We start from the raw sequence: 234,183 nt of genomic DNA, 5'->3' as shown, positions 1-234,183 counted from the left end.
AGTGAGATGAGTTGCCCTGCCCACATTGCTGAGATGCTAGATTACACGTATGCTTTGTTGATGTAACTCCGTGCCAAAAGTAACTGTGCACCCTTTGTATTAGCCAATTATGTGTATTCACACGAAACCCCTGGTTTTCCCTATATAAGCTCCTGCCTAGAGAGGCTCGGGGCTTGACTCAATCTCCTGTGTGAGATACGTGTCAGCCCGAGATCTCGTAAATAAAACTGCCTCTTGTTGATTACATCAAGACCGGCTTCTCGTGTTTCCTGGGGGTACCTCAACCCGTGACTGGAGCGAGAGTCTCCCCAAGTCTGGGGGTCTTTCACAACGGAGCCCAGAGATGCAGTTCACGCTCATGTGCTCTTTTGCCTGCAGTCCCCTGGTTTTGTGGTCCAGTTCTTGGGGCATCAGTAAAGAGAGGCGAACTGGCCTTGGCTGGCCTCTTACAGCCTTGAACTGAACCACCTACCTGTGTCTCTCAACTGCTGGGATTACAGGAGCTCGAAGTTTTGCCTTGCTTGCTTGATTGGAGTTATCATGCTGTGTTGTTTTGTTTTGAGACTAAATCTTAGTAGATACTGTCAAGGCAAAACCCACAAACATAGTTTATTTTGGACTCACTTTAAGTGACCTGGCCAGGAACACAGATTTAGGCTACTCCAAATTCCAAGTTCCAACAGGGAAGTAGTTTCATGAAGTTTTAGAGCTTTACAGAACAAACTAAGGCACAAATCAAAAACACTGGTGGGTCCATCAGAGAGGCAGTCACAGCAAGATGTGGGGAAGATCTTCTCTAGCTTCAAATGTTGATGATGGTCTCAGCTAGATCAGACTGGCCTGTGAGCACGTCTATGGGGATTATCTGGATTAGCTTAATTGAGATTCGAAGTCCTGCCCTCTGTGGGCGGCATCATTCTTTAGGCAGAATACCCTGAACTTAACGAGAGAGGAGAGAGTTCTAGCATCTCATCATTGATTGGTTCCTCTGTTTCTTTACCAAGGACACAGAGTGACCAGCTGCCTCAAGTTACAACCACTGTGACTTCCACAAAATGATGGACTGTAACCTGGATCTGTGAACTAAAATTAACCGTTTCTCCCTTAAATGGGCTTCTCCAGGGTATTTTACCACAATAGGAAAGGGAAAAGGGCAATTCTTTGTGTCAAACTCGCCAGTAAAGCACCAGCTACTCATACAATTCTGTTCACTTTACTGTAAAAAAATTAGCTGGACGTGTCATCGTGTTGACTTCTTTCTGGAATGTTCTAGAGGGAGGGGCAGGATTCACTTTGTATCCCAGGCTGTCTTGGAACTCCAGTAAGCTCATGCCTCAGCCCCCACAAGTGTTGGAATTACAGGTATTAGCCACAATGTCCGGCTTAGTTTTATTACATTTATTAAGTATTATTCAAAATACTCAATTGAGGTAGAAAGTCTCATCTCATCTGTGGTTTGTCTTAAGAAGGAAGACTCCGTATTTAAAAATATCCAAGGCAGAAAAGAACAACGTTAGGCTGCAAAGCAAGACGTCAGTAAGGATGACTGCAAGGCAGCTTCTCCCTTCTCGGTTCTTACACTTGGCTCAAAAAAGTCAACGAGTTTGCCTCAATGTCTCAAACGTCTTTTCAATTCGGCCGCATGCATGCACTGTGGTCTTAGTAAGAGCGGGGTGGTGAGAAGAGGGAACGGAGGAAGGACTGTTTAACCATGCTACAGAAATGACTCACTTGGCTTGGACTCGAATCCACATTACTGTGGCCACAACGCGGCAAACTAACTAGCAACTGGGCGATCACCGCGAGCTACCGAAACACACACAAAGACGCGGCTTCTTTGCGGTGAGTCAAACGTTAAGTGTAACAGTCGGTGGCGGCCTTTAAAAATTCAGACAGGTAAAGGTCATCGCTCCTTCCCCTGCAGACTCCTCTGCCCTCCTCTTCCTCGCGTTCTGCGCCCCATAAAAACCCATTCCTTCACCCCCTATAGCGGCACCTTGCACGCGGCAGTCTCCGCAGCTCTGGGCTCCAGGCTCCTGCGCTGCCCTGTCCACCGCATCCCGCTACCCATCCCTCCCGTGCGGCCTCCCTGAGCTCTGGCGCCACGCTCTCAGCTTCTCCCACGCGGACCGCGCCGAGGCTCCAGCACAGGCCGGGGATGACCAGCTCCTCGCACGTCCGTGCTCGGGCTCTGCAATGGACCCGACCCTAAAGCGCACTTGGACTCCTTCGCAGAGCCCTGCTGGGCGCCCGGGCAGCCAGGGACCTCCAGGTGGCGGCGGGACGCTGGGGGTTCCTTCCGTTCCCTCCAGCTCGAGAAGTGGACTCGGGGCATGGGGACGCAGGGCCAGGGGCTCCGAAGCTTCCCGCGCTGGCTGCGGGTCCTGCGGTCATCCCAGATGTGGAACCCTGGTGACGCCTGGCTCATCAACGGGCAGCTCGGTGTCTCTGTCACTGTCTCGGTGGCAAAATCGGTTAGCGCATCACGCGTGGTGGGATTCGAAAAATTTACATTCCTTTAGAGCAGCTACCCGCGGTGCTTCCGTTTTTCCTGCAGCCGGTGGCACATTATTTGTACAAAGACGGCACTCAAAAATCCCGGGCACAGTGGCTCATGCCTTTGTTTTTAATTAAGATTTACTTATTTATTATATATACAGTGTTCTGACTGCGTGTGTGCCTACAGGCCAGAAAAGGGCATCAGATTACATTACAGAGGTTATGAGCCACCGTGTGATTGCTGGGAATTGAACTCAGGACCACTGGAAGAATATTCGGGAGTCAGGGACAAGCGAGCTTCTGTGAGGTCCAGGCCAGCGGAGGCTGCATAGATAGTGAGACCCTGTCTAACAATAACAACAACAAAGTTCCTGAGATACAGAAAAAACCTGTAGCCTCAGGCCAGAAAAATCGAGTGATTTTTCTAGCACTGTTTTCACACGGGGGGAATCATCAGTATAAACATCGAGGGTTGATTGTCAAGTTAGTCTTGATCTCAAAATCCTTCTGTTTCTGCCCATAGAGCTCTGAAGCTATAAACACTGTCTTTCTATTATGTTTGGGGAGAAAATATTTTTTTATTAAAATATGAATTATTCAGGTTCCCTTTTCCTGGTTTCTGGTTACAAGCCACACTGCTGCAGTCTTTTCCAGCACCGTCTTTAGTGACTCATACAAGTGTTTGCTTCAGTAGTAGTGAGATGGGTGTACCACTGTCACACGATGGCGATGCTGACCCAGGGCAGGGCTACTTGCCAGGCTTGGCTCAAGAGGAGGTGCCTCAGAGGACCACAGTGCACAGGCACGCAGACTCAATTTTGTATATTTAGACAGAAACTCCCAAGATGCTTCCAAGTCCTTCAATAACTGTTTGTTTGCTTTGGTGTCGCACTTACTCAGACCCTGAGAGGACTAGTCCTGGGAAGGGGTTGACAGCAGGGGTGGAGTATCAGATATATCAGATATTTACATAACCATTCATAACAGTAGCAAAATTACAGTTATGAAATAGCAACAATATGACTTTATGGTTGAGGTCATTGCAGCATGACAGACTGTAATTGAAAGGTCCCAGCAGCCCTTGAAATAGATTGAGAGGGCTGGAATGGTCAAGAGCACTGACTGCCCTTCCAGAAGTCCTGAGTTCAATTCCCACCAACCACATGGTGACTCACAACCATCTGTAATGAGAACCAGTCAGGCATAGTGGAATACACATTTAATCACAGCATTTGGGAAGAAAGGAGAGGTCTATCTCTGAGTTACAGGCCAGGCTGGTTTACAAAGCAAGTTCCAGGACAGCCAGGGCTACACAGAGGAGAAGGGGGGTGGAGAGGTGGAGGTGGAGGAGGAGGAGGAGGAGGAGGAGGAGGAGGAGGAGGAGGAGGAGGAGGAGAAGAAGAAGAAGAAGAAGAGGAGGAGGAGGAGGAGGAGGAGGAGGAGGAGGAAGAGGAGGAAGAGGAGGGGGAGGGGGAGGGGGAGGAGGAAGAGGGGGAGGAGGAGGAGGGAGAAGGGGAGGAGGAGGAGGAGGAGGGAGAAAAGGAGGAGGAGGAGGGAGAAGAGGAGGAGGAGGAAAGGGTTGAGAACCACTGTCTTAGCTAGCTTCCTGACAAACTGTGCTTGTCTGGGGGAAGATTATCCTGATGTTTTTTTTTCTTCTTTGCCTTTCCTCCTTTCTTTACAAACTTTTGGTTCCTTTTAGTGGCTGCTGTTTGCTCCCACATGGTAGAGAACAGTGTAGCAGTGGCCACACTCAGACTTATTTGCTTGTTTTATACATATAAGTGTTTCGCCTACATGTATATGTATACACAGGTACCATGTGAATGCCTGATGTCCTTGGAGGCCAAAAGAGTTATATCCTGTGGTGGTTTGAATGAGAATAGCTCCCATGGGTGCATAAATTTGAATGCTCAGCGACCAGGAAGTGGCACTATTTGAGAAGGATTATAAGGATTAGGAGAGGTGCCCTTTTTGGAGTGGTGCACAATTCCTGCAGATCAGGATGTAGCTTTCAGCTACTGCTCCGGCGCCATGTTCCCTGCCATGATGACGATGGACTAAGCCTCTGCAACTGTAAGCCAGCTCTCAACTAAATTTTTAGTTTTTAAATAAGTTTAAATAGTTTTTAAATAAGAGTTTTTAAATAAGAGTTGCCTTGGTCATGGTGTCTCTTCACAGCACTAGAACCGCAACCTAGACATTGCCTGGAACTGGAATTGCAAATGGTTGTGAGCCACCTTGTGGGTGCTGGGAACCAAACCCAGGTTCCCCTACAAGAACAAGTGCTCTACACTGCTGAGCCATCGCTCCAGCCCTTGGCTGTTGTATTAATCAGGATCCTCTAGATTCATGGAATTTACAGAATAACTCTATATGTTAAGGGAAGATATAAGAATGATTTGCACTTTGCAGTCCAACTAACTCAACAACCAGCAGCTGTCTTAGTTGGGGTTTTACTGCTGTGAACAGACACCATGACCAAGGCAAGTCTTATAAAGGACAACACATGTGGGGCTGGCTCACAGGTTCAGCGGTTCAGTCCATTATCATCAAGGCAGGAGCATGACAGCATTTAGGCAGGCATGGTGCTGGCAGAACTGAGAGTTCTACATCATCTGAAAGCTGCTAGTGGAAGATTGACTTTCATGCAGCTAGGGTGAGGGTCTTATAGCCCACACCCACAGTGACACACCCACTCCAACAGGGCCACACCTTCTAATAGTGTCATTCCCTGAGCCGAGCATATAGGAACTGTCACAGCAGCTATGAATGGGAAGTCCAAGAATCTAGTGGTTCCTTAGTCCCATGAGGCCAGGTATTTCAGCTGCTTTTCTGCATAAGCTGGAATCCTGAAGAGGTAGGTTCCAACAGATGTGCTGGCAAGAAAGTGCAAGCAGACAAAGAACGAACACTTCCTTTTTCCGCTGTCGTTTATGTATGCCTCCAGCTGAAGGCACAGTCTAGATTAAAGGTGTGCTCTGTCCTAGGCTGTCCTTGAACTCAGATCGTCTTGCCTCTCTCTCCTGGAATTAAAGGCATGCACTACTTTGCTTGGGCCTAAGCTTTTCACGGCCATTATGCCTCAAGATCTGGATCACAGGTGAGCCCTCCATTTCTGGATTGTGGTTCATTCCAGAGGTAGTCAAGCTGACAACCATGAAGAGCCAACATAGCTCTGTTATTTCACGGCAGGTTGTTTGCAGGGTTGTCCTTAGAAACCCACGAGACACTGTGGGAGCCATTGGACATCTGTAACAGATGTTCGAGTGTCAGCCTTGCCTTTAGACAGCAGTGAGGCTGCAGAACAGCTGTGGTTTTCCTCCTCTGGCATCTGTTTCACCCTCAGTGGTGGTCAGTGAGCTTCTGGTCCTGTAAGGTAGGCTTCTGAGTATGGAGGCTGACATTGATGTGTGCCCTCTTTGTTTTTAATTGCTTACTATTCTGAAGCACCTTGTGTTTTCTGTTGAGAGTGCAGGAGTAAGAAAAGCTTCCCCGGGGTTGGGGATTTAGCTCAGTGGTAGAGCGCTTGCCTAGGAAGCGCAAGGCCCTGGGTTCGGTCCCCAGCTCCGGGGGGGGGGGGGGAGCTTCCCCTCCTTCTAGCATTTGGTAAAAATGCCTTGGGCCCGGTGGCTGTTGTCTTCTGCAACTGGAACAGATCTAGAGAAAAGATGGACACACGAAGGTGTCCTCTGTTCCGAATGAATTCAGTTTTTGTAAACTTCTAGAGCTACTGTACTGGCTGGTTTTGTGTATCAACTTGACACAAGCTGGAGTTATCACAGAGAAAGGAGCCTCCCTTGAGGAAATGCCTCCATGAGACCCAACTGTAAGGCATTTTCTCAACTAGTGATCAAGAAGGGAGGGAGCCCATTGTGGGTGGTGCCATCCCTGGGCTGGTGGTCTTGGGTTCTATAAGAGAACAAGCTAAGCAAGCCAGGGGAAGCAAGCCAGTAAGTAACATCCCTCCATGGCCTCTGCATCAGCTCCTGCTTCTGGACCTTCTTGAGTTCCAGTCCTGACTTCCTTTGGTGATGAACAGCAATGTGGAAGTGTAAGCTGAATAAACCCTTTCCTCCCCAACTTGCTTCTTGGTCCTGATGTTTGTGCAGGAATAGAAACCCTGACTAAGACAGCTAAGGTGTCTTAGGGAAGGAGAACTTGCATGTAAGAGACAATTTGACCAAATTGGTACGAAGAGCCCTTCTGGATATAAATCTTCATTCCTGAAGGAAATATATAGAAGTCATTCATTTTTTAGGTTACCACATAGATTATTGGGGTTTACTATGGCATTTTTATTCACCTGTGTGCTGCTTGCTATAGGGTGGGAGCAGAAGACTTAGCCAGGGTGCATCATTGTGTCAGAAACAGACAAAACTGCTTGTATCTTTCCACAATGCCAGAATTTACTGAATAACAAAAAATTCACAAGGTTCAACAGTTTCAGTGATGGCAAATTGTAAAAAACAAAAGCAAAACCCCACCTACCTGGGTAGTTTGGTTGAGTCTAATGCAAGCTCTTTATCCCGATAATAATTACTAATATTAACTCATCACGCAGCTTGCATTAACCTCTATATATGTATTGCGCAATCTGTATTTCTATAGCTATATGGTTTACAGAATGAGTACAAGTTTAAGAGGCTTCAGAAGTAGGCTGAGAGAGACTCTGCTTTGATAAGATACCTAAGCAGACCAGTGTGAGAGGGAGCGGCCAAGTAAGGTCTGATTGTGAAACTGCAGAATCAAACTGCAAAGTCTGAACCAGAACTGAAGCGGGAAACCGGCTGGGTGCAGGAAATGGGTCAGGTTCACACAGGGAACCGGCAGACTGGCAAGCAGACAGGTAGGCTGAGTGGATAGCAGGGGACCAAGCCAAGTCAGAGTCCCGAATCCTTGAAACACCAGGAATCAGATGATGGGCTCTGCTGTGGGGCCACCCCATCGTAGCTTTAGCTGTGTCCATCACTCTGTGGGATCCAGGAGAGGGAAATATGCTCTTTGCTGATCTGGGATCAGCAATATTCTCTTCCTGTTCCGAAGGGGCTGCTCGACAGGAAATAAGGTGAGCCCATTCCAGTTGGTCTTCTCTGGGCCTGCGCAAAGCCCAAGGACTTGGTTATCACCTTTGAAAGCTTCCCAGACACCTTGGAGCTCCAGCTGCCCAGCCGAGACAACACAGCCCACCCAGGTTCTATCTGCCGTCTTTCCTTTATACCGCCTGCTTCTTCCACCAGGAAGACGTGGCTCCCTCACGGGTATTTCAGGTGGACGGATATAACAAATGCTGTGCCGGAAAGACTATGGACAGAAGAAAAGTTTGGAAAAGCACATTAGAACACTGATGGTCACTTGTCTCACTGAAGTACTTCCAGCTAGCTTGAAGCACAGAAACCTGATTTAATCTCCTGTATGAATTCTCCCTTCCCCATGCAGGACAAGAAGCAGACAAAAACCATGAGATCCAGATTTCCAGACCCTGGGAATCAGGTAAGCCCTGGGAAGAGAGAAGGAACAAGGCAGTCCTGCCATGGACTAGCTCATGGCCTCCAGGTAGCATCCACTCACCAAAGGGCATCTGAGGCCAAATCCCAGGATAAAGGGAAGGCGAGTATCTCTGCAGAATGCGTGGGGCTACCATAATAACCAGTGGAGAAAAACTTCACAATGTCTGTGTACAACTAAGGAATATCAAGTGTGCTAGGCTGATTTATGTCAACACAAGCTAAAGTTATCTGAGAGGGAGGGAACCTTAATAAAGAAAATGCCTCCAAAAAGAGGATAAAAATAGAAGAAAAGAAAAATGCCTCCAAGCCTGTAGGACTTTTTTTTTTTTTTTCATTAGTGATTGATGGCAAAGACCTGACACAGATCATTCCTGGGCTACGGTCCTGGGTTCTATAAGAAAACAGGCTAAGCAAGACTTGAGGAGCAAGCCAGTAAACAGCACCCCTCCATGGCCTCCATCAACTCCTGCCTCCAGATTCCCGCCTTGTGTGAGTTCCTGTCCTGATGTCCTTTAGTGATGAGCAGTGACATGGAAGGCTAAGCCAAGTGAACCCTTTCCTCCCCAAGTTACTTAAAAATTACTTTGGTCATTATGGGGGTTTGAATAGGTACCTACAGACTCATGTGTTTGAATGCTTGACCCATAGCAAATGGCACTATTAGGAGGTGTGGCCTTGTTAGAGGAAGTTACTGTGGGGGTGGCTTTGAGGTCTTCTACTTAAATTACTCCCAGCGTGGGCTACGCCTAGTGTGGCACAGTCTCTTTTTTTTTTTTTTTTTCCGGAGCTGGGGACCGAACCCAGGGCCTTGCGCTTGCTAGGCAAGCGCTCTACCACTGAGCTAAGTCCCCAGCCCCACAGTCTCTCTTTGATGGGTAGTACTCTTAGCTTCTCTCCAGCACTGCGTCTGCCTGGACGCTGCCATGCTCCCCGCTGTGCGGATAATGGACTAAACCTTTGAAGTTATAAGCCAGCCCCAATGTTTTGTTTTTTTGTTTTTTTTTTTAAAGATTTCTTTTATGTGAGCACACTGTAGCTGTCCTCAGACACACCAGAAGAGGGCATCAGACTCATTACGGATGGTTGTGAGCCACCATGTGGTTGCTGGGATTTGAACTCAGGAAGAGCTGCCAGTGTTCTCCAGCCCCAATTTTAAGTGTTCTCCGTTATAGGAGTTGCCACAGTCATGGTGTCTCTTCACAGCAGTAAAACTTAAAGTAAGACAGTCATGGAGCTTTAACCCTAAATAAGACATCGGGCATGGCAAGGTACGGTCGCCATGACCCATGAGTAGAAAATCCATCATTGAAACAGAAGCAGATGTGACATTATGTTAGAATTAGAATAGCCAGGCATGATGGCACATGCCTTTAATCCTAGAACTAAGAAAGCCAAGGCAGGCAGGTCTCTATTTGAGGCCAGCCTGATCTACAGAGTGAGTTCCAGGCCAGCCAGAGCAACATAGTAGACCCTGTCTCAAAAGAAGATAGAGGACTTTTTTTTTTCCTGAGATAGGGTCTTACTGTGTAGCCCTGGCTGTCCTGGCACTAACTAGTTAGACTAGGCCTAGCACTCCCGGAGCTCTGCCTGCCTGCGTCTGCTCCCAAGTGCTGGGATTAAAAGCATGTGTGCCCAGCAGGAGAGGGGACATCTGCCTGTGCTCCATAGGCCAAACTGTAAGGATGTGCAATATGGAAACCTTTTTCCAAATTGTATTGTGTTTTAAATCTGCTGACAGTGAACTGCCTGACTCTCTGAAGTCAGATGGAGGTTGATGAAGTCAATCTGAACCTGGTTTTAATTCTTACCTTTCCAAGCGGTTGTTTTCCCCACCTTCCTCATTTACCAGGCTCTGATCCTGTTAGTCCAACATTGGCTGTCTACCATTGGAGGTCCAATAATCAGTTGTTCACTCCACAAGGCTGGATGTCTCAGCTGGTCTGCAGTGGATGCCAGCATTGGAAAGAGTAGGCTTTAATGCCAGTGAAGGAATAGACTTGTTTTCAAGAGTGAGAGCAAGCGGGCAGAGAGAACAAGTTTCCTTTTTTCATGCCCCTTGAATAGCTTGCCAGCAGATGGAGTGGCTCAGATTAGGGGTGAATCATCCCACCTCAAAAGATCTGGCTTAGGGCTGGAGAGATGGCTTAGTGGTAAAGAGCACTAACTGCTCTTCCAGAGGTACTGAGTTCAATCCCCAGAAACCACATGGTGGCCATTTGGGTTTTAGGACTAGACACACACACACACACACACACACACACACACACACCAAGCAACAGCAGCAACAACAAAACCAGTAAAACAAAAGTACATAAGGACATATAAATACCTTGAGAATTCATAACCAGCCAGGAGCAGTGACCCACACGTTTATTTCTTGCATTTGGGAAGCAGATCTCTAGGAGTTCAGGGCTAGCTTGGTCTACATAGAGAGTTCCAGGACAGCCAGAGCTGTAGAGAACCCACCTCCAAACAAAATAACAAACTGTGAAGGTTGGCATATGCTTGGCCCAGGGAGTGGCACTATTAGAAGGTCTGGCCTTATTGGAGGACGTGTGTCACTGTGGGGCGGGCTTGGAGACCCTCCTCCGAGCTGCCTGAGGGTGCTCAGTCTGTTCCTGGCTTCCTTCGGGTGAAGATGTAGAACTCTCAGCTCCTCCTGCACCATGCCTGCCTGGATGCTGCCATACTCCTGCCTTGATGATAATGGACTGAACCTCTGAACCGGTAAGCCAGCCCCAATTAATTGTTGTCTTTTTTTTTTTTTTTTTTTTTTTTTTGGTTCTTTTTTTCGGAGCTGGGGACCGAACCCAGGGCCTTGCGCTTCCTAGGTAAGCGCTCTACCACTGAGCTAAATCCCCAGCCCCAATTGTTGTCTTTTATAAAACTTGCATTGATCATGGTGTCTGTTCACAGCAATAAAAACCTGACACAAACAAACAAACAAACAAAATCGTAACCAGTGGATACCACCCCACGCACCGAAGTAAGAGGGAGTCCTATAAGCACAAAAGAAGGAAGAATATCAGATATGGTGAAGATATCACTTATGTTGATATTGCCATGTCTTTTAGAAACATTTGACACTTAGACAAAAGTAATAACCTGGAGTGTGGGATCCACAACATGGGAAGAAGCAAAAATACTTAACAGTAGATTAGAAGCCAGAAACGGAAGAATAATACCCAAACACAGGCTGTGGGGACCCAAAGGCATATGTCTCACACCCTAAAATGATAAACGTTATAGACAATAAATCTCCAAAGCAGAGAAAACGAAAAGGGTTTTAATCTAACTCGGAGACACGATTATAGGCTAGCTATTCTACCTCACAGAAACATACCACTGGTTATAGAAATTCGTACAAGAAGAGTGACTGCAGCATAATTCTCAGTCAGAAAATTCCAGAGCCAATTTAATGTACAGAGTATATGGAAAAAGTAAAATAAATCACAGGAACAAAGAGTTGGCCCTGTGGTAAGGAATCCGGGGACTGGCAGTGGTGGTTTTGCTCTCTGAAGGTTTGTTTCTGTGGACTGCTGGTTTGCTCTGAGCTCTTTGAAAAGACCCTACGGGGTTTACCCACTCCGGAGATGCTCCAGCCACAGCTCAGAGAACGGTGATGGAGGTCTAGTCTATCACCCTGGAGAAACTAGCACAAGAATGGGATAGGCCCACAGACTTCTCAACAGCGGCTCTCACCATTCAACTAACTCGAGAAATCTCAGCACTAGCCACTGCGGCCGCCTTCTGTACTACAGGCCTCTGGGAAGCAAGGAGACCAGCATAGACCAGGAAACGTCCCCAGTTCCGGTAGACCCTCAGGCCGCTGGCTTGGAAGTAACCAGCGCAGGCGCTCAGCAGGAAGCAAAGGGGCAGAAGGCCGAGGTCCGGGCAGGATACTAACAGACTAGAGGTCCGGGCAGGATACTAACAGACTAGAGGTCCGGGCAGGATACTAACAGACTTCAGCTCCCAGCGGGTATATAGAACTGCTAGGGACCATGGGCCACGACCGTTTAGTGTTTAGTATTCTATATGGTGACCCTGTCGCTGGGCGTGTGGCTTGCCGTGACCGTATAGTGGTTAGTACTCTGCATTGTGGCTGCAGCAACCTCGGTTCGAATCCGAGTCTCGGCACTATCGTCCTTCTGCCCAGCGATCTTTTGTTTCTCTAGACGAACGCAAAAGGCCCTCACTTCATCCAGCATTTGCCACATCTCAACTGCTTTGGGGCACACGATTTCAGGATGACCTTTCCCACAGTTTCTAATGCTAACATACATTTATTAAAGCTTATTTCACTTAAAATAAAATACACAACTCCTTACATATTGAAAAAAGTGGTCCATACTCAGGATCTTCAGTAAATTGCTTTCTCCCCTGGATATATATCTGGATATATTTTCTCTTTTATACCTACAATTAAAAACCTTCCTCCAGGGGCTGGGAATTTAGCTCAGTGGAAGAGCGCTTGCCTAGGAAGCGCAAGGCCCTGGGTTCGGTCCCCAGCTCTGAAAAAAAGAACCAGAAAAAAAAAAAAAAAAAAAAAAAAAAAAAAAACCTTCCTCCTAACCATACCATGGAGAGGTCGTCATGCCAGTTTCTTTACTGTGACCCTGCCTCTGCAACCGGACTCTTGCCCCAACCTCTGGAGTGCTTAAAGACCCATTCCATTCTGTCCAACCTAAGTCTGTATTTAGTGGTAACATGAATGAATGTATGTATGCCTTCCTTCTGCCCCTCTCCCTCCTGCCACATCACTTTCATGCATTTTAAGTCGGTTCCTGGTGCTGTGGTTATTAGTCCTTCATTTGCTGCCCTTGTGGTGTGCTTGTGTGGGCCTGTGTGCCTGTGTGTGTATTCGTGCGCACACACACACACACACACACACACACACACACACATTTGTAAGCACACTGAGCAGCTCTCCTAATGCCCAGGACTCATGGAGCACCTGCTCTATCTTTGAGCGATGGCCTCACTCCCGATTTTGGTCTTGACCACAGTGTAAGAACGATACACTTCAGCTAACACAGCAGTGAGTGTTGTGCTGTGTGCCATGTGGGGAGAGGATGGAAGAACCACTCTCTCTCTACCCCCACTGGAACAGATCAGACAGGTCTTGGAGCCGGGAAGACTACCTCACCTACAGATGGACAGTCCTCACAACTAGCACTGCACGGGTCACTGATTTCCTTTGCCCAGGATCGTAGCCCAGGCTATCTTCGGATCGTTGTGTGACACAGCACTGAGGTTGCTGTGATCCTCCTGCCTCAGTCTCCCAACGGTCAGGATTGCACACATGAGCTGCCACATCCAGCTGACTTCAGCCTGCTTGCTGAGACCAGGGCAAGGAGAATGCTTCCAGAGAGAAAGGGCCCGAGACTCGAAGCCACAGAGGGGCTCACAGAGCAGGAAGCACGCTGTCTCCGGTGAGCGGTGAGCTACTCGGCAAGCAACAGAATTGGTCCACTCCCCCACCCAATTCTTCCTGTTTTTCCAGCTGTTGTGAGAAAGGGGATCCTTCTGTGCTCCTTGGGGGCCTCACCTCCTGTTTTTCCCAGATATCAGTGAGAGAGAGAGAGAGAGAGAGAGAGAGAGAGAGAGAGAGAGAGAGAGAGAGAGAGAAAATATATTCTGCGACCAGGCTACATACAATAAAGAACATGGGCGAGGAGAATCCATGATACAGAAAGGGAAGAAGAAGATGCTATGTAAATGACGGAGAAGGGGCCAGAGCCGGGGTCCTCTGCCTTTCCTTTCTCGGTGAACGTGTCTCAGTTCTAGTGATAGCCCGTGCCCCTAGTGCACTTTGTTTTCCCGAAACACGAACATCTAGAAACTGGGGCCGGAGCACTCGGGACTCAGACCTCCACCCGTAGCAGCTGAGCGCCCAGATAGGAGATAATTACAACACGCTGCCGAACTCTTCTCTCTTCCTTGGGAGATCTGAGGAGACCTCTCCCTCTGCCCTTCCCTTCCATGCCTTAGATGGCCAGGGATTGAGAGTGTGCCCAGACCATCCCTCTCTCTCCTCCACCTTGGCATCCTTCAGAACGCTAGACTGAAAACCGGGAGCCAGGGTACAGCTTTTCCTTGTTTGTTTGTTCTTCGAGACAGGGTCTCACTATATGCATCTGGCGGGGTCTCACTATGTAGACCAGGCAGGCCTCGGACTCACAGAGCTCCACCTGCCTCTGCCTCCCAGGTAGGGGATCTCATCTCATTTTATTTTTTTTTAATGTTTGTCTAGTAGTCAAAAGAATGAAACCCAAACACAAAGGTGGTCGATGAGAGCAACTTCTGCAGCGGACATAGCCCCAGACGGCCCGGCTGCCAACTGGTACCATCCGAGCACCAGCACTCCAGGATCACAGGGATCCCGGCCAGCACTCAGCCTTGTTCCTCAGTTCCCCTGGCTGGAGAAGCATCAAGAACACAGAGCGGTGCAGACAGAGACAAGGGGCTGATGGGTCAGAGAGGAAGTTCAGCTGCTGGCGCCTACACCAGGCAGCCCACAATCACCCATAATTCCAGCTCCAGGGGACCTCAGGCCTCTGGCCTCAGGAGGCATTTGCATTGGTGTAAACATGCTACCAACCACCGGTAATAGTACCACACACACACACACACACACACACACACACACACACACACGTGTCAAAGAAATCAGTGTTTTGTTTTTAAGGAGGGAAGAAGCAGCAGATGAGAGAAAGGATACTGTAATCAACCAAAAATTTTATTTAGTTTTAAAACCCCACTGAGTGTATTTCTTCTGGCCAGCCTGGAACTAACTATAGAGACCAGGCTGGCCTCAAACTCGTCACGCACAGCCACTTGCCTCTCTGTTAATGACTTTCTCCACCGGACTGTCCCAGTGTTATGTTGAATCTTAGTGTGAGGAGTAAGGACAAAGTCACATTACAGATGAAATCGCATAACAATAGAGTTTCATTTTGTTCCGTATTGTTTTTAGAACTTTTTGAGACAGGGTCTGTCACTTTGTAGGCCTGGCCAGCCTGGAACTCACTGTGTAGACCAGGCTGGCCTCAAAGTCCCAGAAATCCACTTGCCTCTGCTTCCCATTCTCAATGGCCCATGCTGGCCACAACTGCACCACATACATGCAGGAGCCTGAGGCGGTCCAGAGAGGGGACCAGGAACCCAGACTTGGGTGACCCCACGGACCACGTCCCAACTCAGTGTCAGTTTCGCGATGTTTCTGAAGAAGAGAACACAGAAAACCACAGGTAAGTAAACCAAGAGCCTTCTAAACTACAGCGGCGGAGACAGGAGTCAGGCAGGTTGGAGCAGCAGCGCGGGGAGACCTCTGCGGAGGGGCTGGCTGCTGTGCTGCCTGACGACCTTCTCCGACTTGGAGAAGACGGGCGACGGTCCGTCCATACCCAACACGATCGATCAGTCACAAGGATGCTGGGACCTAGAGGTGGGCAACCAGTTAGCGGTAAGAGAGGATGCAAGATGATTCGTCTCTGGTCCTTCAACGCTCCAGCACCGCGCAAACGAGAAAGTTCGACAGGCCCCCCGAGCGGGCGGCGAGAGGTAGGGACGTGATGTCACCGTTGGGCGCTTGTGGGGGCGTGGTTTATGCAGATGAGGGTCGCGCAGAGGCCGCCGCGCCCTCAGCCACAGGGGGAAACGCGAGGGATTTCGCCGCGCAGTGGGAGAGAGCACGGGTTCCCAGGTGTGAGCGGAGCGCGGGAACCGAGTGTGGGACGCGGGAGGCCGGCGATCGGACGGCGCGAAGTGACCGTGCGTTAAGAGTGGAGTGGCGGCGTCCGTGAGTCGGGGCTGTGCGGTGGGAAAGCATACTTACCTGGCAGGGGAGATACCATGATCACGAAGGTGGTTTTCCCAGGGCGAGGCTTATCCATTGCACTCCGGATGTGCTGACCCCTGCGATTTCCCCAAATGCGGGAAACTCGACTGCATAATTTGTGGTAGTGGGGGAGCTGCGTTCGCGCGCTCCCCTGGTTTTTCCTGTAACTAAGAGTAGATAATCTCCGTCGCTGCCTTAGTGGACCTCTTTCTCAGCTTTAAGGTAGCTCCCTACCTTAAAGTGTTCCATACTTAGGTTTAAGTAGACCCTTAGACCTTTTTCACTCTTCCCCTGCCAAGCCTCCAGATGATCCTTCCTTAGAAAGTATGCAGAAGGGGCTGGCTGTTTGTTGGTCGAGAAAATTAAGAACGTGACCTTAACTGCACGCAACAGGCCTGCACACCACTTTTCAATACGTGTTTTTAATTTGATAATTGAGTCACCGGTGCCTCATGGTCTTCTAGGTGAAGCAATTTTCTTCCTTTGCCCATTGCTTTTTGCCTTTTTTTTTTTTTTTTTTTTTTTTTTTTTTAAATACAACCTCCTGAGTTTGTAGCCTTCCTAACATAATTGGCTTCAAGCTGCACCAGCTCGGTTCCAAACGCTCGAATCTCTCATTAGCCAACGTTCTTTGGATATGCTTCGGAGGCGGGGGCGCCTCCTCTGGTACCCCGCGGTGGGTACCCTCACCTCCGCCCTCCGCTTCCCGCCGGTCGCCGGTGCCTCTCCACTCCCGATCGTGTCCCTCCATCTCCCGGAGCACCCGCACGGCACCCGACGCGGACCGCGCGGGGGCTCTAACACACGCCCTGGGGTGACCAGCCCCTCGCGCGTCCGTGCCACGCCAGCGTGGGATCCCCATGGGACCCCGATCCCCGGGTGGCGGCGGAATCCCAGCGTCCGGGAGGCGCCGGCTGCACGGGGCCACGGGGCCCGCGGTCCTCGCACGTGTGGCCGCCGCGGTGACGCCCGCCTGAACAAGGAACCGACGTTGAGACCTTCAACACCGTCTCTGTGGCGCAATCGGTTAGCGCGTTCGGCTGTTAACCGAAAGGTTGGTGGTTCGAGCCCACCCAGGGACGACGGCGCCTGAGCCTTAGGCTTTTAACAGCCTTCTTAGTAAAGTGACTCGGAAACCTGGAAGATTCACATTCCCTACTCCCTACTCAGTCCCGAAAACCCATGGGACTTTAAGCGAGCAAGGACTTGGCTCTACCTTGCGACACTGTCGGTCAGCTTTTTTGCGGCCTTACCCTAGCAGGCGAGGAGAAAGCCCCACTTTTTGTTGTTTGTTTTGCAAGGAGAAGAACCTTCCAAAGGAAGGAACAACAAACCCCGCCTGCTGTCTGTCCTTGGCGTATTTGGGAGTGGGTAGAGTGGCACTCCTTTCTTAATAAAAGAAAAGTATCGACAAGTCGCCAGGTTTTATTGAAACACGGGTAAACGCTCTAGTGGGACCGTTGCTCCATCCTGCAGCAACTTTACACACTGGCTTGCTCCGTGGACCGCTGGTTTGACCCCCAGCTCCTTGGCAGGACCCCGTAGCAGTTCACCCCCTCCCGAGGTGCCCCCGGCGGAGAGGAGGGCGATGGAGGCCTATCGCGGGCTTGGGGAAAACAGCTAAAGGGCTCCTACTGCGCCTGCGAGAATGGCCTCGACCCACGGACTTCACCCTCACCGTCCAACTGAGGCACTGGCACGTGCACTCGGCGCCGCTCCCAACGCAGCCGGCACCAAAGACTCGTGCGGGACGACAGGCGGGTCTGAAGCGGGCAGAGACTGGCCTGCGCTCGGCCGGGCGGGCTGGCGGGCCGGCTGGTGGGCCGGCTGGCGGGCCGGCTGGCGGGCGGGCGGGCCCGCAGCTCAGTCCCGGCGTCGGCGCCCAGCGGTGAGGGGACGCCCAGGGCAGCGCAGGACCTGGCGGGACTGGGCTGAAGCTCGGCCAAAAGCGCCAGCACTGTGAGAGAGCAGGCCGCGCACCGCCGGGCGCGTGGCTCGCCGTGATCGTATAGTGGTTAGTACTCTGCGTTGTGGCCGCAGCAACCTCGGTTCGAATCCGAGTCACGGCACGTCGTTCTTCTTGCTCCATGTACTGCTTTCTTGCCTCCTGTTTGTAGGAACCCTGCATTCCCTGCTTGCCCTACACCTAATTAACGTCCTTGCCACAGACTCCAAGCTCCCTTCTTCAAGGACCCTCTACAGCTGACTTGGAGGAACCCAAGAAAAAGCAGGGTTGGTGCTGTTCCTGTTGTTGATGCTATTCTTGTTATTACACTTTGCAGCTCCGACTCTTCCTCGTCAGCCAGCCATGCTGCCCCTTATGTACTTAAATTTTGCCAGTCTGCTTTTCTTGTTTTCTCGGTCAGGGCTTTTCGAGTACCTAAGACCTAGGGCATACTAAGCCCCCTTTCTTCTTAAGCAACACTAGTGTCGGGGTTGGGGATTTAGCTCAGTGGTAGAGCGCTTGCCTAGGAAGCGCAAGACCCTGGGTTCGGTCCCCAGCTCCGAAAAAAAAAAAAAAAGAACCAAAAGAAAAAAAAAAAAAAGCAACACTAGTGTCCCCAGTCTTGGTCTTCATCGCTGCAATTGGAGGTGAGTTTCCTCTATGTGGTTTTATATTTTTGGGTCTTTAATGAAACAAATACAAAGTCTTCTAAAAACTAACTTTTAAAATTTGTTTCTCAATTATGACTTAATCCTACCACTAGGAAACAGAGGCACTGACCCGTCTTCCAAAGGTCTTGAGTTCAATTTCCAGCAACCACATGGTGGTTCACAACCATCTTTAGTGGGATCCGATGTCCTTTTCGGGTTTGTCTGTAGAAAGAGACAGTGTATTCACATACATTAAATAAATAAATAAATAAATAAATAAATAAATAAATAAATAAATAAATAAATCTTTTAAAAAGTCATTGACTAGCAAGTCGGTTTTCTGCATGTCTGTAAAGCAGGCTCTTCAACTCCTGTCCTTTATACTGTGGGATTATTCCACCACTTTTAAATGAGTCTGTCAAATCGCCTGTCAATTATTATTTATTCTGTAACTCAACTAATAAAAATGTTTCAAGTAGAGTCATCATCTACTTCTAGATATAATTAGTCTCAGTCCTGCCATCTTGCACGCTAATGAGAAGAAGCCATTGTTAAGTGTGTCTTCCTCTCACTCCGAAGAATGGATCATGGGAGGTTGGGGCCCATGCTTTTCAGAGCTTTTTGACCAGGAAAAAAAATACATATATATTTTTAATATACATTTATATAATATATACAATGGTATATATTTGAGGGGAAATATTCTTATTTTCTTTTGTTGATTAGATTAGACAATATTATATAAAAATTGTAATCTTATTGCTTAATTAAAATGGATTTTGATTTCTAGTGACTTCAGCATGTAGACAATAAAAATTTTACTCTTAAAAAAATTAAACAAAAAGAACGAAAAACAACTCTCACTGAAAGACCACCGGAGTGGGGAGACCCCCACTCAGATCTCGAGACGACGCAACCCCCAAGAACTCAGGAGAAACCGATCTTGATGTAATAAACAAGAGGTGTATTTGAGGAACCAGAGCTCTGGGGACACGTATCTCACACAGGAGACAGAGGAGTCGACCCCGAGCCCAATTAGGGGAAGGGATTTATAGGGAAAATTACATAGGCAGTTGGCAACAGTCACACAAAGCAATTTCATTGGTTTGTAACTTGGGCTCAGTTCAACTCTAGGCCACCCTCCTTCTGGGGCAAGCTGACCCTAATTCTCGTTTTTCTCAGGACTGTTGAGTCAGGCCTTATCGAGGCCAGATGGTTTGTGGTGGCTATAGCCAGGCTATATCCCCAAAATGTGTTATGTTATTCTTTGCTGTGAGGTGCACTTGTCCTCACAGCAGGGTCAGTGGGGGATAGTTTAAAATCTTTATTCTTTCACCACCACGTGCCACGTGCAGTATTCAGAACTCGATCCGAGGTCATCAGAGCAAGTTAGTAGTAGTCCTGCCGGTTACTGACTGCAGCTCTCCAGATAGCTGCCCCGCACCTGACCTGGCAACACATGGAATTTGCCCTGATGGTGAAGACACAGTTGAGCCAGGCCCCAGCCTTTTGCCTGCTGCAGCACTTGGGAGAGTGGACACAAATGGGCTGAAGAACTGGGCAACACAATGAAGCTGACTTTGGAGGCATGGGTGGCCCAGAAAGCTGGTCCCAAGGGCTTGAGTGCAGGAGAGATGACCCTGCCTTCTCCGGGTGGTAGCACTGAGTGGCCTACTCTGAGCAGTGATGGAGAGCTAACTGTGGTGGTGCAGATGCTGGAGGGCCTGCGGATGGACCACCTCAGCTACTACCCAAATATATGATTCCACGGAGTTGGCCCACACCAAACTACATCATCACTGAACTCTTGGAGAACATGAAAGGGGAGGTTCTTTCGATATAAAACTGCAGCATTTCAATTAAACAAGATAGCTCGGAGGAGTCCCAATGAGCTGTGACAGAAGACAAAGGCCTCAAATGAGAGCTCCAGGAATTAGACCTATGACTCATTGCAAAGCACATTTGCAAGTAAAGATTTCTGAACTCAGGACACATGAGGTCCCACTGTGACATGAGTGGGATTCGGGTGTATGATTCGAAATTCACGAAAATCAATAAAAAGTTGAAAAAAGATAAAGAGAGGGGGAGGATGATGAGGAAGAGGGAGGGGAGGACAATAAGACCTTATAAACCAAGTGTATTTCTAAGAGAAAACACCACATAGAAATATTAGCATAATATTCTAAGGTGATGGGGGTTGGGATGTTCCTCAAAGGGAACAGCACCAACCCTGCTTTTTCTTGGGTTCCTCCAAGTCAGCTGTAGAGGGTCCTTGAAGAAGGGAGCTTGGAGTCTGTGGCAAGGACGTTAATTAGGTGTAGGGCAAGCAGGGAATGCAGGGTTCCTACAAACAGGAGGCAAGAAAGCAGTACATGGAGCAAGAAGAACGACGTGCCGTGACTCGGATTCGAACCGAGGTTGCTGCGGCCACAACGCAGAGTACTAACCACTATACGATCACGGCGAGCCACGCGCCCGGCGGTGCGCGGCCTGCTCTCTCACAGTGCTGGCGCTTTTGGCCGAGCTTCAGCCCAGTCCCGCCAGGTCCTGCGCTGCCCTGGGCGTCCCCTCACCGCTGGGCGCCGACGCCGGGACTGAGCTGCGGGCCCGCCCGCCCGCCAGCCGGCCCGCCAGCCGGCCCACCAGCCGGCCCGCCAGCCCGCCCGGCCGAGCGCAGGCCAGTCTCTGCCCGCTTCAGACCCGCCTGTCGTCCCGCACGAGTCTTTGGTGCCGGCTGCGTTGGGAGCGGCGCCGAGTGCACGTGCCAGTGCCTCAGTTGGACGGTGAGGGTGAAGTCCGTGGGTCGAGGCCATTCTCGCAGGCGCAGTAGGAGCCCTTTAGCTGTTTTCCCCAAGCCCGCGATAGGCCTCCATCGCCCTCCTCTCCGCCGGGGGCACCTCGGGAGGGGGTGAACTGCTACGGGGTCCTGCCAAGGAGCTGGGGGTCAAACCAGCGGTCCACGGAGCAAGCCAGTGTGTAAAGTTGCTGCAGGATGGAGCAACGGTCCCACTAGAGCGTTTACCCGTGTTTCAATAAAACCTGGCGACTTGTCGATACTTTTCTTTTATTAAGAAAGGAGTGCCACTCTACCCACTCCCAAATACGCCAAGGACAGACAGCAGGCGGGGTTTGTTGTTCCTTCCTTTGGAAGGTTCTTCTCCTTGCAAAACAAACAACAAAAAGTGGGGCTTTCTCCTCGCCTGCTAGGGTAAGGCCGCAAAAAAGCTGACCGACAGTGTCGCAAGGTAGAGCCAAGTCCTTGCTCGCTTAAAGTCCCATGGGTTTTCGGGACTGAGTAGGGAGTAGGGAATGTGAATCTTCCAGGTTTCCGAGTCACTTTACTAAGAAGGCTGTTAAAAGCCTAAGGCTCAGGCGCCGTCGTCCCTGGGTGGGCTCGAACCACCAACCTTTCGGTTAACAGCCGAACGCGCTAACCGATTGCGCCACAGAGACGGTGTTGAAGGTCTCAACGTCGGTTCCTTGTTCAGGCGGGCGTCACCGCGGCGGCCACACGTGCGAGGACCGCGGGCCCCGTGGCCCCGTGCAGCCGGCGCCTCCCGGACGCTGGGATTCCGCCGCCACCCGGGGATCGGGGTCCCATGGGGATCCCACGCTGGCGTGGCACGGACGCGCGAGGGGCTGGTCACCCCAGGGCGTGTGTTAGAGCCCCCGCGCGGTCCGCGTCGGGTGCCGTGCGGGTGCTCCGGGAGATGGAGGGACACGATCGGGAGTGGAGAGGCACCGGCGACCGGCGGGAAGCGGAGGGCGGAGGTGAGGGTACCCACCGCGGGGTACCAGAGGAGGCGCCCCCGCCTCCGAAGCATATCCAAAGAACGTTGGCTAATGAGAGATTCGAGCGTTTGGAACCGAGCTGGTGCAGCTTGAAGCCAATTATGTTAGGAAGGCTACAAACTCAGGAGGTTGTATTTAAAAAAAAAAAAAAAAAAAAAAAAAAAAAAAGGCAAAAAGCAATGGGCAAAGGAAGAAAATTGCTTCACCTAGAAGACCATGAGGCACCGGTGACTCAATTATCAAATTAAAAACACGTATTGAAAAGTGGTGTGCAGGCCTGTTGCGTGCAGTTAAGGTCACGTTCTTAATTTTCTCGACCAACAAACAGCCAGCCCCTTCTGCATACTTTCTAAGGAAGGATCATCTGGAGGCTTGGCAGGGGAAGAGTGAAAAAGGTCTAAGGGTCTACTTAAACCTAAGTATGGAACACTTTAAGGTAGGGAGCTACCTTAAAGCTGAGAAAGAGGTCCACTAAGGCAGCGACGGAGATTATCTACTCTTAGTTACAGGAAAAACCAGGGGAGCGCGCGAACGCAGCTCCCCCACTACCACAAATTATGCAGTCGAGTTTCCCGCATTTGGGGAAATCGCAGGGGTCAGCACATCCGGAGTGCAATGGATAAGCCTCGCCCTGGGAAAACCACCTTCGTGATCATGGTATCTCCCCTGCCAGGTAAGTATGCTTTCCCACCGCACAGCCCCGACTCACGGACGCCGCCACTCCACTCTTAACGCACGGTCACTTCGCGCCGTCCGATCGCCGGCCTCCCGCGTCCCACACTCGGTTCCCGCGCTCCGCTCACACCTGGGAACCCGTGCTCTCTCCCACTGCGCGGCGAAATCCCTCGCGTTTCCCCCTGTGGCTGAGGGCGCGGCGGCCTCTGCGCGACCCTCATCTGCATAAACCACGCCCCCACAAGCGCCCAACGGTGACATCACGTCCCTACCTCTCGCCGCCCGCTCGGGGGGCCTGTCGAACTTTCTCGTTTGCGCGGTGCTGGAGCGTTGAAGGACCAGAGACGAATCATCTTGCATCCTCTCTTACCGCTAACTGGTTGCCCACCTCTAGGTCCCAGCATCCTTGTGACTGATCGATCGTGTTGGGTATGGACGGACCGTCGCCCGTCTTCTCCAAGTCGGAGAAGGTCGTCAGGCAGCACAGCAGCCAGCCCCTCCGCAGAGGTCTCCCCGCGCTGCTGCTCCAACCTGCCTGACTCCTGTCTCCGCCGCTGTAGTTTAGAAGGCTCTTGGTTTACTTACCTGTGGTTTTCTGTGTTCTCTTCTTCAGAAACATCGCGAAACTGACACTGAGTTGGGACGTGGTCCGTGGGGTCACCCAAGTCTGGGTTCCTGGTCCCCTCTCTGGACCGCCTCAGGCTCCTGCATGTATGTGGTGCAGTTGTGGCCAGCATGGGCCATTGAGAATGGGAAGCAGAGGCAAGTGGATTTCTGGGACTTTGAGGCCAGCCTGGTCTACACAGTGAGTTCCAGGCTGGCCAGGCCTACAAAGTGACAGACCCTGTCTCAAAAAGTTCTAAAAACAATACGGAACAAAATGAAACTCTATTGTTATGCGATTTCATCTGTAATGTGACTTTGTCCTTACTCCTCACACTAAGATTCAACATAACACTGGGACAGTCCGGTGGAGAAAGTCATTAACAGAGAGGCAAGTGGCTGTGCGTGACGAGTTTGAGGCCAGCCTGGTCTCTATAGTTAGTTCCAGGCTGGCCAGAAGAAATACACTCAGTGGGGTTTTAAAACTAAATAAAATTTTTGGTTGATTACAGTATCCTTTCTCTCATCTGCTGCTTCTTCCCTCCTTAAAAACAAAACACTGATTTCTTTGACACGTGTGTGTGTGTGTGTGTGTGTGTGTGTGTGTGTGTGTGTGTGTGTGGTACTATTACCGGTGGTTGGTAGCATGTTTACACCAATGCAAATGCCTCCTGAGGCCAGAGGCCTGAGGTCCCCTGGAGCTGGAATTATGGGTGATTGTGGGCTGCCTGGTGTAGGCGCCAGCAGCTGAACTTCCTCTCTGACCCATCAGCCCCTTGTCTCTGTCTGCACCGCTCTGTGTTCTTGATGCTTCTCCAGCCAGGGGAACTGAGGAACAAGGCTGAGTGCTGGCCGGGATCCCTGTGATCCTGGAGTGCTGGTGCTCGGATGGTACCAGTTGGCAGCCGGGCCGTCTGGGGCTATGTCCGCTGCAGAAGTTGCTCTCATCGACCACCTTTGTGTTTGGGTTTCATTCTTTTGACTACTAGACAAACATTAAAAAAAAATAAAATGAGATGAGATCCCCTACCTGGGAGGCAGAGGCAGGTGGAGCTCTGTGAGTCCGAGGCCTGCCTGGTCTACATAGTGAGACCCCGCCAGATGCATATAGTGAGACCCTGTCTCGAAGAACAAACAAACAAGGAAAAGCTGTACCCTGGCTCCCGGTTTTCAGTCTAGCGTTCTGAAGGATGCCAAGGTGGAGGAGAGAGAGGGATGGTCTGGGCACACTCTCAATCCCTGGCCATCTAAGGCATGGAAGGGAAGGGCAGAGGGAGAGGTCTCCTCAGATCTCCCAAGGAAGAGAGAAGAGTTCGGCAGCGTGTTGTAATTATCTCCTATCTGGGCGCTCAGCTGCTACGGGTGGAGGTCTGAGTCCCGAGTGCTCCGGCCCCAGTTTCTAGATGTTCGTGTTTCGGGAAAACAAAGTGCACTAGGGGCACGGGCTATCACTAGAACTGAGACACGTTCACCGAGAAAGGAAAGGCAGAGGACCCCGGCTCTGGCCCCTTCTCCGTCATTTACATAGCATCTTCTTCTTCCCTTTCTGTATCATGGATTCTCCTCGCCCATGTTCTTTATTGTATGTAGCCTGGTCGCAGAATATATTTTCTCTCTCTCTCTCTCTCTCTCTCTCTCTCTCTCTCTCTCTCACTGATATCTGGGAAAAACAGGAGGTGAGGCCCCCAAGGAGCACAGAAGGATCCCCTTTCTCACAACAGCTGGAAAAACAGGAAGAATTGGGTGGGGGAGTGGACCAATTCTGTTGCTTGCCGAGTAGCTCACCGCTCACCGGAGACAGCGTGCTTCCTGCTCTGTGAGCCCCTCTGTGGCTTCGAGTCTCGGGCCCTTTCTCTCTGGAAGCATTCTCCTTGCCCTGGTCTCAGCAAGCAGGCTGAAGTCAGCTGGATGTGGCAGCTCATGTGTGCAATCCTGACCGTTGGGAGACTGAGGCAGGAGGATCACAGCAACCTCAGTGCTGTGTCACACAACGATCCGAAGATAGCCTGGGCTACGATCCTGGGCAAAGGAAATCAGTGACCCGTGCAGTGCTAGTTGTGAGGACTGTCCATCTGTAGGTGAGGTAGTCTTCCCGGCTCCAAGACCTGTCTGATCTGTTCCAGTGGGGGTAGAGAGAGAGTGGTTCTTCCATCCTCTCCCCACATGGCACACAGCACAACACTCACTGCTGTGTTAGCTGAAGTGTATCGTTCTTACACTGTGGTCAAGACCAAAATCGGGAGTGAGGCCATCGCTCAAAGATAGAGCAGGTGCTCCATGAGTCCTGGGCATTAGGAGAGCTGCCCAGTGTGCTTACAAGAGAGTGGGTGTACACACATACACACAGGCATGCATACCACACACACATGCACACACAACACACACACATGCATATACAACACACACACATGCACACACATGCACACCACAAAAGCACCAAATGAAGGACTGATAACCACAGCAACAGGAATTGATTTAAAATGCATGAAAGTGATGTGGCAGGAGGGAGAGGGGCAGAAAGAGGGCATACATATATTCATTCATGTTACCACTAAATAAAGACTTAGGTTGGACAGAATGGCATGGGCCTTTAAGCACTCCAGAGGTTGAAGTAAGAGGCCGGAGGCAGAGGCAGGCACATATCTGTGAGTTGTGAATGCAAAGGGGCACAGTAAAGAAACTGGCATGACGACCTCTCCATGGTATGGTTAGGAGGAAGGTTTTTATTGTAGGTAAAAAAGAGAAAATAGGGTGGTTTTCGATTTTTGGCATTCAGTAGTCGAGGTTGGTGGGCAACAACTGAGCTAAGATGCTGCGGAATCTGCTGGCCTTCGTCAGACTGCCCAGAGGACCATCAGCACCACTTCCCAAAGGCATTTTGAAAACAAAGGTCCAGAGAAACAAAAGCTGTTTCAGGAGGATAATGGGATGCCAGTTCATCTGAAAGGCAGGGCATCTGATGCCCTCCTCTACCGAGCCACAATGGCTCTGACAGTTGGTGGAACAGGGTGTGTCATCTATGTGTTAGCTATGGCTGCATTCCCCAAGAAGCAGAACTGACGTCGTCGTCCCAGTCTCCACATGGTTCAGTTTCATTCACTGCGCGATGGGCCAGGAACGATGAGTAACTGAACTCTTCTTTAGGGATCAATATTTACTGATGTGTATTAACTGCCACCAATAAAGCAGTCCTTAACCGAGAGAGAGAGAGAGAGAGAGAGAGGAGAGAGAGAGAGAGAGAGAGAGCGAGAGAGAGAGAGAGAGAGAGAGAGAGAGAGAGAGAGAGAGAGAGAATATCCAGATATATATGCAGGGGTGAAAGCAATTTACTGTAAGATCCTGAGTGTGGACCACTTTTTTTCAATATCTAAACAGTTAAACAGTTATGTATTTTACTTTCAGTGAAATAAGCTTTAATAGTTGTATGCTAGCATAGAAACTATGGGAAAGGGCTGGAGAGATGGCTCAGTCGTTAAGAGCACTGACTGCTCTTCCAGGGGTCCTGAGTTCAATTCCCAGCAACCACATGGTGGCTCACAACCATCTGTAATGGGATCCGATACCCTCTTCTGGTGTGTCTGAAGACAGCTACAGTGTACTGATATATAAAAAACAAACAAACAAACAAACAAATAAATAAATAAATACTTTAAAAAAAACTGTGGGAAAGGTCATCCTGACACCGTGTGCCCCAAAAGTGCTAAGATGAGAGTCTCAAAGGATGTATTTTGGGACACACCTGAGACTGGACAACGGGCTGCCTCACCCTATGTCATGATTTAAAAGAGCAGCCCCTGGTGGCTTCTTGATGTCCTTTTTGTAGGAGATAAGATGTTGTCAGGGGTGAGAGGGTGGGCTGTTATACATCATTAGAATGATCCAGAGGAAGGAAAGGAACGTGGCTATTGTTACGTGAATGGATTGTGAGCAGTTTACATCAGAGCTAAGAAACGGGAACTTCTCTTTATTTTCACATAATAGTTTATTAATTATTTGACAATCTCATGTTATATACTCCTATCCCCCTTACCTCCCTGTCCTCCCATGTCTGCTCTCCACCCCTGTAAAACCCCCCCCCAAATGATAGGAAAAGAAAAAAGAGTCCATTTTATATTGTCCATGTGCTCACTGGAACCTGGTCAGAGTCCTAGTGGCCAAGCCTTGCCTCCCAAGGGAAGCTGAGTTCTCTACCTGCACCCGAGTCAGAAGCCATCGACCCTGAAGTGCTATAATTTGGACCCCCACCCACCCAATCACAATTTTAAAAAAATCTCCTTGATGGCCTCCTGTCTAGGCTGTTACCTTTGAGGTGGGGTGTAGGTAGGGGCTGTCACAGAAGCCTTTCATGTCCTTTGTCTACTGTGAATCTGTGGTCATCCATACCATTGCAAATGTAGCTTCTTTGACTTTCACAGTCAGCAGAAGCATGGATCCTAGGCTTCCCCATGGCTTCTGGCAACAGCACAGACCATGAACATCCACTTGGTCTCTGGCATCAGCATGTGCCAAGGACCTCTGCCTGGTGTCCAGTAGCAGTTATAGCCCACAGGCATCAATATGGTCCTCTGCCCAAGCTTGGGGCACTGACCAGCACGGCCTCTGGGAGGAGCATGCGCTGTGGAGGTCTTTTGAGGAGGTCCAATCCAGTAGACGGACCATTCTTCATCTCCAAAATCCCGTAGTTGTTCGGAGTCAGGGCAACTGTACGGCTGGGCAGCTTCTGCAGGGGCTGAGTCTGAGAAAGTTCCAGGCTTCTGCACACGATCCTGCTGACACACTGAACAACGACCTGCCCCTCTACCAACCGCTGCCTTGTCTCTCACCCGTCACAGCCGTCATGTTCCAGTTCTGCTGTGTACGCACCACTCTGCAGGCTTAGATTTTTCAAGCCCTACTTTAGGGTTCTTTAATGCTTCACTGGCCAAAGGGAGGGGAACAAGATGGTTAATAGGCCAGAGGGACTTGGGGACCTGTTTAGAAGTAGTTCTCCGGGGGCGACCCCAATCTTTGTTATCAGGATATCAACAGTCCAGTCCAATAGCAAGCACCAAACACGAGTCGGTAGCAGCTACTTGATCTAGCAGAAACCGCAAGGTTCTGCCAAATTGGCACGAGTCACCGGAAGCAGCGAGAAGCAGTGGGAATACCGTGAGAAGTTCTTCGGCGAGTTTCTCTCTGCGAAGTCCCAACACAAAGCATTGCCGGGCAAATCAACGCAAGAGTCGTCACTGTCTGCTGGGTTCTATTTTACCCTCTTTTCAAACATCGTGCGTCCTCTCAAGTGTCTGCCTCAGCAAAACATCCTCCCATAAGACAAGTTTCCAGGAAAACCTCACAGGGCACAACTGATTCTCCAAAGAAACCAGACATTTCCACATCCCTACTTAGCTCTTCCCAGTGGGCCAACTCAAGGCCCTGAATCTGGGCTTGAGTGACAACTGAGTTTGCCAGTCCTGGCCTCCACTGGGCGCCCACACCACAGAGCCCGCCTACGGTTAGTGGTGGTGCCATGGGAGCTTATTCTCAGTTACAAATAGAAGCCTTACTTTCAAGGACTTAACACGGGGCAAACAGGAACTTCTTAATTACAAATGAAAACCTTTACTTGCCAAACAACTTAGGGCGAGCAGGACCCTTATTCTTAACTCTTCTTAACTCTCTTGGTTGCAAACAGAAGCCTTACCCTGCAAGGTATATTACTCCTGTTTTGGTCTCACAGCCGAGCTCTCTCTTCCACAGTAAAGCCTCCCTGTACTGCCGAGTGCTAATGTTATGACTTCTGCCTTTCTGCCTCCTGAGTGCTGGGATGAGAGGCACATGCACCCTGCCAGCTATGGTAAGGTGTGGTAGTTTGATGTTTTTGAACACTTGGTCCCACCATGTGGGGAAGTCATGGGACCATTGAGATATGGAATTTTGCTGGCAGAGGTCCGCCACTGGGGCGTGGACTTTAAGAGTTTATAGCTCCTCCCCCCCCCACCCCCTCTCTACCCACCACCCCTCTCTCCTCTCTCTGCTTCTTGTGTTTGCTAGAGGTGTGCTTTCAGCCTCTGTCATTGGCCACCTTTGGCCATGCCTGCCTCACTGTTGCGGACTCTCACTCTAGAACCATTAGCCAGAGTAATCCTTTCTTTCATAATTTGCTCTTGGACATGGTATTTTATCACAGCAACAGAAGAAATGTAAGTGGGGCAGTAGCCATCAAAGGTGTTGAGAAATGGGGTTGGGGATTTAGCTCAGTGGTAGAGTGCTTGCCTAGCAAGCGCAAGGCCCTGGGTTCGGTCCCCAGCTCCGAAAAAAAGAAAAGAGAAAAAAAAAAAAAAAAGGTGTTGAGAAAGAAGCAGAGCCTGTGTTGGAACCAGCAACAGGATGGAAACAGGAGCTAGCTGTTGGTGAAGATGCTGGTGAAGGGAGCCGTGGCACCTATGGGAGAGTGTAGGCAGAAGAGTTGGGAAGAGAAGGACAGGGAGAGATTCAGGCGTAGAGCAGGGCAACTCTGTCCCCCTTTTGTTCTTGATATTGTGGTACATGAAACAGGTCCCCAGTTGGAAGGAGGATGTTAGGGAGTCCAGTTGGTGACCCGGACTCTGAAGAGGGTCAGGTGAGAGCAATGGTCAGATAGAGAGGCAGTGTCTGGCTCCAGGAGTGGCTGGGGGATGGGGGTAAGGGGCGACACGACCTAAGAGGAAGGGGGAAGAGACCGGACACCGGAGGGGGAGAGAGAGCCATAAGAAGTGAATGAGACCTGGGGTGGGAATGGAAACCCAGAGGGGAGAATGATGAACCAAAAGGGAGCTGAAGATTTTGAGGTGGGGACTCTCAGGACTACCTGCCTGTAGTCTCCCCGGCCTACCCAGCACTATTTTCCAAGGCCCCTTCCCACTCACTGGCCATCTCTGCTACATCAGTTTTTCTGAGTGGGTGCTTCCTTCTGATCTTCTGCGAGCCTCTGACAAGTGCATAGCACAAGTGTCCTGCCTGTCCCTGGGCACATCTTTGCTAAGGGGAGGCTTCCCATTTCTGCTTGAGCTGAAGGCCTTGGAGTGTGAGATACACACAGAAACCTACTCCTTAGAGGAGGAATGTTCTGGTCTCACTCAGATAACAGCACTGGGGAGCCGAAGAGGGGTGGTAGCTCCATTTGGGGACTTTTTTGTGTGGGCGAAGTGGCAGGGAGGCCCACATGCATTTGTGCATGCCTGGAGACAGATATTAAGGAATGAATGAGGATTCAGAGCTGCAGCCTGGCCTGTGGGGTTTCCTGGATTTGATGCGGGGTTTCAGTTAAACCAGATGTCGCCATGGGGGGTGAGGACAGGGACTCTGTTCTGTATTGAATCTATATTTAACAAAACAAAACAAAATGCAGAGATACCTGACTGTTCAGGTCTATGATCCCAGCTGCTGTGGAGGCTGCAGCAAGTGGTTCAAGGCCTACGTGGGCAACGCAGTGAGTTCTAGGCCACCCCGGCCCCTTATCGACACCATGTGTAAAGTGAAAAGTGACAAATGTGGTAGGATAGCTCAGTGGTGGAGGGCACACAGCCCTCAGTTCCATTCCTAGTACTGAGTAACAGAACATACTTCTCTCCCAAACAAAACAAGCCAAACATAACAACCAAAGTCCCCAACCCCTTTATAAACACAGGCCTTGCAAACCCCAGGGTGCCTGGGGTGGCAAACATGGGTAAGGAGACACAGACGTGAGGGCAACCTTTGGTTCGGGGTCAGCCTATGAATGTGGATAAGAAAGATGGAGCTCAAAGCTAGCCATCCTGGCTTCTAAGAACACGCTGAGGACCACGGTGGGCATCCTGCTCATGACGGCCACACCAATGCTAAGTATCTTTTACAGAAATGTGCAGCTTTCTGACTGGATAGCACAGCACCAAGTATGCCGAACTTTCCTAAAACTCACTGAACTTTCTGAAAGAACTGGGCAAGCACCAGCTCCACGAAGTGACAGCACAGGAAAGGTAAGGACTAGTGTCCTTGTGACAGGGAACCTACACCAGCTGACTAAGCATATTTTCCAGAGGGAAATAAAAGCATATGTTCAGAAGATCATGCTCAGAGCCTGACTATAGAGCTAAGAGAACTCTGAACACTGGCTGTTAAGAGATACAAACAGTTTGAACTCGGAGATGACAAGAAGAGAAAGGGCCAAGTGACCAGTTCTAAGTTGATTTTTTTTTCCACAAAAACAATAAGGTCATAAGGTTGTATTTTAAGAACAAAAAGCTAACAGTGTCTGTCCGTAGAGAAAACAAAGGAATAGTCTCCTAGCAACTCTTTTTCCCTGCTCTTCCAATTGCCAATGGCTCGTTTCAGAACACCGAGGAGCATTGTGCTGGCAACTACACCCAGGCTTGGTGCAAGACTTAAAAAAGCAGAGGCCAAGGAAGGAAGAAATTCAAATCAAAATTTTAGTTACTCACCTATAAGTGTTCTCTATGCTCCTAAGAAACAACACCAAAACAAAAACTGCAGACTTCAAATCTTAGGGGTTTTCTCATTCATTTACAACTGATTAAGCTGTCATTTCAAAGAACTAAAGACTTGACAAATAGACCACTCGCGCGTCAGATGACAGAGAGGGGAGACAATGGGTTTACGGGTTTTGTACCTAGCATTGGAAAAGCAAAAACAACAAACGCTGCATGTTCCGGAATCCAATCCTTAATTGTGGCAAAGGAACTTCTTTGAGAACATTCCACTAACAGTTTTTCAGTGTTCTAAGTTATGCAAATAAACCAGTAAACAAAACTATAGGAAACTAAACTAAACATGCATGCATTATATCTGTTAGAAACAGCCACTAAGCTACAACGCATACACCAACGGGGAACAAAACCCGACGTTTCCAGAGGAAAATAAATACAGGTTTTGAAGTCTGTGAACAACCTCAGATATGAACGTTTGGGGAAATCGCAGGGGTCAGCACACCCCAAGTTCAGTGCGGGAGCCTTGCATAGAAAAGTCACCTTCCTGACCATGGACTCCCCGATGTCAGATGCTTTCCATACCAGCAGCAGGGACACAGCCCCACGAGAAAGGTGGGACTGGAGGTGTTGGAGAGTGGAGGTAGGTGAAGAGAGAGGGGAAGGGAAGGAGAAAGGATGGAGGAAGAGGTGGAAGCCAATATGGAGCTGCAAGTAGCAAGGGGTCTCATAGCTAGGGAATAAATTAGTGTAATGATAAATCTGCCCAATCTAGACATATAGCTTATAAATATAATAACTGGGTTTTGTGTGTTTTATAGGGCTTATTGGTAAGAAATTACTGCAACATTTGGCACACCCTACGTCGGGCTTAGAACCTAAGGAGCTTGAAATAAGAGACCCCCCCCCCCCAATATATAAACAGCTAGGGCTACGATCGAAAGCTGCGGCACTGTGTAAATCAAACGCTGAGTGGGTCTGAAGGGTTTACAGAGAGCTACTGAGACGCTCCCTCCCCAAACCCTAACCAAATCACAGCAACCAGAGACAGCGCCCCAGCCTGCGCTGGGATTTAGGCAGCGCCTAAAAATTCAAGTTGGGGTTCCCTGAGCTTAAAGAAGGACCAAGGACCCAGGGGTGCGACTGCCTGTGAAATAGCCTTCTCAAGGGCACAGAGGGCATCTCAGCCCGAGCAGCCTTCCCCGCTCGCTTCCGGGTATCCCCAGGTATAAACAGGAGACAGGACCTGCTCTACCAGAGATTGATGACGGCAGGACCACACAGAAGCGAACAGCAGTGCCCCGAGTCGAACAGCAGAGGGAGACAGAGGTACAAGAAGCTCCGGATCAGGATCTAAGAATTATAATTGCTATTTTGAATGGTTCGACACGTTGTCAATTATAATTATGGCAATAGTTACTATCTTGGTTTATCGCGTCTTCTCAAAAGACAGGGCCCTAAATTACAAAAAATTACCAGCGTTAGGAAAGGGATTAGAGAAACTGAAGGTACAGGATTTTATCGATCAAGATAGGCTACAGAGAGTAGAAAATGAAGGTTGCAGACAGGAACTGGAAGAGACGCTAGAACAAAAGATGCAGAAATTCATAGATCAGACTGAACAACAAGGAGATAGAGATAAAATTAGAGGATAATTTACTAAAGCTAGCAAATCAAAGTAAGGCAGAGGCTACAATATCAGAATTCCAACAAAAAGAAAAGCTAAGATCACGGAAGCAGGGCCTAGAACAGAAGACACAGGGATACACAGAGCACCATAAACAACAGAGAGAGAAATGTAAGGCATGGAACATGGCCTAGAGGGAACACTAGGATTAAAGTCACAGGCATTTATAGGTGAAGATAAGTGACGGAGAGAAGAAAATGAAGGTTGGGGACTGGAGCTGGAAAAGACGCTAGAACAAAAGGTGCAGCGCCTCACAGAGCAGACTCAGCGGCAGAGAGAAAATAACGAGGATTGGAAGCAAGACCTGGAAAATAACCCTTTAAAAACAATCAATCAAAATGAAATAAATAGCAGAATATCAGAGTTATAATATAAAGAAAAGACAAATGTGGAGGCAGAACCTGGGACAGAGAATACAGGAACTCAGGGACCAGGAGGGGCGACAGGAGAGAGAGATGAAGCATGGACACAGACCTTAGGGAGCAACTCAAAACATCAGTTAGTGGAATACTCAGGTAGAGACAGAAGATAAAATTGGAGAAAACCACAGGTTGTTTTTTTTTTTTAAGATTTATTTATTTATTATATATAAGTACACTGTAGCTGTCTTCAGACACACCAGAAGAGGGCATCGGATCTCTTTACAGATGGTTGTGAGCCACCATGTGGTTGCTGGGAATTGAACTCATGACCTCTGGAAGAGCAGTCGGGTGCTCTCAACCGCTGAGCCATCTCTCCAGCCCCTAAACCACAGGTTGTTAAAAGTCAAACTTCAGTGTATCCGGTTATCATACAACTCAGACCTCCAGACGATGATCATCCACAGAATGGCCAGGGATTCGGATGGCAACCCGTGAATGTGTTAGAACGGAGGAAATGTCACTAATTTTGGGATACTCACCATTTGTAAAACAAATCCTGACCTCTTGGGCTATTCAAAATAAAACAATCTCCAAGACTGGAAGTATATGGCAAAGGCAGGATTGGAACCTGCGTCAGATCTACAATGTTTCTCATGGTGGAGAGAAGAGGAGGAGATAGCACGACAAAAGAGAGCTAGGGGGGTTGGGGATTTAGCTCAGTGGCAGAGCGCTTGCCTAACAAGCGCAAGGCTCTGGGTTCGGTCCCCAGCTCTGAAAAAAAAGAAAAAAAGAAAAAAAAAAAAAAGAGAGAGCTAGGATTAGAGAGATTTCCACAGATCAGCTGCTTGGTGAAGGCAGCTTTGCTGAGATGGAGGTGCAGCTGTATATGATGAGGAAAGTCTGGCATTTTGTCGCTTAGCAGCCTTTAATGCCTGGGACAAAGTCACAGAATCAGGGAAATATTTGAACCATTTTCTCAGGTCGTGCAAGGTCCAAAGGAAACCTTCCCTGACTTTTTGCAAAGGGTGACCTCAGTTGGGGAAAGGAGTGAATCAGATCCAGCAGCAAGAAAGGCAATAATTGGGTCTTTGGCTTTTGAAAATGTGAGTGCTGGATGTAAGGAGATGAGTGGATGAGATACAGCCAATATTAGACCTCATTTGCCTGATATGACCTTAATAGGAGAAGCCTCCACTAGAGGCTTTGAACAACCCAAGCTTTCACATGATTTCATTGTGGCGAGCAGGGAAAACCAAATTAATCCCAGAAGGGAGCCAATGCCCTCTGTAATATGTAAAAAAAAAAAAAAAAATGTGGCAAAGGCTGACATTTGGATGGGCAGCAGTTACTACAGATAAACGGGGCAACACTTTACCCAAAAAACTCCCAAGAGTGGGCCCTCTTGCAGGCTCCAATGCCAGGCAGGGAGAACACTCTTCCTCAGGGAATTAAACACCACTCCTCTGAAAACACATACTGTGAAACCAGTTAACAAGGTTGAGGCAACTTCTATGAACAATTTTAAAAACCCAAAAAGGGGCTAAAACCAAATATTTTAGCAAACTTCTATAGAGAATCAAAGACCCAAACTCAGAATAGTAGTAAACAATACTGAGATTGAAGGAATGGTCAACACTGGAGCAGACGTCACCATTATCTCTCCAAAATCTTGGCCGATAGATTGGCCACTTCAAGAAATAGTGTTGGTTATTCTGTCTAAGCTCCACCCCCACAGCTACCTGGCAGCAGCCAGGTATGCTCCGCCCCACAGTTGCCTGGCAACAGCCAGCTATAAAAGGAGCTGCTTGCCCCCTCCTCTCCCTCTTGCTCTCTCTGGCTCTTCCTCTTGTGCCCTCTTTGTCCCTGTCCCTTCTCTCCTCTCCCCCCCTTCCCTCCTCGTGCCCATGGGTGGCCTTCTTTACTTATCACCTCTGCTACTCTTCTCTCATTAAACCTCTCCTCGTGGAACCATGTTCTTTGGTCTGTTATGTCTGGATGTGGGCTGAGATTTAAACCCCAGCAAGTAGACATCCAGTTTGAAGGAGCTGGGACTTATCCCAAATAAAGCAAAGAGCCAGATGGCTTAAATGTACAGGGCCTGAGGGTCAGATAAGAGAGTCAAGGCCATAGTGTCTGATATAGTCATAAACTTATGGGGAAGAGATCTGTAACAGCAGTGGAAAACACTTCCGTTTCAGAGGCTGGCCATGAAACCGATCAGGCTCCTAATAAAAAAATTAAATTAGTCAAGGAACGATATCAAAGGCAGTCACAGACTGCCCAGGTTGTCCGTAAACAAGACACAGTGGGGGCTGACAAGTCAGCGTTACATCAGGGAGCCACTGCTGACAAGACACAGCAGCCTCACCACTAAGGTGGGTGACTGACCAACCCATTTGGATTGATCAATGGTCTATGACAAAAGAAAAGTTAGGGGCGTGAGAACAGCTATTCCAGGAGCAGCTGGAGGCTCAGCTTATAGGAGTCCACCAGCCCTTGGAATTCTCCAGTAATTGTCATTTTAAAAAGCTCTGGCAAATGGAAGATGTTGACAGATCTCAAAGAGAATAATTCGATTATTTGGCCAATGTGTTCCCTGCAACCTGGAATCCCATTGCCTTGTTGTCTAAGAGATGGCCTATCATAGTGATTGATCTAAAAGATGGGGTTTTCACAGTTCCTCTACAGGAACACGATAAGGGAAGGTTTGCTTTCTCAGTGCCTACCTTCAATAGAAGTCGCCCTCTAAAAAGCTATCATTGGAAAGTCCTGCCACAAGGAATGTTAAATAGCCCCACCTTGTGTCAATATTTTGTACAACAGCCATTGGAGATGATCCACAAACAATTTCCCCAATTCATTGTTTATCATTATCTGGATAATATCCTATTGGCTGATTCAGATACAAATATCCTGGAAAGAATGTTTGATGAAGTAAAGAAAAAGAAGTGCCTTGCTGAGGATTGCAAATCAACCCTGAAAAAATACAAAGAGGGGACTCTACTAACTGTCTACTAACTGTCTACTAACTGTCTACTAACTGTCTAGGACATAGAATAACTCTGCACAAGGTGCAGACCAGAGGAGGCCAATTAAGGACTCTTAATGACTCAGAAGCTACTGGGAGATGTGAACTGGCTGTGGCCTGCGATTGGCTTGGACGCTCGAGAGCTAAGCAATTTATTTCAAATCTTACAAGGTGATAAAGATTTAAATGGCCCAAGAAGATTATCAGCGGAAGCTGACAAAGAGTTAGCTCTGGTAGAAAGGAAATTGCAGGATACACATCTAGATTGTATGGATCCAAAGATGGCCTGCATCTTAGTCATTTTAGATGCACCTTGGGTCCCTGTCCCTCCTCCCTCTCTACCCCCTCCCCTCACAGGGGGATGTGGAAAATTTACAGTAATTTGGTCCAGATGTTGACTTTTCAAAACCATTTTATTGTAAGATGCTTCAGTAATTTTATTGCTATATGTACACAAATATGAAGAAGGCGAATGCTGACTGTTGACAGCCCGCTGCAGCAGGATGGGTTCGAAGACATTAAAGGTTCATTCCCAGTTCCTGCAAAATAACCTCACTGATACTGGAAACAACCCGGCTATTGTGAGCAGGGCAGTGGCTTGGAGCCAGTAGGTGACAAATACAATCACAGAGTTTGGGAGAGAGCCAGTGTTTGCACTCCCCACGCTCCCTGGGGGCTGATGAGCGGAAGCAGGTAGATCTGTGGCTAAGAGTTCAGAGAGAGAGAGTGGAGCAAAAAAAAAAAAAAAAAAAAAAAAAAATCACCGGTCATGCCGTGACTCGGATTCGAACCGAGGTTGCTGCGGCCACAACGCAGAGTACTAACCACTATACGATCACGGCGAACCACACGTAGCACGGGAAAGCACTCCCTCTCCCGCTGTTAGCTGAGCCTCAATCCCCTTCCGCCTGTCCCTGATAATCCGTGTCTGCTTTCTGCAAGCAGCCTGTGCAGTTAACTCGGCCACGGACCGCTCGGGAATGAAAGTGAGCATGACGCGGAGCAATCTGACGTTAATTTCCGAGGTTTCTGAGAGGACTATGACTCAGTAGGCTGTGGCTGCAGTTGGCGCTGAGGTAGGGACTTGTTCCTGCTGTGATTTGATAAGCGACTTATGCTTTCTTCTATGGTTCACCTGGATAGTGAGGTTGTTTTATAATGGGAAGGTTCAAAGTTCGATTCCCTGCTTTACATTCCAGTTCTTTGCACATGTGTGTCTTGCTTTTGTTTGCTTGTTTCCCTGCCACCATCCTTTTCTCACTTTTGCTAGACAGCGTGACCCTTTGATTGCCGTCCAAGTCTTGGCTATGGCTGGTGTCCTTCGAGAGGCTGTGAATGGTGGTTCCCGCCAGCCTGTTTTACACAGTGAGTTCAGCCAGAACTATGCAGTGAGACCCTACTCAAAACAGCAATAATAATAAAATAAAATAAGGAAAATAAATGTTAAAAGTCGTTCCCTGGGATCCTTTCATAGAGTTAGGGAAGAAACAGAGACTTTCAAATAACAAAACGGTCACCATCAATCTCTGGATTCCTCACCATACAGGTAGTTTTGCCATTTCCTGCATCAGTGATTTATGTTGGTATTAACATCTTGAATTAAATTGGTTCTAGAATTTTCTGATTACATACTATACATGAAATCTGATATGAGCTTCGGTCCCCGTCCTTGTCCCTGTATCTTTGAAAATGATCTATGTTTTCCTTCGGGAAGTGTTGTGGTTTGCCCTGGAGTTATCTGTATTTTGATGCTAATTCCACTGCCCCAAGGACAGCTGCCTAGTCACTACTCAGGACTCAGGTGACTTCACCAGAACCTTCTCCCCATATTTGTAAAATACTGGTGAGGGGCAGGTACAGGATAGAAGGAGGCCTGTCATTGGATGAGAAGGAAGGATGGGCGGGAGACAAGTTTGAAGGAGGAGGAGGAGACAGGAGGGAAAGGGCGATAAGCCAGGGCAGGTGATGATTCTGCTCTGTGTATTTACAGGTTGTTATTAATGTTCTTAAGGGATGGATGGTACTGGGCTTTGTATGTTTAGGTGGGCAATTATATCTTATCAATTGGGTCTAAGATTATTGTGTTGTGTGTTGTTTCATGTGTAGATTTAAGTGTAATGGAGTGTGGGGTGGCTGGTCTGGGTCGCCATGGAATTGGAATGTGTGCTTCTGACAAGATATCCAGCAGTGCCGGATCTACTGGGGATAAAAGACAACCATACTTTTTTTATTTTTTATATTTTTACAACAACAGGGGAGTCTAATTGCCCTGTTATTTGTGTATTTCATTATTTTTTAACATTTTCCAATATTTCCCCTCTCCTTTGGTGGCTTATTTTCTAAAACTCTGTAGTGCTTGCTTTAGGGTTTCTAACCTTTGCCTTGTGCTTTCCAAGACTGAACTGGCTGGTTTTCTGTGTCAAGTTGACACAAGCTGGAGTCATCACACAAAAAGGAGCCCCAGTTGAGGAAATGCCTCCATGAGACCCAGCTGTAAGGCATTTTCTCAACCAGTGATCAAGGGGGTAGGATCCAGCCCATTGTGGGTGGTGCTGTCCCTGGACTGGTGGTCTTGGGCTCTATAAGAGAGCAAGCTGAGCAAGCCAGGGGAAGCAAGGCAGTAAGTAACATCCCTCCATGGCCTCTGCATCAGCGCCTGCTTCCTGCCCTGCTTGAGTTCCAGTCCTGACTTCCTTTGGTGATGAATAAATCCTTTCCTCCCCAACTTACTTCTTGGTTGTGATGTTTGTGCAGGAATAGAAACCCTGAGTAAGACAAAGACTCATGTTTAAAAGACTTTTTTTCCTTCTTGATGCTATTCTTGATATGTTTTCTTCTTGTTGTGTTATGGACTCATAATCTAGGTTATTGCATTTATTTGAGTGTTTAAAAATTCCATTTATTAAAAGTTTTTGTTAGTTATTACTAAGAAAATAAGTGACATTTACACCCATCTGTGAGGTTTGTCTGTGGTGTATGTTCTCTACATGGAGGACTCCTGTGTGGTGTGTCATCTATCAGTGAATTATTCCCACATTTTAGATGACTTGTTTAGATGACTTTTTAATTTAAACTAGAATCCTATGTAGCCCAGGCCAGCCTCCAGTTTCCTAAGTGGTACAACACGGCAGACCTTGAACTCCCCATCCTCCTGCCTCAGCTTTTCCAGTACTGCATTTCAAGTCTCTGCCGTCAAGGCTGACTCCATTTTTAGAGGATAAATAACATGGCATAGGCTTTTCTTGCCACCAGTGTTTTTTAAAAATTACCTTAGCTGTGTTGTCACGCGACTTCGGATAGTCTTGGAAATTGCAGAAAGAAATTTGACATGAGCTCTGTCTTCGTGCAACATCACCCTCACTGGAGTTGACTACAACCTCTCTGGGGCTTATTTTGCACCATGAGTCTTGGATTGGGTTCCTCGGCTCTTTGAATCTCTTCCTTTAATTGAAACAGGTCCCCAGACCTCACCAGGCTCTCAGACCTTAACACCACTGCCACCATTCAGTCCACACAACTCAGCATATAGACAGGTAGACAGCACCATCTGCCAATATGGAAAGGAAGACCTAACCCACCGGAATCAATAGCTCTGGGATAACTAACTTCGCTTTTTGGCTTCTGTAGTTCTGCTTCTGGCTAACTGTTCTTGCTACCTGACCTATGTAACCCTCCATATGTTTTTTGGGCCTAAGAGCTCACCTTGAGAAAGGTTCAGGGCCTCCTCGGGATCCCCAGTGTACTCTCTGCCAGTTGACTAATAACGACGTTCTTTTTTGTTTCTGTTTTGTGAAACAGGTTTTTCTGTATAACAGCTGTTTTAGAACTCACTCTGTAGACCAGGCTAGCCTGGAACTCATAGAGGTCCACCTGTCTCTGCCTCCTGAGTGCTGGGGCTAAATGTGTGGTTACCATGCCTAGAACTGACTTTCTTCTATCGGCATAAATGTGAGTGTTCTTCTCTGGTGGATACCCAACAACACGATAATCTTTGTTATGGGTGGGGAAATTTCAGCTATTGTTTCTGCAAACACTTCCTTCTCCACCCACAGTTTTCACGAAGCCCAGTTGTCACATATTAGGCAATTTAAGTGTGTCTTAATTGTACATTTTTAAACTTCTTTCAGTTTAAGTTTCAGTATTTTCGTTTTTAAATGTTTATTTGCTTGTTTATTTGTGTGTTTGTTTGTATGTGAATGAAGGTTTTGCCAGCATGTATATATTCACCACACTTGTGTTCCCGGTGCCCTGGGAGGCCAGAAGAGGGTATCAGATCCCCTGAGACTGGACTTATAGACAGGGGCTTCCGGGCGGGTGCTGAGAATTGAACGTGGGTCCTTTGGAAGAGCAGCCTGTGCTCTTAACTGCTACGCCATTTCTCCAGCTCCTGTTTGGATATTTTCAATTGCTTATGGATATGTTTCCCTGATCGTGTATCCTGCGATGTGTAACTTGCTGCTAATCCCTCAGGGAAGCTGCCCTCTCTGACATCTTACTTTGAATCTCTAATAGTTCATTTGACAGCTTTTAAATATTCTGAATCTCTTTGTAAAGATTTGGGCCTATGAGATTCAGGCATAGTAACCAAAAGTCTTCATTCCGAATTCTGACACCCAGACACATCGGATTCTGTTTCACTGGTGGATTTTTCTCCTTGCTATGGGTCATGGCCGCCTGTGCCTTGGCATGCCTGATATCCCTTGGTTGTATACAGACATTGTGAAAGACTTCTCCACTGGTTATTATGACATTGACTCTCCCCTTAATCCTGGGAGTTGGCCTTAGACCCCCTTCGTGTGTGGGCACAATCTGAAGGCAGTGAACTGGTCCATGGCAGGACCAACCACCTTGTTCCTTCTTACCTCCCAGGGTTTGCCTGATTCCTGGAGTCTGACAACTTGGGGTCTTGTGGGTTTTGTCTGCTTCTTGTCCAGAGTGGGGAAAAAAGATTTCAGACAGAAGATTACGTCAGGTTTCTGTACTTCCCCTGAAAGGACAACATATACCCCATTTGTCTCCATTTAAGGACCGGGATTGATTTAGAAAAGAAGGCCATAGGCACCAGCTCCAGAGACGGAGGATAAAATCCAGAGCAACGTTTTAAAACCCCCTCCCAAAGAACAGCCCTCGGAATTCCACAGAATGGGGAAATGCCTTATCTCAGGATGGGCCATCTGTGCTGGGAAGCCCTGTCCCATTTTATGGAGAAACATTCATGACATAGGAATGCAGACCACTGACCACATGTGACCCCTAGAACCCGCCAGTGAAACTTTAGATTGCCTAATCCTTCTAAAATTCCCTAATTCCCTTTAAGAAGGCACCTTTGTCTAGTGTTGCCATTTTAAGGAATGATTGACTCCCGGATGCTGGTTGTTTCTGCAGAATAAATGCTCTTTGTCTTTGCATTCTAAGTCTGGGGTCATCCTTCAGCTATTCCGGGCCCGGCCCGTACTCCCCTTAGCCAGAGGCAGGAGGCTTCTCTGTTCTTCATTTCACTTCAGTGGGACATGTGACCATCAGTGTTCTAATGTGCTTTTCCAAACTTTTCTTCTGTCCATAGTCTTTCCGGCACAGCATTCGTTATATCCGTCCACCTGAAATACCCGTGAGGGAGCCACGTCTTCCTGGTGGAAGAAGCAGGCGGTATAAAGGAAAGACGGCAGATAGAACCTGGGTGGGCTGTGTTGTCTCGGCTGGGCAGCTGGAGCTCCAAGGTGTCTGGGAAGCTTTCAAAGGTGATAACCTTGTGAGTCCTTGAATGCTTTTCCCTCCCCCGATTCCCCTCCCCCTCCCTCTCTCTCTCTAGTGGAAGTGTCTAGCTGTGTCCTGTGAGGTTTTGCTGATGCAGACCCCTTCGAGGACGTGTGATGTTTGGAGAGAGGATGAGTCAGAGCTGCCAGACAGTGAGGCGCGCTTGCCCTGCTTGCTGTACAACGCTTCATTAGTCTTTGCTGATCTTTGCTTCGTTGAGAGAGGCATGGCGGAGAACTTCTCCGGCGTCCCAAGCTGGTTCTGGTTGCTGCCACAGAAACCTGGCTGTTTCTGCTGGGTCATGCCACCACTGCTGATCCTTGTTCAGTGACACTTTTAAAATGGACTGCTGGTGTCCTAACAATGGAGATTGGAATCGCCCCAAAGAACTACCTCTAAACAGGTCCACGTTCCCTTGTCCTCTTTAGCATCTTTCTCCCTTACCTTTGGCCGGTGAACTAAAAGGTGGGTTGGGTCGAAGCATTTGAGAACCCTATTAAAGTAGCTGTTTGAACAATCTAAGTCCTTTCAACCCCTCCAGACTCTGGCCCTGGCTGTCCTGGAACTCATTATGTGGACCAGTCTGGCCTTGAACTCACAGAGATCTGCTGACTTCTGCATCCCAAATGCAGGAATTAAATGTGTAACCCCCTAATTAATCTGTCAGCAATCAAAATTAAACACTTCATCCTAACACAGGCTCTCCCTTTCTCCCTTTATAAATAGGGCCATTTGCAGTGGACCACATCTGTCTCCTCTCTATCCAGAGGCAATCTTTTGTCCCTCTGGGCTAAATACCCTTTTCCCCTCTCCCTTGTTCCCTTCCCACTTCTCCCCTGTCCTCTGCTTCCTGTCTTTGTCTCTTGTTTTCTGCCCTTTGCCTCTCTGGAACAAATAAATCTCCTTTGTGGGAGAACTTGGTCTTGGAGTCCCTTTCAGTATTACCAGCTGGGAAGCAATGATTCAGACCCTTTAGCCTCAGGGAGACATTTCATATTCCTAGATCTGAGGAAAAACATTTCCATGAGTGTGTGATGCACAGGGGACTGGCCAGACCACTGCCTCACCCACCCTAAGTCGGGACTTCAGAGAACGGCCCCTCACTGGTGTCTGGGGTCACTTTTATGGGGAAGGAAGGGTTGGGGTTAATAGAAAACAGCTGTTGAGATAATTGGCCATTGGCACCTGAACCAAAGGGTGGGGGACTTGAGGCTCAAGGCTTCTTATGGGGTAGATATTGTAAGAATACTCATGTGGACGGGAAGCTATCAAGGTATCTGGGAAGACATAATTTCATAAGGCAAAAGGGAAACCATACATCCCAGACTCAAGAGTTTAGCAAGACAAAGGAAGGGGCAAACGTCATGGATTTACAAGTCAGGGTAGGTTGAAAAAGATGGTTTGAGGTACATTTGGCTTAGGAAACAGAACTTACTCGTGTAAGGTCTGGAGACTTAGTAACAATGTGGGACAATGTGGCTCATTGGTGTCACAGTTACCTCTCTAGAGCCCCAAGGAACCTGGGAGAATGGAGGCTTAAAATGAGGAGAACTGAAGTCTCACGCAACAACCAACTTTATTTAGAGAATCAGACAATTTATATTCTAAGGGTGAGGCAAGGTCGTATGAACAAATTCCACATGAGTTCAGGCTGTCTACAATCACAAGGCCAAGCCACGGGTGGCAGAGCAGTGACAGCAGATGGCAGAATAATCTAAAGCCAAGCCACTCCCACCTACTGTAGCTGGGAGAGGCACGAAGGCACACTCCAAGAGCAATATTGTGCTTTGGAGGACCGATCAAAAGACCGTTGTCCTGTCTTCTTGGCCTTGTCTCATGAACTCTCAGAATTCTTCTCAAACAGCTTCATTTATGGAGCATGTTCTAACACAGGTTAGCTTGGGGTTTTTTGGTTTTTTTTTTGTTTTGTTTTGTTTTTTAATATGTAATGGGATTTATTAGATGGCTTACAGGCTGTGGCCCAGCTAATCCACCAATGGCTACCTATGAATGGAAGGTCTAAGAATCCAGTAGTTACTCCGTCCCACAAGGCTAGATGTCTCAGCTGGTTTTCAGTGTGCACCTCGGAATCCCAAAGAACTAGGCTCTAATGTCAGTTAAGAAATGGACTTGAGGTTGGGGATTTAGCTCAGTGGTAGAGCGCTTGCCTAGGAAGCGCAAGGCCCTGGGTTAGGTCCCCAGCTCCGAAAAAAAAAAAAAAAAGAACCAAAAAAAAAAAAAAAAAAAAAGAAATGGACTTGAAAGGGAGGTAGAGGGAAAACAGGCAGGCAGAGAGAGAGAGATATCTTGTCCTTTATATAGGTTGCCAACAGAGGTGTATGTAGTCCAGATTAAAGGTGGATCTTCCCATCTCAAATTCCAGATTAGAAGTGGATCTTCCCACTTCAAATGATTTAACTAAGAAAAAAAAATCCCTCACAGGTGTGCCTAGTTCTTGGGTTTTAGTTAGAATTCCAGGTGTCATCAAGTTGATACCCAAGAACAGCCATCATAGAAAGTATATATGAATGCAGATGTCTGTGGAGCCCAGGAGAGGGTATCAGATCCCCTGGAGCTGATAATTAACAGGGAGGGAGCTATGGGCCGCCCAGTGTGGGTGCTTGGAGCACAGCTCAAGTCCTCTGGAAGAACAGCAAGGGCCTTTGCCCTCTCCACCAACTCTTCAGTCCCAGGGTTTGTTTTTTCCAAAGCTTATCTACTCGAGACAGACCAGTAGATCCATAGACTTCTGCACATGGTGGTCTGTCTCAGGCAGGTCTGGATCGATTATGTTGTTAGTGTCTTTCCCACTGAGCCTCTGGAGTAACCTGACCTCATCGGCTTTGACACATTCAAACCCTATCTATCGCCAACGTATCTTCCCTGCTGTTTCTCCAGATAAAACATTTACACGTGTTCAAGAAAGAAAAAAGATCCCTCAGTAGGGAGAGAATATAGTTGCAATTTTTGTATTAGGGAAGAACTTGTATCCCTAAAATCTCTGAGAATGATCACAGCTCAACCACTAAAAGGCAAGTCAATTCAAAAGAGACAAAAACATTTTGCAGATATAAGGCAAGTAGACAACTGGTCAACCAGTCCATGTTTCCAAAGGCACTCCGGATCATTAGTCACTTGACATTGGAAATGAACTGCAAGATACCATTCATAGCTAATAGGATTACTGATCGTTTATAAAATCAAGGTATATGCTAACAAGCAGAAACTGAGTTAGAATGTAGCTTAGGTGGTAGAGGTCCCAGCTACCTACTGAGAATGTAGGGGACGCTGCTTCACGTTTCACAGAGCTGCTGTGGGGTGCTATGCGCTTGTGATACCAGCCTTGGGAGATGGTGGCAGGAAAATCGGGAATTAAAAGTTGTCCTCTGCTCCTGAATCCTGGGATTCAGGAGACCCTGTATTTAAAGAAGAAGAAGGAGAAGAAAAGAAGGGGGAGGATGAGGAGGAGGGGGAGGGGGAGGGGAGGGGGAGGGGGAGGGGGAGGGGGAGGGGGAGGGGAGGGGGAGGGGGGAGGGGGAGGGGGAGGGGGAGGGAAAAGAAGCTGCAGCAAGATAGAGATAGGAATTCCAATGCATTACTGGTGGGCAGTGCAGGGTGTTGCAGCTGCAGCTGTAGTCAGTTCACAAGAGAGTTCGACCCCACATTTGTCGTATAGCTCAGTAATTCACTCCTGAGCATATACATGCCCAAGAGAGCTTACGCTGGATCTCTAAACATGTAGAGTACCAGTCACAGTAGCCAAACACATAGCACAGGTGTAGTTATACAATGGCGCATTATTCACTCATATTTTAAAAATGAGATAGTGACTCATCCTGCCCTGCCACTTCTGCCTAGGAGTCTGGGTAACATCATTCTGCACGAAAGAAGCTCATTATACAAAATATCGCGTGTTGTACAATCTCGCTAATATGAAATGCGCAGAATAAGGGATTGGAGAGAAGGCTCAGCTGTAAAGGCGAGACTTATAACTGAAAAGAAATGTACAGGTTAGGGAAATCCACACAGAAAGCAGATTACAGATGACTGGGGGCCTTAGGGTGGAATGGCTCCTGTATAGATCACGCTCTTGAAGTAGACAGCGGTGATGGCTGTAGCCTGTGAATAAATTAAATGGCACTGTGGTGCACACTCCAAAAGGGTGAATTTTGTGGTATATAAAATGTATGTCCAAGAAATTAAAACATTTGGTAGGTAGGTTGAGGTGGAAAGAGACTTGATATTTCTGAGGGAAACAGAAATCGCTGACAAGTGCATATATTTCATGATGTGTGTCTCTGACTGGCATGGGCACAGGTCTTTCATGATGAGTGTCCCTGACTGTGGCATGGGCACAGGGCTTTCATGATGGGTGTCCCTGACTGTGGCATGCAAGGATATAAGGATCAGAATGTCACAGATTCTCACCCCATCACAGCTCAGTCCCATGAGATTCTTTACAGTTGGCCTTTCTAACCTCTGACCTAATAATTCCAATAAACCCCCCCAAATGGTCATCACATAATTAACTTAGGACAGGCACAGAAAGATTCATTAAAATATGGTAGGGAGCTGAAGAGACTCAGAAGACTCAGGTTCAAGTAAAGCCTCTGTGGATCTGATGTCCCCTGTATTGCCTCTCTGAGCACCAGATATGTAAGTGGTACACAGACACACATGCAGGTAAAGCATGCGTATACATAAGATACATTTAAAAATATGTATGATAACGATGCCCTTCTAGCTCCTGGTAATAAAACATGAACCACAAGTACAGCCTGCAGACTAGTCATTAAAGACCTGTAAGGAAAGATCCCCCTTGTATCAGCCCCTTCCCGGATGGAAAGGCTCTTACCAGGTCCTCTTGAATCTCCTTCAGTCAAACTACAAAGACATTCTTTGTGGGTTCAGATCTGAAGGATTAAGGTTGTCCTTCAGTCTCCATAGCCTCAAGCACATCCTGAAGAGAAGGCATTACCCTTGTGTAATGACATCTTAAACAACGATAGGTTCCTTTCATAAGATCACTCTGTATTAGAAAGGTTTAAAAAAAATGCTGTTACTGGCGTCTAAGTAAATCCTTTCTAGATTGGGCTCCACAGAATCACTGAGACTGTGATAAATTGTAGTGGGCTACTGAACTATATTTGGAGACTGAGTACAGCCCGGGAATGAATTCACTTTGTAGACTAGGCTAGCCTTAAACTCAGATGCTTGTGAGCTACCCTGCAGTTGCTGGGGACAGAGGTCAGTGTTAGTCACAGAACCATCTTTCCAGGATTAAAAGCATGCGCCCAACGTGGGGCTCGAACCCACGACCCTGAGATTAAGAGTCTCATGCTCTACCGACTGAGCTAGCCGGGCGCTCCTGTGAGCTGCATTTTTCTGAAACACTTTAAACCGGAAAGCGATGAGTCATGTCTTTAATCTCAGATCTCTTGAAATAGAGGCAGGTGGATCTCTGTAGGTTTAAGACCAGAACAGTCAGACTACACAATGAAACCCTGTCTCAAAAGTCAGTCAGTCAGTCAGTCCGTCAGCCAGCCAGCCAGTCAATCAAACAAACAAACAAATGAACAGACGAACAAAAGACAAATACCTTTAAGTGCCAAAATTATCTTAGGTAAACTAATCCCTGGTTATGTAGACCAGTCGTAAATTTCTACACAATGCTCTACCACTTATTTAACTTGTTATCTCTCCATTTCTGTAACCCACTTTTACTCACAGCTGCCTTTCTGTGTATGTCACACGGTTGTGGTCTTTGCCTTCAAAAATTCAGACAAATGGGAGGTCGGGGCTGCTCACTCCTCTACTCTGGGTGGAGCCGTCCGGAATAAAAGGCTCCATAAATAATTGTGTTAATTCAAGTCTCTCGGGTATCCTTCTGGTACCATATGATAAAGGGACTGCTAGATTTGTGGACCGCTGCTTCCTGCTAGTGTTTTCAGCCTGTCTTGAGGGACAGCCTCTATCCTGGGTCACAACTGGAGACAAACTCCAACAGGTCACTAAAGATCAGCGGGAGTGTTTTGTTCTTTCAGACGTTAAGGCTACTGTTCACCAGCCTGGCCTTGGGGGAGGGGAAATCCTTAGTAGAGCCAACTTCCAAGCCTGGGAGTGGCTAAACTTCACTGGGCTGGCTGTGCTACACTTACAGCCTTTCCTAGTTTTGCTACTTAGTTGGAAACAAGGAAGACTCTTTTCAGGTTTGGAATGCTACGCCCCTAAAATAGTGCAACCGAGTCATACAGGTGCGTGAGGAACAAAGAAAACATCGATTTGACTAATATAAACATCTCACTGTCCTGTTGGGATGGATTCCTGTAGCTCAGCCACAGTATTAGGGTTGCTTCACTGCCTGGAGGCTGTGAACTCCACAGGTGGTTCCTCAGGATACAGATGGGATTGTGGGTACAGTCTGTGTCCAAGGCTGCCCTGGTGGACTGTGGGCTGTACATTAGGACACTCCCGGATGTAAAGGTAATAACCGAACGGACCTGCACACCTCCCCACACTACGGCATAGATGGAAGAGGTCTGTTCCCCACCGCTGTGCTCTTTAGCTCCCAATTTTACTCCCGAGTAAGGATTAAAATGGCTTTAAAAAATGGTGTGTATACATGGATACTATACAACTCTAAAGGAAAATTAAAGGTAAAAAAAATTCAGGAAAATGAATAGACTTAGAATGTATAATATTAAGCAAGATCACACAATCTCAAAAAGAAGCAAACCATGCATGTGTTCTCCCTCAGCTATAGAGTCTTGCCAGTTATTAATATATCATATATGTAAACAAACATTAATTATTATAATTATACATGATTAATATATAAATACATTGCATATATATGTAAATACGTGTACATGTGAGTACAATATAACATGCAGGAAGAGAACGAGAAATGCTGACTATTAGGGGATAGGGAAAGGCTGAATGCAGGTAACAGACACCAGTTATGAAAGAGGGGATATATATATATATATATATATATATATATATATATCCTAGCTGCACAGTGGCGACACATGCCTTTAATGCCAGCACTGGGGAGGCAGATGTGAGCAGATCTCTGAGTTTGAAGCCAGCCGGGTCTACAGAGAGAGTTCCAAGAGAGTCAGGACTACACATAGAAACCCTGCCTAGGGAAAAAAAAAAGAAAGGGGGCATTTTTCTAATACCCACACTGGGCAGCTCACAACTGCCGGTAACCCCAACTGACCTCTGGGAGCATCCATACACACAAAGCACATAGATAGACACACGCAAGTGAAAGTAAAACAAATCAGCACTTTTTTTTTTAAAAAGATTTATTTCATGAGTACACTGCAGCTGTCCTCAGACGCACCACAAGAGGGCAGCAGATCCCATTACAGATGGTTGTGAGCCACCATTTGGTTCCTGGGAATTGAACTCAGGACTGCTGAGCCATCTGTCCAGCCAAGTCCTGTTTTTAAAGAAACATAAAAATGTACTTGATAGTCAAAGTGTATACTCCAACGTGGGCCTCCACCCTGCAGAACTGCTTTCCATACTGTCCGTTAGATGTATACATTTTGGCTCTGGTTAATCGTGTGTGTGTGTGTGTGTGTTATAATCTACAAGTTTTTTATATATATATATATATATATATATAAATTTGCAGTGTAAGGAACTACAGTTTTACAGGGGAGAGAGTAAGTTTGAGTTTCTCAATTCTACCAATGGGCGGGTGAGAAAACCGTTTGTAGGAGTTGTTTACAAACTCTACACGGGCAGCCCAGGGCGGGCTAGAACTCAGCATTCGGTAAACAGCCACACATGTTAACCAATTGTGTCATAGATGTTATGGGGGACACCATGTAGGTGAGCGACAGTCATTTTGGCAGTCACACCTGAGATAACCTCGAGGCCCTGTGTGGTCCTCAGCAGCTGGACGTGGTGCTCACTGTAATGCACCGGGGACCGGGGAGGGCAGGGAAGGGAGGTTCAGAGTCACCAGGCACCTTGGTCCTCGTGTCCCACGCATGCATTCCGAATCCATAGAAACAGAAGGAGTACCACAGTTGTCACGGGGTCCCTACTGTGGGATCGTGTCCCCAGCGCCCAGCAGGCAAAGGAGCCCACGGGAACTTCAGGGTCCAGAACTTTACCTTCGTAGACCCGGAGTTTGGAAGTAGGAGGTATCTCGGGAGGTGTGGGTGTAGCTTCTGTTCCGCTCCCTTCTTCGACTTGGCAGCAGGAGTGGGATAAACAGCAGATTCGGTGCCCAAGCTCAGCAAGGCCGGAGGGAGGGGGAATGAGTGTACAGGGGTGGGTGGGATGGGGTGGCGGGAGCATACCTGTGGAGACCTGCGGGTGGGGCGCTGCTGGCATGTGTATGTGAATAAGTTTCTGTGGATGCAAAACGAGAGGGAGAGGAGGGCAGATGAGCATGCGGGGTGGGAGGTGGAAGAACAACGGCACCATTTAAATTGTCTTGATTTTAAAGGTAGCTTCATAAAGTTTCAAACACGTGAATAACGGTAAAGTAACTTCTCTCTGCCAGAGGTAGGCCTTTAATGCCAGCGCCTGGCAGGCAGAGATAGGATCTCTGTGAATTTGAGGCAAGCCTCGTCTACACTCGCAAGTTCAATGACATCCAGGGATAGGTGTTAAAATGGGGGAGGCGCGATGTCCCACGCTTTTAATCCCAGCACTCCGGAGGCAGAGGGAATCGGATCTCTAAATTTGAGGCCAGATTGGTCTAAAAAAGAGTGAGTTCCAATGGTACACCGAGAAATACTGTCTCTGGAGGAAAGAAGAGAAGGGACAGAGGGGGGGGTGGGGGGAGAAGAGAATGTGTGTGTGCCTGTCTGTCTGTCTGTCAGCTGGAGTTGGCTTCCCTAGAGGTCTGTGATTGCGCGGTGGTTTCCGTTAGGGTCCTAGCTCTGGCCCTTTTGCTTTTGGTACAGTCTTCCATAACTACGCCATTGGCTCAGGACAGAGTGAGAAAGGAAACTGTTCTGTGCCACAACTGCAGATCTGGCAAATATGAGAACTGCGACTGGCCTTTCTGTCTGAGTTAAGGGAAGGGTGCAAAAACAAAAACAAAACAAAACAAAAGCCAAAACGACAAAACAACCAAGCAAACAGCACAAAAACAAACAAAACAAACAAAACAACAGGGCTGCAGCAGTCCGACCCCTCAGGAGTTTGGGATAATGCAACCATCTGACTAGATCAGTTCCTCCTCCTCCTCCTCCTCCTCCTCCTCCTCCTCCTCCTCCTCCTCCTCCTCCTCCTCCTCCTCCTCCTCCCTCCCTCCCTCCCTCCCTCCCTCCCTCCCTCCCTCTCCTCCTTACCTTCCCCCTCCTCCTCTTCCCCTCCTCCTCCTCTTCCCCCTCCCCCTCCTCATCACCTTCCCCTCCCCCTCCTCCTCTTTCCCCCTCCTCCTCTTCCCCCTCCTCCTCTTCTCCTCTTCCCCCACCTCCTCCCCTCCCCCCTCCTCTCCCTCCTCCCCTCCCCCTCCTCCTTTCCTCTTTGCCTGGGCATTGCTAGTCAAGTGTGACGTGACATCACAGCTCTCATTCCGCTGTTCCAGTATCTTAAGTAAATTCTACTTGATAGAATAAAATTAAACACGATGACTTTCTTCAATTATTTTCTGGGTGTGGCTGAAAAATGAGCCATCACCTAGGTCAAGGGATAGAGAGAGCGTTGATCTCCATCGACCCGCACTGTGCAGGTAACCTTAGTCATCACCCACTCCACATACACAGCCACCGTTCTGATCTCTCTTTCCCTCTCGGTCAGGTTTAAGCATCAGTAAGGTTTCTGAAGTGGGGATGGAGGGGATGAGCGTGTGGGTGGATTTAGGCCTCTTCCTTTTTGCTCTTGTCCTCCTGGGTGGTTTTAAGGATGGCATGACTTTACACACAGATGATACTCAATTAGTATACTAACTACTTTTTCCAGCGGTCGCTTATGAAGCAGATGTTGTCTGCTGGAAGGCTACCTGCCCTGCAAAGTAAACAACTCACAAACCTGGGACTCCGCCCCCGCCCCCGCCCGCCCCCTTCTTCCGGCCCAAACCTGCTGGGACAGAATGTGCAGTGCTCAAAGAAGGTTCTTATCAGTCTGTGTGTGTCACACAGGTGGGGTGTTGTCTGGGACCCATACCAAGTGTGTTTTTGACTACTGAATTGAGCATATTTTTGGTCACTGGTGAGAACCACGAGTTTCAGCTGGAACTAGCATTTCCCTTCTAATGAGCGGAAACTCCCAGGCAGAAATAGAAAGAATTCTGTTGGTCATGCCTCGAAACTCCTAGAATGACAAATTTGGCCTAGGTTTATCATAGTCTAGCATCTAGATAGGTCTGTGCTTCCCTCCTTTATACTGGAAATTAAAAAAATCTCATGACGAAACGTCAGTTTACATTGCTATTTTTCGGTAGAAGTTCATTGAGATGCATAGCTTCTCTTACCTTTTCCTGAAGCACTGTCAGCCAGCTCCCCTAACGGTGCATTGGTGGTTCAATGGTAGAATTCTCGCCTCCCACGCGGGTGACCCGGGTTCGATTCCCGGCCAATGCAGTGCGTTCTTTTCTCTCTGCTACCTACACGTTTTTCTCATTGTGAAATTAGAATCCAAGACTTGGACCAGAATCCAGGCTGGGTTTTGCTGGAAGTGTCAGCGTTGAACTTTTCTAGCTGTGGCGCAGGCAGGAGTCCAGGCGCAAATTTACAAATATTAGATATCACTACCACAGCTGTTCAACTCTTTTCCAGTTCTGTTTCTATTCAGTCACCCTTAGCCTGAGATTTTTATTCTCATGCGAGGAGGTGGTTTCACACCGATATTCTAGGCAGGAAAAGGAGCTCTAAGAATACTGCTCTGCTGTTTCTCAACATACCCGAACCGCAGTTACCGAGAAGTCAAATACAAGTCTCATGTTTAGAATGATTTTCACCAGAACAATCCTTTCTGAGGACAATATGTGAGGACAACAGCTAAAGAAAATCCTAACCGTAGAGAAACGTTGTTCCCACCAGGACTAAATTCCATAAATTCAGATTAGGAGTTCTTTGGGGGAGGGAGGAGTTATTCCGATAAACCCGGGTTCGACTTTAAGCAATTACACAAAGATTTCCGGCGATTGGAGCGTCACTTTTATTTCATGTATGAAAGCAAAATATGCATACACAAAAGCCTCAAAAAACAGCCTCTGAACAAGAACTCGGTTGGTATGGGACATCGTCGTCTTCAAGCGTTACAGATTAAAAGGAAAAACAAAACAAGTAGTGGGCGCTTAGGAGTGATGGAAAGAGCTCCATTACCTGCTGAGGCCGTGTGGATTTCGCTTCCTTTTACATACGTCTAACACACCTCACCGCTCTTGCTGCCTTTCTCAGAAACACGCGTATCTTCTGTGTACGTGGCCCCACTGTCCTTCCCACGCCATGCTAAATCTCTTGGGTTTCCCAGGTGACAGGCAGCCCCGGAAGCCCTTTGAGCGCCCCTGATCTGCATAGACACCCCTACCCCCTCCCCGACCCTCCCACACCCCTGCTTTTCTTAGACATGTCCTGCCTTCCACTGTGGACCTACCTTCATCCCATTTTCGCCACCTTATTGGCTCATTGGCAAACTTTGGAATGCTGCTTTAAGCATCCCCCTCTTGTCCCCACAGCCTGTGCTCATGCTGTGCATTCTTCCTCTTCCGGTGCGTACGCCATTCTTACCATGAACTCTGCTTCTTCCACATTTGTAGACCCTCGTGATCTATTGTTATTGTTTTGTTTTTCCAAGACAGAGTTTCTCTATGTAGCCTTGGCTGTCTGGGAACTCGCTCTGTAGACCAGGCTGTCTTCAAACTCAAGAGATCTTCCTGCTTCTGCCTCCGAGTGCTGGGATTAAAGTCATGCACCACCACTGCCCGGCATCAGTCAATTTTTTTTTTTCCCAAACACAATTTCAATAATATCCTCACTCGTTTCTGATGTTCTTCACAACTTTGGTGGAAAGACGATGGAACCACGGATATCCAAGGTCATATTAAAATTCACAGTCATTTTTCCCCATTGCATTGGCAGCACAGTACACTTTCTAAATTATTTCCTGACTGAAGTAATCAGGATGTACAAGAGGAAGGCATGGTGGTCAGCACCTAGACCTACTCTTATACTTACAAACTGCCCAGGAAGCTTTCCGAGAGACCCAGCAGATTCCTTGGGTGCTCACCCAATTGAATCTGGAAAAGACTGGCCTGAAGGAGCTTGGCTTGTTTCTGATCAACTAGCTTATCTAATAGGATAACAGACAAAGAACAAGGCTGGGTTTGCTCTGTGGGCTTTTCTCTTCAGAGGTCCCTACCTACCTCTCATCCAGTCAGGTCCCTGCTATCATTTAAAATGGCCAAACCAGCCACATCCCTCCTGCACGGTCCAACTCAAGGAGAGATGGATCTAAGCTTTGCTCCACATCCTCTTGAAAAGCATATAAACCCAGACTCCCCAGGGGGACAGACATTGTCCCTCTCTGGACACCCTGTCCCCTGTGTTATGCAAGAACTCTGGCTTTGTGCAGTGCATGCACATACTTGGTGCAAATAAATCTTGTGCAAACGTCTAGTCCTGTAGCTCTTTACTTGACAGAGAGACAGATTTGTGGAGGAGCCAGAAGACTGACACCAAACTTCTATGACCCATGAACTTTCCACTCTTGACTTCCTCTACTGCATCTGGCTCTGTCATTCTCCATTCCTCAGGGTCCCCAATGTCCCAGGTTTACCCACCATCTTACAGACTTCCACATTCTGGGGTCATTTTTGATGGCACTCACTAGCCTTGGGTAGGAGGTGCTAATGCAGAGACGCCAGCAGCACACGGCAGCCTGGCCACCACAGGCTATTTTGTAGTATAATCAATGGGGCATCCATCCACAAAATAAGTGCAGTGTTAGTCATTCCATCTCACTCAAACATGCGCGGACCTCATATTTCTGGGCTTTCCTGCCTTCCTTTCAAATCCAGTTCCTTCAAGTATGTGGAGCCCTTCTGCTTAGCACCCCATAAGGAGGTCCAGTCTAAAGAATTGTTCAGAACATCACAAATACTCCCCCAAATAGAACTTTTCCATGAATATAATTTCTGGACTGTTAGAATGTACTTGGACATATCTCAGTCTACTCTAGCCGCTCCCAACCAGTGTTAAGGTCACACATCTCTGAGATGCCACCATTACCGAGAGAGAGAGGGAGAAGGAGAAGTGAGAAGCTTGTAGTATCTGTGGGGAAGCTTCAGACCACCATGAACAGGGGAGACATTCAAAAACTCAGTGAGGTTTTCTGCACCTCCATTTCTACATTATAAAATAGGTCAGGTAGGAGCTTCCTCTTCATACATCTACTACCAGCATGTGACAGGCTGAGAGAGAAGGATTTGGGTTTGTTGTTGTTTTTTGACAGGCGGGTGAGAAGACATAAATGACAGCTATAGTGAGAAGAAGTAAATCTGTTTTCGTTTGCAGGCCTCTTAGCCATTAAGGAAACCCAGGGAAGGTAGATTGAACATGGTGGTTAACAGATGATCTCAGGATAGTTGCCAGGCCACAGATCAACAAACAAAACTCACCTGGTTCCGAGCACCAGAGCTGGGCCATTGCCTGGGTTTATCCCTGAGCCTGAAATCACTTTCCTTAGCCCAGTTTCACCTCTGGTTATGCCGTCGTAAGCCTACCACAGTCACGATGTATACACAGGTGAGACGCTGATGACTTTGTCTTACCAACAAAATTAACTTCTCCATTCGAGAGTAGATCCTGTCAGCTAAAAATAATTTGAACTAATTTCCTATGAGAACTCATTTTAATTTACGTATTTGGAAGTTTTGTCACATTTAGCCCTGGGTGGCCTAGAACTCACTACGTGGCCTAGGTTGTCCAGCCTCTGCTTCCTGGTAATGGGGCTAAAGTTGTGTAAGAGCTGATACAAACAGAAGCAGTTTGGGGCACCTCGTTATATAAACATATCATACAGTATATACTCAAAAGTAGCATACAGAAGCCATATAATTTAAGATTCTATAATGTTGTGGTAATTCTCCAACCCCAATATGCCCATTCAAAAGCACACAATTCAGTTACAGTATTTATAAGCGTCACACCTACATTGGGCAGATGCGCCTCTACTCTACTCCCCAGCTCTGAGAGCCCTTCTCCGTGTGACTTCTCTGGGCTATGCGGTCCTGTTCCATCTTCATTTCCTCTCCTCTCACTCCCCCTTCCTCCATCGTTCTTGTTTTCCTCTTTTCCCTCACTCTCCAAAACCTCCAGTCCCACCATCCCTTTCCACTGCCCAATCACAGGCGCTAGCCTTCCTTTGACCATTTAAAATAGGGAAAAGGGTCACATGGAATCACCCAAGTACATGATCCACTCCTCATTGGAGCAGCCCTTCTTGAGGAAGCAGAATTAACATCAGAATACAAACAGCACCAGGACAACCCACGACATTTCCCCAATTAAAAGGCTCTTTTTCTTCAGATGTAAATTGAGCACAACTATTACAATAATGCCATTTATAAAGTATAAGATACACTTAGCATCCAGTCTGTCATATTTGTCAACTCAGATCAAGCACTCCACCATCTATATTAACTTAAAAGGCTTACAATTCTATACCTGAATTATGTCCTGGGTTTAGCTTGTATACCGCCGGAAAACATCCTCTCAAATCTATACCATCTCTCTCAATGCTAAACAGCTTGAGTTGGCTGTGAGACTACAACCAGTCTTTAACTCCATCAGAAATCCAAGAACAACCTAAATGTTATCTGAAAATTTAGCTTCCAAAACGTAACCAATTTGTAGAGATGGCTGACTACCTGGACAGTCCCTCAATCCTCAAAAACTTAGAGCATCAGTCTTCAGCCTTCTGGCCAGGATCATCTGACAGACCTTTGTGAAGCAGAATTATGAAGGGCTGCTTACCCTGTCTGGGCAGAGCTACCAGTTGACCTCAGTGTGTGTCCTTCTCCCCACTGAAAGATCCCCGTTTGATATTAGTACAGCCATTTCTTTTTCTTTTTCTTTTTCTTTTTCTCTCTCTTTTTTTTTTCTTCAGAGCTGGGGCCTGAACCCAGGGCCTTGTGCTTGCTAGGCAAGCACTCTACCACTGAGCTAAATCCCCAACCCCAGTACAGCCATTTCTTAAGAATGAGAATCTTTTAAGCTGGCCCTTGCTTAGCCCCTAGACGTTAGACAATAGACCAGAAAGTACAGAAAGCACATTCCCACCACTCTCTAGGAAACTGCCCGACCATAAGAACAGATGGTATAGATCATATTTACTGCAGGGCAATTACAAGGCAGGAAACATCTCTGGGAACCTGACTGACCACTATAGATTGTGCCCCAGAATGAGAAAACCTATATGAAGTTAGATATCCTTGGTACTGACATAGCGTGCTGACATAGCTATAGCCTGGTCCTGGGAACTCCAGGAGAAAAATATCTGCCAAGTCAGATATCCTTGGTCCTTGTCCTGAGAACCCCAGGACCGGAAAACATATATCAAGTCAGACGTCCTTGGTACTGAAAGAGCTGCGTTGATATGGTTGCGGCCTTGTCCCAGGAATTCCAGGAGGAGAAACATCTGCCTAGTTATCCTTGGCACCGAAATAGCTGAGCTAATGAAACTTTTTTTCGGAGCTGAGGACCAAACCCCAGGGCCTTGCGCTTGCTAGGCAAGCGCTCTAGCACTGAGCTAAATCCCCAGCCCCTAAACTGCGTAATCTTAAATGACTATTTAAGCTGTACATTTTTGTTGTTCGAGGCTCTTCACATCCCTCCTGCGTGAGGACCATGTCGAGCCCCAATGCATTGGTATTACGAGTAAACCTCTTGTTTTTTACATCAAGACTTGAGTCCCGTGTGTTTGTGGGGTGGTGGGTGTCCTCAGGACTGGAGCGAGAGTCTCCTCTGTCTGAGGGTCTTTCACCATCACCCCCTGAACAGTAATTTGGTCTGTAGATGAATCAAGACAACTCTCGCCCAGTGTTTTTCTTGCCATACCTAGAGCAACTGCACCAATGCTCAATTTCTTCTTTGAACCAAGAAGGAAGCGCTGTCAGGAGCAGACACGCCATTTAATAATGAAATGGCCTTAAATGTCATATAATGTGGACTTCTGACGACTTTGAAGACTATCTGTGCAAAGTATATCTGAACTGTTAAATCTTAATTATTCTTATTCGTTTTTATTTGAGTAAATTAAAAACACTTTAAGTGAATCAGACTCTAATACAACCGTGGTTTACGATCTGGCCCTTAACTTGTGCTGCTCCACCATCCTCAACTGTCTGCAGTGGCAGTCACGGAAGGACTGGCCTGGGAGTCTTAGATGAGTTGTGTAGGCACAATGCCTATCAAAAAATAATGGTATTAATTCCAAATTTTGTATCAGTATAAGAAATTCACACCAATAATCTGCATCGATCTATAAATTTGATACCAATGCAAAGTTATAATTTCAATTTACATTAACTATAAAGATTTCTACCAATGTAAGACATGGCTATACAACGTTTTGTTTAAGAAGAAATTTGATAACCTATCCGTGTTTGTCTAGTCCTCTACTTTCTATGATATTACTATGTCTCCCCTTTACTCGTCCTCCCCTCTTTACCTAAGAAGGAAGGATAGAGAAGAGGAAAGAAAGGTAGAAATCCCTGAGCCTAAGCTCCTTACTTTCTCCTGTGTCCAAAGCGACAACATTTGTAAAGTATCCCTTAAATGACAACATATCTTTAATCATAAAATAACCAGAACTACCCAGCCCAACCTAAGGGACTGGGGAAAAGATCCTTTGTCAGCTTCCAGCTGAATTGGGGTGAAGATTCCCACTGGGGGCAAAAAGGGAAAGAGGAAAATGGCTTTGTCAAAGGAGAGCTGGCATCATTTGTCTTCCAGTCACTCTGTGCTGAGAAAGTTCATGGCTTAGCTGACATCTTGACTATGACAGTCTGAAAGGCTGGATAGGTGAGCTAGCTGTTCTGGAAAAGTTCTGGAAGCAAGCCTTTAGAGGAAAGAGCTTTCACGTAGTTGAAGTAGAATCAAACAAAGAGCTGGAAGGGAAGGTCCCAGAATCTCAGCATCACAGAGTGTGATTTTTTTTTTTTTTTTTTGGTTCTTTTTTTCGGAGCTGGGGACCGAACCCAGGGCCTTGTGCTTCCTAGATAAGGGCTCTACCACTGAGCTAAATCCCCAACCCCACAGAGTGTGATTCTTGTCAGGGCTGTCTCTTTTCTCTTTCATTCTGCAATATACAAAGAGCTCTGTAAAGACATTCATATGGAGCAAGCAGGGTCACAGACTGATTAATGAAGATCATTAAGAAAGACAACCGCCTTCCTTCAGAGGTTAGTTTGATCAAAAACTACAATATATTTATATTCCATTCATGCCATTTTTTAAAAAAGATTTATCCATTTTATGTATGTGAGTGCACTGTCACTGTCTTCAGACACACCAGAAGAGGGCATCAGATCTCATTACAGATGGTTGTGAGCCACCATGTGGTTGCTGGGAATTGAACTCAGGACCTCTGGAAGAGCAGTCAGTGCTTTTAACCCCTGAGCCATCTGTCTAGCACATCCCATTCATGTGATCTTAAAGAGTGATATATAATAACTCAAGAGAATTTTGTGCCCGATAAGTGTTATTGACTGTATATATAGACATTTAAGTCTCAGCCAGTTCCAGAGTTGTCTCCATAGACGGAGACATAAACATCAGCACATATGCACCACCTTCTTGTTGATCGTTTTTGTCTCCCTTTTCTTCTCCATCACCAAGGGCTTCAGGAGGTCTCCCTTTGTCATGTCTGATTTTTAAAAATTTGAGAGGAACCCATGGCTTTTCCTTTCCTGTGGAAATATAGGCATAACTCCTCCCAGCATAACACATTTCCTGTTTTCCCTTCTGATCTCAGGATATACTGACAATAAATAGGCAAGTTTAGTTCAGTAGTTCCCCCCCCCACAATCCAATGTATTTCAGCAGCTGTACATCTTTGTTCATTAGCATTGAAAATGTAAGGTTAGTAAAGCACTGTGTACTCTATCTCTGGGGGTTTTGTTGCCCCTTTAGCCTGTTAAGCATCTCTTTCAGAGTACAATGAGATCTCCCCAAGTCGCTTGTCCTGTAGGACTATGTGATAGGCCTGTAACATGCTTTACACTATAATATGTGAGCAGCTGCTTCTTATTAGAGACACATATGCCAGACCGCTGTCTGTTTTAATTTGTATGGGTATTCCCACAATGGCCATAACTTCTAAAAAATGTGTAATTACATAATCAGACGTTTCTGACGCTAAGGCAGTTGCCCACTGAAATCCTGACTGTGTGTCTACTGTATGGTGCACATGTTTCAGTTTGCCAAACTCTGCAAAATGGAGCACATCCATTGCCAAATATAATTTTTTAGATACCCTAGGGTTACTTCCTGTAGGTAATGGGGTTTGGTTATCTAATGAGCAAATAGGACATTGCCTCCCATTTTCCTTGTCTCATTGCCAAGCGATAGAGAATTCTTTCTTTGAAGCTTTGCTGTTAACATGGTGTTTTTTATGGAATTCAGAAGCCTCTGGTAGGGGTTGGGGATTTGGCTCAGTGGTAGAGCGCTTGCCTAGCAAGCGCAAGGCCCTGGGTTCGGCCCCCAGCTCCGAAAAACAAAAACAAAAACAAACAAACAAACAAACAAAAAAAAAAACCAAAAACAGAAGCCTCTAGTACACTTCCTATCAATAGCTGGTCAGTCTCATTGTTACCTTGTGTAGAGGGCCTGGCACATGCGTATGGGATCGTGTGTGTGTTATATGCAGGGGATGAGTCCTATTCCTGATCATTTGCTGTAGCTCAGTAAACACTGAAGTCAACTCGGAATCACCCTGAGTAAGTTCAGCAGTCTCTGTGTGGAAACAACCCTTTCTGCAAATGGAGAGTCAGTCACTATATTAAGAGACTCTTGAAACTCTGACAATATCATAAGTATGGCATGTAATTCAGAGTTTTAAACAGACTTATAGGGACTCTCAGCCACCTTCCTTACATCTTCTGACTTATATCCTGCCTTTCCTGACTTACTGGCATCAGTGTAAAATGTAAGGGCTCCAGAAATTGGGGTTCCCTTTAATATACAGGGAAGATCCAATTAGTTCTTTTCATGAACTGGGGTCGCTTGCTTTAGGGTGTCTGTTGTTAATCTCTCCCAAGAAATTACTGCACGCTCTCGGCCAGTGCTCATCTTGTGCCCATAACAAGGCAATCTCTGTGTTAGTAAAAGGTACCACAATTTCAGCTGGATCCATTCCGACTAATTGTTGAAATCTCATTTTTCCTTTTAGTATCAATTCAGAGACCTTCTCAATGTAGGTTTTAATTTCTTACTCTTTTTATGGGCTAAAAATATCCACTCTAAGATATAATCTTCCCTCTGCCTGAGAATTCCTGTAGGGGATGAGTAGAGGGCAGGATGACTAAGATGCAGGTCATCTTTGGATCCATACAATCTAGATGTATATCCTGCAGTTTCCTTTCTACCAGAGCTAACTCTTTGTCAGCTTCCGCTGATAATCTTCTTGGGCCATTTAAATCTTTATCACCTTGTAAGGTTTGAAATAAATTGCTTAGCTCTTGAGTGTCCAAGCCAATCGCAGGCCATAGCCAGTTAATTATCTCCCAGTAGCTTCTGAGAGTCATTAAGAGTCCTTAATTGGCCTCCTCTGGTTTGCACCTTTTGTGGCCTAACCTTTTGTTGACTTATTCTATATCCTAGACAATTTTTTCAGGGGTGATTTGCAACGCTCAGTAAAACAAGGTTTTTGTTTTTTGTTTTTGTTTTTATTTCATCAAACTTTTTTCCAGGATATTTATATCTGAATCAGCCAAAAGGATATCACCCAAATAATGATAAACAATGAATTGGGGAAATTGTTTGTGGATCATCTCCAATGGCTGTTGTACAAAATATTGACACAAGGTGGGGCTATTTAACATTCCTTGTGGCAGGACTTTCCAATGATAGCTTTTCAGTGGGCAACTTCTATTGAAGGTAGGCACTGAGAAAGCAAACCTTCCCTTATCGTGTTCCTGTAGAGGAACTGTGAAAACCCCATCTTTTAGATCAATCAGTACGAGAGACCATTCCTTAGGCAGCAAAGAAGGTGATGGGATTCTAGGCCGCAGGGAACCCATTGGCTGAATAATAATACTATTCTCTTTTATATCTGTTAACATCCTCCATCTGCCAGATTTACGAGAGAATTCCAAGGGCTGGTGGACTCCTCTAAATGCTGAGCTTCCAGCTCCTGGACTAGTTGCTCTAATGCCTTTAGTTTTTCTTTTGTCATAAACCACTGATCAATCCCAATGGGTTGGTCAGTCACCCACCTTAGTGGTAAGGCTGTTGGTGTTTTAACAGCAGTGGCTTCCTGATGTTAAGTTAAATTGTTGTGTCTTGTTTATAGACAGCCTAGACAGTCAGTAACTGTCTTTGATAACATTCTTTAATGATTTTTTTTGTTATGAGCCCTATTGGTTTTGTGGCTGGCCTCTGAAACTGAGCCGTATTGATTTATGTTTTCCACTGTTCTAACAGATCTCTTTTTCCCCATAAGTAAATGGCTTCAGGTCCTGTACATTTAAGCCATCAGGTACTTTGTTTTATTTGGAATAAAGTCCCGCCTCCCTTGAAATTGGATGGTTACTTCTTGAAGCAGCCAACTTGCAGGCCAAGATTTTGGAGAAAGAAGGTGACATCTGTTCCAGTGTAGATCACTCCATGGATCTCAATATTGTTTAGTAGTATTCTTGGTTTGTGCCTTTGATCCTCTATAGAAGTTTGCCAAAATATTAGTTTTTAGTTCCCTTTTAGGCTTTTTAATTTTTTTTTTTTTATAGAATTTGCCTCAACCTTATTATCTGGTCTCAACTCTATTTTTAGAGCAGTGATGTTTACTTGTCCTGAGGAAGAGAATTCTCCCTGCCTGACACTGGGGCCTGGCAGAGGCCTCCTGGGAATTTTTTTTGGGGGGGGTTCTTTTTTTTTTTCGGAGCTGGGGACCGAACCCAGGGCCTTGCGCTTCCTAGGTAAGCGCTCTACCACTGAGCTAAATCCCCAGCCCCATCCTCCTGGGAATTTTTGTTATGGCGTTGCTCCATTTGTCTGCTGTCGCTCTACATTCAGCCTTGCCACATCTTTTACTGTTCCAGAAGAAATAGGCCCACTTTTTGGAATTAATTTGGTTTAATTAATTATTAATTTTGGTTTCCCATGCAGTTTATTCTGAGATGTCCCTGCTCACCACAGTGAGAACATTTGAAGTCTTGTGTTGTCTCTTGGTCTTTTTGTGGTGGCTTCTCCTATCACAGTCATATCAGGTGTAGGAGGTCTAACCTTAGCTCTGTGTCTAACCCACTCATCCATGGATACTGCCCTTGCTGTCAGTGGTCTGATTACTTCCTTATATCCAGCATCTGCACTTTTAAAAGCCAAAGACTCGATTATTGCCCAAGAAGTCAAGAATCGATTTTCAAATGGCGAATGCATTCCAAAATTAGTGACTTTCCTCAAATTTCCTCAGTTCTAACACATCCACAGGTTGCCATTTGAGTTCCTGATAACCCTGTGGATGATCATCATCTGGAGGTCTTTGTTGTACACTAACTGGATCACTGAAGTTTGTTTTCTAACAGCCTTGGGTTGGTGTGACAGTTTGCATATACTTGGTCCAGGGAGTGGCACTATTAGAAGGTGTGGCCTTGGAGGAAGTGTGTCACTGTGGGGGTGGGCTTGGAGACCCTCCTCCTAGCTGCTCAGAGATGTTCAGTCTGTTCCTGGCTTCCTTCAGGTGAAGATGTAGAACTCAGCTCCTCCTGCACCAGGCCTGCCTGGATGCTGCCACACTCCCACCTTGATGATAATGGACTGAACCTCTGAACCTGTAAGCCAGCCCCAATTAAATGTTGTCCCTTATAAAACATTAGTCATGGTGGCTGTTCACAGCAATAAGACCCTAACTAAGACAGTTGGCTTTCTTTAATATCTTCTGTCTCTACCTGAGTGTTTTCCTTAATTGAGATTTTAAATTCCTCCCTTAATGTCTATGTCCATGCTTCACCTCTCTCCTTTTGTTGCCCCTCCTGTTCCCTGAGTTCCTGTATTCTCTGTTCCAGCTTCTGCCTCCACATTTTAATCTTTTCTTTATATTGTAACGCTGATATTCTGCTGTCCATTTTATTCTGACTGATTAATTTTAAAAGGTTCTCCAAGCCTTGCTTCCAATCCTCATTTTCTTCTCGCTGCCTCTCAGTCTGATCTGTGAGCTGCTGCACCTTTCCTTCTAGTGTCCTCCCCAGCTCGTGTCTGTAACCTTCATCTTCATCCTTTAGTCTCGTATTTGATCTATAATTTCCTGTGTCTTCAATCCTAGTGCTTCCTCTAGGCCACGTTGCCAAGTCTTAAATTTCTCTCTCTGTTGTTCATGCTGCTCTGTAAATCCCTGTATCTTCTGTGCTAGGCCCTGCTTCTCTTTATGTTGTAATTCTGATATGGTAGCCTCTTCCTGACTTTGACTTACTAGCCTTAGTAATTTGTTCTCTAGACTTTGCTTCCAAATTTTAGTTCTGCCTCCTTGCTGTTCAGTCTTATCTGTGAACCGTTGAATCCTTTTTCCTAGTGTGTCTTCCACCTCCTGTCTTTAACCTTCATTTTCCTCTTTCTGTTGCTTATCTTGACCTATACAATCCTGAACCTTTAGCTGTAGTGTTTCCTCCAGGCGGTGTTGCCAAGTCTGAAGTTTATCTCTGTTTCTCAGTCTCATCTATGAACTTCTCTAGTGTTTCCTCTAATTTCTTTTCTAAGGCACATAATTTTTTATTTAGGGCCCTGTGTTTTGAGAAGACATAGTAAATCAAGAGAATAAATACTGCAGTACCAGTAAATGACAAGGTGTCTATTTCCTTTAAATCCATCCCTGTTGAACCATTCAAAATATCATCCCATAAATCCCACAAAGTATTTGTTTTTCATCTTTAAGTATCAAAAATTATATATATTATATAGTATATATTATTTATATTTATTATATATTATTATCAATTAATGAGTCTTATTACCTGCTCCGGAGCCCTTTGTACCTTTATCTCCCCCTACTGTTCGATTCAGGACAATGCAGTCCTCTGATTCTTTTATTTGCAGGGAGAGGTTGACAGAAAACCCCAGTCTTCTGTGCTTCTAAGCTGACTCTCTTTTGTTTGGGTTGCAGCTGGCAGCATGTGCTTGTGTGCTGATCTCAGGCGCCTGCAGCGCAAGCAGTTGGGAAAGCCAGTCTGGCTGTCCTGTATTCAGTGTTGACTCGGGGGATACGGGGAGCGAGCACAGAAAGGCTTCCTCAGGCGTAGAAGCCCTGGTCAGCTAGCTCTGTGTCTGCCCGAAGAATTCCTCACAGGCAGTTGCCCTCCAGGGTCCCCTGTCCCTTCCTGGGAATCCTATAGAGCAATGCCTAAGTCCAGCTCCAGTCTGGGATGCTGCCCCTGGCTGTAACTGCCTGCCCTGGACTTGGGGGAGGAGCCTCTCTGCAGCTCTCTCTATAGGCACCTCAGACCCAGTCAGCTTTCCATCCACACATTGCTGCAGCCTTAGATTGTTGCCCCAGTGGAGTATTGAGGGTGTGGGGAGAGGCAGTGGACTTTTATGTTAGTTGGGTTCTAATCGATATGATGGGCGTTAATCGTTGTGGTAAATTGCCCCAATATGTCCCTGCAAAACCACACAACTCGGTTACAGAATTTATAAGCTGCACACCTAGATTGGGCAGATTCACCTCTATACTATTCCCCAGCTCTGAGATCCCTTGTTACTTGCGGCTTCTCCGGGCCAGATGGTTCTGCTCCAACTTCACTTCCCTCTTCTCTCCCTCCGTCTTCCCCGCCTTCCTTTCTTTCCCCACTCTCTAAAACCTCCAGCCCTGCCTTTCCCTTCCATTGCCCAATCACAGGCTCTAGCCTTTATCTGACCAGTTAAAATAGGGGAAGGTTCAGTGAGGTTGATTGCAGATAGCTTCCGGGTTAGGGGTGGGAGCCTGTGTGCCCTTCCCCGTCTCAGGACTGGGACCCCTGGCTTGAACCTGCTTAGCCCTGTGTGTGCTGCCCCATTCTCTGTGAGGTCATAGGAGCATCAGTCCTGCTGGGACCGGAAGACAGTTTCCTTGGACTCCTCCAGCACCTCCAGCTCTTACAATCTTTCTGCCTCCTCTTCAGCATAGATTTAGAAGTGACTGTCCCAAACTCTCCCACTCTCTGCACATTGTCCAGTTGTACCCCCTTGAGTTTTAAAATGTGTGACAAAGTTTTTTTGTGTAACAGCCCTGGTTGTCCTGGCTTGCTTCACACAGTGACTTTGAATGATAGCCTTGTTTTTTTTTTTTTTTTTTTTTTTTTCCGCCGATAGCCTTGTTTTGAAGGGGAAAAAAATCAGATGGTTAAACTAAAAGTGACCCCTGCCTCCATGTTATAGTTTAGCAATGTTCATTTTTTTTTAGCTTAGTTTTCTTCATTTTTAAAAATACTGTGGCTGAATTGACTTGGAAATATTCTTTAAAGATTTATTAACCTTAATGTGGATGAGTATTTTGCTTGCAAGGGTGTGTGTGCAATGTTCACAGAGGCCAGAAGAGAACGTCAGATTCCCTGTTGGAGTGACAAAGGGTTGCAAGCTGCCAAGTAATTTAGGTTCCCTGGAAGAGCAACCCGTGCTCTCTACCCAAGTCAGGCTTGGGCCTACTCAACTCCTTTGTTTAGAGACCAAGTCCTAATAAAGCCAGCTGTTAAACTTCTGTCTCCTGCCAGAGAACTGGCTCCTCAGAAATTAGGGATCCGGCCTCTGTTAATCTAGCTGATCTGCTTGGAAGCCCGTGCTGCAGCAGCCCCTCCCCATCCATTTTCCTCCTCTCCTCCAGTGACTCCAGCTATAAATCTAGACCACCCCCCTACCACCCTCCACCATCCCCACGCCCCCTGGGGAGATGGCTCAGCGATTAAGAGCACTGACTGCTCTTCCAGAGGTCCTGAGTTCAAATCCCAGAAACCACATGGTGCCTCATAATCTGGGATCCGATGCCCTCAGAGCAACAATGTATTCATATATAACATAGATAAATCTTTAAAAAGAATCTAGCCCCCCATTTTAAATAAGCGAGCTGCCCTCTGACAGTCTTCCAGGTGGCTCATACCTGAGTATCCACTGCTGCTGAAGACCTTCCTCTCCAGCTCCTCTGTATTCCGAGACTGCCGCTGCCCAGTGGGCAATTGGGGGAGAGGGGAGGCACAGTTGTTCATAAAAGTACTCCTTAAGAATGTGTACTCTGAGGCTGGAGAGATGGCTCAGCAATTGTTTGCTGCTCTTTCAGAGACCCTGAATTTGATTCCCAGTACCCACAAACTCAAACCTCAAAACTCCAGCTTAATGGAGGTGAGTCTCTACAAGGACTCCATGCATATGCATATACCAACACACAGACACATACGTAAAAATAAAGATGATTTAAAATGTATATTTGGTTGTACAAACCTTAAATCAGGAGGCAGGTGGGTCACTGAGTTTGAGAACAGTCAGGGCTTGTCTCTTAAAACAAACAAACCATATATATATCATATATCACATATCATATGTCATATATCATAGATATATCATTAAGAGCAGAAGTCTATACTATACACTGCTTCTCCAAGGTCTTGAGATCACAGAGGAAAACACACACTCCAGCACTGGACAGAAGAGGGCGACATTACTCAACCAGAAGACACAGCAACATAGGTTTTTGTCATTAACAGGTGCAGGTACCAATGGCCTGCACAATCCTTTCGTGTTGCCCAAGGAAAGGCCCTGTCCTGTCCCTGTAGAGGTCATAACTAGCAATGGAGAAGGTCAAATGCTATGTAATGTACTGACAGAGGCAGGAAAGAAAAAAAAAAGACTATACACAGAGTCTGACAAAGCTCCCTTTGAAAGGTGATTGATTGGTCATGCCTGTAATCACCACAGGGAGGAAGCTGAGGCAAAAAGATGTTGGCAAGTTCCGGTTGTTTGCTGGACTGTAGTTATTTGAGGATAGCTTAGACTTTAGTGTCTGCCTTAAACAAACTAACAAGAGTCCAGCAATACTAGATGTGAGGACTGTTTATCCGTAGGTGAGAGTTCCAGGCTCCGAGACCTATCTTATGCAGTCTGGTGGGAGATATAGAGCGATCCTTGGATGTCTCTTACTATGTCGTATAGCACAAACACCTCACCTGTTCATTCAAACAGTGTAGCAAAAATTATCAAGACCCAAATCACTGGTGGCTCTGTCTCTCAAGGTGAAGCAAGTACTTAGTATGCCCTAGGTCTTTGGATGGATACACAGTGTTCTTGCAAGTACACACTAGCAAAATTGAGAGTATCAAATGGAGTGCTACGTACACTGACACCGACTTCAAAAGCATCGAAATGACGTGGTTTTGTCTGTTTTGTTTCTCTGTGCAGCCCTGGCTGTCCTGTCCTGGAACTATATTTGTAGACTTAAACTCACAGATATCCTCCTGCCTGTCTCCTGAGTGCTCTGTGAGAGGATGCCTGGAAACAGGATGTTGTGAGCTGGTGAAGTGCAGGGGTCCCAGAGCCCTTGGGAGAGCATTACTGGGTGTTTTGAGTTTCCAACGTCCACTGGAAGGTGAGATCCGTGGCAAAAGATGGCCAGGCAGAAGTACTACACTGCCGTGACTCGGATTCGAACCGAGGTTGCTGCGGCCACAACGCAGAGTACTAACCACTATACGATCACGGCGAGCCACGTGCCCGGCGACGAGTCTTCATGCACTTGCTCGGTCCTGGTGCTGTTGGCTGAGCCTCAATCCAGTTCCGTCGGGTCTTGCGCTGCCCTCTGCGTTTTCTCCTCGCTGGGCGCAGACGCCCAGACTGAGCTGCCCGCCCTGGTGAAGCTTAGGCCAGCATCCTGTGCGAACCGCGGAGCGTCTCTGCTCGCTTCCGACCTGCCTGTCCTGCCTGTCGTCCGGCAGAAGTGATTGGTCCCCACTGCGTTGGGAGCGGCGCTGAGTGCACGGTGGATAGTGAGAGCAATTGCTGCTACCTGTGAAATCAATGTAGAGTTCAAGTTGACGCAAGACTCCAATGCGGAGCCAGGTAGAGTGGCACACACCTGTAATTTCAGCACTTGGAATGCAAGAGACAATAAAATCAGGAGTTGAAGGTTAAAAAGTGAGTGCCGGGGAGCCTAGGATACTTGCGACCCAGTCAAGAAAGAGGAGGGAAGAGGAGGAAGCAGCAGCAACCACTAAACCAAAATGTGACACAAACCAACGTCATCAGAAAGAAGGAAACCTCAATTAAGAAAACGCCTCCATAAGATCGGATGGTAGGCATGCCGGTAGGGCTTTTTCTTAATTAGCACTTGATGGTGGAGGGGCCAGCCCATTATGGGTGAGGCCACACCTTGGCTGGTGGTCCTGGGTTCTGTAAGAAAGCAAGCCGAGCATGTCAAGGGGAGCAAGCCAGTAAGCAGCAACCCTCCCTGGTCTCAACGTCAGGTTCTGCCTCCAGGTTCTTGCCCGGCTTGAGGTCCTGCCCTGACGGCCATCAGTGATAGACTTGGACAGGGATGTGTAAGCCCAGTAAACCCTTCCTTTTGGTTATGGTGTTTCATCACAGCAACAGAACTCTGTCTAAGATAGTCTGGCTGGGCAAATAGGGCCTGGGCTGTCCAGGAAAAGCCAAATAACCCCCACCATGGGTACTGGGTTCAGCGGGACAAGAGTGACCCCCACCATGGGTATTGGGTTCAGAGGGACAGGAGTGACCCCCACCATGGGTACTGGGTTCAGCGGGACAAGAGTGACCCCCACCATGGGTACTGGGTTCAGAGGGACAGGAGTGACCCCCACCATGGGTACTGGGTTCAGCGGGACAAGAGTGACCCCCACCATGGGTACTGGGTTCAGAGGGACAGGAGTGACCCCCACCATGGGTACTGGGTTCAGCGGGACAAGAGTGACCCCCACCATGGGTACTGGGTTCAGAGGGACAGGAGTGACCCCCACCATGGGTATTGGGTTCAGCGGGACAAGAGTGACCCCCACCATGGGTACTGGGTTCAGCGGGACAAGAGTGACCCCCACCATGGGTATTGGGTTCAGCAGGACAAGAGTGACCCCCACCATGGGTATTGGGTTCAGAGGGACAGGAGTGACCCCCACCATGGGTATTGGGTTCAGAGGGACAGGAGTGACCCCCACCATGGGTATTGGGTTCAGAGGGACAGGAGTGACCCCCACCATGGGTATTGGGTTCAGAGGGACAGGAGTGACCCCCACCATGGGTATTGGGTTCAGAGGGACAGGAGTGACCCCCACCATGGGTACTGGGTTCAGAGGGACAGGAGTGACCCCCACCATGGGTACTGGGTTCAGCGGGACAAGAGTGACCCCCACCATGGGTACTGGGTTCAGCGGGACAGGAGTGACCCCCACCATGGGTATTGGGTTCAGCGGGACAAGAGTGACCCCCACCATGGGTACTGGGTTCAGCGGGACAAGAGTGACCCCCACCATGGGTATTGGGTTCAGCAGGACAAGAGTGACCCCCACCATGGGTATTGGGTTCAGAGGGACAGGAGTGACCCCCACCATGGGTATTGGGTTCAGAGGGACAGGAGTGACCCCCACCATGGGTATTGGGTTCAGAGGGACAGGAGTGACCCCCACCATGGGTATTGGGTTCAGAGGGACAGGAGTGACCCCCACCATGGGTATTGGGTTCAGAGGGACAGGAGTGACCCCCACCATGGGTATTGGGTTCAGAGGGACAGGAGTGACCCCCACCATGGGTATTGGGTTCAGAGGGACAGGAGTGACCCCCACCATGGGTATTGGGTTCAGAGGGACAGGAGTGACCCCCACCATGGGTATTGGGTTCAGAGGGACTACCCCTAAGAGGGAAAAGCCTTGCCCTGGTCTTAGAGGAAGGAGCAACCACAGTCCAAGTAAGGAGTCGTGTGTGTGGATTGGTCTGCGATGATGCGGCATATTCATAAAATGGAAGGAGACTTAGCAGGAAAGTTGGGGAAACACCAAATTAGGAGCTAATGGAACGAACTGAGAATAACAACTACTAAGCCCAGAAACGGTATAGCAATTATTTTATGTTTCCTTTTTTTTCTATTTTCCTTTTGTTTTTAAAAACGAACAGACGGAACTGAAGCCTCCCTTTCTTCCCTTCCCCAAGTTCCTTTGTCCCACTACCTCAACAACTCAGTTAAAAACTCTGAAGGTGAAGGGAGCATAGGTTCCTGGAGGTGAGAGCAGCAGAAAGGAGCGCTGGCTCGGCAGAAGACACATCCCTCCTGGTGGTCCTGCCCCTCTGTATGGGTAAACAATTGAGTACTGAAAGAGGAGGGAATGTGGCATTAAAAGAGAGCACTGGAAATACATTCCCTGACCGGGAATCGAACCCGGGCCGCGGCAGTGAAAGCGCCGAATCCTAGCCACTAGACCACCAGGAACACACAGAAATCTATTCGTTGACCACTTAAAGGAAATTTCTAAGAGTAAAGCCTCTTAGTTTTCGAAGGCGGCCAGGCCAGGCATTAAGCCTTCTCCTCCTATTCAAGACCATCAACATCATCATCATCATCATCATCATCTCTTCCATTTTCTGTCTCGGTAATGTTCTGCCTCGGAAAGCAATGGACAGGGAAGAGCATCTGGACTCCATTCCACACCATGTGGCACATTTCTTCCTCCTAGCCTCGGGTGGGCGAACTGTCGGTTTGACTCTGCGTGTAGTGAACCAAGTCCTCCTAACCTGGGAAGAGGCTCCTTTTCCTTCCCTCCCACCCCCATCACTACAACAGCCGCTCAAACTAAGAGTTCCAGGAACAGATTGGGATCGTTTTTTCTCACTGTGTTGGTTTCTCTGCCTGTCCTTCCCTGGCCGTGCTCAGGGTGGAATCAAGGCGACTGGACTACAGGAAGGAAGAATCCCTTCGGACCTTGGACATCTATCTCTCTCTGCCTGGAAAGATTTAAGCAGAGATAGAAGTTGGAAGTTTCTGGATCTAACGCTGAGGGAAGTGCTCCTGCTGCTGGATCACGGTCTCCACCGCACTCACACGGGAAGCCAGGTGGATTCCTGCGAGGAGGGGTTGCTGGAGGTGGGGAAAGCCATCTACTTATTCTTAAGGGCAACTTAAGGTCGTGCTCCTTAACCTTTAAGGTCCGCTTTCCATTCCTCTCTCTTCCTGCCTCTCCTATCTTCCTTTGTCTCTCTCAGAAAATTGTTATGTTCTGTTTTTGAGATCAATCTCATTATGTAGTCCTGACTTGTCTGGAACTTGACTCGCAGACCAGGCTAGCCTCCAACTCACCGAGTTCCACCTCCCTCCACCGCACCCCTCGTGCTGTGATTAAAGGCGCGCACCACCTATTGTTTTTGAACAATTACGTAGTTCAAGGCGGAGCCAGAAAATTGATTTTGAGCAACTATAACTGGTGGGATTGCGGACAAGGTCCTGCATAGAGCGCTTGGCTTGTATGGGAAAATGCTAATGGGTCAGGAGGAGAACAAGGTGAATTCCCTGGTGAATTCCTCAGGAAAGTCTTGTGCTGTGTCCAGTGCAGTTCTGGCTGCCTGCGAACACACCAGCAGCCATTGTGTGTCCAGGTTCTTCTACAGAAGCAAAGTGCTCGGCAGTGGAAGAGTGCGCCAGAGGCCGGGCAATCTCCCTAGGCCAAGAGACTGTAGCCCCAGCGGACCCTGGGCAGGCAGTGGAGAAACTCGCCCAGAAGAGACCGGCCTTTTCCTGGCACAATAGTGTGTAGAGAGACTCAACGCTCTGGCCCGCAGCCCCAACGGCATGAACCAAGAGGCCACACCGGTGCGCAGTCCCTTCCCTGCTGATGTTCTAACTCCTACTGCAGCAGGAGTCTCCGAGCTGGGACGTCCGAACCCAGAGTAACTGAGGCCGTCTGTGATCCTGGACGCCGGGTGGGGGTCCATGTGGGTTCCGCCACCCGGGGGGGCGCGGTGGAAACTGCAGACACCGGCGTCCTGGAGCCTGTCCAAGGATGGGCACTTCCAATAGTGAGACCCTTGGCCTGGGTCCTGTCCCTCAAGTCGGCGGGCAATCCTAAATAGCTCTAGTCCTGGGCCCAAAGGGATTCCCATCACACTGGCTTGTTTTCTTTTCTCTTGTCCCCCACTAGCTTATGAATAATATCCAATCATGCCTTGATGATTGCAGTGTTAATCCCACAAAGGAGGAGAAATTCACCGACTCAAATGGCCAAATTAGAGCCAAGTGTTTTTTATTCATGAACAGAGGCTGTCTTCCTCTAAGCCAGGGGTTCTAGAGATCAACTCTGGACATGGGGAAGATAAGTTTCTTAGAGGTCGGGGGTAGGAAGTTTCCAGATCCGGAGGTTGGCAGGCAAATAAGTGGGGTTCACAGAAGCAGGACACAAGCATAGGGAGTTGGTCGTAACCAACCCCTTCAACAGTCTTCTGTGATCTGAGTGACCAAGTCACCACAGAAAACAATCAGGTATTGGAGGGCTCTGAAGTGCCTTAGGTTTCCATTCAAAATACTTAACATAGTGTCTGTCTGTGTACCTGTGCACTGTGAGAACCCCTCTTCCCCCAGTTTAAACATCGGAGACAGCTAAGAGAAAGTTCGATTCAAAGTTTGTCCCTTTCTTTGTAAACAGGGAACATGATACACCTGGAAACACTGCACCAGGACTGGGCACCACCCCTGGGGAAGATACATTTACAGAATGGGCTCAGTTAGAACATGATACGAATGCCATCATGTGACAGTGGTACACCCATCTCTCCACTATCAAATTAAACATCTGCAGGAGCCAACAAGGATATACTGGCTTCCACCGCAGTTGTGTTCACTTTAAAACTATTATCTGGGAAAATGACAGGAAGAAAGGGGGGGGTGTGTGTGGAGGAGGGGAAAGAACCTAGCTGCATTGAGATCTTAAGAAATTCAGAGTAGTGGGGCGGTGGTGGAGCATATCTTTAATCCTAGCACTAGGAAAGCTGAGGCAGGTGGACCTCTGTGAGTTTGAGGCCTGGTCTACAGAGTGAGTTCTAGGCCAGAAGCAGGAACAGGAAGAATGGGGTGGGAGTGGAGGAGGAATATATTTAGAGTAAGTGTTGGCCAGAGGGCTCAGCAGTTCTGAGCACTTCCTGCTCCTGAAGAATGTTCCTTACTAGCGACCACACCAGGCAGTTCACAACTGTCTGTAACTCCAGTTCAGGGAGATTTGACACCCTCTTCTGGCCTCTGACAGCACTGCACATATACAAAAATAAGATCTTAGCCCAGGGTGGGGTCACATGCCTTTAGTCCCAGCACTCTGGACAGGAGGCAGGAGTTCAAGATCAGGGGCTGGAGGGATGGCTCAGTGGTTAAGAGCACTGGCTGCTCTTCCAGAGGTCCTGAGTTCAATTCCCAGCAACCATATGGTGGCTCACAACCATCTGTAATGGGATCTGATGCCCTCTTCTGGTGTGTCTGAAGATAGTTACAGCGTACTCATATACATAAAATAAATCTTTTTAAAAAAAGAGTTAGAGATCAAACTAACTACGTAGTGAGTTCCAAGATAGCCAGGGCTGTATCGAACAAAGCAGAACACCTTATAAATTTTTAAACATAATCTTTTTCATATATATATGAAAAAGAAATGCAGAATTCGGCCTGTCTGGGTGTGGTGGTGCATGCCTTTAATTTTAGCAGCAGCTAGCAGATCTCTGTGAATCCCAGTCTAGCCTAGGCTACAAAGTGAGCAACTGTCTCAAAAAACAACAAACAAGGGGCTGGGGATTTGGCTCAGTGGTAGAGCGCTTACCTAGGAAGCGCAAGGCCCTGGGTTCGGTCCCCAGCTCCGAAAAAAAGAACCAAAAAAAAAAAAAAAAAAAAAAAAAAAAAAAAAAAAAAAAAACAACAAACAAATCACAAAAGAAACACAGACAAGTTCTCCACTCTTGCTATCCTACTGGGTCCAAAGATCAACCCCAGTAGTCCGATGTGTGTGCATTGGGACCAGCTCAAAGCAGCCTCAAAGCGGCGGCAGCAGGAGAGGCAGACTTCCCTTTGGGTTTAGAATCCTCAACTTTAATCTTACAAGTATCCAAGCCTGAACAACGAGCCAACAAAAAGTACCCTAAATGTGTATCTGTAGACCCAGGGGAACAACTCAGACTAGCCTCAAATTCCTGACCAGCCTGGGTTATTTCAGGCCTTGTCTAAAAAACCAAATTAAGTGAAAACAACAGTATTACGAGTGTACCCTCCCGTACACTTACATAATAGATATAATATAATAGATACCCACTCCTGAACACAGCTTTGGTAGGGGGGATTATTAACTGTTGACTCTGATCCTGAGGGAAGGGGTCTTGGCATGGTTTCTGTATCAAGAGGTGCGTGTATTCAGTAGACACAGTTAAAAGGCTCGTCCCTGGGTGGGCTTGAACCACCAACCTTTCGGTTAACAGCCGAACGCGCTAACCGATTGCGCCACAGAGACATATGAATCTCTGGTAGGTTGACCGGATGGTGAGGGAGGGCTCACCCGGTGCAGCGCTCAGTCCCGGCGGCTGGCCACAATGCTCACTGGAGTCAGCCGTTGGGGACGAAACTGGAATCACCAGACCGCACGCCCTGCACCCAGTTCTCGAGCTCGCGCGACCGCAATGAACTGCGCGCGTGCTGCTGGCACCTCCTGATGCTGAGATCCCGCTGATATCCAGAGGTCGGGGCCACCAGGGACTCCAAGCCGGCGAGGTCGCGGCCTGGGCGCCCAGAGATAAAGAAGCCTACTGTGCTATAAAGGGTATGATCTTTCGCAGACCCCAAGCAGGTACCGACGACGAGGAGCTGGTCACTCCAAGTGTGTGCTGGAGCCACGGAGCAGTCGCGGTTTGGGCAGGTGAGGTGAGTGTAGAAAAGGCCGTCGGTGGAAAGGGAAGACAACGAGGGGAAGGGAGGGGAGGACAGAGTGGGAGCCACCCTTTCAGGTGCTGAGACGACAAAGACCCGCGAGAGTGCAGGTGTTTGTTCTTTCAAAGTAGTTTACACAGCTATGTGTTCCAGAGGTGAATTGCTGAAGGCATCAATCATCGACAGATCAGGTACTGAAGAGGATGAGGGGAGTCTACGGCCAATCACTCAGCAGTTTTTCTCTAAGGGAGAAAAACTTAATTCTCTAGGACTAGCAGAATAAAAAGGGAGAACGCGCGCGCGGTTGGTTGATGAAGAAAGGCTCCAACATTTTACTTTTTTTCTTAGACTTTGTATACCACCTAAGACAAAAATTCTTTACGTAAGAGAGCCACAAGTTTTGTATTATCCAAAAACAACTACCACAAAAACATATTCTTCAAAAGATTAAAATCATTAACAAAAGAAAATTATATGACTATTTATTAAATGTTCCTTTTTTGAAACGCTCACTTAACATTTCCAATCTTTCTTTCCACAAATCCATCTTAACCCAAAGCAATAATTCTTTTGTTACTAATTAACAAAGTTTAAGCAAGCTAGTTTTTCCGTGTGCTAGCTGACGACAGTTTGTATTTACCAAGAAATAAATAATTTATTATATGTCTTATTCTTTCAAACCTTGTTTAGATAAACTGGCGAATCATCAAGTTTCTATTCTTGTATTTATTCTTATATACACAATAGAATCATTTACTTTTTCTTCATGCCTTACCTTTTCATGGTGCACACCTATGAACACATCCTTAGATCACAAGCTCCAGGAACGGAGACCCAACCTAGAGTGAATGTTTTCTTTCATCATTAACCTGTTGCAAGCCCATTTCTCCCCAAGTACATTTATGTGTTTGCAATGCATGAGAGCTCACTGCTCCTTTTCTAACCTATGTATGCAGTTCTCATTCTTCTACAAGGCAGGGGGCACACTCTACTCTTTTTTTTTTTTTTTTTTTTTTAATCTTACATCTTCCTGGCAAAAACATCTAAACTGTGGGACTTTGAAAGGCAGCCTAGTTCCCGGTTGAGCTAAGGTTAGAAACCCCGGTGACCCTGAAGGGACAGAAGGAGTTTCACCTGTTTCCAGGTACCAGCTTCCTCTCACTAGCCACAGACACCCCCCCCCCTAAATTTGTGGCCATCGGTCACGTAAGGGCAACGCCCCAAGCCCCTCCACATGTAGAGGACAGGTCGAGTAGCTTCAAGACCGACCTCCATTTTATGAGGTACCTAAAGGCTTGGCCAATAAACTTTCCTTCCCAAACACCCTTCCCTGCAAAAGGTATTTAACCTCAGGCCCTCCCTGAGAAATTGGGTATGGTTTTACACATCCACTTTCCGCCATGACAATAAATGCCTTAAAACCATGGACTGCCTCTTTTCATCGGACCCGCCGTGGAGAACCACAGAGACAGGTCTTCGCCTACAGAGCCGCCGTCTATGTTCCCAGCCACCAAGCCTAAGCTCAAAACTGCCAGCCGTCAAGCCAAGAACTTCCCGGAGGAGACCAGCTGGAGCTCCCCTTTTCCCTCTCAGCCCCGGACTAGATCCAGCCCTCGGACCCCCACTCCATTCTCTGCTCTTCCGCGCCGTCCAGCGGCTCCTGGATGTCCAAGAGCCTGAGAACCAGACAGCCCCCGCCTCGTTGCAGGCCCGGGGACCTCGCCACCCTTAGCCAGCTCCGGCTGTCCCGCGCCTCAGAGCGGTGTCCCGGGGCCTCCCTACAGCCCAACACCCGCCTGGTGACAGTGTGGGGTAAGCGTCAACAACCACGTCCCGCCTCCCCAGGCTGTGCCCTGAGTCGGACTCCGGACCCACAACTCTACACTAAACCATCTCCTTAATCTTCCTTATCAACTACCCTAACTTCCTAAAACTAAAACAACCCAAGAATTTTGTAAAATCATTAATTCGTTTAAACACTATTATTTCGTAAAAGTTGATCTTCATATCGATCTGTAGAAAAATTGCTCAATAGAATGGGCAGTCACACCATCCTATAGGCAGTGAGGGTCTCCCAGCAGCCAATCAGACTACGCTACATACAGGAGGAACATTAGCAATGACAAACGTGAGCAGGCGTAGCAGCAGTAAGAAGCTATCCAGAGACAACCCCACCCCTACCCTTCACCCCACCCCCACCCTTCAGCCCCACTTTCCCGAGCTGTGCCCCTCAGAGGTACATTCAATGCCGCCATGCAAAAAAAACAAAAAACCAGTGGGCTGTCTCCGGGAAGGTCACTTGCCCACCGCGGTTCCTCCTGTATGACATATGCCAGTGAATGTTTGCAGTGTTATTGAAAAACATTTTTTTTCAAAATACTAGCGAATACTCTACAATTTAATCTTAAATTTATTTTATTGAGATAAAAATCTAACCATGTGGTCGACACCTCTGTCTCCTGCGCGGGCTACATGTCGGCCAGGAGATCCCCGTAATAGATCTCCATAATAAACCTCGCCTTTGCTTATTACATCAAAAAAAAAAAAATCTAACCATGTAGCTCTGACAGACCTGGAACTCACAGACATCTGCATGGCTTCCTCCTGAGTGCTGAGATTAGCGGTGTAGGCATCTAAACCAGGCTTCTAATCAATTCTTAAAAGTGGTTATTGCTAAGTGACTCTTTAAAATAAGTCAGAAAATAATATGCCTTTCTAGTCTGACATATGGAGAATTTTAACACACACCAGTATGGTCTTGTGAAGACCCACCCTGCCTCGTCTTAGGCTTGAAAGCCATCTTATGGTGAAGACAAACTGGCTTCATTCCTATTTATGGTTAAATCTTTTTCTCAAGGATTGGGCTATGCCCCACCTGCAACCTTAGCTACACATGGCTCTGTACCGCTTGTTCTAGAAAACAGCAGCCTTGCCTTTGTTTCACAAAGTAATAACCATCTCGCAACCCTACCTGTGTTTCAAAACTATGTTATGATTACCTGTTGTTATGACTTCCTTGTTATGTTCCACATCTGTAACCCACTCTTTTTTTTTTCCCAGCCCAGTCTCCCGTTTGGAAACCCCCTACCCCCGAACTATAAAAACCTTGTCTTCTCGTGTCCAGTTGACCTCTTGAAGTATGCCCTAGGGGAGGAAGCCCATATACAGGAATACAAAAGCTTGCTTTAATTAATTGTTTGCTTTAATTAGTTTGGCCTTTTGCGTCGGTGGTCTTTCTCTTCACCTTTCTGGGATTAACACTGGCTTCAATATCTTATGTAAACCTTTAATTTAGCTGCTTGCATTTAATTTTGTTTTTTAAGCATACATTTGTTGTAAGAACAACAGAACTCACCGGAGTTACACAAATGTGTATACATTTAGAAAAATATGAAGGTTCCCCCCTCCCTCTCCATTGCTGACCCACTTTTATGTTACAGGAAGTGGTGGTGGGCCTTTGTTGCTGCTAGGTGGCCTAGCAAAGCAGGAACGTCCAAATTCTGCTCTTGGTATTCCTGGGTGGTCGGGGAAAAGGGCCAGACAAGACCACTAAAACCACCTATTGGAGAAATTTAACACGGGGACCGAAGGGAGTGGTGGCCGAAGCAGATGATGGAGGCGAAATGACTCTTAACTCTGAGTTGAGTGTACTTGAAGGTGAGGATGAAATGCAGTAAACCAGACTGTAAGAAAAATCTGGGTAGTAAAGCCTTTCATAAACAGCCGAGGAAATGCTGAGACAAGAAGCTATGTGGGTTCCATGGTGTAATGGTGAGCACTCTGGACTCTGAATCCAGCGATCCGAGTTCAAATCTCGGTGGGACCTTTAGTGGTGAGCTATTTTCTTTCACTTAAATGTGAAGGAAAGCTCTTAGGTCCTAAACCGGAGCAGTGCAGAGAAGAGGAAGCTGCCCTATGCACAAGGGAACTGTATGTAGCAGGAAACGTGCCCACAGCCTTTGGGTCCTCTGGGCACTACGCGTTGTTTTTTTTTTTTCCGAAGCAGGGAGCAGAGAGTTGTCCTCACACCACACTAGAGTGAGCCCATCTGCATCATAGGCCACCCACTGGACCCCAGTTTATTGAATCCCTTGGTCGCTGGCTCCTGCATAGTTGAACAGTCGCCCTTGAGTGCCTGGATACTGGGTCTCCAGCGGTGCAGGCTGGAGCAGAAGCTGCAGATGCCTTTCCACACTTGGCCTATTTCGCCCTGGATGTTGCTTTAATGATTGCTTTCAGGTAGTGCTGTGAGGAGAGCTGTACCTGAGCTCCCCCTGGGAGGCCCAGGCAAGAGTCAGTCAGCCTTCGCCTCGGAAGCTTCCCGGCTAGAGCCAGTCTTGATTCTGGTATAGGCTCAGGTTGCTGTTCAGAGGTCTCGGATGAGTAACTCCTTGCTGGCTTCCCTGGCGGGGCCTACGGAGGAAAACCACAAGCCCCAAGTTCCCCTCGAAGGTGGGTTTGAGAGCCTTTTGTGGAGAATGAGAGAATCAAGGAAAAGCAATAGTTATCAGAGATGCATTCCAACGACTGCATTCATGGATAATGGCATTTCTTAGGGGACACGTTGAAGAGTTCAGAGAACTGTGGTTTTCATACAAAACATTGGATATAAAAACGAGAGAAAAAGTATATTGTGTATACAAACTCGCATTCCTTTGTATAGACATAAGCATTTGAGGTTAACCTTCATAGTCACTTGTATCACTATTTTGAACTCTGTATGATGTGCAAGATGTCACATATGTGACTTCAAAGGGGTTGCGACCCACAGGTTGAGGACCACTGCTCTGGGGTGTGCATCTTCGGTGTGATGGGTTTGGAACACACTGGACCTAAACATGGCACCTTGGTACATTAATCATGTTACACAGAAGCCGGAAGGGCATTCACTCCTCCCCCACCTTTCTCCCTGGAAGCAGGTGCCAAAGACTCTCATGGGAGAGGTGCTGCTGCTGAGCAGTTCGTAGGAGACCAAGGCCTTCCGTATTGGAGGTTCTCTGTCTAAGAGGCAGATTTAAAGGGGAAGTAAACAACAGCTGTTCTAACAGGGAGTTCAGACACAGGATGCTTTTTAAAAGGGAAATGAAGTGAAACAGTGCATCCTGCAAGGATGTTCAAGCAATAAACAACTCAATAGCTTCAGGAAGTCCCTGAAACTGACCAGATTCTCTAGGGCCCTCCCTCCACAACCATATACATATGCTGTGAAAACTGCAGAGAGACTTTCAGACCACCTGAGCCGCCTGGCAAGCACACTGCCCTACCTGTTGAGCTGCCTGCAGGTTGTGCAGTGCACTCCAGGCTCCCAGCTTTTGTGAACTGCCGTCCATGCTGTGAAGGGCTTTGATGATGAGCTGTCCTTGAGTTGTTTCTGCTTCTGTAAGTAACCCCACCAAATTCGCTGGCTAGGGTATGGCCTTGGCGGTTTCCCCACTTTGGTTTGTTCTCTGTTCCCTGTCTGAGATGATTTGCTGTGTGGACGTGAGTTTACAGCTCTCTAAGACAGTGGTTCTCAACCATCCTAAGGCTACTACCCTTTAATACATTTCCTCAAGTTGTAGAGATTCCCAAACATAGAATTGGTTTGTGGCTACTTCATAACTGTAATTCTGCTACTGTTATGAATTGTAATGTAAATGTATGATGTGCAAGATGTCACATATGTGACTTAATAGGCATTGTGACCACAGGTTGAGGACCACTGCTCTAATAGTTCTGTCAACAGGAGGGGCCTTCACTAAGATTCAGAGAGGGAGGAGCATCCTTATCACTGGAGACAGGAACACAGGGGTGGGGTGGGGAGTTGGGGGGTCGGGGGTGGACAGGCAGCCTGGCTGGGTTGGCTGGGTTTCCCTGAGTGTTAGTAGTGCGCCCCGGACCTCTGGCCCTAGCGTTGCTTCTGTACAGCCTGCTCTTCATCAGAGCCCATGTCTGAATCCTCTGGTTTACCTGCTTCCTCCCTGAGACGGAGGCTCTCCTGTCCTGAAAATGAACTTGATGTTAGGTTGGAAGCCTGCTCATTCCCTGCCTCCCTCCCAAGCTAGGAAACCCCATCTGCCTCCTTTCCCCCTACCCCACCCACAAAGAGAAAACTCCCCCGAATGCTTGGAGAAAACTCCGGGCTAACGTGTCATCACTCCTCTGAGTTTCCAGAAACCCACCCAGGAGTGCCCACCCTGGGGCTCAGTTTGTGACCGTGTATGGACACATTCCAGCTCCTAGATACACATCAGCATCCCGCACCAATGACCCATAAAGACCCCTTGCTTTAGCCTGGATGTGCAGCTTCACTGACCTCCACCTGTGAGGTCGGTGAACCCACCGAGAGCTGCCTCCTTACCAACCTGCCTTTATCTATTGCAATCTGGTCCAATCTGGCCTCTGCACCACCTAGGGAAAGAGAAAGCTCATCACTGAAGAGCAGGCGGAAGACTGAAGGCTGTAGCAGGTTCTCTGAAGGTCCTGAGGAGCAGGGCTGCTGGGAACTCAGGTTCTGGGATCCCCCAGCCCAGGAATGGCTGCTGCACAGAGAAGACAAGTGTCCTCTGTGTCACAGGGTGTGCAGCATGAATAAGTGCTGAGATGTAACCTAAATACAATCGGTTTTATAATGTCTTGTCTCTGAGGCGTTGTGCCCCAAACAGGAAAGCTCCCATTCAGTGGGTCCAGGCAGTGTGCCGGGTGCAGCCACCACTGAAGAGTTGTGTGTTCGTCCTTAGCACAGGTCTGTGTCATGCCAGCCTGCTTCGTTGACTGTGAGAGGGACAAGGAGAGACAGGCCCAGAGACACACCTCACAGTAGAGATAGCAAAGGCTGAGAGATTGGAGGAGATGAGATGCAGGAAAGCTGAGGAAGCCAATGTGGAGGGCAGGTGTGTGGTCAGGAGGGAATCCTGAGAGTCACAGAGATGCATGGAGAGATGTGGGCAGAGAGCAGGGATCCATACAGGACAGCAGCAGTGACGTTGGAAAGGGGACAGAGCCCAAAGGAAATGATGGGAAGAAAGAGGATGAGGATGGACAGAAAGGGCAGGTGTCCGTGGGGAAACAGTAAGCCATGGCTCCCACTGTTGGGTACACAGAAGAGGAACACAGGAGTGAAGCCAAAGAGGGCAGAGAGAGACTGGGGGAGATGGAGACCCAGTAGGGACAGAGCAGGTGCATCTGGTTCTTAACAGCCTGTCCCCATTTTGTTCTCAGCCCTTGGGTCCTTGTGGTCCTAAGTGGTGGGTGAGCAGGGTTTTGCTATGAAAGACCACCAGGGTGGGGAAGACCCCCACTCAAATCTCGAGACGACGCAACCCCCAAGAACTCACGAGAAACCAGTCTTGATGTAATGAACAAGAGGTGTATTTGAGGCACCAGAGCTCTGGGGACGACACTTATCTCACACAGGAGACAGAGGAGTTGACCCCGAGCCCAATTAGGGGAAGGTATTTATAGGGAAAATTACATAGGTAGTTGGCAACAGTCACACAAAGCAAAGCAATTTCACTAGTTTGTTTACATTGGCACACATGATCTAGCTTGGGCTCAGTCCAACTCCAAGCTACCCTGCCTCTGGGGCGAGCTGACCCCAACTCTTTTTTTCTCAGGACTGGTAAATCAGGCCTTATCGAGGCCAGATGGCTTACATCAGGTCAGGTCTTAACGAGGCCAGATGGCTAATGTTCAACCAGGCCTTATCGAGGCTGGATAGTTTATGCTGAGCTAGGCCTTATGGAGGCCAGGTGGACTACTTTCCCATAACATGTGATGTTATTCTTTGCTGTGAGGTGGACTGGCCCTCACAGCAGGGTCAGTGGAATAGTTTAAAAATCTTTATTCTTTCAGTTATACCTGTGAATTGGGAGTCTAGAGAGCATCTGCTGGGATTTCTAGGTCATTGTGGACCAGAAAAAGGAGCTGTAGCAGAAACCCATGCATAGGAAGCAACAAAGAACATTCATTCAGAGCACTTCCCAGTGGGTGATGGGGCCGGGAAAGGGCTGTGAGAGTCATGGCTCCAATGTGCGATTCATATAGTTTCCCTTCCTCTGCATTTGTGCTCCGTACTTTCTCATGTCCTGTCTGTCTCTCACGTGCATCCCTCGTGGGTAGGGGCTTCCAGGCTTTCTGGCCACTGAGTTCTTTGAGATCCTCATCCCGAGTCTTCTCTCTGTCTTCCTCCTTTGCCACAGTCTGTGCTGGAACCAATGATCTTCAGCCTGGGCTCTGCAGAGGCAAGGTGGCCAGCAGACCCAGAGAGTGGGGAGCAGACACCTAGAAAATGAGAAGGGGGCCCAGAAAATGGGGGACAGGGACTTTAAGGTCTGGTGTAGGATAGATAGAAACCCAGAAGGCAGGAGCCAGGGAGCCTAAGAAGGAGCTAGAGACTTGAAAGGAGGGGAACCTACCCAAGGGAACTTGGTGCTCCCTTTTGCTAACTGAAGTCCTTATTTTCTCTGTGCACTAGGGGTCTTGGAGAATGGACCCTATACACAGAAAAACCTCCTTGTTTAAAGAAAGACTGTCCTAAGGGACACACTGCCATGTAGCATGGTTAGTGGCTCTGGGACTTCATGAGTGAAGTGTCAGGAGAGCCATCAAAGACACACACCACTTACAGAGAACAGCTAAACAATGAAGATGTAGTGGCCTGTGTTCGTAATCTACTCACTTAGAAAGTTGGCTCAAGAATGTTAGAAAGTCAGGGGCATCATTGACAGGTAAGAACAGCCTGTGCTACCTGAAGTCCTGTCTCAAAAACAAAAAACAGAAGGGGCTGGAGAGTTTAGTTTCCAGTACACACATGGTTGCTCACAACCGTCTGTAACTTGGTGTCTTACGGTTTTATTGCTCTGAACAGACACCATGAGCGATGCAAGTTTTATAAAGAACAACTTTTAATTGAGGCTGGCTTACAGGTTCAGAGGTTTGGTCCATTATCATCAAGGAAGGAGCATGGCAGCATCCAGGCAGGCATGGTGCAGGAGGAGCTGAATTCTACATCTTCACCCAAAGGAAGTCAGGAACAGCCTGAGCAACCTCAGGCAGCTAGGAGGAGGGTCTCCAAGCCCACCCCACAGTGACACACTTCCTCCAACAAAGCCATACCTTCTAATAGTGCCACTTCCTGGGCCAAGCATATGCAAAAACCATCACCTGGTTTTCAGGGCATCTACTTTTGTAGACATAGGACAACCATGCGGTACATACACATCCATGCAATGTACATATGCACACACACACATATATACACACACATGCACACAGATGTGTGTGTGTGTGTGTGTGTGTGTGTGTGTGTGTGTGTATTCAGTGCACATAAGATAAAAGTAAACTTAAAAATAAAACATAAAGGGGTTGGGGATTTAGCTCAGTGGTAGAGCGCTTGCCTAGCAAGCGCAAGGCCCTGGGTTCGGTCCCCAGCTCCGAAAAAAAAGAAAAGAAAAAAAAAACATAAATAAGGCTGGCTATGGTAGTTCACACTTGTAATCCCAGCACTCAGAAGGCAGAAGCAATCAGATCTTCGTGAGTTCAGTTCCAGCCTTGTCTATTTAGACAGTTCTAGGCCAGTCAAAGGTACCTACTAAGACTCCTTCTGAAAACGATGAGGAGTCAGATCTACAGTGTAGTCCACATATCCTGCTTTAGCCCAGATCTATAAGGGGCCAGGAGGAGGGAAACGGTGGAAGAGAACAGGAAGTTCCACATGTGTCCTTAGATGAAATGACAGTTAACTTAATTTTAAAATTTAAAACCATGATAGGAGCTTGACTTGTGGCTTTAGCCTATAATCTTCGAAGCCTAAGGCAAGAGGATCACAAGTTCAAGGCCTGTGTAGAGCAAGTTCACAGCCAGCCTGGGCAATTCAGAAGTGTCTGGCTATTGAATAAAAGATAAAAAGAGGGGGCCGGCGGCCAGACACAATACTGGCCATTCTCAGCAGCCGACATTTATAACTGGAAACAGCACAACCCCCCTTTCTCTAAGGATCCGGTGGCCCTCACCGAACTAATAGAATCTGTTTTACTTAATAAATAAAAAAAAAAAAAAAAGAGTTGGAGCTCTGAGGAACAATGCTTTCCTCACAGCATGAGGGTGGCCTTAAGGTCTATCCTCACTATAAGAGGAACACAGTTTAGGTAGAATTTAGGATTGTCGAGATCTCTCAGTAAGTACAGGTCACCGGCCAGACTACTTTGTCTTCTGAACTTCACGTGGCCATCACACATACGAAGATGAATGAATAATTAATTTAACACTTCTTTAAAGGTAGATTTTTTTTTCCCTAGTCTGTGATCATACCACTCTGAATTCACCCAATCGCCCCTGATGTAGGCAGCTAATCTGAAGCTGACCTGGGTAGCAAGCAGAAGAGTTTGAATCCTCAAACCACTCAGCTTAGCCTTAGTTACAGTAACTGAAAGGCAGGGATGTGAGAAAACTGGAGAGATCCACAGTGGCATGGGATTTGAAAGAGAACCAAAAATTGGAACCAACGGCAGCTTAGCTCCCTGAAAACATGCCCAGAATCATTGTGCCTTCATACCACACTACGAAATGTTAACTGTCTTTACTTAAAACCAGAGAAAAAGCCTATAATAGGTGACAACTTGTCACAAATGCTCTTATTATAAGCTTATTATATGCTGGCCTCATTATATGCACCTTATACAGAAAGAGACCATAACGAACCCTCCATACTCCCACCACATGAAAAGTACTGATCTGGGTCATGATACGTGTTAACGTCGTCGTCTTTTGCAAAAGTGGACTCATTTAGCGAGTGCAGTTGAAACCAATCAGGAAAAGCATAAAGGTGGCAAGGTTTTTCTCTGTAGCACCTGACGTTGAGAAACGGCTTTTAGTAACAGATGGCCCGAGGAAAATAGTATCCCAAAGAACTCGAAAGGCCGGTTCGGTCGGTTTGTGGAGAAGGAGGCTAAGGCCAGTTACCCTCCAGATAGGGCCTTAGCTTCCTTCTGGAGGGAGAATCTGGAGCCCACAGGTGCCTTGAGCCGGGAGAGCAAGTCGGAGCTGTAGGAGAGAGCTAGCCTCAAGAGAAGGAGCCGTGTGCTCTGAATCGGAGGGGCTGATAAGTTCATTCGTCTCAGGGGACAAACATACTGCGGGTTGGGGACCCTGGCCTGGTTTCTGAGAGGGGCGGAGAGGCAGCCAGATAGGGCTGTGTGTCTGCGTAGTCTAGGAGCCTAACTGCAACACGTTGTTTATCCGGGCAATCGAAGGAAGGGTCTGGGACATGTTGAGCATCGTTAGATTGGAAGGGCATTTTTCGTTCGGTCACCCCCAAGCATCCCCTCACCAACCCTTAACTCCGCTCCTAGATCCTGTCCGGGCGGGATCTCAAACCTCACAGTCGGGAGGGAGGGCAGAGGTAGGAAGACCTCAAAGAACAAAATCTTCGAGTCTTCCAAGTGTACTAGCTGCCATCTTTCAGTTTATCTAGGGAAAAGGGGAATCGACTCTTAAAAGTCAAAGATGTCGTAGGTGCTTGTCTCTTTAGAATTGGCCTCAAGTGGCTTAAGCAAGTCTCAACCTCAACTGGGGTTGGGGAGATACGCAACCTCAATATGTGCCTTCGCTCCTTTTCCCCGGCTCTCCCACAGTCATAAGACTGCAGAGCTTGTGACAAAGGTGACAACAGGGAAGACAGCTTAGGAAGTCTTACTTTCTCATACCAGAAATACCAGGGGAGAGCGCGAACGCAGTCCCCCACTACCACAAATTATGCAGTCGAGTTTCCCGCATTTGGGGAAATCGCAGGGGTCAGCACATCCGGAGTGCAATGGATAAGCCTCGCCCTGGGAAAACCACCTTCGTGATCATGGTATCTCCCCTGCCAGGTAAGTATGCTTTCCCACCGCACAGCCCCGACTCACGGACGCCGCCACTCCACTCTTAACGCACGGTCACTAAGCTACACACGATCGCCATACCACCCCCTGTCTCATTCGCCATACCTGTGCTCCTCTGACACCCGCGGACCCGCGCTCCCTTCCTCGCCGCGACGAAATCCCTCGCGTTTCCGCAGAGAGCGCGGACCCGGCAGACCCTGCGCGCCTCTCATCTGCATAGGCCACGCCCAGGTGACATCAAGGATGACGTCTGGTCATCTATCTTTCTGCGCCTTCCTGGCCGCCTTCGGATTCTTTGTTTGTAGTCTACGATTGTAATTTCCAAGCATTTTCACCTGATCCTTATTTTTCCCCCTTTGGGAGGAGGAGGGGGGGGTATCCGTGTGGCTCCGGCTGGTCTGGATCTGATGCAGCAGAAACTTCCAAGTAGAAAAAATTAGTGCTCTGAAGGTTTACTAATAACTAGGGCTCGAGACTTGGTTCCCCGAGGTGGAGGGGAGGAGGAGAAGGAGAAGGAGATGGAGATGGAGATGTCGCTCTGCCACCTCCTTTTCTGCATCTCATCTGTATAGACCACACGCTATCCCTGACCCAGGGGAGACGCCGCTGCAGCCGCCGCCGCCGCCGCGGCCACCACCACCACCACGGCCACCATCGTCACCCCACTGCCCCTTTGGCTTGTTGAACTTTACTGCTAGCCTAGAGATGGAGTGTTGAAGGCTCCTAGACACATCTTGAATTATGTTATGATGTCATTCTTAAATCTGTTTTAGATCTTGGCCTATCCAAGGATGGGCTTCTTGTCTCTGCTCTGGCTGCAGCTGGACTTCTTATGCACAAATCAAAGGTTAGCCTTTAAGTCACGACCACAGTCTTCTCTCTTTGCCACCGACAACATCTGCTAACATACAAGGGTCTGTGAACACTACCGGCTTTCAGAGTTCTCTCTCTCCAGTTAGCTTTGCTAGAAGATGCTAGAACCTTCAACATTTTATACTGACGACTCTCCATTTCTTTCTGCTGGCTTCTGCCACCTATCATATTGGGTTCCAGATTCTAGAGTCGGCCTCTCTGGTCTATCCTAGAGCCTAGAGTCCGCAGTGTATGTCTGCCTGCTGCTCTAACTAGCCCTGTCTCCTGACTTACTTGGAGCCTTTCTCCCTGGTTCATGGAGCCTGCTATACTTTCTGGTGAAAGACCCCCAGACTTGGGGAGACTCTCGCTCCAGTCACGGGTTGAAGTACCCCCAGGAAACACGAGAAGCCGGTCTTGATGTAATCAACAAGAGGCAGTTTTATTTACGAGATCTCGGGCTGACACGTATCTCACACAGGAGATTGAGTCAAGCCCCGAGCCTCTCTAGGCAGGAGCTTATATAGGGAAAACCAGGGGTTTCGTGTGAATACACATAATCGGCTAATACAAAGGGTGCACAGTTACTTTTGGCATGGAGTTACATCAACAAAGCATACGTGTAATCTAGCATCTCAGCAATGTGGGCAGGGCAACTCATCTCACTGCAGCAGGGGGATGACCCATCCTCAGGGAGTGAAGGAAGGGGAGGGGGTGGCTCCAGATGGCCAGTGTCCTTGGGAGTTGATAGTCGGGCCAGTGAGCCCTATCTCAAATTCTCTCAGGCATGTCTGGACTTTGTTCATGACTAACTTTTAGAAATTTTAACCCTTCACTGGGTCCTCAGTGTCTGGGCAATGCTCTAGTGAAGATTCGCTCCTCTCTCTCTGCTGGAGCCGGCCTATTCCTTTCCTCCTCTCCCTCGGAGCTGCCTATAAAGCCCCACAGCCTCCTTAAGCCCTTCTGGGCCTCTGTGACCTTGTCCCTCCTGTCTCTCAGCTCTGTCCTGGAAGACACATCTTCTCTGTGCCCTCCTGGGCTTCTTTGTCTTCAGCTCCCACTTGGAGTTTATAGAAACTTCCTCCTGCAGAGTTAATTTTGTGACACTTTCTCTCTTCTACCATGGACTCAAATTTTATTAAAACCTCACTCCGTTTTCACAAACAGCTTTTCGTTGGTACAGTTCAAATGGCCACAGTTGTCAGGCTTAATTTTCAGTGATGGGACTTCTATCTCTGCACAAACAAATGATAAAACCTTTTATATTCTAATTAAAGACTGAAGGCATCCCAGATGGGAGATGTGGATTATTGGTAAATGCTAGTATAGCATTCATCACACCTGCCCATCAGGCACAACCAAAATACAGGATACACATCCCACTCTCAAACTCTAGACATAGACATGGTGGAAGAAACTGTCCAAAGCTCCTCAGACTTCTCATGTCCCTAGGATCCCCCATTATTAATAATCTTGGTCCTGCTTCCTTTCATATGGTCTCTTGTTTCAGACCATAGCCTCTGCATGTCAGCTACTGAGCTGTTGGGAGCAGCCTTCATGTTAGATCAGAGGCAGCTATACTGTAGCCTTACGTTAGATCACAGCAGCTACACTGTAGCCTTACGTTAGATCACAGCAGCCTTTCCTAGGCCTGCACCTGCAGTTCTGCTTGAACTCAATATAGAACAAATCTGGTTGTCAGGTCGCTTAGCACTGGTGGTCAGGTCACTAAGCAACCCACCCTACTGTTCCTCCCACTGACCAATTTACCCAGCCAACATCCTGGTCATCGAGCTAGGCTCATTCCTTTGTGGTTACCTAACCCCTCCCCACATCCTGCTTCTACCTTCCGCCTGAGAAAAAGTCAGCTTGATCAGACTTTTGACTTGCTGTCTGTTCTTTGTATCTCTTGTCCCCCGTTCTCCCCCAGGTGGACTCCAGACCCTGGTCCATTGCCCTGCAGGACAGGGCACTGAATAATGTTCTACCTGACTGCTTTGGAGAATGTTGCTTGTGTGTTAGTCCCAGGTCAAACTCACTACTAGTTTGTGGTCTTGCCCATTGTCTTATGAAATTCTGTCACTTTGCCAATTGTTAATTGCTCTAAGCCAAATGCCTCTACCACCCCTAGCTTTTCCACATCTCTCTTTTAGTTGTCACAGATCACTTTAACTCCCCCAGGAAGGCACTTTGTGGGTGTAGTAGAGTTTGCAGACCCTAAGAATGCTTTAATCGTTACTATTACCACCCGTCCTCCATGTCCAAACATTCACAGGCAGAAACCTCCTCACCAATATCTTACTCCTACTTTCTAACCAGCCCGCTTAGTGCCCTACCTGTGTTGAGTTATACTGGAAGCAACCTTCCTTTAGCTAAATTCTAATTTTTCTCAGCATGTGTATCAGTAACTCCTTTTTAGAAAATAGATTTATTTACTGTATGTATATGTGTACACTGTAGCTCTCTTCAGACACCATTATAAATGGTTGTGAGCCACCATGTGGTGGGTGCTTGGTATTGAACTCAGGACCTCTGGAAGAGCAGTTAGTGTTCTTGACTGCTGAGCCATCTCTCAAGCCACATAACACTTTTTTATATTACTCTTCTTCTCAGGTCTTTTTTTTTTTTTTCAGGAGCTGAGGACCAAACCCAGGGCCTTGCGTTTGCTAGGCAAGGAGCTCTACCATTGAGCTAAATCCCCAACTCCCATAACTCTTTTTTAAAAAATCATTTTCTATTATTATTCTGTGTGCATGTGTTTTGTCTTCATGTGTGTCTGTGCACATGTGCACCACACGTGCTAGTGCTAAAGGAAGTGGTGACCCTCCATGTGGATGCTTGGAATGGACCTCGAGTTCTTTGCAAACGAGAGCTCTTAACCACAGAACCAAGTCTCGAGCCCTAGTTATTAGTAAACCTTCAGAGCACTAATTTTTTCTACTTGGAAGTTTCTGCTGCATCAGATCCAGACCAGCCGGAGCCACACGGATACCCCCCCCTCCTCCTCCCAAAGGGGGAAAAATAAGGATCAGGTGAAAATGCTTGGAAATTACAATCGTAGACTACAAACAAAGAATCCGAAGGCGGCCAGGAAGGCGCAGAAAGATAGATGACCAGACGTCATCCTTGATGTCACCTGGGCGTGGCCTATGCAGATGAGAGGCGCGCAGGGTCTGCCGGGTCCGCGCTCTCTGCGGAAACGCGAGGGATTTCGTCGCGGCGAGGAAGGGAGCGCGGGTCCGCGGGTGTCAGAGGAGCACAGGTATGGCGAATGAGACAGGGGGTGGTATGGCGATCGTGTGTAGCTTAGTGACCGTGCGTTAAGAGTGGAGTGGCGGCGTCCGTGAGTCGGGGCTGTGCGGTGGGAAAGCATACTTACCTGGCAGGGGAGATACCATGATCACGAAGGTGGTTTTCCCAGGGCGAGGCTTATCCATTGCACTCCGGATGTGCTGACCCCTGCGATTTCCCCAAATGCGGGAAACTCGACTGCATAATTTGTGGTAGTGGGGGACTGCGTTCGCGCTCTCCCCTGGTATTTCTGGTATGAGAAAGTAAGACTTCCTAAGCTGTCTTCCCTGTTGTCACCTTTGTCACAAGCTCTGCAGTCTTATGACTGTGGGAGAGCCGGGGAAAAGGAGCGAAGGCACATATTGAGGTTGCGTATCTCCCCAACCCCAGTTGAGGTTGAGACTTGCTTAAGCCACTTGAGGCCAATTCTAAAGAGACAAGCACCTACGACATCTTTGACTTTTAAGAGTCGATTCCCCTTTTCCCTAGATAAACTGAAAGATGGCAGCTAGTACACTTGGAAGACTCGAAGATTTTGTTCTTTGAGGTCTTCCTACCTCTGCCCTCCCTCCCGACTGTGAGGTTTGAGATCCCGCCCGGACAGGATCTAGGAGCGGAGTTAAGGGTTGGTGAGGGGATGCTTGGGGGTGACCGAACGAAAAATGCCCTTCCAATCTAACGATGCTCAACATGTCCCAGACCCTTCCTTCGATTGCCCGGATAAACAACGTGTTGCAGTTAGGCTCCTAGACTACGCAGACACACAGCCCTATCTGGCTGCCTCTCCGCCCCTCTCAGAAACCAGGCCAGGGTCCCCAACCCGCAGTATGTTTGTCCCCTGAGACGAATGAACTTATCAGCCCCTCCGATTCAGAGCACACGGCTCCTTCTCTTGAGGCTAGCTCTCTCCTACAGCTCCGACTTGCTCTCCCGGCTCAAGGCACCTGTGGGCTCCAGATTCTCCCTCCAGAAGGAAGCTAAGGCCCTATCTGGAGGGTAACTGGCCTTAGCCTCCTTCTCCACAAACCGACCGAACCGGCCTTTCGAGTTCTTTGGGATACTATTTTCCTCGGGCCATCTGTTACTAAAAGCCGTTTCTCAACGTCAGGTGCTACAGAGAAAAACCTTGCCACCTTTATGCTTTTCCTGATTGGTTTCAACTGCACTCGCTAAATGAGTCCACTTTTGCAAAAGACGACGACGTTAACACGTATCATGACCCAGATCAGTACTTTTCATGTGGTGGGAGTATGGAGGGTTCGTTATGGTCTCTTTGGTGTATGTTTCTAAAATTTTCTCAGATTTATTTTAATTGTGTCAGTGTGAAGTGTGGATGTTCTCAGAGGTAGGAGGTCAGATTCTTCCAAAGCTGGTCTTACAGTCACTTGTGATCTGTCATATGCGCCTTTGGGCCACTGAAACATATTTAGTTCTTTTTTCCAATTTTGTAATTCAAAAGGTTGACAACCGGCTACTTAACAGGCTGTGGAAGGGATAGTGAGAGGGAAAGTATGCGAAGATAAAAGACAAAACAACCCAAGAGTAGAAGGCAATGATGGTGAAGACGGATATTTGGGATACCTGCAGACACACATACTGAAGATAAACGAAAATGTAATAAACATTTTCATTTTTTGTTGTGGTTTATGAGACAGGATCTCACTAAATAGCTGGACCTGGCCTGGAACTCTAGGTAAATCGAGCTGTCCTGGAACTCATGGTGGTCCCTCCACCTCCCTCTTCTTCCCCGAGACTGGATTAAAGGCGTACATCACCACAAAAGGCATGAGAATGGTTTTGTTCTGTTTCAAGGTGGCTATCTGGAGGTGGTTGTTTGACAACCGCAGCAGGCAGCAAGTGATGGGGGCATTGTGTCAGTCTTAGGCATCTCATGAGATCTCTCCTCTGGTTTTAAACAAATACGCAGTGGGCTTTCTTTGCAGTGGTAGAGCAGCAAGGTGGTTTTGAGGACGTTTTCAGGAGCCATGCTACCCTGTTTTCAAATCTCGAGGTTGAAATTTCATGTCGGATGTGGCTGTCTGTCTCTGTTCCATTTTCTCACATCCCTCTTCTTCCGGGCATCGATGTTCTCCAAGGTCCTCTGCTAAGCACCTTATTCCACTGAGATTGCCAAATTCTGCCATTTTCCTGCTATTTCTCTCAGTCCTTGGGATAGAATCTATGTTACCAGTGTCTGTCAGGAAGCCAGTAATCCATCATCCGTACTTACAGCCAACTCCCTCCATCAACCAGGCATTTAGTTCTGTATATAAACCCATAACCCTCATTGAAGTCCCCACACTTCCCAGGCTCCAATGTCTCCATTACCACATACCTGTTCCACACTGGTTCCCCGGCTGTTTTGGCTTGCACACTTCTCTCCCCTGCAGTATCTGCTCACCTTAAAACTGACAAGGCTTTCTCCACCTTTCCTGTTATCTCTGCTCCTGAGAGATTGTCACAGAACTTTAAAACTGACCAATAAACTGTGCTTTCTCCTGTGGAGTGGCCCAGTTCTAAGGTTTCATTGTACCCTCGATTAGGTTGTGGGCACTCTTCCAATGAGCTGTCTGCAATCCTTTTTAACCTTTGATTTAACCTCTTGCCTCAGCCTGCCACAGTAGGTCTCTTATTGGCCTGGATAAACAGGCTAGGCTTTTGTTTTCAACAGTTCACACAGCTGTTAGAGGAGACAAAAGGACTAGGCCACTTTGCCCAGAGAGGCAGGGAAATGGGTTTGGTTTTAGTGCTCATGGAGTTCCCAAGTGAGGACCTTTGCCAGATTTTTTTTTTTTTTTTTTTTTTTTTTGGTTCTTTTTTTTCGGGAGTTGGGGACCGAACCCAGGGCCTTGTGCTTCCTAGGCAAGCGCTCTACCACTGAGCTAAATCCCCAACCCCTTTGCCAGATTTTAATAGCTCAGAAAGGTAGAAAACACTCCTCAAAACAAAACAAAACAAAACAAAACAAAACAAAACAAACAAAACAGGTCTGCTTCTCTCATTCTGTAGTCCTCGTAGGACTAAAAGGCCTCCCGGACATTCTTTTGAAGCCATGTGGCAGAATCTTTCTTTCGGAGCACGTGTGCGGGTGTGTCCCTAGGTGCTTGGTGTGCTCTGGAAAAGGTGAAGAAGCCACAGGACACGCTACCCGGTGCAGTGGCTCGACCCACCTGCGCGCCGGCCTGCGGGGCGGGGGAGGGGGTGGGTAGAGGCTGAGGACGCGACCTGAGTAAGCAAGAACTCCACTGGATTAATAAGCAAACTTGCTAAAGACCACTACTGTTCTCAGCGTCAGGATTCAGTTTCTGGAACGTTGGGAGCTGGTCAGGCCACAAAAACAAAACACCCCCGAACCGCCATTCCCTCCCATGTCGCGTGCGAAATCCCTTGCGTTTCAGCATCAATTGCGGACACCGCAACCCCTCCCCCCATCTGCATATATCGTGCCAACGTCAGTCCATGACATCAAGGATGATGTCGTCGCCGTTATCTACCCTTCTACCGGTCCCCAGCCAACCAGAGAGCACCGATCACCTGCTATCTGGGAGGAGGAGATGTCACCCTTTCCCCGTACCTCATCTGTGTAGAAAAAATGCCGGATCCATGATCCAGGGGAGACGCCTCGCCCCTCCCTTTCGCCAGGTGAGTTTGTTGAACCTTTTGGCTTCCGGAGAACTGGAATGTTGAAGGCCCAGAGACAAGCAAACTGTGGGTCATGAATCCTTTAGGAGAGTGGTCAACGGATTTTCAGTGTGGTCCCCTAAGACCATCAGAAAACACAGAAACATTCGCAACAGTAGCAAGATTACGGTTTTGAAGTAAAACCAGGACAATTTTGTGTTTTGGGGAGGGGGGAATCATCACAGCATGAGGAACTGTGGCAACATCAGGACGGTTGAGAGCTGCTGCTGTATTTCCCACTGTTAAGATCTTAACAGGTAGTTGGCAAAACCCACAGAACTTTAAATGGAGCCATTTTGATTTATACTCACGTGTTAAGAAATGGCTGGGGAAGGGTGTTGGTATACATCTTTCCTCTCAGCACCCAGAGGCAGACAGAGCCTCAGGTGAAATGGGGCCAGCTTGGCTTACGTAGGGAATTACAGACTGGCAGTTTGGAGTCCGTTTAAAAACAAAAAGCAAGCTATCCAAAAGTCTTTCTATTGTACTAAGAGGACAACATCGTTCCCTGAACACCACACATGAAGCACAGTTTATTCCTAACAGTGAGAAAGTGTTGCCGAAAAACGTATGAAATGGAGACCTGTCTCTACACCCATCAGCAACATGCACTTGTTTAGTTCCAACCAAAAAGACAATCTTTGGAACAGAGTACAGGCCTTTAAAACGTTTTCATAGGGTACCATGCATTGTGAGTACTTTACTCCCCCCCCCCCCCGGGGGGGGGGGCGAGTGTAGTGAGCCATATTGGATTTGGGCCTGGCCGCTTTGTAACTGTACGGCCACAGTTAAAGTCATGGGATTGTTGGATAGAGGCCTCTCCCATGTATTTACGGCACAGGAAGAAAAGATCAAGTAGTAAACACCCGGTGTCTCCACTGCATGACCTCTGCTGAGCCCCGCTGATGCTTGTGGAACTGACACACCTGGACCACACCTGGGTGGTGGTCAATTTACTTCTGCCTTTTGCTTCCTCAGCCTTTATCCTTGAGATTTAGGCTGATCTTCTCGGATTTCTCCCTAATTAATTCAGGTCTCCTAGTCGGTCTTCCCCCCCACCCCCAAGTCGTGAGCCAGGTAGTCAAGAGCCAGGGTTTCCCACTGTGCTTCCCAGTTATTTTCTACCTGGAGACTTGGGTATATAAGTGGTGAATAAAGCTACAGGAGACTCTCACTCTTCTTCCTCACTCTCACTCTTCCTCTGTCTGTCTGTCTGTCTCTCTCTCTCTCTCTCTCTCTCTTCCTCTCTTCCTCTCCTGGCTTGACACGATAACCTGTGTGTGTGTGTGTGCGTGTTTCTTTCATCCTGTAGGCTTTCGCCCGATTCTCGGTACCATGTCGGTGCTGGGGCCGACAGGCAAGGACAGACAACATGGCGCTCTTATACAGTCTTTTGACTTAGAACTTCCCAGCAATTAACTGTAACTGTGGGTGAAAGGGATACAGCACACTGGAGACTTGCTCTCACAACCATTTTGTTTCTCTTTCTAATACAAGAGAATGTATAATCAAAATGTTTAATAAAATGAGAAAGCAGTTGCCCATGATTCCCCTCCACCATCCTTATTCTGCCTTTGGTAAGTCGGAAAACCAGGGGAGAGAGCAGATGTGGTCCCCCACAACACAGTGATTCCCCTCCTTGTGTCAGGTGTAGAACTAGGGCCCTTTTCCTGTGCTTGGCGGTTTCTGTTTGGTTTCTCTGCAGCTGGGCAGCAGAACTTTGGGTAAGACAGAGCTAAATGTGGGCCTCAGGAGGAACTCTTTGGTTCTGAGACCCTGGTCAGCCTGCAGAAGAGGAGTCCTGGGTATTTCTAGAGGAGTCCCAGGAATCTTTGGAGGAGTGCTGGGTATTTGCAGAGGAGTGCTGGGTATTTGCAGAGGAGTGCTGGGTATTTGCAGAGGAGTGCTGGGTATTTGCAGAGGAGTGCTGGGTATTTGCAGAGGAGTGCTGGGTATTTGCAGAGGAGTGCTGGGTATTTGCAGAGGAGTGCTGGGTATTTGCAGAGGAATGCTGGGTATTTCTGGATGTAACTAACTGAAGGTTCTCCCACTGCTACTTCCCGATTTCCATCCCTCTCACAGCAGCGAAGCAAACTGCAGTCTTAGATTAATTTCCATCAACTGCTAAAAGGAAAGCAAGCTTTGTAAAGACAGGAGGAGAAGCAAGGAGAGAGGAAAATCACTGAACTATCAAGGTTTCCTTGCCCTTGGATGAGCAGCATAGCAGAAACCTAAGAGGTCTCTGTGGCAAGCCTTCCTTGGAGCTGAGTCAGTGGCCGCACAGGAAACAGTTCCAGTTGTTAGAAGGCTTCGAAGGGCCTGGAAGTTTCTGTTTTTAAAGCTGAGCATTAGTATCAGTGTGCCAGGTCACTGGGCTCCAACTGCAGTTTGAATGATGTGGTAATTTCCTTCTGGTTGAAATATTCTGGGATGGGGTGGGGTGGGAACTCCACTGGACACGGCAAGTTCTAAAGAGAGTGAACTCCAGGGTTCTAGCTCTGAAGAGCTGTCACCCCTCACCCACATTCCTGTAACATTTTCACACTCTGTGATCCTCCACTTTGGTGCTATTCTTACTTGGGTCTGATGAACTTCAGGGGAAGCTTTTCAGAACCAGGGGTTTGACCTGGCATTGGTGTTTTTCCCTTCTAATGTGCTGAAACTTCAAGGTCATGGCAGGCAGTAGAAGGAATTCTGTAGGCCATGTTCTGAAACTCCTTGAGAAGCAAACCTGGCCCAGATCGAAGGGTAAGAAGACTTTTCACAGACTAGCAGGTAGAAGAGCGTTTCCCCCTCAACACTGGGAAATACAAAATGTCCTGTGGAGAGATACTGACTTCTTCTGGGCGTTGCCTCACTGTGGCCTGTGACTGCACTGTGGTATCTGAACTGCATGGAAATGCAGCAGCCTGCATTCAGGTTCCAGCCTCAGCCCCCTGACCTCTGCTTGTGGTACAATCTTCCCATCACTGTGCCATTGTGGCAGGACAGAGTGAGAAGGGAAACCAGTTGGCACAGGCCTGGCAAACACAAGAACTGGATTGGCTTTCCAGTCTGAGTCAAGTACAAAACAAAACAAAACCAATAAAACCAAACCCAGGGGCTGTGTATCAGTCTGTCTCCTGTGGAGCCTAGGTTGATGGAATCGAGTGACCAGATCCGTTCTTTCTGTGTCACAATTTCCTCCTCCTCCTCCTCCTCCTCCTCCTCCTCCTCCTCCTCCTCCTCCTCCTCCTCCTCCCCCTCCCCCTCCTCCTCCCTCCCTCCCTCTCCTCCTCCTTCCCTTCCCCCTCCTCCTCTTCCCCTCCTCCTCCTCTTCCCCCTCCCCCTCCTCATCACCTTCCCCTCCCCCTCCTCCTCTTCCCCTCCTCCTCCTCTTCCCCCTCCCCCTCCTCATCACCTTCCCCTCCCCCTCCTCCTCTTCCTCCTCCTCTTCTCCTCTTCCCCCCTCCTCCCCTCCCCCCTCCTCCTCCTTTTCCCCCTCCCCCTTCTCCTCCCCTCCCCCTCCTCCCCTCCCCCTCCTCCTTTTCTCTTTGCCTGGGCATTGCTAGTCAAGTGTGACATGACATCACAGCTCTCATTCCGCTGTTCCAGTATCTTAAGTAAATTCTACTTGATAGAATAAAATTAAACACGATGACTTTCTTCAATTATTTTCTGGGTGTGGCTGAAAAATGAGCCATCACCTAGGTCAAGGGATAGAGAGAGCGTTGACCTCCATCGACCCGCACTGTGCAGGTAACCTTAGTCATCACCCACTCCACATACACAGCCACCGTTCTGATCTCTCTTTCCCTCTCGGTCAGGTTTAAGCATCAGTAAGGTTTCTGAAGTGGGGATGGAGGGGATGAGCGTGTGGGTGGATTTAGGCCTCTTCCTTTTTGCTCTTGTCCTCCTGGGTGGTTTTAAGGATGGCATGGCTTTACACACAGGTGATACTCATTTACTAGCTATTTTTTCCACATTTGCTCACCTATATAACATCCCAGAAGAACAGTGCTTGTTCATTAGGACGCTGTGTGCCCTGCAAAGTAAACAGCTCACAAACCTGGGGGACAGTGGCCGGCCTTTCTTCAAGTTTCTCCCTCCTTCCTGTCCAAACAGAGGAAACAGAATGTGTCACCCTTCAGAGAAGGGTTTGTCAGTCCGTGTCACACAGATGGGGGTGATGTTCACTTGTCCCCAGGACGTACACCAAGTGTGTTTTTGACTACTTCTGAACTGAGTGTGCCTTGCACTGGTAAACCACAAGGAAGGCTCTTAAGAACTGAAACTAGCATTTCCTGTCTAATAAGCTGAAACTCCCAGATCGTGGCAAGGAGAAGTAGAAGGAATTCTGTAGGTCATGCTCGGAAACTTCTTGAGCAGCAAATCTGGTTCAGACTGAGTCAGGTGAGAGGACTTGGCCTTTTCACAGCCTAGCGTGTGGGAGGGTACTTTCTCCTCAACGCTGAAAAATACTGAATATCACGAGAATACATTGATTTACATTGCAACTTTTCGTGGGGGAAATGCGTGGCTCTCACACCTTTTCTCAATGTGTTGTCAGAAACTATCTTCAAGGGTGCATTGGTGGTTCAATGGTAGAATTCTCGCCTCCCACGCGGGTGACCCGGGTTCGATTCCCGGCCAATGCAACATCCTTTTCTGGTTCCCTCTCTGACTTCAGCATATTTTTTGGTGCAATGATCAGGATCCAAGCCCATCTTTTCGGTCTCTTTTGCCAGGAAATCTTAACACTACTTGACTAGCAGTGGCACAAGCAGATATCATCTTATGAATCAAGGAATCCAGGCACAAACTTACAAATTCCGAATATTGCTATCACAGCTCTTCAGTTAGTTTCAAGGTCTTCTTGTTTCCATTCAGACACCTTATCTTGAGGGCTGTATTCTTAGGGCAAGAGATGGCATCCCCCCAATATTCTAGGCCAGAAAAATATGGGCAGGCAGAAGGTGTTCAGGGAAGAATTACATCCGGAAACTTCTGCCTATCTGTAACTGAGTTATGTGATAACTTCTGGCTGGAAGATACAAGGAGTGACTCGGGTTTCTTGGGGCATTCCGCAGTCAGGCAGCATCTCCGTGATTTTAGGTCAGCCTGACATAAGGAGGAGGTCAGCCTAATTTATATAGCGAGCTCCAGCCCAGCTAGAGCTAAATAGTGAGACCCTGTCTCAAAAAAACAAAAACAAAAACAAAAAACAAACCAACCAAAAAAGTTTTTATCCCTAGGGATCCTGCCTGAGCTTTCTCAGTATCACTGCACGGAGGCAGTTGAGTAAGAAGTCAGATAGAAGTCTTAGGTTTCCAACGTCTCACCAGCGTAAAATCCTTTTGTGGGAAGACCACTGTTTACTTAATTTAAGACTTTCGCCAAGATTAAATTTCATTAGGAAATTCTCTAATAAGGAGCTAAAGAGACAGCTCAGAATGAGAGCTCTTCGAAGAATCCAGGTTTGACTCCCAGCAACCACACCAGAACTGTCGGATCTTTGTTCCCTGTGGGTCCCGCTCAGCGTCCTAAACAGAGGCAGGCTCGATAAACAAAACCCTTACAAACTCTCACCAATGATTTTTTTTGTAACAAATTATAAGGACAAAGCGGGAACGCAGCTCCAAATAATACAAGTCAGGGAGCCGACTTCTCCCGTTTGCGGAAGTTACGGGAATCTGCACATCCCAGATGCAATGAATCAGTCTCTTCCTAGGACGCCCCGCCCCGCCCCGCCCAGCCCAGCCCAGAATAATAATGTTTTCCCGCCAGGTAAGATTGCTTTTTCCACCTTCACCTTCGACTCAGCCTCTTTAGCCCCGCGCTCCGAACGCACAGCCACTTTCAGTGCATGCTCGGACACACGCTACTCAGTCGCTCCTCTGCTCCGTCCCACCACCAGCCTGCCCCGGGACCCGCGCTCTCTCCCACAATGGTGAAATCTCCAGGGTTTCTAAAGCGGGCGCTGACACCGCAGCTCCACGTATCATTCATTTACATAGATCACTCTTCACTTAATGTCAGAGAGCTCCGATTATCAAGAAAACGCCCCGCTCCTAGACCTTTCCTCCAGCCGTCAAATTAGGTTTATTGATATTAACAATTTTCAAGATTGCTTTAAGGTTTGCTGTACCTACGTGTAATCCCCACAGCTGTGTTCAAATGACATTTTTCTGCCTCTTAGGTGAATCCTTTATTGTCTCTTGTTTCTTCCATGTCTCAAGGGACCCAGAAGGGCAGCGAAATGCACCTGGAAAAGAGACAGCAGGAGACTGGAGAGATCTATGGTTTGGCTGTTAAGAATGATGTTGCCAGAGATGGAGCGAATAGCTAAGCAATAACCGGCCCAACATGAGACCCATCCCCTGGGCAAGCACCAATCCCAGACACTATTAAAGATACTCTGTTGTGCTTGCAGACAGCAGCCTAGCATTAAGTGCCCTCTGAGAGGTTCCGTACAGCAGTTGACTGAAAGAGATGCAGAGACCCACAGAACCATTGGATGGAGCTCGGGGGAGTCTTGTGGAAGACTTGGAGAAAGGATTGAGGCCCCTGAAGGGGATAGGAACTGCACATGAAGACCAACAGAATCAACTAACCTGGATTCTTGGCTCTGAACCACCAACCAAAGAGCATAGACGCCTGGACTGAGCCCCACCCCAACATGTAGTAAACGTGCAGCTCAGTCTCCATGCGGGTTCCCCAATAACGAGCAGGGGGCGTATCGCTAAAGCCCGTTGGTGGAACACTCTCCTAATGGGGTTACTTTGTCTGGCCTCAGTGGGAGAGGATGAGCCTAGCACTGAAAAGACTTGATGCGCCAGGGTGGGGGGATGGGGTCCACTCTCTCAGAGGAGGAGGAGGAGTGGAGGGGGAAGAGATTGGGATATAAAGTAAATAAAATATTTTTTAAAAAGTTGAAGACTCGCGTTCGGTTCCTAGTGTCTTGTAAATCCTATTCCACAAATCTATTTCCAGATGTGATTGGTTCAGGCCTCTCTAAGACACTTGGTGACCCCATAGCTATTATTTTTTGCCCATCCCTAATCCATATCCATATCGCACTTTTCTATAAGTACGTTAAGGAAGTCTCATCTCAGCTAAAGACTTAAAAATCTTATTCAGAACATTAAAATCCTGGAAAAAAATTTCCTCCCCACAATTAACTAGTTCCAAGGCTCCAGAATCTCACTTTAGACACATAAACTCAACCCACTCCTGCCCGAATCCTCAGACTTGGTTTTCAAAGCTGTAGCCTCTGGGAAGCTGCCAATAACTGAGGAGACTGGGAAGCTTGCAAATTGTACAGGGAAGCTTCAGACTTGAGGGGAACCTCAGAGTCTCTCTGAGTAGCCATAGCTGTTCTGGAACGCCCTCTGTAGACCGGGACAGCCTCCAACTCACAGAGGTCCGCCTGAGTATTGGGACTAAAGTTATGCACCACTGCAGCACACCCAGCTGTAACAGTCTCTTCCATAGAGCAAACACAGTAAGAAACTTGGCTTTAGGGAGCTGAGGGATGGCTTAGGGGTGAAGAGCATTGGTTGCTCTTTGAGAAGACCATACCCACATAGCAGCTCTAAATCTAGTATCCATAACTCCAGTTCCAGAAGATCCAGTACCCTTTTCTGGTCATCCAGGGTACCAACCACACACTGGTGGTGCACAGACATACAAGCCATTGAGACACCTTTACACATAATTTCTTTTTAAAAATTAAAAAAAAAAAACTTGTCTGAAACACTAGTTCCATCACCAGTAACAACCCTTCAAAAATCGCATGTTCTTTGCGCTGAGGTTGGAGTGGTATATATTTAAAAATTCTTTAATTCATGCACATGAACTAGGTACTCTATATAGATTATTTATATCATAATAAGAATATATTACACATAATAAGAATTCTAAAAAAAAAATTTCTACATCAAAGTACTTATTGGTAGTTCTTGCAGAATTGTCCTGAAAGAAAAACAAGACATTTTACAAAATGACGTATAGGCCTACACAAGTGTGCATAACTGATGTGCATGTTTGTCGCCTAGGAATTGCTATTTATTTTGAGGCGTTGAGAGGACTTATTTTGAGGCAGAGGGATTCTTATGCTCTTCATGGTCAAAAGGTCTTCCCTGACCGGGAATCGAACCCGGGCCGCGGCGGTGAAAGCGCCGAATCCTAGCCACTAGACCACCAGGGAGCGACGAAAGTTAAATGAGGTGGTATGGAGTAGAGTACCTAGAAATAAATGTCGACAGGACTAGAAACCGAAGACTAGCAGGTATCCAGTGTGGTAACATCCACCCCCACTACCCTAGAGCCTCTGTTCCACCTCTCATCTTTCCGGGGACAGGAGATGCTTTGGGCTCGGAGGCCTAAACTCACTTGCGCTCCATTCCAGTCTAGCCTTGTGCACAAACACTTCTTCCGGTTCGTGGTGGTTTAAGTGGGGACTCGGCTCTTGGTGTGGGGTGAGCGTCGTCTTTCATGTTCCTTATGTGGTAATTGGCTCAAGGAAGCAATTGGCATGCTGGTTCCGTTTATCTCGGACCATCTCAGTCATTATAACAGATAGACTTCGCCCCTGGTTCTCCAGGTGAAGGCTTAGCCTCGAACCCTTTGCCTGACTAGATGCTCTACTCTGCACTTGTGCGTAGGGAAGGAAGAAAGCCAATGGGTTTTTCAGGAAGAAAAACAAAAAAACCTGAAAACAAACACGCAAAGACCTTTCTGGTTTTTAGACACTAGACACTGTCAACTTGTAGAGATTTGGGGAAGATGAAAGTTGCAGATTCCTGGATCTACTGCTGAGGGAAATTAGCGGTGGCCCCAATGCCAGTCGCAGCGGGGGATAGAGGGGGATCCTGGGTGTTTACCGGGCTGCAGGGGGTGGGGAACTCCTGGGCACCCCCTTTCCGCCTCAGTTACAGCAACCTAGATTCTGCCATTTTTGCCTCCGCTTCCTACATCCTTCCTTTCCTTCTCCTCTTCTTCCGCCCACCCCCCCCCCACCGCTCTCTCTCCCTCCCTCTCTCTCTCTGTCTCTGTCTCTCTGTCTCTGTCTCTCTCTGTCTCTCTCTGTCTCTGTCTCTCTGTCTCTGTCTCTGTCTCTGTCTCTCTCTCTCTCTCTCTCTCTCTCTCTCTCATAGTTCTCAGCCTTCCTAATGTAACCCTTTAATAAGCTTCTCATGCAGTGGTGACCCCAACCATAAAATTATTATCTTTGCTACTTCATAACTGTAATTTTGCTACTGTATGGATCATGATGTAAATATCCTGTGTTTTGGGAAAGCAAACGCTCCTCTTCCAGGGATCTTTCAAGTGTTAGCAATAACCCTTCGGGGGCCCGGAGAAGAAGCCCACACCATGCCTTGACGATTCATTCGTGAGACTGAATTGCACCTTGTGTAGCTCTGACTGGCGACAGTTGAGGTGTCACTGGTTCCAGTTCTTCAAGCAGTGCCAACGTGCTTGGTAGTGGAAGAGCATGCCAGAGATTGGCAGTTACTCCGGACCAGGAGACAGCATCTCCAGGAAGGAAGATGACAAGGCATAATCTGCAGGGAGCCCAGCCCAGCAGCCTGGTGGAGCAGACATTTACCTGGCAAGCCCTGTGTGAATCTTCACCTGTGCTGCCCCTTCTCTGACCTGCCCTCTGATGTCCCTTCAGAATGCCCAGGGACTCATGCTCCTGTATCAGTCAGTGGCAGCATCTGTGCTTGGTACTTAGCGAAGAAGGTTTGTTTTCGCAGTTTCAGCTAAGCTCTGGTTTTATCTCTGTCAAAGCAGTACAAGTAGAAGAAAGACCACTGACCCAAATTATGGCTGCAAAAACTAAAGTGTGCGTGCACGCGTGGGTGCATGCGTGCGTTCATTTGTACCGGTTAAAGGTAAGGTACCAGAGATCATGAGCATTGCACACAGAGAATATAAATATTTTAATAGCTCGGGAGTGGGGGGTTTCCAAATTGGGGGTTTGGCTAGCAAATAGGCAGTAGCAGAAGCAGGACATAAGACATAAGCATGACACGCCTGAAACCAAGGCATGGTTATAAGGTGGTCATAACAACTTTTTGAAACAAAGGTATAGTTTTTCCCGCCCTGGGACAAGCAGTACAGAGCCATATGTAGTTAAGGTTACAGGTGGGGCACAGCCCAGTGCTTGAGAGAAAACAGAGGTTTAATCAACAAGAATTAACCTAGTTTGTTTTTACTAGGTGACTTCCAAGTCTAAGATGGCGGCGGGCTGGTTTATCAGTAGCTGCTGTGAAGAGAGGAACAGCTGAGATAGGGGCTACCTGGTCCTGGTCATTTCACAGGCATTGTCTTCTGTGCCTTCTGTCCGTGGCTCTGCTGCAGTTGTCAACAGACTGTTATTGGTGTGAGCACAGGCAAGACGTGACATATACCATGTGGCAATGGGACATGCATCTCCACTCCAGAAATAAGCATGTGTAGGGGTCACTAAATAACCAGGAAAACAGTCCAATTTAAAAATAAAAAATCAGAAAAATGTAAGCAACATCTAGCACAAGCTAAGATAGGTTCTTTTCAAAATTAATAAAGTGGTGTGTGGTATGTGTGGTGTGTGTGGTGGCCCACAGTTGTACCACAGCACTCCGGAGGAGAAGTTGAAAAGAGAGAGCCAAGCCAGCAAGGGATTTATAAAACCTTTCCTCAACATAAAATGTAGCAGTTCAAGCGATGTGCAAACAGTGGCTATGCTGATGTTATGTGGTGGTAACATTGTTGCTAGAGCAGTTACTTAAAATTCAGGTTCCCGGGGTTGGGGATTTAGCTCAGTGGTAGAGCGCTTGCCTAGGAAGCGCAAGGCCCTGGGTTCGGTCCCCAGCTCCAAAAAAAAGAACAAATAAAAAAAAAAAAATTCAGGTTCCCAGTCATTAACGGGATACCCCTGTCCACCTCACTTTGCAGGTGAAAAGAGTAGGGACGCATGCCTTAGCTGTTTAAGGCTTGACAAAGGCACTCGGATCTTTGATCTCGAAGTGGGAGGGGGGAGCGCACCGGATCAGGAATTTGAGTCTCAAGCGTTTAACATTGTTATCCTATTAGCAGGGTTAGGCTGTCCAAACGGAGGAGGGTATCAGTTTGGGCGTGTTTATCCATCTGCCACTGATAATCCTGTTTAGCTGTCCGCCCTTGAGAGAGGAAGTTACAGCGGTTTAAAATGACAGCAGGACTCCCAGGGTAGGTGTGAACTTGGACCATGCAGTTAACATTCCTTTGCTGGGCTGTGCTCATGAAGGAAGTGGGCGCTACGCACCCTCTGGCGTCTCCCGGATGCTGGAATTCTGCTGCCACCCGTGGGTCGGGTCGCGGGGACCCGGGAACCCCACGCTGACCAGGTTACGGCCCCGGTGAACAACAGGACTCGGAGAAGGAGACCGCGTGCGCCTTAGGATCCGGGTGGGTTAGTCCGTTCTAATCGCCCGGCGACGGCAGCGCAAATTCCTCGCTAGAAGCCCCAAAATAAAAGGCTGTGTGTGTGTGTGTGTGTGTGTGTGTGTGTGTGTGTGTGTGTGTGTGTGTGTGTGTGTGACGGGCTTTGTTGGTTGGTGGCTGCTGTAGCCTATTGATCCAGGATAGGGTTTGAGGGAGTCGGTTTCAGGAGCTTGTGAGGACACTTGGTGGTTGTCATTCGGGTTATGTGTGCGGGAACATCCATTAGAATCCAGGTCAGAGCGGAGCGTGGTATCGCGCGCCTTTAACCTGATCTTTTGAAAGTCCGAAGCCAGCGGATTCCTGTGAATTCAAGGCTAGCCTTATCTCCGTAGTCTTGAATTCCTGGACAACCAGAGTCACACTATGAAACTGTCTCAGATACAAACGAAGCAAACGTCTTTTGACGTAGTGATTAAACCCAAGGCCGGTGGAGCTCCCGCTCCCGCTCTAGTAGTGAAGCAACAGCAGCCTTGACCTTGCATTTGAAGCCCTTGTGGGTTTTCGCTGTGGTTGTTGTTTGTTTTCTTTTGGTTTGGTTTGATTGGCATGTGTTTTTTTGTTTGCTTTATTTTGTTTTGGGGTTTTGTTTGTTTGTTTTCTTCGAAACAGATTCTCTGTATAGTCCTGGCTGTCCTGGAACTTGCTCTGTAGGCTAGACTGGCCTTGAACTCAGATCTGCCTGCTTCTGCCTTCTGAGTGCTGCTGGGATTAAGGGTGTGAGCCTGCCTGGCTCTGTTGATCTCTTTTTAAACAAATTTCCTCACATCAAAGTCTAAGTGAAATCTTTTAATATCTAACTTTGTGATTTCTAAAGGGCCCATAGACTATCTCAAAAAAGTATTGTATTTTCAACTCACTTGAGGCTCACATCCCTAATCCTCGCACTGGGGAGACAGAAACCTAAGGATTTCAGTGAGTTCCAGGCCAGCCAGAGCTACATTCTGTCACAAACAAACAAACAAACAAACAAACAGAAAACTATTATTTGTCCTATGAAAAGAGTCACTAAATAATGTTTACATTATATTTTAGTTTGCATAGGAAGTGATAAGAAATGTTGTGTGGGCTGACAAAAATAATTTCAGTGATAGATTCAGTCCCTAGCCTACATAAAGCCTTGGGTTCATCTTCAGAACAGAGAAAATATTAGCAGAGTACTGCCTTTGGGTTACACTTGTACACAGGTACATGTTATTGACGAGGCTCTGTGAAACTGTTACTAATGTCATGCACCAGCTACAGGGACCCCAAAGAGCACAGAGGAGCCAATTCTGATGCAAATACTTAAGAGCCTTTATTATGAGCTGAGAGCAAGGTCAGTGGGTCAGAGAGAGAGCCCCAACTCTAGGGGTGTAGGGTATCTTTTGTAGTACAGCAAACTTGGGGAATATCTATATGGGTCAGCAAGGTAATGCTTTAAAAACTGTAATCTGCAGGAACCAAACGCTGGGGCAAAACCACCTGACAAACAGGAAGGCTAAGGTATCCATTCTCCTCAGGATGTCTTAAGTTATCTATGTGTACCTTGACCTGCTATTGGGATGTTAGCTCAAGTGGAGTTTGGTTTTCTTCCTGGAATTGGAGTTTAGCCGCTTCTCTTTTACAAAATAGTTTCTTCAGAAATCCACTGTCTTGGTGTACCATAGTCATAATTGATTACCTCAAATAGTCTATGACAGAGATAAGCAAGTTTCCGTGTTTGATGGGTTGTCATGGTGATGGATTCTCACCAGGTCTTTAACCATGGTCCTTCTGAGTCTTGTCTTCCAGAGTTCATTGATTCATTCATTCACTTGCTTTCCTAAGTGTCTATAAACTAAACTATTTTTTCTTCTAAGAAATTCATGGAAAAGGTGGACATACATTTTTCTAAAGTTAAAATCAAACCGCTTGGGGCTGGAGAGATGACTCAGCAGTAGGGAGCACTGGGGCTCTTCCTAGGGGACAGGGGCTTGATTCCCAGCCCCCACACATTAGTTAATAACAGTCTATCACTACGGTTCCAGGAGAGACTTCATCATACCCTCCTCCAGCCAACGTGGGTACCAAGCGTGCACAGAAAGCACAGAAATGCATGCAGGCAGAACATCCACTCAAATAAAGTAAAATAATCTAAAAATGTCATACCATTTGGCAGGGAAGGAGGATCGGTAGTTCAAATGTCTGTTGACTCAACATCAAATGGAACAAAAATAATCTGAAATTGAATGAACTGATGAAGTATACTTATTGTTTTTCCCATTTCTTTATTTTTTTTGATGAAGTATAATTCATTTAAGTATTGTTTGTTTGTTTCAAACATTGTTTTGTCATGTTCTCTAAATCTAAGGAAAAATCTTGGCAATTAATATTTGTGTGTGTATGTGTGTGTGTGTGTGTACACACTTGTAGGTGTCATGCCACAGCACCCGTGTGAAGGTCAGAGGTCAGTCTTCAGGAGTCAGTTCTTGGCTTCCATCTTGGTGAAAGATCCTCCCCGTTGCTGTTGCCCCAGGCTAGCCAGCTTGAACTTCTGCCTTCATTTCATCTTTGGAGCTCTGGGATTAAAGGTGCAGGCTTTTCAACATGGGCACAGCACGTTCAAGCACACATAAATGAGTAAGTCTAACAGAACACCACTGGAAACATGGGTCTGTTTATACTGCCGAAGCCTTGACCAGTGCGTCATGTTTGAAAATGTTCACTGACAGGCTGGAGAGATGGCTCAGTGGTTAAGAGCACTGGCTGCCCTTCCAGAGGACCTGGGGTTTGACAACTCACAACTGTCTGTAACTCCAATTCCAGGGGCTCTGACACCCTCGCACAGCATAGATGCAGGCAAAACACCAATGCACATAAAGTGAAAATAAGTTGTAGACTTCTTAAAAAGTAAACGTTCATCAAATCTGATATCTCATTGAAATCAATGTCACCAAACAGTTAATAAGCTAAGCCGGGCTTTATGGAGACAATAAACTTGTCATTAAAACCTGGCCTGGAGGGTTGGGGATTTAGCTCAGTGGTAGAGCGCTTGCCTAGCAAGCGCAAGGCCCTGGGTTTGGTCCCCTGCTCCGGAAAAAAAAACAAAAACAAAAAACCTGGCCTGATGTATCCCCTTACCCTCATGGAAGGAAGGCACAAGAATATTATAAGCCATTCTGTGGAGCTACAGAGAGGAATTCATCCAAATCTTTGGTAGTATAGGTCATTTGAATAGCAATGGCTTTTAGATAGAAGAGATTTTGGAAATCCAATCTGGGGCTGTGTGTATACATGTATGTGTGCATATTCATGTGTGACAGACTCTCACTGTCAAGTTAGCCTGGAGTTCACTATATAGACCACTGGCTTCAAACTCGAGGTCAGTTCTCCTGTCTCTGAACAAACACTACCTTGCCTTGTAATTTAAAGATTCTTTGTTAAATATTCTATCAAACCTGGTTTTGGTCACATGAGTATGATCGTAGTCTTCAGGAAGCTGAGGTAGGAGGACAGTGAATTTGATGGCTACCTATTGTCATATTGTTCTATTGCTGTGACAAAACACCCTGACTAAGGCGATTTAATAAAGAAAGCATCTAATTGGGGACTTGCTTACAGTTTCAGAGGGTGAGCCCATCCATGATCATCATATTGTGAAGCCTCGTGGCAGGCAAGCATGGGGCTGAAGCAGTAGCTAAGGGTTTACATCATGATCCACAGGCAGGAGGCAGAGAAAGAGAGCAAGACTGGGTGAGGGCTTTTGAAACCTTTGAGCTCACCTTCAATGACACACCTCCCCCAACAATCCTTCCCAAGCATGTCCACCAACTGGGAAACAAACATTCAAAATATATGCACCTATAGTGGGGCAGGAAAACGTGCTTCAAGCTCACATTTAAAACTCTGCTGAGCTTAATTTTCATCCTTGTTTTTCTTTGATTTTTTTCTTTAACTTGGTTTGGTCGATGAAGACTTAGGTGAGAGACCATGCTGCAGTCTTTTGCTATTTTCCTCTTCAAAGGCATCTCAAGTATCTTCTTGATGTGCTTTATTTTCTCAAATGTTTTGAGTGCGTGGCTCCTGTGTCCCATGCCACATGGTCTCTTTGTGATTAGAGCCACACCAACCAACCCAAACAGCAGAAAAACAAAACAAAAGGTCTTCAGTGAGTCTGACACGGCTAATATGTAAGTTCCTTCCCAAGTCACAGGCCAACCAGCGTGTCGACTGACAGTGGTGCTTAGGTCAAATTTTGACTCACTTTCCCCAAAAAGGAATGGGGGTTGGAGGGGAGGCCGGAGAGCCAGTTCAGTGGTTAAGAGAATCTGTTGACTGCTCTTCCAGAGTTTGGATTCCCAGTGTTTATGTTGGCTGCTCACAACCCTTAATAATTCTGGATCCAGAGAAATCCAGTCCCTCTGGCCTTCCATGGGCATCTGCGCGCGCACACACATTTTAGAAAGTGAATGGGTTGGGATTTGAGAGTTTATCTCACTGAGGTGCTGTTGTGCTGAGAAAGCCTAGAGCTGTGAGGTTCCAGGTAAGCTCACCAACGCCCAGTGTAAACAGTGCAAGCTGGCTGTGCGGATCAGTGATCCCAGTACTTGGAGGCTAAGGGGAATTTGAAACTAGCTTGGGTTTCAAAGACAGACTGTGTGTTTGCCTAGCTCCAAACCAAACAGTCCGGGCTAAACTATAAACAAAAGCAGAGACTCCGCCCATCAGGAAGAACTAACAGCTAGTTTCCAGTTAGGTAGATTTTTCCACTCTGAAAAATCAAACAACTTAGCTTTGTTTTGTTTCTTATGATCACTTAACAGATTCCTCTCTTGTCCCTCCCTGCAAAATGCAAAATTCCCTTAATTTTCCCTCAATTATAAATGATCAAAGAAAATTTTTTTAATCTTTTTTTTTTTTTTTTTTTTTTTTTTTTGGAGCTGGGAACTGAACCCAGGGCTTTGCGCTTGCTGAGCTAAATCCCCAACCCCGATCAAAGAAATTTTAACTAAAACTGTAATGAACACAGGTTTGTCTTTAGCAATCCAAGGCTGACTGGAGAGCTGTAATATGCACACGTTACTATTTTGAGATAGAATGTTGAATTTTATCTGTGTGTGTTTTTTTTTTAAAGATTTATTTATTTCATGTATGTGAGTACACTGTCGCTGACTTCAGACACACCAGAAGGGGGCATCGGATCCCATTACAGATGGTTGTGAGCCACCATGTGGTTGCTGGGAATTGAACTCAGAACCTCTGGAAGAGCAGTCAGTGCTCTTAACCACTGAGCCATCTCTCCAGCCCTATCTGTGTGTTTTACGGGGGCCTTGGATACATATATCCTGTGGCCCTGCAGTCAGTGGTTTGGGTACCTTTGGATAGTATCTACTTTAAAAATAAAGATTTTCAGTTGTGATGAGGAAATTTAAATGGAATCAATGGCCAACTTTGAGAAAACAGTGCCTAAATGTCACATCCGGGCTTCTGGCTTGGCCAGCACAGATGGATTTCAGGTGAGTGCGATCTAGGTTAAGAGTTCATAGTCTTGGGCTGGAGAGATGGCTCAGCAGTTAAGAGCACCCGACTGCTCTTCATGAGTTCAATTCCCAGCAACCACATGGTGGCTCACAACCATCTGTAAAGAGATCCGATGCCCTCTTCTGGTGTATCTGAAGACAGCTACAGTGTACTTATATATAATAAATGAATAAATCTTAAAAAAAAAAAAAAAGAGTTCATAGTCTTAAATGTCACCCATTCTTATCTCTTTTAATAAATATGTGTGCATTTTTTAAAGGAAAAACTTAACCTAAATGAAACATGCATGTGTATATGAAAAAACAAACAAAACAAAAAACAACAACAACAAAACCCAGGAAGACCCCTCCAGTCCTTCTTATTGAAGGCTTATGTTTGTTAAAGGTGGGTGGTGTGAACCATTATGGGTGCCTGTTGTCAAAGGAAGAGCACAGGATGTCCCGGGTGACACCCTTTCATCACTGAGCCTCCTTGAAGGATTGGAAGCCCCCCCATCTCCCAAAAAAGATACCTTTGTGTGGGAAAATTCATCTCAGGACAGAGCAGTGTGGTAAATGAAAGGAGACCATGTTGCTTTTGGTGGGGGCTCTTGTCTGGTTTTAAGACCATAGAGGCATAGAGGATTTGGGAGGATTTGCCTTTAGTGTCTCTTGTCCTGTGGTGGAGATAAAACAAAAACACATAAAACTAAAAACTAGGAAAATGGAGGATAAGCTCGCTTGCTTGTTCGCTCGCTCTCTTTCTTTCTTCCTTCCTTCCTTTCTTTCTTTTCTTCCTTCCTTCCTTTCTTTCTTTCTTTCTTTCTTTCTTTCTTTCTTTCTTTCTTTCTTTCTTTCTTGTTGTGCCAATAAAAACATGGAACGCTTCATGAATTTGCGTGTCATCCTTGCACAGGGGCCATGCTAATCTTCTCTGTGTCGTTCCAATTTTAGTATATGTGCTGCCCAAGCGAGCGAGCACAGCATTTTCTTATACAACCAAGGAGTAATGGAGGATACTAGCATGCATGGGTTCCATGGTGTAATGGTTAGCACTCTGGACTCTGAATCCAGCGATCCGAGTTCAAATCTCGGTGGGACCTCTCTCTTTACTTTGAGTAAGAGCACTTTTCTTGCACTTCATTCCTTACCTTCCTTTGTCTTCAGGTGAGCTGGAGCTGAGTGGCCCCAGGTCAGTGTCTGATTTAGCAGATCTAAGCAGAACCTTCCTTCCCTTGGTGCCTGCTCTCTGGTGCAGGCTACAATTCCTGGGCAATATTGGACATTAGTTTACCGACGTTATTTGCATTCTGGTCTTGTCAGAATTTCTACCAGAGTGTACTCAGCTCTGCGCATGGGATTCAAGGGTGGTCTGGATTTTGCTTTTGCTTTTGTGGCTTTAAGACTGGGAGGGCAAGGTTCGGCAGCACATTGGCAGAAAGGGAAACTGCGTTCCACTGGTGGGTCTGCAAAAGCTTGAATGGAAACAGGAAACGAAATGATAAGGACAGTTAACGACTGCATGAGTAGGATGAGATTTGAAAGGAGAATTAGAATCGAAGGAATGCAGGCAGCTTGGCTCTAGAAAACAGACTCAGAAGCACCGGGACAGAAGTTGCAAATTGTAAACATCTATCTAAAGAAATGGGGATCGTTTAAAAAGACTCAATGAAAAACAAAAGATGAGTTTAAAACTGTCCCAAATTTAAAAAGAACTGTCCTAAATCCCCTGGTGATTCACCTGCCTCCCCAATATTATTTATTCCAACAACTTCTCCCCTCAACATTTTATTGGAAACAACATCTTTTCTAGATCTGTGTTCTTAACAAGCGTTCCGCTCACATCTTGTCTCACATCTGTTTCCCACACTGTCCCTTTACCCATGCACAACTCAAAAGACTTTTTTTTTAAACAAATACATTTGACACATACACAGAGAACAACCGTATTCCCACAGCCTAGAATTTACTATGGCTGCCTTGACGTCTTTTCTGTGCAATCTCTTTTTAAGCCGCAGTGACGATTGATTTTAGTCATGACTTTGGCTGGGATTATTAGATATCTAGGACCATATCAGGGTGTCTATTCGTGGGACCATTTCCAGAAAAGATTGTGTCTTAGTGTGGTCCCAAACAAAATGTAAGTATCCAGAAACCGCATTTATGAAGCAAATCTGACATCCCAGAAAAACAGCCATCCTTACTGTTTTATGTTTATATGATATTGTTTTATGTTTATTTTTTATAGACAGACATTTTTCTAGTATCCCAAATCCCACAAGGGTTTCTTTTGCTGTTTTTGCTTTTTAAATATGAAAGTATGTTGTCCCAGCAGAATAAACCAGACGCCCGTCATTGGTGATGATGGATTTTGTCACACTGGCCATCTCTTCAACCACCATCACAGACTTCGATGATCATCTTGTGTTACGTTTTGTATTCTGCAAAGACAGTCTTCAGATTTGACAGAAATACCGAGTTCAAAATGTCCTTGAAATGTTTACTGTGTCTCTTTTAGTGAGCAAGACATCTTCCTAGTGCTCCAGGAAGAGGTGACTCCTGCAGTGACGCTCCTGGGGTTGGGCGGGAGCAGCCCTGGAGGAAGGCGGGTGGGCCGCTGGTTCTTGGTTAGGACCTCCCACGACTATCCTCCTTGAGACAGAAGCAAGCGGGTGACTTTCTGGATTGCAAGTGTCTCAGTTGGAATTGAGCTCCTATCTCGGATACTCTAATTCCCTGGGGTTCGTGTATTCTCAAAATGGTTTTACGAAGTCGGTCACCACAGCCTCCTGGCGTTGCTACTCTGCCTCTATTACGTTCCGTTACAAATCCCCTGGCATGCGCAGACTGGGGATTTCTATTCAAACGCAACCTAGCCAGTTTTGCTTGTAGACTGTTAATGAGCGAGCGAGCGTTGGAAGCTGTGGCTGAGGGCGCTCCCTGAGACGCCTGAAGGATAGAGAGCCACGAAGCATGGCCCTCGCTGTGTGACTGCTGCTGTTAGCTGCAGGTTGTACCCTCTCCTGGAACATTCTCTATGGTTGCTAGACAACAGTTTGTCTTTATGTGCTAGAAACACATTTCTCAACTAATCTGGTAGTAAGCACATTTCCCCCAACATTTTGTGCCTCCTGAATGCTGGGATTAAAGGCAAGTGACATTACCACCCTGCTGCTTTTGCTCTTAAACTCTAACAAAGTTGTCCTCAAGTTACCCTCTGGAAATGTTAAAAAAAATTTTTTTAACCTAAAACCAAGAACCTTGTATTCCCTAGTGACAAGTGGAGTGCATTTTCTTGCAAGATCTTATACTCTAATTTTAAAAAAAAGTCCCTGGCAATATTTTTCAGATAATTATTTGGGAATTTCACATCGTGCACCATGATCACAATCACGCTTACTTCCCAATCCTCCTGTGTCCACTTCCCTTCCCTTGTGACCTCACGCCCACAAAGAAAAAGAAGAAAGGGGAAAAAAGAAAAGAAAAAGCCAAGTCCATTTTGTGTTGTCTATATACTCACTGGAGCATGGACAGACTCCCAGTGGCCCCTCAAGGGAAGACGAGTCCTTCTGCAACTGCACCCCTGCCAGAAGCCCTCGATGCGGAGAGCTACACTTCAACCCCCTTACCACAGTTTTGAAGAGTTCTCTGATGGTTCCCTTTTTAGGCTCTTTTTTTTTTTTTTTTTTTTGTGGGGGGTCGTGGTGGAGGTAGGGGTTGTCACTTCTGCGGTCTTCTTTTTGAACTGTGCGTCTGCAGACATCGATACTACTTCAAGAGTAGCTTCCTTGCTCTTTACGATCAGCCGGTGTCCAAATCCTGGGCTTCATGGTTTCTGACAACAGCGCGGACTTCGAACATCCACTTGGTATCCAGTGGCGGCATAGCCGGAGGACATCAACATGGCTGTCAAGCAAGGGGCAAGGACCAGCACGGTCTCTGGAGGAAGTATGGACCACACAGGTCTTTCTCTCAAGGAAATCCAGTCTGGTAAACGGACCACTCTTCATCTCGGACATCCTGTTGCTGTTGAGAACCAGGGCAGTGGTGCGGCTGGGCAGCTTGTTCCAAGTTCCGAGGCGGAGTGGGCGAGCACAAGCTCCAGGATATCGCCCACCATCCTGACAACCCTATGGTAACGACCTGTTCCTCCATCACCTCAGCAGCCTTCTCTCACACACATCACGGTTGTCACATCTCCAGTTCCACCCCACACACACTGCTCTGCTCTCCATCTTGCCCAGACCTCCATTACGTCTGCTCTTGTCGCAGTGGCACTGGAAGCGGCAGTGTGTCACACAGTGTGTCCGTTCGCTAAATAGCTTCACATGCAGATGTTCATTGCAACAAGTCATTGGTCTGGTTCGAGGCCTCTGGCGTCTGCCACACCATCAGTACTGGATCCTCATTGAGACTCCTCTCAGATGTCCTGCTGTTGTTCAAGTCATGGAGTTCCTGTGACTCTGGTTCTGCAGGACCAGCTCCTTCAAGAGTTCTAGCAGCTCAACAGGTGGAGTCGACGCTGGGGTGGACCAACTCAAAGCCCTGGAGTGTAGCTGAGTTGGTCAGCCGTGGCCTCCGCTGGGGCAGTGAGGAGCCGCCTATACTGTCCTACCTACCCATCTTTTTGTGTGTGTGTGTGGGTGCAGTGAACTTTATTGATGGTATTCAAGAGAGGGAGGGCTCCCTAGGCCCCTCCTGTCATTATGGGGATCTGGGATGGAATTGTGAGGGAGATGCTCAGTGTTGGGGGCTGAGTTGGGATGGGGACTCCTCAGCAACTGAGGGCCTCTCTCTTGCTCTCAGTATCCTTGCTGGGCTGGGGTGGGTGGTCCAGGGTTTCTTACTCCTTGGAGGCCATGTAGGCCATGTGGTCCACCACCCTGTTGCCATAGCCATATTCATTGTCATACCAGGAAATGAGCTTTACAAAGTTGTCATTGAGAGCAATGCCAGCCCCAAAGGTGGAAGAGTGGGAGTTGCTGTTGAAGTCGCAGGAGACAACCTGGTCCTCAGTGTAGCCCAGGATGCCCTTTAGTGGGCCCTCAGATGCCTGCTTCACCACCTTCTTGCTGTCATCATACTTGGCAGGTTTCTCCAGGCAGCATGTCAGATCCACAACGGATACATTGGAGGTAAGAACACTGAAGGTCATGCCAGTGAGCTTCCCGTTCAGCTCTGGGATGACCTTGCCCACAGCCTTGGCAGCACAGTGGATGCAGGGATGATGTTCTGGGCTGCCCCATGGCCATAATGCCACAGCTTTCCAGAGGGGCCATCCACAGTCTTCTGAGTGGCAGTGATGGCATGGACTGAACCCTTCCACGATGCCAAAGTTGTCATGGATGACCTTGACCAGGGGGGCTAAGCAGTTGGTGGTGCAGGATGCATTGTTGTCAATCTTGAGGGAGTTGTCATATTTCTTGTGGTTCACACCCATCACAAACATGGGGGCATCAGTGAAGGGGCAGAGATGATGACCCTTTTAGCCCCACCCTTCAAGTGGGCCCCAGACTTCTCCATGGTGGTGAAGACGCCAGTAGACTCCATGACATACTCAGCACCAGCACCACTCCGTTTGATGTTAGCAGGATCTCGCTCCCAGAAGATGGTGATAGGCTTCCCGTTGATGACCAGCTACCCATTCTCAGCCTTGACTGAGTCGTTGAACTCGCCATGGGTAGAGTCATACTGGAACATGTAGACCATGTAGTTGAGGTCAATGAAGGGGTCGTTGATGGCAACAATGTCCTCCACTTTGCCAGATGCAGAGCAGAAGGCAGTCCTGGTAACCAGGCACCCAATATGGCCAAATCCGTTCACACCAACCTTCACCATCTTGTCTATGAGACGAGGCTGGCACTGCACGAGAAGATGCAGCTGTCTCTGGAACAGGGAGGAGCAGAGAGCCCTACCTACCCATCTTTAAAGGAGCACTTTCTAGGGACTTTAAAGAAATCTTGTGTGTTTTTATTTTGAGGGGGGGTTGCCATCAAGTGCACTTTATTGAATCCACTGTGGACAGATAAGTGAAGGTAACATTTGCATACACATAGGGTAAAGGGTCAAGGCCTCAGTCTCAGGGGAGGGCCAGGTGTGGACAGTGGGACATAGGGCAGCTAGAATCCAGAATGTGGCATTCTTTGTGAAAACGATTGAAAGACTACCACAGAGGCGGTAGAGAAAACGATGATGCAGATAATGACCTCGAGGACGCTGAAGATCAGGGAGCTGAGACTCAGGCACTTGGCAGTGGAGGCGTAGGCCTGGGCTCCAATCACATCACCCACCATCTTCCTGTCCTGTATACTTCACAGAGTAGGCAGAAGCAATGAAGCCCAGGCAGCAGGGGTTGAAGAAGAGTGCAATGAACAGGGACCAGACCACAGGTTCAGGCACAGAGACCTCTCTGGGCATGTTGATCATGGTGGTCCTCATGACAGTTGAGTTGTTGGTTCCCCCAGCTCAGTCACCCCGTACTCCTCTTTGATTGTCTCATAGCTTGGAGGAAGCCCGGCACTGGTGAGCAAGAAGGCTTGGGAATTGTGGCTCATGGTATTGATTCTGGAACAATCGCCCATCTGGAGGATGGCTATTGCTACCCCAGTTCTGAAATCTTGTGCTCTTTTTTTTTTTTCTTTCTTTTTTTTTTTTTTTTTTTTCGGAGCTGGGGACCGAACCCAGGGCCTTGTGTTTGCTAGGCAAGGACTCTACCACTGAGCTAAATCCCCAACCCCGAATCTTGTGCTCTTAATGCTTAGATAGCAAGGCAAATCCTGAAAGACCAGAAATGGCAGTGTGAGCCCTGCTTACAGTTTTCAGGTGCAGAACTGTGACTAGGCTGGGCTAGAGGAAGGTGTTTTGAGGCAAACCCAGTCTGTCTTGGAGAAATTTCACATCATGCACCCCAGTCACAACCATGCTCACTTCCCAGTTCTCCAGTGTCCACTCCCCTTCCCTTGTGATCTCCCCTCCCCCAGTCTGCTTGGGATAGCTAGAATTCATAGGTCTGTGATATACTTCTAAGAGAACTGGGAAGAGGGAGGAGGGTAGAGGTTCCTCTTCCAGTGTTCAGTAGAACACCAATCTTGGGATGCTTGTGAAGAGACTGACAGCAGGGGCTAGAGAGAAGGCTCAGGGCATGTGATAGTTTGAATATGTTTGACCCCTTAGGAGGTATGGCCTTGTTGGAGGAAGTGTGTCACTGTGGTGGTGGGCTTTCTGACTCTCCTCATAGCTGCCTGAGAACAGTCTGCCCTTGGCTGCCTTCTGATTAAGTAGCAGATGTTGTGGGTAGTTTTGGCTGCCTGCTTTGTGCTCAGGGCTGGTCGCACATGTGCACCCACCCAGGGGCTATCTCGGATCAGCGAATAGAAAACACACACACACACACACACACACACACACACACACACACACACCAGTTATTCTTTAAAATGCCTTGGCTAACTCAATGACTGGGCACCCCTAAACCTTCACCTGCTATCCCAGGTCCAGTCAGTGAGGTGACCAGTGGCCACTTACCCAAAAACTCAGATGACTGGTTGGCTTTATCTGCTGTTGCTACTGTGAGCATCTACAGGATAGAAGGAGGCCTGTCATTGGAGGAGAAGGAAGGATGGGTGGGAGAGAAGTCTGAAGGAAGAGGGAAGAGAAGGAGACTGGAACGGAGAGGAGAAGAGACAGGAAGAAGAGAGGGAGAGAAGCCGTGGCAGGATGATGAAGGTAGACACTAAGATTCTGCTCTGTGTATTTACAGGTTGTTATCAATGTTCTTAAGGGATGGTTGGTACCGGGCTTTATATGTTTAAGTGGACAATTATATCTTATCAATTGGGTCAAAGTTATTGTGTTGTGTGTTCATTTATGTGACGATTTGGGTGTAGCAAAGTGTGCGGCAGCAGGAGACACTGGGTCGCTGAGGAGTTGGGATGTGTTTCCACCAAGATATCTAGCAGATATCTTGGGGCACTGTGGTGCTGGATCCAGCGGGATAAAAGACCAACATTACTTTTTAAAATTTTTTATATTTTTACAACAACAAGCATCCCCTTCTTTTCCCAGTCCTCCCATCCTCTCTGCATCCTACCTGGGCAACTAACTCCTTGTCCCCCCCATGCTCAACCATTGGCTACTGGCATTTTTATTGATAGATCAAAAACCAAATGGGGGCAAGGATCTTCAGCATCAGCAAACACAGACTCCCCATCGAAGCATTTGAACCACCCTCTATATGTAGAACTCTCAGCTCTTCTCCAGCACCATGTCTGCCTGGACACTGCCATGCTCCTGCCTTGATGATAATGGACTGAACCTCTGAACCAATTAAATGTTGTCCTTTATAAGAATTGCTTTGGACATGGTGTCTGTTCACAGCACTAAAACCCTAACTCCAGTTCCCAGGGAACCTTACGCCCTCTTCTGTCCTCATCAGGTACTGGGCACCCAAAGTAGTTCACATACGTACATTCAGGCAAACACTTGTACACATAAAGTAAGAACATAGTCATTTTAAAATAAAATATAAACCTTAAAAAAAAAAAAGAAACTGACACACACAGAGAAACGTTACATGGAGAGGGTCTGATGTTCACACTTGCAGGAAGCAGGGCCTCTCTTCCCAGGCAGAGTGTTTGGCATTTACAATATTTTCATATTGGGAAATAATTCCTCAAGGCACTCTTCTGAATCACCCGAGGAGTGCCATAAAAAGGGTCAGACTATCCACAAGTCGAGAAACTTTAAAAAGATACATAGGAAGATGGGGCAGTGGTGGTGCATGCCTTTAATCCCAGCACTCGAGAGGCAGGGCAGGTGGATCTCTGAATTTTAGGCTAGCCTGGTCTACAGAAAAAGTTCCAGGACAGCCAGGGCTACACAGAGAAACCCTGTCTTGAAAAACAAAACAAAACAACAACAAAAAAGATATATAAGTGAATTCTATAATATCTGGTATTTAATCAAAGAACACTAGGTGTGGTGGTTTGAATAGGTATGGCCCCCACGGGTTCATGTATTTGAATGCTTGGCTCATAGCGAGTGGCACTATTAGAAGGTGTGGCCTTGTTAGAGGATTATGTCATTGTAGGGGCTGGCTTTGAGGTCTTCTGTGCTCAAGCTATTCCCAGTGTGACTTCTGCTGCCTTTAGCCAAGATGTAGAGCACTCAGCCCCTTCTCCAGCATCATGTCTGCCTGCACACCGCAACACTACCCACCAGGATGGTAATGGCCTGAACCTCTGAAAGTAAGCATGTGCCCTTTGTAAGAGGTGCTGTGATCATGGTGTCTCTTCACAGCAATAAGACCCACACTAAGATACTAGGTGTGCACAAAAGCAAGAAACATGGCACATAATGAGGAGAATAAATAGAACCTGGACTAGAACTGATAACTTAGAAAGAGTCAAGAAAAACTTGAAGCTGTTATAGAATTGTTTTACAGGTCCTAGGACCTAGACCATATAAAAATTAGAATGGCCAGAGCCTAAAATAACATCCAAGACAATAAGTTTCCCTGATGGAATTAACAGAATGTAAGCTATTAAATGGAGAAAGATTAGGGAATGTAAAGCTACAAGAAGTCATTAAGAAGTAAAATAAAAAATGTTTGCTGGGCATGATGGCATATGCCTTTGATTCCAGCATTTGGAGGCTGGTGGATCTCTGACTTTGAGGGCAGCCTGGTCTACAAAGGGAGCTCCAACACAGCCAGGGCAATGAGAAGGGCCAAAGAAACCCTGCCACACCAAGACAAAACAACAAAGCAAAAACAAAACAAAACAAAAACAGAAGAAAAAAAAAAAGATCAGTAAAAGAGTGGTAGAGCGGCTGCCAACCAGCAATTGAGGATCCCGCGTGGACTGAAGGAGAAGAAGAAAAAAAATTTTTAAGGAACAGTGACATAAAAATTTCTAGTTGTAACGAGAATTATTAACCCACTGACCTAAGGATCTGAATAGCCTGGTGTACTAGATACTTGAGGAAAGCCACGCCTACGCACAGAGAATTAAACTGCTAAAACCTATTGGAAAAGAAAAAAAAAATCTTCAAAAGTAATTGGAGGAATAAGTGATGGCAGAGATCCACGGCGTGCCTTTAAAGGACGGGGGAGGGGCGTCACGGAGGAAGAGCCAGTCCTCCGGCACACAGGGATCTGTATGCACAGGAAGAATGAAGAGCACTGTAAATAACGATGCGAAGAAAATGGCAAGCACAGCACCACTGTTCTTGTTTCCATCCGCTTAAAAAACATCAGACTTTAAAGAAAAGTAGTAAAGATGAATTACTCGGTGTGTTTAAGGGAAAAAATGTGTAATGCAAGTAGCCATTAACGACAGCACTTGAAGATAGACTGTGGTAAGTAAAAAACGACTAAATCAGAAAGATAATGACTCAATAAAAACAGGGGAAGATTTACAGCTAATAAGCCAACAAAAGAGACAATATTTTAAAATTTAAACCCTACCACTGAACACTTGCTCTCCAGGACTCTTATACAAGTGACCACAGATGTGTGCATAGAATGGATGTTATTGTTTGTAATAATGAAATACGTGATCAAAAGTAAAAAATATATGGAAAAGGAATAGATATTAGTTGTAAAAGGAAGATAAGACCCATATTCTTACAAATTTGAGGGTCTGAAAAGAACCACGCTTTGCCTTATTCTGTTTTGAATAACAGGATTCAGTAAGATATGGCCTGTAAGTTGAGAGTGGAGTGAAACCAGTGAATGTTCCCTAGAAAGGCACTCGTCCCCGGGTGGGCTCGAACCACCAACCTTTCGGTTAACAGCCGAACGCGCTAACCGATTGCGCCACGGAGACACAAGGACAAGTGCCCTCCCCAGCTCTATAAGAAACAAGTCCCTTGCCTCCAGCTTGGCTCCTTGTTCTCCTTGCTCCTGCTTTGCTTCTCTCGCCAGGATGGCCAAGGCCAGAGAGAGGTAAAGCTTGCTCTCCGACCCGCGTGCGTGAATTAAAAGGAAACCGGAAACCAAAAAACGCACAAGTTAGTTCCAGTGGGCTCAACAGAGGACAGGACGCTACCGGAGCTCAGATCGGAACCGATGTGACCGTGGGCACATGCTAGAACATCGCCAGACGTCCCAAACACGAATTTCCTTATTTCTAGTAGCTTTTGTTTTTTAAATTTACGAACATTTATAATGAACCGGCCTCACTGGGGAGCAGTAAACAGTAAATGGCTTTGCTGTTCAGCTCAGGAGCCTCATTTTTCTCTGGCGTCTTCCTTTTTTTCTTCCCCTCCGAACACCTTTTTCTTCTTCTGACCTACTGGAGTACGAGGGAGGCCCTATGCCACAAGTGCTGGTCAGGAGAAACCTTAGATGTTCTCTGCGTGTGTCCATAAGAAAATAGCGACTTGAAACACACCAGCTTTCCCCTTTCCGGCTTTTGAAATAGAGAGCAGTGAGAAAGCCGAGCGCTTGAGGACTGCGCACGCTTTGCTCCTCGGTGTCAAAAAGGAAGGGATTGAGGGTGACAGGAAAAGAAGAAAAAAGAAGCATCATTAAATGGTATCAGCCTTGAAGTGCGGAGTCTAAGAGAACGTGAAGAGAGAGTCTAGGAGAAAGCTAACAATCGCAGCGTAGCTCCCCCGCCCCCTTTTAGGTTGGTTTCAAATTCAGACTCCGCTTTCCCTAATGCTGGAATTAAAAGAATGACCCATTACATCCAGACTAGAATGTGACTTTTCTTCTGGTCCCAGCAGCCACAGCCGCAGAGAGGAGAGACCCCCCCACCCCACCCCACCCCCCACCCCCGACACACAGTCGGTGAGTGCCTCAGTTTGGTGCACTGGGCCATCAGTCTACAGAGATCATCCTTTGAATAGTCAAGTCACTTGGGACTAAACCCATTCGCACAACGTGGTATCTATCTCCCCTGCCAGTTAAGTAGGAAGGTTGTTGTGGATACGATAAAAGTTAGGTCTATCTTCACCTTCCCTCTTACCCAAATGCCATTATAATTCTCAGTTGCTTTGTGCAGGAGACTGAGGCGACTTTCACATGACGATGCACTGCCCACGACATTCACGCGATGCTGCACTGTCCAGTCAAGCAGACCACCTTTTAGCTGATGCTCGGCACTCAAAGCCCTGCACCATTTCATCCGCTCACTCCACCTGCTGCCCGTGCACGAACAGTGGCACCTTTCTTCCAGGCCCATTCTTAGTTCTCTCGCCAGTACTAAAATCCACTAGAGACACGAGCTTTCCCTAGTGCCGAAACAGCGGGTTTTCTAGGGTACTGTTTTCACCAGCTCGGGCTATCATAACGAAGTACCAAGGTTATACCTCACACAATTGGAGCGGTTTCTTTCATACCAGCTGTGGTTCCTATTCCCAATAAAGCAGACTTCCCGAAGGAGGGAGGGATCGCTCTCTGGGATTTTCTCCATCTCAGGACACTGACCTAATCGTATTGGTGGAGGATGACCTCATTTAAGCTTCCAAAAGCTCCGGGGACCTAGCCTTTCACTGATGCATTTGGAACACCAAACATTTACTTATCTAAACTCACCCGCTCAGGTATAATAAGGTATGTTACCCCATTGTGGTAACCATAAATTGGTTAAAAGGAGACCAAGTGTTTCCGCCCGGTTTCGAACCGGGGACCTTTCGCGTGTGAGGCGAACGTGATAACCACTACACTACGGAAACTGCCTGTTGGAGGAGCGCCTCTGAGAGATTACATAAGAATCATGTGCCTACTATCCCTACCATCCCTACCAGTTTCTAACAGGGAATCTAAAGGCATCTTAAAAAAAAATTTTTTTTTTTCGGAGCTGGGGACCGAACCCAGGGAGCATCTTAAATTTTAACCGGCACACTAGTGATCCCTCAGACAAACAGTGTCTGAGTGGCCCTGTCTTAGAAGTTTGCGTCCACAGGCCCTAGGGTCGGGCTGCTGCTCCTCACCAGGGTTCAAGTTTATGAACTGTGCAAAGGTGTTATCCTCCGAGGGAACCCCGGTGCTCTCGGAAGCTACAGAATCCCGGGCATTTGAGTATGTTCCTGATTCTGGACACTCCACTTAAGCCCTGCTCCTGGGACGCAGAGGGCTGCAGGGTAGCTTCCCCCCCCCCCTTTTATGGCGCCAACAAACGTTCCTGTTCTTGACCCTTGAACAAAGATCGGTGTGTCTATTCCACTCAGAAGCTGTTGGACTCTTCCTCTGCCCCTGCGCTCTACTTTTCCTGTGTTGCTGCTCTCTCCTGTGACCTCCAGTGGCCTGCCCTCAGAAGCCCTGATTTAGCCTTTAGTGTCTCCGACTCGGAACCCAGAGGGGGACCCTCGGGTCCCAGATGGCTGTCAATTAGTCTGTGCAACTCTACATCCAGTACTTAGTCATCTTACAAGTTAAGATATTTGGGTTTTTGTTTTTAACTAAATATCAACCCAAGCCAAGCCGCGCGTCCGAAGCGTGGATTGTATTCGTTTGAGGACCCCCGCCGCCAGATCAAGTGTAAATCACTGGGAGACTCTGGCATCGCTGACTTCAGAAGTTCTTTGGTCTTGAGGTACCTTTCTGAAGCACAGCTTTAGTTTATTCTTTACAATTTTGGAAGCATCTTGCTGCTGCTGCTGCTGCTGCTGTTTCCCTGTTCAACTAGTTAGGAAGTGTGATTTTAAACCCAGCACAGTTCACCTTGCAGCAAATTGCCAGAAGGGTGGAGAGAAGCTGAGTCTGAACTGATCTCGATCGATCGATCAGTCCATTTTCTCGAATCCCGTTTTCCTTGGGAGAGACCCGGCTTGTCCTCCTCTGTAGCCAGAGACTTCCTGATAGCTTTAAATGGTGAACTTTCGAGAGATGTTTCTCTCCCATCTCTCACAGTCTATCGTCGTACTCACACACCCATCTAGAAAAGACTAATCTTCAGTCGTGTCTAGAGCTTTTGGGGGTACAACCAAGACAAGACGAAGGTGGCAGATGTCCATTCTGCTACAGAAATGGGAAGGGCAATGGGCGCCCAAAGACCACAGAGTGTCATGGGTGCCCACTTGCCTCGCCCGCCCTGCAAGATTCCACAGAGACTTGACACGGAGTCTCCGCAAGCTAGAATGGAGGCAGCATGCAATTCTGCCTCAAAAAAGAGCCACTCGAACGGTAAGGAACTCAATCCTTCCTCTGGCTGGTTCTAGACAACAGACCCATAAGATCAAAGAAAACGGGTAACAATAGGACAATTCAGCGACGTCCAGGGTAAATCTAGAGTCTGATGTTAAACAGATCTCCAGTACCTTTTCCGGTCTTTGCTCAAAATTAAGAGTTCACAAAAGGGGGCATTATGTAAATAAAAGTTGATAGACACTTGAAAGAAAAGGTTCTGAGGAAAACAGCGCTGCCTTCGATTTTCACAGGACCGCAAGAATGAGCGTCCAGGACTGGAAGAGCACAGGTGCATTGATTGGGTGCAAGGCTCACAGATTAGTTCAGACTCCTGGTGCCGAACCTTGCTGCACCTGTCCAGGTTGTCTAAGTCCCTTCATCCTTCAGACTCCTTTTAAGAGGTAAGGGTTCTAGGCTGGAGAGATGGCTCAGTGGCTAAGAGCACTGACTGCTCTTCCAGAGGTCATGAGTTCAATTCCCAGCAACCACATGGTGGCTCACAAACATCTGTAAAGAGATCTGATGCCCTCTTCTGGTGTGTCTGAAGGCAGCGACAGTGTACTCATATATAATAAATAAATAAGAGGTAAGGGTTCCTGAGGCCTCCAAGCTCTCCCCTCCTTCTCTCACTCTCTCCGACCTGCATCCTTGTTTGTTTTTCTTTTCTTTTCTTTTTTTTTTTTTCCGGAGCTGGGGACCGAACCCAGGGCCTTGCACTTGCTAGGCAAGCGCTCTACCACTGAGCTAAATCCCCAACCCCTCCCACCTGCATCCTTAGTGTCTCTCCTGTGCCATGACCTTGCAGGGGTCAGTTGTGAGATGTGTCCCTGACAAGGCTACACTACCTCTGCACTTGTGGACACTGCAGACAATAATGTTCTTTGTTGAGGCTGTGTGACGTTGAGGTAGTTTCTGAGGCTTTGGTTCACCTATCCATTATACTGGATACCATTATTTAGGTTTCTTATTTATTCTTAGTTTTCAGGTAATGAATTACACTGAACAATGACAAATGTTCTTAAGTGAGATGTTTCCATATGTTAAGTCTCTTTGAAAAAGGATTACCTTGTTTACCTCATGCCCTGGGTGTGTCTACACATGTCTGCCGTATAAAACGTTCCACATGTATTCATATGTATTTGTTGAAAAACAAAAATGAATTTAATGGGTTTTTCTCACTAAGCCCTTTCCTAGAGATAGAAGTAAATGCTGATCTTCAAGCTGGATGTGGTGGTGTTCTTCTGTATCAGGGCTCAGGGGTTCAATCCATCCTTGGGCTGCAAGGCCAGTGTGTGTGTGTGGGGGGGCGGCATCAGGAATTCCGTTTTGAACATAAATCTTGATTCTGCACCAACAAACTACACCGTAGTTGGCAATTGACTTAAGCTGTTTATGTTCTGGTATCATTAGTAAAATGCCAGCTTCAGAATCAAATTACTTGGATTTGTGATATGTAAATTTGCTTTAAGTTTGATGAAAATATAGCATTCAATAAATGAGAGTGTCCTACCCGCATTCCCAGCAGTCTGTGGGGGGTTGTCTTCCTCTTTGCCACACAGAACACTGAACTGAAAACTGAAGAAGTTGCCAAAAATACATGTGTTACCCAAATCACCCTGTTAGCTTCCAGAAAATGCAGACCTAGTTGTGGAATCAGAAGAGGCTCTGAATAAGTGAAGTCCTGAGGTAAGGCCTTCCCCTAGTGAGGTTCAGGGAGACAGAGAGGCCTTGCCTCCTCAGGGAACCTAGTGCACATGTTATAGTGTGTAAGGAGAATGTCCCTCATAGTGTTCTTTCCCCTCACCCTCCAGAGAGTCACAGCCTCCCTTCTCACTGGCTACTCCTATAAAGATCAGATAAATCCTCTGTGAGTTTGAGGCCAGGTTTGCAGGGCGAGTTTCCAGACAGCCAAGGCTACACAGAGAAACCGTACCTTGAAAAACAAAAACAAAAACCAAATCAAGTGTATGCCCACCACCTTGCCTGTTATAAAAAAAGACATGTAAGAGACTCCTTCCTTAGATTGAGGAGCAGACTCAGTCGTTCCCCTTCGCTGGTCCCTTCTCTAAGATCTGATGTAGTCTCCTCTTCAGTTAAAGTAGTTTGTTATGAAGATCTTGTTTACAGCTTGCCTGAAAGAAGGATGTGGAAGAAAAAGTGTCTAGATTCAGCTTTTCTCCAGTGCTACCTCCTTTAAATTGAAATAATACTAGTTTGAAGAAGTGAGGCTACCTGAGATTTCCAGGGGTTCACTTGATCACAAGACCAGGATCCATGGGGAAATAGAGATGGAAGCCTTCAATGTGGTCCTTTGATGTTTGGAGAAAGAGGGAGTAGGTATGGGGCTGTATTAAAATAAAGGGCAGTCGAGTATAGTGGTCCATGCCTTCGTCCCAGAACTTGGGAGACACACAGGCTCTCCATGAGTTCAAGAGCAGCCAGCCTGGTCTACATAGTGAGTCCCTGTTTCAAAATAAAATTTAAAATAAAAGGCAAGAAAACTAGGGTGATAAGTGAAGACAAATTAGGTGAAAAGGTGAATTTTAAAATTCTTACACTTAAGATGAAGGGCAGAGAGACTATCCCTTATAACTAATAAGTTTTAAGTATCATAAAGATAGAAAAAAAGTTGAAGATGCCAAAGCTCAGGTCCAAAGTCACTGAGATGTCAGCAGCAGAGTAAGAATGACACATAGGGGTTGGGGATTTAGCTCAGTGGTAGAGCGCTTGCCTAGGAAGCGCAAGGTCCTGGGTTCAGTCCCCAGTCCCCAGCTCAAAAAAAAAAAAAAAAAAAAAAAAAAAAAAGACACAGAATTAAAATAAAGCTACAGAGCTCGAGGACACCCTGCCATACTCAAAATAGGCTCTCTGTTCTCCGCAGAGGCCTCTGTTGCCTTGAGAACGTCTCTCCATCAATCTTTAGTATTTGTGTACCTTCTGCTAATATTGCATTTAAAGTTGAAAATAAAGTCAAGCATAATTTTCCTTATTCAAGCTTGCTCGGCCTTTATACATCCCAGGACTATCTGCCCAGAGATGACCCAGTCCCACACCAATCTTAAAACAAGAATACACTCCCCAGAGTTACATACAGTCTAATCTGTTTCATTTGTGGTTCTTATTGTGAAGTTCACAGAAAAATGGCCACTTGGCTTTATGTTTTGTAGGCCAAGAGTTAAATACTAGTAAAGTGCCATTTAGCAACCAATATACAGATTGTAAAAAACCTAAAAGATCCAAGGATCAAAAAGTACCACGACCCTGCCTGTTTTAGTGACCTGGTACTTGCAAGTAGCAGAGACTAAACCAGGCAATGTATTTCCTCCCTTTATACACCACCCCTTTCTACCATAAGGAGTGGAGGTTAGTAACTCATGAGGCCACTAACTTTCTAGACTAAAAACTTGGTTATCTATCTTTGTACAACAATAACCAGGGGAGCGCGCGAACGCAGCTCCCCCACTACCACAAATTATGCAGTCGAGTTTCCCGCATTTGGGGAAATCGCAGGGGTCAGCACATCCGGAGTGCAATGGATAAGCCTCGCCCTGGGAAAACCACCTTCGTGATCATGGTATCTCCCCTGCCAGGTAAGTATGCTTTCCCACCGCACAGCCCCGACTCACAGCCGCCGCCCCTCCACTCTTAACGCACGGTCACTTCGCGCCGCCCGATCGCGGCCCCCTAGAGATGTATACGCCGTTCCGGCACTTTGCTCACACCTAGAAAACCCCCGCTCTCTCCCACGCCGCGCGCGAAATCCCTCGCGTTTCCGCGGCAGGTGAGGGCGCGGCGGCCTCTGCGCGACCTCATCTGCATAAACCACGCCCCCGCCAAGCACCCAACGGTGACACTACGTCCCTACCTCTCGCCGCCCGCTCGGGGGGCCTGTCGAACTTTCTCGTTTGCGCGGTGCTGGAGCGTTGAAGGACCAGAGACGAATCATCTTGCATCCTCTCTTACCGCTAACTGGTTGCCCACCTCTAGGTCCCAGCATCCTTGTGACTGATCGATCGTGTTGGGTATGGACGGACCGTCGCTGGTCTTCTCCAAGTCGGAGAAAGTCGTCAGGCAGCATATATATATACTCTTTTGTGTGTGTGTTGTGAAGGAGGAATAAGTGTGTGTGCCATGGCTTGCGTGTGGAAGTCAGAGGACATTTTGTGTTTTGTGGCAGTGGAATTTCCCACAGCCTGGGCTCCATGGATCAAGATCTCAGTCAGGCTTACCTATTATGCCACCTCTCTGTCCCCTTGAAACTTTGTCTCTGTCTCTATATGTCTGTCTATCTGTCTCTCTGTGTTTGTGTTCTCTCTCTCTCTCTCTCTCTCTCTCTCTCTCTCTCTCTCTCTCTCTCTCTCTTGCAGGAGCTGGGGACCGAACCCAGGGCCTTTCGCTTAGCCACTGAGCTGAATCCCCAACCCCCCCCCCCATCTCTGTCTCTGTCTCTGTCTGTCTCTCTGTCTCTCTCTCTGTCTCTCTCTCTCTCTCTCTCTCTCTCTCTCTCTGTCTCTGTGCTGGAGTTCCTTATATAGACCAGGCTGGTCTTAAACTCACAGAAATTCTTCTGCCTCTGCCTCCCTAGTGGTGCAGTTAAAGGTGTGCACCCCCACACCAGGCTTTTGTTTGTTTTGTTTTTGTAGACAAGGTTTCTCTAGGTAGCCTTAGCTGTCCTGAAATTCACTCTACAGACCAGGCTGGCCTCTTAACTCAAGAGGTCTGCCTGCCTTGCCAGTCAAATGCTGGGATTAAAGGTGTGGGCGACTACAATCTGCTCCCAGTGAGCTTTTGATTAATTAGTTGATCCAATTTTTAAGTCCTTGTTTTTGTACAGTTAACCAATAAACAAATGCTGGTGAGATTGCTTGGCGGTTACAGAACATCTGCACCTTCAGAGAATCAGTGCTCAATTCCCAGCAAAGACATGGTGGCTCACAACAAAAGGATATGATGCCCTCTTCTGGCATGTATGGGTACCTGCAGACAGAGCACTCATTAAAACAAACAAACAACAAAGCCATCTAAATAGAATTTGCAATTAGTTAACCAGTAAAGGGCAACTTCACTTAGACAATTTTACTATTGCTTGATGAGGTAACCTGTGGAATGTCTAACACTTGAGCTGTCTTATTTGTTATTTAAGGGAAAAGAGCACGAGATCTATTAAGTTTTACTTTCAGAATAAGCTGGGGCTAAGGAAATGGCGCAATTGTTGAGAGTGCTTGCTGCTCTTGCAGAGGACCAGAGTTTAGTTCAGTGCCCAGCACTCACACCCACAGCTCCAGAGGATCCAACACCTTCTGTCTTCTGTGGGAACTTGCAGGCACGTGCGCATAACAGACACACACAAATAAATCGTAAAAATGTTATTCGTTTAGAGCAGAAATTCTTATACCCTAAAAACTGGTGAAATCAAGAATTATGGATTGAGCTGCATGTGGTGGCTCAGGTCTTCCCAGCACTCGAGAGGCAGAAGCATGCAGATCCCTGTGGGTTTGAGGTCAGCCTGGCCCACTGCTGCAACCAGCACAGCTTTGGGACCGAAGAAGGGACAGACACACATACAGAAGAGCTGTGACCAGACGGGCAGGGTGCTGGTGGAGTCGTGGCAGAAGACTGGCAACTCAGCCCATTTATCAGACATGGTAGAAAGAGGACCAGCCAGCCCATGTTAGGTTCTGAAAAGAAACCAAGCCTGGCGGTGCACGCTCTAATCCCAGCACTCTGGAAGCAGAGGCAGGTGGATTATGGGTTTGAGGTTGCTTGGACTCCAGATTTAAAAAAAAAAAAATTAAGGGCTGAGGGGTGGGTAGGGTATGTCTTAGTTAAGGTTTCCATTTCCATGAAGAGACATCATGAACATAGCAACATTTAATTGAGACTGGCTTACAGTTGTAGAGGTTCAGTCCATTATCATCATGGCAGGAAGCATGGCAGTGTGCAGACAGACATGGTGCTGGAGAAGGAGCCAAGAGTTTTCTATGTCTTGATCCACAGGCAGCAGAAGGAGACTGTGCCACACTGAGTAGAGCTTTACCATATATAAGATCTCGAAGCCCACCTCCACAGTGACACCCTTCCTCCAACAAGGCCACACCCACTCCAATGAGGTCACCCATCCTAATAGTGCCACTCCCTATGGACCAAGCATTCAAACACACGAGTCTATGGGGGCATAACCATTCAAACCACCACAGGGTACTTGCTGTTAAGTACAAAGCTCTGGATTTTATCCTTGGCATAGCAAGAAAGAGAAACTACTTTCTACTTTAGAAATTAGAATGCCCAGGTGGCTGTGTCCCTGGTCCAGTGGCTACTGATTCTGTGATCATCAGAAAGTCATTTGATTACTCATGGTGGTTTGAATCTTAAGTGTCTCTCAGAGGCTCTGTGTTTAAAAAAAAAAAAGTCTTAGTTTTGGGCTGGAGAGATGGTTCAGGTTAAGAGCACTGACTGCTCTTCCAGAGGTCCTGAGTTCAGTTCCCAGCAATGATGGCTCACGACCATCTGTAATGAGATCTGATGTCCTCTTCTGGTGTGTCTGAGGACAGAGACAGTGTGCTCACATACATGAAATAAATAAACCTTAAGACAAAAAAAAGTCTTAGTTTCAGGCAGGCATGGTAATATGAGTTCCAGAGGTACACAGAGAAACCCTGTTTCAAAACACAGTCTTAGTCTTAGTCTCCAGCTTTGGGTTATGAAGAAGGCAAATGGAAATGAGCCATTGGGTATCCACCCCTTAACGGGAATGCTGGGATCTCAGCCCCATTCCCTTCCTCTCTTTTTTGCTTCCATGTCGTGGACTCGTTTTGTCCTGACACCGTTCCACTTAGAAGTGCCTCTGCCCCACTGTGAAGAACCCGGAGGCAATAGGTCTACCAGATCATGAACAACTTTTTAAAGAAAGCTGTCTTCCCTCAGAGACTGATTAATATCCCCACAACAACAACAACACAAAACAAAACAGCTTAAAATTAATGGATACTTTAAGAGAACTAATTGTATATTGAGCCTTCATTCAAATTGTAATTAATTATTACACAAATGCTTGTTAATTCTTCACTCCTTCCACAGCTGCCAGAAGCTCTCACTTTATCCTCTGGATCTCTGTGGCAGACCTTATATTCACTTACTGCCATGCAATGACACAGTCTCCCTTTGTCATTTTGTCATTCTGCAGCCCACTTTACACTACTGTAAAGCTATCCGAACACTTGAGAACTTCATTGTGCTAACATGGTAGCTACTGGAAGCCAGGGACACTGTTCTTTCCAAGTTCACTTTCAGACTGAGGGCTGTACTGAAGCTAGAGGTCTTGAGGGAGAAGAGTGTGGCCGGAGAACATTCGTGTTATAGCTGTATACTGACACCTACTGGGCCTGTAGGATTTTATCACTACCAGATAAAACATGAACCACTTTTCTACGCAGCAGAATCAAATACCAGGAAGTACCCAAACCAAAACAAATACCTCAGAACAAATCAACTGCCAATCAAAACAGACTTAGATTGGCTTAGCTGCCATGCGTTACCTAACAGAGAAAGAGTCACTGCTCAGCAGAAAGATAGATGTGCATTTCATAAAATCAAACCAGAAATCCATATGTACACCACTGATGGAAGAAAAAGAATCTACAATATACAGACAGAGATAAAAAGTTATTATCCAATAACAGCACTTAGTGTTGAAAACCCAAAGAGGGCTGGAGGTGTGTGTGTGACAATGCACACCTTTGATCCCAGCACTCAGAAGGCAGATGCAGGAGGATCTCTGAGTTTAAGGCCAGCCTGGTTTATAGATTGAGTTCCAGGACAGTCATGACTACACAAGGAAATCTTGTCTCAAAAAAAGTTAATAAAAACAAACCCTAATAGCTAAAGCCAACAGATAAAGGAATGAGTTCGGCGGGGCTGTTTCTGCACAGGGTGACAAAAGGTGTGGAATTCTATTGACTATTGTCTGTCTCCAATGGAGAATTCATATAGAAACAGCACTCCCTCCCTCCAATTAAGGGATAACATAAAGACAATATCATAGCTAGTTGTATGTGCCAGCCTGTCTAGGTCATCGTATAAAGATTTTTTGGTCCAACATGATGCTAGATATTTTGGCAAAGGTATGTTTAATTAAATTACTTACTTAATTGTTTCTGAGACAGGGTCCCTTTACATAGTCTTGCCCTGAACTCACCATGTAGACCAGGCAAAAGTGTATTTTAAATGAGATTAACTTTTACATTGGTTAATGCTAAGTGAAGAAGAATGTGAATGGGCTTTATCCAATCAGTTGAAGATCTTAATAAAGACAGGTTGACCTTCCCAAAGGGGGAGTCACTTTTATATATACATACATACACATATATAATTATTATCTATTATATAACATAATTATAATACTATATTATTTGTCCTAGAAGATGCACTTAAACCAAAATTCTTCCAGGACTCATTTGCTGGAACTCACACCTCTAACTTTTGACTTGCCACAATGATATCTTAAAAAATATTGATCGATCAGCATGTAGCTAGAAGAGAAGCCTGTTTCATCCTTCTGGAAAATGCTGAAGAACAGAACATGCTATACTAATTCTATCCTGTTACTCACAGGAGACAGAGAGCAGGCACAAACATTGGGGTCAATGAGTGAGGATTTTCTCCTGTTGGGTAAGATGCGTGGCACAAAGCTCTTCAAGAAGTCACACTGGCCAGGTCCCCTCATCCCTGGTTGACAAGGTCAACAGAGAAATAATCACAATTGGGCAAACTATCTTGGAGATGCAGCTGACGACCAGACAGGGAGATGTCCTTCTTACTTGATGTCCTCATCTCCCACTGCACAGAAGAATAGCTACGCCATTCCTGGATGTATTTCTATAGTTTCTGTAGTTTACCACACTATCAGGAGTATGAAGCATTTTTGGTTTAATAAAATAAATTGGAATATAAATTGGTTCCACCTTTATGGAAAGTTATTTTATAAGGTCGGTTGCTCAGAAGTACAAACACGATAATCTCCATGCCATAGCATTTGTAAGTCTAGGGCTCAGACTCTTAGAAATATTTGTACAACTGGCAAAGAATATTTGTAGGAGAATGTCTGCGGCAGCACAGTGTGTGAGCAAAAGAAGCATGGAGAGAGCTTAATTTTAAATACAACATGTACAGAAATAAATACAACGGAGGAAGAAACTCAGAGTCCCTAGACTCTTTTTTTCGGAGCTGGGGACCGAACCCAGGGCCTTGCGCTTCCTAGGTAAGCGCTCTACCACTGAGCTAAATCCCCAGCCCCTCTAGACTCTTAAAAAAGGATTTGCAGGTTAGCATAGATGCTACAGGAGACAGCGGCTGGTAGATTTTCCTGACAACAGTGATGAGCTGGCACAGGTGCTGGCTCCTGTTCTGCATTAGCAACCCACATCTCAGCCTCTTACCTAGTCTTGCAGTAACTCTCCAGGGATCAGGAGAAGGTTTAAAAGGAAAAAAAATTTCACCGATTCAATGAGTTCTGTTGGGGCTCCCTGGGTATTAGTTTGACCTAGGTCCCACCTGTGCAGAGCTGACCTGTCGCAGGGCGGGGCGGGGCGGGGCGGGGCATCGCATCAACCTAGGGCTCAGGAATAGTAAGCAAGAACGAAAACGATGAACCTTGCCTTTCCTGGTAGCATTATGGAATGGAGCAGTTATTAAAGCCAGTGTGTCCTGTGGATAATGTAGTACGTATTATTATTCTCACTTTACAGTTGACAAAAACAAAACAACTTTCGTACAGAAAGTTGTCCTTGGTCCACCTGCTGCGAATTACTGGCTTCTCAAATTCCCTATAACATTTTGTTTGTTTGTTTGTTTGTTTTGGTTAGGATAAGAGACTATAAGCATGTCTTATTGTAGAGAAAACAGCCTTTGATACACAATAAAAGCCACGAGACGTCCCTGGGTGGGCTTGAACCACCAACCTTTCGGTTAACAGCCGAACGCGCTAACCGATTGCGCCACAGAGACACAGGGAGAGAGGTGTCTGCATTCTCAAGGAGAGTGAGTTGCTCGACTAGCCAATAGCCCTCGCAAAATTCCTGGGTTAGTTACACTGCCTTGAAAATTTGGAGTATTTAGAGCGGGAAATACAATTGTTCTTGTCCTTTGATGCCTGTGTTTTGAGTCCATCCTACTGAAACCTGAACATCCGAACTGCTCCCAGAATCAGAACCTCCGCCCCGCCGGTGACAGGTCAGCCAGTCGGCTCTTCGAAGTAGGACCTAAGCCAAGCGAACACCCAGGGAGCCCCAATAGAACTCATTGAATCAGTACTTTTTTCTTTTTCTTTTAAACATTTTTTGTCGAGATTATCATGAAGTTTCATCATTTTCCTCTCCAAACTTTCCCATATACCCCCTTCTAACTCTTTCAAATTTTTGGAAATTAAAAAAAATTGTTGTTATGGACACATATACATGTGTATTGCATATGTATGTATGCTTCTAAACACATAAGTACAACCTGCTCGTTTCTGTATAATGTTACTCGTATGTATGTTTTCAGGGCTGACATTTGTCACTCTTCTCTGGGAAAGGACCCCGGGACCCAGCATTCCTTAGTTGCCTGTAGTTCTTTGTGTAGGGTTGAAGTCTCGCGAGTTCTCCTATCCACTTTGGCATGTGTATTGTACTCGCTCAGCTCATGGTTGTACAGTCATGTTGATGAGACACTATGGGTCTACCTTCTGACATTTCTAGGCGACCCAATCTCACGGCACACTCCCTGATTCTCTGGCTCACATGATCTTTCAAACCCCCTCTTCCACAACATTCCCTGAGCCTTAGGAGTGAGGTCTCACCTCCATGTCGCACCTGCAGGCCCATTACTCTGGGTGGCAATGGTGTTAATATTATGAAACCATCATAATTCTTTTGCCTTTCCGTTTGGTGAGAGCAGAAGCCACAGGACTCCAACCTATGACACAACCACAGGAAGTAGTAATAAGGACCCCCGCTTCTGGCCTTCTTTAATGTTCCCAGGGTTTCTGGTCACTTCACTCCGAGACAACGGGAGTGTAGAAGGTGGAAAATGAGCTGGAATGAGAGGAGCATTCGTAAAGTCCCTCAAAGGCCTTCCACTGCCGAAACGGAGGGTTCTCCTTCCCTCCCTTCTTTGTTGCATTACGCATAGTAGGCAATCATTCTTTAGATAACACTTTCAAACAGTGACCTCATGCCCAATACACACAGATTTAAACCCTGTTCATTGGGGAACAAAAACCCACTACTGTCACAGGGTCCTGGAATCCAGTTACAGTCATTAGTATCAACTGAAATAGTGGGGTCCTAGCTCCTCCCCCAATTTAAGGAAGAGATGGATAGGAATATAAGTTCAGTAAGAAAAATTCTTTGCCTTACTTCAGCAGTGGTGATTGCTAAGATGGCCAAGAACAAGGTTGCAGGTATTTTATTTGGCCCCAGGTAAGTCACCATCTCTCCTCCTCCATTTGCCAAAAGCTGCCCGCCGAGTAGGAGAGGTACAAATCACTGTGTGGGACGGGGTTCTCAACCTGAGTGGTCACGACCCCACAGGGTCACATGTCAGACATTTACATTATGATTCACAAGAGTATCAAAGTTCTAGTTATGAAGTGGAAAAAATAATTTGTGGTTGGAGGCTACCACAATGAGGAACCCGTTAAAGGGTCACAGCATTTAGAAGGGCACTAAGGCAATGGTTTTGCAGTAGCTTGGCCATCTGACTCAAAGTCAGAAGAGCCATTTGTTCAATAGACAGGTCAGAGTCAACCCAGGGTTGCTGGCTTGCCTCTCAGTTTCTGCAGTCTTTCTGGAAACCAATGATCTTCTGTCTCTGAAGAAACATAGGCACACCCTTTCCCCCGGTTTATAACATTTTTTTTTTCCATTGCAAAGAGTCTTCCTCTTTATATCAGATAGGTTGTAGTATTTTTCCCTTAATACTTTCATCAATAATAGATTGCCAATGCATTTCAACTGGTGTAAAATCATTGTCTTTACAATTCAAACATTTAAAGTAAATAATGAGTCTAATATGATGTTTCTAGGCTTACGGGCTGTCTTGTCCCCTTTTTGTTTAATTAACATTTCCTTTAATGTCTTGTTAGATCTTTCAATGATGTCCTGTCCTTGAGAATCCTCAAGTAATATGTTTAATATTTTAACATTGTAAACCTCTCTCCCTCTCTCTCTTTCTCTCTCTCCCTCTGAGATAGGGTTTCTCTGCAGCTCTGGCTGTCCTGGAACTCACTCTGTAGTTCAGGCTGTCCTTGAACTCAGAGATCCTCCTGCCTTTGCCTCCTGAGTGCTGGGATTAAGGAGATATTCTATCACCACCCAGCTTTTAGTAGCAGTGTGTGTGTGTGTGTGTGTGTGTGTGTGTGTGTGTGTGTGTGTGTTGACATACAAACTGGAACAGTACTGGAATACCCATGACTTTAAAGTTTCTTTTAACTGGAATCTAACTGATGAGACCTTTTCATTACTTAGTGCAGTGGCCCAGAGTGAGGTACGTGTCGCAACTTAGCAAAAGCTTTAGTGTGCATTGTGATGTCTGTAGGCAGACCTCTCTCCGTATATTAACCTCTGCGGTTGTTACCAGAAGACAGACAAGGCCTATGAAAAGTTTGAAAAGTTCCTAATGTGAAGTTATAGGTTTTGGCACTTTTTAGCACTAAAGGAAATTTTTATTTTTAAGGCTCTCCAGTTAGCACGTGTATCTGAATGGAAATTTAATAGCCTCGGGTAAAAGTGTACAAGGATATAATCGATGTATATCCATTAAAGAATCTGTGAGTTGATTAGCATTGACCTCAGGGCCAGTGCTCCGATATGTGTAATGAAAAGTTAATTAATGTGATGAATTAATAGCGATTGTAACTGGGACAATAGAAGAAATAATTTTGTATTAAGGGAACTGGTGTAAATATGCTGAACAGTATATGATGCATATTGTGAGTCTGTAACAATGTTTAAAGGTTGGGGGACATCTGACAAGACCATAAAAATAGCTGTCAATTTGATCTTTTGAACAGAAAAGAAATGCCTTTTTTATCAAAGTATCCAGCAATTTCAAATGTATTAGTATCAGTCATAAAGTTAATGTTTGATCAAGAGGTTCTTGCTTAATAATGGGATTGATTAAAAACATCTTTTAAGTTTTAAAACTGCACACTCTTGGTTTTTGAAAACCAATTATTAATTTTTGTTATGAAATCACTTGAAGCTATCTGCCAATTTTTGTTAATAAAGATCTTGTTGGTGCCTTCTTAGTTTCAACAGGAGATACAATGACAAGCAGAGGGCTTCATAGAACTAAGAAGTTTTAGGTTGACTTGTTACAGATTTTTTTAAGTATACCCAGGAAACTTACAAATCTTGAAGTAAGTTTAAATTTTAGAAGAGGAGTTCTAGACAAGCAACAGTAATTTCTATTGGGAATTATCTACTTTTGAATTGTTTTAAAGCACATAGTGTCTTTTTCTGGGCTGTTCTGTTTTCTTCTCTCTTTCTGTCCTAGAGTCAAATGGCCCTTGACAGAGATTTAAAGACACTTTAACCAGGAATGCTTGGATTAGGAGACAGTGGATCATAACCCAACTTCAGAGCCAGCTTTTAACAAGGTGGGACAGCAAAAGTGGACGTTATCCACGCGTGAAAGACATCTGACTTCCTGCAGAACTGAGTCAAAGGACCAGAGGGAGTGGCACGAGTGGACAGAGAGCAAAGAAAGTTCAGAGATAAGAGATTTTGTGGGTCTGAAACAGCAGGCTTCATTGAGCCAACGAGAGGAACAAACACTGAATAAGCTCTGAAGGGAACTGGAAGACAGAACTGCAACCAAATATATACAGACAAACCCAAGACAAGACAAGTGCTGTTCTGAGGGAGTCCCGAGTGGGCTTCACCTCACCTGAGCAAATAACAAACAGTAATGATAATAGATAAGCAGTGGCGGGCACCATGCTCTCACACAGCACACTCCCAACTGAGGGCGCCACTGTATGGGGAGCCACCTACCTGAATGTCAACAGGGCTACCCCTGATTTGATCTGCAGTAATAGGATTTTTTTTTTCCTAGCCACAATGCTAGTTTCATCTTGCCACCATGTTCTGAATTGTAAATAAGCCTGGTTTTTACAATGACCCTTGTTAAAAGCTTTCCAATCATGTGGGATTAACCAGTGTTCAGTGGCGAGTCCTTGTAAAATTCTTTGAACATGAGTGGAATTCATTCTGTACCTACCATTTCGAGGGAGTCCTGACTGGGATTTTATTGCCTTAAAGGTAATAGGAATATGAGTAAAACTGAGAGCTTCTTGTGGGAATTCATCATTAGGTCCAATTACAGGGAATTGAAATAAATTACCTCTGGAATATTATCTATAGGCATTTTGAAAATTCTGTCTTCTTGGAGCCTCATCTTGATCCTTTTATTTTTATTATTAAAAGGCTTAGAAAACTTGAGATCATATGTAGAAGGTCCATCATCAAATGCTGGAACCACATTGACTGGATCTGCACGTTTAAAATAGCTAATTTTAAAGCTTCCTTTATTATTTTTTATACTGACTTTTGGTAATAACAATCTCTTCTGTCCTGGAACTCTCTCTGTAGACCAGAATAGCCTCAAATTCAGAGATCCACTTGCCTCTGCTTCCCAAGTGCTGGGTCAAAGGTGTGCGTAACCACAACCCAGTGAGAGTTTTTTTTTTTTCCCTTTATGCCTCTTCCTTCTCTTCTTCATATAAGATATCAGGATTTAAATTGCTCTGAGATTTAACATTCTCGCTGAGTTTAGGTAGAGGTCTGTCTCAGTGGTGGTAAATACCTGGATTTATTTTTGTCTTTTATTTTCATAGCCTTTTTCTTCTGTGGCTCACTGTCAGTCATGGCGTAACTGGATGAGCTCCCAGAACCAGTGTGTAAAGGTTTTAAAGCATCGGAAATTAAAGTGCGAGGGACCAAACAGCAATGGGAATATTTTCCCCTCTTGGACGAGCTCCTTTAAAGTCCATTATTTGCGTCCGTATCTTATAAATTAAAGTACTCCTCCCTTCTGAGTGGAAGCAGAAGCAATGCTTCTTAATTTGTCTAAACAGTTGTGAAAAGGTTTCATTACACATACCCTGTCTCCCTTGAGCAAGGCTTTGAGCAATTGTGTGTAGCTCTTTGGCTGATGGAATTCCCCATTTCTTTGGTGTTAATGTTCACAGTTTCTATTTCCCTTTCAGTTTAAGATGTCTTTTAAAGCTGTGTGACATTCCTTGAGCTCCAAATTTAGGAACCAGATGTGAAAGTCAAGGAGACCACGGTGAGTTGGGGATTTAGCTCAGTGGTAGAGTGCTTGCCTAGCAACCGCAAGGCCCTGGGTTCGGTCCCCAGCTCCGAAAAAGAAAAAAAAAAAAAAAAGGAGACCACGGTGAGGGACAGCCAAGGACTCAGCATATGCCGGAAGCACACTGTAAAGTCTTTATTCTTAGCTGTCTTTCACTGTTACAACTCTGATCACAAACACAGAGTGTGTAAAAGAACAGTCTGCTAATACTTGCTTCTCTCTTACTGGACAAAGAACAGCTTTTTTTTTTTTTCTTTCTTTCTTTCCTTCTTTTTTTTTCCGGAGCTGGGGACCGAACCAGGGCCTTGAGCTTGCTAGGCAAGTACTCTACCACTAAGCTAAATCCCCAACCCCAGAACAGCTTTTTTATAATTGAACCTTTTCCCGGAAGAGAAATGCAAACAGAGAACATGTCTCCCCGCCCAGGAAGTACTTGTTGGAATTGAACAAACATTTCCTGTTCTCAAGAGAACAGTGCACTGCCCTGGCCTGATGTTACTTCAGCAGCTAACACCCCGTTTTCACAGCACTATTTGTTGAAGATGCTTTCTTCTCCCCATCGTATGTTTTTGGCATCTTTGTCAAACATTAGATGGCTGAGGTTACTCGTCCTCAGGTTTGGGTCTTTGATTTTGTCCCACTGGTGTACCCGTCTGTCTTGGTGTCTCTGTAACACTGTTTATTACTACAGCTCTGTAAAATATCTAAGGTCTGGAACAGCCCCTCCATCCCCACCCCCTTGGTCTTTTTGCTCCAGATTGTTTTGGCCATGAAGTAGTACTTTTAAGAAACTAAATGTACAAACTGACAGTGTTCACACCACACATAAAAACGACTTGCCTGCCATAATGTCTGGGTTTTATAGACGAAGAGGCTTTTCTAGGAAGGTGACTGCAGGCTACAGATTGGAGGTTTTTGTTTTGTTGTATTTTTTTTATTTGACCAACTATCACCATGTGACTGAGGCTGATCTAGAACTCACGGTGTGGATGAGGCTTGCCTTAAAGTCACAGAGATCCACCTGCCCCAGTGCTGGAGTGAAAAGGGTGTTTTTCCTTCCCTTTCTTTTTTGAGACAGACTTTCTCTCCTTAAGGTCTTTCTCTCCTCCAGGCTGGCTTGAAGCTCTCAGTCCTCCTCCACCCCCAAGTTGCTTGAATTACAAAAATGTGATACAGCTCCCAGCAATACTTGCAAGATTTTTTTTTTTTACAAACCAGAATTTTGATGAAATTCTATTTTATTTTCCCTTTTATTGCTAAAGCCCCTGAGATCTCTAAGCCACTCCTACTACCTGAAAACACACATTAGCATTTTTGAAGCCTTTTTAGTCTTCATGCTAAAATCTGTTTTCTATTCTCTGATCTCATTAAAGCTCTAGATTCAGCTGTCAGACCGATGTTGACAAAAACTCCCGTTACGATCTTCTGTACATCTCTGTGGTTCCTGCCTTCCCCCATCCTGTCTTTCCTCTCTCACCTTTTCATTATGAAACCAAAAATGCACAAAAAAAAGAAAGCTAGGGTCTAATCTGGCCTGGCCCGACCTGACCTGCTTTCTGGCTTGTAAATCCGTCCTGCCCTGTGCAGTCTTGCACTTCAGTTGTGTGTCCCCATTCTTATAAAGTGGGGCCAATTAAAGGGTTGGCTTCCTTCTTCCGCTAACAGTGTCTGGAGGACAATAAAGCTGAGTCTGCAGGCCTGTACTCCTCAGCACATTTGATAGTTACATCTGTTTGCACCGTTTCTGAAAGCAACTGTATAGATATTCTGCCCATTAAATTGGTGTTGTTTCTTGTAGAAACCCCCTGTAGATGGCTTTCTGGAGCACGAGCTGTTTTGCCCAGTTTTCTTTGCATAGTGTCTTTAACTTTTATTCATATCACTGAGTATATTACATAGTCATTTCTTTTAAGTGTTGAGCACTGCTCCATGCTATGGAAATAGCACATTTTATCAGTATTCCAAGAGCGGACTCTTGAGGGTAGCTTGTAGTGTGGCCTATTATGGCGAAAGCTGCTATGAAAATTTTCGTCAGTATGTTTGTGGGTGTGGATATATGTGTATATGTATACAGATGTCTGCCTGCATGTACGTGTTTGGAAATGTGTGTGCATAGGTATGTGTGTACATGTGCATGTTTGTGTGTGTGTACATCTGTGTGCATGTGTGTAAATTAAGTTTTCAGTTATCATGGAAAAGATGGGTTAAGAGTTACTGAGAGGGCTGGAGACATGGCTCAGTGGTTAAGACACTGACTGCTTTTCCAGAGGTCCTGAGTTCAATTCCCAGCAACCACATGGTGGCTCACAACTGTAAGAGTCTGTTGGAAGACCCCCCCACTCAATAAGGCCACAGAGACCAGAATCACTGCAATCCACAAGAGGTATACTGTTCCAATGTACGTTGGGATCCCCCAGCATGTGGGCAAGAGGAGACCCTGAGCTCACAAAGCACACACTTTTTATAAACATTTTGGCAGGGAACTCAGCAGCTGAGTTGGATAACTACGATTGGTTACCCTGAGCAACATTTAAAATTACTGGTCAACTCCAATGGGAGGGTTGTTTCCTACTTTTGACCCTGTCCTGCCCATCTTATGGAATTTGTGGTATTTCCTGGCATTGTCTTTTTTCCGAGTCACTCCCCTCTGTCCTCACCCTAGGCAGGGTGGTTCCCTGTTTAGTCCATTTCCTTACCTGTCCTTCCCCCAGGCAGGGTGGTGGCCTGCTATTTCTGACGGGGTTCTCACACAACCATCTGTAATGGGCATCCGATGCCCTCTTCTGGTGTGTCTGAAGACAGTGACAGTGTATCCACATACCTGACATAAATTTGAAAAATCCCACGCAGAGAGACCCTTACTCAAGTCTTGGGAAATCGCGGACCCCAGACACAGAGAGACCATTTTGGATGTAATAAGCAAAGGCAAGGTTTATTACAGAGACCTATTACAGAGATCTCCGGGCCGACACATATCCCACGCAGGAGACAGAGGTGTCGACCCCGAGAGGCTGGGAAAAAGAGTATTTAAAGGCAGAGGCTGTGAGCACTAGGGGGTGGGGGGGATGTCAAAGGGGAATGCACCACAAGTTACAGGATTGTTTTATGGCTCCAGGAGATAAGGGGATGCCAGAAGGTTTTATGGCCCCCTCGTTCCTGGAACAGAGCTACTAAATCAGGAGAAGGGTAGGGTCTTCAGGTCCTCATTATTTTTAAAAGTTTGTCAAAATTGATGGAGCATCTGTATTTGAAACACCTCTGGTTAGGCTTGGGCTGTCCGGTTTCCTGGAGTGCTCTCTGTAGGACACAATGGCTGAAAAACACAAGTAGGGGCTTATCAGGGTCTGGAGGACATCTGGTTAAAGTATGACTCTGAGTAAGCTGGGGGGATGTCTTTGGATGGTTTATGGCTCAGTCCTCGATAGCCTGAGCTGGTTTTTGTATTTCTTTTCTTTATCTTTATGGCCTGCTATTCCTGGCAGCAGGGCTTAGCCCTGAGTTTGTGGCTTTTGGGGCTAACTCTTTTAATTTTATATTTCTAAACCTAGAATTCATATAATTCTCTTTTCAAATTAATTAATTAAAAAAAAGAGTTGTTGAGAATAGAAATTTTTTAAATTTGTAAGAGACTGCCAAACTTTGTCATTAACATATCATTTTTCTCTCTTCTTTTGTAAAAATGGCATTCTGGGGGCTTCATGTGCCTGCTGCACCATTTCTTGTACATTCATTGTAAACATTTCAGTTTTATCTTAAGTTCCATCAACAATACGATTAAGGCAGGCTCTGCTTAAAGGGACGACCCTGATTAGTTTGTGTGTGGGAAACTCAGCTTTTCCTTATGCGTCGTTATCTCTCTTACCTCGAATTCCTATAAAATCCACCAGAAATCATTTCTGTGTCCAAAAGAGCTCACGGTATTTTTTCAAATAAAGATAATTTTAGACAAGTTATTAATTGTGCCTCTGGAATTCATAGAATGCACTAGGAGAGATGATTGCCATTCAAGTTTAGCGGCTGCCCAACTGCGACCATGCTCCTTGGAAGTAAGGCCTAAGAGACAGGATTTCTGCTCAACAGCGATTGTGTGCTTCCGGTTTCCAAGTAGACTTCAGCTTCGCGGTGCCTGTTCTTCAACACACCGTGGCTTGCTGACCTTTTAAGCAAAACTGAAAGGAAAAGTATTGGCTTGGGACCCCCAAAACTAAGTTCTCAGCACAAAGATTTAATTGCCCCAGAGGGATAAGGGGCAGGGAATGAGGGACAAAGACAGGAGACAGAGGCTGAGGGAGATGGGGAAAGGAACAAAGGAGAGGGGGAGGGGCATTTGCCCTGCATTGAGAGAAAGGACTCCCTCCAGAGAGACAGACAGACCGGGCCCATAGGAAATGGCAGCTTATACAGGTACCGAGGGAAACCCCACGTTAGGATGGGGTGTTTAACATTGATTGGGCTTGTGAATTAGGTGAGCCAAAGGGGGCTTTTGACTGCTGGACCTTGGTAGTCAGCCTCAGGAGGAGGAAGTGGCCAAATAAAGGGGGCTAGCTTCAGGAATGTGATCTAATGATTTTTAACAAGGCAGGGAATGGGAGAGAAGGGCAAGGCCTGCCAGAGCCGTGCTTCCCACAGTCAAACTGGCCAGAGTCTCCTCAGAAACCATGACCATACGGTCCCCACCTTGGACAGCAGCCCATCATGTGGTCAAGCAACCCCAAGGAGGCAGCACTGGTCCTACTTGCATTAAATGTTCTAGTACAGAGACAGTGAACTCAAAGGCAGTGAGGGACTTTATTCACACAGTGTGATTAAGAGTCACCTAACAGCCACAGTCCCACAGATGACATCGAAGTGTAGTAGATAGCACAACAGTGGCAGTTGTGTCCTGCAGGAGCCAGCGTTCCACTGCAGCTCCGTGGTTGTATCCTAGGAACACGAGGCCAGCGGGGCGTTTCCAAGGCTCCGTAGAACTACAGGTAAGAAACAGGAGCTGCTGCTGAAAGACAAGGGCTTCCTACAGCAGGCAGCCTTGTCTGGCGAGGGTGCTGTCCAAGGTCTAGGTCAGATTGTGGCAACCGTACCTCTTTGGCTTAGCATAAAGTGTCAGAGTTCAGGGCAGAGCTCTGGAGCCTGAAAGAGGCGGGTCCAGTGTAATATCCTTGGCTTGCAATCTCTTTACATTTATGTTTGAAAATGCTGTTCCAAAATAAAGACAGAGAAACTAAAGGGGGGTGCCTTTCTTTTATGACCTTGACCAGGTGCATGGAATTCTCTGTTTTGTAACTTTTCCAGCCCAGAGGACTGGAGGCTGTTTTCTTTATCTTAAAATCTGAATTTTACTGTATTGTCTTGAGGCTGTTTTTCCTGTGTTTGCTTTCGGTTGAAGGTCGTGATTAGGAGCCGCTCCAGGAGAAAGGGGTTTATTTCACTCACATTACTTGTTTTTTATAAGAAAGTTTTTTATTTATTGTTTTTATATGCTGGTGTGTATTTGTTTGGGGACAGGTGAGGGAAGGGCAGAGGTCAGTTCTCACCTTCCTCCATAGGGGTCCTGGGATTGAACTCAGGTCATCAATAGTTGGTGGCAAGCTCCTCCTCCCTACTGAGCCGTTTTGCCCATAACCTTATTTCTGTTGTTCACTTTCCTCGAAGCCTCCCCAAATGCTAAGAAATATAAACAAAACTCAAATTCTGTTTTTGTTGTTGTTGCTTTTTTTGTTTTTGTTTGTTTTGCTTATGAAAGGTATAGTTTTTGCGTCGACTCTGTTAGCAAGTATTGCTTGGGATATAGAGTCTTCGAACTCTAAAAGGCTGGTGGAAAATGCAGAGAACACAGAGTGGCTTCATCTGTCCAGGGTACACAGGTCCTTTGGCTCCTGTGCCTCCTAGTCTGGGTTTCTAGGGCTCTGGATCTGCCCAGGACATTCCTCCTGCAGCCGCTTCCTCTTTTCCGTAGGGAATCGCAACCAGTGATCAGCTCAAGGTCCAGCTGGAAGCATGAACCTTCTAGCTTTTGGGATTTCCAAGGTTCTGTTGGAAGAAAACAATCACTTTCGGTGTCTACATTAAGTACCACACAGAGGCCTGCCATTTTAAAGTTGAACTCTTTGGTCTGGTCTGGGAACAGCAGTATTTCAAATCTAACTGTTGCAGACATCATGCCCTCTTTACTAAATAGAAATTTGAGAAAATTTGAAAACAGAGACTCTGCATTGGCCGGGAATCGAACCCGGGTCTCCCGCGTGGGAGGCGAGAATTCTACCGCTGAACCACCAATGCTCCCTGTAGAAGCATTCTTGAAGGATAGAAAGATCTAATTTCTTTAACAAGATGTGTGCTTTGCTTTGATCTTATTATTGGCTAAAAGCTCACTCATTCAAAACAAATGCTTTTATACAAGAATTAATGCTAAAGAAAACTGTGAGCGTCTGATTCCCCTGACCCCGTTCTATCCGGAAATCAATTCTTTCAGGCTGCACGCGCCTCTTATTTCTGATCCCCCATTTTCAAATTTTAACTTCAAATGGATGCTTCGGTGTTTGTCTCCGTGTTTATAAGGTGGTCAGTCTGTGGGTGACAGAAGTAAAAGTCTAATCAAAGAAGAAATAAGAGGAATTAAAATTAAAGACAATATAGGGGCAGAATCAAGACAGACATAATCGAATTTTGGTTTGAAGACTTAGTTTTCATATGTTTCCTTAGATAAAAACTCCAATCTCAATACTACAATTTGTGTCTGGTTTAGTTATTTAGATTTATTGGACTCTCTACAGACTCTCTGCCCCATCATCAACGGCACTCCTCCACACATTATTTCTTATATCAGTTCAAAAACTGGCTTCCCTGAATCCTTGCAACATTGTATCTCAAGTGACCATTTTTCACTATAAACCTGGATACTACAGTCAAAAGAAGACAAAACCTGGTCTATTGTTACAGGCATGTGTTACTCTGCTTCAAACCCTATGACAGACACTGAAGGAAAAAAATGAACAGAAAAAAAATTATTTTAACTCATAGAAGTTTTAGAAGTTGTCTTAGGATTCTCTGACTGTGACACACACCCTAACCAAAAGGCAATCCCATCTTTATCACAGACAAAATAAGAATCTCGTATTACTTTTCTCCTAAGTAGTCTCACTCTGCATATATGCTGTTATTATTTAGCATAGGTCTAATTTTTTTTTTTTTTTCCGGAGCTGGGGACCGAACCCAGGGCCTTGAGCTTCCTAGGCAAGCGCTCTACCACTGAGTTAAATCCCCAACCCCGGTCTAAATATTTTTAACCCTTCATAGTTTTTATCTTGAATATCTTCCCAAAGCCCATGTGTTAAGGACTTGATCCCCAGCCTGTGGCATTATTGGTGGGTGGACCCTTTAAAAGGTAGGAAGTTAAACATGGGTGTGCCATTGATGGGGGCACTAGGACCCTGGCCTCTCTGTTTCTTTGCTCCTCTGACACCATGAGGTAGAGAGGCTTCCTCCACCTGCCCACTCAGCATAGCGCACAGGGCCGCTGCAGGACTGAGGCAGCAAGGCCAAGTGACTAAAGAGAAAAGCCTGAGATAAACAACTTGTAAGGAAGAAAATTTGTTTTGGCTCATAGCATTTTGTCACAGTGACGAAAAGCTAACGTACGCAAGAAAATCATCCACATGATTCTATATAGTTAATATGTGCTGGACATTTTGTGTCAAGTTGACACAAGCTAAAGTCGTCTGAGAGGAGGGATCCCCAATTAAGAAAATGCCTCCATAAATTCAGGCTGTCGGCAAGCCTGTAGGATATTTTCTTAATTAGTGACTGATGGTAGAGAGCCCAGCCCATTGTGGGTGGTGCCATCCCTGGGCAGGTAGTTCTGGGGTCTATAAGAAAGTAAGCTGAGCAAGCCAGTAAACAGCGCCCCTCCATGACCTCTGCATCAGCTCCTGCCTCCATGTTCCTGCCATGTTTGAGTTCCTGTCCTGACTTCCTTCGGTGATGAACAGTGCGGTAGAGCGGTAGAGCGTAAGTCAAATAAACCCTTCCTTCCTCAACTTGCCTTGGTCATGGTGTCTCATCGCAGCAGTGGTGACTCTGAGACACAATAGCAATTTAGGTTTATCCACATGGATTCACTTCTGCCTTGCCCCACACTTCATTTTGTATCTCTCTCTTCATGAGACCATTTTTCCCTTCTGTCAGAAGCAGTATTACGTTTTTTTTTTTTCTTCATGTTGGTCTGTTGTCTGCCTATGATGAATTGTTTCTGGTCTCCTTCCTCCCTGTAAACATCATTATTTTGCTTTGATTATTTTTTTTTTCCTTTTCTTTTTTTCGGAGCTGGGGACTGAACCCAGGGCCTTGCCCTTGCTAGGCAAGCGCTCTACCTCTGAGCTAAATCCCCAACCCTGCTTTGATTATTGAAAGCTATATATATTCTCTCCTTCAGGGTTCTAGGGATTTACTATACACAGAATTCTAAGAGACAATTACTTTCCACATACTGAAGCACTTGCACTTGCTTTCTGCATCCAGAAGTCAATAGTTCTTTACCTGCTGATTTTGGGGGGTGGGGCAGAGTTCTGAATTTCGATTTACCTCGTTTGATGGGTTAGCCTTATAAAATCTGTTGATTAATATTTTCATTAATTTTAAACTTATTTTTTTAAGATTTATTTTATTTATATGAGGACACTGTAGCTGTCTTCAGACATACCAGAAGAGGGTCCTGGATCCCACCATGAGCCACCACGTGGTTGCTGGGATTTGAACTCAGGACCTCTGGAAGAGCAGTCAGTGCTCTTAATCACTGAGCCATCTCTCAACCCTTAAACTTATTATTATAACATGTGCATATGTATGTGTGTGTGTGTGTGTGTGTGTGTGTGTGTGTGTGTGTGTGTGTGTAGAGGTGAAAGGGCAGACAATTTTGTGGAGTCAGTCCTCCTTCAACCTTTACATGAGTTCTAAAGATTAAATTCAGATCCTCCTGCTTGCGGCAAGCATCTTGACTCACTGAGCTATCTTGCCAGTCCAACATGTACTTTCATATTGTTTAAGAACTGAGAAACGTCTTCAATGCACCTTCAGTCTCTTGCTTCATTCTTCCCCTATTTGGTCCTTGTTAGGTACTGTCTAGGGTTGTTTTCTGTCTTGGAGTGGTTCCTCTTTTGTTAAACTCTTCCACTTGTTGCTGTAAAATTATATAAAAAAAATGCTGTCTTTTATCCCCCTAGGTCTGGCACCGCGGTGCCCCAAGATATCTGGTAGATATCTTCATCTCAATCAGCAAAGCATCTCACCTGCTTTGCTCTATCCCACATCACACTGTTGATGGCTTCTGAGTCTGGCAGCAATCTCCCTGCCCATCTAGTTCCCAAGGCAGGTTGCCACCATGCCAGACATACACGTGTCTCCAGTCACCACACATTCTCTTGAACTTAAATCGCCACATGAAAGAACACACAACACAATAACCTCTGATCCAATTGATAAGATATAATTTGCTCTTCTAGACATACAAAGCCATGTACACATCCATCCCTTAAGAATATCCATAACAACCTGTAAATGTACTGAGAGGAATCTTGAGCCTCCATGTTTTCTCGGCTACTTTTCTCCTCACTCCTTCCAGTCTCTTCCCCTCTCTAAAACTTTTCTCCCACCCTTCCTTCCTTCTCATCCTACACCCACTGAGTTGTTGATTTTGTTACTTTTATTTCATTTAATAGTTTCTATGTACCCTATAAATGTTTTTATAGTTTCCAGTAATTTGTGTGTACAGTGTTAACAAAACCCTTTGACTTTCACAGTGTTAATCCCAAAGATTCAAGAAAGATGACATTGTCTTTCTGCCATCTTCTCTCACTGGTGAGTGAGTGTTTGTAAAGCTCTGTGTTCATCCATCCGATATATGTGCCATCCCTTTACTCTAGTCACCGTGTGAGAATGAATGTTCTGTCAGAAGCTCTCAAAGGCATCACAACACTGAGAAGACAGGCAAACTCCAGGTCCTCATCAGGCCGAGGTCTAGAGTCATCATCGTTTGGTTCTTAACTGTGATGACAAAGCATGGCTACATCGGTGAATTCGAGATCATTGACGATCACAGAGCTGGGAAGACATGGTTGCAAGGTGATTGGAACATGGTAGTCATAGCAACCTTCTGAAACAAAGGAGGGAGCGCAAGATGGTTGTAATAACCTGGTTTGACACACAGGTATAACTGCTGTTTTCTAGTACAAGGTGAGGCAAAGTCCAATCCTTGAGAAACAGACTTAATTATAAACAGTAAGAACCTAGTTTGTCTTTACTATAAGATGGCTTTCAAGCCCGCGATGGAGGCAGCTGGCTCATCTTGTTGGAACCTTACCTCTTGACGATGGATTGCACCTGGCTCAGGGAAAAAGGAGCAGCCTCTGGTGAGAAGACATGATTAGAGTTTCTGAGTCTGAGCTTCAGGTAACCTGTATACACCAGTGTGGACATGGTAAGCTACTTTGCTGTTAAGACCATCAAGAGATTAAGGCTCCCATGAGACCAGAGTGCCCTCTCAACCCCCAGCAGCTCCCAATGCTGCCCCTCCCCCCTTTACAGTAAGCCGTGGTTCTTACCCTGGGTCTTTCTAATAGACTGGTGTCATGTTTGATCCCTAAGACTCATTTAATCCTGAGTGCTTAGTGGACACGTAGGAAAATCTCCTTCATACTAGTGCGGTGGCACACATCTTTGATCCCAGCGCTTGGGAGGCAGAGGCAGGTGGATCTTTAGGAGTTTGAGGCCAATCTGGTCTACAAAGTGAGTCCAGGATAGCCAGAGCTTGTAACACACACACACAAGGAAACCAACTCAAAAAGCCAAAAAGGAAACAAACCTCTTTCTAGGCAAACTCCCCCAGATCTGTACTGTTTCATTAGCAATTTTAGGTGGTGTATTTTACGGCTTTTCTGAAATTTTCAATATTGCTGACATATTGAGAATTGATTTCTAGTACCTTCTGCTTGCTTTTATCTTTGAGTGTGCACTACAGAAAATACGTAAGTGGAGGCGCAGCTTTTCAGCAGGTACTTGTCTTCCTCAGAGAAGGTTTCAGGAGCTGGGCGAGCACAGGAAATTGCTGTGCTGTCAGATAACTGCAGCTTGTAGAAAAGTACGGGATGGGAGCTTATGGACTCACTTGACTTAGTGAGCTGACAGGTTAATTCTCTGCCATCATATCCTCCAGAGGCTGTGCGGATAGGACTGGGCCATGTCACAATCCTGGAATTATTCCCAACTGTGAGGAATACGTTACACTATGACATCAAGAGGCCTGCGCTTGGGCACCCCAGCCATCATGGCGCTTACACCACAGGTTCAGGCATAATTTACTGTTGGGTCTGGCAATGGTCATTGTGATTGTTTTCTGCCTGTTTTATTGGGTCACTATGTGGTCTGAGATGACCTTGAACTTGCTCTGTAGCCCACACACTTGACCCTTTTGTGCTTCTGTTTTAGCCTGTTGAGCACTGAGATAACACGATTGTACTGCCATGCTCAGTCATTGTTTCCTAGTTTAATGGTTTACACATTTCCTATCTCAAAATGACATTTATGTGACATAAATGTGTTTGTGGACACTGCCATTTTAAAGAATTAATTGTATTTTTAATTCTGTGTTTGTATGTGTAGGCATGTGCACGTGAGTGTAGATGCCCAGAGTGGACAGGCACTGAATCCTTCTGAAGCTACAGGTGGCTGTGAGCTGCCCAGTGTAGGTTCTGGGATCTGAGCCTTGGCCCTCTGCAAGAGCATGAAGCACTGTTAACCCTGAGCCGTCTCTCCAGCCCCCTGCATTCTCATCTTTTAAGAAGCAGGTTGTCTTCAAAGATACCAGATATTAAAGACTACTTGGACACTGTTTTTGTAGAGGCCATAATGTTTTAAGGTGAGCAGAGTCTATGAACTTGTAGGCTAAGGAAGAGTCCTGGGTGGTGAATTGCATCAACTGGAAACCAAACTGGGAAGATGTTTTCTTTGGGCTTAGAAAAATAGAAGTAAAGAGTCCCTGAAATGACTGGACCCACCCCTCACATCCGAAGTGCGAGGACAGTTTTCAATTTATTTAACCAGTAATAACAGAGAGCCCCCTAGCAATGGAGTTCATCAAAACGAAAAAATGGATTATAGTCTGTCTCAATTCCTTTCTGACCTATAGGCTCTTGAAATTAAAAGCAATTAGCCCTTTTTTTAATTCTAGTGTGGATAATATTTTTGAAATATCAAAATCTAATGGCATTTTCTAGAGAAATGGTTCTTACCTTGTGGGTTGTGACATCAGATATTTAATTATGATCCACAGTAGTAGCAACATTAAAGTTATGAAGCAGCTACAAAGATAGTTTTATGGCTGGGGGTCACCACACCTTGAGGTACTGTGTTTAAAGGGTCACGCCATTGGCAAGGTTGAGAACTACTCACCTAGAGGCTAGGCAAAAAGCCCGAGATGAAATGCCAACAGTTTTACGGAGAAGGCAGGGTGAATGTATACTAAACCCTTTTTGGCTCCACACTGGTTTGAGCCAGGGTTTTTGCTGCATCCTGCACAACTCCAGCAATTTGGCCTGACTGGACCCACAGGGGAGCAAAGAAAAGGCACACACAGAAGAGCTGGGCTCAGGAGGAAGGGACTCTCTGAACGGGAAACCACAGCAGCCCGGAAGCTCCGTGTGTTTATTACGTAGAGTTGAACATGAGGAAGGGGTTATTACAGGCAGATAAAGGAGGAGGCAGCGTTTGTGGCGTACAGTTGGATCAAGGGGACATTAAGCTAATCTCTGTAGGTGCAGTCTCTGCAGGGAGCAACCTTTAGGGCATGAACATGGGGGCAAAAGCTGTGGGGACATTTCTTCACACATTTTCTGGTCCACATTCAGACCAGAAACAGGCTTCACCAGCCCTCTCTGAGCCTCTGAGCCTCCAGGGAGGTCTTTCACGTCTTATGAGTCTGAGGCTTTGGGGTTCTTTTTATGGTCATGCTTGTATCAACAGGGCATTCAGTCAGGACTCCACACCCTCAAGGCTTCCTCTGTTCCCTGTAGGTCTTACCAAGTAGTTCAGGCTGGCCTCAAACTTATAACAGCCCTGTATCCGTTTCCTGAGTGCTGGGATTACAGGAGTGGGCCACCACACTGGCCTAACTTAAAGAGATGTGTTTTATTTTACATGTATGGGTGTTTTGCCTGCATGACTGTAAGTGTACCGTGTGTGGGCAGTGCCCATAAAGGTCAGAAGAGTCCAGGACCCTCTGAACTGAAGCTACACGGGCTGTGAGCTGTGTGGGTGCTGGGAATTGAAGGAGTGAAAGACCCCAGCTTAGCAGCAGTAACGCCATTTTGCAAGGCTATATTTAAGATGACAGGTTCAGAGAAAGGTTAGAACACTGAGTACACAGCGGCTGCCAAGCAAGATGTGTTTGGTTGAAGGCCTGGCAACAGGAGGACTGCCGTTGAGCACCTGACAATGAGAAAAGCCCCGGGAGAGGTCCCACACCCTGGTGGGGGGCCGAGTCAGCCGTTATGTTCCAAGAAGGTAGCTAAGAAACTTGCCCCCGGGCTGAACCCTTGGGGGGCCGAGTCAGTCCTTATGTTTCAGGAAGGTAGCTAGGAAACTTGCCCCCGGGCTAAACCCTTGCCATATTAGAATCCACCAATTATATCCCTGTAACCATGCATCTGCTTCTGTATGCTTGCTTCTGCTCCCCAAAATCCTATAAAAAGCCCATCCTTGGTTCCGTGGGGCGCGCCAGTCCCCCGAGTGACTGAAGCGCCCGCAGGTGCCTGTGCCTGTGTATCCTGACAATAAACCAAATCCTCTTGCTGATTGCATCCTGTGGTGTCTCGGTCTGGTCTTTGGAGTTAGAGGGTCTCCATCCCGAGGGAAAGTTCTCCCTGAGAGCTTTTCAGGAGTCCTCTGGAAGAGAAGCCAATACTCTTGACCACTAAGCCATTTCTCCAGTCCTTGCTGCCCTAACCTTTAAGGAGAGATGTTTTTCAAGATCTACACCTTGGCTGACAGAAACTTTATATGTTCCCATCTTTGTCCCATGCCTTTTGCCACATTTGAACCTAAAGTCAAAATATGAAACCATAGTTCACCAAGCAAGCCATATGCTATACTGGCACCTTTTCTGTCTGTTCACAGTCCACATGTCACCAAGAAAGGGCGGTTATAAGGGAGGGTCTTTGGACATGTCATAATCATCTTGACTCTCACCAGCCTTGGCTTGGTAGGAGCCCAGGAAGCTGGCTAGTATTCATTTTCTTCCAAATAATACATCCTTGTTATGGGGACAAGCAGCTGGAGGGAAAGGTGTAGTCAATTTGCACCAACTTGTCAGTTCCATTCTGGTGGGGGACGGAGGGAGGGAGGGAGGAAGAGAGGGAGAGAGAGAGAGAGAGAGAGAGAGAGCGCACACGTGCACATGCTTGCACTCCACTCCCTAAACATGTAAAAATATGAGCCTATGGGGGCCATTCTTATTCAGACCATCACAGTATCTTTAAACTTTATATGTTTACGTGTTTATGTATTAATTATTTTAATGTCCCATTAAAGGCAAATTTCACAAAAGTACAAAGCATAAATCTCTGCCTTGTTGGAGGAAGTGTGTCACTGTGGGGGTAGGCTTTAAGACCCTCCTCCTAGCCATATGGGAGTCAGTCTTCTGTCTTTGGATCAAGATGTAGAACTCTTAGCTCCTCCAGCCCCATGTCTGCCTGGACTCTGCCATGCTCCCACCTTGATGATAATGGACTGAACCTCTGAACCTGTAAGCCACCTCCAATTAAATGTCCTTTATAAGAGTTGCCTTGGGAGTGCTGGCTCGGGCCCGATCGTTCTACACAGGCATCGTGTGGCTGTGGGCTCCTCTGGGATGAGCACACGGTGGGAGTCGAGAAGTGGAGTCATGGCCAGTACAGTGGTAGCAGTCAGATTGACCATTGCTGCTGCAGGATTCGCAGGCCATTATGTTTTTTACAAGGCACTGAAGCATGTGGATTCTCAAGTAAAACAAGTTTTCCAGAGTCACCAAAATCTGCCTTCGGTGGTGGGTACTATAGAGGTGGGTTTGAACCCAAAATGACAAAACAGGAAGCAGCATTAATACTAGGTGTAAGCCCTACTTTCCTTTTTCTTTAAAGGAAAGAACCCGGATGCTCATCGACAGATTATGCTCTTAAACCACCCAGACAAGGGAGGATCTCCTTACATAGTAGCCAAAATCAATGAAGCTAAAGACTTACTAGAAGGACAAGCTAAAAAAATAATCTGATGAATTTTAAGTCCATTAGTCTACTTATGAGCATGTTTTTTTTTTTTAATAAAATGACTCAGAGCTATAAGTCGAAAAAAAGTGAAAAAAAAAAAAAAAAGAGTTGCCTTGGTCATGGTGTCTTTTCGCAGCAATGAAAACCCTTAGACAATCAAGGACTTCCTGTGAAATATCTCTAGCATGTTCAAGGCTGACCTTGAACTCCTACTCTTCCTGCCTCCACCTCCCAAGTGCTGGGATTACAGTCCTGAGCTTAGATGAGGTTCTGAACAATGTGCTTTGCATGCATGGGCAAGTAAAGGAATGTCAGAACAACTATGTCTGTGGGCCTCAATCCACCATGCACGAACATCACCTCAGCATTCTGGAAAGTCTTCTGTGTTTAGTTTTTATTTGAGACAAGTCTTAGGGAAAAGGAAATGTTAATCACATTTAAATGTGATATCAAACACATGTATGACACAGTCCCCCTATCTCTGCCTCATGGTCCGTTGTCTACACAAAAAGTCTTTCTTTCTCCTTGGTAAATATAAAGAATCTTTATAACAGCCATACTTACTTAATTTTTGATTATTGCTTATATGAAGTTAGTCTAGTCTTTATGCTTTATGTGGTTTTGAGTTGTTTTTATTAAAATAACAGAATCAAAAGTACACTTAGTGTAATTGAATCCAGAGGCAGTGTTTTCAATTACAAATCATAATCATGGGTTGGAGAGATGGATCAGCGGTTAAGAGCACTGCCTGCTCTTCCAGAGGTCCTGAGTTCAAATCCCAGCAACCACATGGTGGCTCACAACCAGCTGTAATGAGATCTGATGCTCTCTTCTGTTGTCTGAAGACAGCTACAGCGTACTCATATATAATAAATACATCTTTAAAAAAACAAATCATAATCATTAGTAAATATTTGTGCACAAGTTACACTAACCAGAAACTGCCAAGAACCCCATATTTCTAATTTTGTCTCCAAAATGTCCTCCTGTGCTAAGGACTGAAGGCTGCACTGCTGACCAGCTCCATGCTCACTCTTGGGGTCATCACCAAGCTTTTTGCTGATACTATCTGAGTGTCTGACCCAAATGACAATGACTCTTCCTCCTCTAATGCTTAGACTCCAGCACAGACGTGAAACATGTTGGGTGTGTATCAGATGCATGGCTCACACACTCATGACTGGGAGGGGCCCAGGCTGTGTGCAAACACAGCAAAGGGGCAAGTGATCTTCATACACTGAAAAAGATGTCTTCTGGAACCACACTGTGAAGAAACCTATGGAAATGAGCTGGCGGGGAGGGAGGTGAGGTGGCGTGGGTAGGGAATCATGGGATTGGATTGAGCAACGGAAGCAAATGCCCTTTTCTGAAGTCTTCACTGTTTGTCTAGAAAACCCCCAGACAGTATTGCTAGGTTTTTTACTCAAATCTGCAGGGGAATAAAGAGGTTCACAATGGTTGGTCTCTCAGGACTCTTCTCAGAAGCCTGGACCAAATGACAATCATTCAGCCACAGAAAGGAGAGGAGAGAAGGGCTGGGGGAAAAGGGAGAGAGAAAAATCTCCCTTAAGTCCAGGGGCTTGAAGGATAGGGATGGGGAAAGTCTTACATTAGGAAATAGCTTCTCCAGGGAGGTTTCCGAGCCGAACCATTTGCCATAACCAAGTGGGGAGTGCAAGGATCCAGGCAGCCCTGGCTCTCACAGACCTCCAGTCTGTCTAACGTGGCAGCTGCTGTTGACTCAGAAGAGACAGGACAGATGTCTGGGGTGTGTGACAGCAATGCCTCTAGGGCAGGAAGACTTGGTCTAACAGTGACTAGGGCCATGGGAAAGAGTATGATCACAACCTAGGAACCACATCAGCTCTCCCTATCCCTTCACACACGCTCCTGCTAGGGAGAAAGGGCTCCACACAAGCCTTGTGTCTCAGCAATGGGCGCGGACACAGTTACCCCCTCGCTCCCGGGCCGAGCTTTGCTTTAGTTTGCCTTGTGCTGCTGCAATCAAATGGTGACCAAAAGCAACTTGGGTATATCTCACTTTACAGTTAAAGTCCTTCACCAAGAGAAGCCAGGGCAGGGACGGGGAGGCAGGAACAGAAGCAGAAGCCCTGGAGGAATGCTACGCACTGGCTTGGTCCTCATGGCTTGCTCTGTCTGCTTTCTTATACCACCCAGGACCACATGCCTAGGGGTGGCACTGCCCCCCTCCCCAAGTGAGCTGGGCCTTCCCACATCAGTCAATTCATCAATCAACCAACCAATCAATCAATCAATCAATAAATCAATCAAATGCCTTAAAGGCTTCCTTACAGGCAATCCAATGGAGGTATTTTCTCAACTGAGGTTCCTCTTCTCAGTAACTCTGGCTTGTGTCAAACTGAGAAAACACTAATCAGAGCGTGGTATTTCCCTTCAACATAAGCTTACATTATAATGGTATTACATTGGTATTACATTATACCAATATTATACCATTTTCCTGGAAGCAAGTGAGAGAAAAGCCTGGAACCCTAAATGTATCTCCGTCTCTAATGAGTTTCACCATATTGTCTTAAATTATTACTATGAAGAGGAGAGTCCCCATCGGAGTACAAGAAGGCCTACTCAGTTCCTGAAAGAGCAGAAGACATACATCTACTGTCTTTAAAAGTGCTGAGCCAGGGGTTGGGGATTTAGCTCAGTGGTAGAGCACTTGCCTAGCAAGCGGAAGGCCCTGGGTTCGGTCCCCAGCTCCGGAAAAGAAGAAAAAGTGCTGAGCCAGCAAGAAGATAGAAGTGAGTTATTTCTTGATCCTCTTCCCATCCCTACTGCAGAGTGCCCAGCTCTGACTGAATTCAGCACCCCCCCCAGCCCCCCCAGTAATAAAGCTGCTGGTTGCCTGGCCACCTTGTTGAACCTCTATGTAGAAAGAGGCACCCTCAGGGTTAAGCAGGGATAGCAGGGGTGTCCCTAGCGTCTCCAGCGCATTGACCTTGGACCGTGAGGAAACTGCTTAACTTCTATTAGTTTTATTTATGTCATATGCAACACCAGCACAATGATAGTATGTAGTAAGATGGAAATGTTAGCGTTCCACTTCCTTTCGATGGATTTATTTACTTTCGTTTCTGTAACTCTGACTCCCCGTTGAGATTCACGTTCACTTCCTGCTAAGAACCAGTCCAGATTAGGGGAAGAGAAACTGAGCTGTGGCGGTAAGGAACAACTCAGACCGTGAGGAAGAGTGGATAAAACCCTTACAAAGTAAAGCCACCGTGGGGACCGGACCGCAAGGGCAGTGTCCCGCTGTGTGCATTCCTTTTGGTGCTCCCCGAAAACAACTATTTCGTTGCAATGTTTTGCTGAATTCATTAGCCATGCTAGTTCCGTGAGCTGAGAGCTCTCTGAAGTTCAGAGACTTTGGCCACAGGATGAAGGGTGCTTATTTCTTGGATTGTTTGCTGGAGGAACTGTGACTGGGCTATCAGCCAGCTCACTAAGGGAAGCTTTGAACTAGTAGTGCAGGGGTAAAATGCGCTTCAAACAGTTGATTTCATTTAGGGAAGTTTCCTCGATTCCTCCAGTGTGTCTCCTCCCACAGGTCGCTCTACAGAGAACATCTTCAGCTTTACCCACTCACGAAATCCTACAAACATTATGAAGGACAGAACTCTATTGCCGGCAGAAAATGTCTTAGAGGTTTTGGGTTATGGTGTCTTAAAGCAGGTTGTTTTTCTTGTAAATACCACCCAGTGTTGGACAGTTTACTCATACGCACCAATCCCCACACATACACATAATTAAAATAAAGGATCAAACACCAAGCACTGAATGAGGTGGTGCTCACCTGCGATCCCTGGACTCAGAAGTTTGACACAGGAGGACTAGAAGTTCAGGGCGAGCCTCAGCTACATATGGAGGTTGAAGCCAGATTGGACTTCATGAGACTCTGTTTCAAAAACAACAAAAACCTACACCATACATAATAACACAACCTACCACAGTCAACACTTCACAACTCTGTTTACTTAGCAGCTCAACTTACCCCAACGTCGGCATTTCGCATTTTAAAAAATTCTGGGGCTGGAGAGATGGCTCAGTGGTTAAGAGCACTACCTGTTCTTCCAGAGGTCCTGAGTTCAATTCCCAGCAACCATGTGGTAGCTCACAACCATCTGTAATCTGATCTGATGCCCTCTTCTGGTGTCTGAAGACTGCTACAGTGTGCTCATATACATAAAATAAATACATCTTTAAAAAAAAAGATGGTAGCCCTTATATCATTTACAAAAAATTCTTACGCTAAGCAAAGTGATATTTAATGGGCCTCCTAATTTCATAGAAATTGAATGTGTAATAAAGATGAACTTGCAAGTAGGAAAATAAAACAGAAAAGCCAAGGTATTAAAAAACAGGACCTATTAAGTCTAATGTTGATTCTTTGAAAAGATATCATGAACAACCTAGAGTAAATGTTTTCACTTATCTGATTTTATTTTATTTATTATTGTGCACACACAAATATGTGGGTGGGTGATGATATATCTCGTGCAGAGATTAGAGATAACTTTGTGCCGTTGGTCCCTCCTTACAGCTCAATCTTATCGTCAGGTTTTCTTTATATATATGAGAATCTTGGTACAAAACCATAATTACGTTAGAGTGACCTTTGAACTCCAGTTTTAAGAGTTTTTAATACCCGATGATGGAGAGATGGTTGTATTCCGTTTTCTGGGAAATACATTCTTAGTTTTTCCACCCTGTTGACAGGTCTCCTGTAGCCCAAGTTGTCCTCAAACTTATTGTGTAGCCAAGGATGACCTTGACACTTGATCCTCCTGCCTCTGCCTCCCAAGTGCTAGGATTATAGCCTTGTGCCACCATGACTACTTGTATTTAGTGCAGTGGGTCCCAACTTTCCTAGTGCTGGGACCCTTTAACACCCCCAATCATGAAATTACTTTCATTGGTACTTTATAACTTTTGCTACTGTTATGAATTGTAACATAAATATATGTGTTTTCCAATGGTCTTAGGTGACCCTTGTGAAAGGGTCATTTGATCCCACAAAGAGAAGAGACTCACAGGTTAAGAACCTCAGCTTTGGTGAATTTGGGAGATTAAAAAAAATATGCAGAGGCAGGGGGATCTCTGAGTTTTAGGTTAGTCTGGTCTACAGAAGAAGTTCCAGGATGGTCAGGGCTACACAGAGTAACCCTGTCTTGAACCGCTTGTCTCCAACCTTTCATAGGAAGAAAAAAAGAAAGAAAGAAAGAAGGAAAGAAAGAAAGTGAGGAAGGCAGGAAGAAGGAAAGAAAGACACTGGTCTCTGTAAACACCCCAGACACTCCCAGGGCATGCTATACCGGTTTCCCAGCTCTCAGGGTGACTGAGTAGACAGTCAAGAGAAACCACTGCAAGCCGGTTTGTTGATCCTGATTTTGTCTTCTGAGCTGCCAAAGTCTTAGCCAATATATTGGAGCACAGCCCTGTTTTCTACCAAGCATTTCAAAGTTTCAGGATTTACATTAATTTTTTTTATATCTGGTTGATTATTGTACAAAGTGAGAGACTGGAAGCCCAGTTTAAATACTGTACATGTGACTATCCAGTTTGCTCCACACAAATCACATCCGTGAGTTGGTTGAAGCTGTGCAGATTTATTTCCTGGATCCATAATTCTTTTCCATTGGTTTATACGTCTGCTTTTGTGCGATGCTGGTTTTGTTACCATGATTTTGAAGCCAAGAACTGTAATACCCCCAGAATTGCCCAGGGTTACCTTCTCAGGGTCTTTCCTTTTTCCATAGACATTTTAGGATTTATTTTTCCTTGTTCTATGAAACCTGCCATTACTTTGGATCTGTAGGTCACTCTGGGTAGCACTTCCATATAAACAAACAGTAAATTATCCATATTATAGTCCATATAAACAAACAGTAAATTATCCTGATGCAGATGATGAGACCTCATTCTACTTGCTGGTGTCCCTAATGCTTTTCTTCTTCTTCTTTAAAAAAAATATTTATGGGGTTGGGGATTTAGCTCAGTGGTAGAGCACTTGCCTAGCAAGCGCAAGGCCCTGGGTTCAGTCCTCAGCTCCGAAAAAAAAATTATTTGTTCTTATTTTACGTGTATTGGTGTTTTGTTTGCATGTGTGTCTGTGCACTGTGTATGGGCTTGATGCCCACAGAAGCTGGAAGAGGGTGTTGGAGCCTCATGAAACTGGAGTTACCCGGTAACCACCATGTGAGTGCCGGGAGCCCAACCCACAGCCTCTGGAAGAGCAGTGAGTGCACTGCCCAGCTGAGCCACCTCTCCAGCCCCTTCTTTCACAGTGGAAACCTTTCACACTTTTACAGGCATCTTTAGCTTTCTGGTGGCTATTATGACTAAGACTGCTTTCCTGATTTCTCTTTATTGGTGTATACAAAAGGTACTGGGTTTTATTCGTTGACTTTTGTTGCATTGAAATTTCCTCTGAGACAAACATTTCATCTTTGAGAGAAGCTTAGGACTCATAATGCTCTAAACTTTGAGCTATCTAGAAGACCCTCAGGTGGGCTAAGCTTTTCCAGAAGACGTTTAGATCCAGCGAGCTGTCTGGAAAGGGTGCATGCTGACCTGTCTGCTGTCTGCAAGTTGGGCAGTGGGCTCCCAGCTTCACAATAGGAAGGCCCTTGGTGAGGCCTTACCCATATTCCTGCTAGTAACCCCAATAAGTTCTCCTGTTCACCAAGGTTAACCACCATCCTTCAACCTGATGGATCTGAAATCAAAGCAAAGGCAAGCTCTGAGGAATGTCCTTGATCAGATTATTCAAAGTGGGGAGGGCCTAAATAGAGAAGATAAGAGAAACATTTTTCTTTCTGTCCTCTTGCCTTCACTCTCACTAGTAAGTTTAGCTACTCTGTTGCTACTCCTGCGTCAGTCTGCGTTTGTATTAGAACCCAGCCTAAGGCTTTCAGCAAGCACTGAAGAGCATCTGCTCTAAAGGAACCCACCCACCTTCCATGCCTGCTTCAGGGGCTGAGCAAGAGCTAATGAGTTCTTGGCCTCTCCAGTATAAGAGAGCCATTGTTGGACTACCCAGACTGCATCGTGGAAGCCAGTCCAATAAATCTTTTTTTTTTTTTTTTTTTTGGTTCTTTTTTTCGGAGCTGGGGACCGAACCCAGGGCCTTGTGCTTCCTAGGCAAGCGCTCTACCACTGAGCTAAATCCCCAACCCCATAAATCTTCTTTTAATAGATATTTTAAAATCTGCTTCTTGAGAGCACTCTTAGTAATACAAGGAGAAACAGGAAGTTTCTCCTGTAAGATCAGAGCAATGAATATGGAACTAGAAATTCAAGCTGAGCAATCAGGCAAAAGAAGAAGAAGAGGAGGAGGAGGGGAGGAGGGGAGGAGGGGAGGAGGGGAGGAGGAAGGGGAGGGGAGGAGGAAGAGGGGAGGAGGAGGAGAAGAAGGAGGAGGAGGAAAAGGAAGGAGGAGGAAGAGGAGGAGAAGGAAGAAGAGGAGGAGGAGGAGGAGTAGGAGGAGGAAGAGGAGGAGGAGGAAGAGGAGGAGGGGGAAGAGGAGGAGGAGGAAGAGGAGGAGGAGGAAGAGGAGGAGGAGGAAGAGGAGGAGGGGGAAGAGGAGGAGGAGGAAGAGGAGGAGGAGGAAGAGGAGGAGGAGGAAGAGGAGGAGGAAACAAGGGGCTCAGTGGTTAAGAGCACTGACTGCTCTTCCAGAGGTCCTGAGTTCAATTCCCAGCAACTACGTGGTGGCTTGCAACCATCTGTAATGAGATCTGCTGCTCACTTCTGGTGTGTCTGAAGATAGCGACATACAATGTACTTAGATACATAAAATAAATTTCTTTTAAAAAGGAAAGAAAGAAGTACCCACATTTTCAAACTCTACAATTCTTCACACAGAAACCTACCCAAACTCAGGCTAGTGTTGACTGCAGGTTTGTCGTGTGTAGCCTTTATTACTTTATTATGGTGAGGTGCTATTTATTCATGGATCCCCCCCCCCCCCCCCCCGAGCTGCTGAGGACCGAACCCAGGGCCTTATGCTTCCTAGGCAAGCGCTCTACCACTGAGCTAAATCCCCAACCCCTATTCATGGATTCTTATCATCAAGGGATATTCAACATGATTTTTTTTAATCAAAAGCCTTTTTCCTGTATTTATTGAGATGGTCTTACGATCCTCATCTTATACTTTAGTGGTCTTCAGTCATCCTAATACTATGACCCTTTAATACAGTTGCTCATGTTGTGCTGCCTCCCAGTTCCTATCGTTACTTTATAACTGTCATTTTGCTGCTGTTCAAATCCTAATGTAAACATCTGATGTGGAGGATATCTGTTATGTGGCCACTGTGAAACGTTGTTTGATGCACCAAAGGGGTCACGACTGACAGGTTGAGAACCACTGCTACACTTTATGCTGTATTAAATTTAAAAATCTCCTTAAAAGATTTATTTATTTTCTTTTCTGTTTTGCCTGATGTATGCATGTGTATCACATATGTGCCTGGTCCAGGAGGCCAGAAGAGGATCTCCTAGAACTGGAGTTACAGGCAGGTGTGAGTTACAGACAGTTTCTAAACAATGGTTCTCAATTTTAAAGCAGTTTTCCTAATGCCTCAACCCTTTAATACAGTTCCTCATGTTGTGGTGACCCCCAGCCACAAACTTATTTTCATTGTTTCTTCATAACTGTAATGTTGCTACTGCTATGAATTGTAATGTGACTATATGATCCGCAGGATATCTGATTATGCGATCCCTGTGAAAGGGCCCTTTGACCTCACAGGGGTCTAGGGTCACAGGTTGAGGAACATTGTTCTAAAGGAAGTAGATATTTTTCTTCCTTTAGGGTGGAACAGATGCAAAGAATGTGGGAAGACTCTGTGGCCAATATATTTTGTCCCTTCTTGGCACCTCTACTTCTGTCTATGATGCCCTCCTGTCCTGTTGCTATGATTTTGAAGGCACCTAGCAGGAATTCCAAACTGTTGCTGGCTTGGAAGGACAGGGAAGATTAGGAACATTTAGCCCTATGATCCATCAACCATCCTTGCACACAGCACTTGGTGACGGTCTTTGAGTAGTGTCTCCGTGTCTGTGCTTTCCTCACACCATCAGAAAGTTAAAAGCTGGAGGAGAGATTTGTGTGACGGTCCCATTTCCTGATGGAGACAACAGGGCACAGTGACGATGTCACTTCAGCAATAATGGAAAATATGTATATAATAGTAAACGGTAAGATGAAGTTGACCATGGAGCAGCTTAGGAAGAGATTTCAGGGCTGCATAGGAATATTGGACAAAGGGTTTGAGGAATGTGTTAGTGGTGAGCAGAGATGGAGAGTCAGAGGATACAAAGGCACATGTAACCTGCCTTTTGCTACTCTGTGGGTTCTTCCTTCCACCCTTTCAACCCCCTAACCAGATAGGAGAGAAAAAGGATAGAGAGGAAGGAAAAGAGACCCTGAATAAAGTCAGGGGTTGGAAAGGGGGCAACATTATCGTTAGACTACTTCCTGCTGATCAGGGGCATGGAGTTTCTTGGGGTAAGTTTGATCTTCACCATCAGGATATCTAATTTCTTCTTTTTCTTGTTTCTTTGCACACTACGACTTAACCTGAGACCAACAATGACCAACAACTCACCCTGACTCTCTCGGGCATTTATGGAACCTCCGATAAATCCCCAGAGTTCCAAACATCACACAATCACAGAAACTATCTGCAGCTGGCAAAATCACACCCCTGCCAGAGCATGAGGCAAATCACAGTCAGCTGCTGTGGACGATCTGAAGCAGCCTCACGCCTACACCTTGGATCAGAGTGAAAACATAGTCTTATAGTCTTTTCGTGTTTTTAAAAGAAGCCAAAATTCCAAAATTGTCACTGCAGGCATAGGTGAAGGTTTATTTCTAAAGTTGCTCTCATTTTGAAGATGCCCAAAACAGAAAAGATTTGGTGGATCCAATTTTAAGAAGAGAGAAATCAGTGGTTTCTGGCAGGGGACTTTTTATTAACACGAATGGTAGTCAAAGGAAAATTACTGCTTCATGCGAATCTTCTGGTAGAGCTTTTCTAACATTACTGAACACGAAGAAGCAGACAATTTCAATTTTCAAATAAGTTAGAAACTTATAGGACCGAGGATACAATTCAGCGGCAGATCACTGAACTTGTTCCAATTCTCAACACTGTTAAAGGAAAAAAAAATACCAGTCTTTAAATATAATTGTGATTTTGATAATTATGTGCAATTCTTTTCTTCTTTGTCCAAGTTTTAATGTGTGCCCACATGCTGTATGCATGGTTTTGCATATCTTTGGTTGGGTGTGCTGTGTGTGCACGTGCGTGTGACTGGGGCTGTGTGTGCACGTGCGTGTGATTACAGTGCAGAAGTTGACCTTCCATTTCTTTCATCACATTAGGTCGGAATTTCCCAATCAAACTCAGTGCTTGCCAATACCGTTGAGGCCCCTGGCTGTGCCTTCCGAGGCTGGATTAAAGACAGTCACACTGTCTGTATGTAGACACATGCCACATATTTCTGTGGATTCTTTCATGACTCCTGTGAGCATCGTGATTTTCATTGGTCATTAAATGCTAGACAGTGCTGCCTGGTTAGTTAGGATATGTGCTCCATGTTCCAAGTTCTTTCTTACATGGACTCACATGTGTGACAGTGGCTACTTTATATGGAAACTACAGATATTTATTAGAGAAAAGAGCATTTTATCCCTTCAGGTCATGGGGGTTTATCTCTCTCCCATACAGGTGAGTTCTTATCCCCCGTGTTATCTTGATCATTGAAACACTGTGACTTTAGAATTTTCAGGGGTAAAGGGGCCAGTGTTATATTCTGTTCATGAGGATGTGAAGGAGATCAAATGGTCTGCTTTTGAACTCTACTTCTTTAATGAATATGTATTATATATAATTCATTCTCTTTTCTATACCCCCCCACAAGTAATCGAATTGATAAATAATCTGACTTTGTGTGTGTTCTGTAGAAAAAAATCCCACGGGGTTGGGGATTTGGCTCAGTGGTAGAGCGCTTGCCTAGCAAGCACAAGGCCCTAGGTTCGGTCCCCAGCTCCAAAAAAACAAAAAAACAAAAAAGCAAAAACAAAAAAAAAAAAAAAAAAAAAGAAAGAAAGAAAGAAAGAAAAGAAAAAAAATTCCACCCAGATTTTCTCATCTGGGTTAAGTCTTGCTGTATAGCACTGGCTAGCTTCAAACTCACAAGCCTCTTGTCTCGACTCCCCATTGTGGGGTTATAAGTAAGCACCACCACTTTCAGCTCTGCTAGCTGAATGTGTCCTATGGAAATAATAATTAAAAAAAATTTTTTTTTCGGAGCTGAGGACCGAACCCAGGGCCTTGAGCTTGCTAGGCAAGGGCTCTACCACTGAGCTAAATCCCCAACCCCAATAATTCAAATCTTAAAGATATTGCAGTTCTGGTCATAATGGTTACAAATTAGAAATAACCTGTGCCTGAAGAGAAGTTGATGAAATAAATTATGTCACATCCACGCAGCAGAAAACCGTGGAAAGAAAACTGTAAGAATTATGAAAACAGTACTTGATGGACTCAGAACTACAGCTTGCCTGTCTGTCTGGGAACACCCTGAGCTCACTCCAGATCTTCTTTCTTGCTTTGATGTGTATCAACCAGCGATCACACTGTAGCCATCTTTAAATCTCAGTGAGATGCAACAACGGGCATTTATTTCTCATGCTAAGCTTGTAGATAACTGGGGCAACTCTGCTTCAGTCTACATGACTAATGCAGATGGCTCTGTGCTACGGTTAGCTAGCAGAGAACTCTCTAGCAGTGATCACAGAAGCAGCTGTGTGAGAGAGACAACTTTATGCTTTTGGATCTAAGTTCTGATTTAATGTAATGTTCCCATCCACGTTTCTTTAGTTAGTGGAAACCAAGTGGGTGAGTCACAGTTGCGAGTCAAGATGGTTTTAGATGCATAGCTCCACTGGGAAAGCTATCCAGCAGTTGGGGCCAAGGAATACCACCAAGTCACATTTTACAACAAACTTCACACAAGAGATTTAACTGAGAAGGAAAAAAACCCAGACCAGTAGCAGCCTGGGAAACTGAGGCCAACACAGGGTTTATATAGTGTTGAAGGGCCGTGGGTGGAGGAGGCTTGGGAGGAGCTTTCTGAGTGGTCTGGGATTGGAGGGATTATGTGGCCCAATCTTGGGCCAAACTCAGGGATTGGTGGTGTTTTTTTTTTTGTTTTGTTTTGTTTTTTTGGTTTTTTTTTTCCTTTAGGGCGGGGCCTGGCCGCCCTTCATCCAGGAAGTCTGGAAGGCAGGACCTGGCTGCTAGATCTCCTTCTCTGGGGAGCCTGGCCATTTGGGAGCCTTGAGTGTTTAAGAAGTTTACAAAGTATACAAAGTTTACAGAGGGAGTATCTGCCTAGGGCAGGGCCAACAGCAATCTTTGAACTCAGTCTACTTTCTTTTTCTCCGCTAACAGAATCCCTAGAATTGTGAGTTAGACCTTTAGAGCTCTCTAAGGGTGACACTGAGGGCACAAAATTTCTCATTTGAACCTTGAAACTCCTTCCCTACGGATATTCTTGTAATGATATTTATATTAAGTGTTGCATTTCTCTGGAGTTAGCCTAAATGCTATAAATCCATAGTAATTTTCTGGAAGATGGCTTATATATTATTGACCTCACTTTTTCCTAAAATGAAAGGCTGATTCTTTCTGTGTGCCCAGAGGAGCAGAGACTTGCTTATGTTTTTTTTTTTTTTTGGTTCTTTTTTTCGGGGCTGGGGACCGAACCCAGGGCCTTGCGCTTCCTAGGTAAGCGCTCTACCACTGAGCTAAATTCCCAGCCCCGAGACTTGCTTATGTTAGGGGCACTCTTTTTCCGTGACTCTCATACAGACTGACATAAGAAATCTCTGGACTTAAAGGATAAAACTATCTAAACCTTGAATCAATTTCTAAAGTGCAGTTTTGCCATAACTATTCCCTAAGAAATAGAAATAGTAGTGTAAGACTCTCAGAGAGAATCTTCCCTCAGGAGGGAGATCCTCAAGCCCAATGACCAGTCCGAGTCCACAGGCTGCAATCAGCAAGAGGATTTTTATTGATCAGGATACACAGGTATCTGTGGGCGTCCCAGTCAATTCGGAAGACTGGCGCGCCTAGCAGAGCCAGGGTGGGCTTTTTATAGTATTTTGGGGAGCAGAAGCAGGCTTACAGAAGCAGATGCATGGTTACAGGGATGTGATTGGTGGAGTAAATGAGGCATACGTGTATGTTACTTATTTTGGCTATAATCATAACAATGAGTTAGCAAAAAGTACATGGTGGTCGGGTCTCCCGGGGGGGTCAGGGACTGTTTCTTTTTCCCCGCCAGGTGGCCCATGGAGCAATGCCCATATTTTAGTCTAGTTTCTGCATTTTGTTTTCTTTTCTGGGCTATTTTGTCTAAATGTTGGGTCAGCTTGTCCCACATATCTAAAAACTTACTTTTTACTTCTATAGTTGAGGGCCTTGGGCTTGTACAATTCCCTTTCTGGGAGGGGGTCTTTCAGTAGGAGAAAATAACCAGAATAGAAGTACCAGTAAAAGTTTAGATTTGGATTTTCCATTGGGTTCTGAGCATTCACAACTCAAAACAAAAGAAGCAAACTAAACACAGCATTTGAAAGAGAGATGGGCTGAGGGCGCTGAGAACGAGAAACCATGCTTTATGAAGCAGCGGTGTAAAGCTGGGAACAGTGCTGGACCCTTTTCATCCTACCCTTTGGGAGGCAGAGTGAGAGGCCAGCCTGGTCTATATATGAGTTTCAGGGTATCAGAGCTGCAGTAAACCACACAAGGCTGTAATCCTAGCATTTGGGAGATAGAGGCAAGAGGATCTGGAGTCAAGGTCATCCTTGGCTACACAGCAAATTTGAGGATAACCTGGACTATAGGAGACCTGTCAACAGAGGGGGAAAAAAACTAAGGATGTATTTCCCAGAAAAAGGAACACGGCCATAATGCAAGTAGGCAGAAATGGCAACTTCCTTCCTCTTTTCTAAACTTGGTCCCTAGCCCCAAGTAGAACCTTTTTATGTCTTGCACGTTACATGATTCTTACCAGCTTGGAGGTGACATGTGGCTTCTAACGACTCTGCTACTTTGGGGTAAGTTTGGCTAAAGGAGGCTTGCTGGGGGATGTGACTTCTCGCCATGATGAGTCAGCACTTTCTGTCACCGTCTGGCATGTTAGCCTAGAACTCTAAAGACTGCTCATCAATGATCAGATAGCTTATTGGTGCTTAACTTCCAAAGGATGGGAAGGGAGCCTCTGGCGGCACTGAGCCTGCAGCCTCCATCAGAATAAAGAGAGCATCAGGAACAACCATTCGTTCTGCTGGTGCTTGACTTTGGAAAACAGGGACAGAAAGGGTTCAGATGGTCCTGGGAGGCGACAGGACCTCTCTTCCCAGTCTGCATTTTGTTGCCACCATTTTCTTTCACCAACTGATCTCTGTCTCTGGTCTCTTGCAGTTCCAGTTGGTGGGCAAGTAGGTGAGTGACCGCTCTCTTATCCTTCCCCCTCTGCTGCTTTCCTGTTTTCAAAAGGTGGCTTCCATCAGCCTGGAGGGAGGAGCACAGGGGAAAGACAGGCAAGAGGAGGATTTCTCAGTTGCAGTCTGCATTTAGAGTGAGTTTTCTGCAATGCCGGTGTTTAAGGTTTTTGTCCAAAGTTTTCTGAGCAAACTCTGGCTGCTCAACGAAATGCCTAGTGCAGTGGTTCTCAACTTCCTAATGCTGTGACCCTTTAATACAGTTCCTCATGCAGTGGTGGCTCCCAACCATACAGTTATTTTCTTTTTTCTTTCTTTTTTTTTTTTTTTCCGGAGCTGGCTACCGAACCCAGGGCCTTGCGCTTGCTAGGAAAGCGCTCTACCACTGAGCTAAATCCCCAACCCCATACAGTTATTTTTATTGCTGCTTTATAACTGTAATTCTGCTACTGTTATGAATCGTAATGTAAATATCTGTGTATTCAGATGGTCTTAGGTGACACTGTGGAAGGTCATTTGACGACCCCCCCCCCCCCCCCCCCCACACACACACAAGGGGTTCGAAACTCACAGGCTGAGAAACGCTGGCCTAGTGAGATCAGAAAAGCACAGAAGTTTAGAAAACCAGAAGCAGCCCTACTGGACTGGATTCTTAGTGCCCCAAATCTGTCCTTTTCATAAAACAGCAGAGACAGGTTTTTCTCCTCAGGAGATAGGAAGGCTTCAAGGGCTTGAGCCTCTGTTGCCAATGGAGAAGTGCTTTCCTGCTGCCTCCCCTCCCCCACAGTCTAGAGCTGAGTGTAGGGAAACTGGCTTGAGGCCAGTTGAGCCCAGTTTGAATTAGTGGTCTGAAACCCACTAATTAACATGAGTGCTTTCATCACCGACAACCAAATCCAGATCAAATAACCTAGACAAGCTCCCGCAGTCCGGGAATTTAAAGGCCCGCTGGCTGCCTGGGCTCTTAACTTGCTAATCTTTTTAAACTAAGGCATTTCCCCCTCTGCTCCCAGTAAGACTTCACCAGTTTAACTCACTCAGGGGTCACATTGTTGTCTGTCTCTCTGTTCTACAGTTAATGCCACAAAGGCTGTGGTCACCTTGCAGCCCCCATGGCTCAGCATTTTCCAGGAGGAAAATGTCACTTTGTTGTGTGAGGGACCTCACCTGGGAGACAGTTCCACAAAGTGGTTTATCAACAGCACAGCCATTCAGATCTCCACACCTACCTATAGCATCCTCAAGGCCAGTTTCAAGGACAGTGGTGAATACAAGTGTCAGACAGGTCTCTCAATGCCAAGTGACCCTGTGCAGTTAGAAATCTACAGAGGTAAGCATGGTGTGGGGCAGGAGGGGTGGGGAACTCAAGGTCTTTCTTGGCGTGGGTGCTAGAGTCCTGTCTGTCTGTTTGTCTGTCTCTGCCTCTTTCTTTCTCTGAGCATGTATGTGAGACTTAATCCGAGTGAACATATCAGCATTAAGAACCTACCAGGTCAATGGAGTCAGGGTAGTTAAAGCATTACATCAAGGCCCTGTTCGCCCGCAGCAACACAGCTGGATCAGTTTGAGATACAAGGTCTCAAGAAAAATCTCAGCTTCTAGTATTTTATCTCTGTTCAAAATTTCTGCCCCGGCTTCTCTAACTTCACCCACAGCAGTTCTTGTCTGTAGTTTTCCTTGTGTTATTCTGATTGTGGACACTGGGATGACGTTGTGGTTTTAAATTTATATTTCTTTGCTGATTGTGTATTGACCACTTTTAATGTGTTTATTACATGTCTTTATAAAACCTTTACAAAGTCCTCGAGGAGTCTTTCGTGCCTGGGCGGTGGTGGTGAGGCACATCTTTAATCCCAGCACTAGGGAGGCAGAGGCAGGCAGATTTTGGTGTTCAGGGTGAGGAAAAAAAAAAAAAAAAAAAAATATATATATATATATATATATATATAATTCCCCCCCCCCCCCAGGACACCCAGGGCTACACAGAAAAACCCTGTCTTAGAAAATAAAACAATAAAAAAGATTTTGTTTCTTACTTTACTTATGTGTGTGTATGTATCTATACGCCACATGTGCATACATATCCTTGGCGGCCAGAAGAGGGTGTTGGATCTGAAGTCACTGGCGATTGTGAGCTGCCAGGCCTGGGTTCTCGGAACTGAACTGAGGTCCTCGAGAATGGTGGTTCTCAACCTTCTTAATGCTTTGACTCTTTAATGCAGTTCCTCATGCTGTGGTGATTATCAACCACAAGATTATTCTCATTTCTATTTCATAACTGTAATTTTGCTGCTGATACGAATCGTAAAATAAATATCTGATATGCAGGGTATCTGGTGTGCAACCCCTGCCAAAGTCTTTTGATCCTCAAAGGGGTCCCGACCCATGGGTTGAGAACCCCATGCTCTAGAATGCGATCAAACAAAACTGCTGAGCCATCTCCCTAGCGCCTTGGACAGGATTTCTATTGCCTCCCCTCTCCCCTGTGCCCCATTAGCTCACAGGAATTCTTTATATATTCGGGGCATTCTCAAGTGTTGGGAGTTTCTCTGCTGCTGGCCTTTTCAATGTTACAGGGTCAGGTTTTCCAGCCCCTCCCCCCAGCCAGGGAACGAAAGTTCTTGATTGTCATCTAATACACCAGGTTTCCTGGTCACTCCTCCCCAATCCTATTTATAAAATGTTTGGCCATGGTTAGGCAACAGTGGGAGATTTCACTGTGGTTGCTTTGACACTCGGGAGTTTCAGTCAGTCTGGGATAAGACACTAGGAGTTAGACTGTCCCTGGTAGGCAGACAGAGGAGCCATCTAGACTTTCAAGATGGATGGTTTACTCCTTATCCTCCTGGTCTGAGACAAAAGCTTCACAGGTTTAAAAAAAAGAATCTGAAGGACTTTATTCATTTTTTTTCCCACCAGTTGGGCCCTCTGCTGAATGACCAGCCTAGAAATTCAACGGGATCTGTATATGCTTATATAACAGTTGTGGGGCAATCAGCTGCCAATCGTAAATTAGGAGAGGAAGACTGACTCACCGAAGACTTGAAAAAACAAACAAAAAGCAGCCTTTGAGAAGAGACTGAGAATTTTAGCTCCCTGTGTGTGCACAGGCTCTGGGTGTGCTTGCCATGTGTGCAGAGGCCCTCTCTCTGTGTGCTTGCCATGTGTGCATTTCCTCACCTGTAATAATGCCTCTTCCCCAGCTGATGCTTTCTGCTGCGTTCACAAATTTCCCTGCTGCCATCTATTTGTTGCATTCAGCTTTTCCCCACCCTTTAAGTCTGTAACAGACAGAACCTCTTAGAGACCCCAGGACCAAAAAAGTGAAGCTGGTTGGTGGGTCCAGGTTCTAGTCGTGTGACTCAGAATGAATGTCACTTTCCTACTCAGAGGCAGTAAGAATGAGGGCTGATCTTTGAATAGGAAATTAGCAAGCTATGTCTAGATCATATAGTACAGCTAAAAGCTGTATCTCATGTGTTTTTGATATGAAATACCCTTATTAAAGGTTAAAACCCCCCACATTTTCCCATATATGTAGAATCTAGCCAAAAACATATGGAGATGAATGTACATTTGGGTACAGTATAACATACAGATGAGAAACATTAGGGTTCTGTCGAGGAAGGACAGAACACAAGTAAAGGACACATGACATGAAAGAGGGCAGAAAGCATGTTGTTTTTCTTGTTCTATGTCTGTCATGAAATTTTCACTTTTGTTGATGGATAGGTGCATACAAATAAATTCTGGGGGCTGGGGATTTAGCTCAGTGGTAGAGCGCTTACCTAGGAAGCGCAAGGCCCTGGGTTCGGTCCCCAGCTCCGAAAAAAAGAACCAAAAAAAAAAAAATAGATAAATAAATTCTGTAGTGCCAGTATACAACTCAAGTGTCAATCCCCACAGCTGCCATTTGGAATGGCTATTCCAACTGTATAAAAGTTCATTGAGATATTGAGACTTTGAGTCCGGTTAATTTCAGTGTCTATTTTTTACTTGCGTTTTGATAATTTCATAAGGAGATAAATCAAAATCTTCTACTGTGTTTCAGACATAAAGCAAAGACATCCGTGTGTCTGTCTGAACAGTGCAGGGTGGTTTCTTGGTTGGGGACAGGAATTGCAAGAAATTGCGTTTAGGAGGAGTGTGGCAGTGACTGAGAAGATAGGGGGCGCTAGCGCGCACAGCTGCTGGCAAAAGTCAATTTTCTTTCACCAGCACTGAGCGCTTTGAGAGCGAGACAGGCCTGAGCCATAGTGGAGATTGGGGTTGGAATGTTTCAAGTAAAAGATATAAAAATCCTCAGGGTCAGGATTTGGCTTCCTCACATTTCCTCCGTCGCATGCAAACACTGTGGACCCTCACTTTTCAGATTGGCTGCTACTCCAGACCTCCCACAGAGTCCTCACAGAAGGAGAGCCTCTGGCCTTGAGGTGTCACCCGTGGCAGAATAAGAAAGTGTACAATGTGGCTTTCTATCGAAATGGAGAATCCCTTGACTTTTCTCAAGGTTCAGAGGTCACCATTCTGAAAACCAACCTGAGTCACAGCGGCATCTATCACTGCTCAGCCATGGGAAAAAAACTCTTCAAGTCTGCAGGAGTGTCTGTCACCGTGAAAGGTATCCAGTCTAGATAGCAAGAGTTACAGTTGTAAGGACCAGAAGAGCCACTACAAAAGTATCTACAGTCCTCACTTAAACTTACAAAGGAGGGAGCTGAGTCCTCCTACGAGGCAAACAACCTCCCGGAAGGCCACCCAAGATCGCTGGCTGTAGGGTTGTGGGTCCTGCGTCCGCTCCGCCACGGCCGCTCTGGGAGGTGGGACGCCGGAGTTGACTGCGCTTACCCGGTGCTGTCGCCTAGCAGCTGTTGGGTTGTATGGAAGTCCCGGGACAAAGCTTTGGGGTGGAAAAGCTCACGCTGAGGCACGGGACGCCTGGAGCTGGTTCAGGGGTTGCTGGGCCTGCGACAAGGACCGGCCGTCTGGTTCTCGGGCTCTTGGGCATCCAGGCGCTGCTGGGGGCCACTGAAGAGCTGAGAATGGAGTGGGGGTCCGCAGGCTGGATCTAGCCTGGGGCAAGGGAAAAGAGGGGAGCTCCGACTGGTCCTGCGAGGAGATCCTTGGTTTGATCAGGCGGCGGATTTGGGCTTGGTGGAGGTCGTGGCTAGGAGCATAGACCGCGACTCTGAAGGCAAAGGCTTCATGGCTTCATGCTCCATGGCTCCCCATGGCAGATCCTAATGAAAAGAGGCCGTCCATGGTTTTAAGGCATTTATTGTCGTGGTGGAAAGTGGATGAGTAAAACCGTATCCCACTTCTCAGGCTGGGCCTGAGATTAAATACCTTTTGCAAGGAGGAGTGTCTGGGAAGGAAAGCTTATTGGCTAAGACTCCAGGCCTCTAGGTACCTCATTAAAATGGAGATCTGTCTTGAGCCTACATGACCACGGGTCATGTCCTCTACATGGGGGTGGGAGGGCTGGCTTGGGGCATTGCCCTTATGTGACTGATGGCCACAAATCTGGGGGGCGGGGGGCTGCGGTTTGTGACAGGGTCCTGGTTCCTGGAACAGATGAAACTCTTCCATCCCTTCAGGGTCTTCAGGGTTTCTAGCCTTAGCTCAACTGGGAACCAGACTGCCTTTCTTGGTCCCACAACTGGCTGGGCTAGCCCAGAAGTGAAGTCTCAGCATTGCTCTTTTCAGCATCCACAGTGGCCTGATAGTGTCATAGTCAGGGGATAGTGACTGTCCCCTTTATCAACTTATTTTAGCTCTAAAGCCAGAAACTCAAAGTAATCAAGAGTTTTTTAAAAAATTCATTTGGGCTGGAGAGATGGCTTAGTGGTTAAGAGCACTGACTGTTCTTCTGAGTTCAATTCCCAGCAACCACATGGTGGCTCACAGCCATCTGTAATGGGACTAGATGCGCTCTTCTGGTGTGTCTGAAGACAGGGACTGTGTACTCATATACATAAAATAAATAAATCTTTTTAAAAGACCCAGTTAAATCTCACGAAACTTCCATAGAAATAAAAGCCAGAAAGACATTAGGAACCAGTTATGTTTTGTGTTTCTGTGTCAGAGACCCTGTAGCCCCCCTGGGTCCCCTTCTCTTTAAGCATCTTTAAAGTAGTTTTCTCTGTTCAAGCTCCACAGGGTCTTCGTTCCAGTTCTTTCCACAGCTTACCTTCTTTGTGTTCAGGCTCCCCAGCAAGGTGTTCCTGTCCTAAAAATAGTTCATTTCTAGGGGTTGGGGATTTAGCTCAGTGGTAAAGCGCTTGCCTAGCAAGCGTAAGGCCCTGGGTTCGGTCCCCAGCTCCGGAAAAAAAAAAGTTCATTTCTGGGGGGAAGAAATTGTTCCAGCTTCTCTTTTGAATAGCACAAGGATCGAATGACCTAGCTGGCGAGCGGGTCTTAGTGTTGACTCTGGGTGGATGCTGATGTGGGACTCATGGCTCCGATATCCGAGGTGTGCTTGTGTAAATGAGAAGCCCCTTAGCTGGAGGCCACAGTCAGGCTTTTAGAAATTATGCCTCTCTTCTGGCAATAGGGGAAACCCATTCTCCTGAGGATAAAGGGGAGTCTCATGAAAAGAACAGTACACAGAATGGAACACCCTGTCCCCTGTCAACTTTCTCTTTAGAGCTATTTGCCACACCAGTGCTGAGAGTGTCCTTGTCATCTCCCTTCCCGGAGGGGAGTCTGGTCATCCTGAACTGTGAGACAAGATTGTTCCTGCAGAGTCCTGGCTTACGGCTTTACTTCTCCTTCTATGTGGGCAGTAAGATCCTGGAGGACAGGAGCACATCCTCCGAGTACCACATACCAAGGGCTGAAAGGGAAGATGATGGATCATACTGGTGCGAGGTAGCCACGGAGGACGGCCGTGTCCTTAAGCGCAGCACCAAGTTGGAGCTATTTGGTGAGTGAGAGGGAAGTGGGGGCCCCCTTTCCTGCTGTGGGGCTGGGGTTCACTCGGGCTTGTAGTCCAGCCTGGAAGAGGAACACCTCATGTGCAGGGCCTCAGCTTCCCTCAGAACCACAGCCTTCCCTGAATTTCATTCCTTTCCTTTCCTCTCCTCCCCTTCCCTACCCTTTCCTTTATTCCTCTTCTTTCCTTTATCTCATTTTCCCTCCTGTTTACGTCCTTCATTTTGTCTTCCTCCCTGCAGCCCTCTCTCACTTCCCCTTTGCTGCCCCCACTCACTCGCTACAGAAGATATTAGGATTGTCTTAGCGTCCATTACTGTGATGAGACACCATGACCACAAGCAAGTTGGGGAGGGAAGGGTTTATTTGGCTTACACTCTACAGCACTATTCGTCATAGAAGGAAGTCAGGACAGGAACTCAGACGGGGAAGGAACCTGGAGCTGACGCAAAGGTCATGGAGGGCTGTTGTTTACTGGCTTGCTCATCGTGACTCATTCAGCCCGATTTCTTAAAGAACCCAGGGCCACCAGCCCACCCTACCCACATTGAGCTGGGCTCTTCCCTAAAATCACTAATTTAGAAACTAGCTGTTTTTTTTTTTTTTCCTTTTCTTTTTTTTTTCGGAGCTGGGGACCAAACCCAGGGCCTTGCGCTTGCTAGGCAAGTGCTCTACCGCTGAGCTAAATCCCCAACCCCAACTAGCTGGGTTTTATGGAGGCATTTTCTCAGTTAAGGTTCCCTCTTTTTAGATGACTCTCGCTTATGTCAAGTTGACATAAAAGTAGCCAGGTCAAGGGTGCACTTTTTGATTCGATGAACTTACATTAAAGCTTTACATTTTGTCCTCAAAGACAACATAGTCCCCTTGCCTGTATCTGACTGGAGTGGAGGGTCATGAGTTTCTAGAACTAAGACTCTGGCAGGAAAGAATCCTCAAACTTGCTTCAAGCAAGCATTAAAGACATAGAAATAGCAATGGTCCCTCAAGTTCAGGTGTGACATTCCCAAGGATCCTGCTCCACCTAGAGGGCTGATATGGAACTGCTGGAAGTTTCTGTCCCTTGAACTTACTCTCTGGGACAGACAGCTTTCATCAATCTGTCTTTTCCTTCCAAACAGAACTTGGCTGGATCGCTCCACTGTCTCAAGGATTTCTTCTCTCTTTCAGGTCCCCAGTCATCAGATCCTGTCTGGTTTCACATCCTATTTTATCTGTCAGTGGGAATAATGTTTTTGGTGAACACAGTTCTCTATGTGAAAATACACAGGCTGCAGAGAGAGAAAAAATACAATTTAGAAGTCCCTTTGGTTTCTGAGAAGGGGAAGAAAGCAACTTCCTTTCAGCAAGTTAGAAGCGATGACGTGTATGAAGAAGTAACAGCCACTGTAAGATAGGCCACCCCAAAAGAAGCTCCTGAAAGACCTCAAAACTCAGGTGACCCTGGACCTTAGCAGCCTGAACCACTTCCTCTCTGTGGCAGTACCGTGGCACAAACTTCCCAAACTTGACCCTGAAACTGTGGGACCAAGGCACACAACTCTTAAATAAAGCAAATATTCAGACTGACTCCGGCTAAGACAAGCTGGGTACTCAGACATTCGAAAGGAGACCCTACACCAAAGGGATCTTAGAACATGTGGAGTCAAGTCACAGCAGGGGATTGTCGAATGTTTGACCTTATTGAGCAGGGAAACCGGAACAGTAGGAAGTGAATCCCACAGGAACTCCCCCACTCCACCCAGCTGCTCCAGACAGGACCCAGCTTTGGAAGACTCCAGGCTGAGAAATGCGGAACTAGAGCAGGGGTGAGATTCCTGCCCAGAATGGAGAGCTGTGCCTCCCCTCACAGGGTGGATGGTTTCAGGGAAAGGCCTTCCAGGGGACAGCCTGTGTGTTAGGGGACAGATGCTGATACAGACAGCGCCTTAGCCTAGGCTAAAGCTGGACTGACCGGTGGTCACCGTGAGGCACCTGGATTAGTGTCTTCCTTCCCACTGTCTCTCTTCATGCTCCCTCCCCAGGTTTGCCGCCCACATCCCTCAAAGGACATAGTGGCAGCAGCTAAAGAGTGAGGTTTCAAGCAGTGATCCATCCGGCTAACCTCCCTCAGGTCCGGAGACCTACCCCACTCCAGGGGCCTTTCCAGGCAGCCTGCATGTGGTGCCTTAGCAGAGCTATGGTACGAAGGCTTTTAGCTCCATTACAAGCTCTATTTTAGCTCTACTATGACAACCAATCAGGACCCTCAAGTCCCTCACTGGGTTGGTCTCCAGCCTACATGTACCATCTGTGAGACGGAGACTAGAATGGGGCTAGAACACTGGCCAAAAGTTTAGAAGACACTGCTCATATATGTGTGCCACAAATGCCCTGTGATCACACTAGGAAGACCGAATCCTAGAAACAAGGAATAGATCATGTCTCCACTTACTGTCACTGGTAAAGACCTCCTGAAGGTCTTGGTGCTTCACATCCCTGGGACTCTAGGGTGAGCCATGCTAGAGATCCTAGTCCTCAGAGTGGGTGTGATAGCCTGAGTCTCACTTGATAAGAACCATTAGCAGATACCAAGGATATTTTGGCAACTTAACAAAAGAAAGCATTTAACCGGGGGCTCGCTTACAGTGTCAGAGGGTGAGGCCGTGACTGTCCTGGCAGGCAGGCTTGGCACTGTAGCAGTAACTGACAGCCTATATCTTACAGACGAATGGAGGCAGGGTTGGGGGGAGGGAGACAGACTGGGCCTAGCCTGGGCTTTTGAAACCTGAAAGCCTGTCCCGGGTGACAAGAGCACACCTCCCAGTCCTTCATAAACAATCCAAACACTCAGACATATGAGCCTTGGGGCCATTCCCATTAGTGCTGCTTCTCCAGAGGACCTGAATTCCGTTCTCACCGCCTATGTTGGCAGCTCTTTCTTTCTTTCTTTCTTTTTTTTGGTTCTTTTTTTCGGAGCTGGGGACCGAACCCAGGGCCTTGCGCTTCCTAGGTAAGCGCTCTACCACTGAGCTAAACCCCCAGCCCCATGTTGGCAGCTCTTAACAATGACCGCCTGCAGCTCTGGCTCCAGGGGTTCTGACAAGCACAGGTATGTACACATAGACACATGGATAAGAATAAATCTTAATAAAAACAGCCTTACGAAGACGCAGCTCGGGGTTGGGGATTTGGCTCAGTGGTAGAGCGCTTGCCCAGGAAGTGCAAGGTCCTGGGTTCAGTCCTCAGCCCCCCTCCCCCGGGGGGGGGGGGAGCCGCAGCTCTTGTCTCAAAGGGATAAGCGGTAGCCTATCATGGGGTCAATCTGAGTGAGCAGGGCTGTGAATACAATGTTAGGATACTCCAAATCCCCATGATTCAGTGCGGCGACAGTTGGAAGAAGAGGCAGGCAGATCACAGTGAAGTGATCTCTGCTGTAGGTATCAGATGCTGTGTGATGACAGTAGTAGCCTTTGGGTTGGTGGGAACCAAGTCTCTGTACCTTTTGTATTAGGTTCTCTAGAGTTACAGAACGTATGGAATGTCTCTATATATTAAGGGAATTTATTGTGATGACCTGACAGTCTGTAGTCCAACTTACTCAACAATCGGCAGCTGTGAAGTCCAAGAATCTAGGCATTGCTCAGTCCCATGAGGCTAGTTGTTTCAGCTGTCTGCTGTGGACGTAGGTTCCAACAGATGTGCTGGCAAGTCAGTGCAAGCAGGTGAAGAAGAGTGAGTCTTCCTTCTTCCAACGTCCTTATGTAGGCCTCCGGCAGAAGGTGTGGCTCAGATGACCGTGTGGACCACCACGCCTGGATCTGGGACCTGCTTTGTTCCAGGCTGACCTTGAACTCAGAGGTCTTGCCTCTGTCTCCTGGGATTAAAGGCATGCTCTACCTTGCCTGGGCTTATTCTTTTCATGGCCGCTATGCCTCAGATCTCCATGCCAAGATCCAGGTCAGAAACTTGAATCTCCCAGCCTCAAGATCTGGATCACAGGTGAGCCCTCCAATTCTGGATCATAGTTCATTCCAGATAATAGTCACGTTGACAGCCAGGAACAGCCACCACCTTTCTAAAGAATTTATGTATTAGTCACAGAGATGTTCTGTCTTAGAGTTTTATTGCTGTGAACAGATAACCTGACCAAGGCAACACGTATGTGACAGACAACATTTAATTGGGGCTGGCTTACAAGTTCAGAGGTTTGGTCCGTTATCATCAAGGCGGGAGCGTGGCAGCATCCAGGCAGGCATGGTGCAGGAGGAGCTGTTCTACTTCTTCATCTGAAGGCTGCTAGGAGAAGACTGGCTTCCAGGCAGTTAGGAGGAGGGAGTAGGATGGCTCGCCCACTCTAACAAGGCCACACTCTCCAATAAGGCCACATCCCGAAATAATGCCACTCCCTGGACCAGTTATATTCAAACTACCACGTGTTAGGTCACAGGCAATGAATGACTAACAGGCCAAGAGTCCAAGAAGATTTTGGCTCCCACCTAACGTTCTAGTTCTTCACAGCCAGCTAGCTTTGTAGATGGCTAGCATGGGTGGGGCTTTTTCCTAGAAACTTCAGTTAACAAAAGATCACTTCCAAAGCACAGTCTGAAGTTTGGGTTCCCTGCGGTCTTGTCTTTCTTCCTTGTGGTACACCAGTGTTCATCCCAAACACTCATAGTCAGTTTTCAGAAAGTCTGAGACAATTAAATAGCACACGGACTATTTATAAAGCCTCTGGAGTCTTACAGGACCCCTTTGCTCAAATAATACATTTAATGCAACCATGTACATGCATGTGGGTGCACAGGCGGGCTCATCTGCGTGTGTAGAAGGCCAGAGGTTGCTTTCTGGTGTCATTTCCTATCACTTTCCACCTGATCTTCCCAGACAGCCACCCCCACTAGAGCTAGCCAGCAGCGCCCCCTCCAGGATAACTCCCATCCCTGCACCACTGGGGTTACAGACAAGCCTTGTCATGCCAGTCTCTTAGGTGGAAGCATGAACTCACTACACCAAGCATTTGACCTACTGACCCTTGTCCCCAGACTGATGATTTATTTCTGTAGTGTGTCCGTACGTTGGATGTGTGCATGCGTGTGTGTGGCATGTGCACACCATCATGCCCATGTGAAGGTCAGAAGGCATGAGCTTTGCTGCACAGCAGATATTCTGGAGACTCTCTTAGTGTAGGAAGTGGGAAGTGCAGACTCTCACTACTATGTCTGGCTTTCCATTTCTATGTCTGGGGATTCGAACTCAAGCCTTCATGCTTGTGTGATGAGTGCTTTTACCCAGTCATTTATTTTAAAATAATTTATTATTTTTATGCACCTTGGTGTCTTGCCTGCACGTCGGTCTGTGTGAGGGTGTCAGATCCCCTGGGTCTGAGGTTACAGATAGTTGTAAGTTGCCATGCGGGTGCTGGGAATTTAACTGCTGAGCCATCTCTTCAGCACCAAGCCATTTATTTTAATTAATAAAAACAACAAAAAAATAAATAAAATAAGTAAAAAAAAAACCCTAAAATCAGCAATAGCAAACAAATAAAAAAACAACAGCAAAACAAAAACAAAAAACAAAACAAAACAAAACAAAAAAAAAAACACAAAACCAACCAAAACCACTCACATCTGATGCCATTTGGTACCAGAAAGCAAGCTTGATATTTCTGAATGATCTAATTTAATAGCTTGTCATATCAGGGGCTGTACATAGGTTATAAAGCAAAGTATTACCTTTGCTCTAATATGCAAGGGACCGTCTTTCTTTCTGATTGTACTTTTGTGAATTAGTTATTGTTGAGGAGTCTGGATCAAGTTGTTTTTCTGTCAGTTAAAGAATTAAGAGGTAGCTGAAGAGATGGCTCAGTGGTTAAGAGCACTGACTGCTCTTCCAGAGGTTTTGAGTTCAAATCCCAGCAACCACATGGTGGCTCAAGGAGGATCCCAGACACAGCAGCAGAAGCAATGAATGAAAACCACTTTTATTAAAGGGGTTTTCTTTTCTTTTTTTTTTAAATTTATAGAATACTTTATTAGTTTTTGTAATCAAACCCACGTATATAAGACCTTACATATTTAATACAGTGTGTTACCCCTGTACAAATGGAAAAAACTTAAGTTCAACATTTCTAGACCAATATGGCTGTTAATTTCTGTACAGTGCCAACTCAACACAGTAAACGGGGATACTTTTTTCCAAAGTTGACAGCACAGGTAAAGTTTCAAAAAATTCAAATTATATATCTGTATATATATATTTATATTTATATAAAAAGATTAAAGGGGTTTTCTTAATTAAAACTTTTATTAAAGGGAAGGGAGCTCACACACACACACACACACACACACACACACACACACACACACCCCACGAGCACACATCCTGAATGCTTGTGCACACACGTGTGGCACACCAGCAAGGCAGCCGCTCACTGGAGTCGTTTGTGGGGTAGAATTTGACGGGGATCCCCTTTCCCTGTTTAGGGCTGCTCAGTTTAGACAAAGAAATAAAACTGGATTCTGGAGGTACAGGTAGGAGGATCAGAAGTTCAGGTTGTCCTTGGCTACGTGGTGAGACCCGGCACCCTTGGCTAGATGCTGATAAGCCCGGAGTTTTAGATAAAGTCAAGGTCAGGCCTCAAGCTTACTTGAGCAGCATGGGGAGTGTGTGTGAGTAGCTAGTGGGGGAGAAGTCTGCCAGTCTTTTGTTTCAAGTTGCCAGGCCTTTGCCTCTGGTCAGAGGATGAAAAATAGGCTAGAAGTTTCCCTGTTTGTTGTTGTTGTTATCATTGTCTTTTTGTTTTCGTTTTTAACTCTGTCTGTGGCTCCTATCCATCTGTCCATCAGAGATCTGTCTTAACTCCTCCTAGTCCTTCGTAAAGACTTATATCTTAAGGTCAGGACTTAGAATTTCTCTGGTTATCATTAGAAATAAAAGCACGTTGGCAAATGACAGGTGGCTTCACAACTTCCGGGCATTTCTCAGTAGAGAGAGCTGGTAGTTACCCCATTTGCCCATTACTCCACACATTTCCCTATTGCATGCAGGTGTGCTCAGCCTTTTGGACATCGTGACACCTCCCAATCAAGTTACAAAACACAAAGGAAGGAAATGAGGGAGGATTTAGAGCGTTAGTAGGCAGGCACGTAGTGGGAGGTAACAGACAATGGCAAACCACTTGCTTTTTATTTTATTTTATTTTATTTTTTTTAAAAGATTTATTCATTTATTATATATGAGTACACTGTAGCTGTCTTCAGACACACCAGAAGAGGGGATCGGATCTCTTTACAGATGGTTGTGAGCCACCATGTGGTTGCTGGGAATTGAACTCAGGACCTCTGGAAGAGTAGTCGGGTGCTCTTAACCACTGAGCCATCTCTCCAGCCCCTTACTTTATTTTTTATTAAATGCTCCTGACCTGAGACAAAGACCTGAAGACCAGGTGGGCTTTTTCTCCTGCTAGCAGAGGCAGGCAGCTCAGCCCAATTTCAGGGCCCGACTAGTAACATGTTTATCTAGAAATGTGGGCCTATCAGTTTCTCTGTCTTTATTCAAACTGACGAACCCTAAATTAGGGGATCCCTTTAAAGATTCTAAAGCCTCCCACCGCTCCAGGAAAGGCCGACTTCCTGTGATCACCCCCAATCTGTCTGTGTGCTGTGCTCTATGTGCGCGTGCTTTTCCTTACCCTAATAAAAACCTTTCTTCACCGGTTGATTCTGACTGCTGTGTCTGAGATTTACCCCTTTTCTACCTGCTCCACATTTTTCCTGCCTTTAATTTTTTTAACTAGCAGAAAAAGCAAACTCTAATCAAGACCCCCTACCTAGACAGATAATATAGTAAAAGAAGGAAAATAGAACTTAGGGGCTAAGTGACTCTCTGGCGCCATCGCGTGGTCACCTGCGCACAATGCAAGCAGCACGCGGTCGTGTCATCCTTGCCAATGCTCGGGGACCCACGTGACACGAATCCTTCTCGGCGGATTCCTTCAGTCTCCCACAAACCTTGCGATTAATTGCTTTCCCCTAGCCGACAAGAGTGGATTGATATCGGCTGGGTCTGCGAAAGCATAAAGCGTGTAGAAAAGGGTGGTGCGTGTCCGATTTCCTCTGGTATAGGGAAGGGCCCCATTCAAAGCGCACCGTAATAGTGGTTTATTTCGCATCTGCTGGAGAGCAGCATCACGAGAGGCTCTCAGTCTTCGCGAGTGCGCAGCTGCAGAACTACCCAGCTCAGCAGGCCAGTCTGATCAGTGCGCTCGAGCGCCCACGTGCCGACCTCTGGTGGCCGCCTTTGGGGATCGCAGCTGCTGCTGCGGCTGCCGGGGAGCAGATTCAAAATCCCGCCTAACCCGAGGCTCTGGCGGCAGACGCCAAGGAGCAAGTAGGAGAAGACTTGCGATCTCTGTCTCCTCCGAGTCCAGCATGGCAAGTTCCAACATTGTCGGAGCTAGTTAGGAAGGAAGCCTGGGTCAGCCGAGCCAGAGAGCGGGCAGGAAAGCAGCCCAGTGGATCTTTAGTGCGAAGTTTCCAGAGCTGAGAACAAGGCATCCGAAGGGATCTGATGTAGCTGGTGGGGAGGAGAGTGGGTTCACATGCCTTTTTGGGGTAGGAGTGGTGTGGTCGTGGGAAGTCTTCCTTCCTAGAGCAGTGCAAGAAGTTTCTTGGACCGTCAGGGTCTTGTAGTTAATTACTAGGCCGCCCATGCCTCAGTACAAAGCAGGCTTAGGAGGCTGGATCGGTCAGGGGTTGTCATTTTCCAGGCTTGCTAATAGAGAACCGCAAATTCATTCTCAGGGGAGAATCTAGGCCCATTTTACAAGGCGCAGCGATTTCTAGCCCGCTTTGGGGATAAAACCAGAGTAGCCAAATCCATTTGGGGACCTTCCATGACTCTTTTGAATTTACAGATTGTCCCTAGGAGGGGCCTATGATGTACCCTGTGGTTCCAAGTCAGAAGAATGGAGATATTGTGGGTAGCTGGCCCTCAGAGGTATTACAGGCTTAACTGCCAACTCAGAGATTAAATCAGGGAGCTGTAGGAAACTAATTGGGGAGCCGGAGTGGGAGGAGGAGCAGCTTGTGGAGTTGGGACTTCTGAGAAATGGTCACATTTACAATATTTTGGAGGAAGGATCAACAAACTTTTCTAAATTCACTAACAGGAAATGTGAGAAGGGTAATGGTGGAGGTCAGAGTTTTGACTCAGAACATTAAACCTTCTAGTTACCGCGCTGAGGAGCAAGTTGGAAGAAGAGGGCAGGAAAGTGGAAAGAATTCTGGATTAGTATATTACTTGAGATTCTTTTTAGACAGTCTTGTGTATCCCTGGCTGGTCTGGAACGCGCTCTATCTAGAGACTATTCTGTTAGTGCTGGGCCTACGGGGGCGCACTGCCATGAGACAGTTTGTGGGGTGATTGAGCCCAGGACTTCCTGCAGGCTAGGGAGGCGCATCCCACACTGAACTGAAACCCCATCTCCCTTAAGACTCATATTAAACCTAAGTATTACCGTTAAAGCAGTAGTTTGAGTCTAGAATGCTGGACCCCAGAATAGGTGACAACCATCAGTTGAACGGACAAGTGCACATAGAAAGTTGAAGAATCTAATCTTTTTTGGTCAGTAAATTTTAGAGGTTGGGCAGAATCACAGTGAAGAATTTGATAAGCCACTATGGTGGGCACATACATACCTTTATTTCCAGTACTTGGGAATGATCTCAGTGAGTTTGAGGCCAACCTGGAGTACAGGGAAGCCAGAGCTATATAATAGAGACCCTGTTTTTAAAAAAAACGCAAAAATATGAACAAGATAGAAAATATTTGATAAGGAATTGCCAGGGAGGGAGGAGAAAAAAGTCTCAACGATGCTGGTTTTGATTATTTAATATTTAATATGGAGAAGGACTTCAGTAAACCTACAGATCTGTGTTTGGGGGAGGGGCAGTCAAGGGAGGATGGACAGACATGATGCCGACTTTCCTACCCATGCTAAGGTAGCTCTGCTTACTTACGTCATTGTTCATATTTTACAGTAGTGCTAGAACGTTCCTTCTAAAGAGACTTGTTAGGACCATTCCTACATCTCCCATTTGTGTGAAGTGGCACTGGCAGAATCTTTAGAGGTCATGTCTCATAAACTAACTCCCAGAAAATTGTATATTAAGGTTGGCAATGAGAAGTCTAGTCTCTTTCTCCTTCCCCATTGGCCCCAACACTAGTACGAATGTAGACAACTTGGGACTCCATAAGGCTTGGGGTTTGGGGAGTAGTTCCACCGGCCCAGTGCTTGCTCAGTGTTAGTCCTCAGCTCTGCTTAATCCTCTGAACGGCAGAAAACCAAGCATAGAGCCACACCAGCATTAGGGAGGCGGAGGTACGAGGATCGGCAATTCAAGGTCATCCTCAATACTTAAGGAGTCTCAGGCCAGCCTGGGTAGCAGGAGACATGAGAGTATAATAGGACTGGTTAGTACACAGTTGCTCCAAAGCTCATAGCCAATAAAATAGTTTGCCCTTCTTCGTCTTGCCCACCAGGAAGGCACAGAGTCAAAACCAAACCAACAATGAACCAGGCAAAGGGCTCATTGATTAAGAACAGTTGCTGCTCTTAGAGAGGACCCGAGTTCAGTTCCCAGCAATCACATGATGGATCGCAACCATCTGTAACTCCACTCCCAGAGTGTCTGACATCCTTTTCTAAACTCCGTGGTACCAGGTATTCATGCAGATACAGACAAGACACTCGTGCACAGAATTCAAAACAAAAGCCCAAGCCCCAAGCTCACAGCATTTACAAGTATCTTCTGCATCTAACCTCATTGGCTATGCACTTCATCTCCTTCAGTGTTGAACTCACAGGGGATTTGTCAGAGAAGTCTTTGTTTTTATTGGTTAATTCAGTCTTGGTAGACTGGGGAAGTCTGCTATCCTGCTGATTCTCAGATTTGCCCTTTCTACTTCCCTTTGTTTTTTATTGTTCTTTTTTCGTTAAAAGTTTAACCCATTCTAGGGTTGGGGATTTAGCTCAGAGGTAGAGCGCTTGCCTAGCAAGCGCAAGGCCCTGGGTTCGATCCCCAGCTCCGAAAAAAAGAAAAGAAAAAAAAAAGTTTAACCCATTCTAACTTTCTCTTAAATCCTTTTTTTTTTTGCCAGCCTGTGCCTCCTCCCCGTTCAGTGACTAAAGGTGTGCGCCACACCGGCCTTTAAGTTCATTCCAAACCTATGAACCAACCAGACTCCTCGAACACCACCCCTGCTCCCCTTATTCCTGAAGAACAAGCAGGTCTTGTTCTGAAATCAACTTTAACCTGTGTACTTTTTGGTAAATAAAAAAAATTGTAGAGTATGTGTTTGTTATTTTGTAATCAGTGAGTGGGCCCTTTAAAAAGTGGTGGTCAGTTTTGACCAATGTTTAATGTAAACTTTTCATTTTGAACACAATATAGTGTAGGTATGAGTTATTAGTCTTGTGAGGTATGCTTTCCAAAATCCTTATAACAACGTGGTCACTTCCTGAAGATTGTGTGACCATTGCTAGTATTCCCGATTTTAAGATGAGGAAGTGCATTATTAAGAAGCACAGCAAATGAAACCTCCGAGAAAGTCACAGGACGGCTGGTTTGTCGCAGTAGTGTATGCACGGTACCCTGACCCACACAGAGGCCTTAGGAGTTATCCTCTCATATGTACAGTATCTCTCTGTAGTGTCAGGGATGGTCTGTGATGTAGCTTTCTTGATAACTGCAACTCGTATGGGGGTCCTTAGCCCTGTGGACTCAGTCAACGCTTAGAATCCCAAATACAACTTCTGGGTTGTTTTGAGGTAGAGTGTCACTATATAGCCTTGTCTGACTTAGAGCTCCAAATGTAGACCAGGCTGGCCTTAAACTCATGGAGATCCACTTACCTTTGTCCCCCAAGTGCTTGGACTAAAGGCTTGTGCCACCAGACTCAGCCAAATACCATTTCTCCCTGCTAGGAAGTTTCTTTGTTTTGCTTTGTGTTTATAATCTACCCAACCTGGCTCTTCTCAGAACTGAACCAGAACCCTCAGTAATGCTCCTTTTCTTTAAATACACATCCGACCATTACAAATAAGATAGACTTGGCCAGACAGGGGGTGGGTGCTTTTTCCTGTAAGCAAATAATTAGGATTCAAATTTTACTGTGAACTCTCCTAATCCTAAAAAAAAAAAAAAAAAAAAAAAAAAAAAAAAAAAAAAAAAAAAAATCATATTTACTTATTGTGTTTGTGTTTGTCCCCAGGACCAAACTCAGGTCATTGGGCAAAGATACCTTTACATACTGGGGCATCTTGCCAGTCCTAAAATTCTATCAACATCTTTTTATTTTTCATCGGAGGTATGGGGGTAAGGAATGGTCATTTAGAACGATTTCTACCACCTAATGTCTGGAAATCAATATGAAAATATAAGTCGCTGTTTAGATTCTTAAAATGACTTGGGGGGAGGGGGAGTCCCCAACAAAGGAATTGACAGGCAAACCCTTTGGATTTGTCTCATAGAGTAGACACCTCAGGAGAAGAGGTGCCCCTGGATGATGTAACCCCAAGGCGCCTATGTATTAGCCCGTTATTCACCGCACCCTTTCCTGTTTATTATTCTCCAGGAGTCCTGAACAGGCCAAATCAGATAAAATACAGTATCACAAATAGCAGAGATAAATTATAGGTAGTTTCTTTTTGCTTGGTTCCCTTTTGTGTTAAATCATCAAAATTCAGAAATGTCAATTAGAAGCTGAGGAGAGTTTACTAGTACTTTTTGATGAGAATTGTTTGAGACAAGATTTCTTGTGTTGTCTTGGTTAGGACATAGCCCTGGTTATCCTGGAACTATCTCTGTGGATCAGGCTTATCTTGAACTCAGAAGTCCAATTGCCTGCCTCCCCAGAGTGCTGGGCTATCTTTGGCTGTAAACTATTACCAAGTGTGGCAAATATCAAGAATCTGCTTCCTAGAGTGCTGGGATTAAAAACACCAGTCATCAAGTATTAAAGCCCACTATCTCCTTAGGGGATCAGAAGATACTTAGTTTCTACATAATGACAACCCACAGATCTCAAGGTCTCTCCAGAAACATGCCTTATGCAGTAAGGAGGTAAACGCAAGACACTTAAGAGAATTAAATCTGTACGCACACTTGTTGGAAGTGTGCAGGAGGCACAGTGGTGGCTGCACTGCTTCCTACCCCACTATGCCCTGGCAACTGCTTGTTACAGCTGGTACCATTATCTCATCTAACCCTAACCAACCTAGAAACAGCTCCACTATTTTCTTACTGGAAGAGAATCAGAAAAGTTAAGAGCCCTCAGCCCTTGGTGAAAGGTGCAAGATAAGTCTTATTCCCGCTGTGTATACCATCTTTAGTACTCAGTGTTTAAAAAAAAAATGAGTCTGTGTTATGAACACTCAAAGCGGTTGAAGCTGGGCAGCGAGCGGGAGTTTCTGAAGATGACCCTATTGAGTATCACTTGGGATACTTCTGTCTGATGACAATAGTTGGCCCATATGATCTAGGTAGAGTACAATCCTGGGTGCCTAGGGCAGTGAGACACTAGCCCCTGCTTGGAATCAATCACAGGAGATGCCGGGATTAACTTGGAGTAGGCTTGAACAGTCTAATGGGAAGATAGTTCCCCGGCCATAAATTTACATCTCACCTCAATCTGATACGTGATGAGACAACCTCCACCTCACCTTACACTTTGAAACACTCGATATTGCAGTGTTGCAGGGTTAGACTCACGACCAGACCTTACCTGCTAGACCATACAGGCCCTTAGTGATTACAGCCCTTTCTTCGAGAACTAAAGTGGCTCTGAAAAGAGCCTTTTGGGTAAAGCCGATCAATCACGTCTTTGCTGCACCTCACTTGGAGCTGGTGTACTTGGTCACAGCCTTGGTGCCCTCCGACACAGCATGTTTAGCCAACTCCCCGGGAAGCAGCAGACGCACGGCCGTCTGTATCTCCCGGGAAGTGATGGTCGAGCGCTTGTTGTAATGCGCCAGACGGGAGGCCTCACCTGCGATGCGCTCGAAGATGTCGTTCACGAAGGAATTCATGATACCCATGGCCTTAGATGAGATGCCGGTGTCCGGGTGCACTTGCTTCAGCACCTTGTACACGTAGACAGAGTAGCTTTCCTTACGGCTGCGCTTGCGCTTCTTGCCATCTTTCTTCTGGACTTTCGTGACAGCTTTCTTCGAGCCCTTCTTTGGAGCAGGAGCAGACTTGGCTGGATCCGGCATTTTCCTCCGCGTTTAGAGACTCACCGTAAGATGGACGAGGCAACTACGGACTGTTACATCGCGGCTGGTTATGCGGTACTTATAGAGCTTGTATGCAAATGAAGGTTCTCACAGCACTCCATTTTTATTGGTTAATTTACAGCAGTGTCAGCGTCAAGGAGGCGGAGCCTACTCAAATTGACTCTAGTTGCGAGCCTTGGTGGTGCTTAGAGGAAAGTCTTCCTAGCCAATCGTAGCGTTCTATTTCATGTTAGCCAGTTAATGAGAGTCGCAGTTTTACCTCAGCTGTTCTTTATGTCCTTTTCACTCACGAATCCTTAAGACACCAGGTTGAAACAAATTAATTTTTCCTTTCCTTAGGTATCACACTTGGAATTTTTAAGTTGAATTATTTCCTGGTTCATGGTTCTGAGAACCTAATTCTAACCCCTTTTCCGGATTGGCTCATCCTTACATAACAATGAGCTCAAAACCAGCCTAAGCTGAACGAACATGGGAGGTTTCCTGAGACTACTGGAAATTGTTAGGCCTGACACACTGGAGGGCGTGTATTTATGTCTGACATTGAAAAAAAAAAAATCAAGTGCAACACACAGCTACTCTTATTGATAACGTAGGTGGCTCTGAAAAGAGCCTTTGTTGGGATGAACCAGAGATAGCTTAGGCGCGCTCCCCGCGGATGCGACGGGCCAACTGGATGTCCTTGGGCATGATGGTGACGCGTTTGGCATGGATGGCACACAGGTTGGTGTCCTCGAACAGACCCACCAGGTAGGCCTCGCTCGCCTCCTGCAGCGCCATGACGGCTGAGCTCTGGAAGCGCAGGTCCGTCTTGAAGTCCTGCGCGATCTCGCGCACCAGGCGCTGGAACGGCAGCTTGCGGATCAGCAGCTCGGTCGACTTCTGGTAGCGCCGGATCTCCCGCAGCGCCACGGTGCCGGGCCGGTAGCGGTGCGGCTTCTTCACGCCGCCCGTGGCCGGGGCGCTCTTGCGGGCGGCCTTGGTGGCCAGCTGCTTGCGCGGGGCCTTGCCGCCGGTGGACTTGCGGGCGGTCTGCTTTGTACGGGCCATGTTTTTTGCGACTTCGGCTTGCAGCCGCCTAGTGGCCTTACTTATAGACTTATCTTCGTCTTGATTGGGCCAGAAAACAAGAGTTTCTGGATTTGCAGTCTGATTGGATAGAATACGATCCTATTTGCTGGGTTTCAAGATGGTTACACTATCCCTTCTCTCTTGCGTTTCCTTCTTCCTGTATTTGTGAACCACGGAGGGTTTTGAAAAGATGGTGCCTTTCACTTGATGTAACTTTCCTAAAAGCGGTGTCTAAAGTGTTTCTCTCCCTGTGTGCTCTTCTACTCCGTCTCTTTGGAAACAAGTTTGCCCCTTTCATGTACTGCGATTCACTTTGTAGCAAATCACCAGATACTGCAACTCTTGGCATTCATTTAAGGTCAGGCATTGTACCCAGAGGTTTGAACGCTTTGTACCACGGCTGAGGAATGACAAAGCAATGTATAGTGAAAGAAAACAAAAGTAAATTTATGTTTTACCTGTATCGGAACCCTACCAAAGCCGGGCGACATTTACTGCACACTGACCATTGTTATGTATGGGTGCTCCCGCCTTCGGTCTAGAGTGCAGTTCCTTCCATCACCACCCACTCCCACACAATAAATAAAGGCCAATTTAGTCCTGTAGATGAAATGTTTATATATCAAAGAAGGATAAGACTAGAAGTATTAATGCCGCCTTTCCAGTGGAGAACAGTTACTAAATAGTTTTAAACCTGTCATCTAGATGACAAGTCAAAATAACTTTCAAAGCAAAAGAGTATTTCATTATTCAAGACAGGATTTCTGGATGCAGCCTTGGGTTCCTGGAACTCCATCTGAAGACCAGGCTGGCCTTGAACTCACAAAAAACCGCCTGTTTCTGCCTCCTGAGTGCTGGGACTAAAGGTGTGTGCCACTACTGCCTGGTTTAATATATAGCTTTTAATAGCATGCCTGATTTTTTTTTTAAGCGTTCTATATCAACCTTTTAACAACTCAAACCCAAAAGTAAAAATAGGCCCAAGATATTTAACACTTTCCATGATGGTGACAGAATGTATTATCTTTATGCTGAAATCCAAGTAAAATGAAATTGATTTTAAGGAGATTCCAAAATACTAAACACACTTAGAAGTTCAGTAGTTTAGTTAATTTCTTTAAGAATCCTTCAGGAGGAGCAGAAGCAACCTCCAAAATATGGCACAGAAGCATCACTGACGTGAATGGTTGCTTCTTCCTGTGGTCATTTCCTAACAACGTTTTAAGCATAGCCAGCAATGCTCCCTATAAAAGTAGTTCTAGGGTGAGATGCATCAGTCTGTAAATCCTTGAAACAGAAACATCTTTATATTGTACAATCAAACCATCCGGTGCCTCTCAAACTTTCCTGCTGAACTTTTCCATCAGAAGGGGACCTGCCCTGTGAGAGCGGGATGGTGCCCACCCAAGTGTTCTGTTTCCTGGTAAGGTTTTCTTTGTAATGTAGACATTGGAGCATGATGCATGGGGTGCTGATCTAAATCAGAAAGAGATTCTCAAACCGCAGACTCTAATCCCTGATCTGAGATTCTGATTTCTGCCCTCATCAGTGTTTAGGTAATAGTAAGTGAAAGATTCCAGAAAAGAAGAGGCAGGAGTTTTATTTTACTTTGTATGGCCTATCTTCTCATGCCTTTCACCCAGGACATAAGCCATCCCCTTGTCCAGCATATCCTTGCTACACACCAATTGTTTACTTTGTATCAGCCTCCATTATCAGAACATCTGTCAGGGCAGCCAGGGCTTATGTTCAGGTAATCTTGATCTTATGCAATGAGGGCTCCAAAGTGCAAACAAATTTCACTAAGATGATCATCATTGCTCGGTTTTACTGTCATTGTTTTGATCTTTTTTACTGAGACAAATTTATAAGTTAAATATCTACACATATACTAAAGGAAACATAGTGCTGTATATGAATATGTAATGTGCAGTATTATCTGTGTGCTTAGCCATTGGCTGGGGGTCAGCCATCCCCTGAGAGTAAGAGAAAGCTGTTGTATTCAAATATAGAGTCCAAGAGTTGTGGGGTTTATTTTCACAGACAATAAGAAAGTTGGGAGTCTTCTTGTCTAGCTTCTAAAACTATGCCTGTAAGAGATTTGTACTTTTCAGAAATGAGGGTGCCTTTGTAAACATGAATTCTAAGGCATAAAATTAGAAATCGAGAAGTAAACTTTCAAGGTTATCAGTGTCCCTTCCAAAAGAGATAATCCTTGCTGCCCAGGCAAACTTAATCTGTACTCCTTCCCTGGCACATTGATTTAAATGGCAATTCAGTCACTTAGTTCAGCTGTGCTTGGTCTCCACATCTGACAGGAGAGGGATATTTATGTGAAATTCTGGATCTAAACTTTGACCAGAACAGGGGTTATGATACAGAAGAAACTGTTTCTCTGCAGAGAACTATTTCTCAGAAAAGTCCTGAAGTTTTTCATTAAAAATTACCCCCCAAAAAGGCCAAGCAGAGTGTATTAGCACAGAGGCAAGTAGATGCAGGTAAGTTCCAGGGCAGCCTGGTCTATACAGAGAGTTCCAGGACAGCCAGGGCTACACAGTGAGACCCTCCCTGTCTCAAAGAAAACAAACCAAATTGCAAGGTCCTAAAGTTTAGAGACGGAGAATTGGGATCTTAATTGGGGGTGGATTTAAGAAGCTCAACTTTTTCTGTACAGTAAAAAGCAAACAAAAAATTTAAACAAACTATTGGGCATGCAATATTTTATATGTACTTATATAAACAAATATATGTATTTGTTTTTAATATAAAAGTATGGACTAAGTTTTGTGTTTAATACAAAAGTATGGACTAAGTTTTGAGTTTGGGCTCAAGTACCCCCCAGGGTTATATTCAAACACCAACTTGGACCAGGTAAAGTTTTGTCTGTTGGCTGCTCAGGCTGTATACCTGATTTGCTTTTATTTTGAATGGTCTGCAACCTAGGACCAAAATAATAAACCACAGGTATTTGGGATTCTTTTCTGACTTCATCTTGAGATGGATCAGTAGCTCCAGTATCCTGCCATTGGATGGAAATCAGTACAACTATCTTCCTACTGGTCAGTCACTGTTCCTGCCTATACATGACAACTTAGTATAATTAATATAAAATTTTACTGGAATATTCTTTAATATAAAAGTATATTACAATATTTCAGAGCTACATAAAATGTTTAACTCTCATGAGGTCTGCAGAAATGTTATCAGTTATATATTTTAAGGGGCTTTTAAAAATTGAAGGTTTTTTTGTTTTGTTTTGTTTTGTTTTGTTCTGTTTTTTTTTTTTTTTTGCTTTAACTTACATGTTTCTTAGTTGGAGCTGAGTCGTACAAGACAAGATAGGTCAGAACAGTTGTTTCCTTCTAATATGTGTGTTGAACACAGACATGGGAACTCTCAAAAAGTGAGTAATTCAAAGTGGGTGGTTAGAATTTGGGGTCCATATACCTAAAGTACATGGGAAAGAGAAAGGAAGAAGGGACACTTTTGGAAAAGTCAAATGACTTTTTGGGAGAATAAATAGCCCTTAGAACAGATGAGGACAGGACAGTCCTAAGACACTGTCTGCCTAGGAATGAATGGTCTCAGGTCTCATCTCTGAAAAGGGAACAATGTTACTGTTTCCCACCCCCACCTCTGAGATTTTCTGCAAACAGAATAAAATGTTGCTTTCTTTTGTAGGTTCCACTCTTAGACAAAGAAGGGATTTCAGGATCTCAACCCTTCAGCTCAAAATGATTCTCATGTCCAAAGTGGGTGCATGTTCTTGATTCCCTTCAACTGAAAAGATGGGAGACGCTGAGTCTGCCTAGGGCCCTGGTACCAAAACCCGTTCAGCAGCCTGGACATGCGGTTGTTTTATTTAGCAATGAAAGAGTCAAGCGCAGGAACTGAACGCAGAAACTGTCTACCCATAAACAATTATTAAGCTTCTATTGCACTTCACCTTACAAAGAAAGACACAGAAATCACATCCCATAAGGGACATACATAGTTGAGTGTGGAGAAGTCCAAAAGAAAAAAAAAACCAAAACAACAACAACAACAACAACAACAACAACAACAACAACAAAACAGAGATGTGAAGCAACACAACTTCCAGGAGTTGCCTCGGAAATCAGAAAACAGCAGATGGAGGGGCTCTGTGAATTCTAGGGGCTTAGTTATGCATGTAGACATGTCTATGCAGTGGTCCACAAAAGGATCTGTCCGTCAAGAGACTTGCCGAGCTGCCCAGGTCATTGGAGTTGGGGGTGGGGGGCGGGGGCAGAGGGTCTGAGCCCCTAACCTAACGTGACTTAAAACCTCATACTTCTATCTACAAGTCTGGAGCCAGAAAATCTGAGTAGAAAAAAAAAAATCAAGGATTCATAAGCACATATAGATGTTAGGACAAAGGAACAGGCCAAACAAGGCATGTAGGATCACTTTAAATACAAACCCCAACCAACCCACCACAGTTCTTTCTGATGCAGAATGTTTTCTCAAGATTCTTCCATGGATGGCCCTGGGAACGACGGCCATACTAGTAGAACTGACTCTAGTTCATTTGCCAGGGCGTCACTGTATGAAACAGACACGCATTTGAAAAAGCGAATTTTAGCCTAGTAGGGACAGTTTGGGATTGCTGAAAACAAAGGGTGGACCTCAAAGGACTCATCGAAACGAGCGTAGCAGCTCCCCCGGGCTCCTCGGCTAGTCAGTGGACCTTTGGGTAGAGGTGCGTGGAAACCGACTGACCTCGGTGAGAAAGCTCGGCGGCATCCTCGCATGAGTTTTCCTAGGATCTAATTTCTGCTTGATCTGGATACTGTGTCTCTATCAACGAAACAAGTGACTGTACTCAGAAACTTTCCCTTCCACGCACATTCCTGGGTCCGCTGCTTTCGATTATGTCACGCTGGTTACTGGAACTTCTTTTGCTGCGGTTTTTTCCTAACAGGAGCTCGGGGCCCTTCGGCGCAGCGTTCTCCCCTCTCATCTCTAAATTTCTTTCTCCACTCTTTTGTCCTTTTAGCGTCAGGGCTTTCCAAAGACTGGCACCTCTAAGTTTTACTTGGGAATCTGAATTCTCTGAGGGACTACGGCGCCATAATTTAAGAAAATTAAAAATAAAAAATAAAGGCATGAAACTAAGGAACCGGTAGAGGGCAGAGAAGAGAAAAGAAAGACAGGAAGATGACGCAACATCCAGGACAAAAAAAATTTAGAAAAGTTCCCGCCCGCGCGCTTTCGGTTTTCACTCAGGTCCGATCCTCTCCTATATCTGTGGCAGGTCACCTTCACTGCTTCATTCGGTGGTGCTTCAGGCTGAGCTAACCATGTCTGGCAGAGGAAAGGGTGGTAAGGGCTTAGGCAAGGGTGGCGCCAAGCGTCACCGCAAGGTCTTGCGGGATAACATCCAGGGGATCACCAAGCCCGCCATCCGTCGCCTAGCTCGGCGTGGCGGTGTCAAGCGCATCTCCGGCCTCATCTATGAGGAGACCCGTGGTGTACTGAAGGTGTTCCTGGAGAACGTGATCCGCGACGCAGTCACCTACACTGAGCACGCCAAGCGCAAGACCGTCACCGCCATGGATGTGGTGTACGCTCTCAAGCGCCAGGGCCGAACCCTGTACGGCTTCGGAGGCTAGGCAGCGCCGCCGCTGTGTCACCCCCCCATCCATAACGGCCCTTTTTAGGGCCAACCACAGTCTCTGCAGGAGAGCTGACACTCTTGACTGGGGTCATACAAGCTTAATCATTGGTCTAGATTCTGTAAGGTAAAGGAGCAAATTCAGAATGGGAATTGCTGTGTCTCGCGAACCACCTCTACCAGAGGTTCGCTTTAGAGCCATCCATTTAGCTGCTTTGCCCAAAGCGGATAACATCCAGGTAGGATTTGCTCGCATTTGGGAATTTTAGTTCCTACTTACAGAGCTGGTTGTCAGTATAAGAGACCGGCTAAGGTTTTTTTTTTTTTTTTTTTTTTTTTTGGAGGTTCTTCAGTTGGGATGACCTAGGTTCACACATCAAATGGCTATGTGGGTGTGGTCCGGTCTTTTCACTTATTAATTGCAGGGCTTGGCCGGGTATTTTGGTAGTGTTTCTATGGGCCACTCCCTGCTTTCTATCCATCCTCACCTGCACAAAAGATTTTCTTGAGGCCATGTTTTAGAAAGCAAGCTGCCGAGGTGTGGAGGTCACATAGTCCTCAATGCCAAAAGGCAACAGAGATAGATAGGCCGGGCGTTGTCACCCTGCTGATTGGCTCAGACTGGAATAGTTAGGTGTGTGACCTCTTGTAGAATAAAGAGCTGGCAGCTGGAGCTGGGGCAGAAGGACAGGCAGGAGACAAGCAGGGACAAGAACGGAGCAGGGAGGTAGAGACTCATGGTAGGGACACAGTGGCAAGAACTCGGTCGGCTTAAGTAGATAGGCCAGCTGAGGGACTGCCCCAGCAAACAGGCAGGCCAACAGCCATATATTTATCTAGATGTCTCCGGTGTCTGTACAATTAAACCCGGAGCAGGACCCCCCAAAAGTCCTCAAATTATTCCTCAGTTTAGGCAAGGATCTAGGAAATAGTGGACTGGAATTGAAGCTCTGCAGGAATACAGTTGCAACGACATCTTAATGTCCTGAAACAGAAACAAGCTAGGTGGTGGTAGTATAATCCCAGCAAGTTAGGGAGGAAACAAGGGGTAGGGGGCTCAAGGGCCGCTTCTGCATGAATTTGGGGAAAGCCTGAACCACAAGACCTTGTCACAAAAACAGAACACTTAAACCCAAAAACAAAACAAAACAAATCATGTGGGTTGGAATGGTGGTTGAGCGTTTAAGAACACTGCTTTTGCAGAGGTCCTGAGTTCAATTCCCAGCAACCACATAGTGGCTCACAACCATCTCTAATAGGATTCAATGCCCTCTTGTGGTGTGTCTGAAGAGAGGGACAGTGTACTCATATACATAAAATAAATAAAATCTTAAAAAAAAATGTATAGTTAAAACATGACCAAAGAAGTGAGTGGAGGGAAACATAATTTAGTGGAAGAAAATCTTGAGAAGCCACTCAGGTATGTGCTACGTTGGGACCTGTTTAGAAAGAGACTTGCCAAAACACATATGCCATCGATCGGATGGTACAGTTTAATTTTGATAAGGCAAAAGCAAAGTCTCAATGTGGCCAAGAACTCGGTAAGCCATTCTCTGTGCACCAATATTCCCTGGCACGCTGATGTGGGTTGAGCACGTTTTTGGCTGTGGGCTTGTTTTTATTTTATTTTTGCCATTACACATTAACCTTTTTACTCCGATGAAATAGCATGTATTCTCCACATTCAGTTACCTCCAGTTCAAGAAGTTGGACTTTAGCGTATATCACCTCACGTATACTGTAAGGAACATTGCAGGAATATAGCTGTGTTGATCCACCTGTAATTGTTGTGTTTAAGAAAATACATTTTAGAAGCTATGTGCAATTGTAAGAAGCATAACAGAGGCCATGTTTAATGTGCTCTCCCCCAGTGGTTTTACAAGATCATATGAGCCAATGAGACCACTGGAAATTGTCTCTGGTAAAAGTCAAGCCTCAGAAGCTGGCGTCAGCCTTTGCCTATGAAGAAAGAGGGAGAACTGACTTAATAGAGAATAGTACAGTCCCTGTCGAGCCAAGCAACAACATCCCAATTGGCTCTTGCAGCCAATGGGACCTTAATGGGGAAACTGGTGAAATGCAATGAGTTTCTCATATTGTACCAATGTTCATTTATTTCTGTTAAAGGCAATGTGTTACATTAGGAGAATCGAAGGGAATGGGAAAGAGGAACTCTTTCATTATCTTGATTACTTTTGGTAGGCAAAAATTTTTTTTGCAACCTAATTTTAATAAGGATTCAATCTCTCCTCTAGCCCACCACCCAGCAGAAAAACAGTGGAAGAAAAAAGTTATTAGGATAAGGAAGAAATGGACCTATAGGACCACATAGGATTAGAACAGCTGCAGAGCAGTCCTCCATGCAGGCAGACACCAGGCACAAACCAGGAGCTACAGTCTTTGCAGCAGGCAGATACCAGGCAGCTGTCGTTCACTCCTGAAGAAATTGCCAGGCTCCACAACCAGCCTGAGGCGAGGCTGCAGAAGCAGCAAGCTGTTGCAGGAACCTCACGAGCAGTTCTTGGGCGAGTTTCTCTCAGTGCCGGAGTCATCACACGTTGAGCGCTATGTAAGGCGAACCAAGGCACGTGTGTCTTTAGTGAAGAACAGTGAGACGGAGCAGAGCAAACCAAGGCTCAGTGCTTGTCTCTCACCGTCTGTGGGGTCACATTTATACTCCTTCATCCAGCATCCTTTCATGTGTCTGCTATATCCAAACATCCTTTCAACTGTGTCTGCCTCATGAAAACAGTCTTTCATGTGTTTGCGTTAGCAAGATGTCCTTTCACCTTTGTGCTCCAGCAAACCATTGTTTAGCATAACTAGCAAAAGAACTAGAAGTCTCCACTTCAACTGTTTTTCATTTTTTTATTCTTTGAAAATTTCAACACACACACACACACACACACACACATAATGTATCTTGACCACTTCCCCTCAGACTGCCCCCCAATCTCCTCTGTCTCCCAACTTGATATCTTTTAGTCATTATTTCTTTTTTAGGTGTGGGGTGGGCAGTAGAAACCTCGAGTTAGCTCTGGTTAACCAATGGTTTGGGGCAGATGATCAAGGGGCACTGGGTGTCTAGGCAGGTGGCTTATCTGGGCAGCTGGAACTTATGCCAGATGCCTGAGGGATGGCATAAGAAACAACCTTGTCTGGGTTTGGAGATGGAAGATTGCAGAGGAGCTTGGCGGAAAGTGAAAATGAGATCCCCGGAGAAGCCATGGGACTTTTGGGGTGATGTAAAAGTAACTTTTATTCTCCCGATTTAGTTGTAGTCTCAGAGGCTTACTGCCTCTGCTGACCTAGACCTAGTCCTGGAAGCTTCTAGCCTCCATACAATCTAATCTAGGCCTAGAATGTTTTCAGCCTCTGAGACTTGCTGCTGAATAAGCTCCCCCCTTCCTAGTTCTTTCTTTCTGGCTGGTCAATCAGCTATTCTGGCTCCAACTCCTCTCCAAGTTGACTGATTCAATCTGGCTTCTCTTGGCTTCTCCTGAACTGCTCTGCTTGGTCTCATACTAACTTTGGCAATCTGTTCCAATCCTCTGGCTCCTTCTCATTCTCTGGCTCATTCTGTCTTTACCTGTGTCTAGCTACTTCTCTTTCTGCACCCTGTCTCTCTACAATCCCAGAAAAACTGTGCCCTCTTTCTTTGCCCTACCCCTTAAGTAACTTCCCTTCCCTTTCCTCTGTCTTCTCAGCAGAACTGGGCCTATTCTATCCTGCCAAATCTTTCTCTCATTCACCACTTTGTCTGCCTCTCAATTAAACATCACTTTCAAACATGGGTGCTGCCTTCTACAAACTAACTCTACCTTTATTGTTTGAGATTAAAGTTATGTATTAAGGATGTGTCCATATTCCAGCCAGAGGGATTAAAGGGCTGTGCTAAGAGCTGAGCTGCACCATAACACAATCTCAGGGTTCACAGTGTGATCAAATATCCTGCAACAGGGTAAGACAGAGGATACATACCTTCTGAGAGGCTCAGAGACTCCAGATCACAGAGAAGCTGGAAAGTCTAAAGAGCACAGCTTGCCTGATGGGTGGGGAAGTGGAGTGGCTTTGGCATAGAAAGGAGCTTGACCTATTTGGCAACTGGAGCAAGGGAGATCCTGGAGGATCCTCTCAGGCCCAGAGGGTAGGGTAGGAAGGAGCAAGTCCTGCAAGGCAGCTTGGGAAATGAGGTCTCAGAGGAGTGGGCCTGTGGGCTGGAAAGGAGTGGACTGACCTGATTGGCTCAGGATGAGAAGCTGTGAGGAGTTAAGGGTGGGGGGGAAGTGAGGCTGCCTCTTAAACACAATTTTCAATTGAATTTGAGTGCAGGTTTTTGTTGTTGTTGTTTGTTTGTATTTTATCTTTGCATTCTGTTGAGGCCTTCCTGCCTTAGCATAGCTGTAGCCCCCCGGCTATTCATGTCGTTGCTGTAATACACCTGACAGTCACTGACACAGAGAAACAAGGACTCAGAGCAGGGCCATGCTGACCTCATACCCTGTCATGTTCTGTATGTTCTGATGTTTGTTAATCTTAAGAAATTCCACAACTATAAGCATCCTGAAAGACCCATCGAACTAAAGATCAATATGAACTTTTATGTCTAAAATGTCCTGAGTCAGGCAGGGCCAGCCACTGAGCAGCACATCCAACACCTGTGTATGAGCTCATTGTGGTTTTTAACCTTTATAAGCTGACACAGAAAAATATTCATGGTCATGGTCTCAGTCCCCAAGTTCTGAGCTATGGCCTTGATATGATAGATCAGTGTTAGGGTGTGCATTCAATAAGCCACCCCTCTTTGGTTTGACTGACATAGGTGTCTGTGTGGTTTGTGGGGCAACTCTTGGACCCCAACACATTCTAGTTTTCATTTGTAAAACTTGGTGATATATGTAGGTCAGAGGGTAAATACTATGCTTTCTCTCCCAAAAATGAACTATTATTTTATTGGTCTTTACTGTTGGTGGCTGTCATTAAGTACTAGAGGGTGAAGTAGATTTAAACATGACGCTTAACAGACATGCTGTCAAAGGAAGGGATCAAGACCTGACCTTGACTTCCGGAAGCTCGCCATAGAATGGTGATGAAAAATAGATGGTATACACACATCACACACACACACACACACACATCACACACATAAATACATACACATACACAATCACACACACAGACATACAGACACACATATACACATCACACATACACACATCATACACACACACATGTACACCCACATACACACATACACACACATATACACACAGATACATACACACATACACATATCACACACAGACATATAGACACACATATACACATCACACATACATCATACACACATATACACATCACACATACACACATCACACACACAGATACACACACAGATACATACACACATACACACATCACACACACAGATACATACACACACATACACACATCACACATACATCATACACACAGACATACACACACATCACACATACATACATCACACACACATATATACATCTCTCTCTCTCTCTCTCACACACACACACACACACACACACACACACACACACACACACACACTCTGGCTTGGCAGTCCAAGGTACCATGTACTGAATCTAGATAATTTTCTGAGTCTCAAACTATAGAATGCAGTATGTTTTGGGGACTCGGGAAAAGCTGGGCAGAAGGAATGAGCGAGCTTGTGTCAGTCTTTGGGAAATCCAGAACGCCTGCCATCCTAGCTAGTTAGATATTCATTAACTGAGGAACAGGGACTGTGGGGAATGGCAAGAATAGCACTTGTGACCACTTGAGCCGAAAAAAAAAATGCACTTTACAGCCTCGCCAATGGCTTACAATTCTAGTTCATGCAATGCCGTAGCTCTCACCTGTAAGGCCTCGCAGAGAAATACATCTGATTCTCACTTAAGTGCTCTGAAACTCTGGGTTACAAAGGTTTAGAGAGAACTCGGCAAATAAAGGAAGCAGAACCATTTCTGGGCTGAAGTCAGTGGTTCTGAAAGTCAGATTTTCCATCCATCAGCACAGGTCACCTGAGTCTCTCTGCAGAGCAGTGGATTTGGAGAATCTGGGTGTATGGCCCAGCACTTTGTGGTTTAATGCCAAGCAGTCACACTTAACCACCATGGACCTGGGTGGCAAATGCTCTTGTTGTTATGGTGATGGTACCAGGCAGCACATCCTAGGCAATCATACCACAGCAAGTTCTCCATCACTAAATCAGGACCCCTACCCTAGTTTTCCTTTAAACGAAATAAGTTTCACCCTGCTTGCAATAAGATTCTATTTTGGTTTATTTGATGGAAAAGAACGCAGGTCCACAGTCCTACAGTTAAGTAAAAAATATCAATGGGAAGAGACACAGACGCTTTTATTTGTCAAGCATTTGAGGCAGACGTAGAGGACGTAGAAATTACAAAGGCAAAGGCTCGTTTTATTAAATCTTACTTTGTGCTTTTTATAGCACAGAACTGAATTTAATAATCAATGCGTATGTTTTCCTTTCTCCCTAAGTTTTTCCAATGTCCAGCCTTTACAGCATTATTACAGCTTTTGTTTTGTTTTATTTGAGAGAGGGTCTCAGTATATATCCTGGGCTGGAACTCTGGATGCACCAGGCTGGCCTTGAACTCAGAGATCCAACTGGCACTGGCTCCGGAGTGCTGAGATGAAAGGCAGTGTACTACAGTACCCGGATGGTGACACCTTGATAGATCTTTCCAGAGAGAGTCTTTCCGATGATCTCGATGGTGGCCTTTGCCCACACCTTGTCAGTCTCACTAGTGCTGTGCTATAGCATGACCTGATCATCTAGCTATGGTGAGTCTGTGAAGATCAAACTTGAGAATACGCACTTCCCTGTGCACTAATGCATTTCTTTATCATCTCAGCCATCTGTAACAGGGAGGACCATAAAACCCCGTTGAGCCATCTGTTAACAGGGAAGAATGTAAGATGTAATCGCTTTTTTTTTTTTTTTTTTTTTGGCTTGCTAGCAAACATAGTTTTCTTTCATTTCCAACCCTGAATGTTCTTCAAGAAGGCAGACCCTAACTTCTCTCCTTTTCATCTCTAGAGTAGATTCAGAACTTCTACTGGAAATAAATACAAAGGATTGTGGGTCTATTCTATGGTTCTGCTTCTAATACAATGGCATTAGAGTGCTCCCCTCCCCCAGTCACACACATTTCCCTGAAAACCAGTTAGAAGTCTGACTTTTCCTCCCTAGGCTCTCTCCCTGGCTGGCTGCAGCAGCCTCATGAATACCCAGGCCAGGCACGTTTGCGTCATCTTTCTCCTCCCACAAAACCCTCTACTTTATTGTCGCTATTAACATATTTTTTTTTCTACTTGAGCCAAAGGATCAGAGCTGACATTTAAACAAACTGTGGCTAGTACACATTTGTGTGGATAACCAGAGAATTATTAGGAATGGTCACAAAAATTTAACAATGATTTATAGGTGCTGGTTTTGCTAGTTTTCTTGATTATTTCTGAATTGTTTGATTTCCTTACAATGTGCATGAATGAATTTTCTCCAGGGATAAGATGATTGATAGTCTGATGAGGGCAGCCATGAAAATCTAGTTTTGTCCAGTTAAACTCCTTCATCTTTAGTTGTGGAGAGCTTTTGGGGCCCCTTGGCAGGAATTTGACAATGGGCCAGAACAAGGAAGTAAGCTCAGAAAGGAATCTGATTTTAGGTTAGAACAAAGAAGTAGGCTTTGGGCTAGGACAGGAAAGGAGGCCCAGATAGCATGTTCATCCTGATAAGCCCCTAGAAAGAGTGATCACAGGACTTTGTGTATTGCCTTGTTTGTCCCCTGACTATTTGTGTTTATTGTCTTGCTTGTTACCTTAACCTAGAACTGACCTATTTACTTGCATGTAATTAAAATGGTATAAAAGCAGATTGGGAAAAAATAAGCCTGCCTTAGCTTCAGAACTGGCTGGGGTCATGCTACAAAGTTGTTTAATTGTCTTTTTTCTTTTTAATTCTCACTCCTGCTCCGGAGAACCTGTTGACTGACTAAGCTGGTTTGGTCATTTAGTGTTGTTGAAAGTGCCTTCCTTTCCAGTAGGAATACTTTAGAGAGCAAATACAATCTATGCAAAACCAAGGCTGAGGCCATGAAATTGCTGGGTGGTGGTGGCCCAGGCTTATAATCCCAGCACTTGGAGCCCGAAGTGGGTGGAATTCTGAATTTGAGACAGCCTGGTCTACACAGCAAGATCCAAGACAGCCAAGGCTACACAAAGAGAAAGCTCTTTTCTGGAGAAAGAAAGAAAGAGAGAGAAACCAAAAGTGAGGTTTATTGTCCGTTTTGGTTTTCCCTTTGGTTTTAGGGTAAATGTCTCTAATTGCCTGTCACCAGACACTTTGGTGGCACAAATGTCCCCAAGGCCTGTCCTGGAGCTTTCACTGTGTGCTTCAGCACAGCCTGAGCTCATCTGAAGCTAATCCTCCAGGCCCTGAACAATTAAAGGCCATGGCTCAGAGTTGGTTTTGATCAGGTTTACCTGTGCAGGCTAGTTTTATTTTAACTTGACACAGCTAGAGTCATCAGAGAGGAAATGCCTCTGTAAGATCAGGCTGTAGGCAAGCCTGTAAGGCATTTTCTTAATTAGTGATTGATGTGGGAGGGCCCAGCCCATTGTGGGTGATGCCATCTTTGGGCTGGTGGCCCTGGGTTCCCAACTTGCTTTTGGCCCTGGCAATTCGTCACAGCGATAGAACCTAAGTAACGCAGCCGGCTTTACTTCCTTTCCCTCAGCCCCGTCCGGGCAAGCTTCCGCATGCCTTCGAGTCAGCAGTTAGTCACTGTGACTGCTCCCTGTTCACTGCCAGACCCTCATCTGCTGTTGTCCTGAAGCCTGAGGTTGGCCTCCTGCCTCAGAAGCTCCTGGGCCTCCTTCAATCGGCAGCTTGATTGTCTCATTTGCTTAAGCAGCTAGTTTTTTCTCTTCTCTTTACACTTAGTTCCTAATCTCCCACCCACCCTTGTGCAAAGCAATTCTACATTTAAAATATCTTCTTGTCCTAAATTATATTATTAAAATATGATTTTAAAATGTTAATCTCATTCCTTTTTTTTTTTTTTTTTTTTGAGATAAGGTATTCCTGAATGGTTCAAGCTGGCCTTGGATTTGTAATCCTCTTGTCATAGTTTCCAGAGCACTGGGATTACAAGTGGGTTCTACCACACTTGGCCCAGAACTGTGTTTTTGAGGAGAGTTTCTTTTTGTTGTTAAGTGTTGTTTTCTGAACATGGTATCTTCTACCTCCTTCCCACACCACATTCCTGAGTAAATGTGCATTTTAAAACTTCTTAGCCAATATGATAGTATTGGGGTGGGGGACTTTACAAGGTATCTTAGTTGGGTTCTGTAATAAATAAAACACCAAGACTGAAAGCAACTGAAGGAGAGGGTTTATTTCATTTTACAGCTTATAATCCATCACCCAGAAAGTCAGGGCAGGGACACCAATAGGGCAGCCACCTCCATCCTCCATCCCTGGCATCCCTAGACATGCTTCAACTTTGCAGACTTCAAGTGACATCATTACTATTTTAACTTGCCTTTGTCTGATTTCTAGTTTTACCTTTTAAAAAGATTAAATATATTATTTCTGTCTGCGAGGATAGTGTGGGAGGGAGTCACAATAAGCAGAGGCCATGGAAGAGTACTGCTTACTGGGTAGTCATTCCCCTAGGGCTTTCTCAGTGGCATCCTTTGGTATACCAAGGGCAATCTGCCCAGCGATAGCATTACCTACAACTGGTTGGGCACTCCAAGGAAATCATTAACAAAACACCCCCCAGACTTGCCTACAGACTGGTCTCATGGAGACATCTTCTCAATTAAGATCCTATCTTCCCAGATGACTATTGTGTCAAGTTGGCATAAAAGCTAGCCAGCACCAGAGACAATTAAGTCATGAGAGTGGAGCCCTTATCAGTGGGATTAGTGAGTCGACTGTTCACTCCTCACACCATATTGAGGACTTTTAAAAGCACCATCCATGACAAATGCCCTCGACAGACACAAATCTGCTTGCTCTTGCTCTTCTGAGTCTCTGCAACTGCCAAGGATGCACTTCTGTTAATAAATTACCTAAGTCCAAAACATGTTACCACTGGGAATGTCCAAAACATGTTACCACTGGGAATGTCCAAAACATGTTACCACTGGGAATGTCCAAAACATGTTACCACTGGGAATGTCCAAAACATGTTACCACTGGGATGTCCAAAACATGTTACCACTGGGAATGTCCAAAACATGTTACCACTGGGAATGTCCAAAACATGTTACCACTGGGAATGTCCAAAACATGTTACCACTGGAAATGTCCAAAACATGTTACCACTGGGAATGTCCAAAACATGTTACCACTGGGAATGTCCAAAACATGTTACCACTGGGAATGTCCAAAACATGTTACCACTGGGAATGTCCAAAACATGTTACACTGGGAATGTCCAAAACATGTTACACTGGGAATGTCCAAAACATGTTACACTGGGAATGTCCAAAACACGTTACCACTGGGAATATACAAAGCATGTTACCATTGTAGCCAAAATAGAAGGTAGTGTATCTATATTTTGTTGAGGTTCAGAAATTGCCCCACAAACCACACAAGCACCAATCTCAGTCAGGCAGGGATGGTTTATTGAATATACGCCCCAGGACTGACCAACCAGGGCCACAGTCCAGATTCGAAAACTAAACCATGACCCCCGAGTTAAGGTCCTATAGTCTTTTTAAGCCTGATATTTACGACATTGTGCCAAGTTATTCCATCAGTCAGGATCTGGGGATGGGGGATTTCCTTAGGAACATGTTGTTTATACGTATCTTCCCATTGGTTGGGGTATTCAACTGTGGTAGGGACTTGCCTCGTCTAATATTTATGTCTTGTCTACCAGGATGGGACTCATAACATTCATATCTTAACTTGACATCCACCAGGATGTCAGTTACCCACACGGATGTCTCTTTCTGACAAGTAGGATGCCAGTCCCCAGGGAGGTCTTGGGAACTTAAACTTTACTCGACCACCATTCAAAATGGAAGTCTTTCTTATTCCAAATAGTTTCTTAAATTGGTGCAGGTATCTTCCTTATGTTTGGGTCTATGCCAGGGGGCAGCTTATACCATAAAGGCATATACACAAGTGCAAGAAGTGCTGTTGCATGGTTAGTTCAGGTCCAAGCTTATTGTGGGTAACTAGACAAAGCAGTTCTACTGACTTCTATCATGGTTGGTTTCCAAGGGCACAGAACATAACAGAATATGTAATCAATCTTGGGATTAGAAAGTTTCCTAGTAACACCAGAAACATATGAGCAAGATCCCTTACAATGGCAGGCTAGCCAGGTGACAGTTACCGAGTTACATTTTAACTAGGCCTTAATATATTTTATATTTTTATGTTTATTTTTATGTTTTTTTCTCCTAGTGAGGAGTACCCACATTGTTTCCAGTGTCTCAGCACCCTTATCATGCCTTCTGATAAATTTGCATGAGAATTTCTTTTGAATAAATATCCAGGAACAGAATTTCTGAATCTATGTAAACTTGTCTTAAGAAGTGGCTGCCTTGCATGATGGCTGCCTTAGTTCTACATGCTGTGACAGCATCAAGCACCTCCATTCTCCATCCCTGGCATCCCTAGACATGATTCAACTTTGCAAAGTTTAAGTGACATCCGTTACTGTTTTAACTTGCCTTTGCCTGATTTCTAGTTTTATCTTTTTTAAAGATTAAATATATTATGTCTGTGAGGGTGGTGTGGGCACTTCCTATGGAGGCTAGAAGAGGGTGTCAGGTCTCCTGGAACTAGAGTCACAGGTGCCTATGAGCCACTTGGTGTGGGTGTTGGGGACCCAACTCTGGTCCTCTTCAGGAGCACGTTTAACAGCTGAGGCATCGCTCAAGCCCCGTGACTGATTGTGTATGAGCATTTCTTCCTATGTTATAATTTGTATTTCTTTTTTGTAATCAACCTTCCATTCATTATTCTCTTATCCTATTGACAGAAGAAAACCAGTCCCAGTGAGCATTCAGAATTTGGCCTAAAAGCCCCCAGAAATGAGAGCTCATTTCTTATGGTCACCAGCTGCAATCTCTCCTTTTATCCTACTGAATGAAACAGTTTTTCTATGAGTGGCGGTTTTACAATGTTCCTGGTGATTTTCTCTGTTAATACTGAGGCCATCAGTAACTTAAAATACATTTTATTTTCTCTCTCTCTCTCTGTGTACATGCTACATCCAGTGCAGGACTGGAGGTGAGAGGACAGCTTGCCGAAGTTGTTTTATTCATTCTACCACATGGGCTGAGGGATAGAAATCAGGTCACCAGGCCTGGCCGAGGTACCTTTAACCGCTATACCATTGTCACCACCTGTGAAACTCTTTAGCATTTAATGTAAAATGTAATTATAACTCTTGCAGGATTGTAACCTGTTAGCACATGATAACTTCCTCTTAGAAAATGAAAAGCAGTATTGTTTTAAAATGTCTTTTTCATGATATAGACTAGGATTGAGCACTTTGCACAGTTTGTTTCCCTTTTAGATCTATATAAATATATATCTGTATGAATATATATGAATACGCACACTAGGCAATGAAATGAATACTCTGCTGTAGTTTTAAGTCAGTCGAAATTGGTTATGGTTGATTCCAGGTTGCACTAAGATATACTGTAGGTCATGTAATATCTCATGGGTTGTTCTCTGAAACCATGAATCAGTACAAAAGAAAAGCAAAACACGAGATCCAGGCTTCATTGGCGCGCACAGTTTCTGTACATGTTCAGTACATGTACAGGAACAGTCCTCCCCTGTCTAGAAACTGGCATATTTCAAATTATCCACCAATTATTTTGTTATCATTGTTTTTCATAATCTAGTTATAACTAAGATTTACAATAATACTTGTGGTGGTTCTGTGAAACGAAGCAGGACCCACATTATTGTTAAGAATCCACACTGTGTTTAAGTCTCCATAGCTTCTAGAATAAGTCTCTCCTTGCTAAGCCTAATGTACTGCAAACCTTGTTTTTCAACCTCCCCTCAACTTGTAAGGTCATGTTTGCCTGCCCTTTCTTTGCCTTGGTAAACTCCTGACCCCGAGATACCTCATTACCCTTTGCCTTATGAAATTGTGTCTTTCCAGATACCTCGATGGCTCCCCTTCCACATGATGCATTTTTGAACTTATTTTATTGCCTCCTTTTTCTTTCTTTCTTTCTTTTTTTTTTTTCCTCTTTTTTTCAGAGCTGGGGACCAAACCCAGGGCCTTGCGCTTGCTAGCTCTACCACTGAGCTAAATCCCCAACCCCTATTGCCTCCTTTCTAATTGGCTAATTATCCCACAGCTGTTTTCTATCCAGTTCTCTACCCCACAGGCAGCTGTGAACCCTGAATCCCCCCCCCCCTTCTGTCCAGGTGCTAACAGCCAATTATCTCAACAGTTGTTTTCTATAAACCTTAGTCCTTCCCCATAAAAGGAACCCCTCCCAAAAGCCAATGAGGGGTTGTTCTCTGAACCCCCAATTTAGGATGAGGCAGTCGTCTGGCCAGTCCCTTGTGAATAAAACTTACTTAATCAAACAGTCATGGAAATGCTTTTTTCTCAGGGTCTAAAAATGAGTCCTTGTCAATTTGACTGAACTTGGAATAACCTGGGAGACACACCTCCAAGATGTTTGTGAGTTTGTTTTTAGACAAACTTAAGCGAGAAGGGGAGGTAAGCAGTACCATCCAATGGACTGGGGTCCCAGACAGAATTTTTAAAAAAGTGAGCTGAACACCAACAACTAGCTGTTTCTTGACTGTCGCCAAAATGTGATCAGCCTCCCCCCAACCCAGTCCACTGACTTTGCCTCACAGTATCACCCCTCCCCCCCCCCCCTTTTTTGAGACAGGGTCTGTGTTGCCCTGGCACTGTTTGAATTCACTATGTAATTCATGCTGGCCTCAAATTCAGAGACACCAGCACAAACACTCCACCCCACCCCCGACGCAGTCTCCTGGGTGCTAGGATAAAGGGTGTGCATCACCATGCCTGGCTTCCCTATCCCCTTTTAAACCAAAGTAACTCCATCTTCACTTGAATTGATTCCGAAAGCTATTTCCCACAGCAATAAGAATGCTGATGTTGGGCTGGAGAGATGGCTCAGCCGTTAAAGGCTAGGCTCACAACCAAAAATATAAGAATGCTGATGTTATTGGTATTAGTGATACCCTAGTACCAAGGATGCAGTGAAACCACCATACCAGCTCACTCCTGGGGCAGAGAGGTTTATTGGGGACCAAACTGCAAGACTATCTCTTGTGGGGTGGGGTGGGGAGCAGAGAGAAGAGCAAAAAGGTGGCAAAACAAGCAGATTTTATATGACTGTCAGCAGGGTCAGTCTCTGAGCTGATACAAACTGGATGGATTGGGAACCAGATGCTATTGCCTGAGGTAGCTGACCTTGGGGTGGATTAAGGGAGGTTCTTGCCAAATTAAGAGATTCTTGGCAAATAGAAATCTGCTTTTAGGTCTGTTTACCTACTAACAACTCTGTTTAACTGGCCAAAGTTCTGATTAGGACACTGTCACCAGCACTGCCATTTTGGGGGGGGGGGTCCACTCTGGACCTAACAGTTAAAGTTTTACACAGGTCGTGTAAATTGTAACTATCTCCATCCTTACAGCAAGGTATCTGGATACAATTCTATTCAGGTCAAAGAAAGGAGATCTCAGTCATTTTTTGTGGTCCCTTGCCCAGTTAAGAGTCTGGAGGTGGGTCCTGCCTCTCCATGAGCCTTCTATCCCAATTCACAGCAATGAGGTTCTTACTCCCTTCTCTCCACCTTCCCTCCTCTTTGCCACTCTCTAGACTTCACTTGCTGATACTTTGGGGAGGTCCCATCCACATCCCAAAGAAATATCTCTTCAGGACTGAATCCTTTGAGATACAAAAAGAGGGGCCTTTCTTTTTGCTATCAGCCCTCTGGAGCTCAGGAGGTGAGGGGTGAGAGGTGAGGGGTATCCCTTGCTGAATTCTCTTCATAGTTATTAGTACCCAAAGCAAGCTAAAGTCAGAGGTGAGGTGACTGTAGCAAAGAGCCCCTTGGGCTTCTCAGACGTTGCTTCTCAGCAATTTTCTGCTCCCTTGATTTGTGACCTGCGTCAAGGACCTCAGAAATTCTTGCCAGAATTCCAGCACAGAGCCACTCTTGCTCTGTATGTTCGAAGATTCCAAGAGATCTGGCTCCTTGAACCCAACAGCACATTCTAAAGCAAAGATGGACGAGGAAATCAGGTGCATCAGTAAACATTCCCTGCCCATTGTGGTGTTTCAGGAACTGCTTGGATGTTAATGCTATGAAGAATATTGCTGGCTCCCTGCTGAGGATGGGTAGATAGTGCAGGAGAGGAGGACCCAAAGAGGGGAAAGGGAAAACTTCAAGATGAATCTTGAGGCATGAGGGATTCTGGGAATTTGCAAAAGGGTTCTGCATGGAACGTGAAGACTTCACTTCCAGGTGCTGTATGCTGCAATCTGTTCAGCAGAGAGAATATGTAAATCCAGGAAGCCATGGAAAACCCCAAAGATGAGCTGTGTGTTCAATTTCTATCGGATTAAAGAATAATTGCTGTGGCTGAAATGATGGCTCAGAAAAGAGCATCTTTGTTGAGCCTAGAGTTCAATTCCCACTACTCACATGGCATATGGCATTCCCGACTCGTCCCAGGGAATCCGACACACACACACACAAAATGTACATCACCCTAGTTAACTAAACTGAACCCACCTCATAGTAGATAAGATTCAGTGCTAAAATTTAAACCCTGTTTTATCATCGTGGACATGAGTAACTCGCAAACAAGACAATAGCAAAACCTTTGAAGGTTACTGTGAACGCCTAATTGTCCCAAGAGCAGATGAATTAATACATGTAAGCAGTGGAGCACATTAGACTGCAAAGAGCAACCTAAGTGGTCTTGCTTGCCAACAGGCTTCTGTGACACTTGGGATCCTGCAACTTTACTAGGAAGGTGTTCATGAGAAAAAGTTTCATTACACAGTAACTCACAGGGGAGCAGAGGAAACTAAAGTCAAACAGCTCTTTCCGGGAAGGTGTAGTGTGGCTCTGAAAAGAGCCTTTGTGGGGGACAGGGAGAAGATAGAGAGCTCAAGCGCGCTCCCCGCGGATGCGACGGGCCAACTGGATGTCCTTGGGCATGATGGTGACGCGCTTGGCGTGGATGGCGCACAGGTTGGTGTCCTCGAACAGACCCACCAGGTAGGCCTCGCTCGCCTCCTGCAGCGCCATGACGGCCGAGCTCTGGAAGCGCAGGTCCGTCTTGAAGTCCTGCGCGATCTCGCGCACCAGGCGCTGGAACGGCAGCTTGCGGATCAGCAGCTCGGTCGACTTCTGGTAGCGCCGGATCTCCCGCAGCGCCACGGTGCCGGGCCGGTAGCGGTGCGGCTTCTTCACGCCGCCCGTGGCCGGGGCGCTCTTGCGGGCGGCCTTGGTGGCCAGCTGCTTGCGCGGGGCCTTGCCGCCGGTGGACTTGCGGGCGGTCTGCTTCGTACGGGCCATGGCGGAGACGGAAGTCACCAAGACGAGGAGCACACGGGGACTAGACCCAGGTCGCAGCCGACCGTCTTTATAGGACCAGTCTTCCCCCCCCACCACGGCGGGGCGGAGACAGCGACTTGAAACTCCCGCGCTGTCCGGTCATTGGCCCGGGCGTCACCCATCCCGCCTCGCCCATTGGCTTGGACCCGCCACTCCCCCTCCCCGCCCGCCCCCTTGTCCAGCCCCGCGGCTGGCTGACTCGCCAAGGTTCTGCGAGGGTGGAGCCCGGTCTGGTAGCTGCCCTTAGAGGGCGGGTCCCAGCGCTGCCCGAGGGAGGCTCGCGCGACCCCGCTCGCCGTCCAAAGTCCCAGGGCAGAACTCAGCTACTCAGCTAATGTTTCCCAGGCCCAGGCCCAGCCCCAGCCCCAGCCCCAGCCCGGTACCCAGGTCCCCATGATTCCTAGAGCTGGCCGCGCCCTATCCTCGAGGGACACGTCCTAGACTTGGCCCGAAGAACGAGGGGGGTGGGGGAAGAGGGGCGGCTGACTGCGACTTATATCGGGACTGGCCTAGACCTAGTTGAGTTCCGGTCCTGGGAAGGGAGAGGCCTTCGGTCAGGAAGAGTAGGTTGGTGGCGGGGTGCTGAGTGAGCGATACAGTGGAGGGGGACGGGGATAGTAGCAGGGTTATAGACGGCGCTAAGCGCTAAATGCTTGGGACAGTCGGTGAGGTCGCTGCCTCCACTCCGCCGAGGAAGGATACCAAAGAACAGCAACAGGCACTACCAGAGGGACCCAGGGGAAGAGTAGGGCACACGACATTCTTACTGTTGGGGAAGGGCCGGGAAAGGCCAAGAGACGGGTTACCGTGACACAACTCTTTATCTGATTCTGTGGGTGGCTCTGAAAAGAGCCGTTTTTTGAGAGTTCTCTGGGGGGGGGGGGGGAAGGGTTCGTAGAGACGCGGGCCGGTGCCAGCAGCCGCCTCACTTGCCCTTCGCCTTATGGTGGCTCTCCGTCTTCTTGGGCAGCAGCACGGCCTGGATGTTGGGCAGGACGCCGCCCTGCGCGATCGTCACTTTGCCCAGCAGCTTGTTGAGTTCTTCGTCGTTGCGGATGGCCAGCTGCAGGTGGCGCGGGATGATGCGGGTCTTCTTGTTGTCGCGGGCCGCGTTGCCCGCCAGCTCCAGGATCTCGGCGGTCAGGTACTCCAGCACCGCCGCCATGTATACCGGCGCGCCGGCGCCCACGCGCTCCGCGTAGTTGCCCTTGCGCAGCAGCCGGTGCACGCGACCCACTGGGAACTGCAGCCCGGCGCGGGACGACCGCGACTTGGCCTTGGCGCGGGCCTTGCCTCCTTGCTTGCCACGGCCGGACATCACGAGAGCGCAAACAGACGGACGGTCACAACCAGGAAACTGTGCGCCAACGCCGACGCCTCACCCTTTTATAGACAGACACCCGATTGTCCGCCCGACGCTCTCATTGGCCCACACGCGTCCTGGCGCCGCGGCCAATAGGAGCGCAGAGACAGAATCCTCTCATTTACATAAGCCCGGCTCCCTGGCCCCAGCGTCGCCTTGGAACGCGCGAATCACGACGCGCGTGCTCGGCGGCCTCATTTGCGTGCGGCCGTTGTTGCGACACTCAGCGGGTCGCCCGGCCTGCTCGCGCTCTCTGCTGGTCAGGAAGCTGGCGAAATGTGCCTTGCCTCCAAGAAGGCCTGAGTTAAGAACCTCCTTGTGTATGAGAAGGTTTTCCTTTTAGGAATGCTGGAAACTGCGTTTTTGATACCTAGGAAGTAAAGAGTAATTCCGATATCCTCTTTTTCCTTCTACTTGAAACAGTGTAAAACCTACTTGTTACATTTTAAACGTTTACCCGTAGGAGCCTCACTTAAATTCGTTACATTTAAATGTTATTTCCATACAACGGCAACAAAATTTCTCAATCCATCCACACCTGGGAGTGCTTGAAAAGACCAGATACAGTTTGCGGGGAGTTTACTCAAATTGCTTTTTTTTTTTTTTAACTTAGATTTGTATACAGTAATCGAAATAAGAATTAAACTGCTGCTGCTTTTGTCGATTTGACCTATGATAGCTACTCAGAAGCTCTGTTTAGGAGCCTTCCACGGTGTTTGGGTGTAGACTGGCAGTATTTTAGTATCTCATCAGTCATAACCGGAGAAATACATCCAGCATTTTTTAATCTCTGAAATGTGTGATAGGCTTTGTGAGCGATTCTAATGTGTGGCATTAAGAATCACAGATTAGACAGAGTGGGAGTTTAGCACTAGAAACAGGTATATTGTTACACAGTAGCATGGTCACATTGTTCTTGTATTTTACATTGTAACATATTGTGGAGATAGAATTCTAAGTCTGTGCAGGAATAGGTAAGAGTGTAACCACCAGGATTTTGGGTTGAATCTGGGTAGGCAGTGTTATTAGAATGGAGCACAGAGAAGCAATTTAAGGTCAGAAGACAAAGGTAGGGCAAGCATTCTGATTAAATTTAATAGTTTGATGTTCATGTTCATGTGTGGAATCACAAATTTGAGAGATGGATCAAGGGTTCAGCAAAGACTACATGATCCTGCATTTATGGACTGACTGAAAGCAGAACACAGAAATGATATTGTATCATCCTAAAGTATGCTATTGATCCTCATGTATTTGTCTTGAAATATAATTTGGTATGTCTTATTCCTCTAAAGAATGTTATAGCATTGACTTTTCTAATTCTATTTCTGTATTAGTACTTCATGTCTCAGGAAGCACTTTCCTCTCCAAGGCGCACACACTAAGGGTTGACCTTACTGATTTTAAAATCATTCCAGTCCCTTTCAGACATCTGTATCAATCTTACCATTTCAAAATGGCATACATAGATGGGACAGTGTAGAATGTTATTTAGGGGAAAGAAGTCTTTTGGCATCAAAAAGATGAGGTTGTTCCTTTGTTGTGAACAAAGATAATTGGCAGGAGTGGTGCCAGTTTCTTTTTCTGTTTCTGTGATAAATATTCTGATAATGAAAGTTGAAAGTTTGACTCATAGGTCCAGGTGCCATGATGGCAGGGAAGTCACAGCAGCAGGAGTTTGAGATAACGAGACATACTGCGTTCACAGTAGAGAGCGGAGAGTAGTAAGTAGTGCATGCTGGTGCTCAACTTCCTCTACGTTGTACAGTCAGAGGTCCCTGCCTCGGGCATGTTATTGTTCACAGTAGCCCGGCATTCCTAAGTCAATTATTAAAATCTAAATAATCCGTTTGTCAAGTTGGCAGTTGAGATGAACGATTACACACTAAGAGAATTGATCCATTCTGAGTTCAGCTAGCTTTGGGGTCTTGCTATTAACTTTAAACTCCCAATTAAGGCAGTTTGTCTGCTATAATCATGCTTAGTTTGAACTTTGAAAGATGTCAAGAAATAATTTCCTGAAATAAAAGTGTGAACCTTTGTATTTATTATTTTATATGTGTGAGTGCTTACCTATCTGTCTGTGCATCACAATGCATTCCTGGTGCCCTTAGGGACCAGAAGAGTTGGATCCCTGCAGCTGGAGGCTAGTCAGCCAACCATGAACTAAAGAAATGCTGATACAGTGCAAGAGCAGCAAGTGCAGTTATAGCCTGAGCAATCTCTCCAGTCTTGAACTTCTATATGGACTGATGCTATACAAGTCAAAATAGGTTGATAAGGAAAAATAGAGGCTCCCAACTACACATTTGGGCCAAATCTGCAAATATTAAAAATCATTTGATCAGGTCCAAAGATTAATATTTCCACAACAGAAAAGTTTGAACTTCTTTTACAAATTTCAATAGTCTTAGTCAGGGTTTCTATTCCTACACAAACATCATGACCAAGAAGCAAGTTGGGGAGGAAAGAGTTTATTCAGCTTACACTTCCACATTGCTGCTCATCACCAAAGGAAGTCAGAACTGGAACTCACACAGGGTAGGAACCTGGAGGCAGGAGTGGATGCAGAAGCCATGAAGGAGGGGTTGGGGATTTAGCTCAGTGGTAGAGCGCTTGCCTAGCAAGCACAAGGCCCTGGGTTCGGTCCCCAGCTCCGAAAAAAAGAAGAAAAAAAAAAAAAAAAAAAAAAAGAAGCCATGAAGGAATGCTGCTTACTGGCTTGCTTCTTCTGGCTTGCTCAACTTGCTTTCTTATAGAACCCAGGACTATGAGCCCAGGGATGGCACCACCCACAAAGGCCTTCCCCCGTTGATCACTAATTGAGAAAATGCCTCACAGCTGGATCTCAAGGAAGGCTCCTTTCTCTGGTAACTCCAGCTTGTGTCAAGTTCACACACAAACCCAACCAACCATTACAATAATTAGGATTTTTAGCAGTTGTATTCATAAGACTGCCATAGTAAGGTACCATGCTGTTTTTTCATAGTCACATAGGCTAAGAGAACAGGCTATGAGGGTATATATAGGTTTGACCTCACTTCTGGCTGGTTTTGTCAATTTTACACAAACTAGAGTCATCACAGAGAAGCTTCAGTTGAAGAACTGTGTCCCTCAGATCCAACTGTAAGGTATTTTCTTCAAGTAGCAATTGATGGGGGAGGGCCCAGCCCATTGTGGGTTGTACCATCCCTGGGCTGGAGTCCTGGGTTCTATAAGAGTGCAGACTGAGCAAGCCAGTAAGCAGCAGCACTTCTCCATGGCCTCTGAATCAGCTCCTGTCTCCAAGTTCCAACTCTGCTTGAGGGCCTGTCCTGTCTTCCTCCAATGATCTGGAAATGTAAGTCAAATAAACCTTTTCCTCCCTAATTTGCTTTTTGGTCATGCTGTTTTTGCTGAAGAACTAGAAACCCTAACTAAGATAACATCAACACATCTTTTGTGTGGATACAGCTCAAGTTGGTGGCTCTGGTAGGTTATGTGTAGTATAATTTTTTTTTTAACCCATCAGTACATAAATGAGGAAAGGGACTTACTTGTCTATTCAATTCTGAGAGATTATCCTGGATTAACTTCTGAACAAACCCCAAATATAATTCCCAAAGCAGGGCTGGGGATTTAGCTCAGTGGTAGAGCGCTTACCTAGGAAGCGCTAGGCCCTGGGTTCGGTCCCCAGCTCCGAAAAAAAAGAACCAAAAAAATAATAATAATTCCCAAAGCCCTGGGCAGAGATAGTCAAAAAGGTTTTAAAAAAGTAGTAGCAGGCATGCACACAGACCCAGAATCCTGAAGGAGGCTCTAATGCCACTGAAGAAATGAACTTGCTAGTGAGATGTGAACAAGCAGGCAAGGAGCATGTCCTTCATATAGGCTGCCCTCAAGAAGTGTGGCCGGATTTAACATGGATCTACCCACTTCAAATGATTTAATTAAGAAAACGCCTCAGAGGTATTCACAGTCCCTTGAGTTTTAACTAATTCCAGATGTAGTCAAGTTGACAACGAAGAACAACCATCACAACATCTATTTCAAAACTACGTTTGCTAACTAGCACTCTTTTCAAGAGTGTTTGCCTGGAAAACAAACAAAACCAAAACCAGCCCCCACGACACACACAGACAAAATAAAATAAAAATTGTTATAATATAGGAGTTATATTCGGTAAAACACACTATGATGCAATGTCACATTTACTAAGCTATGGTTCAAAGCACACATTTATACATTCTAAATATGCTAAACATATCTAATGAAGGCATACTGACTTTCACTGACACTTGATATATTAGGTGAAAGATGTGGATTTTGGCTAAAGTGCAAGAATTAAGTGTACTTGCTAAAATAAATGCAGTTTCAAGAGCTGCAGAAATCTGAATGCAACTGGAGCTGCCACATTTCACTGTGTAAATGGCCACCTGAGCCTCCACGTTCTGCCACTGACTGCTTCTTCAGAATTTTTCTAGGGTCTCCCCTCCAAATGCATTCTCCCCATTCCAAGGTATTTTCCTATATATAGTTATCAACTTATTTCCAAGGTTTGTTCCTTCACCTAATAGGACAATGATATCAGTACTGTCAACACAGCCTTTCACTTCAGCCCTGTTCCACAAAGCCAAAACTTGTAAACCTATGCCAGTGTCCTTATAGTATGCAACCGTGAACACATAGCCAAAGGTTTGAGGGTAACAGCTTGGGCTGTAGACCCCCTAAGGTAAGACTCAACCACTCATCCCAATGAAAGAAAAAATCCGAGTAGAGATTTAGTCAAGAAGCTATATTGGAGAGAGGAAGACATACAGGTCCAGCAACCCCCAAGTCTATCTTCAGATATCGACAGAGCTTTAAGCCTTAAGTAGAGGAGAAACCTGGCTAGGCAAGATGTTAGTAAAATTAAGGAATCCTAGTAGATAGATGCTTGGTCTCCTTGGTTAGTGCTATGGTTTGATCCTGTAAGGTGGGAAGTCCATTTGCTGTCATATGGGAAGGCATCACTCTGTCTCTCAATTCTAACTCTAGGCTGTGGCATTGACTTCATGGATAATGGCCCTCATGATACAAGAGAAAGGTAAGACAATGACTTATCTCTGCCTTTAGCCAAAAGGAGAGATGCCAGACTTTCAGTCTGCTGTCAGTTACCCTGTTTATTTTTTCAGAACAGCCTGCTTCTTTAGGGACAAGGTTTGTTAGCACCGTGGGGAGTCAAACCACCTTCTATACAGCACTTCTATGCCCGTGGGTAGATACTTGTTTAGGAAATTCCCTGGGAGTTAATTATACAAGAGCCTGGCTCAAGTGAATCTTTCTATTGAATTGTTATAAGCATGTGGTTACTTGGAGCAGAAATACCCAAGGTAACCTGGGCCCCGATCTACAGGTAGGGACTCTGTGGGAGAAGTGCAATGACACCATGGAAGCAGCAATGTGACAGGGGCCAAAGCAGAAGGCAGAGCTGACTCTGAAGAGCAGCAGAGGCCGGTGGGAGACACTGCAGAGAAGCGGACCGCTGGCAAAACCGAAACTAAGGCAAACAGAGAACAAGGAACAATATTTGTGTGGGTAAGCAATTCAACAATTCTGGCTGAATTTCTTGTGTGGTGCTTAAGACTTCATCCATAACTAGGAAAGTGCTGTACCATCGACCTACATCCCAGGATATGCCAAACCACGACATAGGATACAATCAACGCCAATAAAAGACTTCAATCTTTAACAAGCGGTGAGAAACTACGTCTTAAATCTTGTGACCTGAAAGTTTAGTCAAGGTGTGTAAACCGAAAGCTGCAACTAAAAAGTAACCAAAGATTTAAATTTGGCGTGTTTTAAAAGCAATTTTAGACCCTAAAGACAAGTTACTTCACAGACGCCCCCTATGCTGATACTTTAATAAAAGGACTAATACTTTCCTCCATTCTGACAATATATTAGGATAAATTTAATGTCACTCCCCCGCAAAGTTTACAGATACCTCTCCAAACTTCTCACTCAAGGGCACACATGTAACTCCAGTAGAAATGATTTCTAACATAAATGGGAGGAAGGAGGAGAAAAAGAAAAAACCCAAACCAAAATACAGCATCTCTCTCATGGGCGGGTGGTTCCGCACAGTAAAAGGCAAAGGCCGCCTGACTCTGCTGCGACGCCTCGCCCGGTAGGCGCACAAACATGCCGCTGAGGAAAATCTCACAGCCTGGGTCGCTAACCTAAACCTGGCACACCACTCCCAGTAGCCGCGTTTACGCGTGCTGCCGGCCCTCATGGGGCCAATTCCAGACCAGCAGAGAGCGCGAGCAGGCCGGGCGACCCGCTGAGTGTCGCAACAACGGCCGCACGCAAATGAGGCCGCCGAGCACGCGCGTCGTGATTCGCGCGTTCCAAGGCGACGCTGGGGCCAGGGAGCCGGGCTTATGTAAATGAGAGGATTCTGTCTCTGCGCTCCTATTGGCCGCGGCGCCAGGACGCGTGTGGGCCAATGAGAGCGTCGGGCGGACAATCGGGTGTCTGTCTATAAAAGGGTGAGGCGTCGGCGTTGGCGCACAGTTTCCTGGTTGTGACCGTCCGTCTGTTTGCGCTCTCGTGATGTCCGGCCGTGGCAAGCAAGGAGGCAAGGCCCGCGCCAAGGCCAAGTCGCGGTCGTCCCGCGCCGGGCTGCAGTTCCCAGTGGGTCGCGTGCACCGGCTGCTGCGCAAGGGCAACTACGCGGAGCGCGTGGGCGCCGGCGCGCCGGTATACATGGCGGCGGTGCTGGAGTACCTGACCGCCGAGATCCTGGAGCTGGCGGGCAACGCGGCCCGCGACAACAAGAAGACCCGCATCATCCCGCGCCACCTGCAGCTGGCCATCCGCAACGACGAAGAACTCAACAAGCTGCTGGGCAAAGTGACGATCGCGCAGGGCGGCGTCCTGCCCAACATCCAGGCCGTGCTGCTGCCCAAGAAGACGGAGAGCCACCATAAGGCGAAGGGCAAGTGAGGCGGCTGCTGGCACCGGCCCGCGTCTCTACGAACCCTTCCCCCCCCCCCCCAGAGAACTCTCAAAAAACGGCTCTTTTCAGAGCCACCCACAGAATCAGATAAAGAGTTGTGTCACGGTAACCCGTCTCTTGGCCTTTCCCGGCCCTTCCCCAACAGTAAGAATGTCGTGTGCCCTACTCTTCCCCTGGGTCCCTCTGGTAGTGCCTGTTGCTGTTCTTTGGTATCCTTCCTCGGCGGAGTGGAGGCAGCGACCTCACCGACTGTCCCAAGCATTTAGCGCTTAGCGCCGTCTATAACCCTGCTACTATCCCCGTCCCCCTCCACTGTATCGCTCACTCAGCACCCCGCCACCAACCTACTCTTCCTGACCGAAGGCCTCTCCCTTCCCAGGACCGGAACTCAACTAGGTCTAGGCCAGTCCCGATATAAGTCGCAGTCAGCCGCCCCTCTTCCCCCACCCCCCTCGTTCTTCGGGCCAAGTCTAGGACGTGTCCCTCGAGGATAGGGCGCGGCCAGCTCTAGGAATCATGGGGACCTGGGTACCGGGCTGGGGCTGGGGCTGGGGCTGGGCCTGGGCCTGGGAAACATTAGCTGAGTAGCTGAGTTCTGCCCTGGGACTTTGGACGGCGAGCGGGGTCGCGCGAGCCTCCCTCGGGCAGCGCTGGGACCCGCCCTCTAAGGGCAGCTACCAGACCGGGCTCCACCCTCGCAGAACCTTGGCGAGTCAGCCAGCCGCGGGGCTGGACAAGGGGGCGGGCGGGGAGGGGGAGTGGCGGGTCCAAGCCAATGGGCGAGGCGGGATGGGTGACGCCCGGGCCAATGACCGGACAGCGCGGGAGTTTCAAGTCGCTGTCTCCGCCCCGCCGTGGTGGGGGGGGAAGACTGGTCCTATAAAGACGGTCGGCTGCGACCTGGGTCTAGTCCCCGTGTGCTCCTCGTCTTGGTGACTTCCGTCTCCGCCATGGCCCGTACGAAGCAGACCGCCCGCAAGTCCACCGGCGGCAAGGCCCCGCGCAAGCAGCTGGCCACCAAGGCCGCCCGCAAGAGCGCCCCGGCCACGGGCGGCGTGAAGAAGCCGCACCGCTACCGGCCCGGCACCGTGGCGCTGCGGGAGATCCGGCGCTACCAGAAGTCGACCGAGCTGCTGATCCGCAAGCTGCCGTTCCAGCGCCTGGTGCGCGAGATCGCGCAGGACTTCAAGACGGACCTGCGCTTCCAGAGCTCGGCCGTCATGGCGCTGCAGGAGGCGAGCGAGGCCTACCTGGTGGGTCTGTTCGAGGACACCAACCTGTGCGCCATCCACGCCAAGCGCGTCACCATCATGCCCAAGGACATCCAGTTGGCCCGTCGCATCCGCGGGGAGCGCGCTTGAGCTCTCTATCTTCTCCCTGTCCCCCACAAAGGCTCTTTTCAGAGCCACTACACCTTCCCGGAAAGAGCTGTTTACAACTCTTGCTCGGATTTTTTTCGCCCCTTGAGCGGGTTAGCCAGTGTAAAAACCTGTTTGCCTTATAGTGTTATAACACTGGTAGAGCTAGCTGCATAATGGATGCTTCCAAGGGAGGTTTGCGGAGCTTAGTTTAGGGTAGTTTTTTGGAAGTTTGTTGCAGTCCTATTCCTAGACCCCTGGTGCACCCAGCAGCTCAGTCTAAGCGCATGGTTTGTCACATGGTGGATACTATGTAACTCTGGCCCAGAGGGGGCCTGGAAATAACTGACCGCTCATAATTACCTCACTAAACTAGAGGGCTGTAGTGTAATTGTTGCTCCCTTTTCTGATGGGTAGTGTCCGGGAGCTGACTGCTCATAATCGGTAAGTGGACTATTCTGAGTCATACCCAGTGACACTCCTTCCTCTAACACTTGACTAGAAGACCTAACTACTATAATACATTCAGACCTGCTAGTAATAAATTCAGCATTTATTACTATCATCTGGTTCTGTGGCAGCCAGTTACTTTCTCTTCCCATTTAATTTACTTCAAAATACCAACCGAACTGTGCTTTCCCCCAAAATAGGCTGACACCTTTCTCGACAGAAACACTGGATATCAAAGAGGAATCTGTTTGCAATTCCTTGACATGAGGACAATCTTCTGCGGGTAGATGTTGGACCTGAGACTCAAAGACCACAGCAAATTCCTCATGATCACTCTCAGGGACCTTCCCTCTTGTCTTCTGACTGAAACTTCCAGAGAGCAGGCTTGAGATTGAAACTAGGGCAGATTTAAAAGCAAAATACCAACCAATTTAAATAAGAGAGATCTGGATGATGATAGCCTGAGTGTCACGTTCCAAGCAGCCGGGTCTCCCCCCCCCCCCCCCCCCATAGTAGGAACAGCTATGGCTGCCCTTTACTCTTCTTAAGGGTCACTTTATTCTCTTTTACGACTTGTGAGTGCTCACTGGTCAAACTTCAAGATGTGGGAGAGAATGGAAAATGGGAAGGAAGGGGGCGGTTTACACTGGGCAAGGCAAGACCTGTCCTCTCTGACTGGTGTTGGGGGGAGGAAATCTCAGTTAATCTCTGGTTTCTTATCAAAGGTAAGCCTTTGATGTCAGTTACTTGCCTGCCTCAGTCTCTCTTCCAGGGCTGAGTTGTGCACTCACTTTAGTGAGTTAAGTCAGGTTCTCCTCTAAGCTGCCCTAAGTCTGGTCTCTCAAAGGGGAAGAAAACCAGCTGTCAGTGCAAATCAGTGTCCAGAAAAAAACAGATTATTTGACCAAACTCCTCTCACCTAGCCTGGAACCAGGCCTCTCCAGGACACTGCTGCCTAACACAGTAGCAACCTTAGGGACAACACACACAAACCTTTAAAAGAACATTCCCAGTCTCAGGTGTTTCCGGGAAACAGCCACACAACTGGCATTCTTAACGGATTGGGGTTTTTTATACAGCTGATATGGAGTGAGGCTGAAAGAGGCTCTTAAGAAATACAGTTAAACAGATGTGGTAACTTGGCCATTTGGAGAATGCAAGACAAAGGAGCTTCAGGCCTGAGGAACACTTCCCAATCCATGTATCACAACCATTCTTTTGGGGGCCAAATGGATTTCACAGGGGTTGCCCAAGACTATCAGAAAACACAGAGATTTACATTATGATTCATAACAGTAGCAATTTTACAGTTATGAAGTAGCAACAAAAATAATTTTATGGTTAGAGGTCACCACAACATGAGGAACTGCATTAAAGGGCTGCATTAGGATGGTTGAGAACCAGTGAGCTAGAATAACAATAGATTTGAGCAAGGCAGAAAGTGATTCAGAGAAAAGCAATTGTTTCTAGAACCAAGAAGATATACCAAGTCCCTCCTGACACAGAAACTGAGATTCCTTGTGTCTAGAGAACACTATTCTGGGAGTTGGGAATTTTAACAAATTCACTGAAGTGGCTCAGCCAGACATATTTGCTCTCAGCAGATGGTTAAAGGGATAACAGAAGGCAGCAGACTGGATGAAATCTACCCAGGCATTAGAAGAGAAGCGAGAGATATGGCTCAGCAGTTAAGAGCACATACTGTCCGTGTGGAGAGTCTGACATCAGTTCCCAACATGCGTGTCAGACATTTCACACCCATAACTCTAGCTTCTGGGAACCTGACACACTCTTCTGGTCTCTGTAGCACCTTCATTCACACACACACACACACACACACACACACACACACACACACAACAAAGGTTTAAGTACTCAGTCCACATTAAAAAAACAAAACAAAACAAAACAAAAAAAACCAATGGGAGAATTCCTAAACTAAGAAGGATAGCTGGAGAGAGGTGAGGGAAGATGGCTGAAGGAGGCAAAGGTGGTATCAGTCACATCATGCACAGACCCTGGGAAACGAGAATAGCATGGTTCTTAATCTCCGTGTCTGCCAACTGTTGAATTATAATCACAACAACCTTACAAATCAGACAAGGAAGCCTCTGAGTACTTTGCCCAATATCCCATGACTAGTAAGGACAGAGTATTAGAGTGATCCCAAAGTTAACATACATAAGGAGAACACCTTTCTACAGTCCACACTGGAAGCTCAGAAGGGAAGTGACAAAACATGCCGTGCTGAGAGCTTACGTGCCTCTGCTTCAGTTGACAATCTGCTTCTCAGCTCAACTCCAGAAACATGTAGGGTAGAGACTCCTCCACTCAATGCCAGGGGTGTTTGTCACTCCCACGCTTTAAAATCTTCCCAGGTTCTCTTTACAATGGCATCTACTCCGTGTGCTAAGGTGCAGAGAATCAGAAACTCAGTGGACAGCATATGTTCTCAAGTCCCGGCTCTGCCTCCCACCACTGCATACCTTTGGCAGAAGCTGAGTCTTGCCAGATCCTCATCTCTAAAGTGGAGATAAGTGGAGTGACCAATGGTGTGTGGAGGTCATTAAGGAAGTAATTTCCATAATGACAAATAGGTGTGACATCCCAAACGAACAATATAAAACATATCACTGTTGTTAAATATTCAAAAAATGAAGTTACAAAGGTATGCTTCACTTCTGACCAAAACTGCACAATTGCCACCCCTCCATCCTCCACCCTGACTCCCTACTCTGGCCTTTGACTAGGTAAATTCATAATGTATTCACCTTTGAAAGCAAAATCCACATCTCAACTTGAATGAATGATATTTAATTCTGGAGTCATTTTGAACAACTACAGCCCGGGAACATGGAATTAGGTTATCCCAAATGCCATATAACGAATCTGATTCGTGAAGTTCTATAGTTTTACAGAACAAATAATGTCATAAATCAAGGCAAGTTGAAATACATTGAGGCGGTTATAGGAAATGGTGACGTTTTCTATAGATCCAAGACACTCTGATGGCAATCTTCCCTTTTGGGTTGATAGAAGCCAGTGGTCTGCTAAGTCAACAGATCTCTTCCAAAGGTTTTTTTATCTACTAGTCAGAAGATGCTAGTTCTGACACAGAGGTGGGCAAGGAACAGCTGTCCCGGAGGCTAATGATAGGTCAAGACATGGTAACAGTCTCTGGGTCTGTGACATTCCAACTTTTCCAAAGTACTCCAATTCTGATCAGTCAGATTCTGCAGACACAGCTCCTTTCCAGGATTTCTTGTTCACACATCTGTTGACACAGCTTCGGCCTGGCCTGGTCAAGGTCTACAATTTCCAACTAGGCCCATGACTTGGTGAAATCTTTCTGTATGCTCGAATCTCTTTATCTCCCTGATAGGCTGACTTTGTAATCATCCTATGAACTACCTCCTGGTAACATATCCCTGAGAAGCTTACGTCATATGTCCCGTTCCCTCCACCACTTACATGGATGGCACTGAAAGTCAACAGCATTCTCAGTCCACGAAAGCATGGCTTCTGTCTTATCATCTTCTCCTGTACTAAGTCACCTGTCCTGCCAGATCCTAATTCCTCCAGGGTGAGCGTTTCAGCAGATCAGCATCCTGGGCATGCTTGGGACACAGTAGGTGGTCAGGGAAACACATGGCAAAAGACCCATTCCCACTAGTTTCAACTCTAACCCAGAAGGCAACCAAATGCAAGTGCCTCTCTGCTCTCACGAATTTGGAGTCCAGGAAAGAATTTCTTCCAGGGTGGCCCTGCAAGGATTATAGCGTTGGCCTGGCCTGGCTGCCTTGACAAGAGGCTGGGCTCCTGAGGCAGAGAAACAGTCAGGCTACTGTGCTTCTCTGTATGTTCCCTTAGGAAGCATGGAACCTGGCAGGACAATTGGTCTTGGACATCAATCTCGTGGACCCTGTATAGCTTACAAACACTGTATCCTGGCAACTACAATTATATTGATCCTGACAACTGCCACTATATGCTGTTTCTGATAAGAGATAAAAAGTCTGATTGCTCTCAATAGAATTGTCTCAGCTGGACATCCACCCATCCTGGTTTAATTCCTTGTGGCCGTCCATATCAAGTATCCTTGGCCTAGTAAGTAAGTGCTGGCTTTTTCATCGCCCAAGATCAGGAGAGGCAGTAGCTGCCTTGGGGTGGTATGCTTTACCCATAAGTAGTTAAAGTACACGTTGTGGCCTTAGCTGAGGGCACAGTTCTAACTAGCACCCACCTCAGTGGGATCCTAGATTGAAGGGCAGTGCTCTAGGAAGGGGTACTCATTTGGAGTGGACTGAAAACTACCCCCATCCCCTTTTCAAAACCCAAATTCAACCATATGTCAGTATCTGGAATATATAGACACCAGCCTACACAGCTAAGAGGGTTTGTAATGTGAATAAATGAAGGGCCTTGAGGTGGGAACTTACCCTGGATCATCAGACTGGGCCCTACATGTGATTTCAAAAGTTCTTATTAGAGGAGGCACGAGGGCCAATGGCAGAGAGGACAGCCGCAGGCAGAGCCTGGAGTATTGTATCCAGGAGCCTGAAGCTGCCTGTGGTTCCCAGCTGCAGAGCCTGAACCTGCCTGTGGTTTCAGTTTCTCAAGAGATCGCTGTTCTTGTAGGTGCTGCTGAGCCTGTAGATGGTATGTCGTCTCCCCAGCCATGGACCTCCATATGTGTGCTCAGACCCACTCCAGGCAGCACGGCCAAAACTGACTTTACGATGGGCCCATGACGACCAGAGCGGCATCCGGCTTGTACATCGAGGAAAGCTCACACCGCTTGCCAAAAGGATCCTGGAGTCATTTTCTCTAGGGCTGCAACCAAGTACTATAAATAACATTAATGTACTTCTTCATAATGTACTGACTAGTTTTATGTCAACTTTGACATAAGCTATAGTTATCTGAAAGGAGGAAATCTCAGTTTTGTTTTTTTTTTTTTAAATTACTCCATAAAATCTACTGTAGGGTATTTTCTGAATTAGTGATTGATGGGGTGGACCCAGCCCCTTGTGAGTGGTGCTGAAAGATCCCCGTTCGATATTAGTGCAGCCATTTCTTAAGAATAAGAATCTTTTTTTTTTTTTTTCGGAGCTGGGGACCGAACCCAGGGCCTTGCGCTTGCTAGGCAAGCGCTCCATCACTGAGCTAAATCCCCAACCCCAAGAATGAGAATCTTTTAAGCTGGCCCTTGCTTAGCCCCTAGACGTTAGACAATAGACCAGAAAGTAAAGAAAGCATATTCCCACCCACTCTCTAGGAAGCTGCCCGACCATAAGAACAGATGGTATAGATCATATTTACTGCAGGGCAATTACAAGGCAGGAAACATTTCCGGGAAGCTGACTGACCACTATAGATTGTGCCCCAGAATGAGAAAACCTATATCAAGTTAGTTGTCCTTGGTACTGACATAGCTGTGCTGACATAGCTATAGCCTTGTCCTGGGAACTCCAGGAGAGAAACATCTGCCAAATCAGATATCCTTGGTCTTTGTCCTGGGAACCCCAGGATGAGAAAACATATATCAAGTCAGACATCCTTGGTACTGAAATGGCTGCGTTGATATGGTTACAGCCTTGTCCCAGGAACTCCAGGACGAGAAACATCTGCCTAGTCAGTTATCCTTGGCACCGAAATAGCTGAGCCAATGAAACTGTAATCTTAAATGACTATTTAAGCTGTACATTTCTGTTGTTCGAGGCTCTTCACATCCCTCCTGCGTGAGGACTGTGTTGAGCCCCAGTGCATTGGTATCCCAAAGTAAACCTCTTGCTTTTACATCAAGACTGAGTCCCGTGTGTTCGTGGAGTGGTGGGTGTCCTCAGGACTGGAGCGAGCGTCTCCTCTGTCTGAGGTCTTTCAGTGCCATCCCTGGGCTGATGGTCTTGGGTTCTACAAGCAAGCAGGCTGAGCAAGCCATGGGGAGCTGGCCAGTAAGCAACACCCTCTGCATCAGCTCCTGCCTCCAGGTTCCTGCCCTGCTTGAGTTCCTGTCCTGACTTCCTTCAGTGATGGACAGTGATGTGGAGTGTAAGCTGAATAAACGCTTTATTCCCAAGGTACTTTGTTCACGGTGCTTCATCACAGCAACAGTAGCCTTGAGACACACAGGTTTGGAGACCAGGCTGAGGCAGAATTGCCATGTGACCTCCAAGGGCTCCAGAGATCACCTCCCTTGCTTCTTAGTTCCCACTGACTCCTGGTGTCCGCTGGCTCGGAGCGACAGAACTCCGGGCTCTGCCGTAGGTTTCACACCAACGTCTTCCCCACATATCTGTAGACCCACACATTATCTTTTTTCTCCTATATAACACCAGTATTTTAATTTAAGGCCTAAATCTAGGTGACTTCATTTTAAAAATCTATGCCTAGTTACCTGTGCAATCCTATTTCCAAATTAAAAAAAAAAAATCAGTGGACACACTGCAGTGGACCTTAACTGGGCCAGTAAATCTAAGCTGCATATGAAAAAGTCTTACCTGGGGTTAGTGGTACAAAAACAAAACAAAACAAAACAAAACAAAACAAAACAAAACAAAACACCTTGTACTCAGGCAAGAGGTCAAGTGGGAAGCTTCGGGGATGGAAGTTCTTGAGATCAAGGAGACCGGACATAGCAACAGTCTGGAAACCATTCACACCACTG

General features: G+C 46.4%; 6 protein-coding genes, 11 long non-coding RNA genes, 24 other non-coding genes and 4 pseudogenes across 46 annotated transcripts; 15 read left to right on the top strand and 30 right to left on the bottom strand.

Moving 5' to 3' along the window:
- Positions 1–14,730: 14,730 nt before the first annotated feature.
- LOC147996429 (uncharacterized) lies at positions 14,731–15,611 on the bottom strand. Of its 2 annotated transcripts, none has more exons than XR_015672345.1 (2): positions 15,419–15,611; positions 14,731–15,234 (listed from the first exon to the last, which is right to left on the bottom strand). It is a non-coding gene; the product is annotated as an uncharacterized LOC147996429 (long non-coding RNA). The 2 variants fall into 2 exon arrangements; XR_015672344.1 differs by having other exon boundaries at positions 15,341–15,533.
- Positions 15,612–15,841: 230 nt separating this feature from the next.
- On the top strand, positions 15,842–16,006 carry LOC120101322 (U1 spliceosomal RNA). The gene has a single exon (XR_015678763.1). It is a non-coding gene; the product is annotated as a U1 spliceosomal RNA (small nuclear RNA).
- An 854-nt stretch (positions 16,007–16,860) lies between these two features.
- Positions 16,861–16,934, top strand: Trnan-guu (transfer RNA asparagine (anticodon GUU)). The gene has a single exon. It is a non-coding gene; the product is annotated as a tRNA-Asn (tRNA).
- Positions 16,935–17,849: 915 nt separating this feature from the next.
- Positions 17,850–17,921, top strand: Trnah-gug (transfer RNA histidine (anticodon GUG)). The gene has a single exon. It is a non-coding gene; the product is annotated as a tRNA-His (tRNA).
- A 2,918-nt stretch (positions 17,922–20,839) lies between these two features.
- On the bottom strand, positions 20,840–20,911 carry Trnah-gug4 (transfer RNA histidine (anticodon GUG) 4). The gene has a single exon. It is a non-coding gene; the product is annotated as a tRNA-His (tRNA).
- Positions 20,912–21,826: 915 nt separating this feature from the next.
- Positions 21,827–21,900, bottom strand: Trnan-guu5 (transfer RNA asparagine (anticodon GUU) 5). The gene has a single exon. It is a non-coding gene; the product is annotated as a tRNA-Asn (tRNA).
- Positions 21,901–22,755: 855 nt separating this feature from the next.
- LOC120101333 (U1 spliceosomal RNA) lies at positions 22,756–22,920 on the bottom strand. Its single transcript, XR_015678729.1, has one exon. It is a non-coding gene; the product is annotated as a U1 spliceosomal RNA (small nuclear RNA).
- A 230-nt stretch (positions 22,921–23,150) lies between these two features.
- Positions 23,151–24,031, top strand: LOC147996430 (uncharacterized). 2 transcript variants are annotated; one of them, XR_015672343.1, is made up of 2 exons: positions 23,151–23,343; positions 23,528–24,031. It is a non-coding gene; the product is annotated as an uncharacterized LOC147996430 (long non-coding RNA). The 2 variants fall into 2 exon arrangements; XR_015672342.1 differs by having other exon boundaries at positions 23,229–23,421.
- Positions 24,032–26,326: 2,295 nt separating this feature from the next.
- On the top strand, positions 26,327–26,630 carry Cox7a2-ps1 (cytochrome c oxidase subunit 7A2, pseudogene 1; annotated as a pseudogene).
- Positions 26,631–37,805: 11,175 nt separating this feature from the next.
- Trnah-gug2 (transfer RNA histidine (anticodon GUG) 2) lies at positions 37,806–37,877 on the bottom strand. The gene has a single exon. It is a non-coding gene; the product is annotated as a tRNA-His (tRNA).
- Positions 37,878–48,080: 10,203 nt separating this feature from the next.
- Positions 48,081–48,153, bottom strand: Trnak-cuu6 (transfer RNA lysine (anticodon CUU) 6). Its single transcript has one exon. It is a non-coding gene; the product is annotated as a tRNA-Lys (tRNA).
- A 1,941-nt stretch (positions 48,154–50,094) lies between these two features.
- Positions 50,095–54,278, bottom strand: LOC134485755 (uncharacterized). 2 transcript variants are annotated; one of them, XR_015678235.1, is made up of 4 exons: positions 53,240–54,278; positions 51,114–51,165; positions 50,667–51,002; positions 50,095–50,239 (listed from the first exon to the last, which is right to left on the bottom strand). It is a non-coding gene; the product is annotated as an uncharacterized LOC134485755 (long non-coding RNA). The 2 variants fall into 2 exon arrangements; XR_015678236.1 differs by having other exon boundaries at positions 50,115–50,239; positions 50,925–51,002.
- On the top strand, positions 53,278–53,348 carry Trnag-ccc3 (transfer RNA glycine (anticodon CCC) 3). The gene has a single exon. It is a non-coding gene; the product is annotated as a tRNA-Gly (tRNA).
- Positions 54,279–58,991: 4,713 nt separating the features above from the next.
- LOC134485658 (uncharacterized) lies at positions 58,992–66,923 on the bottom strand. Its single transcript, XR_015672337.1, has 2 exons — positions 65,933–66,923; positions 58,992–59,176 (listed from the first exon to the last, which is right to left on the bottom strand). It is a non-coding gene; the product is annotated as an uncharacterized LOC134485658 (long non-coding RNA).
- Positions 66,924–69,567: 2,644 nt separating this feature from the next.
- Trnah-gug1 (transfer RNA histidine (anticodon GUG) 1) lies at positions 69,568–69,639 on the bottom strand. Its single transcript has one exon. It is a non-coding gene; the product is annotated as a tRNA-His (tRNA).
- Positions 69,640–72,297: 2,658 nt separating this feature from the next.
- On the bottom strand, positions 72,298–72,369 carry Trnae-uuc3 (transfer RNA glutamic acid (anticodon UUC) 3). Its single transcript has one exon. It is a non-coding gene; the product is annotated as a tRNA-Glu (tRNA).
- Positions 72,370–76,337: 3,968 nt separating this feature from the next.
- Trnan-guu4 (transfer RNA asparagine (anticodon GUU) 4) lies at positions 76,338–76,411 on the bottom strand. The gene has a single exon. It is a non-coding gene; the product is annotated as a tRNA-Asn (tRNA).
- Positions 76,412–80,578: 4,167 nt separating this feature from the next.
- Positions 80,579–80,650, top strand: Trnaq-cug2 (transfer RNA glutamine (anticodon CUG) 2). Its single transcript has one exon. It is a non-coding gene; the product is annotated as a tRNA-Gln (tRNA).
- Positions 80,651–84,152: 3,502 nt separating this feature from the next.
- Positions 84,153–88,857, bottom strand: LOC134485657 (uncharacterized). The gene is made up of 2 exons (XR_015676580.1): positions 88,791–88,857; positions 84,153–85,086 (listed from the first exon to the last, which is right to left on the bottom strand). It is a non-coding gene; the product is annotated as an uncharacterized LOC134485657 (long non-coding RNA).
- Rnvu1-27 (RNA, variant U1 small nuclear 27) lies at positions 88,518–88,681 on the bottom strand. The gene has a single exon (XR_015679555.1). It is a non-coding gene; the product is annotated as a U1 spliceosomal RNA (small nuclear RNA).
- A 3,875-nt stretch (positions 88,858–92,732) lies between the features above and the next one.
- On the top strand, positions 92,733–103,425 carry LOC134485656 (uncharacterized). Its single transcript, XR_015676584.1, has 2 exons — positions 92,733–92,799; positions 102,728–103,425. It is a non-coding gene; the product is annotated as an uncharacterized LOC134485656 (long non-coding RNA).
- Positions 92,909–93,072, top strand: LOC120101355 (U1 spliceosomal RNA). The gene has a single exon (XR_015679489.1). It is a non-coding gene; the product is annotated as a U1 spliceosomal RNA (small nuclear RNA).
- On the top strand, positions 101,076–101,146 carry Trnag-ccc2 (transfer RNA glycine (anticodon CCC) 2). Its single transcript has one exon. It is a non-coding gene; the product is annotated as a tRNA-Gly (tRNA).
- Positions 103,426–104,625: 1,200 nt separating the features above from the next.
- On the bottom strand, positions 104,626–104,697 carry Trnae-uuc2 (transfer RNA glutamic acid (anticodon UUC) 2). The gene has a single exon. It is a non-coding gene; the product is annotated as a tRNA-Glu (tRNA).
- Positions 104,698–114,308: 9,611 nt separating this feature from the next.
- LOC120101161 (U6 spliceosomal RNA) lies at positions 114,309–114,419 on the bottom strand. Its single transcript, XR_015678626.1, has one exon. It is a non-coding gene; the product is annotated as a U6 spliceosomal RNA (small nuclear RNA).
- A 49-nt stretch (positions 114,420–114,468) lies between these two features.
- On the top strand, positions 114,469–114,540 carry Trnaq-cug1 (transfer RNA glutamine (anticodon CUG) 1). Its single transcript has one exon. It is a non-coding gene; the product is annotated as a tRNA-Gln (tRNA).
- Positions 114,541–118,280: 3,740 nt separating this feature from the next.
- LOC120100603 (glyceraldehyde-3-phosphate dehydrogenase-like) lies at positions 118,281–118,886 on the bottom strand (annotated as a pseudogene).
- A 670-nt stretch (positions 118,887–119,556) lies between these two features.
- On the bottom strand, positions 119,557–120,016 carry Ifitm2-ps1 (interferon induced transmembrane protein 2, pseudogene 1; annotated as a pseudogene).
- Positions 120,017–124,189: 4,173 nt separating this feature from the next.
- Positions 124,190–124,263, bottom strand: Trnan-guu3 (transfer RNA asparagine (anticodon GUU) 3). The gene has a single exon. It is a non-coding gene; the product is annotated as a tRNA-Asn (tRNA).
- Positions 124,264–126,045: 1,782 nt separating this feature from the next.
- Trnav-cac1 (transfer RNA valine (anticodon CAC) 1) lies at positions 126,046–126,118 on the bottom strand. The gene has a single exon. It is a non-coding gene; the product is annotated as a tRNA-Val (tRNA).
- A 2,409-nt stretch (positions 126,119–128,527) lies between these two features.
- On the bottom strand, positions 128,528–131,386 carry LOC147996428 (uncharacterized). Its single transcript, XR_015672324.1, has 3 exons — positions 131,198–131,386; positions 129,804–130,034; positions 128,528–129,703 (listed from the first exon to the last, which is right to left on the bottom strand). It is a non-coding gene; the product is annotated as an uncharacterized LOC147996428 (long non-coding RNA).
- LOC120101310 (U1 spliceosomal RNA) lies at positions 131,005–131,169 on the bottom strand. Its single transcript, XR_015678634.1, has one exon. It is a non-coding gene; the product is annotated as a U1 spliceosomal RNA (small nuclear RNA).
- A 6,113-nt stretch (positions 131,387–137,499) lies between the features above and the next one.
- Positions 137,500–137,573, bottom strand: Trnan-guu2 (transfer RNA asparagine (anticodon GUU) 2). The gene has a single exon. It is a non-coding gene; the product is annotated as a tRNA-Asn (tRNA).
- Positions 137,574–145,833: 8,260 nt separating this feature from the next.
- On the bottom strand, positions 145,834–147,804 carry LOC147996427 (uncharacterized). The gene is made up of 3 exons (XR_015676587.1): positions 147,600–147,804; positions 146,785–147,091; positions 145,834–146,235 (listed from the first exon to the last, which is right to left on the bottom strand). It is a non-coding gene; the product is annotated as an uncharacterized LOC147996427 (long non-coding RNA).
- Positions 147,805–148,357: 553 nt separating this feature from the next.
- Positions 148,358–154,160, bottom strand: LOC147996426 (uncharacterized). The gene is made up of 2 exons (XR_015676583.1): positions 153,895–154,160; positions 148,358–148,949 (listed from the first exon to the last, which is right to left on the bottom strand). It is a non-coding gene; the product is annotated as an uncharacterized LOC147996426 (long non-coding RNA).
- Positions 149,128–149,198, bottom strand: Trnag-ccc1 (transfer RNA glycine (anticodon CCC) 1). The gene has a single exon. It is a non-coding gene; the product is annotated as a tRNA-Gly (tRNA).
- A 3,683-nt stretch (positions 154,161–157,843) lies between the features above and the next one.
- On the top strand, positions 157,844–158,246 carry LOC147996425 (mitochondrial import inner membrane translocase subunit TIM14 pseudogene; annotated as a pseudogene).
- A 14,076-nt stretch (positions 158,247–172,322) lies between these two features.
- Positions 172,323–181,270, top strand: Fcgr1a (Fc gamma receptor 1A). 3 transcript variants are annotated; one of them, XR_015661373.1, is made up of 6 exons: positions 172,323–172,381; positions 172,749–172,769; positions 173,844–174,098; positions 177,141–177,389; positions 179,554–179,693; positions 180,872–181,270. XR_015661373.1 is itself a non-coding variant. In NM_001100836.1 (6 exon segments), coding segments are annotated over 6 exon segments (1,062 nt in total). In that variant the 5' UTR covers positions 172,336–172,350; the 3' UTR covers positions 181,099–181,270.
- On the bottom strand, positions 180,949–183,998 carry LOC147996424 (uncharacterized). The gene is made up of 2 exons (XR_015676574.1): positions 183,879–183,998; positions 180,949–183,758 (listed from the first exon to the last, which is right to left on the bottom strand). It is a non-coding gene; the product is annotated as an uncharacterized LOC147996424 (long non-coding RNA).
- Positions 183,999–186,864: 2,866 nt separating this feature from the next.
- LOC147996423 (uncharacterized) lies at positions 186,865–189,469 on the bottom strand. The gene is made up of 2 exons (XR_015676573.1): positions 189,382–189,469; positions 186,865–188,257 (listed from the first exon to the last, which is right to left on the bottom strand). It is a non-coding gene; the product is annotated as an uncharacterized LOC147996423 (long non-coding RNA).
- Positions 189,470–189,562: 93 nt separating this feature from the next.
- H2bc18 (H2B clustered histone 18) lies at positions 189,563–194,010 on the bottom strand. Its single transcript, NM_001416314.2, is given in 1 exon segment — positions 189,563–194,010. A coding segment is annotated over 1 exon segment (381 nt). The 5' UTR covers positions 193,959–194,010; the 3' UTR covers positions 189,563–193,577.
- A 608-nt stretch (positions 194,011–194,618) lies between these two features.
- On the bottom strand, positions 194,619–195,044 carry H3c15 (H3 clustered histone 15). Its single transcript, NM_001107698.2, is given in 1 exon segment — positions 194,619–195,044. A coding segment is annotated over 1 exon segment (411 nt). The 5' UTR covers positions 195,030–195,044.
- A 5,298-nt stretch (positions 195,045–200,342) lies between these two features.
- Positions 200,343–200,738, top strand: H4c14 (H4 clustered histone 14). Its single transcript, NM_001123469.1, is given in 1 exon segment — positions 200,343–200,738. A coding segment is annotated over 1 exon segment (312 nt). The 5' UTR covers positions 200,343–200,371; the 3' UTR covers positions 200,684–200,738.
- A 17,388-nt stretch (positions 200,739–218,126) lies between these two features.
- On the bottom strand, positions 218,127–218,724 carry H2ac18 (H2A clustered histone 18). Its single transcript, NM_001315493.3, is given in 1 exon segment — positions 218,127–218,724. A coding segment is annotated over 1 exon segment (393 nt). The 5' UTR covers positions 218,682–218,724; the 3' UTR covers positions 218,127–218,288.
- Positions 218,725–225,230: 6,506 nt separating this feature from the next.
- Positions 225,231–225,814, top strand: Hist2h2aa2 (histone cluster 2 H2A family member A2). The gene has a single exon (NM_001408867.1). It carries the CDS (start codon positions 225,303–225,305, stop codon positions 225,693–225,695), a length of 393 nt encoding a protein of 130 aa, NP_001395796.1. The 5' UTR covers positions 225,231–225,302; the 3' UTR covers positions 225,696–225,814.
- Positions 225,815–234,183: the final 8,369 nt, after the last annotated feature.

The sequence above is a fragment of the Rattus norvegicus genome, chromosome 2 (genome assembly GCF_021556685.1).
Source record: "Rattus norvegicus strain SHRSP/BbbUtx chromosome 2, alternate assembly SHRSP_T2T, whole genome shotgun sequence".
NCBI classification, from domain to species: Eukaryota; Metazoa; Chordata; class Mammalia; order Rodentia; family Muridae; genus Rattus; species Rattus norvegicus.
Note: the sequence above shows the minus strand (reverse complement) of the source record. Positions and strands in the feature narration are given on the sequence as shown.

What these genes read in the sequence shown, in the direction of transcription:
- Fcgr1a (XM_087619837.1), top strand. Translation starts at nt 174,062, where the DNA reads ATGCCAAGTGACCCTGTGCAGTTAGAAATCTACAGAG. An exon ending in AGTGTCTGTCACCGTGAAAG is followed by an intron (nt 177,390 to 179,414) that starts GTATCCAGTCTA and finishes CTTTCTCTTTAG; the next exon opens with AGCTATTTGCCACACCAGTG. An exon ending in CACCAAGTTGGAGCTATTTG is followed by an intron (nt 179,694 to 180,871) that starts GTGAGTGAGAGG and finishes TCTCTCTTTCAG; the next exon opens with GTCCCCAGTCATCAGATCCT.
- Hist2h2aa2 (NM_001408867.1), top strand. Translation starts at nt 225,303, where the DNA reads ATGTCCGGCCGTGGCAAGCAAGGAGGCAAGGCCCGCGCCAAGGCCAAG.